Here is a 288,358-nt window from a genome sequence, read left to right as displayed (position 1 = left end):
ATATTTTTGAAATTCAAAGAGAGACCACATGTAGGAAAAAGGTATGAAGTAATTATGTGCCACAAGAATACAAATAACTATCTTCCAGAAACAGAAAAGTGAGAGCTGAAAGCTGAACTCAAAAAAAATACAAGGTACAAATGTAAGCAAAGTTGTATTATAAGAAAAAATCAGTTGTTAAACTGTTATATTACAAGGAGGCAAAATGACTGGTCAGTGCTTATTTTCTGGAGACAAACTTACAAGTACACACAGTAAAAGTAGAAGACACTATCCCTAGCTTTTGGAACTTATAAGCACCTTTTCAGGAAGAGAAGGATTAGTTGGGAAGATTAGGACGAGGAGTAAGTCACTCAGATACCAGATTAAGAGAGACTCGACTGTTATGAGGAAATGATGACACAAATATTTGTTCACAACAGAGTAACCTATCTGTCCTTCCAGCCTTCTCCAACCAAGTCCTCAAAGAATTCACACATTGCAAAAGCTAGGAATATCCATTGTCTTGTTAAAGCAGACCTGGTAAAGTGCAGCTTGTTGGCCATTTGCCTCTAGAGAGCAATTCCCCCTCCAACTCTACTTTTACTGTGTGGTCACAGCCACACCACAGCACATGATGGGCTCATTTGTCTGCAGTCAAGAGGGGCACCATCTTCCGTAGACTACTTCCTCAAAGCATACATTCTCACACCTTTACAGGCATTGATTTCTCTCAGCAATTTATTCATATTTACTTCTCCTAATATTTGTCTATTGCTCAGACTGTCATTTTGGTTGCTAATGTGTCTATTATTCTGGTTTCAATTCTGTTTATTATGATGGCTGTTATGGCTTTTGAAAATGTAGGGGAAAAACACTGAAAACCATTTTTCAATGAGTGAAAGACTAAGGTCTTTTGTACACAATTCTGATGAAAAATCCAAACATTTAATATGTAAAAAGTGGTTAAGTCAAAACAAAGGTAGGAATTTCATTTGACATTATTTTCTCCATGTAGATATACCCAGCCATTTCAGTAATGACAGACAATGCGCTTTAGTCATCATCATCATTTAAGACTGATTATGCCTTTCAGCACTCAGTCTGGAGCATAGCTCCCTTACAAAATTCCTCCATGATTTCCTATTCAGTGCTAACATTGGTGCCTCTTCTGATGTTAAACCTATTACTTCAAAATCATTCTTAACCGAATCCAGGTACCTTCTCCTTGGTCTGCCCCGACTCCTCCTACCCTCTACTGCTGAACCCATGAGTCTTTTGGGTAACCTTGCTTCTCCCATGCTTGTAACATGACCCCACCATCTAAGCCTGTTCGCCCTGACTGCTACATCTATAGAGTTCAGTCCCAGTTTTCCTTTGATTTCCTCATTGTGGACACCCTCCTGCCATTGTTCCCATCTACTAGTACCTGCAATCATCCTAGCTACTTTCATATCCATAACCTCAACCTTTTTGATAAGGTAACCTGAATCCACCCAGCTTTCGCTCCCATACAACAAAGTTGGTCGAAAGATTGAACGGTGCACAGATAACTTAGTCTTGGTACTGACTTCCTTCTTGCAGAAGAGAGTAGATCGTAGCTGAGGGCTCACTGCATTAGCTTTGCTACTCCTCGCTTCCAGTTCTTTCACTATGTTGCCATCCTGTGAGAATAAGCATCATAACTACTTGAAACTGTCCACCTGTTCTAACTTTGTTCTTCCTATTTGGCACTCAATCCGTTTACATCTCTTTCCCACTGACATTACTTTCGTTTTGGAGATGCTAATCTTCATACCATAGTCCTTACATTTCTGATCTGGCTCTGAAATATTACTTTGTAAACTTTCAATCAAATCTGCCATCACAACTAAGTCATCCGCATATGCAAGACTGCTTATTTTGTGTTCACATATCTTAATCTCACCCAGCCAGTCTATTGTTTTCAACATATGATCCATAAATAATATGAACAACAGTGGAGACAGGTTGCAGCCTTGTCTTACCCCTGAAACTACTCTGAACCATGAACTCAATTTACCGTCAACTCTAACTGCTGCCTGACTATCCGTGTAAAGATCTTTAATTGCTTGCAAAAGTTTGCCTCCTATTCCATAATCTCGTAGAACAGACAATAACTTCCTCCTAGGAACCCGGTCATATACCTTTTCTAGATCTATAAAACATAGATACAATTCCCTGATACACTCATAACACTTCTCCATTATTTGCCATAAGCTAAAGATCTGGTCCTGACAACCTCTAAGAGACCTAAACCCACACTGATTTTCATCCAATTGGTCCTCAAATAGTACTCGCACTTTCCTTTCAGCAATACCTGTGAGGATTTTACCAACAACACTGATTAAAGAGATACCTCTGTAGTTGTTACAATCTTTTCTGTTTCCATATTTAAAGATTGGTGTGATTACTGCTTTTGTCCAGTTTGATGGAACCTGTCCCGACTCCCGGGCCATTTCAATTATCCTGTGTAGCCATTTAAGACCTGACATTCCACATTCCACTGTATTTGATGAGTTCCGACATAATTTCATCCACCCCAGCTACTTTATTGCACTGCAATCTATTGACCATTTTCTCCAGTTCCTCAAATGTGATCCTATTTCCATTATCATTCCTACCCCATTCTACCTCAAAATCTGAAACATTACTGATCGTATTTTCACCTACATTGAGCAACTCTTCAAAATATTCCCTCCATCTGCCCAAGGCATCCACAGGATTCACCAGCAGTTTTCCTGACATGTCCAAAATACTTGTCATTTCCTTCTTACCTCCCATTCAAAGACTGCTAATTACACTCCAGAATGGTTTTCCAGCGGCTTGACCCATAGTCTCCAACCTGTTTACAAAGTCTTCCCAAGATTTCTTCTTGGATGCTGCAATTATCTGTTTGGCTTTGTTTCTTTCTTCAACATAACTTTCTCTGTCTACCTGAGTTCTAGTATGTAGCCATTTTTGATATGCCTTCTTTTTCCTTTTACAGGCTGCCTTGACTGTGTCATTCCACCATGCTGTTTGCTTCATCCTACCTTTACACACCACTGTTCCAAGACATTCTTTAGCCACTTCTAGTACTGTGTCCCTGTACCTTGTCCATTCCTTTTCCAATGACTGTAATTGACTACATTCAACTAACTGGTACCTTTCTGAGATCATTGTTCTGTACTTGTTCCTGATTTCCTTATCCTGAAGTTTCTCCACTCTTATCCTCCTACATATGGACCTGACCTCCTGCACTTTCGGCCTCACAATCCCAATTTCACTGCAGATTAAATAATGATCAGTGTCATCAAAGAATCCCCTGAATACACGTGTGTCCCTCACAGCCTTCCTGAATTCCTGATCTGTTATTATATAGTCAATGACAAATCTGGTTCCCCTGCCTTCCCAGGTATGCCGGTGAATGTTCTTATGTTTAAAAAAGGAGTTTGTGATTACTAAGCCCATACTGGCACAGAAATCCAAGAGTTGTTTCCCGTTCCTGTTGGCCTCCATATCCTCTCCAAATTTACCCATAACCTTTTCATACCTTTCTGTTCGATTTCCAATCCTGGTGTTAAAATCACCCATGAGCAGAACACTGTCCTTGTCCTTTACTCTAACAACTACACCACTGAGTGCCTCATAAAAACTATCCATCTTATCTTGATCTGTCCCTTCACAATGCGAATATACTGACACAATCCTAATTTTCTTATTAGACACTGTCAAATCTATCCACATCAGTCTTTCATTTACATACCTTATTGCAACGACGCTGGGTTCCATTTCTTTCCTGATGTAAAGCCCTACACCCCATTGTGCTATTCCAGCTTTGACTCCTGACAGGTAGACCTTGTATTCTCCCACTTCCTCTTCTTTCTCACCCCTTACCCGAATGTCAGTAACAGCTAAAACGTCCAGCCCCATCTTACTTGCAGCCTCTGCCAGCTCTACCTTCCTCCCAGAGTAGCCCCCATTGATATTAATAGCTCCCCATCTCATTACCATTTGTTTGCCAAGTCGTATCTTAGGAGTCCCTGGTTTGTCAGTTAGAGGTGGGACTCCGTCACCTCCAAAGGTCCGAGGCATTTTGCTCTGATTGTTGCCAGCATCATATTTAAAGTACCAGGGAAGCAGGTTGCTAGCCTTACTTGCCCCGAGTCCCATTGGGTTTTATCCCTAACGGTTGAGGGACTAACCGGTGGATTTGGTAGTCTTTGCCGTATGAGCGCAAAGGTGACCACGACTCAGAATATGTCCGAGATGCCCAGCCTTATTCCAAAGTAACTGGTATCCCGACTGTTGGGACCACTTACTTGGCCACTCATATGTTGCCCGTGGTTCATGAACTAGGACATGACTACGGGAACCCACACCATGAACCACGATGTGCTTTAGTGGAAAAGTTAAAAATAAAAGTAGAAAAGCTATGTGAACAGTCAAGTCTTAGAGAAAAGCATTTAACTGCTTATGGGACGGTTTGTTCAGTAATTGGGATATAGAAAACTTAATTCCCATATATGCTGTAGCTCGTATATGTTTACACTTGACACTGCATCCGTACATAATGAAGTATAACAAAGAACTGACTAAAGTAAAGTTAAGATGGAGGCTCGACAGAGCACTTAGAGTTCACATATATTAAGTTTTGTGGTTGATACGAACTATCGATGCCACACAGCCCCCTCTCTGCAGTACGGAGTACTACAGATGTCCAAGGGTGAGGGCATGTAGGCGTCGATGTTGGTGGAAATCGTGCATGTAAGCAGGCGCACTACTGGTACTTCCAACAAGGTGGGTTGTGCAGGTGGAGCGGAGAGAGGCAGGTCCACTTCGTAGTCAGTCAGCCACCATGGCCAGATGAGACAGCGACTGGCCCAGGAGTAAGCGGGCGGGGCGGTTAATGGTGTGATGGAGCCGTTTGTGGCCCTTAAGTGGATCGACCCGTCCGTAGAAATGAAAGTATGTAGAGATGCTCAGTCACACTCACGTGGGAGTGTGAGATTGTGTGCAATGTTGATGTGTAAGGGACTGTCCACTGGTGGGATCTTGGTATCTGTCAAAAGAATGAGCACTCAGTCGTCGAACATCACTATAGAAATGTTGTTCACTCAGTACAGCGGCACAACGCTGCAGGACAAACTGGTAGTAGGTGTATGTGTCTGCGATGTTTGAGATGAAGGAGCGAAACCTGCGCAGAGTGAAACAGGGGGCGAGGTTGGGAAACCAGCGAATGATGGGAAACAGTCTTTGGCAGAAGAGATGTGCAGTGAGGTTGATGGGAGTACGTCTTCATTCTCGATCGTGGAAGGATCGTCTGCAGAGTCTGACTGTGGCAGTGTGAGACCATCAGGGTCGACAAAAGCCAGTTTCAGGTGATGCAGAGAAACTGACTGTGTGCGGTCTTTAATCATGATATCAAAAGTCATGTCTCTCCGCCGCAGGACCTTGTAGGGGCGAAGATAAGGAGGTTGAAGAGGCTGCCTAACCGCCTCATCACGCAGCTTGACGTGGGACTAGTTGGAGAGTGCGGTGGGAACATGAGTCTCGGGCAGTGAGTGACTGATGGGTAGGTGCAAACGCATTTGTTGAAAATGTGTGCGCATCCAGCTAATGAAATCTGGTGAGGGGGGAAGATCCTTGTAACCTGGGGAAGAATAAGTTCCCCGGTAGGACTGGATTCTTGCTGGAAAAAAATTCGGATATTGCCCCTGTAGGTCAGGTTTATAGGTCGAGCATAGACCAAGCAGCACCCACGAGAGCGCTTCCGACTAGAGATAATCATGACATTGAAGGGTCGTCTTGAGGGTGCGGAGCCATCTCTCCACCAACCCATTGCTTTGTGGGTGACAGGCGGTATTGTGTATTGTTATACCACAGATATTGCAGAGGATGGTGAAAAGGGATGATTTGAACTGTCGACCCTGATCGGTGGTGATGTGGTCAGGCACCCGAAATGAGTGGTCCACAAGCCAATGAAATACTTGGCTACCATCTCGGCAGTAATGTTAGGGAGAGGGGCAGTCTCGACCCAATGAATCAAACCGTCGATAGTTAATAAGATATATCTATGGCCCTCTCAAGGAGGGAGAGGCCCGATCAGATCAATATGTACGTGATGGAATCATCCTATGGGAATGTCAAACTTGCCCAGAAGTGGGGAGGTGTGGCAGCTGATCTTGTTGCACTGGCAAGCGACACAGCTGCGTGCCCAGGTTTGACAGTCCCGTTTAATATTCTTCCAAACAAAATGTTCTGACAAGAGACGTTTGGTGGCTCGAACGCCTGGGTGGGCTAGGTTATGCAGGGTGTCGAAAACCTGTCGACGCAGCCTGGGTGGGAGCAAGAGACGGATTTGATACCAGAAGTTTGTTTGCCTGATAGCACATCCGTCCAGGGTGCCTGAGCAGTGGTGCTGGTTGAAGAATCACACCACACCTAGTCAGACACAGAAAATTTAGCCTTTGTGAAAACAAGTGATGTTTGTGGGTCTCGCAGGAGAGCCTGAGAATCTTCGTCAGAAGCTTGGAGGGAGGCCAGATCGGGAAGATCAACAATGTGGGAAACAGCACTGATCTGCGAGAAGAAATCTGCAACGATGTTATCTGCACCCTTGATGTAAAGGACATCCGTTGTGAAATGAGAAACCAGGTCAAAGTGGTGGTAACGTCGAGGGGGTGGCTCCTCAGGTGGGTTGCAGAACGCTTCTGCCAGTGGTTTGTGATCAGTGAGGACGAAAAACGAACGTCCCTTGACGTCGGGGCGGAAATGTTTGATTGCCTTGTAAACAGCAAGGAGCTCTGTATCGATAGCAGAATATTTTCTCTGAGCCTTAGATAGTTTCTTGGAGAAGAAATGAATGGGAGAAACCATGTCATCCTCGCATTGTTGCAACACTGCCCCCACCGCGATGTCACAGGCATCCATAGTGATGAATAACTTGGCCGAGGATTCGGAGTGGCGCATGCCACCGTGTAAGCTACAGAAGTCTTCAGATCCTTGAAGGCCTCTAGCATCGGAGTGGTCTAAGAGACGGATTTGATACCAGAAGTTTGTTTGCCTGATAGCACATCCGTCCAGGGTGCCTGAGCAGTGGTGGTGGAAGGCAGATGGCGACGATAGCAATTGATTGTGCCGAGGAAATGGCGTGGCTCTTTGTAAGTAGTTGGGGGAGGTTGGGAGCAGCAGGCAGTTAAGCGACTGGAAACGGGGACCTCCGCAAGTGAGGGGGCGAGTGGGGGGGTTGAGAACGCCACCTGTGTGGAAACTACCTGATGCATAACATGCCTTTAGTGCATGTGGCGGGCCACTGAGGCGAGGTGAGGGGTCCATGTTATGCGAAACACTGAATTGTGCATGTAAATTAGACACAACTGGAACACCGTGTGTGGGGAATGGATCTGGCACGGTTTGTAGTAATGGCAGCATTGCACACGGCCCAACAGTAACTGATGTAGCATGACGGTGGGTGGCTAAACACATGTTCAAATGGAGATCACTTTGTTCTTGAAACACTCGATTTGAAGAGACACAATTCGAAATACTGTTCAGTTCACAGTTCATTGTCAGATGGGTACAATCCGGTGACACGAAGCCTGAGTCCATTGTTCGCTCTAATAGCGTAGTTGTCGACTGTTGAAAACTAATGTGGTTAGCACACGGCGTTGGTTGAGAATGTGAATCACTGCCCATAAATGATGAATATACCATTGACAAAGAAACAACAAAACTCAGAGAGCGGAGTTGTGCTTCCACATCTTCAAACATGGCGTTGTTTGGCGTGGTCATTGCGTAGTGCATATAACCTGTTGCATAAGCACCGGCGTGGAAGACACAAAACACGAATGAACTGTGACGTCACCGGTATGGGAACGTGATCGGTAATCAGGATACAGAAAACTTAATTCTCATGTATGTCGTAGGTCATATATATTTACACTTGACACAGCGTCCATACAGAATGAAGTATAACAAAGAACTGACTAAAGTAAAGGTAAGATGGAGGCTCGACAGAGCACTTAGATTTCACAGATATTAAATTTCATGGTCGATAAGAACTATCGACGGCACATGCTCGTATACAGTATACTCAATATTCAGAAAAGATCAAAACTTATTCATTAATGACACACACATGAAAGAATGTGCAATAGATATGGCAAAAGCATTTGTTTAGGATGATGTTGCTAGTATTTAAGAATAGCTGCTCTGTAATTTAACACTGTAAAAAATCTATTTCCTGATATGGGTCATTGCACGAAATAAATATTTTAATTGCTAAATGTCGGCCGTGTGTACTGATCAAATGGATCTCAGTCAACATTATTCACATGATAATAGACTTCTTTTATGTACACAAAGAATTAGTTGCTTTATAATGCATTTAAATGAGTTGTGCTTTTTGATGTTTGGCTCACCGGAAGGGACATGATGCTATTGTCCAGGTAACACCAATGGTAAGCCAGCTTTCCCTACCAGGTCGCTAGCAGTTCAGTTGGTAAAGCACCTCTGTTTCCATCCATGAATAAACTGTATCATGTGGTCCGGCATTAGATGCACCTATGTTCATTAGTTCTTGTTGTAAAGTGGTATTTTCTGGCGTTGAAGTGTTCTGCATCAATCAGGTATTGTGAACAAATGATTTGTGTTGGTGGATATGTTGGTAACACTGCACATTTCTAGTGTCTGTACTGATTAAAGTATGAGCAAAATAAGTTACTTTGATCGTTTAACGAGCTTAAGTTAAACATTTTATGGTGTGTATATGTGGATTAGTAATTGTTCTCGGTGAGTAACTAGAAATACGGCGATCTGTTGAAAGAACGGGGACATATTGTGCTTTGAAACTAACTAGTGCACAATGGCCGCGACCAGTTCGGAAAATTTGAATTCTATTTACGAAATAAGTAAGGAAGCGTGGAATAAACCGTGTTCCTGTAACAAAACAACAAGAAAAGGCGTGTGTTGTGTAAAGTGTAACAGGAAATTCCATTACTCGTGTGTAAATTCAACGAATAGAGTGAAAAGCTGGAAGTGCAGTGATTGTTTTCGTACTGACGGTGATGATATGGACGAAATCAAAACAGACCCGTTAAAAAAGTGTGTGTGCGAAAAGTTACAGAATGAACTCAGAATAGTAAGAAAGGAACTTAAGTATTCGAAAACAATTATATGTTTGCTAACAAACGAACTACAGAAGCGAGAATCAGGCAACATAGAAATGTGCAAAAACTACAGATTTGATGCACCCAACATAAATCACGATTCACAACACAGTGTGCATACCACAACACAGAACGCAGTTCAAAAAGGAAATCAATCTATGGGTGGAGCAATGAAAATGCAAACCTTTGCTCCTGAGAGTCAGTCAGTGAATAGGAGACCCAAAATATTCGTTGCCTCAGATAGCCATGGCAGAGACTGTGCAAGAAACATTTTAAACTTAGCTTCAAATAAATATTATGTTGAAGGGAAGTAGATACCAGGTGCCCCCACTAGTGTAATACTAAAAAAATGCAATGACCTCCATAAGTTGACAATTGAACATTTTGCAGTTATCTGGGCAGGGGCTAACGATGTAGCAAAGAATGAAACCAAGTTGGCAATTCGTTCACCACATAAAGCCTTGTCAGCATTACAAAATACAAATACAAAAGTGATTGTAGTTGGTGTACCACATAGACATGACCTGCTTGAATGGTCTTGTGTAAACCAAGAAATTCAATCTGCAAACAGAAAACTAAAAAAAAAAAACAGTGAAAGGCTTCCATAACACTTGTTTTATTGATACTCCTAGTAACAAGGAGCTTTATACAGCACATGGACAACACCTTAATGCAACTGGTAAAGAACTAATTGCCACAAGGATTTATGAATCAGTGGAAACAAACAGGAAAGTGTACAAAACAGCAATAGAACTTAAATGGAAGGATACTGAAGTCTCAGGTAAAGAATCAGTGAGAATTGTTATTGACACAACTCCAGCACAAATAACAACAGAATCCTTAAAAGTGAACTCTGTTTGTGGGGAGAGGACAATTCCTCAAGCAATAAACTTACCCAAGAGAACAGTGCAAAAGTTTGAAGAAGCAGCAAATAAGGTGGCATGAAAGAAGGCACCATATATGAAGAGAGACCTACTTGCAAAAAGAAGATCAGCAAATCAAGCTCAAGGGATGAGAATACCATCACGTGGAGTACGGCAGTCAACCCGAAAAAAGAAACCACAACCGAGGGACCAGGATTTTTGGTGGGATCAACAGTGGTTTCACAGACGAAAGCTGTTAACAAAGTGAGTCATCAAGTGGATGAACAGGTATGTGACTATCATAACACACATGATCACAGTGCATCAAGATTAAAGACAGTAACGGAACCTACAACTTCAAATATAAAGTCAAATTGCTCTCAGAGGAATAAAGACAGAGACAAACTACTTACTTTTCTACAAGTTAACATACGTTGTATTAGAAATAAAATTTTAGAATTAGAACATTTATGTAACACTGAGCTTGTAGATGTTATATGTGTGTCTGAGCACTGGTTAACACAAGAACAAGTAAATATGTTCATTCCCCAAGGGTATGTTGTGGGAGACATGATATGTAGAAAACAGAGAAAGAATGGTGGGGCGGGAATTTTTGTCAAAGAAGGAATAATGTTTTCCAGAATTGATGTATCTACATATTCCTCAGAGCTAGATGGGGAGTTTAGTTGTGTAAAACTAATGAATGAAAATGTAGTGGTAGTTAGTCTATACAGGTCGCCAGATGGTGATGTAAATTTGTTTATTGAAAAATGTGAATTAATAATTAAAAAAATATTGAAGAGTAAAACGAGAATTGCTATATGTGGTGATTTCAACGTAGAAATGGTAAACACACAGAGACCAGTTGCTAGGACATTTTTGAATATGCTAAGATCATTAGACCTCTATTGTACAAATAACTGTGCCACACGTAAGAATGCCTGTATAGACAATATTATTGTGAATTTCCATAGGGAGGATTTTACAGTTAGACTTTCAGGAAGTGGACTTGCAGATCATGAGCCACTACTCCTTATCCTCTGTAAGAGGCAGCCAGTTAAAACTGAAAAATCTAAAGTAGTAGTGGTACGAAGACAGAAGGAAGAGTACATAAATATGTTTGTTGATAGATTAGGAAGTGCAGATTGGGACTTTATATATAATTGTCAATCTGGAAAAAGGGAAGCTGAAATTAGCTTTGGTAACTTCTTTAAAAAGTACACAGATTTATGGTATTCTTGCTCACCAGTAAAAAAAAATAATTAGATATCCAAATGAAATGAAAAAGAAAAGTCTGAACTGGTTCACACAAGAGCTAGTAGAAATTAGAGGAAACTTGCATATGCTGTACCAGATGCATAAACAAGCCTCTGACCAAGGGGCAGAACAGAGTGTGAACATTCATAGGTCATATCTGAAATGCAAAAAATAATATAAAGCTAAACTACTTCTGACAAAAAAGCAAGCAGTGGAGAACTATATAGAAAGAGCTCCCAATAAATGCAAGGCAGCCTGGCAAATAATAAAACAAGAGAATACACCGAAACACACAGAAACACCTCTGCTTGATCCTGAAGAATTAAACGAGTACTTTTTAAACTCAGTTAAAGAAATAAGTAACAGTATCAAAGCAACAAATTCATCTGCAATGAACCTTGTTGGAACACCACTGCCTGTTAACCTGCCATTTCAATGGAGGGCTGTCACACCTGCTGATGTTATAAAAGCTGTATCCAAATTTTCAGGTTCTAAAAGTATGGACTGTTATTGGTTATCAAATAACATAATTAAAAAGACAATACACTCAATCGCCAAACCATTAGCTTATATTTTTAATAAATGTGTAGAATTTGGAGTTTTTCCGGATGCACTCAAGGTATCAAAAGTTGTCCCAGTTTTTAAAAAGGAGACAAACATCTCCCCCAAAGCTACAGACCAGTCTCCATTGTTCCAATATTCTCAAAGGTATTTGAGGCGCTGATACACACACAAATAAGCAACTTCTTTGAAAAACACAATATCCTATGTAACAATCAGTTTGGCTTTCGAAAGGGGAAGAACACAACAGGGGCCATCTTGGAAATCATTGACCAAACCTTAACAGCTTTTGAAAATAATAACATGGTATCACTGGTATTATGTGACCTAAGCAAAGCTTTCGATTGCCTTCCTGTTGACATACTACTGGGGAAACTAGAGTTTTATGGGGTGAGAGGGAGCACTTTACCTGTGATAAATTCTTATTTAAGTAACCGAAAACAATTCGTTTCAGTCAGAAATTTAAATTCTTCCATCATGGAAATCAGCACAGGTGTACCACAAGGGTCTATCCTTGGACCCTTCTTCTTCATTGTCGCTATTAATGATTTACCTAAAAATATAGCTCACCCTTTTGTGTGTTATGCTGACGATACAACACTACTTACCACACATCAGAACATTTCAGATCTGAATAACCTAACAAAAGAAACACTAGATAAGGCCCTGGACTGGTTTGCAGTCAATAAGCTCCTATGCAACCCTGACAAAACACAACAACTTTTAATGGGAACATCAAATGAAGTAGGCAATAAGTCGGTAAAACTATTAGGTATTCACATTGACTCAAAACTATATTGGGAGGAACATGTCAATCATGTATGTGAAAAAATATCTTGGGTGGCATACCTTCTCTTGAAACTAAGGGAGGAAGTGAGCTTGGAGTACCTCAGGGTGACATACTTTGGGCTATTCCAGTCACATATTTCATATGGTCTTATTATATGGGGGCACTCCCCTCACATCAAAAACGTATTGAAATTACAAAAAAAAGTCATACCTATAATATGTAAAAGAGGTCATAGGGAGCACTGTCGTCCTCTTTTCTCCAGACTCAGAATACTTACAATTATAAATTTATACATCTATGTGTCTGTACTCTATATTAAAAATAATATTTCAGAATTTATTGCCAGAAAGGAAATACACGAACACAACACCAGGGCGAACGGTAATTTATACATACCGCGCCACAGATTAGCGAGAACAGGAAATTCCCACAAAGTTAACCCACTCAAAATCTTCAATAAACTGCCAATTCATGTTCAGTCTATGGATACAAATTCTTTTAAAATTAAGTGGTACAGCTGGCTGTCAGATCATCCATTCTATGACATTAAAGAATTCCTTGAGATGCCTGAGGAGAATATAAGCATTTAAAAGTTGTCTGTAGTTAAACATATTATTTTGTGCTCTGGTTAATCGTGTTTAATTACAAAGTTTATACTATAAACAATAAAATACCTTATTATATTAGATTATAAGATAGCTTGTTGCATTAGCTTTTAAAAGCTATCCTTTGTAATTTGATACACTGCCATGCTTCAAATGTATTTATAATGTATTGACAGAAGTTTATTTTGTTATTCTGTATGTACTAGTACATCTTGTATGACAAAGCCAATATCATTGTAAAATGATCTATGGTGAATAAAATTCTTGAAAATTAATAATTACAGTGCAACACATCTGAACATGAGATTCACAATAAAAGCGGTTGTCTAAGAACAAGATAATATTCTGCTGCAAAATGTAACCCCAAATTTACAACAGTAATGGACAATGTGTCTTACCACACCATTGTGATGGATGAAGCTCCAACAATGCAATGGAGGAAATCAGATATTTTGGTGGGTACAAGAAATGTTCTATTGCTTAAAATTGAACATAGCATGTGTAAAGCATAGTTAATGGAACTTGTAGTGCATTACAAGCCGGAAACTTCACACTACCAGATTGATGAACTGGCTAATGGTAAACGGCACATAGTTTGATCAGGCTGCCTCCATATCATGCTCATTTAAATCCGACTGAGAATATATGGGCCTAGGTAAAAAGAAGTATGGCAAAAAAACAGCAAGAAATTTACGCTCAACGAGGCTCAAAAGTTGATGAAAGAAGCCATTGCAATTGTTACACTACAGGACTAGTCTTGAGTTGACAGCCATACCACGAAGGTAGCTGAGAAGACATGCATTTATGAGGGTCTGTGACGAGTTTTTAAACACAGCAGAGTTTACAATTATTCATCTTGATAACATTCTAATGCAGTTCAAATTGTGACAGAACCATAAAAGTGTATTACTAAACAAGCATCTAAAGAAATGACAGGTCAATAGTTATGAGAAACCCCTTCTCAATATAAAAATAAATGTGTAACTTCTTCACTTATATCACTGCAAAACCCACTGCGATCCTCATATCATCAGCTACTGATGGTCATTAAAAATTACATTATTTCATTTAAAAATTATAGTTGCTTGAGTATTGTGGTAGATGTGGACGTTTCGCATATTAATCATATGGCAAAATACTGTCCTCTTTTTATGCTATAATTTGCCAAAATCCTGTTTTGATATTTCAGGCAATTTGCGAGATACAAGGAATCTATGAATATTTGATTCTGGCTTTTTCACTGGCACGTGTTCACGACAGAGCTCTTTACATACATTCGATTTTCTCCTGACATTGGAGAAGGTAGCGATATCCTTCCAAGTTTAAAGGATAATTCAGTATGGTATCTACAAAACAAAACAAAAAAACCAAGGTCGCATAAAATATTTCATTATTAAGACAATCGCTTTCAACAGATGTTGCTACCACCTTTAGGTCTTAAAAAACTTTTTGTTGTAAAACTTGTTTTATTTTATGCTGAACATCAGACACAAGATATCAACTTGGTGAGGTTCAGTGTAAAATGAACATGTTTTACAACAAACAGTTTTTTTTAAATGTGAAGATGACAACAAAGTCTGTTAACCAGTTGTATTAAATACAGAAATATTTTTCATAGCCTGGGCTGTTGAATGGTTTTTTACTGTTTAAACAGATTGCCCTTCAGTACTCTCAAAATGAGAAAATTCTACCTTAGTTTTGAACAATGGAAAATCCAGGATGGAATGTAACAATATTAGAGAAGGGCAGTTGCTACTCACCATGTAGTGGAGAATCTGAGTCACAGATAGGTACAACAAAAATTTTGTACACAGCAAGATACGACCTAACATGCACCAAATGCAAATTCACAGCAAACCCTATTTTTCTCTACTAACTTTAAGAATTGCTTGCAGTAGTTTACCTGAACAGTTTCTTTAAAATCATTTGACAAAGATTGCAGATCGGCCGCTGTGCACAATGGGCTTGACAGGTTCTGTGGCGAGTAGGCCTGGCATTATCATCCCCTGCTGACACATTCAGCACATGGTGGTCACTACTCTTCCCTCTGCTCACTGAACTGTCAGAAGCCACAAATTATTTAGAATGCACTAAAATTCCATAGTTTGAAACAACAGGTTAGGATATTTTTAATTCTGTTTAAAAGTGTGTTGACAAAATAGGGGTTTTCAAAAATGCTCTGCAGTTAGTACTGGTAGTGTACCAGCTATGATCAGTAGTATAAATAGCTTCGTTAGTCAATTATGAAAAATACAGAATAAATTATTTAACTTTTCACACTACATTATTCATCAGTAAACACTATGTAAGGAAAGTATGAGAATGCTGTCCACTATGAAAAACATTAACGAAAATTATGCATATAGTATATTGAGGGAATCCATCACTATTTCATGGAAAGCTTAAGCAGTTTTTGGTGGAAGAAGACATGGTATATGGAGTATTGTGGTTGGGAGCCGCTGATGAGGAATGATATCAAAAGCCTTTTTGAAAATCTATAAATACGGAATCAATTTGAGAGCCCTTGTACTCAGTACGTCATCCGAATAAATTGCCAGCTGTGTCTCACAAGAGTGATGCTTTCCAGATCCACGTGGATTTGATGTCAATAGCTAATATATTTCGGGATATTTCATAATGTAGGACCAAAGTATTTGTTCACACCTCCAGTTACATGTCGATGACAGTGAAATGGATCAGTAACTCGTGTTTACATTTATATTCTTTCGTTTGCAGTGCGGTGGTCTGTGCAACTTTCCACTCTTCCCAGCCACGATAAATACTGGAATACTTCTCATGACGTGATAGGAAAAGTAATTAAGCCGCTGCGTCATTGATGCACAAGATGCACTCCTAAATAGTTTGCCCACTTTAAAAAAGGCACTGCCTGTAGAAACCTAATCGTCCTGCTACGACTACGATAGGGTAATGCAACATGCTGGAACGTGCCTGGTGACGCTGTGATAGTTTTGTTACTTCCTGTAATGACCGAGATTTATCGTGGAAGATTAACTTGATGTATTTTGGGTGTACCAATTAAAGATTCTGAATGAATTCCAATTTGATGTGTCATCGACTTATAAAATATGTTTACAGCCAGGGGAGATTACTTTCACACAGCAACTGCAACTTATCTCGTCTACATTGCGAATTATCAGTGTAAGCCATCACAAGAATAATGAGAAGCCGATGAACACTGCTGTTGGTCTCTTGCTTTACGGAAATGTTGACACACTGTAAAAATAAGAGGCAGTAGCTCTCATTTCCAACATGGCACGGGAGTAACATTTTTGCACCTCTGTGATTGAGCCACATACAATTATTTCGAATTCAGAACGACATCTTTAGAAATTTTATTAGCATAAGACGTATCGCTACGTTCAGTAACTAGTGGATCTAGAGGCAAGAACCATAAAATACTGTAGAACTGCCACTGAAAATACACAAATCTGTTAATGAAATCATATAATCGAATATTCTGTTAACTGTGTTCCATCAAGCATTTACTCTCACAGCCACATCGTCTTATTTAGGTTGCAGTCTAGTAAAGCTACTTGAGTATGACAAAAGACTTCACGTTTCATTAAGACAGATATTACACTACTAGCCATTAAAATTGCTACACCACGAAGATGACGTGCTACAGACGCGAAATTTAACTGACAGGAAGAACATGCTGTGATATGCAAATGATTAGCTTTCCAAAGCATTCACACAAGGTTGACGCCGGTGGCGACACCTACAACGTGCTGACAGGAGGAAAGTTTCCAACCTATTTCTCATACACAAACAGCAGTTGACCGGCGCTGTCTGGTGAAACGTTGTTGTGATGCCTCGTGTGAGGAGGGGACATGCGTACCATCACGTTTCCGACTTTGATAGAGGGCGAATTGTAGCCTATAGCGATGGCGGTTTATCGTATCGCGACATTGCTGCTCGCGTTGGTCGAGATCCAATAACTATTAGCAGAATATGGAATCGGTGGGTTCAGGAGGGTAATACGGAATGCCGAGCTGGATCCCGAAGTGCTCGTATCACTAGCAGTCGAGATGACAGGCATCTTATCCGCATGGCTGTAACGGATCGTGCAGCCACGTCTCGATCCCTGATTAAACAGATGAGGACGTTTGCAAGACAACAACCATCTGCACGAACAGTTCGACGACGTTTGTAGCAGCAAGGTCTATCAGCTCGGAGACCGGAGTGGCCGTGCGGTTCTAGGCGCTACAGTCTGGAACCGAGCGACCGCTACGGTCGCAGGTTCGAATCCTGCCTCGGGCATGGATGTGTGTGATGTCCTTAGGTTAGTTAGGTTTAATTAGTTCTAAGTTCTAGGCGACAGATGACCTCAGAAGTTAAGTCGCATAGTGTTCAGAGCCATTTGAACCATTTGATGGTGTACTCAACGACGAACCTGGGTGCACGAATGGCAAAACGTCATTTTTTCGGATGAATCAGGTTCTGTTTACAGCATCATGATGGTCACATCCGTGTTTGGCGACATCGCGGTGAACGCACATTGGAAGCGTGTATTCGTCATCGCCATACTGGCGTATCACCCGGCGTCATGGTATGGGGTGCCATTGGTTACACGTCTCGGTCACCGCTTGTTCGCACTGACGGCACTCTGAACAGTGGACGTTACATTTCAGATGTGTTACGACCTGTGGCTCTACCCTTCATTCGATCCCTGCAAAACCCTACATTTCAGCAGGATAATGCACGACCGCATGTTCCAGTTCCTGTACGGGCCTTTCTGGATACAGAAAATGTTCGACTGCTCCCCTGGCCAGCACATTCTCCAGATCTCTCACCAATTAAAAACGTCTGGTCAATGGTGGCCGAGCAACTGGCTCGGCACAATACGCCAGTCACTACTCTTAATGAACTGTGGTATCGTGTTGAAGCTGCATGGGCAGTGTACCTGTACGCGACATCCAAGCTGTGTTTGACTCAATGCCCTGGCGTAACAAGGCCGTTATTACGGCCAGAGGTGGTTGTTATCGGTACTGATCTCTCAGGATCTATGCACCCAAATTGCGTGAAAATGTAATCACATGTCAGTTCTAGTATAGTATATTTGTCCAATGAATACCCGTTTATCATCTGCATTTGTTCTTGGTGTAGCAATTTTAATGGCCAGTAGTGTATTATGAAATACCTGTTGTCTTAGTGCAGTGCATATTAACAGCGTTTCCCGTTACCATACTGAAGAAAATAGACACATATATCAGAGAAATTGTCAACAATACATTCCAACTCGTTATCGAAAACCGTCTGATAATGCGGAGGTAGTTTTTTGATCCCACACATGTAGCGACTTGCTGATACTAAGTCACATTTAAAGAGCAATCGCCAAAACAGAACAAACAAAAGAAGACAAAAACTAGCTTTCTTGGTGGTAAACTATAAAGGGGGAGAAATTTAAACAAATGCAGATGACTGATTAGAAAATGGGTGGTAGGTGTGTTTCCCAACCAAGCTCCTTAGTGCTGTTTTCCAGGTCGTATCTGCGACTGCAAGGCATGTCATTTGTTGGCAACATATGCCAACTGGATGGACACATCCCTGTTAAGCAGTTCGAAACACAAAACACCTTCTCTGCGCCACCAAATGTATATCAATAACAATCATTTTTGTGGACGTACAAAGGCCATCTTTTGAGATAGTGTTATGCTTACCCATTACTTTTCCCTCATGAAGTTACCATACGGTACTTCAAATCACCATCAGGCCGCACCGAGTACGTTTATAGTGACATCATTAAGCTATTACAGTAATAAACTCGTTTTCGACTAGATTTTTCTCTTTCCTTTGTTTTAACCTCGATATGGCTATTGAAGGCAGTATTGCACGAAGGTCAACTGGTCATCACACTTGCCAATTATCGGATACATTGTCATCAACCATAGTAGTAAATCGCAGAAACGTCAACGTGTTTATCTTCCTGAATGTGGTGACTAATTTACACCAAAATGATCGTACTTGAGAAGATACAACATTGACTTTCTCGATATCACTCACTCGGTACAATGCACAGGTGTGTCAAATTGTCTCCACTGCTTTCACGATTTTATTAAACACAAACAGCACACAATGTCACAAATGTCAGACTTTACTCCGTTGTAGACTCCGTTTTCTGATGCATACACTATGCTCCTCATAACGTCAAAAATGAGAAATATTCAAGTTGTCATAGCACGATGTATTATACAAACTTGAACAAAATAAGAGCATACTTAAATATGCTTTTAGCAACATGCTATACAAAATCGGCACGGAGTATGCTGAAACATGGTATTACACCACACACAACGATGCATAATGTTATACTTGCTAATTCGAGCACAGAAAAGTCTGCTGGAAATCATAAGCTACATGCCCATTGCGTCGCAGTACGTGGCCGGATGCCAGGATATACGAAGCGGCCGCTGTCTGATGGCGCTGAAATTGGTCTTACCATGACAGACACCCACAAGCCCATTCACAGTCTTGTTTTCGCAAGATTTTTCTTTCCTGGCTTTTTAGGAAATCAACGAAACAGTCTCTTGACATTCTGTCAGTTGATGCTTTTAGCAGACAGACGAAACATAGCTTAGAAAAGAAAGAAAAAGGATGGGTTTGCGTTAAAACTACATGACGTTAACTACTAGGCCACAAATAGGTTACTCACAACCAGCATCTTAAGTGGAAGTCAACACTTCTCATACTGTGTGCTGGGTAACCCATTATGACAAAAACATGATGCTAACACACGTGAAATTCGGTTTTTGGTTGGACTGAGGCTAGTTTGTAATGTCTAAGGAGTTGGTTGGTTCCCACTGGGGGTACCTGTTTCTAAGAGTCACAAACATACGCTCTTTACCTCCAGTCATGCCAAGTAAAGAACTCAGGACTGTGCTGTGGTTCCAAATCAACATTAAACATGTCCATTCCCTACTGACTGGAACAGAGTTGGAATAGTTCTGGCTGACAGAGGCAGAAGTTGCTGCTTGCTGAAACTCTGTCTCTAGTAAGCTTTCTTACACTAATAATGTTATTTTAATTCACGCACCAGTTGTCATGGTCATAGGACCTACATTTCTTATTTTAAGTGACTTGAGATTTTGAAAAAAATAGCACTGGACTAGGATTCGAGCTCCAATTCCTTTTTCTCTGGATGTGAATTCTTCGAGATGGGACTGTTCTATCATTTCGTTGTTTCCTCACGAAGCCAAACTCTTCTAGGTCTCTACAAACGCCGCTATCCTAATTACAAGTGAAAGAAAATTCGAGAAATGACACCTCTGTGTGTTGGGTCAACAACCACAATATGCGGGGGTTTGGAATCTCAGGCAGCACAGACCTATTTGTTGCGTTATATCTAGCCGAACATGTGCACATATCGCTACTGGTGAAGAAACAATAAATATTTCAGTCTTATTCACAGCTATAAGACAACAGCAAAGGTGTCAGGTTGGAATCCCTGCCAGGCATAAATAATTTGCATCGTCGTTTCAGGTTGTTGTAACACGCTTTGGTGAACATATTTAATATCTGAAATCTGATTGTACTTAGTTTACAATTCATTACGTACTGGGTTCTACTCCCCACCCTTCACCACAACTCTGCTTTATGGCGTTTCACACTTGTGTGTTGCACTTTATTACATACCGTTCATTGTTACCTCTCAGGGGCAATATAAGCTTCGTGGGATTTACTTGTATTGTGCTAAAAGTATTGTCATTTATTTCCAGGTTCAGACATTCCGTCTTGTAAACTGATACTGGTGAACACTTCGGTATTTTACGTCTCTTTGTGCCTAGTGGAGACTCGACTAAACACAGAAGCTTTGTTTGGTTAACAGTGAGTACAAATTCAGATCACTTACAGCAACATGGAATACAAAATCCCCACAGGGCGTGCTGAAACATAGTATTATACCATACGCAACGGTACAAAATGTTGTACCGGTACTTGCTAATTCGAGTGCAGATAAGTCCGCTGGCGATCATAAGCTCCATGCTCGATGCGTCGCAATCACTGGGGCAGATGCCAGACTGTATGAAGCGGCCACTAGCTGATGGCGCTGAAATTGGTCTTATCATGACAGACACCCATAGGCCCATTCACAATCTTGTTTCCGCAAGATTTTTCTATTCGTGGCTGGTTAGAAAATCGACGAAACTATCTCTGACCTTACGTCAGACAGATGCTCGTAGCAGACAGTCGGAACATGGCTTAAAAAAGAAAGAAAAAGGATGGGTTTGATATCTTATCTTTGGGTTCAGACTGCGTGACGTTGACTACTGGACCACAGATAGGTTATTCACAACAACAGGTCAAGTGGAAGTATCACTTCTCGTTCCGCCTACTGGGTACCCCATTATGACGAAAGTATGATGCTAACACATGTGAAATTCGATAGTTGGTTGGACTGAGGTTAACTTGTATTGGCTAACGTGTGGGTTTGATTCCCACTGGGGGTACAGATTTTAAAAGCTACAAACATACCATCTTCATCTCCAGCAACGCCAAGTAAAGAACGCAGGACTGTGATGTGGTTCCAAATCAACATTAAACATGTCCATTCACGACTGACTGGAACTTTTGGCTATCAGATGCGGAAGTCGCCGCTTGCAGAAACTCTGTCTCTAATAAGCTCTCTTAAACTAGTAAATTTATTACAGCTCGCGAACCAATCGTCATGTAAGGTCATAGAACCAACATTTCGTATTTTAAGTGATCTTGTGATTTTGAAAATATTGGCAATGTACTATGATTCGAGCTCCGATGCCAACTTTTTCTGGATTTGAAACCTTCGAGATGATACTGGTACGTGGCTTCTTTGTTTCCTGACGAAGCCAAGTTGCTCCAGGTCTAGGAACGGTGCGATCCTTATTACTAGTGAAAGGGATTTCGATAACTGACAATGAATTTAGCCCCTTAGTCCCATCCCCTCTGGATTCGCTGCTGGCGAGATTATTATAATCACTGAGTATTAACGAAACAAGCATTGAAGAAATAAGCGTTTACAGGCTCAAAGACAAGAACAGTGGCATGTTTTTTTTTCCAAGAATTAGAGGGATACGTATTAAATAATCTTAGAGTATGTGCTGCAGCAAGCCTTCGACTGCTGCCGCTGTATCAAGCCCCAGCTACTGTCGATCCCAAGTGCTGGGGCGTGTGGGCGTACAGGATATTCAGTCACAGAACAGCCTCTGCATCTTGCCTATTGCGACTAGAGAGTTACATAGGCGCTTAGTATTCCGTGGACAGCTTCACAGCGCGCCATTTGTTCCCCAGCCAGCTACGAAGGTTTGCACATGGGCTTTTTTTTTTATTTCAGTGCAGTATATTTCTTTACCACTCTTATCCAATCGCAGGGATTTTTTTTTTTTTTTTTTTTTGTGCTGACAGCTAATATACAAGTCTTGTGCGTAATTTGCAGAATGTCGAGGTAGAATCGATAAAATTATCAGTAGTATTGGAGGGGTGAGATCTTTGTCAGTGTCTGCATACAGAAGGTACAGTTAGAAATGTTTTCGTGCTAAATAATTCATTGCACAAATTGGGGTATTTTGTTATAATAATGAGCGTCGGTAATTGTTTGTAGCGATATATTGTAATTATACATAGGTAGTTTTATAATTCTGGTAAAAAAAAAAACGAGAAAAAAGCTTTGTTTCGTAGACAACTCACCTTATTTCTCGACGTAGACTCCTTTGAGGGATATACACGTGGTCCAGCAATACACTAGATTTTTCATCCTATGGGAAAAATAGGTTCTGTCAAACTTTGCAAAATACTCGTTGACTCTAACTTCCTTATTTGATGAAAATTTCTTCCCAATATGCCAAAATTTCAAGTTATGGAACAGGAGGAAGGCACTTTGGGGTAAGTCTGGTTTAATAGGGTGGATGAGGAACCAATTCAAGGCTCATTAAATGCACTTTCGCCATCGTTATCGCTGATGTGTGGAATGGTGCATTATCCTTTTGAAATAGAACTTTTTTGCGTGCCAACCTTGGTTTTTTTTTCAGCCAAGGTAAGTTTCAAACCATCCAACTATAAAGTATAATAGGGTCGAGTTATTATTATTCTTTGGGAAGCCCAAACAACGGCCCCCATCGCCTTACTAGCTGATGTAATGGTCTTTGTCTCCTTCTGTGTACTTTCGCCAGCCTTTGTCCATTGTTTTGACTGCTGTTTTGACTCTGGCATGTAATGATGGATCCCGGTTTCATCATCAGTCACAAATAGGTGCGATAAGTATTGCGGATTGCGATTAACCATCACCAGACATTGTGTTGAAATGTTGTGTCAGATGCGCTTTTGGCCGACTGTGAACAATCGCAGCACCCACTTCACACACAACTGCTTCATAGCCGGTTCTCCGTGAAGGATATTACGCACTCGCTCAGTTCAGACGCCTACAGTCTCAGCAACCTCACGAATTTTTATTTGGTGGTCTTGATTAGCATATCATGAATTTTGTCAATGGTTTCCTTTGTGGTATCCTCAGCTGGACGGTCGGAGCGCACTTTGTCTTCCGAGCTTGTCCAACCATGTTTAAATTCAATACTCCAAAAATAAGTGGTCTTCAATGATGTGCAGAGTCCATGTGAACTACATGCAATTCTGTTTTGATCTGCACGGTAATCCAACCCTTCAAATGGAGACGTTTAATGAACTCGATTTTCTCCATTGTTCATTGCAGTCGACAGGCTTACCAATTCAGATGGCTATCAACAATGAACTGTATGCTGTACATTCTTTAAATTCTCTATACAACCCTGGGAATAATCAAGCTTACCAACCATGAAGGCGAAACAAAAAAAGGTTCCATTCCTTCCTAGAAGTTTACCAGATCTATCGATCCACTTTCACACAGACTGAGATTTTTTTGTATTATTTATGAGTCTTATAGTGACATCACACAGTAATAAATAAGATTGTAGCAAGAGTTTGTTTGTTTACATATTGTGCTGTGGCGGGTTAATTGTAATTACGTTTCTTCTTACTCTTTTCTGTTCTGCCTGTGAGCACTGTCTGCCAAAATGACATCACCCGCACACAAGCATGTATTAGCATAATATGTAAGTATAAAATAATTAAAGTATTAAAAATAATATCGAATAAAATCGAAATTTTTGGGGAAGGAGGGGAGCTTATTCCTAACCATGTTGGTCGTGTCAGAAATGATACACATACATTGTTTAAATAATGTAGATTTCCCTACTATTGCTGGGATGATAGGCTAGCGTAGTGTTAGCTGCTCGATTTGGTTCAGTCACTGTGGCCAGAATCCCCATACTTTAGGCAGTCTGGAGGGTGTACCCTACTCTACAAGTATCTCATGTCACTTGCAGCACCAGTATTGGTGGTTTCTTGTAGCACTGTGCTAATTCTTATACATAACATATCTACAAGAGGCTTTGGTGGACAATCTTGAAAATCGGGAAAACTGTAGTACTTAAAGAATTTTGCTGTGTTGTCATACACAAGTGTCTTACATCATACATTATATTAATATTTACTGAGATTTTGTGGAATATGTTGTGATATCATTATTTCTAGCAACAGGAAAAAGTGCTCTTTTTAACACACACACTATGACACTACACACTCCGGAAATGTATGGACGACTTAGGAAGTGTTTATTTGCTTATATGTCGCTCTGTGGTATTTCTTTAACACTTAATGTCTTGAAAGATGTGTATTTGTTGTTAAATAATGTGCTGCAGTAATTTATTTTTATATCACACTTTTGTGTATATTTAACATTACATACTTCGAAAGAGCATATTTGTTGTTACATAACGCATTGTGGTAATGTGTTTATGTATTCCACTGTGGTGTTTCTTTAACACTTAAAGAATCTGCAAGAGTATATTTGTTGTTAAATAATGTACTGTGGTAATTGGTTAATGTCGTATTTTGGTAGAGATGTCGGTATTTGAAAAAAATCTTACATGTCTTCTTACTCACCTGGGGCTGGGGCTGGTCTCTGCTGCCAACTAAAATGACAAGATTCGCATGGCTGGAATAACAATAAAATTAATTTATTACTTGCAACCGTGTAGTCCTAAAGCATCGACTGCACACCAACCAACGCAGTGCAGTGGAACAGCATCAAGAAGGCGCTGACCCTGGTGCCCATGGAAAGGGTAGGCAGCGCCACCTCCAGGAAGACAGAGTTCAACAGCTCTCTCAACGTTGATTTAACCAACTGGCCATCGCTGGGAGGCCCAGTTCGGTTGCAGACTTCTTCAGCATCAGTACTGAGTAATAGCAAGACATTAGTTAGCCTGCGTTCTGCCTATAGTAATAGAGAGTAAAGTACTTGTATGTAGGAGACACGGGAGGCACAAGAAGATACGATTGTTTTCTTTTTAGAAATAAAGTGTTCATTTAATCTTCAAGTGTTTTGTACAGATCTTTTTGGATTCCTGCCAGCAGGCTTCGCAAATTCTCTCCTTCCTTGTTTATGTCCATGCCAACTCGCACAGTAGACGACACAAAATCTGGTAACAAGGATTCCAGAACTAATGCTGCCTTTGCTCTACGCCATTCCGCCGCAGCGTGTCAATAATACTCCTCTCTATACTTTCGGAGGTGCAGTGTTACTAATTTATATAATTACATATTGCGGCGCTTCTCTCATTAAAATGACTCCTAACCCACCTCCTACACCACCTGTGCCTTTGTTTCCAGCTGCTGTTGGCTTTGATCTAATTCAATTTATTCAGTTTCAAAACAAACAAATGTCACTGTTGATGGCAGCATTCCAGTAGCCCGTTTTAATGCACATGGCACTGCTGCATCAACTCCGCCACTACAGCCAGCCAAATCCACAGCACTACTACCGTGCATTCCACAATTCTGAGCTTTCGATGAACAATAAAAAGGAATGAAACGAGTACTACACTCACTTCAGTGCTCGTTGTGCTACACATCAAGTGCAAGGTACTGTGAAACGTTCTTATTTCTTGTAATGGCCGACACAGGAGATTACAGACTCGCTCAGCAGTTATGCCCGACTAATCTACATCTACATTTATACTCCGCAAGCCACCCAACGGTGTGTGGCGGAGGGCACTTTACGTGCCACTGTCATTACCTCCCTTTCCTGTTCCAGTCGCGTATGGTTCGGGGGAAGAACGACTGTCTGAAAGCCTCCGTGCTGGAGTTGTTATTTTTAAGATTTACTTTCTACCCTCGCTATCACAATTTAACCAATAGTAATGAAAATACTCAACGGAAAAAATATTTTTGCGTTCGAGATTCTACCAAGCTTTTCATGGTCAGATTAACAAATTACAGACCAAGCAGATGTTATACACGATAGTGAACCACGAATACTGCCACATTAGTTTCAGCTGTACCAGAACGATGCACATTGTGTGTAGCAGTTTCTGACATATTACATGCTATAAGTATTGCGAGGATCGGGTACATGCTGCTGAGGGTCGTTACAAGTTCTTTCGACTGCGGAAAAATCCAGAACAGACATACCATCAGTTGTTGTTGTTGTTGTTGTGGTCTTCAGTCCTGAGACTGGTTTGATGCAGCTCTCCATGTTACTCTATCTTGTGCAAGCTTCTTCATCCCCCAGTACCTACTGCAGCCTACATCCTTCTGAATCTGCTTAGTGTATTCATCTCTTGGTCTCCCTCTTCGATTTTTACTCTCCACGCTGCCCTCCAATACTAAATTGGTGGTCCCTCGATGTCTCAGAACATGTCCTACCCCCCCCCCCCTTCTTCTAGTGAAGTTGTGGCGTAAGCTCCTCTTCTCCCCAATTCTATTCAGTACCTACTCATTAGTTACGTGATCTACCCATTTAATCTTCAGCATTCTTCTGTAGCACCACATTTCGAAAGCTTCTATTCTCTTCTTGTCTAAACAATTTATTTTCCACGTTTCACTTCCATACATGGCTACACTCCATACAAATACTTTCAGAAACGACTTCCTGATATTTAAATCTATACTCGATGTTAACAAATTTTTCTTCTTCAGAAACGCTTTCCTTGCCATTGCCAGTCCACATTTTATATCCTCTCTACTTCGCCCATCATCAGTTATTTTGCTCCCCAAATAGCAAAACTCCTTTACTACTTTAAGCGTCTCATTTCCTAATCTAATTCCCTCAGCATCACCCGACTTAATTCGACTACATTCCATTATCCTCGTTTTGCTTTTGTTAATGTCATCTTATGCCCTCCTTTCAAGACACTATCCATTCGTTCAACTGCTCTTCCAAGTCCTTTGCTGTCTCTGACAATATACAGATTGAATAACATCGGGGATAGGCTACAACCCTGTCTCATTCTCTTCCCAACCACTGCTACCTTTTCATACCCCTCGACTCTTATAACTGCCATCTACTTTCAGTACAAATTGTAAATAGCCTTTCGCTCCCTGTATTTTACCCCTGCCACCTTTAGAATTTGAAAGAGAGTATTCCAATTAACATTGTCAAAAGCTTTTCTAAGTCTACAAATGCTAGAAACGTAGGTTTGTCTGTCCTTAATCTTTCTTCTAAGATAAGTCGTAGGGTCAGTATTGCCTCACGTATTCCAACATTTCTACGGAATCCAAACTGTTCTTCCCCGAGGTCGACTTCTATCAGTTTTTCCATTCGTCTGTAAGGAATTCGCGTTAGTATTTTGCAGCTGTGACTTATTAAACTGATAGTTCGGTAATTTTCACATCTGTCAACACCTGCTTTCTTTGGAACTGGAATTATTATATTTTTCTTGAAGTCTGAGGGTATTTCACCTGTCTCATACATCTTGCTCAGGGTTTGGCGAGACAGTGTCGTTTTCAGTGTAGCTGTGGACAATACTATAATGACACAATGATTCATGATGCAATTACATACAATGTGCTAGAGAATATGATTCGTGAAGAAATTCTCACACATTCTGATCCTACTTTGACACAAGTGTCACACATTATTGAATATCAGGACTCGTGTGATGGTGCCGTGGGAAATTTGTGGGAGCTCCTGTTTGCAGTGTAACGCAAAGTGACAAACAGGTATGGCCTTGCAACTGACCACTGCACACATATGAGTCACCGCGCCATGGCCAGAGAAAACAAGTGTCAATGAATATGTCTGCTGTGAAATCATGTGCCCACTACATTTTCGTACGTGAAAGACAACATTGCCCTTATGGGAATGTGACTTGCTTCGCTTGTGCAAGACCAGGACATATACAACCTGTCTGCTTGTAACGGGGAAGAACTCCAACCACACTCACTCCCGTTAGTGTGGACCACCTTCTCACTCAGTGAGTGTAGCTTTTTCTATATCTGCTACTGGTACTAATAATGATCAAATTCATTATGTTCCTTCATCCCGCTGTGCAATAACAGTCAAACTGTTTGTGAATGCAGTCATTGCCAAACACTGAGTGCGACTTCAGTTGGAAACAAGTGCTTCCATTACATTGTTGAATCATGCCACTTATGAACAGTTGGGCTCACCACAGTTGACAAAAACTTGCACACCACAAACTGTGTATAATGATCAAGACATTCCAGTGCTTGGTACATGTAGTTTGCCTGCCACATTTCAGTCTCACACCAGAATAGTGACATTTACAATTTTACGTTCGCAAGACTGTGAAAATATTTTAGTGTCAGATTCATTTGACTTGTTTGGTCTTCATATTCAGAACAATGTACGTTCTGTTTCTGCGTTTAATCCGAAAGACGGAGTTACTCACTTGATTGCGGAGTTTCCTGATTTATTTTCTGAAGGACTCGGCAGAGCAAATAATTTTGTCGCGTAGATTACAATGAAGGACAATGCGCAAGCTAAGTTTTTTCGAGGGCGTGCCATCCCTCGAGTGCTCAGAGACAAAGTTGCAAGTGAACTTGAAGAATGCCAATACAGTGGTGTTATTGCTCCTATACAGGTTAGTCAACGGGCTTCACCTTCAGTTATCTTACCAAAGACTTGTGGAATACTTTGTCTTTGTGTTAACTTTAAATTCACTGTGAATACACAAACAATAATTGATACTTACCCGTTGCCTCGCCCTCAGGAATTAACTGACAGGCTTCGCTTGTCTTACGCAATGAGTATTTGCAAATTCCGTTAGATGAGGAGTCTCAGAAAGTGTTTGTGGTCATCACACATTTAGGGTTGTTCAAGTTTTTGCACTGACCCTTTAGCGGAGCTTCTATGCCTGCCATATTCCAACGCTACATAGAACAGCTTTCTATAACAGTTCTTTTCTGTTCAAATTACTTGGACGATATTGTGGTGTCAAGATATACACCACAGGCACATATCCGTAATCATTGTACGCTTTTTCAGGTACCTCCAGCAGCAGGTTTGAAGTGCCGCCTGGATAATTGTGCATTTTTTCAGACTGAAATTGAGTACTTAGGCCAAGTTCTTAATAGCCCCTTTAATCAGATCTGCTGGCCATCAGGGACCTCCCTGTCTCATGGAACATGACGGAATTTGTCAGTTCTCGGGAAGATGGTATATTATACCCAGTTTATACCCAACGCAGCCCAGATCTCAGCTCCATTACATCGTTTGCCCCAGAAGAATGTGCCTCTTGTTTGGACCAAAGAGAGTCAGAATGTATTCTAGAAACTAAAAAATGCCTTGTTGAGTGACAGCTGCCTTGTTCATTTCGTTCCCGCTAAACCTGTGGTTTTGGCAGTGGATGCTTCTTCATACGAAATCAAAGCTGTGCTCCCACGCAGATTTGGTTAACAGGACAGGCCGATTGCTTTTGCTTCCAAGTTATTGACCAAGACTCAGTTTAACTATTCCCAAATGGAGAAGGAAGCACTCGCTACTATCAATGGCGTGAGAAAGTTCCACAATTATCTGTTTGGTCGTACATTTTACGTAGTGATGGACCGCAAGCCTCTTCAGTCTCTGTTTCACCCATCCAAACTTGTTCTGCCACGCTCAGCTCAGAAGCTGCAACGTTGGACTTCGTTATTGTCACAGTATCAGTACGAAACATTGCACCAGCCCTTGTCGAAGCATTCAAACACTGACGGCCTTTCTCGCCTTCCTGTTAGTCCTGATACTGAATTCGATGCTACTGCTACATCTTGTTGACAGATCGATGAGCAGGACACTGAACTTCTGCAGACATTTCCCCCGTCACTATAGAAAAAATTCATGGGCCACAGAAGCAGACCTTCACTTGAACTTGTTGTTGCACTACATCTGTAATGCTTGGCCTCATTCAGTAACAAACATAAAGAATTCTTTTGTGCACTGATATTTCGCTCGTCAGCATGTTCTACCAACATAACAATGCACCATCTTGAATTTCCCACCATTTCTCTGTCTTTAGTTTCCTGCCAGTTTATGCTTAACAGAACAAACCCACTTCAGTAGTGCAATCATAGGAGTATAGGAGTAGGGGAAAATACACTAGTACAAATTGGCATGTTTTTGAATCTCCTGCCAAAATTTGAATTTCTCGCCATTTTATACTTAGAACAATTGGCCTATTAAGAAAAATCTGATAACAGTGCACGATGCCATAGGGTAGGGGAAAGGATGGGGAAATCTGATGATGTTACTGATGACATCGTGAGGGGAGGCGAAGTGGCGACATCCTCTGTTCCAGAATGCACTTTAATATACTACTATCGTCCAAATGCAAGATAACGAAATGCTGATGTCACTGTTAGATTATACTTGTTACCAGCAAACCACGAAATCCGGCATTTTATGAATGCTTAGTTAATATGTAAAATACCAAAAATCATTCGAAGCGTATGAAATGTCTTTTATTTAATACTTCGCCTGAAAATTTAATAAAATGCCGGTTACGTTTAAGGCAACGCATCAAAGAAAAGCAATTTAAATGTTTTGACAGTGCAAGATCGACAGATATCATCTTTGTAACAGTTTCAGTCCAGACGGTTGGAGTTCAAATATATCAGAGTCACTTTCGCGAATATGGAGGTTGCACGCGATGATCGTGAAAATGTTGTGGCTAATGATCGTGCAAATGCAGTGAAACATAGATTATACAGGAAGCTACAGATAATGAGGAGAAATTCTTCAAGTAACTCCGTTTTTGTTATAAGGAAATAATAAGGGACGTGAACGCAGCTAAGACTATGGAAATAAGGCGTCATTATTCGTCAGTGAAGAAGTACACTATAATGGACGTCCACGTAACGTAGGAGCTATAGAAGCGCCGAATGAAATACGTGGTGATTTTTATGTACAAACTGGTGAGCTGTTAACTTTCAATACATATGTAATTTTCTGTTTTGAATGTGTTATTTCACTGTCTATTGTATTTTATAAAGTACCTAGGCATTCTATACTCTTCCTAGAAAAAGTATTAAATTAAAATTAAGTTTAACATCTTGCTAAAAATTTTCAGACATTCTAGATACTGCCTGGGCATTCTTTACAATGCCATTATTTGACATACTCTTTCACTATTGTCTGAACTTTGTCGTCGGCTTCTGGTGAGACAATTTTGAGGATGGCGTACGGAGTTTTGAAGCGCCTCTCAAGATCGCACATTGCTCTCTTCAGTAAACGACCATATTTCGCCTTAGGTAGTCGGAAGGTTACAAGGCAATCAGTCAACATGCATCTGAACTTTAGCATTACCGCACGCCTGTCTCTGACTGCGGAGCTACGTTCTTCACTACTCCAGGGCACTGCTGTCTTCTTCATTAGCTGTATGACTAGCGTTTGGGTTAATCAGCAGCACTTTGGATCGTTCCTTTGGGGTTATCCAGCCACTCTGGGTCAACAGATACGATCATTTGACTGTAAGGCTCGTTGACAACCCTATTTGATGTTGTTTTTTTGGGAAGGTTCTGTCTGTAAGGCACATTCAGAACTGTGTGAGATCGCTGGAATGCAAAAAATGGTTGAAATGGCTCTGAGCACTATGTGATTTGACATCTGAGGTCATCAGTCCTCTAGAACTTAGAACTACTTAAAGTTAACTAACCTAAGGACATCACACACATCCATGCCCGAGGCACGATTCGAACCTGCGACCGTAGCAGCAGTACGGTTCCGGACTGAAGCGCCTAGAACTGCTCGGCCACACCGGCCGGAACTAGAATGCAGGCTGTGGCTTCTTTCTGTAGAAACGTGTATTCGATTACAAAAGATTTTAAGTGCTGGAGAACATCCCTAAACAGCAACTGATTTTTGGAGGCAAATATCCACAGACATTAAGAAGATCTCAGCAACTCCACCCGTGGTGTGATAAGTGTAGTCAGTTTCTCCACACTGTAAAGTCTTGTATGAGGAGAAATAGATACAGAAGCTACGAGGGGGACAAGGGCAGCATCATCGCATATTGTTAGTGTGGGTTGCATACATCAGGGGCAGGAATGCACTCAGGGAAAAACCTATTGTTGTACTTTGATTGAAAGGTACTTAACCTATTGTTCTCCTTTGACTGACTGGCCCTTAACCTATTGTTCTGCTAAAAGGATCCTTTCTTTTAATTGACAGGTCCTTAACCTGATGGTCCCCCACCCCTCCCCCACACCCACCAGGAAACCTCTAACCAACCCTGTTCCCCTCGCTCCTACAGGTACACGTTTAGCTCTGAGTTACTGGAATAGAACCTCTCACTCTTATCAGTTTGATTGACTACTTGATTAAATTGATCAATTAATTAGCTTCTCCCCCTCTGGTAAATCCTCTTCCCTCCCACTCTACCTCCAGAAAATAGGCAGGAAAAAGACTCAGTCGATCGGTCATTTGAAGGGAATTCGAGTGCAGGGTATGGAATATTCTATAAACAATGTAGAAAATGTGTAGAATATTATTTAATTATTTATGGCAGTGTATGGGATATATTTATTTAGATAAAGAATTTGCTCGGAAATCTATTGCAGTGTATGGAATGTTGTTTAAACAATTTAGACAATATGTGGAATATTGTTTATTCAAACAATTTATGGGATTCAAGGCAGTGTATGGAATATTTTATTTATTTACTTGAAGAATTTTTCAGGGTATCGATCCTCCCCCTTCCTGCCAGCCCATTACCATATCCCTCTGCCACTCATCTCAGCCCATCCCCTTCTCTACTTGACGGGTCTGTAGTGGATATCACGAAGGGAAATTCAAGGGTACTGTTTCTTTATAGAACAAAAATTAGTTTGCAGGCATTGGATTCCTCTCGCTCATAATTCTCTGCTGTTTGGAAAGATGCAGGTTTGTAAGAAGAAATTAAATCTATCAATTTTCTTTTTATTGCAATTGCGCAAGGATACCGTCACGAAACACACATCAGTTATAAATCTTTCGATCGCGAAGCGCGCATTGCCCGCCATCCCCTGTCCACTAGGCCGCATAGAACGCCACCACACACGCTCCCAGGAGTCAGGTTGCACAGGCGGCCTCCGCAAAGCGGTGACAAGGCCCTCAGATGTCGAGCCACGCGCAGGAGTCCGTTCGGGACCCGCGAGCTGAGGCAATGACGCATAGCCTTTGTACTTGCAGTCCAGCGAGACGTTCGCATAGCGGCTCACCCTCGGAGGCATAGTTAAAAGGCTGTCAGTGATATACAGATGTTACATTTCTATGTAAATAAAAGCAAAGGCTACCTCTCGGAAATCGTGGTTAATGGTGGCTTCTGTTGTTGTTGTTGTAGGAGCTTTCGTGATGTCTCAGCTTGTCTGCATGGAAATTCTTGGCATAACCGGACCTGTTTCCGAAAATAGTCCAGAATGACACCGAATGCATTCTTCCTGGTGGTCCTAACAACGCATCCCTGAAACTAGTGGAGTCCTTCTTTTAACAGTCTCAGAAACGGCCAACGTTCTCACCGCTAAAATCCTTAATCATGTCTATGCACGCTTGCAAAAACACTGCTCACCATAAAAGCATTCTTGTTGTTTCGAAAGAGAGCACTGTCTAGACACAGACGGGGAGAATCAGAAGAATTACACAAACAGAATTCGAAACACTGTCTTAAAGAAGAGAAAAATGGCTAGAATTTTCGGTGTCCTACAGCTACTGGTCTGGAGATGCCCTAATGCCACTATGGTGCATGAGGGCCAGCATCCCGCCAGAGATGGATGGGCTGCTTCACCTTGTCTTGGAACACTTGAACATCACGTTACTCTCAGAACTTTATGTAGATACCTTGCCTTCATCTAGTTAAAACCAGTCTGTAGAGGCTCCTATGCCCCAGCACAAAGGATGCCTTGTGAAAGACTGGAGCATTCTGATAGGCTCTTACTGAATTTACCCGCCACACTGCTGCTGCTGCCAGTGTGGGAGCACTGTCCGCCATTTTTTCTTGCAGACGAGACTTTCAGCAGAAAAACTATTTTGTACAGATTACCATATTGTACTGACAGTTAAACCTTGCAAAAATTGTCTATGGATTGTCAAATACGGGAAGACATTTCCTCAGTTACACTGCTCTGCCACTGAGTACAGAAGCTAGAATACTTTAACGTGCAATCCGATCACCGCGTACCATTTTGATGAAGTAAACACACACAATTCGTATCCTGCGTCATACAAAATCGCCACTTCTCCATCGTGCATATAGCTGTCGACCACCAGACACTCGTACATATACTGCAAAGACAGGCAGCATAAGCATCTGCACAGTATATACTCCTCGCAGCACTAGATATTTCCCGCGAGGTCGGGTGGCCATCCACCACAGCCGCGGCCACAAGTCACCCGGCCCCCCACACACACTGACCCAATGTGTAAGCTCAGCGTCCTCAGTGGACCGAGGTCATTCTCCAAACTGTTGTACAAAGGCTGGGCCGGTTCCTGATGCACAAAGCCGTTACTATTTCTAGCCCCTACATGCTTTCTTACTTGCTTTCCACAACCACCCCCACCCTCTGAGATCATAAGAACGTATGTATATTCGCATGGTTTGCCGGAATATCACACCATTTCCGAGATACTTCTCGTTGCCAAGCACTTAGCAGTATGCTACCAATAGCTTGCACACTATAATTACGAAGATAAAGACTGGAAATTATTTCTCTAGAAACCCGAAACTTTAGCGAGGTTGAGCGTGCTGTAAACCTCCAGTAACTAAAAACTTACCTCATCTGCGGAGACATTTGCGTAAAAACGCGAAAAAAAGTAGGGGAAACTGATATTTCTACTCGCAAATACCGGTGATATAACAGATTCCAAATCATCCTTATAATTTACAAAGTCAACTAGAGAACAGCAAACGTGTCTTCCACCGGTCTTTCTCTTGCTAGATGCACATAACACACACAATAATCGATATTCTCCCAATCAAATAAAGACGGGAAATGTGCAGAAGCAGTCAACCTGACAATTTACATGGGAGGGAATAATGGTCCAGCGCAACACACACGGCTGTATTGAATCTTCTCAAATTTCCATGGAGAACACACAGGCTATCCAAGACATACTGAGAATTAGTTCGATATTCAGCCGTCTAGAGGACGACACAGTTAAGTCAGGTACATACCTGTATCCCAACAGGCCTTTCCACTTGGACAGCTACTGCCATTAGCTGGAAACGGGAATCGTTCCCGCCACAGGCCACCGTTGCTGCACGCCACACACCCCCAGACAGAATCGTCCTAAGAAACCAGCCACATACGTATTTGATAATTATACTTACAATTAAATATTACGATCCCGGTAGCAATTGGACGACATTTGTCAATGACCAAAGTATTGGAAATGCCCCCTTCTGACGGCTGTGGCTCTGGAAATACAAATATCTGTACCATTCTTATGAGTTGACATACTTTTCCAAGTAAAAAAAATCTTTCATTTCCTTTGTTGCTGTCGCAATATTCCACATCAAATCCTTACGACCCTTACGACAGGACGTAATCATTTTCTTTACACACGTCAGAACACACACACTCTGTAAGCCTGATGCTCAAGGCGAACCTATTATGCATCCCCTGCTACTAAGTATAATACTTCGCCAATAACTGATTGCTGGCAACATGAAAAAATACTGAGCGAAAATCAGCGAAGGGTGGACATGTCTCATAAGATTTTCTGGAGAGAGGTAACTCTGTGTCTTAGAAAGAGAGGCATAATCGTCTTACAAACCGCCAGATGTTAAAAAAACGATCACGACGACCATGTTGCTGTCACAATCGGTCTTAGTACCACCGGCGCACACAAGTATCCATGTTAAAATCTATACTGGCTTTATAAATTGAGGTATGGCATTAGCTCCGAATAAAGTGGTTTTTCCTGACAAATATCGTGACACTGAATATAGACAGTGACCGCCAGAGTGTATATTATTAGACCAACAGTGCGGTTACACGCCATCGATGGGTTTAAGCCCGTGATAAAATCACCGAATTTAGAAAGTGATTCAGCTAAGGAACATAGTATGAAGTAGGTATTCGCAACTCCATCATGCCGTCGTCGAATATTTATCCAGTATTTGTAACGGACTCTGTGTCGATGCTGTGTTAGAGGTTCTGTGATATACCCTCTGGGTTATAGGCAATGTTTGATTGAGAAGGATCACACAAAGTAGATGCTGTGGTGATTAATGTCATAAGAAATGTGCTCAGGTTTTCAGATCTTTAGTATTATGCTCCCCAGTAGAAATGCTGTCTGTGATTTGAAATCATGTCTTTCCATTCAATCACATACCTGCATTAGATCCTTTGGAGAACTCTTTTAATGATTACAGCCACTAGAGAATCATATTTCTGACACTCTCATATCTCGAAACCAGTCACCTTTTTCGAACTTATCTGCTACAGTAAAATTTTAGATAGTCCCTATGCATCTTGCAACTACACTTCAGACTCTGCGCCGCCACCCTGCAGCTTTCGACATGTGATCATTCCAATATAAGTCGGAACTGAGCAGGAGTCAGAGGGAGCTATATCTACCACATTTTGCAGCCCATGTAGAAACAGGATAAGCTGGGTTAGTGTGACAGGACCATTCGACAGAGATGGGAACATGTTGTCATTGTCCCATCAACAGTGCACGATGTGTAAGGTCAGTGCTAAAGGAAACCGGCTCCTGCAACACGAGGTAGTATAAAGACAGTATGAACTGTTACGGTTATGTTCCTTATTGGGAAAATTAGAAAGACTCAACATCATACAATTACTGCAGTCCAAAGTAGTTCTACGTCCATTTATGTACGTCACCCTAACATTCTGTCATCGTTACTTCGTACCATCTAACAGAGAAAAATTACGAACTATAAAAGCTCTGCTAACCTCATCCGTTGGAGAATTCGACAAGATTCTTACTGCATCTCTCTTTCTACATGTCAAAAATAAATACCGTCTGCATGCCAGCATCGAGCGCATGTGATGATCCTATTAAATATTCAGGTACTGATCCATTGGAGCAGGTGACCAGTGAGCAAAGTCGCTTGAACAGATCAGTGTAGAGTGTCAACACCCCCACTGTAGGAGGATGACCGTATGCCACAGACTATACTGTCAGTCACAGGACAGGCTCCCTGTGTTGTTGTTTGAAACATAGCGTATTTTCTTCTATAACACTCTTTGTACACTGCCATACCTTTTGTTTTTACCGCCACAACTTCAAGGTCTATGTCAGGTTCTAAACTGACATTAACACGTTCTGATCCATTCCCTAGGTGTCACATGATGTAAATCGTAGTGTTGCTGCTGCTACTACAACACATACACACTCACACTGGATGATTTTAAATAAAAGACAGTCACAACATAAGGAAAGTGGAAGAGTTTTGCAGTGTTATGGAGCATTTTCAAACTACTTGCTGAAGGTGATTGACAACCTCTACATTTAAATTCATCTGTCACAGTGATGGGATAGCTGCTGAGTCTGTGTTCGTTTCGATTGATTCACCATATTTCAGTCGTGTACATGATCACTGTTTCGGTGCTAGCCAACCCCAGAATGTGTTGCCCCTCCGCCAAGACTCTTTCTCCATCTCAAACAAGCGATATCAGTCAATCATTATGTGGCAATCAACATCATACCAGTGAATGGATGGGATGGAAAGATCATCGATGTACTGAAATAATAAGTATCACAGCTGATAGTATGAACAATTTTAGCCATTTTACAGTAATTTCAACACCGAACAATGATGTGACAGCGTGCTTCCCAGTTTCACTGTCATCGCTAAACCGCCCATTTTCTACTTTGCGAGTACCATTGCGAGTGTAGATAGATGACTGCGCACTACGTCCATTCATTGTTAATTCTCGAACACATACATCATCAAAGTAAATGAGACAGCGATCTACATATTTCTAACACCTCGACATAGTGCGTCATTTACGATCTGTCTGTATGTGGATGGGAGTCACAGGACATTCTTTCATTCTTAGGATAAAGTTGGAGAATGAAAGAACCCATCACACTGTCTTTGACCAACCTGTCCTGCAGAAAAAAAAAAAAATGTTCAAATGTGTGTGAAATCTTATGGGACTTAACTGCTAAGGTCATCAGTCCCTAAGCTTACACACTACTTAACCTAAATTATCCTAAGGACAAACACACACACCCATGCCCGAGGGAGGACTCGAACCTCCGCCGGGACCAGCCGCACAGTCCATGACTGCAGCGCCTTCTGCCCTGCAGCACCATTACCGATTTAATCTGCAGCTGACCACGAGTAGACCGCTACACTCTGCGTCTTGTGAATGAATGAAGCTTGCCGAGTCCGCACCCATTCAAGTGCACAAAATTCCTCCAGATGCACCCAAGTTGAGGAGGTTAGCACCCCTTATCAGTGTACAGTAGTAAATTTGAATGTGTTGTGATATAATAGCAGACGGTTAAGAAGAACAAGAAACGGGTGGTTTTTATGCATGATGGAGCTCGAGATGGATGGAGTTCGAAGCATTTTACATACATCAACTACACTATCGGTTGTTAAGTATTGTTCTAGTGTCTGGGATCAGTACCAGGAGGGTACTGGTTAGAGAGAACATAAACACATGCACTCCTAAGGTTACATGGGTCTGCACTTAAAACAGGCTATAATGTTAGATCACATAAGTTTCCGACCTATTAGTCATGTGGAATGCAACACTGTTAAAATTCCAGTGTAAGAAATGTATTTCCAGCGTATGACACACATCCTTCTTGCAGGTTTCTCTACGATAAACTATGGTAACAAACTGTAAAATGAAAAAACTACTTCCTTAAAACATCGGTTCTGCATGATACTTGCACAATATAGCTTTCCAGAGATGTATAGCGCCCACTGTTCACATCCAATCACGGTTAAGAAATTATACTATTCCCACATCAGTTCTATATAAATCGATCATTAGTAACAGAGAATAACTCTTACAAGGAAACAGATAAACGCATATGAACGGCGTTTGATATATGAAATTACACGTCATGCCGCCACTAGCTTCGTAAATAGCACATCTGTCACGCAAATGTATACACGGGGATTGCAGTGCCTCAGAAACACCTATGGATAACTTACAATTATCTTAGTTATGAGACTGAAATCTCGATTTTATACTTAAGATGCGACAGCGGAATGGAGTACATTGCTTAAATCTTCATTCGTTTAGAGGAATGTGTCGAAACAGGATGGTTATGTTTCATCACACATGAGATGTAAGCCCTCTGTTGACCGAGAGGTTTGCTGTTAACGATCGCAAGTAGACAGTGCTCTAACACACACAGAACACGCGGTTGTATGAGAGTCGAATGCAGGCTATTGTACAAAGATGCATCCTGACAGAACATCTGAAAAAATGGTCAAATGACCTGCAGCAACATCTCTCTCTCTCTCTCTCTCTCTCTCTCTATCTATCTATCTATCTATCTATCTCTCTCTCTAGAATGCATCATCAGTCTACAATTGAATCGCACCTCATTACAACTCCATCTCAACCTATCACTCCATCCATTATCTGTCATCATTTAACGCAGATGTAAGTAAGTTTAGAGGCAGATGCTTCTCTGTTTTTCCAGGAAAGCATCAAAGACAGCAGTCAACTCATGTGTATCACTATTACCTCAACAGACACGGTAGAATGCTGCCTCGACGAAAAAAATGACCGTTTCCCTGGTTCCCGATGCTTCCATGTCAACATTTTCTCGTTTTCCTCTTGCTGTCGCATACTCGTTCCCAATTACAAAAATTCGTCTGCACCAACCAAAATACACGCGAGTACATCCTCAATTTCCCCCCATTTCGGTGTATTTTACCTCAATTTATACATATTTTCCGTCATTTTTCGTAACTTTACAGATTTTATGTCACTTCTATCCATGCATTCATGACATCACTTCTCGTTCCGTGTTCTGAAACTGCTTGTAAATGCAGTACACGATGATAGAATGTTGGGGTGATAGACATGAATGGACCCTTAGGGACGCGGATCTGCTTCAGACTGCAGAACCTGTATGATGTTGAGTCTTCCTCATTTTCCCGATACGAAACATCACAGTAACTGATCATACTGTCTTTATACTACATTGTGTTGCACAAGCGGGTATCCTTTAGCACTGGCCTTACACATCATAAACTATTGGTGGAGCTACAACTACAAGTTTCCATTTCCATCGCATGGTCAAAACACGGTCCTGTCCCACTAACTCAGCTTAGACTGATTCTACATAGGCTGCAGAAGCTGGTAGGTATAGCTCTCTCTGACTTCTGGTCAGTTCCGACTTAAATTGGAAAGCTGCAGGGTGGCAGCACAGAATATGAGGGGTAGTTGCATGATGCATATGGGCTATCTAAAATTTTACTGTAGCAGATAAGTTCGAAAAAGGTGACTGGTTTCGAGGTATGAGAATGCCAGAAATATGATTCTCTAGTGGCTATAATCATTAAAGGACTTCTCCATAGGACCCAACACAGGTATGTGGTTTAATGGAAAAACTTGATTCCAAATCGCAGACAGCATTTCTACCGAAGAGCATAATGTAAGAGATCTAAAAAGTCTGTGTACATTTCTTATGACCTCAATCAGCTACTATATGTGATCCTTCTCAATCAGACATTGCCTGTAACCCAGTGGATATATCGCAGAACCTCTTACTTGGCATCATGGTGGAATAAGTTACAAATTCTGGAGAAATATCTAGTGGCAGCAGGATGGAGTTGCAAATACCTACTTCATACCATGTTCCTTAGCCGAATCGCTTTCTAAATTCGGTATTTTATCACGAGCTTAAGCCCATCGGTGGCGTGTAACCACACTGTTGGTCTCCTAATATACACTCCGGCGATCACCGCCTATATTTAGTGTCACGATATTTGTCTGGAAAAACCACTTCATTTGGAGGTAATGCCATATCTCGATTTATAAAGCCAATATAGCTTTTAAAAAAATGGTTCAAATGGCTCTGAGCACTATGGGACTCAACTTCTGAGGTCATTAGTCCCCTAGAACTTAGAACTAGTTAAACCTAACTAACCTAAGGACATCACAAACATCCATGCCCGAGGCAGGATTCGAACCTGCGACCGTAGCGGTCTTGCGGTTCCAGCGCCTATAGCTTTTAACATTGATACTTTTGTGCACCAGTAGAACCAAGATATATTGTGACAGTAATATGGTCACTGCGACCGTTTTCTTAACATCTGGCGGCTTGTAAGACGATAACACCTCTCTTCCTAAGACACTATGGTAACATTCGCAAGAAAACTTATGAGACATGTCCACCCATACCTGAATTTCGCTCAGTATTATTTCGTATCGCTAGGCGATATTGGCGAAGTATTGTACTATGTAGTAGGAGATGCGTGAGTATGAGGCTTATAAATTGTGTGTGTGTGTGTGTGTGTGTGTGTGTGTGTGTGTGTCGTAAGGGAAGGTACGAATATGACGTGGAATATTGCTATAGCCGCAAAGGGAATGAAAGATTTTCTTTTTACTTGGAAAAGTATGCCAATTCATAAGAATGGTACAGATATTTCTACTTCCAGTGCCACAGCCGTCAGCAGAGGGTATTTCCGATACTTTGGTCATTGACGAGTGTTGTCCAATTGAGACCGCGATCGTAATATTTAACTGTAAGTATAGCGATCAAATATGTATGTGGCTGGTTTCCTAGGACGATTCTGTCTTGGGGGGTACGTGGCATGCAGAAGCGGTGGCCTGTGAAGGGAACGATTCTCGATTCCAGCTAATGGCAGTAGCTGTCCAAGTGGAAAGGCCTGTTGGGATACAGGTATGTACCTGACCTAACCGTGTTGTCCTCTAGGCGGCTGAATATTGAACTAGTAACAGTATGTGTTGGGTAGCCTTCGTGATCATGTGTGCTCTCAATGGAAATGTAAGAAGATTCAATATGGACATGTGTTTGCGCTGGACCATTATACCCTCCTATGTAAATTGTCCGGTTGAATCCTTCTGCACATTTCCCGTCTTTATTTGGTTGGGAGAATATCGATTGTGGTATGTGTCGTGTGCATCTAGCAAGTGAAAGACGGGTGGAAGACACGTTTGCTGGTTCTCTAGACCTGAGAAACATCTTAGTTGACTTTGTAAATTATAAGGATGATTTGGAATCTGTTATATCACCGACATCAGTATTCGCGAATGGAATAATCAGGTTCCTCTATTTTTTTCTAGTTTTCACGTAAAGGTCTTAGTTTCTACGTACTTACTCAGAGGTTCACAGCACGCTCCACCTCGCTTAAGTTTCGCGTTACTAGAGAAATAATTTCCAGTCTATATCTTCGTAATTGTAGTGCGCAAACGATTGGTAACATACTGCTACGTGCTTAACATCGAGAAGTATCGCGAAAATGGTATGATATTCCGAAAAACCATGCGAAAATACATATGTTCTTGTAATCTCAGCATGTGGGAGTGGGTGTAGAAGGCAAGCAAGCAAGCATGTAAGGGTCAGAAACAGTAACGCCTTTGTGCATCAGGAACCGACCCAGCCTTTGTACAACAATCTGGAGAGTGACTTCGGTCGCTGAATGTGCTCTGATCTCGCGTTGGGTCAGTGTGTGTGTTGCGGCGAATGACTTGTGACCGTCGGCTGCGGTGGATGACCGCCCGACGTCGCAGAAAGTACCTAGTGCTGTGAGAAGTATATACGGTACAGTTGCTTATGCTGCCTGTCTTTGATAGCTTTATGCACGATACAGGAGTGGTGATTTTGTATGGCGCAGGATACAAATTGTGTGTGTTTACTACATCGATGTGATACGTGGAGATTTGGTTCACGCTGAAATATTCAAGCTTCCATCGTCAGTGGCAGAGCAGTGTAACTTAGGAAGTGTCTTCCCATATTTGACTGTCCATAGACAATTTTTGCAAGGTTTAACTGTCAGTGCAATATGGCGATTTGTACAAAATAGTTTTTCTGCTGAAAGTCTCGTCTGCAGAAAAAATGGCGGACAGTGCTCCCACACTGGCGGCAGCAGCAGTTTGGCGGGTAAATTCGGTAAGAGCCAATCAGAATGCTCCAGTCGTTCACAAGGTATCCTTCGTGGTGGGACAGAGGAGCCCCTACAGACTGGTTTCAACTAGATGAGGGCAAGGTATCTACATAAATTTCTGAGAGTAACATGATGTTCACGTGTTCAAAGACATGTTGAAGCAGACCATCCATCTCTGGCGGGATGCTGCCCCTCATCCACTATTGTGGCATTAAGACATCTCCAGACCAGTAGATGTAGCACACCGAAAATTCCAGCCATTTTTCTCTTCTGTAGGACAGTGCTTCGAATTCTGTTTGTGTAATTGTTCTGATTCTCCCCGTCTGTGCTTAGACAGTGCTCTCTTTCCAAACAACAAGAATGCTTTTATGATTGACAGCGTATTCGCAAGCATGCACAGACATGATGAATGAAGGCTTTTAGCAGTGAGAATTTTTACCATTTCTGAGATGTATGATCAAAGCAGGATGTCACGATTTCCAGGAAGGGTAGCACAGAATGCCTGGTTAGGACCATCAGGACGAATGCATTCGGTGCCATTCTGGACTACTTTTGTAAACAGGTCCTGTTAGGGCAAGAATTTCCATGCAGATAAGCTGAAACAACACGAAAGTTCCTACAACAACAAGAACAACAAAAGCGACAGTTAACTATTTCTGCGACACTTTGCGATTTCTGACAGATAGACTTTGCTCTTATTTCCATAGACATGTGACGTCTGTATAGCACTGACAACCTTTAGCTGCGCCTGCGGGGATGAGGCGCTATGTGAACATCTCACTGAGGGTGATCTGCTGTGTGAACTTCTCGCTGGACCGCAGGTAAAATGGCTATGAATAATCGTGGCAACAACGGTGCCTAGGTAGACATGTGTTTCGACAGGTATTTCTCAGGTGTCAAGTGTGAAAGGGGTTTCGCCACCTCATGCTCGCGGGACCCGAACAGACACTTGCTCGTGGTTCGGCATCTGAGGGCCGCGTCGTCGCTTTGCGGGGGCCGCTGGTGCATCCCGGCTCCTGGGAGAGTGTGCAGTGGTGTTCTGAGCGATCCAGTGGACAGGGGATGGCGGGCGGTGCGTACTTCGCGATCGAAAGATTTTTAACTGTGTAATTTCGGGTGATATATGTTTCATGATGGTACTCCTTGCGCAATTCAAATAAAAAGAATAGCGATCGGTTTAATTACTTCTTACAAGACCTGCATCTCTCCAAACAGCAGATAATTGCGAGCAAGAAAAATTCAACCACCGCAAATTGAGTTTTTTTATATAAATAAAAAAATACCCTTGAATTTCCCTTCATCAGATCCTTCCTCTCCACTACAGAGTTGCCAATTTCCAGGTAGAGGAGGGGAGGGGCAAAGGGGTAGCAGGAATGAGGCGGTCAGTAGGAGGGTTTGTGGTGTCACCGCCAGACACCACACTTGCTAGGTGGTAGCCTTTAAATCGGCCGCGGTCCGTTAGTATACGTCGGACCCGCGTGTCGCCACTATCAGTGATTGCAGACCGAGCGCCGCCACACAGCAGGTCTAGAGAGACTTCCCAGCACTCGCCCCAGTTGTACAACCGACTTTGCTAGCGATGGTTCACTGACAAAATACGCTCTCATTTGCCGAGACGATAGTTTAGCATAGCCTTCAGCTACGTCATTTGCTACGACCTAGCAAGGCGCCATTATCAGTTACTATTGATATTGTGACTCATGTACCGTCAAGACCGACGTTCATCATTAATGGATTAAAGTTAAGTATTCCACCAGCTACGTCCGTTTTTCTAAATTCTAATTTCCTTGTCCTGTTCCAGACCTCACGCCAGCCTGCGTGAGCTAAAACGCGTGCATTTCGGCCTCCTCTAGTAACACGGTGTTGGCTCTCCTGCCAACCACAACAGGGTTCATCGATTTCCTCAATAATTCTTTAAATAAATAAATAAACTATATTCCATACACTGCCTTGAATCTCATAAGTTGTTTAAATAAACAATATTCCATATATTGTCTAAATTGTTAAAACAAAATTCCATACAGTGCACTCAATTTCCAGACAAATTCTTTAACTAAATCAAATAACTATATTCCATACACTGCCTTAAATAATTAAATAATATTCTATACGTTGTCTAAATTGTTTTAACAATATTTCATAAACTACAATAGAATACCCACCAAATGACCAGTCAACTGAGTCTTTATCTCGCCAATTTTTGGGAAGTAGGGTGGTGGTTTATCAGAGGGTGAGAGGTTAATTATTTGACCAATTTAATTAAGTAGTCAATCAAACTGATAAGAGTGAGATGAGGTATTCCAGTAACTCAGACCTAAAAGTGTACATGTAGGAGAGAGGGGGAGGAGGTGGTATAGAGGTTTCCTGGGAGGTAGGGGGAGGGGGCGGGTTAAGGACATTCAAAAGGAAGGATCCTTTTAGCATAACAATAGGCTAAGTACCTGTCAATCAAAGGAGAACAACAGGTTAAGTACCTGTCAATCAAAGGAGAATAACGGGTTTGCCCCTGAGTACATACCTGCCCCTGCTGTAGGGAACCCTCACTAACAAAATACTCTGATGTCGCCCCTGTCCCCCAACTACTGAAGCTATGCAAGGATAATGAGACCATCTCTGTACAAGGCTTTTCGAGAGGTAGGTAAAAGGAGTTTATAGACTTTATGAAACGTCCCCTTAGAAAAATTTACGAATTGCTGTGCTGATAAACCTCTTACATTGTTTGCTTTTCAAACAGCTGAGCAAAACTGGACGTACTCTAACATTCACTAAAGTGACACACAATATTTTTAGTGCAACGCAATCTGACTTTCAAAAATCCCTACAAAAAAAATAGCCCTGACTAACATTAACCTATACGTTTCACAAATCGCTTACCTCACAAAAATCTTGGTTACTCGAACTACTGCAATACAGCGAGCGCCACAACTGCCAGCTAAGTAAAAGATTCAAACTACGGAAGGCACTAACTACTGATAGGGATAGTTAGCAAATGAAAGATTTTAATAGAGAACAAACAATGTATTTACCTTAATATCATCAAAAGTCATAATATATATAGCAGTTCATGACATCCAGTCTTACAAATTTCAAAACTCCGCCATTTCTTTCCCCACATCCACCACTGCTGGCGGCTCATCTCCAACTGCGCAACGCTACGCGCTGTTAACATCCAGCTGCCCAACACTACAATGGCAGGCAACAATGCAAACTAGCCACAGACTGCACACAGCACAGCCAGTGATTTTCATACAGAGCGCTACGTGACGTTACCAATATAAGAACCTAAACAGCCTACTTACAACTTTCACGGCAATTGCTAGAAGAAAGATAATCAGGTGCAGAATGACGATAAAAGCAGTGGTGATCTATCCAACTTTAGGCACCTCTGCCTGAGTTTGCACTTTCTGTGACACTTTATTTCCTTCTAATAACACAGGGAACTGCCGGCCGGGGTGGCCGAGCGGTTCTAGGCGCTACAGTTTGGAACCGCGCGACCGCTACGGTCGCAGGTTCGAATCTTGCCTCGGACATGGATGTGTGTGATGTCCTTACGTTAGTTACGTTTAAGTAGTTCTAAGTTCTAGGGGACTGATGACCTCAGAAGTTAAGTCCCATAGTGTTCAGAGCCATTTGAACCATTTTGAACACAGGGAACTCATCGAGCCAACTGAGGTTATCAGGGTCTTCCTGGAGCTTCCAACAGCCTCAGGTATTTCCTCGTACTATAGGTTACCAGAACGAACAGGTAATCTCATGGAACTTCCATGTTTTACTTGCGCTGGCCATTTATAAGTCTTCCGCTTTTGCCTTTCCTCAGTGTGTGAATTAACTTACACAACCAGTTAGAAATGGCATACCGTTTACGTAGACTTAGACCTTCGGGTTTCACGCTAAATTGCCGGTCCCTCTATAAAAATAAGGGGCCGTCAAATGGAAACGAAACACACGGAAAGAAACCAAGTACTCTAGTCATTATTTCAAAAGTAAGTGTCAAACACATTCACCTCCCAAGAGACAGTATGGTCAGCGCCTACATGGAAAAACGTTTGCGGCTGCCTACAGAACCCGATTGCATCCAGTTGTGCGCCACTTCGTCCGAAACAAATCGCCGGTCACGAATGTCCTCTTCAGGGCTCCATAAATATGGAAATCGCAAAGGGAGAAATGGGGACTGTATGAAGGATGTGTAAGGGATTCCCAGATATACTTCTGCAGCGGAGTCGAAACAATTCTGGCAGCATGTGAGTGGGCATTATCCCGCCACAGAATGATGCCGTTTGTCAATATTCCTATGCATTTGGACTTAATGGTGAGCTTCAATTTTTGCAGAGTGCCCACGTACCGTTGTGCCTTAAGTATGGCACACCGTTCCAGAATGAACAGCGGCTCCATGACGGCAAAGAAAATGGTCACCATAACTGTCCTGGAGCTGACATGTTGTCTTGACTACGCTGCAAAAGTTTCGCTCGGAAGGCCTTACTCTTTCTCCGAACAGTCCCGATCTCGCCCCATATTTTTTGAGCCCAGAAAAAGACAAACGTGGCCATCAATTTGCTTCGAATGAAGAGATTCAAGACTGTGTACAATAATAGGTCCGTAGGCAACCGCAAACGTTTGTCCATGACGGTATTGACCATCTTGTCTCAAAGTTGGATAAATGTACTAACTGTTGTGGCGATTGTTTTTGAAATAATATACAGTTTGGTTACTTTTTCCCATCTGTCTTATTTTTATTTGATTGTCCCTTATAGACGGTCACGTTACATCACGGGGCGCGGAAGGCAGAGCTGTGTCGCATCTTCAGGGACGCAAAGCCATTTCTCACCTGGGTTTAATATTTTCACTGCTCTTGTTGTTGCTAGATGTAAGAAACCACCCATCACATATTGTTGACAACGCAACAGAGGCGCTTGTAGTATGTGTCTCGAGTCTGAAGTCTGGCTTTCCGAAACCAGTTGCTTCACTGAGAAATGCCCATGGGCTTGTATCATGAAAAATATAAAAAAGGACATAATAAACAAGTCACTTAATCTCCTTGACATTACTTAATATTTTTGCGAATAAGTGGAATAGCCAGATTAATAACTAATTGGTTCTCAGTAAATAATATCATTTAACTACGAAAAAAAAAATCGGTCAGTTGTGTACGAGGTAGGATGTACCATCATCAACAACAATAGAATACAGGGAAAAGTAAGTACAGGGTGATCATGAAGTCCAGTTATCCCCTGTCGTATGTCCACATATTTACAGATGATCGCACTCTATAAATGTGGGACTGTGGCAGAGAACAACTTTGAGATAGTGTAACTATTATTTATTCCAAAGTATCTGTGTGTATACAACGTCTTTATAAGAGAGTATGATTTTCCTCCGTGTACGATGTGAAGTTCTCCTCAACATCACTGCTGTGATAACAGTAAATGCAAGTCGAACAGCAGCCTTAAGTTCGTCAACTGTCGCGTAGCGTTGGGCAGCAACTTCTATTTTATCAATTCCCGTAATTCATTGTCGAAAAATACATGTATTTAAAAAAGCAGACAAAAATTCGCTCGACTGTTTTCTAAGAGACAGTTTCCACTCCTTCCAATCTGATTTTGGGAACGTAGACCAGATGTGGGCCGAATTCAGAGAAGTAGTATCGACGGGGGGGGGGGGGGGGGGAGGGGGGGGGGTACTGATCCCTCATGGTACACAAAATAAGTCGAAACACTATTGCAAAAACATCGAATCGAAAAAAGAATGCCAAAATTAAAAGGACGCAAAATACCCGAGACTGGCGAACTTTTAAAGAAGCTGGAAATTTAGCGCGAACTTCAATGCGAGATTCTGTTAATAGTTTCCACAACGAAATTCTGTCTCAGAATCTGGCAGAAACCCCAAAGTGATTCTGATCGTATGTAAAGTGCACCAGTGGCAAGACGTAATCAATACCTTCGCTGCCTGATAACAATGCTGATTTTATTGGTGACTGTGTCACTAAGGAAGAGTTATTAAACATGGTTTGCTAAAATTCCTCCACAAAAGAAGAGGAAGCAAATTTTCCGGAATTCGACAAAAGAACAACTGTCGACATGAGTATCTTAGAAGTAGATATCTTCATTGTAACGAAGCAGCTTAAAACGTTCAAGCAAGGCAAGTCTTCCAGAACAGAAAGGATACCATTCAGGTACCTTTCAGATTATGCTGAATCGATAGCTCTATACAATCGCTCGCTCGTCCAAAGAACTGTACCGAGCGACTGGAACACCGAAACCCAAGAAAGGAAATTACACACCCATACCACTAACGTCGATTTGCAGTAGAATTTTGGAAAATATATTGTGCTTGAACATTATGAATCATCTCGGAGAAAACGATTTATTGACAAACAGCCAGCGCGGATTTACTAAACATCGTTCTTGTTAAACGCACGAAGTAATTAGATCTATCAACAGGAGACGTCAAATCGAATCCATTTTTTAGATTTCCAAAAGGTTTTTGACATTGTTCCTCGCAAGCGACTTTTGATGAAGTTGCGTGCTTATGGTATTGTCTCATTTGTATGACTGGTTTCGTGATTTCCTGTCAGAAAGGTCACAGTTCGTAGTAATTACAGGAAATCCATCGAGTAAAACTGAAGTAATATCTGGTGTTCCCCATGGAACTGTTATAGCCCCTCTGCAGTTCCTGATCAACATAAACGATTTGGGAGACAATCCGAGTAGCCATCTTAGACTATTTGCAGATGATGCTGTCGTTTACAGTCTTGTAAAGTCATTAAATGGTCAAAACCAGTTACAAAATGATTTAGACAAGATCTATAGGGTGACAATTATTGAACTATACGAAAAAAGACATAAATTAATTGCAAACTACGGCATGCACACACTTTATTCAACATGTAAACGTCACTACAGGTATTCGGAATTAGGTTATGGAATGATCGATATGCCTGCCATCATTGACGGCTGTTTTCTAGTCAGCAATTGTTTTGGGGTTAAAGCTGTACACCTTATGTTTAATATGGCCGACAAAAAGGTGTCGCATGTGTTCAGGTCCGGAGAATATGGCGCCCAATCGAGGCACTTGCCAGTGACCTGGATGTAATAGAAGCAGCAACAGATTACACTCGTGTGGGGTTTGTGGATGTTTTGCAGCGCCATGACCAGCCCTGTTTTAATACGGCTGTCAACCATGTTAACAGAGAGTTTGGGGGAGGGGGGGGGGGGTACTGTTGGCAGAAACTAAATCTCATATCTGTGCTGTGCCTGTTGATGCAATTGAGAGGTGGTGTTACACTAGTCATGGCCTGCACCTGAATAGGAGGGGAAGGAATAGATTAGTTGATCTTCTTGCAGAAAATGTAAGGGGGGCCACATGCACCCAAGCCAAAATATCTATGATTACTGGAGTCAGAGGGACACATTTTTTAGGCTAGAGTCAGGATACAGACAGAGAGTATTAAAAGATATTAAAACAGAACAGTGCCATAATGTCTGCATCAGTATCCAAAGAAATAAAATTTGTGCATTTCATCAGAACATAAGATAATTGAAAAATAAGATAGATGAGCTTCTTATATGCCTAGAAAATGGGGTAAATTCTGAAGGTATATATGTTTTGTCTCTCTCTGAACACCATGTAACCACATTGATGGGGAAGTAAAATTTAAGGATTACAGATTAGCATCTTATTCATGTAGAGTCAACATGGAAAAAGGAAGAGTTGCTACTTACATAAAAACTGGACACAAAGTCAAAAATATTGAATCAAATAGTTTTTGTGTAGATCAGATCCTTGAAGCATGTGCTTGTGAGTTGCTACTGCAATGTACTTCTGTAATACTTATAACAATCTACAGATCCCCTCAAGGTAACTTTCAGCTTTTCATGAAAAATCTAGAGGCATTATTGAGCTAACTCTCAGACAAAAAGAAGCAGTTTGTGGTTTGTGGTAATTTTAATGTAGATTTCTTAAAAGATACGGATAGGAAAAATGAGCTAGAATCTTTGTTTGGTTGTTTCAATGTAGTATCTGTCGTAAATTTTCCAACTCGTGTGGAGCAGGATAGCAGGTCACTTATCGATAACATTTTCATAGACAGTACTCAGGCAGAAACAATTAATGTGTAGCAAATTGTTAATGGGCTATCTGATCATGATGTACAGTTAATGGAAATAACACATATATCACCTTACAGGCTTCAGGCAGGTTCATACAAGGCAGGGAGGCTTATTAATGCGAACAGGGTAGAGTTTTAAGAGCAGCCTAGAAGAGGTAGAATGGGATGAAGTACACACAGAAAATGATGCTGATGCCAAATTCAATTTATTCCACCGTAAATTTCTCTCAATATTTGAGAGTTGCTTTCCTGAAACGTTATCAAATACAGTCATTACAAAGTTAAGTAGGCCATGGCTTGCCAAGGGAATTAAGATATCGAGTAAGAGGAAGAGGGAAATATATGGACAGGCCAGAATAAGTCGGGATCTGACGTTACTTGCTTACTACAACAGATGCTGTAATATTTTAAGGAAAGTCATTAAGAAGTCGAGAAGCTTATATGTTCTGATAGAAATTAATAATGCTGATAATAAGATTAAAACTATATGGAATATTATCAAATGGGAGACGGGGCAGCTTGACAGTGCACAACATACCATAGCAATAAAGCTAAATGATGATGTTGTGAGTGATAATTCACAACTTGAAAGTATTTTTAACAATCATTTTCTCAATTTAGTAGCAAAAATAGGGTTAACGGGTTCAGTTGAAGAAGCAAAATAGTATGTTAAAAATGTTATTCCTCAGGACTTATAGCCTTTAGAAATAACACCAACATCCCCCACTGAAATTAAGGGAATTATATATATACTAAAAAACAAGAGCTCATGTTGTGTTGATGGAGTCTCTAACAGAATTTTGAAGTGTTATTCTAATTTAATAAGTGGAGTCCTTAGTGATATACGTAATGCTTCGCTGGCACAGGGAATTTTTCCAGACAGATTGAAATACACAATTGTCAAACTTCTTCATAAGAAAGGGGACAGGAGTGACTTAAATAGTTATAGACTAACTCCTTGCTGACTTCATTTTCTAAAATATCCGAAAAAGTTACATATTCAAGAGTAGTTTGACATTTAAGTGAAAATAATTTACTTAGCATGTCACAGTTCCGATTCTGGAAGGGTTACTTGACTGAGAATGCTATCCACACATTTGCCTATCACATTGTACAAGGCCTTGATAATACATTATTGACAGTTGGCATTTTTTGTGATCTTTCCAAGGCATTTAACTGTGTGGATCATGTCACATTCTTAGAAAAACTCAGGTTTTATGGAATTGAAGACTATACACACACTATACTTAACGAACAAAAAGCGAAAAGTTGTGCTGCATAACACAGATAATGTTGGGAGGGTGGTAAATTCTAGTAAACGGGGAGTTATCACAAAGGGAGTCCCACAGGGCTCAATTTTGGGTCCTCTGCTGTTCCTTATTCATGTGAGTGACCTCTCACTTAACGTTCAGCAAGCAGAACTAGTACTTTTTGCAGATGACATGAGTGTTATAATAAATCTCAATCCAGAAAAAGCAGCTGAAGTTATAGTTAAGGATATCTTTCAAAGAATTATTAAGTGGTTCTCAGAAAATGGACTCTCCCTTAATTTTGAAAAAAAAAATCACTGTATCCAGTTATGTACACCGAATAGCGTCATACTGAGAATTGATGTAGCATATGAACAGGGCTCAGTTAACAGGATAGATTTCTCCAAATTTGTGGGTGTTCACATTGATGACAACTTGAACTGGCAGAAGCATATTACTGAGCTTCTCAAACAATTAAGCTCAGCTTCTTTCACTCTTCGTATAATCGCTAGTCTTGGTAATAAACAGATGAGCCACCTAACGTACTTTGCATATTTCCACTCAATAATGTCTTATGGAATAGTTTTCTGGGGTAACTCACCACATAGACATAAAGTATTGACTGCACAAAAGAGAGCAGTGAGTATAATTAGTGGTGTTCACCCAAGGACGTTATGTAGGCACCTATTCAAGGAGTTGGGTACTTAAACTGTACCATTAGAGTATATGTATTCGCTAATGAAATTCGTTATAAATAATCCATCTCAATTCGCGAAGAACAGTGATGTTCATACTTACAACACTAGAGGGAAATATGACCTTTGCTGTCTGTTATTGAAGCTGTCAGTTGCTCAAAAAGGAGTACATTATTTGGCAACAAAAATCTTTGATCATTTGCCCAACAGCATAAAGTGTCTGGCAGGTAGCAGATCAAGTTTTCAATCTAGCTTAAAATCATTTCTTTTGGACAACTCCTTCTATTCCATGGACGAGTTTCTGTTTCAGAACTGGTTAAAAAATAAAAAATAAGTTACTTCTAAATGTAGTTGAATGTGTAGAACTAAAAATTTCAGTAATATTAATATTAGCACTATTTGTGTGTGTGTATATATCTTGTAATCTGACTTGTTCCACATCATATCGATAAAATAATCGTGAAAATTATCTACGGAATATGACATAACTAAACTAAACTACACTAAACTAATTGGCGTATGGGTTCCCCGGAGCCAGAATGCGGCCCCCAAGGTGCTCCTTCAGGACATCAAATACTCTCCTGTTTTAATGTGGTCGGGCTCCATCTTCCTTGAAGCACATCTTGTCGAAATCAGGGTCACTTTGGATAAAGGGGATGAAATAATCTTCCAAAACCTTCAAGTACCGTTCGGTAGTCATCGTGCCATCAAGGAATATCGCACCGATTATTCCGTGACTGGCCATTGCAGATCATACTGTCACCTGTTGAGGGCGAAATGCGGATTCTCAGTCCCCCAAATGCTCCAATCTTGGTTGTTGACGAACCCATCCAAATGAAAGTGGTCTTCGTCGCATGCACGCACATACTAATTCCCATCATGCCCCACGGCTAACCATGCAGTTTGAACGTGATAACGCAAACCGTTCAGAAGTTATGACAATTTTATTTCATATAGTTGAATAATTGTCACCCTGTATGTAAGGTGCGAAAAGTGGCAATTGGCTTTAAGTAATGGGAAGTGTGAAGTCATCTGCACGAGTATTAAAAGGAATCCGCTATATTTCGGTGACACGATTAATCACACGAATCTAATGGCTGTGAATTCAACGAAATACTTGAGGATTACAATTACGAATAATTCAACCTGGAATGATCACGTAGATAATGCTGTGGAGAAAGCAAACCAAGGACTGTGTTTTATTGGCAGAGCACTTGGAAAATGCAACAAGCCTACTAGAGATTCTGCTTACACTGTGCTTATTCGCCCTCCTCTGGGTGCGTGGTGTGGCATACACGTCAGACAGGAAGGTCATCGAAAATGTTCTAAGAAGAGTAGGTCGTTTTATATTTTTTGCAAAGTGCAGGAGAGAGTGCCACAGAAATGGTAAGCGAGCTGAGGTGGCAAAGAAAGACGTCTCTCGTTGCGGCAGGATTTTCTCATGAAATTTCAATCACCAGCTTTGTCCTCAGAGTGTGAAAATATTTTTTGGCGGCTACATAGGGAGAAATAATCATCATAATAAAATAAGAGAAATTGGAGCTCGCACCGAAAGATTCAAGCGTTTGTTTTTCCCACTCGGTGTTCGAGAGTGGAAAGGTAGAGAAATAACTTACGATGAATCCTCTGCCAGACACTTAATTGTGAATTACAGATAATCATGTAGATGTAGATAGATGTAAGTAAAACACATGGAACGGAAGGTTCTCTACAATTTGTACAAAAATCGGACTGCATTTATAAAGAGCCGGAGGACTGCCCGGTTCTGTTACGGTTTTTTTTCTGGCAAAGCTAGTTGTACATCCACAGTTACGCACAGAGTATGAATAGGTTGGCCGAAACACACGTCTCGTATGGGTTCACTGAAGGCGATGGAAAACCTGCACACCGGCCTTATGCTGGGCCATCCCATGACATCGACAACCATTACAGCATTACCTTTACATCTAAACACAGGCGTCCTAAGGCTGTTGGATTACTCTGTTTTCCGTTGTACGTTTTGGTGATTTACTATTGCAGTCTTTTCCACAGTTGTGAAGGCAGTGTCGCAGAACCAACTGTATATCCAGGCCTAACGTTGCAAAGCAATATGAAATGGAACAAGCATTTAAGGATTGTAGTAGTGGACTTCGATTTATTGGGAGAACTTTAAAAAGATTTGGTTCATCATGTAGGACACAAGTGCGACCCATCCTTAAGTACTCCCTGAGTGTTTGGGATTCGAGCCAGGACAGATTAAATGAAGACTACAAAGCAATTCAGAGGTGGTGCCCTATATTTGTTACTAGGAGGTTCGAACAACAAGCAAGTATTACGGAGAAGCTTCAGGAATAGAAATCCCTGGAGCGAAGATTCAAATGGTTCAAATGGCTCTGAGCACTATGGGACTTAACATCTATGGTCATCAGTCCCCTAGAACTTAGAACTACTTAAACCTAACTAACCTAAGGACAGCACGCAACACCCAGCCATCACGAGGCAGAGAAAATCCCTGACCCCGCCGGGAATCGAACCCGGGAACCCGGGCGTGGGAAGCGAGAACGCTACCGCACGACCACGAGATGCGGGCTGGAGCGAAGACAATGTTTGAATATTTTAGCATCCTGCAACATAAAATTGAATTAACCCATGCCAGATATTAGCCTTGTGAAACTTAAAATGTTAGTACTAGAGTACATAGTCATAAGACTGCGTCACTTGTACTAATGTTTTGTCGTTAGGTCACACCAACGGGCCAGACAAGTGGGCCGCGCCGCTGAGTCGTAAATAGGCGCCGCGGGCAGCCAACACAGCGATCTCGGCTGGTGGTCGCGCGCATGCGCGTACGGAGTAATACAAACTTAAAACCAGTAAATGTTAACTGAAATTATTGTAGAAAATAGCTGATTACAATAGTTCGGACTATTAATGGCATTAAAACCATAAGTCACTGAGGTTACCGTTCCATGAAAGGCAAAAGACATAAAAAGTGTACTGTGCAAAAGTATGAATAAACATTAGTTGGTAACATTATTTGTTACAACAGCTAGAAATGTTACTGGCACATAAACCATAATAAGTGACGTGAAGACAATGTTCTATTCGAGGAACACATTTGAGAAAATTTGGAGATCTGAAATTTGGAGCTGACTGGAGCACGATTCTAATGCCGCCAACGTATTTTTCGCTTAAAGACCATAAAGATACGAGAATTTAGTGCTTGTACAGAGGCACATAGGTAGTCGTTTTTACCTCGCGCTATTTGCGAGTGGATCAGGAAAGGGAATAGCTAGTATTGGTACAAGATGCTTTCCGCCACTCGCCTTATGGTGACTTGCGGAATATCTATGTAAATGTAGTAGAAGATAGGGCTAACATATCGAATGAATCGTAACTGTATTATTGTGCCAACTCTGTAACGAGGCTCAGGAAACCACACGTCGCTTATAGCAAAACATTCATATTCCTGAACAACAGAATTTTTTTCGATGCAGTTCGGGTTAATCCTATGCAGATGACCGTAGTTCTGTCGTCATACTGGTACTTGTAAGAGGATCTAAAGGTACAGCAGAACCATTAACAGAGTCAAAATATAAACTACTGTAGCACTGGCATTACTGACAGCAATCTGAACGTATGAATGAGAATTACAGCCAAAATCTGGCAATCAAGAGGAATAAACAGCCCAATTACGATGTTAATATAATTCTTGCATACATGACACACAAAGAATCTAGCAAGGCTGTTTTCTTCCATAATGAGGCATATGGCTTACGAATTTAAATTTCTCACCATTTTAAACTTAGGAGAACTAACTAAAAACTTAGTGTGAAGTAAATTATTTAAACTGTCTTGTTAGAATGGTACGGTAGATTTTTAGCTGTAGCATTAGAGGGATAGGGAGATTGTGTATCTTTTCCCAGCAGTTGTTTAATAGCAGCATAGGAAACTGTGCCATCAGAGGGGGGAAGAACCCAGTGGCCATCTTTAATTCTTTGACTGAAATATGTAGCCATACACGTCTGAGTGAATAATAGCTTGGGGTAAAAATGTTCAGTGGTTTTCCATGTCAGCTGTAAATAGCAGGTAAGTTGAGACTGGTTACTTCCGCTTTGTCCCAGTATGCAGAGGTAGCCACCATGCATTACGATGTTATGTAACTGTGCCAGTATCTCTGGTCAGCCATCTTGGATTCTATACACAGCACAAGAGGCATAGAGTAAATATATTTACTCTATGACAAGAGGAAACGTTAGCGACAGCCCTAGACATGGAAAAAGTCCCGCTCATTCAACTACCTCCATAATTTTCCCTAATGCTAGCCAGAACAATGGAGGGTAAAGGCTTTGGTGCACGCCGTGTAGCGCATATTGTGTGGTCTCTGGTCCCACTGCGTGAGGAGCCTGTTTTTATTAAGCTACTTTTGTTGCGAAAGCATTTATTTGTTGCTCGCTTTTTGTAGTGATTTGTAGAGTGAGCGTTTGCGTGTTTGCCGTATTTTACAGCATGAGCGTTTGTTCGTCGCCTTTTTTAGTGTGTTACAGTGAAAGAATTTGCTTTTTCCTCGCCTTTTTGTAGTTCACGTTTTTTATTGCCTGTACTAGCAGTGTTGTGTAGTTAAAATTATTTAAAATGAGTACATTTTAGTGTTAAATTTGTGGAAATGAATATAATTACCTGAATACTCTGAGGCGGAATACTTCCATAGTGAATCCACAGCTGTGTGATGTGTACATTTGAAGCTGAGTCTAAAAAGTGTTGGACTGATCATTACTAATCCGCTCATAAACTAGTGTGAACTCTGGACTTCTGTAGTGAAGGTGAATTTTTAAAGTGGAAGGAGGAAATGGAGCGCATTACACAATCCAGATTCCTCAAACATAGTGGCATTAAGTTTGTTGATGACTACTCAACCTGTATGTGTGTTTGCCATCGTTCAGTTCAGTTATTCTCCAAAGGTGAAGGGGTAGGACACCTATAAATGGCAGGTAGTAACAAAGTTAATGGAAAGTGCCCCGCAGGGATGAAAGTCCATAAGGAAGGAAGGTGCCTCATTAAGCTTGTGTTGAGTCATGTTGAACACGATCTAGACTTAAGTCATTGGAATCTGACATCACAAGAACGTGAGAGTATAGCTACAGACATTGTTTTGTTTAAAAAAAAAACATCCTACTGTGTGGTACAAGTTTTTTCTTGTGACTCCTTTCTGGGCTAGTGAAAAAAAAAATGCTGCTACGAGTTCTAGCAGCATCTGCTTTTGCCATCAATGATGCTACCATTTCTCGGCTAGGTTAAATTCCAGCAATACTGAAATAATCTTTTTCTTTTCATATGATAGTGTTTCTTGGGTACTGGAGTTAGCATTTACAGTTACTTGGTCTATAATTGCATCCCTCTCATTTATCACAGACAGGTCTCCAGCTTCAGTAACAAGTGCCTCTGACAGTTCATCATTTTGCAAAGGATTGTCACCTCTGCTCTTTTTTCCATTTGGCAAACAATATGAATGTGGCTACATATATTTAATATTGTAATCAAAGCACGTGCAAGAATACAATTGAATACGAACTTCATGCTACTCCACACTAATCTACAGTTACAGTTGACGTTATTGTATTTCACAAGATAAACTTAAGATGATCCTGAAGCAGGTACTTCAAAACGACTGTCTACCTTGGTAAGGAAGTCGTCCATTAAAATAGAGTCCGCAGCTCGTGGTCGTGCGGTAGCGTTCTCGCTTCCCACGCCCGGGTTCCTGGGTTCGATTCCCGGCGGGGTCAGGGATTTTCTCTGCCTCGTGATGACTGGGTGTTGTGTGCTGTCCTTAGGTTAGTTAGATTTAAGTAGTTCTAAGTTCTAGGGGACTGATGACCATAGATGTTAAGTCCCATAGTGCTCAAAGCCATTTGAACCATTAAAATAGACTTGTGCCTAAAGCGAACGTCTTTTACTTTGCCAGTTATCGTTCCTACCACAATCGCAATAGCATATCAAACAGCTTCACTGTAACAAACATCAATGCAGATATACCTTCGACCAGTAATTTCACTTGCTTTGGATTACCATATACGAATTTCAAAGCCTTGTGCATACTCTTCAGGTGCATGTTTGTGTTTAGTGTAGCTTGGATTCTGTGACAATATATTCAACATTTCGCGATTTAATTTCATAGTACGTCTTGGAATAATGACAAAATTCGGATGTATTTGGATAACTATAGAGCTTTTATTGTGCTTTTTGCAGCGATTCTTCAAACATAATAACTTCTCTCACCTGCGTTAATATCTTAACAAGCTTGTACATGTCATTTCTGCATTCCTTGTGCAGAGTTTTACTCTTGGTGTTGTTCCTCCATGCTCTATCCACATGCCAGGTGCAGAAAAATCTCATTTTAGTAGCCCCTATTATTCTGTTCCAAGCAATGCTGTAGGACTCGAGAGATCTGACACGAATACCTTGGGGCAAAACTGTCCAATCTGTGACTTTATATAGTCGAAAATACAGTCAACACATCACTGACATTACTATAAGAAATGAGGAAAGTGCATGGAAATCCTTGCCTCATATCAACCAGTACTAGTTTCACGATAAACTCAAAATCATAGACTGAGAGTCTCATCAACACAAATATATCATTTCCGAATTTTGCTAATAATTCACAATGTCCATTTTTAATTATTACCAACATGAAATCTTCACTTGTTAATTCCAGATGCAGGTAACACGAAACTTTTGCTTCGTAATTCAAAGTAAATGTTAGTATGGCTTATAAAAGCAATACATATGGATCATTGCTTTGATTAACTTTGTGTGCCTAACCTTCGATGGTGATTGCATCATTCAATTGTGACTGACTATGAACCAAATTATAAGAAGCTGCAAAGTAACAGCCCTGCGTCGTTGAGAGATATAATCTCTCCAAATTTGAATCCTGCATTGTAGGTCAAATTTTGTCGAGAACAATGGGAAACAGGAGTCCTACAGCAACGTGTGCAGCAACGCTCTCCAGTTCTTACGGTGTGAGATTTAGATACTTAAGTCTAGATCGTGTCCAACATGAGTCGACTAAAAATTAACAAGGCACTTTCCTTCCTTATAGAGGACATTTATCTCTGCAGGACACTTTCCATTGATTTTGTTGCCTCCTACCATTTTTAGTTGTCTTATCCCTTCACCTTTGGAGATAGATTAACATCAACAAAGGCAAACATAGTTACGAGATGAGTAATTGTCATCAAATTTAGTGGCACAGTGTTTGACGAATTTGGGTTATGTAGTGCAATCCATTTTCTCTTTCAACTTATGATCAATCCAAACATTTTTAGAATCAGCTTGAAGTGTACACATCATCCAGTTCAATGTTTTCTGTCGCATTATGCCATGAGTGTTTTGTTGGTGGCGCTTTAATTTCTTTTACAAGTAAAATTCTTGCCAAATTCATAGCACTGGTAGCAACATGAAAATTCATTATTTGTAACATGAGTTATGATTTTGTTCAGCTGCTGTGGGTGCACTTTGGAACTATGCTACCCCCGAGTCTTGCAATAATTGTGCTAGTTTCCATAAATTTCACGCTTAAAAGCACTCATTTCGAATACTTTTAACTACACAAGACTGCTAAGAAGTACAGGGTGATGATTCTTCTGGAAAACCTGGAATTCTCACGGGATTACATTTTACCTGGAAAATCTCAGGGAATTTCAGGAATTTTATAAAATCCCAGAAATTCTGCGTTTTAGTTTAGCATTAAAATTGAATTTTATAAACGCAAATTTTAAAATACTTAATATTTCAAAGTGTGTTAATTAAATGAATATTATTCCATATATATTCTCTGTGTTAAAAAACTGGTTAAACTACTGATTATGGTTGGTATCTAATGCAACTGAGATAGAAGAAAAGCCATTATTGTGGTATTCTGCCTCCCCTTCCCCCCTTACCATTACTTTTTCGACAGCGTACTGACAGAATCATCAGTCTTACATGTGGAATTCTCAGGGATTTTCTTTTTCAAGTTTGAGTAGCCACACTGGAAGTAGCTTCACGCTATTAAATTATTAACATTGCTGTTGTGCATTATTTTCTGTGTATTGTAGCGCTGATACTGTCAAAGTGAAGTACATTTGCAGAACTTGCACTATTCCTCAATGTAATTTGAAATACAACCTGTTGCAATAATGTTCTTCAGATTTATTGAGGCTGTTGTCACAATCCAAAAGAAATCATCCCTGTATTATATATTTGTTCTCTGCAGTAGTCTACATCTATGAGGATCTCATCACTGTATATGTGATGAAAACTCGTTCATTAATCGGTCATTTTTGTACACAACACAAAAAGAACACATTTTCTACTTAAATATCTCTGATTTGTTACGTTCAATGATCCTGGTAAGAGATGAAAAGTACCTACAAATTTGTAGAGGTACATGACAACTCGGTGAGAAGTTACAGTTTACAAATTCAGAAACAGTGAAATTTAAACATATCTCTCAAGATAAAGTACTAAATTGTGGTTCTAGTCCAGGTACAGCAATATAAATTCTTTCATTAGAAAATAAATTAACTAGAGCTTTACATTATTAGGTAGCATGACTTCACTTCGCACAGTTACTCCCTTTCCGTCCCTACTTCAGGCTGTTGCCGGACAGCAGGTGAGGTGGCCTCTGATACCATAAAACATTTGTTAACAGCAGTGTGTTGTCCCCTAGTGACTTCCATAGAATGATATGAAAATGTGTATATCTGCTGCTTCCAGTTTCAGTTGCACAGTAAATATGTCCATATGAAATTTTTTTTTTAAAGTGTAGAAAATCATCCATATGGTTGTACTGTTTGTTTATTCCTCCAGGAATCATCTTATAGTGATATAGGATTTGTAATTGTAATACAATGAACCTAAGTAGCTCAAATATAGAGTATACATCACATGAGGGCAGGGTAGGAAATTTGCACTTGTATTATAGACGCAATACGTATAAAGGTCATGCAGGAGTACAGAAGAATTTAAGGACTTACAGGTGTGAGCATTAAATAAGTATCCTTTGCTTTCCAACCAAGTTGGGGGACAAATATTACAAAACCCAACACTTGCTGACTTGGTCTCAGCTGTGACAGCCACTTCTACAGAAATTGTAGGTGACAGCACCTCAACTTATACCAGATTCTTTAAACACAAGCACTCGGTATTCAGGTGAATAGCTTAGGAAGAAATAGACTTCAGTGTGAGGAAAAGCCAAAGCTGAAAATTGCAACCACATTGTTGGGGCATCTTTATGTGGCACAACCAGAAAAATAATAACAGGAAGAACTTAGAGAAAATGGAGCAACACACTAGCTGAGAGGTAAGTTTCAGAATTCAGACGGTATATGTGACAAAGTACAAATTTTGGCTGTAGTTCTGCAGGGGAGCAAAATCACTGTATTGTTGCCAGTGCGACCCAAACTTTCTTTGTACATGATTCACACAATTTTAAGTTTTGCTGCAAAGCTTTAAGAACGGAAAAAGAATGTATCAGAGCATCAAGAAACAAAACACAGATTTCAGGAGGCAAGTATCCCCAGACACTATGAAGATCCGGCGAACTGTCTAGCCGACGGGAGGCCCTAGTCACACGACATTTACATGAAGATCTCAACAACTCTATCCCTGGTGTGATGAGCGTAGTCAGTTTCTCCACTCTGTGTACAGTAAAGTCCCATACGAGGAGAAATAGATACAGAAGTTTTGCAAGGATTAAGGAGACCATCTCTGTGCAAGGTTTTTCGAGAGGTAGGTAAAAGGAGTTCATAGAGTTTTACGGCGACTGCTTGAAGAACGATAGTCAGGGAGAGAGGTGTAGAATGACGATAATGGCGAAGGTGGTCTCTCCAACATTAGCACTCTGTTTGAGTTTGCAGTTTCTGTGCGACTCACCAAGTCAACTGACGTTTTCAGGGTTCTTATGACATGTTGAGCATGAGCAGCCTCATGTGTTTCTTCACTACACGTTTACGGAACGAACAGAGCATCTTAGCTAATCTGATAGAACTTGAATGTTTCACTTGCCTTGGCCGTTTCTAAGTCATATGCTTTTGCCTTTCCTCAGTGTGTGAATCAACTTACACAACCAGTTATAAGGAGCCGTACGGTTTACATAGACTTAGGCCTCAGGCCCCTACGAGTATAAGGGGCGGTCAAATGAAAACGAGGCGGATGGAAAGAAAGTAAGTAAACTGGTCATTATTTCAAAAGTAAGTGTTATAACTGTTAATACAGTTACCTTCCAAGAGACAGCATCGTTACTGCCTGCATGGAAAAATGCTTGCGGTTGCCTACAGAACTTGGTAGTACTGAGATGTGCACCACTTCGTCCGAAGGAAATCGCTGGTCACGAATGTCTCTCTTCAGGGCTCCATAATTACGGAAATCGCAAAGGGAGAAATTGGGACTGTATGAAGGATGTGTAAGGGCTTCCCAGCGAAACTTCTGAAGCGGAGTCGAAACAATTCTGGCCAACATGTGGGTGGGCATTATCCCGCCACAGAATGATGTCGTTCGTCAACATTCCAGGGCATTTGGACTTTACAGCGAGCTTCAATTTTTTCACAGTGTCACTACCGCTGTGCGTTTATTGTGGCACCGTGTTTCAGAATTACAGTGGCTCCTTGATGTCAAAGAAGGAGCTCACCATAACTGTCCTGGAGCTGACGTATGTTGCCTCGACTACGCTGCAAATGGTTCGCTCGGAAGCCTTTACACATCCTCCGAACAGTCCCGATCCCTACTATGTTTATGGAGCCCAGAAAAAGACATCCGTGGCCATCAATTTGCTTCGAACGAAGAGATTCAAGACTGCGTTCAACGATGGTTCCGTAGGCAACTGCAAACGTTTGTTCATGAAGGCATTGAACATCTTGTCTCAAAGTGGGATAACTGTACTAACAGTTACGGCGATTGTTTTTGAAATAATATACAGTTTGGTTACTTTTCTCCCATCTGTCTTACTTTCATTTGATTGTCCCTTTTAGACGGTCACGTTACATCATGCTGCGCAGAAGGCAGAGCTGTGACGGACTCAAAAGCATCTCTCAGCAGTGTTTAATATTCCCATTGCTCCCGTTTCTGCTACGTGTAAGAAACCATCCATCTTATATTGTTGACAACGCAACAGAGGCTCTCGTAGCATGTTTCTCAAGTCTGAAGTCTGGCTTGTCGAAACCAGTTACTTCATTGCGAAATGCCCATGTGCTTGTATCATGAAAAATACAAAAAGGACATAATCAATCAGTCACTTAATCTCCTCGAAATTACGTAATTTTTTTCGAAGAATTGGAATAGCCAGGTAAGTAATTAATTGGCTCTCGGTAAATGGGGCATCATTTAACTTTGAAGAAACTTACTTCGGTCATTTGTGTACAAGGTAGGATGTACCATCATCAACAACAATAGAATGTAGGGAAAAGCAAGTACAGGTGTCCATGAAGTCCAATTACCCCTGTCCATGTCCACATATTTACAGGTGGTCGCACTCTATAAATGTGGGACTGTGGCAGAGAACGACTTTGAGGTAGTGTAACTATTCTTTATTATTTATTCCAGAGTATCTGTGTGTACACAACGTTTTTATAAGAGAGTATGATTTTCCTCCATGTACGAAGTGAAATTCTCCTTAACATCACTGCTGTGATGGCATTAAAAGCAATTTGAACAGCAGCCTTAAGTTAGCCAACAGTCGCGTAGCGTGGGATAACAACTTGTTTTATGAATCCCCATAATTCATTGTCGCAAAATACACCTATCTAAGGAAGCAGACAAAAACTCGCTCGACTTCCGACTAAGAGACAGTCTCCACTCCTTCCGATCTGACTTTGGGAACGTAGACCAGACGTGGGTCGAATTCAGAGAAATAGTATCGACGCCATTACAGAGATATATACTAACTAAATGAATAAGTCGTGGTACTGATCTCCCATAGTAAACAAAACAAGTCAAAATACTATTGCACAAGCAAAGAAAATAGCGTGCTAACATTGAAAGGACGCAAAATCCCCAAGATTGGTGAAGTTTTACAGAAGCTCAAAACTTAGCATGATCTTCGATGCGGGATACTGTTAATAGTTTTCACAACGCAATTCTGCCTCGAAATCTGGCAGAAACTTAAGAGACATATTCGTCATATGAAAAGTACAGCGGCAAGACGCAATCAGTACCTTCGCTGCGCGATAGCACTGGTGATTTTATAGATGACAGTGCCACTAGTTATTAAACAAGGTTTTCAAAAATTCCTTCAGAAAAGAAGACGAAGGAAACTTTCCGGAATTCGCGAGAGCAACAACTGCCAACATGAGTATCTTAGAAGTAGATATCTTCGATGTAACGAAGCATCGTAACACACTGACTGCCGCGTAAGTCAATGTTGGCTCACAGTTACACGGGCTGTGACTGCCGCCACGTGAGCCATATTTGGTTCACGTGTACATTGTACCGTGGGCCGCGTGAGCCATAGCTGGCTCACTTGCAGAGTTGTGTTTAGAGGCCTCGTGAGCCTCATAGAGCTCACAAATAATGCTTTTCAACCATGGGTTTAAAAGCGGTGGCTCCACGGGAAGACTCTCATGTTCTTAGCACGCAATATTTTTGCAGTCGGTAGCCATGGTGTATTTTTGCAGTCGGTAGCCATGGTGATTCCTAACTGCAGCCGTCAGAGATATACTTAACGACTCAGCTATAGGAGTCTTTTGTTAGTTTTGCTGATTAGTCGTGTATGCTAATTGAGGTTACGTTTGTTTATTTGAGTAGTTTCGTAGTTTATTATTATGTCCAAAAGAAGACAAACTTTCGATGAACTTGAACAGCTAATCAATGAGGCTATGCAAGATAGCTTATCAAGTTTTGAAGGTGACATTCCTGATAACACAGACAGCGACCCTGATTACGAGCCTGATAATGAACTTTATGTTAAAGACGCTACACATCATCAGAAGTTTACTGAAAGTGATGACGAAGAGAGTGACTTCCAGGAATTAAATATCTGTGATACACATAATCCAGATAATACTTTTCTTGTCAGGTCTAGCTCTTCACAAGGTACATTAGGCTCACAAGACCCTTCCTGCTCTACAGACCATAATTATTTAAAACATCCATTGTCGCAAAATGATACGGATGTGAGTGTTATACATGACGGCTATAACTCCGAAAATGACGCCAATAAAACACCGGATGGGAATATTATCGATATCACAGATCTAATATGGGCAGATGCTACTGAGGAGTCAAAGATATTTCCTATGTGCTTTCCCCTGCTTTATCAACTGATGTTTTGGATATGTTTGGCAAATGTTCACCAGAGGAAGCGTATTTTCTTTTCATTGATAATGACGTTTTTGAGTTTCTTGTGGCTGAAACAAATCGATATTCAAAACAAAAAATTGATTCTCAACAACTCAGTCGCAATTCCAGACTAACGAAAAGGAAAGAAACAATTACACCATAGATGAAACGTTTCTGTGGCATTGTCATGTGGATGGGCTTGGTAAAAATGCCAAATTTAGCTTGCTATTGGAGCAAGTGGACGCTTTACTCTAACAAGGTTAGCTCCAGTATGTCACGTGATCAGTTTAAAATACTCTTCAGATTATTTAATGCTTCTCATAATGAAACTAAAGGGGATAGATTCCACAAAGACCAATTTCTCTTAGACCTGATAGTACCAAAATTCAAGGACACGATTTGTCTTCAAGAGGGAACTTGCACTGACGAGACTATTATCCCTTTAGAGGACTCTGTCATTTCGGCAATATGTACCCAACAAAAGGCATTGGTATGGGGTTGTAGTCTTCAAACTTTGCCTTCCATCTGGCTATACATGGAACGTCAAAGTCTATGCTGGTAAGGAAGCAACTACAGCTGTTTGTGTTCCACAAAAAGTAGTTATGGATTTACTTGACCCTTTGTTGCACAATGAGAGGACACTGTATTGTTAGAATCGGTACAGTGGTGTATCATTAGCTACAGAAGCAATGAATACCTTTACCCACCTTGTTGGCGCTCTTAAGAGTAACAGAAAAGGTAACCCACAAACTGTAATATCTGCAAAACTGACAAAAGGGCAAACAGTATGTTCACAGAGCAACAAAAATATCTCCGTGATCCAATGGAATGATAAATGGGATGCTTTGATGATTTCTACCAAACATAACGACGATATGGTGCCTGTAAAACGTAAAAATGGCGTGGACGTTTTGAAACCCAACACAGTCGTGGATTACAATGTCACCAAGTTATTTATTGATGTATCTGATCAGATGAGCTGATACTCAACGAAACTTCAGCGTACTATTAAATGGTACAGAAATATCGGTCTTGAATTCCTTTTTGGAACATCCGTTGTAAATGCTCAAGTGCCGTACAACTTGGCAAACAAAGGAACCAAGCCTCGCATACAAATAATTTCTTTCAGGGAGCGCTTGACTCTATTGCTATTGAATGCCAAAGATCCACAACCACGAGCAACACTACAACCGTTCCACAAATATAACAGCCATCGCCTTGTGGCAGCAGAGGGACGAAAGCAGAGCAAACGAAGAAGATGTTTGGGCTGATATAACTGCCTGTGAAGAACAGAAGAAAGAAAGGATGCTGCTAAGAAAATGAAAAGGGTGTGCACTAAATGCAATAAATGTGACAGTTTTATGTGCAACGATTGTTTTAGTGACATTCACAATGCTGTGCTGAATAAGTAGAATGTTCTAAGAACTTTATTCATGAATATTATTGTCAGAACAAGTTAAAAATGTTACATGTAACTAATATAATCAAATAACTAAGTGTATGATTGTTGTTGTTGTGCTCTTCAGTCCTGAGACTGATTTGATGCAGCTCTCCATGCTACTCTATTCTGTGCAGGCTTCTTCATCTCCCAGTACTTAACTGCAACTTACATCCTTCTGAACCTGCTTAGTGTATTCATCTGTTGGTCTCCCTCTACGATTTTTACCCTCCACGCTGCCCTCCAATGCTAAATTTGTGATCCCTTGATGCCTCAGCACATGTCCTAGCAACCGGTCCCTTCTTCTTGTCAAGTTGTGCCACAAATTTCTCTTCTCCCCAATTCTATTCAATACCTCCTCATTAGTTATGTGATCTACCCATCTAATCTTCAGCATTCTTCTGTAGCACCACATTTGGAATGCTTCTATTCTCTTCTTGTCCAAACTATTTAGCGTCCATGTTTCGCTTCCATACATGGCTACACTCCATACAAATACTTTCAGAAACGACTTCCTGACACTTAAATCTATACTCGATGTTAACAAATAACTCTTCTTCAGAAACGCTTTCCTTGCCATTGCCAGCCTACATTTTATATCCTCTCTACTTCGAACATCATCAGTGACTTTGCTCCCCAAATAGCAAAACTCCTTTACTACTTTAAGTGTCTCATTCCCTAATCTAATTGCCTCAGCATCACCCGACTTAATTCGACTACATTCCATTATCCTAGTTTTGCTTTTGTTGATGTTCATCTTATATTCTCCTTTCAAGACACTGTCCATTCCGTTCAACTGCTCTTCCAAGTCCTTTGCTGTCTCTGATAGAATTACGATGTCATCGGCGAACCTCAAAGTTTTTATTTCTTCTCCATGGATTTTAATACCTACTCCGAATTTTTCTTTTGTTTCCTTTATTTCTTGCTCAATATACAGATTGAATAACATCGGGGAGAGGCTGCAACCCTGTCTCACTCAATTCCCAACAACTGCTTCCCTTTCATGCCCCTCGACTCTTATAACTGTCATCTGGTTTCTGTACAAATTGTAAGTAGCCTTTCGCTCCCTGTATTTTACCCCTGCCACCTTTAGAATTTGAAAGAGAGTATTCCAGTCAAAATTGTCAAAAGCTTTCTCTAAATCTACAAATGCTAGAAACGTAGGTTTGCCTTTCCTTAATCTTTCTTCTAAGATAAGTCGTAAGGTCAGTATTGCCTCACGTGTTCCAATATTTCTACGGAATCCAAACTGATCTTCCCCGAGGTCGGCTTCTACCAGTTTTTCTATTCGTCTGTTAAGAATTCGCGTTAGCATTTTGCAGCTGTGACTTATTAAACTGATAGTTCGGTAATTTTCACATCTGTCAATACCTGCTTTCTTTGGGATTGGAGTCCGAGGGTATTTCCCTGTCTCATACATCTTAATCACCAGATGGTAGAGTTTTGTCAGGACTGGCTCTCCCAAGGCCGGCAGTAGTTCTAATGGAATGTTGTCTACTCCCGGGGCCTTGTTTCGACTCAGGACTTTCAGTGCTCTGTCAAACTCTTCACGCAGTATCGTATCTCTCATTTCATCTTCATCTACCTCCTCTTCCATTTCCATACTAGAACTGGGTTTCCATCTGAGCTCTTAATATTCATATAAGTGGTTCTCTTTTCTCCAAAGGTCTCTTTAATTTTCCCGTAGGCAGAATCTATTTTACCCCTAGTGATATGCGCCTCTACATCCTTACATTTGTCCTCTAGCCATCCCTGCTTAGCCATTTTGCACTTCCTGTCGATCTCATTTTTGTGACGTTTGTATTAATTTTTGTCTGCTTCGTTCACTGGATTTTTACAGTTTCTCCTTTCATCAATTAAATTCAATATTTCTTCTGTTACCCAATGATTTCTACTAGCCCTCGTCTTTTTACCTACTTGATCCTCTGCTGCCTGCACTATTACATCCCTCAGAGCTACCCATTCTTCTTCTACTGTATTTCTTTCCCCATTCCTGTCAATTGTTCCCTTATGCTCTCCCTGAAACTCTCTACAACCTCTGATTTAGTCACTTTATCCAGGTCCCATCTCCTTAAATTCCCACCTTTTTGCAGTTTCTTCAGTTTTAATCTACAGTTCATAACCAATAGATTGTGGTCAGAGTCCACATCTGCCCCTGGAAATGTCTTACAATTTAAAACCTGGTTCTTAAATCTCTGTCTTACCATTACATAATCTCTCTGATACCTTCTAGTATCTCCAGGATTCTTCCATGTATACAATCTTCTTTTATGATTCTTGAACCAAGTGTTAACTATGATTAAGTTATGCTCTGTGCAAAATTCTACCAGACGGCTTCCTCTTTCATTTCTTAGCCCCAATCCATATTCACCTACTATGTTTCCTTCTCTCCCTTTTCCTACTCTCGAATTCCACTCACGCATGACTATTAAATTTTCGTCTCCCTTCACTACCTGAATAATTTATTTTATCTCATCACATAGTTCATCAATTTCTTCATCATCTGCGAAGCTAGTTGGCATATAAACTTGTACTACTGTAGTAGGCGTAGGCTTCGTGTCTATCTTGGCCACAATAATGCGTTCACTATGCTGTTTGTATCAGCTTACCCGCACTCCTATTTTTTATTCATTATTAAACCTACTCCTGCATTACCTCTATTTGATTTTGTATTTATAACCCTGTATTCACCTGACCAAAAGTCTTGTTCCTCCCGCCACCGAACTTCACTAATATCCACGATATCTAACTTCAACCTATTAATTTCCCTTTTTAAATTTTCTAACCTACCTGCCCGATTAAGTGATCTGACATTCCACGCTCCGATCCGTAGAACGCCACTTTTCATTCTCCTGATAACCGCGTCCTCTTGAGTAGTCCCCGCCCGGAGATCCGAATGGGGGACTATTTTACCTCCGGAATATTTTACTCAAGAGGACGCCATCATCATTTAACCATACAGTAAAGCTGCATGCCCGCGGGATAAATTGCGGCTGTAGTTTCCCCTTGCTTTCAGCCGTTCGCAGTACCAGCACAGCAAGGCCGTTTTGGTTAGTGTTACAAGGCCGGATCAATCAATCATCCAGACTGTTGCCCCTGCAACTACTGAAAATGCTGCTGCCCCTCTTCAGGAAGCACACGTTTGCCTGGCCTCTCAACAGATACCCCTCCGTTGTGGTTGCACCTACGGTACGGCCACCTGTATCGTTGAGGCACGCAAGCCTCCCCACCAACGGAAAGGTCCATGGTCCATGGGGGGAGAGTGTACGATTACTTTTTTGAAAAACGATAATTTTATATCTATTGTGGTTTTAAACCATGTGAGCCACATTTTATCAAGTAACTTAATTCTACATGTTCAAAAGAAGACATATGATGCAAAAATCAATGTGGCGTAGCATTGCATGGTCCAAATTTCATCATGGTAGTCAGTGTGTGAAAATGCAAAAGAAAGGCAAGTGTTCCAGCACAGAGAGTATACCACTCACATTCCTTTCAGATTATGCTGATCGATAGCTCTATACGTAGCAATCATGTATTATCGCTCGCTCGTCGAAAGAACGATATCGAGAGATTGGAAAGTTGCACAAGTCACACCGATACCCAAGAAAGGAAATTACAGACCCATATTTGCAGTAGACTTTTGGAACATATAGGGTGCTCGAACATTATCAATCGTCCCCAAGAAAACGATTTATTGACAAATAGCAAACACAAATTCAGAAAACATTGTTCTTGTGAAACGCAGCTAGCTCTTTATTCTCGCAATTGAGTGCTTTCGACAGGGGACGTCAAATTAATTCCATATATTTAGATTTCCAGAAGGTTTTTGACACTGTTCCTCACAAGCGACTTTTGATTACATTGGTGTACCCTGCGGTGTATGCCTGTGGTGTATCGTTCATTTGTGTGACTGGATTCGTGATTTCCTGTCAGAAAGGTCACAGGTCTTAGTAACTGAAGGAAAGTCATCGAGTAAAACAGAAGTAATATGTGGCGTTCCGCAAGGAAGTGTTATAGGCACTCTGCTGATCCTGATCTACATAAACGATTTGGGAGACAGTCCAAGCAGCCCTCTTAGACTATTTGCAGATGATGCTGTGGTTTACAGTCTTGAAAAGTAATCAAATGATCAAAACGATTTGCAAAATGATTTAGACAGATGTATGGAAGGTGCGAAAAGTGGCAGTTGATTTTAAAAAATGAATCGTGTGAAGGCATCCACACGAATCTAAAGGCTGTTAATTCAACTAAATACGGTACTTAAGACCTACAGTTACGATTAATTTAACTTAGAACGATCACATTGATAATGCTGTGGGGAAAGAAAACCATGCGCTGTGATCTACTGGCAGAACAGAAAATGCAACAGGCTTATAGAGACTGTTTACACCACGCTTGTCCGCCCTCCTCTGGATGTGGGGTGTGGGATACCCATGAGATAGGATTGACGAAAGTCATCGAAAATATTCTAAGAAGAGCAGATAGTTTTGTATTTTTGCAAAATGAGGGAGAGAGTGCCACGGATATGATAAGCGAGGTGAGGTGGCAATCGTCAAAAAAAGGCGTTTGTTATTGAGGCAGAATTTTCTCATGAAACTTCTATCACAAACTTTGTCCTCAGAGTGTGGAAATATTTTGTTGGCGTCTACATAGGGAAAAATGATCATCATAATAAAATAAGAGAAATCAGAGCACCCACCGAAAGATTCAGGTGTTTGTGTTTTCCCCGCGCTGTTCGAGAGTGGAACGATAGAGAAATGGCCTGAAGGTGGTACAATGAACCCTCTGCCAGACACCTAATTGTGAATTGCAGAGTAATCATGTAGATGTAGATAGATGTAAGTGAAATACAGGAGACGGAAGGTTCTCCACAATTTGTACAAAAACCAAACTACATTTATAAAGAGTCGGAGGACTGCTCAGTTCTGTTAATGGTGTGTTTTAACGGCAATGTTAATTGTATATTGACAATTACAAACAGAATATGGATAGGTTGGCCGACACGCACCTCTTGTATGGGTTCACTGAATGCAATGGAAAACCTGCACTACGGCCCCTATGCTGGGCCATCCCGCGGGATCGGCAACCAAGTCAACATTACCTTTGCATCTACACTCAGGCGTCCTGGGGATGTTAAATTACTCTGTTTCCTGTTGTACGTTTCGATGATTTAATATTGCAGTCTTTTTCACAGCTGTGAAGACAATTTCACAGAACCAACTGTCTACCCAGGCCTAACGTTGCAAAGCGACATGAAATGGAACGAGCATATAAGGATAGTAGTAGGGAAGGTGTATAGTTGACTTCGGTTTATTGGAAGAATTTTAGGGAGGTCTGGTTCATCATATAGGACACAAGTGCCACCCATCTTTAAGTACTCCTCCAGTGTTTCAGATCCGCACCAGGTTGAATTCAATGAAGACATCGAAGCAATTCAGGGGCGGTTTCCTAGATTTGTTACCAGTAAGCTCGAAAACACGCTAGTATTACGGAGATGCTTCAGGAATAGAAATCCCTGGAGAGAAGACAGTGTTCTTTTCGAGGAACACATATGAGAAAATACAGAGAACCGGCATTTGGAGCTGACTGCAGACCGATTCTACTGCCGCCAACGTATTTTTCGGGAAAGGACCACGAAGATACGAAAATTAGTGGTCGTACGGAGGCATATAGGTAGTCGTTCTTACCTCACTCTATTTGCGAGTGGAGCAGGAAGTGGAACGGCTAGTAGTTTACAAGGTGCTCTCCGCCACTCACCGTACGGCAGCTTGCGGAGTATGTATGTAGATGTAGAAGTAGATAGGGCTAAAAAATCAAATGAATCGTTAACTATATTATGCCAACTCTGTAAGGAAGCTCAGGAAACCACACGTCGCTTACAGCAAAACATTCATATTCCCGAACATCCGAATTTTTTTCGATGCAGTTCGGTTTCACCCTATGCAGATGACCATAGTTCTGTCGTCGTACTGGTACTTTTAAGAGGATCTAACAGTAGAACAGAACCGTAAACAGAATGATAGCACAAACTACTGTAGTACTGGCATTACTGACTGCAATCTGAACGTATGAATGAGAATGACAGCCAAAATCTGACAATCAAGAGGAATAAACAGCCTTCAAGCTCAATTTCGATGTTAATAATTCTTGCATACAATACACACACAAGTGGATCTAGCCAGTATGCTTCCACAACGAGGCATCTGGCTTACGTCAGGTACTACGCACTCTCGGTATTGTTATACTTGACCTTCCGTGGCTGTTATCGGAAACACATTGCGACGTTACAGTAAAAGTACAGTGGTGACTAAGCAAATCGCATCGCACTGTCAACACTTTCATGCCACTTGCGGGCGTACTGCCGAGTATAGGCACGATACGCCGACCGAAGCGCCATCACTCCCAGGTGCATTGTGGTCGACTAATAGAATGACCAAAGGATGGGCTTCAGTTCATAAGCAGGATTGTTAACGTGGTACAAACACGTTCAGTTTAAACCTCTGACAATAATCGATCGTGCAAACGCCTCTGTGGGCGTTCACATCGTACATATGTTCTGCTAGTCGTAACTGTAACGTGAACTGCATACACAATAGTTAATGTACAGTAACTATAATTGTAGAATAAATAAAACAAAATCATTTCAGATGACATGAACAAGTGCATTATTAGATGTAATAGGCAGACTTGAAGATGTGAACAAAGCTCCTACAAAACAGAAACAACGCTAGCTATCGCCGGAATGATTTGCGCTGCTGAAGTTCGAAGAGACGAGAGTAGTTTGATAGACGTGTCCGATGAAATTTCCCAACAAGGAATCACTGAATCTGTTTGTTTTAGTGGTACTGTGCTTATCTTTACCTACTGTTTTCACTAAATTATTTGTTGGTAGTCTTCTGTATTTCTAATCCGCCTTCGTTACTTGTACGTTTACATTTCTTTTCTGTGAAAGAAAATATTAGCGATTATGAAAACTCCATTTTCGATGCGAACTGAGCGCCGCAACACGTTTGCCTCGCCGATTCCGAGGCAAAACAGGAACAGTGTTTCCATCAACACTACGTGCACATTTCGCTTGGCTGAGGTATAGACTGGCTCTGCTGAGCAAACTCAGAAATTTTAACTTATTGTTATTTTATTCGTGAATATTGTCATTAAGGTGCATTAAAACGAGCCATTTTACGTCAATATTTGGCCTCTATAGCGTTGCCGTTAAAATTGCTGCAATGTGGCTGCGACACATGGCAATTTTTGCAGTACGGCTGAGCAATATTACTGATGTTGAGGTAGTTGCCGACTTATTGCTGAGGAGTTGCCGCTGTTGCCAACCAGTGGTGGAGAATACTTCGTATTGCGTGACGGTATCTCTCTCTGTCCCTGTCTGTAAACTCTTCCGTTTCGCTCTCACCTTTGTTTGCTATTTCTTTCACAGACACTGCTGCAAGTCACGTCTCTGAGAGAAAACAAGAGCGTCTCGATTTTTTTCGAAAGTTTGTCAGCGTGCATATAGCCATATGGTTTTTATGTTGTCGTCAGGTCGTTGTGTACAGTATACCGTTATGGATTTTATAAATGCGATTCATGTACGACTACAACTGTGAGATATGGAAATCGATGTTTACGAAGATCTCAATCTGAAAAAAAAGTTCGCAAGTTGTTGTCTGTAAGCTCTGAATCACACTTGATGAACCATTAAAAAAATTCTGAAGTCCTCGATCCCATGCCAAACGCGAGGCAAAAATGTAGTATAGGAAGAGTAGAAGCTCTGGTGCCTTTTTATCCACATAAGTTGCACATGATGCCATGAATTTCATCCTACCTCGAGACGTCTGATGCAGGAGTTGATTGTGTAAATAGTTATGTGCGCAGCTGAACAAAAATAAAATAAAAACTGTATTCTTATTTCACACTTCGCTATATGAAATCTTTCAGTCCTGCTACTAAAGCATTGCATACTACCGGTACCGTGGGGATTACTCATGAACAGTGAACTTCTGTACCAGTCGCGAGCACCTAAAAACTATGGGAGATCGCCAATCGGGTTACAGCTGGTATACACTCTCTCATATTTGTATCGATTTCAACAGTTCTCGTACAAATTGCTTGTACGAGATATTCGAAATCGTTATTCGCCATTCTGTTACAATTTGTAACAGGCAGGCCCAATGAGTCCAGCATTAGTTTAGTAGCTAAAATTTCTGAAATATTCCGGTTACTTAGAAGAGAATGTATCCATAAACCCTATTTCTCTTTATGTTCTTTGATTCGCAGTGCGACGTAGAAGAAGTAGAGCCGCACTCACTTCCACTAGCCCGCATTTATTCACTTTGTGGAAATATTGTGGCCCCATGTAAACACTTCCGTCCCGGAAACGGTCAGAGGATAGTGCCACTCGAGTGGCAATGGCGTCACATGGATATTTTCGCTCTGTGTACGTCCTCATCCGGGTAGAAAGTTTCATTATGTTTAATAATTTGGAAATAATGATGGAGAAACTAAACTATTTTGTGTATTCAAAAACACTCGATATTACATAGGCTGTACAGAATATATGATGTGATTACGAAAAAAAATCTTTTAGAAAACGTTAATTATAAAATTATGAAAGTGTGATGTTTCGCTTTGTTTCTCGCTGTCAGTTTTAACAGGAAACCTGTAGATGGTAACGGCAAGAATTTATTGGGTTTTTGCTATTTTTTTTAACACCTGAAAATTAGTTCACATTTAGAAGAAGACCAGTCGAAGGGGTGACCTCCAGGCTGGAAATCAAGTTTTGAGAATCTACACCTGTCAGATTTTTTATGTTGAGCACAGAGTCATCATGAGAACATTCGCGAAATTGGTCTTTTAATTAGAGGTCACAGTTTTTTTTTTTTTTTTTTTTTTTTTTTTTTTTTTTAAGCGAGTGCCTTCTGGATTTGTCGCGTTACGTTGACGAGTATGCCCTGGAACGGCTCTTATCTATTCCACTGGTTGTGAACAAAATACTTTACTCATTGTCAGTATTGCTGTAAGACTGAGCAATGGCGCATTTGTAGGTGCGATAGCGGCCTCCGCTTCGATCCAAAATAATGGGCGCTATGAAGTTTAAAGGGATTTTGTAGCAATTTCTCGGTCAAATAATTAATCTTCGGCCCAAGATAGGGTAACGCATCGCTCATCATCCTTTAGAACCGACCGACATCCTGACAAAAACTTCTGTGTCTGCTAACGAGTGTTGCCGTCTTCAAACCCAACAAGTTTGCACGTGGAAAGCAGCACAGATACAAGTGCACGCACGAGATAAGAGAGGGCATATCAAAACTTGTTTGGTGGTAAGATAGGTTCAAAGAATAACAAAGCTAATATTTATGCACAAAATAAATTTTTCTGCGTTTCATGAATTGTGGAATAATCAACGCTACTTTAGCGTTACCCTACATCTACGTCTATACACCGCCAAGTCACCTTACGATGTGTGGAGGGGGCTACCTTTTCCTGTTTCAGTCACGTGTGGGTTGCGAGAAGAACGATCGCTGGTAAGCCCCCTTGTGGGCTGGAAACTCTCTAATTTTACCTTCATCGTCTTTTCGCGAGATATATGCAGGAGGCAACAGTATACTGGTTGTCTCTTCAAAGAACAACATACGCCCTAGGAACTTTTTAACAGTAGAAAATTTGGAAATTTGTCGTAAGGTCTTATGGGACCAAACTGCTGAGGTCATAGGTCCCTAAGCTTACGCACTACTTAAAGTAACTAGGACAACACACGCACTCATGCCCGAGGGAGGACTCGAACGTCCGACGGGGGGGGGGGGGGGGGGGGGGGGTGAACCGAGCGGACCGTGCAAGGCTCCCAAGACCGCGCGGCTACCCCGCGCAGCTTTAACAGTACACCATACCATGATGCAGAACGACGGGGACGTGAGGACAGAGCCAATCCCTAAATGTGCTGTTAGGCAATTGTATACATTTCTACATATTTTACGTACTGTTAAGTTTTTCAGCTTTGGCCTATTCTCTAAAAAAGTCACGGGATGTGATTTGCACATTTGTTGTGAAAGCTCCATCTGTACATACATACCCAATAACGTTACGTCTGTAAGTGTTTAGATAATTCACAATTCACTTTAGATTTTGCAATAAGACCAAATCGTATGTTAGGTTTTCCTTCATTTGAAAACGATGTAAAAATCAGTACCGTCAAAGTGGGTTTTTAATTTATTTTTTTTTTTCAAAATCACATACAGCCTATGTAATACAGCGTGTTTATGAATGCACAAAACAGTTTAGTTCCTCCGTGAATTCTTTCAATGGGTAACTTTCAGAGAAATGATTTGCAGTTATTTATTTTTAATGTTAGCATCGTGGTATGCGTAAATGTCCACCCCTCGTGGTCTCGCGGTAGCGTTCTCGCTTCCCGAGCACGGGGTCCCGGGATCGATTCCCGGCGGGGTCAGGGATTTTTCCTGCCTCGAGTTGACTGGGTGTCGTCTTCATCATCATCATTCATCCCCATTACGGTCGGAGGAAGGCAACGGCAAACCACCTCCATTACGACCTTGCCTAGTAAGGCGGTGCGGGTCTCCCGCATCGCTCTATAAAGAAGCATGGGACTTCATTTCATTTCCATGCATAATATAACAGTTGTTGGTTTTGGTTTTGAATAATCATACGATATAGTAAGAAATTTGTGGTACAACTTGACTAGAAGAAGGGATCGGTTGGTGGGACATGTTCTGAGGCATCAAGGGATCACCAATTTAGTATTGGAGGGCAGTGTGGAGGGTAAAAATCGTAGAGGGAGACCAAGAGATGAATACACTAAGCAGATTCAGAAGGATGTAGGTTGCAGTAGGTACTGGGAGATGAAGGAGCTTGCACAGGATAGAGTAGCATGGAGAGCTGCATCAAACCAGTCTCAGGACTGAAGACCACAACAACAACATATATGAAACTGATATAAATGAATGAAGTTACTATCCTCTAGACATTGTTTATACTGTTGACGATTTTAGGCCTGAAAATTCACATTTGAAAACTTCTACAAACCAACGTATGAAATCCTATCTTGTTGCTGACGACGTCGCATTAATAATTTTTTGTTATCTTACCAGGCTTCTTTGAATTTCTTTTTTTACGATTCTATGTCCAAAGTGGGGTAATTTTGACTGCTATAAATATTTTATATTCACTCAAAACCAGCTGAAGCCAGCAATTATGAAGACGATCACTGTAGCGTTGATGACTACAATACAGTAATAACCTAGAACTGAGTTTAAAGATCACCGAGGAAAAAAGTCAGAAAATATATCTTTTTCAGAATTTCACAATGTAATTGTGAGTGATTTTATTGTAGTAGTGTCCCTAAAGTGTGATGAAGGCTCAAAGAATGAAGCTTCAGAGTGGTTTATTGCAAGAAAAAAAAACTCTTTGATGGCGTGGGGCTTTCTTTAATCTTCATATAAAGTGTCACCGCATGTGATAGAATTACTAAAGCGTGCAATCGCAATACAAGGTTAAATAGGGCACTGATTCTACGATATGTACGCATAATCACACACGCTCGCAGGCGTACAAGGGGTTATCATATAACAATACTTTTGAAATCGCGGAGCCCAAGAATTTTGGTCGAACGGCTTGTACTTCTGTCCCTTCACATCAGTTTCGGATTTTTTTTTTAGCGCCGAGGGACTTTATATAGTCCACAGATCATGCTAGTGATCATATGCTCAACCTGTGTATTTTGTTTTTATGATGCAAGATGGCAGTATACATACATTCTTGTCTCAGCAGTGGCTGATCCACGTCCTACTCTGGTTCTGTGACCTGTAGTGCGTCTAATTTCTCCATATTATTTGCCTTGTGCTTATCAGTCGCAAAGAACGACACGAAAAGACTTCCATCGAGTATCACTAGAATCTTGCAGTGATTGAAAATCTCTTGCTTCATGTCAGAGTCAGCAAGCAGCGGGCGTGAAATCAATAAATTCATGATCAGTACAGTACCCTATAACTTCTTAAACGATCCGCCGTCCTGGTTTTGAACGTGAGATGTCGGAGAATGTCTCTAAATTCGCGCCATTGTCCTTTATAGGTTTTCAGTTAAAACTGGCAGCAACAAACAAAGTAAATCTTCACATTTTCATAATTTTATAATTATCTTTAAAAAAAATGTTCTCAAAATCACATCATGTAAAACCGTGTGTTTTTGGACACGCAAAACAGTTTAGTTCCTCTATGATTATTTCCGAATTACTGAATACAATGAACTCGCCTCCGTGGCCGAGGCCGCACACAGTGGGAATATCCATAGTTACGAGCCTACTGCTACTCGAGTGGCAACAGCCACTGCCGCTCGGGAATGTGTTGCCGCAAACATTGCCAGGCTATAGTTGCCAGTGATGTTGTAGTACATGTGGCTGCAGTTCGTGAGGCCGTTTGTTGCCAGACAACACTGTCGGCTTATAATTTCAGCAATATGCATATTTATGGTCCATGTTCCATCTTCTTTAGGACCGACGCTATTCGTTTCCCCTTCGTCATTCTCTTCTTTATATTCTGTATGTATTTACACTACGTAGCTGTATCAGGAAGTGCGATCCAAAACTTGTCGTTTTACTGCCTCCTCGATTATGCGAGCAGATGAATGTTTATGCATTTCTGCTTTGCTGTTGTTGTTGTGGTCTTCAGTCCTGAGACTGGTTTGATGCACCTCTCCATGCTACTCTATCCTGTGCAAGCTTTTTCATCTCCCAGTACCTACTGCAACTTACATCCTTCTGAATCTACTTAGTGTATTCATCTCTTGGTCTCCCTCTACGATTTTTACCCTCCACGCTGCCCTCCAATACTAAATTGGTGATCCCTTGATGCCTCAGAACATGTCCTACCAACCGATCCCTTCTTCTGGTCAAGTCGTGCCACAAACTTCTCTTCTCCCCAATCCTATTCAATACTTCCTCATTAGTTATGTGATCTACCCATCTAATCTTCAGCATTCTTCTGTAGCACCACATTTCGAAAGCTTCTATTCTCTTCTTTTACAAACTATTTATCGTCCATGTTTCGCTCCCATACATGGCTACACTCCATACGAATACTTTCAGAAATGACTTCCTGACACTTAAATCAATACTGGATGTTAACAAATTTCTCTTCTTCAGAAACGCTTTCCTTGCCATTGCCAGCCTACATTTTATATCCTCTCTACTTCAACCATCATCAGTTATTTTGCTCCCCAAACAGCAAAACTCCTTTACTACTTTAAGTGCCTCATTTTCTATTCTAATTCCCTCAGCATCACCCGACTTAATTAGACTACATTCCATTATCCTTGTTTTGCTTTTGTTGATGTTCATCTTATATCCTCCTTTCAAGACACTGTCCATTCCATTCAACTGCTCTTCCAAGTCCTTTGCTGTCTCTGACAGAATTACAATGTCATCGGCGAACCTCAAAGTTTTTATTTCTTCTCCATGAATTTTAATACCTACCCCGAATTTTTCTTTTGTTTCCTTTACTGCTTGCTCAATATACAGATTGAACAACATTGGGGAGAGGCTACAACCCTGTCTTACTCCCTTCCCAACCACTGCTTCCCTTTCATGTCCCTCGACTCTTATAACTGCCATCTGGTTTCTGTACAAATTGTAAATAGCCTTTCGCTCCCTGTATTTTACCCCTGCCACCTTCAGAATTTGAAGGAGAGTATTCCAGTCAACATTGTCAAAAGCTTTCTCTAAGTCTACAAATGCTAGAAATGTAGGTTTGCCTTTCCTTAATCTTTCTTCTAAGATAAGTCGTAAGGTCAGTATTGCCTCACGTGTTCCAGTGTTTCTATGGAATCCAAACTGATCTTCCCCGAGGTTGGCTTCTACTAGTTTTTCCATTCGTCTGTAAAGAATTCGTGTTAGTATTTTGCAGCTGTTATTTATTAAACTGATAGTTCGGTAATTTTCACATCTGTCAACACCTGCTTTCTTTGGGATTGGAATTATTATATTCTTCTTGAAGTCTGAGGGTATTTCGCCTGTTTCATACGTCTTGCTCACCAGATGGTAGAGTTTTGTCAGGACTGGCTCTCCCACGGCCGTCAGTGGTTCCAATGGAATATTGTCTACTCCGGGGGCCTTGTTTCGACTCAGGTCTTTCAGTGCTCTGTCAAACTCTTCACGCAGTATCATATCTCCCATTTCATCTTCATCTACATCCTCTTCCATTTCCATAATACTGTCCTCAAGTACATCGCCCTTGTATAGACCCTCTATATACTCCTTCCACCTTTCTGCTTTCCCTTCTTTGCTTAGAACTGGGTTTCCATCTGAGCTCTTGATATTCATACAAGTCGTTCTCTTATCTCCAAAGGTCTCTTTAATTTTCCTGTAGGCGGTATCTATCTTACCCCTAGTGAGATAGGCCTCTACATCCTTACATTTGTCCTCTAGCCATCCCTGCTTAGCCATTTTGCACTTCCTGTCGATCTCATTTTTGAGACGTTTGTATTCCTTTTTGCCTGCTTCACTTACTGCATTTTTATATTTTCTCCTTTCATCAATTAAATTCAATATTTCTTCTGTTACCCAAGGATTTCTACTAGCCCTCGTCTTTTTACCTACTTGATCCTCTGCTGCCTTCACTACTTCATCCCTCAAAGCTACCCATTCTTCTTCTACTGTATTTATTTCCCCCATTCCTGTCAATTGCTCCCTTATGCTCTACCTGAATCTCTGTACAACCTCTGGTTCTTTCAGTTTATCCAGGTCCCATCTCCTTAAATTCCCACCTTTTTGCAGTTTCTTCAGTTTTAATCTACAGGTCATAACCAATAGATTGTGGTCAGAGTCCACATCTGCCCCTGGAAATGTCTTACTATTTAAAACCTGGTTCCTAAATCTCTGTCTTACCATTATATAATCTTTCTGATACCTTTTAGTATCTCCAGGGTTCTTCCATGTATACAACTTCTGCTTTGCTAGTGAGTCGTTTGCATGTCGTAACCTTGGAAGGCCCAGTTTCCTTGTGATGACATGGCGTCAACCTCTAGGAAGGCAAAGATAGGTTATCTACGCCGTTTGTAGGTAGTTTCTGTTGGTGAGGGACGCGCAGGAGAGAGCTATTTGTGACCGTACTGCTTCTGCCGGGCTTCTATGTTCAAGTTCCACTTATCAAAAATACTTCTTCAAACACCGAGAATTCCAGTTGAATTAGTACATTGCAGACTGAATCTAATGTGTTCCTGTCATAATTACAGTAAAATGAATCTAACGCGCTTCTGAAATAATTTCACCTTTGTAATCAAATGCAAAAGGAACGTGAACCACTATCTATGTTCTGACGCAGACACGGGGATAACTCATTTCAGAGCTAAACCTCTACTTGGACCTGCACTCGTAATAAAGATATACCTGCATTATCACTAAAGAACGAAGACATACTTTTCTGTCATGTGACCTACAATGTCATAATCACTTATTGAAATATCTGTTCTGTTTTTAACGTACGCCCATAGCGTGTATTTGTGTGAGGTGGTGAGCTCGTAAAACATAGACAGCAATATTCCATTTACACTAATACTCGTTTCCAATTTAAAGTTGTTTCAAAATATTCCCTGCGTCGGTATTACAGAGTGATGTACAATCGCTATAAAAAGTAGGAGACCTCTCATGTGTCCGCAGCTCGTGGTCGTGCGGTAGCGTTCTCGCTTCCCACGCCCGGGTTCCCGGTGATAACCATAGCTGTTAAGTCTCATAGTGCTCAGAGCCATTTGAACTATTTTTTTGAACCTCTCATGTATCATATAGAGAATACAAGTTGCATTTTTCTATCTGCCAGATAAGTACAAGAGACGTTTTGCTACAGTACACCTTTTACATTTGTCATGGATCCATTGTAGTGGGCGCATAGAAAGTGATGATTTGTTGTGGAATATGTTGTAGTTGTTGTGGTCTTCAGTCCTGAGACTGGTTTGATGCAGCTCTCCATGCTACCCTATCCTAATATAGGATTCTCAAATTGTTGCGTCCTTCTTCGTTCAGGACACATTAAGAGAAGTCCATTATTTGCAACTGTTAGACGAAGAATGCGAAAAGATTCTGTTGACGCCAACCTACATAGGGAGAAACGATCACCATAATAAAACAGGGGAAATCAGAGTTTGCAGGGCAAGATATAGGTTTCCATTTTGTCCGCGCGCTGTACGAGAATTATTGTGAAGATGGTTCGATGAACCCTCTGCCAGGCACTTAAATGTGCTTTGCAGAGTATCCATGTAGATGTAGATGTGCTGCCATCACTGCTGTTCGAATATGGGACTTTTCTGCTTGTTGTCAGCACGATAGCGTCCCTACTCCATTATGGGCCAGCCATCAAGGCCTATTTGTATATCTAGTTTCCCCAGAGATAGTTAAGTCATAGACAGCTGGTGGAGTGTCTGGCAAGTTCCCCAGATTTGAGGCGCTAAGAACCATAGGGGCCTAAGGCACCCTGTCGTCAGTTTTGAGACTGTAGCATGTATTCATGCTCCTGACGCCAGTTGATCTTATGGTGAACAAGCTTTATGAGTACTGTACTCCCCCACTCTACATGTGATCACTGCGACTTCTCTGATATTCACTTCCATAATGGCCCAAAGCAAAATTTTCATTGCTGTAGGTACACTCACTGGCTACACTGACGCCAGTTCCTCATAACAGCTGGAAGCTCTTGAAGGAATGCCGCATCATAACATCACATTCCATGGTTTCACCATTCCAGTCTGTAAAACGGACATTCAGGGTTTCAGAACCTTTAAGAGTGTTACCAACGTCACTAGCAACTCAAAAGTTGATGTTCACGGTAACATCGTACATTTCAGGTATTGTACAAAGATGAAGGTTTCAACTGGTTGTCATGAACAGTTGTTTCAAGTAATATATTCTTCGCTTCAGTCGCGGGACACCACCATTTTCTTCAAGTAACATCGAGGAAGACCACACGCCGGCCGGTGTGACCGTGCGGTTATAGGCGCTTCAGTCTGGAACCGCGTGACCGCTACGGTCGCAGGTTCGAATCCTGCCTCGGGCATGGATGTGTGTGATGTCCATAGGTTAGTTAGGTTTAAGTAGTTCTACGTTCTAGGGGACTGATGACCACAGATGTTAAGTCCCATAGTGCTCAGAGCCATTTGAACCATTTGAGGAAGACCGCAATTGTTGAAGTCTTGCAAATTCTAGCGCTGAAATGCTTAGATGGAAGGCAAATATCAACCTAGAAACACAAAGACTTAACAAAACGAGTACATTAAATTTGAACCAATTAGACTTAACAGCCGGCCGGAGTGGCCGTGCGGTTCTAGGCGCTACAGTCTGGAGCCGCGTGACCGCTACGGTCGCAGGTTCGAATCCTGCCTCGGGCATGGATGTGTGTGATGCCCTTAGGTTAGTTAGGTTTAAGTAGTTCTAAGTTCTAGGGGACTGATGACCACAGCAGTTAAGTCCCATAGTGCTCAGAGCCATTTTTTAGACTTAACGAAACTAGTAGATTCCATACGTAAAGTGACCAGACACATTTATCTAAATCTTAATCCATAAAATATGCTTCATGAAATTGCCTGATAACGAGGGCAATAAAGTGTTAGGATAGGTCGTAACTGTGTGAGCAGTGTTCTGATTGTAATTTCACATTAATTACAAGCTACACAGCAGTCAAGGACACACTATTGCCACTAACCTGCGTATGAAAATTTTGTGGATTATAATCCTAAATATTACCTAAAATTTCGTAATATGAAATGGCTACACGATTTTATAGAAAATATAGGATATTGAGGCTTGGTTAAAAAACAAGCCAATCCTACGGGACAAGTAGTGGGCCTACAAATTTGATTTTCACAAACGTCTACTTAATCAAAACTTTGATGCTGTGGTTTAGGCCTTTACGGTTTTCAGTGCCTCATTTCTATATGTAGGGGTATGTGAAATCAGTTGTGTACGTGGAGATCAGAAACCTCGCGCACCTCTCAGATTTCTGGTACTTATGCTCGCTTTCCGATACAGTTGCCGTCAAAATCGGTGAAGCAGATAAGAACAACTTTACAACATGTTAGGCAGTTCTCTGAGCACATGCTGTACCCATTGTATGTTATTTCTTACTTATCACTAGCATTTGCTTTGTCCTGTACAAAACGCGACATATCTCTAGAAAAAATAAAGCTATACTCATGTGAAAGACATCATTGTTATCCTGGTGTAACTCTCTCTGTGTCAGACACACTACGTGACCCCGTTTCCATTTTAAATCTGCAAGTTGAATCCAAGATGATGACTTCCAAAATAGCGCCATGTTTGTAACATAACCTCACGTTTTCCTCGTCTTCCATCTCATACCACTTCGCTTTAAATTCCTGCTTATCCGCCAATTTTTGTTTTAGAACTGTGGTTCTATACTTGTGGAATGTCTTTCAGAAAATGTTTCAGCGGTGTGGGTACCTGGCACCAGGCATTCCTTCAGTCTTGTAGTGGACAGGTAGCAGCCGAGAGTCGTAAGATTCTTTGGAATAAGTTCATGTATTTTTTACATATTCAACAAGCAGTTATAAAGTTCTAACTGACTTCTTGAGAATGGCAGAAGCTGACAAAGCCTATCTCATGCCAAAAAAGATAACAACACGATGGTCACACCGAGATGATGCTACAAAAGTCTTCTTGCGAGCCGATAAAAAAATTTAAGACTGCACTTGCTGAAATTTCAGAAGACGCAGGAGAATCAGGAAGATTACATGTTGTTCTCTGAGTATGCACAACTAGATATCAAGTATGGAATCGGGGCACTAAACAAATTTACGTTTGTTACTACTTGCTTGTATCGAAGTACCAGATGTCGAGTTAAGTACATCACAAATGTTGCGATGCAGGAGTTTCCTGTTTCCTGTCATAGAGTACTTTAAATCTATGTTGCGCCAAAGGCCTGAGACATACAAACCAGCTGATTGCTGTGCCGGGTTTCTCAACACGATGGATTCTATTACCAATGAAAACATAACAGAAGCAGCTCAAAATTTATTTGAGACTTATGACAATGACTTAGACGATCAACTAACAAATGAACTGATTCAGTTCAAGGATTTGTACCATTTGCTTCAAAAAGATAATGATGAAAATTAAAAGTAAATAGTCAGGAGAGGTGCATATAATAAGCCCTAGAAAAAAGGAAACCATCGATTGTTTTCCTGATAGTGAGATCGGTTTAAGAATGTAGCACTCACTTCTGATCAGAAACAGCAGAGGAGGTAGGTCATTTCCAACACTGGAGTAGATCAAAAACAGGCTTAGAATCTCCATGATAAAAGCCAGGCTCGATGTCTGGGAGTCGCTCAGTACCGAAAGTGACATATTTAGACAACTATGCTACTAAGATATTAAGTTATTGAGATGAAGGCATGGCGCAAACTAATTAGTCAATAAGATTTTGTGAAACTTTTATTTTGAGAATGATGCTTCGGAAATTTTTGATGTCTTTCTTTTCCGTAACAAACGTGTTTGCTTATACACAGTCGGAAAAAAGTCGCAGCACCAAAAAATAATGAATGAAGTATACTGAAATTTTGGGAATACATCCGCTTAGGTTAATGTAAGTGCGAGATAAGCCACGGCAAATATGAAATGCCGGTACATTAATAACCGATGTAACGGCCGAATGTTGAAAGCAAACACTGAAACGTATATGTATTGTGTTGTACGGATGCCGGACGTCAGTTTGTGGGATGGAGTTCCGTGCCTGTTGCACTTGGTCGGTTAATACAGGGGCAGTTAATGCTGGGTATTGGTGATGCTGGAGTTGTTGACGAAGATGTTCCACAAATACTCGATTGGAGACAGATCTGGTGATCGATCAGCCCAAGCCACCGTGTGGACAAAAAAAAAAATGGTTCAAATGGCTCTGAGCACTATGGGACTCAACTTCTGAGGTCAGCAGTCCCCTAGAACTTAGAACTACTTAAACCTAACTAACCTAGGGACATCACACACATCCATGCCCGAGGCAGGATTCGAACCTGCGACCGTAGCGGTCTCGCGGCTCCAGACTGTAGCGCCTAGAATCGCGCGGCCACTCCGGCCGGCCCGTGTGGACACAATGTAGAGCATAGTGGGTTACAACTGCGGTATGTGGACGAGCGTTGTTCTGTTGAAAAACGCCCGTGGATTGCTGTTCGTGAATGACAGTACAACATGTCGAATCACCAGACTGATGTACAAATGCAGTCAGAGCGCTCCTGCTGTCATACGAAATTGCACTAGTGACGATAACTCCTTGTGTAGGTCCAGTGTGTCTAGCACACAGTTTGCAGGCCCTCAACAGACCTCCTCCTAACTGACACATAGTCATTACTGGCACCGAAACAGAACCAGCTTTGATCTGAAAATGTAACAGACCTCCACTCTGTCCCCCCCCCCTCCCCCTCCCCAATGATCACTCACTTGACACCACCGAAGTAGCAAATGGTGGTGGTTTGGGGTCAGCGGAATGCACGCTACAGGGCTTTTGACTCAGAGCTGTCCTTGAAGTAACCGAACTGTAACAGTTCGTTTTGTCATTGCGGTGCGAAGGGTTACTCGAATTGCTCCTGCAGCTGCAGTACGATGCGCGAGAGTCACACGTCGAACACGATGGTCTTCTCTCTCGGTAATGTCCCGTGGCCGTCCAGAACCCGGTCGTCTTGCGACCGTACAGTCTTGTGACAGCCGCTGCCAGCAATCATCTACAGTAGTTATATTCCTGCCACGTATTTCTACAATATCGCAGAAGGAACGTTCAGTTTCTCGTAGCCCTGTTACACAACCTCGCTCACACTCAGTGAGATGTTGATACTGATGTCTTTGTCATCTTAAAGGCATTCTTGAGTAACATCAACTCAGCACGTCCAGTCTCAAAGGTAACTAACGCACACGACCTTCACAGCCATGTATTTAAAACGGACATAATTTGCATCCTCATAGGCGCGAAATTTGAATAAACATCGTCTTTCAGATGTAGAAACACTCCTACCAATCCGTTCATTTATGTCGCACAACTCCTTCTTAGTGTTGCGATTTTTCTTGCGTCAGCATAGTTAAAATGTATTTTTAAATGGAAATACTGTCTTTTGCGTCAACATAAATCTCACTTTATGTTCTTTTTTTTAATTATGGTTGTTCACAGCGATTTTAATTAATGGTGTTGAATACCTTACTGATTTCATTTAATTTCACTTCTTAATCTCTTCAGTTCCTTCAACATACAAACGTCATACATTTACAAAATAAAACTTAAAAACTGTGTTTTATAGTTGTAATTCTAAAATTGCTTCAAGACGCCACTATGACAGGTTAGTTGCACAAAATTTCCCCTGGGATGATCTGCAATGCGGAGGGCTTTTCGCGGTGCTCAGCGCTGCGCGGCGCGGTAGGTACGATGTGGACGCGGCTTTAGTCCTGCAGCATCTTTAATTTCCGTGGGCAGTTTCGGACAAATTTTCATACTGAAAGAGTCTCTGAAATGCAAAATTAAGTACTGATTCATATATGTGGATGATGTGCTGTGTTTATGGACCGGTAACCCTTGCAGGCTCCAAGCATCCACACAACCAGAGACATAGAGCTTTTATTCAAAGGTGCATCGCATGATATCTGTTCCATTTTCTGAATCTGCTTTTGCAAACAGATCTACAGGCTATCAAACACATTGCTTCCAGTAATGTCTATAGCTTTGCCCTGATTGATAATATACTACGAAAACAGAAAATGGGTAAAATTACACCACTTCTGTACACTGGCCAACAGGTATCAGACAGTAGTTACAGACTGGTGCATCACCCCATACATTGGCTAAACTTCATAAAACCTTACAAAAAACGTCTCGCAAGAACAGATGTGCATTTTATAGTGCCAATGGCGTATCAAATTTTTATTCATTGTAAAGACAAACTCCAACCACCGACACAGAGTGGTATGTATAAAATCACATCCAAGTGATGTGAAAAAGTATATACTGGTCAGTCAGATAGAACTGTAGCAAGTAGATTATCTGAACATGAGAGGAGCTGGAGAGAGACCTATTCAACCTTTGCTTCTCATCTTTTAACAGAAAATCGCCCATTTTAATGTAGAATGTAAAGCTTTACATTCTGTTAAGGAAAGCAAATACTAGATGAAAACTGTAAACTCAACTTTATTTTTTATCATTCGTGAATGTATGTCCATGTAAAAAATTTGGTTTCCTTTTTCTATTTAATGCAACTGCTTTTCTGTGACAAAAAATGTTATATTTTCCTATGGAAGCACTCTGCAAGTCATTTTTATATCTTCTGTATACATAATATCTGTGTAAGTCGCACGTCATTTTATCTACGTTTGTAACATTTAGATGTCTGCTGTCGATGGCGTAAGAAACCGAAAGGCGGTTAATGACCAAATGAATATAATTTTGCAGAAAATTGGGAACTGTTTCCTATTTAATGTTACTTATCAGTGAGTTACAACAGCAGTTAGTCGGTATTATTGAAACTCCCACGGACCTAACGATCATGCAAGAATAGATGTATGGTACTGGATGACAACCTACTGTTCCTAAATATAAGTGAAGTTCTTACCTGGTATTGCTTAGTGTGGGGACTCATGTGGGATTGTGAAGAAACACTGTACGTACAATAATAAAACGTCTTGAACGTTAGTGGTACATCATACATTGTAATACGTTGGTAGTGGGGTATCTGATGTGTCAGAACAAAAACTGTGGAACCTACGAGGTTATGTTTAATTTCCTTTCTGTAACGGTGAAAATAAGTTCAGCTGCATGAGATGGTTCTAAGTAGTCTTCCTGTATTCATAGAAGGTGCATAGCAATAATGACTATTTGTATCAGTCTCCTTGTTAACGTTATTTTCCCGAGCAAACTTTACCAATGTTAGTTTTCGCAATTAAGTCTGATACGTACTGTATACAAATCTTACACTTGGGCACCCCTCCAAGTTTGGCACCTTTAGTGGCAGCTTGTATTGACAAGATAAAACATAGTGTCTCGGCTGTTAATTGAAGACAGCAAGGATGACTTAACATTGTAAGAGATAAGCTATGTTGTACAGATAGTATTGGCCTTCACATTTGACACATTTCCTTGCTATTTTTGGAATTCTTTACTGAAAACAGGAACATTGTGCACCTCTTCCCAAACGTAATCGGATGAGGAAGTGCATTATCCTATTAGGGGAAAAAAGTAAATTTTTGAAGACAACTAAAAACCTGCTAGAATTGACCATGCAGCTAAATATTCGCCTCATTGTGGTGCTGTCACTTGTCTAAAATCTTGTTTCGATAACTTGAGCCTTTTATGACATATTATGAACATATACGTTCAGTAGGCCACCCTGTGTGTATCTAGAACCGACTAAGACGACCGTAGTCGTCATACTTTGTCTAACAAATATTGCTCGAATAACTTTACGGGGTAAGACGACACGTTAAATAAGCCACGTTATCCCTAGGCTATCATTTTGGTTCAACACCAAGTCAGATGGAGGTTGCCATGATTCATTCCCATGTCACAGCATCGGCGGTAAACTGAATGCCTTTTGTGGAGTACAGTCATATCTTACAGGTCGCTCCAACACCTCAATGGTAACTTTCACCGGCTTCATCTGTCGATCCTCAGTTGGCAGTAACATCTGAAGCTCTGGAGTACTGATATAAGACCTACGCGAATTTTGCACCTTCTGGCTACCAGCGGAGTTAATCTTGGGCAACGTGTAATATTTCAGACCTAGTAAGATTACAATAACATTAACTATACTTCTTTCTTTTGTTAAGGCATTTGTTGAATTCTCTACGTTAAGGTTAGCTATATTTATTTCTCGCTAACACAGTTCACTATTGGTAACTGGTACTGACTCGACGTCCATTTATCGAACCTTGACGCGCTGTCTCCTAGCTCTTACGCAAGAGAGAATTTCATGCGGCAGTTGTTGTTGTTGTTGTGGTCCTCAGTCCTGAGACTGGTTTGATGCAGCTCTCCATGCTACTCTATCCTGCGCAAGCTTTTTCATCTCCCAGTACCTACTGCAACCTACATCCTTCTGAATCTGCTTAGTGTATTCATCTCTTGGTCTCCCTCTACGATTTTTTACCCTCCACGCTGCCCTCCAATACTAAATTGGTGATCCCTTGATGCCTCAGAACATGTCCTACCAACCGATCCCTTCTTCTGGTCAAGTTGTGCCACAAACTTCTCTTCTCCCGAATCCTATTCAATACTTCCTCATTAGTTATGTGATCTACCCATCTAATCTTCAGCATTCTTCTGTAGCACCACATTTCGAAAGCTTCTATTCTCTTCTTGTCCAAACTATTTATCGTCCATGTTTCACTTCCATACATGGCTACACTCCATACGAACACTTTCAGAAATGACTTCCTGACACTTAAATCAATACTGGATGTTAAGAAATTTCTCTTCTTCAGAAACGCTTTCCTTGCCATTGCCAGCCTACATTTTATATCCTCTCTACTTCGACCATCATCAGTTATTTTGCTCCCCAAATAGCAAAACTCCTTTACTACTTTAAGTGCCTCATTTCCTAATCTAACTCCCTCAGCATCACCCGACTTAATTAGACTACATTCCATTATCCTTGTTTTGCTTTTGTTGATGTTCATCTTATATCCTCCTTTCAAGACACTGTCCATTCCATTCAACTGCTCTTCCAAGTCCTTTGCTGTCTCTGACAGAATTACAATGTCATCGGCGAACCTCAAAGTTTTTATTTCTTCTCCATGAATTTTAATACCTACTCCGAATTTTTCTTTTGTTTCCCTTACTGCTTGCTCAATATACAGATTGAACAACATCGGGGAGAGGCTACAACCCTGTCTTACTCCCTTCCCAACAACTGCTTCAATTTCATGTCCCTCGACTCTTATAACTGCCATCTGGTTTCTGTACAAATTGTAAACAGCCTTTCGCTCCCTGTATTTTACCCCTGCCACCTTTAGAATTTGAAAGAGAGTATTCCAGTCCACATTGTCAAAAGCTTTCTCTAAGTCTACAAATGCTAGAAACGTAGGTTTGCCTTTCCTTAATCTTTCTTCTAAGATAAGTCGTAAGGTCAGTATTGCCTCACGTGTTCCAGTGTTTCTACGGAATCCAAACTGATCTTCCCCGAGGTTGGCTTCTACTAGTTTTTCCATTCGTCTGTAAAGAATTCGTGTTAGTATTTTGCAGCTGTGACTTATTAAGCTGATAGTTCGGTAATTTTCACATCTGTCAGCACCTGCTTTCTTTGGGATTGGAATTATTATATTCTTCTTGAAGTCTGAGGGTATTTCGCCTGTTTCATACATCTTGCTCACCAGATGGTGGAGTTTTGTCAGGACTGGCTCTCCCACGGCCGTCAGTAGTTCCAATGGAATATTGTCTACTCCGGGGGCCTTGTTTAGACTCAGGTCTTTCAGTGCTCTGTCAAACTCTTCACGCAGTATCGTATCTCCCATTTCATCTTCATCTACATCCTCTTCCATTTCCATAATATTGTCCTCAAGTACATCGCCCTTGTATAGACCCTCTATATACTCCTTCCACCTTTCTGCTTTCCCTTCTTTGCTTAGAACTGGGTTTCCATCTGAGCTCTTGATATTCATACAAGTGTTTCTCCTTTCTCCAAAGGACTCTTTAATTTTCCTGTAGGCGGTATCTATCTTACCCCTCGTGAGATAGGCCTCTACATCCTTACATTTGTCCTCTAGCCATCCCTGCTTAGCCTTTTTGCACTTCCTGTCGATCTCATTTTTGAGACGTTTGTATTCCTTTTTGCCTGTTTCACTTACTGCATTTTTATATTTTCTCCTTTCATCAATCAAATTCAATATTTCTTCTGTTACCCAAGGATTTCTACTAGCCCTCGTCTTTTTGCCTACTTGATCCTCTGCTGCCTTCACTACTTCATCCCTCAAAGCTACCCATTCTTCTTCTACTGTATTTATTTCCCCCATTCCTGTCAATTGCTCCCTTATGCTCTCCCTGAATCTCTGTACAACCTCTGGTTCTTTTAGTTTGTCCAGGTCCCATCTCCTTAAATTCCCACCTTTTTGCAGTTTCTTCAGTTTTAATCTACAGGTCATAACCAATAGATTGTGGTCAGAGTCCACATCTGCCCCTGGAAATGTCTTACAATTTAAAACCTGGTTCCTAAATCTCTGTCTTACCATTATATAATCTATCTGATACCTTTTAGTATCTCCAGGGTTCTTCCATGTATACAACCTTCTTTCATGATTCTTAAACCAAGTGTTAGCTATGATTATGTTGTGCTCTGTGCAAAATTCTACCAGGCGGCTTCCTCTTTCATTTCTGTCCCCCAATCCATATTCACCTACTATGTTTCCTTCTCTCCCTTTTCCTACACTCGAATTCCAGTCACCCATGACTATTAAATTTTCGTCTCCCTTCACAATCTGAATAATTTCTTTTATTTCATCATACATTTCTTCAATTTCTTCGTCATCTGCAGAGCTAGTTGGCATATAAACTTGTACTACTGTAGTAGGTGTGGGCTTCGTATCTATCTTGGCCACAATAATGCGTTCACTATGCTGTTTGTAGTAGCTTACCCGCATTCCTATTTTCCTATTCATTATTAAACCTACTCCTGCATTACCCCTATTTGATTTTGTGTTTATAACCCTGTAGTCACCTGACCAGAAGTCTTGTTCCTCCTGCCACCGAACTTCACTAATTCCCACTATATCTAACTTCAACCTATCCATTTCCCTTTTTAAATTTTCTAACCTACCTACCCGATTAAGGGATCTGACATTCCACGCTCCGATCCGTAGAACGCCAGTTTTCTTTCTCCTGATAACGACATCCTCTTGAGTAGTCCCCGCCCGGAGATCCGAATGGGGGACTATTTTACCTCCGGAATATTTTACCCAAGAGGACGCCATCATCATGTAATCATACAGTAAAGCTGCATGCCCTCGGGAAAAATTACGGCTGTAGTTTCCCCTTGCTTTCAGCCGTTCGCAGTACCAGCACAGCAAGGCCGTTTTGGTTATTGTTACAAGGCCAGATCAGTCAATCATCCAGACTGTTGCCCTTGCAACTACTGAAAAGGCTGCTGCCCCTCTTCAGGAACCACACGTTTGTCTGGCCTCTCAACAGATACCCCTCCGTTGTGGTTGCACCTACGGTACGGCCATCTGTATCGCTGAGGCACGCAAGCCTCCCCACCAACGGCAAGGTCCATGGTTCATGGGGGGGGCATGCGGCAGTGAGCTTTGTGAATTACGCCGTAGTTCTTGTGTGGCTGCTCTAGTGTTCAAACGTGAAACTTCGCGCGCTACTCGCAAGACGTGATGCAGCGCTTCGCCTTTCTCTTAATTGCAGTACTGTGTGGCACTTGCAATGCCGCGTCGTATGTCGGCGACGATTTAGTTTTACACGAAAACAATGTATATTTGGTTGGAAACCGAGGAAAAGTTTATGGTGATAGCTGTAACGTTGTCGGCAATTCTTGTAATATCTACGGAAATGATGGAAATATAACGGGTGACAATGGCGTTATTGTTGGTGCGAGAGGAATTATCGTGGGCAACAATGGAAATATAACCGGCAACAACGGTAAAATAACAGGAAATAACGCAAGAATTCAAGGCGACAACGCAGTTGTTATTGGCGAAGATGCTGTTGTGGTAGGAGATAATGCTAAGGTAACTGGTGGAAACGCAAAAATTATAGGAAACAATGGTACAATTATTGGAGCAGATGGTACTATTCACGGTAATAATGGTGTTATTCGCGGGTATGGTGGTACGATAGTGGGAAAAAATGGAGTAATTTACGTTTAAGGTGGCACTATTTCTGGTGGAGGAGGACATATATATGAGAAGGGCAGCGGAGTTGTGAATTCCATTGGCATCGTTATAACATATGGTAGCTGGTAGTTATATTTTGCCAGCATTGCAATTTTTAGAAAATGTTTTGTAATATTTTGATCAGAAGATGCCATTGGCTTAGTGAAAGTAGACGTTACACTGACCAAAAAAGATGTCATTGACATTATGTTATTCTCTTGTGACTGACTTGTTTGTACAATTATTTTTGGTGTTGGTACAATTATTTTTGGTGTTGGTACAATTATTTTTGGAACTGTGAAGATGGTTGTTAACATCCTTTATTTAGTGCATTTAATTGGCACATGTAGGCTACATCAAATAACAATATCAATTATATATATATGACAGTCTGTGTTGCTATTTTCTTATCACATTGTCATGAATGTAAAATATTAGAGGACAATAATTAATCATACGTAAAAAATAATCATGCCCTCTATAAACTTTTATTTTTCCTCTTTTTTTGCGTGTTGAGTGACATATAACTTTTCCTTTTATGATTTTATCCACATAATGACCAATAAATGATTTGTGTTGATCAACAGTTCATTGTTTAATTGGAGACTCCTGGTGTCACAATTTATTGCTTTTATTAATAGGGTAAGACTAATATTATTAGAAGTCAAGTGTTGTTCCATATCTAAACTCCATTTTTTTACTGAATATTACACAGATACGGCTGACAAAACAATTTAAACGAATCATTTTGGAAGCACTGTACCCTGTGTAGTCTATGTTATGTATTACGAACTGAGTGACATTACTATGTAACAGTGAAAACTGCGGTAATTTTATGTAACGAGAATTACTAGTATTTTAATTCTGTTTTAAACCATTTCATGATGAAAGTATGACAAGATGTCAAGTAGAGAAAATCTGTTACAACTGAATTATAATAATGACTTTTTTTACACTCTTCTGTTGCACTTATTTGTACAATTATCGCCGGTTTCGTTCAGTGTAGATCATCTTTAGACAATTTTTTTCAAAGAAAATTCCGCACTGGCTGTATCAGTGATTTTTATTAAATTTGCGACCGGATTCGCACCACTTATCGGTGCATCCTCAGGCAATATACGCTATTTATAACATGGTAACGTTGAACATTGCTCTGTAGCAAGACCACCTACAATACATTTATTGTAGGTGGTCTTGTCTGTAGCCACTCTCCACCATTCACGTCCAATATACCGTCATCTGGTGTAAGCGGTAGTTAAAATTTAAAAATATTTTCTAAAATTTTTTTTAAATGACGGGAGCGGCAATGACCGTGCAAGCTGAGAGGAACCGCGAGGCTGGACTTAACCTCCTTGTTAGAAATAAGCACATCTTTTTGGTTTTCAATTTTTTAAATATCAAAGAATTAGCTCTATAATTGCCAAGCATCGACATTTACGACTCTTACGTTACCTACAACTGCCAGCGTCGAAACCTTAGCAAAACCTACTTTATAATATTGAGTAACTAAAGTTACTAAAATACACAGGGAAGTTCGTATATTCAGTTTGTTAAGTTTTCTGTCGATGTTAGAGGTATTTTAGGCTACAAAGTTTAAAATGAACTCGTGGGAATTTTTTAAACATTAGTAATTGAAAACGGCATTTCGGGGAAAAATTATGCGAATAAACCGGCCGAGATTTATGATTTACTTGAAAAAAAAAAAAAAGTGATTTTATTGAACAGAACATGGTAAAATATTAATTAACAATTCTAAAAGTGGAAGTGATAGCGATAGTTCGGAAAATAAATTTATAAATCATAATTCATCGCAGGAAATGAGTCGGAATTCGGAAAGTGAAACACCTCTAGTCATTCGTTTGGAGAAAATAAAAAATACTACGGATAACGGGCGATTGAAAATTACGCCTCCATATAAGTATTTTGTAAGTTTAGGTTTCATTTAGAGAAATGTAAGGTTTCAACTTGCCTAAAAATAGTAGGCCTAGCGAATATTTTAAATTATTTTTTACGCCAGACTTATAGTAAATGATGTTTTGTCTGGAATTTTGCACGGAAATTAATGCATGGAATGATGACATCACTAGACATGTATTGTGCGAGTTTTCTGCTACTGATGAACGACTTTGCTTATAGCACTCTTTTCACTGTGCCTGTCTGCGAACTCAGTGACTGTTTGATGTGGTGAGAAGCAAGTAACGTTCCCATATAGCTCGTACTCCATCCACAACTTCCATTGTTTAGGTGACTAGCATTGTTTGGCCGCAGTGGTTGGCAGACACTAGAAGTGTTCTCCCTATTTTATTTTTAGATTTGTTGTTTCTATATTCACCATTTTTTCCCTCTGTGTTACAATACACTTTCTGAAAAGGTCATTAGACTGTCCAGTTGTACCCACACCTTTTTTCTTTCAAAGGTGTATTCCTCTACACTATGCATATATTTTCCAATGATTGTTTTTATTTGAGCACTCAAATTGTTTGTTAAACTTTTACAGTGAACCTTTTCTTAATGAGAGCAGCATATAAAAGACATTTATGTTTGACATGAATGGAAGTGACTGCACATCGTAAGAATGCTACAGTAAGCTCCTAGTAATCTTTTAAGCATGTTTATTCTAAGAAGATTTACAATTGCTAACACAAGTCTTACTACTGGCTGTAAATTGTCACATGCCTCTGCCAGAACCTCAGACAAAAATACACCCTAGAAAATGACACAGGGTGGAATTACAACTTGGTTATAACCTCTACGTAAATAAATATTAAATATTATATTACCTTTTGCCCTCTCAGGCTTACTCATTTATAAACAATGAAGAGTGACCTTTGAAAGCAAATATACACACATCTGCTGCCACCTTTTACAAAGTAAGCATTGCAGAGCTGTTATTGTTCATAAGTTTGCCAATATTACTTCAAATTCTAGTTATAATCATTGAATGAAACTCATAGGACATAATAGTCATTTCATCACTTAAATTCACATCTATGTATCATGATATCTTTTTATAGTAATTTGTATATATACTTTTCTGTTATGAGCTATTAATTGTACTAAGTATCTGCTCATGTAATGGGTCTGAGTCATTCCCTTCTATTTTTCACCAATGCTCTGGTCCTTATATCACTGGTTTCCCCAGCATGATTGATTAATGGTGTACTTACCAGATCTTCACCAAGTGTGTATTTACATAATGGAACTATAAACTCATTGAATATCGTTAATTTGCACCTGTTATGTCAGGCAAGAGTTTATCAAAGTGTCATTATCACATCACCTTTGTCACCCACTGTCTGACGTATGATTATATACTGGTTGCACACTTCGTCCTTCTAGGGACCCGACATCAACTCCACATAATCTGAAGACTCCTTTGCAAAAAGCAAAGATTGTTATTCAGAGTGTACTTCTACTGTAAGCTAGAGGACCTGGGAGAAGGAGGCATGGCTTCAACCAATATCCAGTGTGCTAAGAACCGAATGCAGACCTCTGCTCCCAACATTGTACACTCAGGGGTCAAGCAAAAGTGTGCAATCAGTTGCCATGCATGTGTGTGTATAAGTAAACCATATTGCTTCAAATGAATAAACTGAACTTTGTAAATAAACATAAAGCTCTTATGTTAATCAGTACCAAGAGAATGAACTTTTAAAGTTGACGAGGCGTTAGTGACCACTTGTTGACATATTACGTGTTGGCTAATGTCCTGGGATCTGCAACCAGTGTTTATTTAATGATTTTTGTGAAGTTCCACCAGCACAAGTGGCTGGCATTTTCAAAGATTCATCTTCCATTGCCGGGAGTTGTTTGAAGATCGCAAGACAAAAACCAACAGGCAGTTTGTTAGAATGCACTATTCCCACCGTCATTTAATAAAATCTTCCTCATTATTAGTCGACCTGCAAATCAAATCATTACAAAAGTACAAAACTCCATTGTGCCAACTTATTAAAACAAATGCCATAAGTGGTATTTTTACAACTAAAATAAATAATATTGCAAACTCTTGCACGCAATGGTAAGCATCTTTCACCAACTAAGTTGGTTCTAAAGTAATAAGGCAGCTGACTAAGCATGCCACAATGTATAGTATTGCTCATCACTTAATTCAACATTTCTAGCAATTGGATGTAAGAATCTCAGTAGAGGTGTTTTGACTCCAATAGATAGTACAATAAACTCCACAATTCACCTGCTCTTTATCATGAATTCTTACTCAGAAATCCCTTTTCTCACATGATGGGGCTAGATATCCTTAATTGTGGCCTTCCAGCTTCTATACTTTTGAACCACATTACAATCGCTGTTCCTCAGTGCTTACTGTTTACCTGCCACAAATAGGCTGAAGGCGCTTTCCTATGCTCCTGCTCATATAGGGGTCTGAGAGTTACCATGCTTTTACAGCATCTTTCCATGACTCTCAGAGTTTCCATCACCCCAGCATTCCTTTCCATTCCACTTATAAAGGCACCACATCCCAAATGCACACCTATGATATGTAACACCCCTACCCCATAGACATCACCTTCCACTAACCAGTGTCACCAATTTCAAATAAATCTACGCTTACTGTTCTATTTCCAAACCATATAGGCAGTTTCCCATTGCTCTGCATAGGGCACTAATCAACCCTTGTAATATAAACTCTCTATTTTTTAAAATATAAACTTTCTTTTTTCCCAAAATATCATGTCTTTGGTAACCCATTACAGTACATGTATCCACTTAACCATGAAGTTGAGGATCAAATTTTTAAAAAGCCTTATTATGTGTGCTGTATTTTATTCGTTTTTCCCTGGCCTTGTAAGTTCAATTTCAGATCTACATAATTTTTCTCCTCTTGTTTGTTGCGATTCGGTCAAAATTATCAAAGGTTCACCTACAATGTTATTTTGCAACATCTCTAATGGAGCCACCTCTGCTGTGGAATTTGGAACTCATTAATGCTTTTTTAATTCTGTGACCATTTCTACCAATTTAAAGTATCTCCTAGTCAAACTTTCTTCAGAAATGTAAAGCTGACATCCTCTAGCACCTTTTAAATAAAGATACAAGATGCAACACCACTCTGATGCTAAATAGATGCCCTAGCTCATGAATGGTTTTCTCTTTTTTGTTTGTCCATGGAATATATTTAGATACTAAATCATGTTTTACATCCTCATACACAAAAAATTCTCAGGCTGTTAACAGCACCATAGCCCGATATTCTCCGGAGAATCCTCTTTACTAGTATGAAACATTCTCCTGAAATAATAAAATTTCCTGGGTCGACAGTAGCGTCCGATCCCACGCGTCGGCTTTGACCCGTGACGTAAGGGTGTTGTCGTGTGTGACGTCATGACGGCGCAGAGTGTGGTTTGTGAGTGTGGCATGTTTGTAGATGTCGTCATGTTGTGGTTTGTTGTGCTCTCTGGTGGTATGTTGAGGGTTTTCGTTTGTGTGGTGTGTGTGTGGGCTCAGTTTGCTTTTGCTCAATATCCAGAATTGTTCGAGTGTCGGCTGTGTGTGTAGTGTAATTCATTTCAATGATTTAACGATTTTGTGTGAAGGTTAATTTAGTGTTGTTCGCTGTACATCATGTGGTAATTTTAGTAAAATTATTCGGTTGTTGTTTTTGTTCAGGAATGGATATGACGGATAAAATTAACAGTGCGCAGGTCAAGGGAAGTGTTCGATCCCAATGTGTGGCTGTGTATGTTGATATTGGTATTGGGAGATGTTTTTGAGCTATATAGGCCAAGGGAAGTGTTTGATCCTAACTTACGGGATCGGGAGCTGCTGTTGAGCTGTATAGGTCAAGGGAAGTGTCCGATTCCAGATGATATTGGGTTTGGTGGTATTTGGGGAGTTCTGTGATGTCGGTTTTTTTTCGTTTTGTGTGGTTTTGAATGGGGTGGGTGTCTAAATTTGTTTATATTTAGTTTGCCTCCACCCAAAAACACACTATTTTCCGAGCTTGTCCCGTTAGTGTCATTAGGCTTTTTGTGGAAAGTGTGTGTGCTTGTTTTTCGATGTATTTTCGTCCTCATACTGTGTATGTACCGACTTTATATGCGCCATATTTGAATCGTGGTTTATGGTTGTTTCCACCATATTTGTGACGTCATGGGTCAAAGATGACGGGCGGGATCAGACGGTTCCGTATTTCCAATTTCCTTATATGGAGTACATTTCTTCTGCAAAAAAGAGTCATAATCTGTATGTATGTCAGTCCATCAAAACTTTCCTCAGAAATATAGAGCAGCAATCCTTTTGTCCCACCCACTCCAATACTGTTAGTGCATTTTGTATCCCATGAAAGTAAGGGCCCCCTGTGCAAGCAGCCATGTACTGTATCAACTTAACTGCAAACACTGTGTGGCATTCTATTTGGGTATGACCACTAATAAGCAATCTGTCCACTTGAATGGCCTTAGTGGAACTGAGTAAGAGGCAGCTGGACCACTCAGATACTGAGCATGCCACACAACACAATGTGCTTGGCTTTATTTGCAGCTTCACAGCCCATGCCATCTGGATTTTTCCTACCACCACCAAATTTTTTTGAATTGTGCCTGTGGGAGTGTGCGTGAGTTGTGCATGTATGTATATATGTGTGTGCACTTCCATTCTTTACTACTCTAAAATGTGCCCCTCTGTCGCCCAGTACTTCCCTTATGTGCTGAGTAGCAATCTCTCTATTTCATATTGCTGTTGTTATTCCATTCTGGATTTTCCATTGTTTAAATAAAATTCCACCATACATTACCAACTCTCATTCGTTAAATTTGTTTTTTTTTGGTCCAGTCTCACTTCTAATTTGCAGATATTTGCTGTTAACTTTTCATTTCTTTGGAGGGTTGGTAAATTTTTATACACACCCTTAACTTCACATTTATTTTCTTACAGGGTGTATTTGCTCTGGGACAAGCGGTAAATCAGAGAAAAACCCAGGAATTTTTTCATCCAGGAAAAGTCTGTGAAAAACTTGGCAATTTTTTAGAATTCCTACAATTTTTCATTGTTTCAGTTTTCAGTTAAAGTTTTGTTATTTTGACTGGTAAGAACTGATACTCTAACAAAGAATTTTACTTTAGCCTGCTATTGTAGAATAATACTACAGCCATAAGCCATAAATGACAGAGTAGCACCAAAATAAAACTTTAGTTGCGCTGTTTATAACAATAGAACAGAGTGCACACACAAATTTCTGCAGACAGCAAAATGTGTCAGAGGCTGTAGGACAAGGACTGTGCAACACTTTGGGACAACCAACTGCTTTCAATGAGCCTGACATCACAACTGTTTACATTTCTAACAGGTCACAGGAAAATATTGTGTATAGTGGTTTGAGAAGCATTATTTTCAAAGTAAATTTTCTTTTATGCAATATAAATTAGTTACATGTGAGCATGTGTGATGAATTTCTTAAATCATGGAGTGTTTGACTCTCATTCACAACATAGCAATACGAGGACCACCCACCCAGAAAAATTTTGAGACCAGAAGACCAGGTATTTATGCCATTATTATGCTTGATATGTCTTAAAGGGCAACACACTAAAAATGACAAACTTTCAAGATTAGTATTTCATATTTATTTTAGTTGTTTTGTAGATTACAAATTATGCTGAAATGATGGCAAAAAATGTAAATATTTTTTTGAAAAAAGTACAAGGTGAGTTCTTGATCAATTTTACACACAATTGGCTGCCTATGGAAAAGTCAAAGTGCATGACGGAACATTTACACAGCCAGGTAACTCCAAAGCAGTGAAATTCATAAATGTGCTTGCCAGAAATATTCAGCAGCTGTAATTTAAGCTGTGCTCTTAGGATCCTGCCTAACCACACCCTCAGAAGAAACAGCAAAAAAATTTTGACGAGCAATATTTTACATGCTAACTTGCTTTTCTTGTAGCTGTACTGCATGTATATTAATTTAAACTATTAACTTTTCTTATTTGTGTATTAGCACTGCTTAACAGTGGCTGACTACATCACATGTCCTCTGCTCTGAATATATGCTGCCATTGGCTGGTGATATAATGTGACATGAACTACGATCGGCTGACAAAACCACATCACAAAGCGATTTCAATGCTTCAGTAGCTAGTATGCTGTATGTGGTGGAATTTGTATTTATAGTTTGGTAATACAGAAATATGCAGTGTACATGTTACTGCGCATCGAAGTACTTCCCAAAACATGTTGTTTTTTACAGCCTTTGTTTCATAAAGTACCGGGACGTTTTATGCTAGTGTATAACATCTTTACCACTCAAAGGATTGATGAGTTTTACAGCTCCAAGCGAAAGTATATTGTACTTAACACGGAAACAATGTACTTACTTGTGTACCCAGTCAATTATAACTGGGACATTTCCCGACTGGCTAAAATATGCAGATATTAAGCCTCTATTCAAGAAAGGGGATAAAGACAGACCGATTTCACTTTTGCCAGCATTCTCAAAAATTTTAGAAAAAATAATGTACAGGCAGCTGTTCAACCATCTGACCACAAATAACATATTATCAAGAACACAGTTTGGATTTCTGAAGGGTTCTGATATCGAGAAGGCTATTGTGTTACACCTACAGTGAAAATGTACTTAATTTATTAAATAACAAATTACAAGCAGCAGGTATTTTCTGTGATTTGTCAAAGGCATTTGATTGTGTGAACCACAACATCCTTTCAAGTAAATTAGAATTCTATGGTGTCACGGGCAGTGCTGCAAAATGGTTCAAGTCATACCTCACCAACAGGAAACAAAGGGTGTCAGTGCAAGGGACTAGTGAATTAAGTTATTAGTCATCATCAGAATGGGAAGAAATTACGTGTGGTGTCCCACAAGGGTCCATCTCAGGGCCATTGCTTTTTCTTGTGTACATTAACGATCTCTCATCAGTTACACTGCCAGAAGCAGAGTTCGTTTTGTTTGCAGATGACACAAGTATTGCAATAAATAGTATGTCAAGTGTAGTTCTAGAAAGATCTGCTAATGATATTTTCATGGATATTAATAAATGGTTTAAAGCCAGCTCACTGACATTAAACTTCGATAAGACTCACTATATGCAATTCAGAACCTGTAAGAGGTTTCCACCCAGCATATGCATAAAATACGAAGAAGAGCAGCTAGAAGAGGTTGACAGTCTTAAATTCCTGGGATTACAACTTGATAATAAATTCAGTTGCGAAGAACACACCACAGAACTGCAGAAACGCCTTAACAAATCTGTATTTGCAATTCGAGTGTTAGCAGACATAGGCAACATAAAAATGAAAAAGCTTGCATACTTTGCCTACTTTCATTCCATAATGTCATATGGTATAATATTTTGGGGTAACTCTTCAAGTCAAACAAAAGTTTTCAGAGTCCAAAAGCGTGTAATACGTATTATTTGTGGAGTAAATTCACGGACGTCCTGTAGAAACCTCTTCAAAGAACTGGGTATACTAACTACTGCCTCTCACTATATTTACTCATTAATGAAATTTGTCCTAAATAATATATCTCTTTTTTCCAACAAACAGCTCAGTTCATACATACAATACAAGGAACAAAAATGATCTGCACAAGGACTTAAAAGCACTTACTTTAGTTCAAAAAGGGGTCCACTATTCAGGAACACACATCTTCAATAATTTGCCAGTAAACATAAAAAATCTAGTTGCAAATAAAGATCAGTTTAAAAGGAGCCTGAAAGACTTACTAGTGGCCAACTCCTTCTACTCCATTGACAAATTTTTTTATAGAAACAAATAATGTATTGTATATATTCATACTATTAGTATTGTTATTTCAGCTTTTTTAAAAAAAAATAATAATAAAAAAAAAATTGACATGTTCCATATCCACGAGGATCTCCTCAGCACGGATCTATGGAACGAAAAACTAATCTAATCTAACCTGGGGTATAGTATACTTTCAGCCGGGGAAAAGTGTATTTTCACCTGGGAAAAAGTGTTTTCACCTGGGGAAAAGTCTATATTTAACTGGGAAACTGGAAGTTTTTTTTCTTGTCCACATATACTGACTATCCTAGTTCCAGGGGTAATTTAGACAACACACTGAGTACAAGGTTCTCTGTGCATTAAATATATTTCACTTGAAAAACAAATTTCTGTAGAAGCCAAGCCCAAAGTTCCACTTGGTAGTATAATAGTTTAATCTTCATTAAAAAGTTATTGCTTATTGATAGTATAAACAACTGTTAAAAGGTAACAAAACTTCTTTCTCTTTTGCCTATCATTTGTGTTCATCATTTGTCAAAATTCCTCTAGAAAAAAGCTATTAACTGGTGAAGTTCACAGTAATGTACTCATATTTTTTGAAAGTCTTGGCTTCCAATGCATCAGTGATTGGTCCAAAGTGACAGCTGAACTCTAGATGGTATAAGGGAAGAATACAGCTTCCTTGATCTTGTCAAATTTGATTGTACTGTCAGTGCTTCATTGCCACTTTGTGAATTGTTTCGTCAGTTTTAATGCAGAGCATGTGTCCAGAGTTTTACAAGAGTAAAATGTATTAGATAATTACAGTACGAACAAAGTATGTCAATGGGGCAAATGTAATGTGAGCCAGCAGTTTATTGGTGGTGAACTGGTAGCTTCAAGAAACAGGAAAGATTGCTTATAAGCTATGAGATAGAAGGTTAAAAAGTAAGGGCACGTCATTCAGACCTCACTATGTCCTCAGATCTGAGTGATCTGGTCTTCCCCCCTGTATCCCTCTCGCCTCCTGGAGGAAGGGACTATTAGTTCCATAAGCTGTAGTTGAGTCGGTGTTCGATCCATGACAGCTGCAGTGGGTTACATAGCACAGCTTCATGCGTCTACCTCAACCTATAACGTAATGTGATTTTGTAAATGTCTCTAAAGCAATGCCTCTATGTTGTCACAACTCTGTAAATGGCTACTGTTTTCACCTGCAGCTGGTAGTACTTCGCAGTTGAAAGCTGACACCAGTGTTGCGAGCTGTCAGGGATCTTATTATGCCATGTCTAATATAGGAAATAAGTGTCCTTCAGCAGTACAACACATTAGCCTTCTGAAATAAATAATGGCCAGCAATTCTGTCTCATAATTTATTAGTTTTGTCAACTGAATATTCCTTTGACACAGAAAAGATTATTTCTACCACACAGTATTCCTGATTTCAAGCTCTTAACAATTTAATGATTGAACTGAATTTGGCAAGTCATACTAGGAAATAAGTTTCTATGGAGATTATCTTTTAAAACTATTACCTTCAGTGTATGTTTGAGGAAGGGGAGAGGAGGGAGAGATATGTCAAAATTTCTTCAAACTGCTGCTGTCCTGCATTCACACTTAGCAGGATCTTTGGTGTGATTGTTCAAAACACTCCTGGAAAGATCGAATGGCATGGGTTGTGAAGCAGCCATTGAACTCCAATATATTGTGTTTTTTGCCACTGCTTGATCAACGCTGCTCGTGGCCGCAGTTTGGTAGTGGCCATTTATTCTGGTAGACAGCTGGTTGTTGGTCGTATCCACATAATGTGGTGCACAGAAATTGCAGCAGAGCTGATAAATGACATGGTTTCTGCCACAGGTAGCCTTGCTCTGATGGTATAGGATACGCATGTATCAGGACTGAAGTAAGATGTGATGGATGTGTGAATCAGTCAAGTCTTGCATGTGGGTCTTCCACAGGGATATGACTCTGTGGATATGACCCTGTAGCAAGGAGTTGGAAATAGGTGTGGCTCAGGGATGGACCAGCATGTGATGCAGGTTGGATGAGCTGTGGTATACCTCATTAGGAGGGCGGGAAGGATTTGCCCACCCATTTTCATTTGAGCTTCCTCATAACCAGACTTTCATAAAAGTTGATTCAAGATGTGTTTTCATTGTCGTATGTATGATACATTAGCTTAATCATAACCATAAGTTCATAAAAGCAAAGCTTTATGTAAATAAAAGCTAACAGCATTCCAAATTCTGCAGTTTCTGTCTAGCTTTAATATAAAACTGTCCTGTCTTGAGAATAATCTCCATCATAAATGTGCAATTGTGGTACAAATTATGCAATTGTGGTGCAAATTATTCACTACGTGACCTATTATCATATAACAAGGTCTCACAATCTCTAAAGTACTCAAAGTATTACATATGAGAGTTCACAACATTCTAATTGCAACCAAAATATTGAATTCCTTCATTCTATGCTGAGAAATGTCAAGAGCACAGTGTTGTAGGTAGGTTGCACCACACACTTGCAGGATAGACATTTCTGCTGCCCTGAAGTAATATTTTCATTCTTATCATGATGACAATTGTGCATATTTTGAGGTAAAAATTAAAGACAGCTCCCTTTTTTTAAAAAAAACAATGTGGTATATTCACAACACTCATTAACTTTACAAAAATCACACAAATTTACACATTCATTCATTATTAAATATTAACAATTGTATATTATATATATTTATGTATATGTATATAAATGCATACTAAGTCATCATGCATATCACACTTGCACTTTTTCACTTGTAAACAGTCAGTACTGTAGAACATTGATTTTAATAGACTGCACAATTCATTCACTCACATATTGTCCAGTCTATACAAACATTGACTGATCGCAAAGACAGAGTTTAAAGCTATTTATAGTTTGAGCACATACACCTTCATTAGGGCAAGAACACACTTATAACCCACTTATGTGGATACGCAAAGTTGCAAACACACACACACACACACACACACACACACACACACACACCACTCAGAAACACTACCCACTTGACTTCAACAGAGAAGTTCAATTCACTTGTGTAAACTCAATGTTAGCGATCAGCCTTCATCTGTTTAAATACAGACACTTGAAGCAAGGCATGTCTCTCTGCCTTTCACAATCATTGAGCATTTTTGTGACCAGAAGAGGGGAGACAATTCTGTTTTTGTTTTCATTCACTGTCACTGGCCTTCACTATCACTGTCACTTTTATCTGAAAGATAAAGTAAAGAATATTATATTTTGTTTTATTATCCTTCTGAGACATGTCACTATAGCAATATTTTTAAGATTCAAAGAGAGATCATGTGTAGGAAAAAGGTCTAAAGTAATTATGTGCCATAAGAATACAAATAATTATCTTCCAGAAACAGAAAAGTCAGAGCTGAAAGCTAAACTCAAAAGAAAATACAAGGTACACATAGAAGCAAAATACATAGGATAAAAAGGGGGCTAATGTGGATGCTCCTCTTTTGACACATGTATTAATTGTATTATAAGAAAAATTCAGTTGTTAAACTTTAAATTACAAGGAGGCAAAATGGCTGTCCAGTGCTTATCCTCTGGAGACAAACTTCCAAATACACATTTAAAAGTAGAAGAAACTATCCCTAGCTTTTGGAACTTGTATGTACCTTCTCAGGAAGGGAAAGATGGAGGAAAGAAGGATTAGTTGGGAAGGTTAGGACAAGGAGCAAGTCACTCAGATGCCAGATTAAAAGAGGCTCAGCTGTTATGAGGACTCAGCTGTTATGAGGACACAAATATTTGTTCACAACAGAGTAGCCTATCTGTCCATCCAGCCTTCCCCAAACAAGTCCTCCTCCAAAAGCTAGGAATATCGATTTTCTAGTTAAAGCAGGCCTGGCAAAGTATGGGTAGTGGGCCATTCCCCTCCAGAGAGCAATTTCCCCTCCAAGTCTACTCATACTGCATGGTCATGGCCACACCACAGCACATGAAGTACTTATTTGTCTGCGGTCAAGAGGGGCAGCATCTTCCTTCGACTACTTTCTCAAAGCATACATTGTCGCGCCTTGACAGGCATTGGATCCTCTCAACGATTTATTCATATTTACTCTTCTTAATATTTGTCTACTGCACAGACTGTCATTTTAGTTGCTAATGTGTCTATTATTCCTGTTTCAGTTCTGGTTATTATGATGGCTGTTACTGCTTTTGAGAATGTCGGGGAAAAAACACTGAAAACCATTTGTCAATGATGAGTGGGAGACTGAGATCTTTTGTACACAAGTCTGATGAAAAATCTGAATGTTTAATATGCAAAAAGTGCTTAGGTCAAAACAAAGGTAATATCTTATTCAAGATGTCTGTTTACTCCATGAAGAAACACCCAGCCTTTACCCTAATGATGAACAATGTACTTTAGTGGGTAAGTTAAAAATAAAAATTGGAAGTTACCTGAACCATGAAGTCTTATAGAAAAGTGTTTACCTGCTCGTATGCAATTTGATCAATATTCAGAAAAGATCAAAACTTCATCGTTAACGGCGTACTCAAGAAAGATCGTGCAATAGATATGGCAAAAGCATTTTGATTTCAGTCAACAATTAATTTTCATTTACATAACAATCGAATACTTTTCTGTGCATGAAGAATTAGTTGCTTTATAATGCATTTAAAAGTTGCAATTTTTGATGTGTGGTTCACCAGAGGGGACATGACGCCATTGCCCAGGTAACACCAATGAAAGCCGGCTTCCTCTACCACACCACCAGCAGTTCGGTCGGTAAAGCACCTCTTTTGCCAGGCCTTGGGTAAACAGCAACATGCAGTCACGCATTTGATGCACCTACGTTCTGTAGCTCCTGTTGTAAAGTGATATTTTCTGGTGTTGAACTGTTCTGCAATAATCATCTATTGTGAACAAGTGTTTTGTGTTGGTGTTGCATTAATAATTACAGTGCAGCACATTGGAATCGAGATTCACAATAACAGTGGTCATCCAAGAACAAGATAATGTTCTGCTGCAAAACATACCCCCAATTTCAACAACTGTAATGGACAATGTGCCATACCACTCTGTTGCGACTGGATGAAGCTCCAACAATGCAGTGGAGGAAATCAGATATTTTGCTCTGGGTTCAAAGATGTTCTATTGATTAAAATTGAACATAGCTTGTGTAAGGCATAGTTAATGGTACAAGCCAAAAACTCCACACTACCAGGTCGACGAACTGGCTAACGGTAAAGCGCACATAGTTTGATCAGGCTTCCTCTGTATCATGCTCATTATTTCTGGCTGAGAATATACGGGCCTAGATGAAAAGTAATATGGCAAAAAAACAACAAGAAATTGACACTCGAAGAAGCCATTGCAACTGTTACACCACGGGACTAGTCTTGAGTTGTCAGCCATACCCTCAAGGTAGTTGGAGAGACTTGGATTCATGAAAGACTGTGAAAAGTTTTTAAACACAGTAGAGTTTGCAAAAACTCATATCGCTAACATTCTAATGCAGTTGAAATTGTGACAGAATCATAAAACTGTATTATTGAACTAGCAGCAGCAGGTGAGACAGGTCAATAGTTATGAGAAAGCCCCTTCCCAATATAAAAATAACTGTGCAAATTCTTCACTTATATCATTGCAAAACCCACTGCAATTCTTGTTTCATCAGTTATTGATGGTCCTTAAAAGTTACATTATTTCACTTAAAGTTTATAGTTGCTTGAGTACTGTGGTAGATGTGGAAGTTTCATGTGTACCTCATATGGCAAAATACTATCCTCTTTGTGTGCCATAATTTGCCAAAATCTTGTTTTGATATCTCAGGCCATTTATGAGACAAGAGGGATTTATGAATATTTCATTCTGGCTTTTTCACTAGTGCATGTATTCGTGACAGAGCCTTTTGCACACATTCCATTTTCTCGTCACTGGAGAAGATAGCGATATCTTTCCAAGTTTAAAGAATAATTCAGTATGGTATTTTAAAAAAAAAAGCAAAAAACAGCTAAGACTGCATAAAATATTTCTTTACTTAAGACAACAGCTTTCAACAGACCCTGCTGTCATCTTCAGATCTTAAAATACTTTTTGTTGAAAAACATGCTTATTTTATGCTCAACCTCATGCACAAGGCATCAAGTGGGTGAGGTTCAGTGCAAAATGAACACGTTTTACAACAAAAAGTTTTTTAAGCCCTGAAATGACAGCAAAGTCTGTTGACCGATTGTATTAAATACAAAAATATTTTTCACAATCTAGGCTGTTGAATGGTTTTTCACAATTAAAACAGATCGCCCTTCGCCACTCTAAAAATGAAAAAAATTCTGTCTAAATTTTGTACACAGCAACATATGACCTAACATGCATCAAATGCAGATTCACAGTGAACCCTATTTTTCACTGTGAACTTTAAGAATTTCTTGCAGTAGTTTACCTAATAATGAAATATCACAATAACTATAACCATTAACGAAATGATAGGGAGCTGTCATGAGGCTGACGGATGAAGCTATAGATGTGTGAGAATCAGAGTTTATTACCTAATAGTTTCTTTAAAATCATTTGTCAAATATTGCAGACTGGCCACCTTGCACAGCTTGCTGTTCAATGCAATCAAGTGAGCGTGATGGCTTCCATGGCGAGTAGGCCTGGCATTATCATCACCTGCTGACACATTCAGCACAAGCTGGCAACTCCACTTCCCCCCGCTCACTGAACTGTCAGTAGTCACAACTTATTTTAAATGCACTATAATTCTGTCGATTGTGACAACAGGTCTGGATATTTTTAATGCAGCTAAAAAGTGTGTTGACAAAATCGGTGATTTCCAAAAATGCTCTGCAGTTTGTACTGGCAGTGTACCAGCTGTGATCAGTAGCATAAATAGCTTCGTTGGTTAATTATGAAAAACAGAATAAATTATTTAACTTTTCACACTAAATTATTCATCAGCAAACGCTACGTGAGAGAAGTGTGAGAATGCTGTCTGCGATGAAAAATATTAACAAAAATTATGAATGTAGTATATTGAGGAAATCCATCACTATTTCGATAACAGCTTAAGCAGTTTTTCATAAAAGATGACATGATATATGGTGATATAACTCTTCACTCTGAAAATTGTTGGGTGAGTGCAAGAACCAGTTTAGTTCCTTTTTTCACTAGAAGTTTTCAAGTTTTTGAATAAAAAGGTAAAATTGGATACTTCAAAATTTGAAAAGAGACTTAAGGGTTCATTTTTCTTTATCATAATTAGCATTTCTAACGAATGTTACAGTTCACTTACATCATTAGAATCTATGTTTGCTTATAGATAGTATGTAGCGCTTGCAATCCAGTATGATGTGACTGTCATCGATGTAACTGGTCAGTGTGGCTGTGGCTGCAGTGAGTGCACGGATAGAGTTGGAGGGGAGAAGCACTGGAGAAGAAAACACTCACTGGAGGGGAATGATCTGCAAGTCACACTTTGCCAAGTTCAAGTTAAAGTGTTTGCATTGGCAGTACTTGGAATTCCACCTCCTGAAGATAAAACCTGAATACTGACTTTCTCTTTCTAATATGTCTTGTTCATATTAAGTCTGAAACAAATAAATTCTAGAAAAAGAGTGTGAAATGTGGTTAACTGTACAATCAGGAAAATTGCATCTTGAAAGCATACAACATGCATGGCTGTAACTTTGGTTTTGAGAGACCCCTTCCAAATAAATAAATAAATACATAAAAAGACATCCCACCTTTTCCAATCAATTACTCTCTCCTCCTTGAGTAACGAAGCTGTGGTTGTTATGTTTTTATATAGTCTGTACCAGGATACGTGTCAACTAAAAGTAAATATTGACCAGTCCACCTGTCTCTAAATAATCAAACAATAAACTACAGAGGAGTTATGCTTGTCTTATTCCACTGTAGTAAATAGAACTATTTCAGCATACTGTTCTCTGCTTCTCTGACTAATCTCTGTTGTTGTTTGGCTCAGATCTGACAAATTTATTGAGGTGATTCCTTCCCTGGCATAAATACATCTATGTTTTGTTCTTTAGCTCCTGATGTCAATTAGTAGATAATAAGTTATTTTACATGTTAATTATTGTTAAAAACACCTTCAGAATGATGGAAAATGAGGAACAAAAGTTTCTCAATGGCAGACACATGACTCTGAGATACAAAAAGTAATGTATCACAATAAAAGTGCACAATAACAAGGGCACTGATATAGCACCTAGAATTTTAGGGCAGGGAGATAATTGGCTCCTTATAGAAGAGACCCTGCAACAAGATCAATTAAACAAAAATTCAGAAAGAGTACTAATCAAGTGCCCTATGTCTGATTAAGTTGCTTATTGCTAAAAGGCTTTTGGAGACACAAATTTCTTCAAACTTCCAGTGAGACAATTCTCAATTTTGTGCAGGAGTGAGATGACTGAAATAGGTTCCGTCAGTCTCATCTTGCGTATTTATTTATTTGTACTGTGTCTTTCATGGTGTTCTTGATGAAGGGAAAAGTTCAGACTCTGAGAGCAAATGTAAGAAAAATGTTTGAAATCGGCAAATGCTGGTCACAAAAGGCCATCAATGAAATAAAACAATGAATGACTAGCTTTTCAGAAAGCACAAATATTCCACGAGTTCTGAGATTATCCCAGCACAACCGATACCTATATTTTCAGGTGCCCATCTGAGATGACAATTCTGTTTTAGTGCATAACATTTTGATAACTGACTCAGTAATCTTCATCTGGTTCTCTCTGTAGGTAACACAATTTAAAAAATTAGAATCTTCTTGTTCCAGTCTGTAAGTAACATTACAGCCACAGCAATGTCTTTATAGGCAGGTGGGATGCAATTTTCTGTGTGCTATCATAGATATTCATGGAAATGGAACAGGAGCCAAAAACAAAAATGCATGATCAAGGGTTATGCAAGCCAAAACTGATTATAAACAGGGGTGTACACCAATAATATCTCACAGTCTGATTGGTGTCCAGGCAGTGAGGCACACAGAAACACCCATGGCAACTGATGACGACTACTAGGTCAGTAGTCTACTAGGTCAGTTGTCAAAGTACTGTGAGTAAAAGGGAATCATCAGTTTGGGTGGACACACAAAAACATACTGCCTCTAAAGAATAGTACTTTTAAAAATTAGAGGATCTATTGTTTTAAATAAATTAATTTGTTTAAGAAGTCCTAGTAGCTTGTCTTAATAATACATAATGGGAAAAAAGTATGAAAATCCTGCTGAAGTTTCCTGTCAGGCCACCAAGTTCCTATTGCTGCCAGCAGATGACACACTCAGTGTTTCAGTCACATGAGTTCCTAAATTTGCCAATTTTACATAAAAGAGAAAGTTATATCCCAGCAAGGCATAGGACATTATTTGCACCAGAGTAAACTTGTGTGACAACATTATGATGTGTAAACAATGAATCTCTCCCTTCTTTGAATGTGAGAAACTGCCAACTTCACAAAAATCACCTAACAGCATGGTTTTTGAGCAGTAAATTCACACCAGTTTGCATATAACATTGTGCCTTGCCTGGTTAAATGCTTTTATGCTGGAGATACAGGTTCTGTGTTTGGACCTACAAGCAGTCTTACCTTTTTTGTTCAAAAACTGCCAGCAAGTTGCACCATGGTGCTGAGTCCATGTTAACTTAAATGAGGACGAACTATAGATACCAGTCACGAAGCAATTATGTGTATAAGCGCAGTTTATGTCTAACATCCAAAACCTGTTTGGTGTCATGGTATATCTGCTTTCCACCAAAAACAGAATATTCGGTACTATGATCTTATAAACTCTACATAACATGTGTTTCATAAAAAGTGTACTTACTGCCCAACACAGCAAAATTATTGTAATGTCCAGGCTCTTTTTACTGAAAATTTGTAAAGTTTGTCCTGATGTAAGTATTGTGTTGTTTTTAAGATAGTAATCAGTATTTACTTTTAAATTACATTCAAAAGGAGGTCAAAATTTCTGTCACATTAAGCAGCACCATCCACTGTGCACTTCTGCTATGTTTTGTTATTATCACAATCCTAAAAATGTAGGCAATGTCTAATGACATGTTATGCAAGCAAAGTGTTTACTGTGGGGTAAAATAGGATGAAGATATGAAACTATTTGGAAAAATAGTCTCTACTAAAGCATGCTATGCCCTTCCTAATAGGTGTCTTATGCTTCGTGTGCTAGGACAAACTGTTTTGCATTCTGTTCCACATAAGGAAGCCACAGGGGAACCACAGTGTCACATAATTTAGCACTAACAATGTTGTTAATTCAAAGTCATAGATATTTAGTTTATGTATTGCATCCATAAAAACAGAGTCATGTCCATATTTCTTCAAGAGTTCACTCTGTACTTCATTCAACATAATTAACGCAAAATCAGAACTTTTTAGACTTGGATGAGTTTCGCTAATTATCCCTTGGGAGTTACAAAATAGCACCCAATGATTTCATGCAACCAGGCCTCTACACTAACTGCAATGCTCTGATGTCTTACTGACGAACATAGGTTGTATCAATTCAATATTTATAAGATTCTGCCTCATCAGGAGATGAATACTTTCCAGTTCAATATCTGAAAGTGAATTTCTGCTTTTGTCCAACATAGCCTCAAAAGGAGTTTTGTTCGCTATATCTGCAGCTATAGTGGGTCTTTTTCTATCAGTTAATTCAATGTAACGTAAGTCTTTGTCATGACCAACATGTACTGAAACAAATATTACCTGGCCTCCAAAACAAATATCACCTGACTGATAAGGACCATCTGCGGTCTTTTCTTTTTTCTTCCCTGCAACATAAAATATCTGATACTGTTACTATTTTAAAATAAAGTGATCTGAGCAATGGCAAATGCTGCAAGAATGTCTCACAGTACAATCAGTAGCCACTCCGGCATTTTCTTTCCACTGTCCAAAACTAGAAAAGGACAAGAGCTGCAAATTTTCTATATTAATCTGAACATCATACATCATGTTCAGATGGTCCAAATAGCACTTTCCTGACAATGGTTCAAAATTACACAGACAGTACTTTATTCTTTTCTTCCAAATTGAGTTACTTGACTTGAATTTTGTACTTCATAGAATGTGGGTTAATGATGTATTTAACTAGTCATGTAAACATAAACAAGTGCAGAGATGTGCACTGTTACGCAATTCAACACCTAACAAGTATCAGTGGAATGCTATGTGTGTGGACATCCCTAGTTAGTTTTTTAGCTGTATTGCTTTTATTGTTACACGTCTATTTTTATTTTTATTTCTAACAAAACCTGTGTAGAATGTGCTACATAATATCCACTAAAATGTCAGCATGGTATGTGTGATAAATTCACATGGAACAGGACTATAATAACAAGTTCCTAAAGATTAAAAGATGATGGTCTTAATTGTTGAAGTTAGTAATCCGGAAAAAGTAGTACTGAATGTGATCTCGGCTACTACATTTTCTCCAAAGGTTTTATGGATCGCTCCTTTGTATGTCTAATTATGAGAAATTTCAATGAGTTACTTGAGGTCTCACTATGATAATCCCACTGGTGGTGCTTTAAGTTGAATTCATAACTGAAATTTTTATCACAAGTTTTACACTGATAACCATACATTTTTTATGGTGAATCTTCAAAGCATGTTCTCTCAGATGTTTGTCAAATTTATACTGCTTCCTGCACACTGAACTTCTTACACTCATTCACGGCAACAGAGAACCAAAAGTCTGATTCATTGACACGAAACATACAAAGAATAGTTTTCCCACCTCCAAGCAAGGTGGGCTCAAAGCTGAGACTGACTCACTGAGTGTGACATCTACTGCCAACACTAGGTGCTTGGTCTAATGAACTGTGTTCTTGAAGAAGGTGTGTTCCCTGACAAGTTGAAACTATCTGTAGTGAAACCAATACACAAAAAGGGGGAAACAAAGCATGTACAGAACTACAGACCCGTTGCCCTAATCTCAGCTTTCAGCAAACTGATAGAGATAATAATACGAGGGTTGGAACTTTAATAGTGGCCACTATTTATTTACAGCTCGTACAAAATAGATATGTGTTTGAAAGTTTTACTGACCTTCAGAGCAGTCACCAGCATTGTGTATAACCTGCTGCCAGCGATGTGGAAGTCGTAGGATACTCTTAGCAGTGCCAGTTGTGTTGACAGTTCAAGCAGTGTGGTCTACTGTCCGACGAATTTGTAGCAGTTCTGAAGCGAATGCTGTGAAGTGTTTCCTTCAGTTTAGAAATCGAGATCAGTAACAACTTGCACTGTACATGCTTGAGCGTTGTCCTGCAAAATGATGGTCAGGTCCTGCAGAAAGTGTCACCACTTCTATGCTGTTCATTTTTGGAACACAACCGATGACCAGCTTAGAAACAGAAGTGATGACACTTTCTGCAGGACCTGACCATCATTTCGCAGGACAATGCTAAAGCACGTACAGTGCAAGCTGTTACTGATTTGTTTGAGTGATGGGGCAGCTGAGTGCTATACCACCTACTGCCCTCCCCTGACTTATGCCCTCGTAAGTTCATTCGATTTCTAAACTGAAGGAAACAGTTCACGGCATTTGCTTCAGAACTGCTACAAATTCGTCGGGCAATAGTCTGCACCGCTCGAACTGTCAACACAACTGGCACTGCTAAGAGTATCCTACGACTTCAATATCACTAGCAATGGATTACACACAATGCTGGTGACTACTCTGAAGGTTAGTAAAACTTTGAAACACTTATCTATTTTGTACGAGCTGTAAATAAATAGTTGCCACTATTAAAGTGCCAACCCTCATATTTAAAAAAAATCTTGGAGCATTACAACAATGCTGGCATATTAAGTGATTTCCAGATGGTTTCAGAAGAGGTCGAAGTATCACGTCAGCAGCAGTACAATTTGTCCATAATGTATTTGAAAAAATAAATGAAAAATCCCAAGCAGCAGGAGTATCCATGGACCTATCAAGGGCTTTGAATAGAGTACATCATGACGTGCTCTTATCAAAAATAGTGAAGAGTGGTGTCACTGGAATACTCATGCAATCGCTAGGAACATATTTAAAGGGCAGACGACAGTGCACGGAGTTTATGTACTCTAATGGAGAAATACTGGAGAGGAGAAGAAATATACATTTTGGTGTTTCTCAGGGCTCTATTTTAGGCCCAGTCCTATTCATATGATATGTAAATGATTTCCCAAGTTCTCTTGACAATAAGCAATTGATCACTATGTAAGCAGATGATACATCTGGTGTCTGCTATGCAGACAATGAGCCCAGCCTAGTTGAAGAGATACATAACTTCATTGAAAAGGCAAGAGCTCATTTTGAAAGAAAGAACCTAAAAGTAAAGATAGAAAAAACTAATATTATTCATTTTAAATCAAGTGATCCAAAAAGACAAAATACTGTAATTGATGAAATTCTACCAAAAACCTTTACAGATTGTAAATTCTTGGGTTTATGCATAGATGATTGACTTTCATGGAAGCAGCAAGCTGATTATGTCTGTAAAAAAATAGTAACTAGTCTCCATATATTAAGAAGATTATCACCATATCTTAATTCTGAAACCCTAAGGTGTGTATATTATGGATTAGTGTATCCTCTTTTGTCTTATGGAATAGTACTGTGGGGTGGGACATGCCAAACTAATATGAAAAGAGTTTTCATACTGCAGAAGTGAGCCTTGAGGATCATAGCAAAAGTAAAATCAGGAACTTCTTGCAAACCCCTATTCATTAGACACAATTTTCTCGCAGTTTATGCCATGTACTAGAAACTATAATGCTAGTGAAAGAAGACACTAAGATCACAAAAAGAAACATGGATATTCACAAATATGAAACAAGATATAGAAAATATTTTCATCTGGTTAACAGAAGATTAACTTTAACAGTGAAAAGCCCCTATGTCAAAGGAGCTGTTTTTAATAACTTGTTAGCAAATGAAGTTAAGATATTGACAGGGGAGTGGCTTATCCAAAAATGCTCTTCTAACTTGAATTGATCATGAATTAAACTGCAGTAGGAAACAATGTAGACTAAAAAACTGTAATTGTAAAGACTTTATACTTAGTTGAAAACACACATGCATGTAAAATTACGTTTTACTAGCAATAAATTGAATTGAATTGAGTTGGTGGTCTTATGTCACAACCACTAAATACCCACGGCGTGAGTGTTGTGAGAGAGAGGGAAGGAGGGGTGGTGCTGATGTGGGTGAAGCTAAGCTAAGACAAGTATATCAAGCATGCTTGCAATGAATGATTAAGGTTACATTACCTTTCTTTCCTGGATAAGCATGGCGTTTTAATCGATCATACAGATCATCTTTATTGCCATATATGCTGGCATTTGATCGTGCCAGACTGTTCATCTTTCCTCCATTATGAAGACTTTCTGTAGGGAAAAAATGGCATTTTTCAAATATCTGTCAAAACCTTAGAGTAATCTATTTACATTACTGTTATTTCTTACAAGTAACAATTGAGGACAATAATATTTTTCCTAATGCAATAACTTAATACGTTTTAACTCATTCATTCTTCTAATTAATTAAGACAATATTCTCATGATGTTTCAGATCAAAAGAGAATGGGAGCATAAAGACACACAGTAGTATGTAGTGATCTGCTATCTGAAGACTGATCTGATGCAGCTCTCCATGCCGCGTGGGAGTAGCCGAGCAGTCTAAGGTGCTGCAGTCATGGACTGTGCGGCTGATCCCGGCGGAGGTTTGAGTCCTCCCTCGGGTATGTGTGTGTGTGTGTTTGTTCTTAGGATAATTTAGGTTAAGTAGTGTGTAAGCTTAGGGACTGATGACCTTAGCAGTTAAGTCCCATAAGATTTCACACACATTTGAACATTTGCAGCTCTCCACACCAGTTTACCTTGTGTAAGTCTCTTCAGTTCTACATAGTTACTGGAACCAACATTTACTTTCACCAGCTTAAAGAACTCAAGCCTTGGTCATTGTCTACAATTTTTACCCTTCCATGCTTTCTTTCATAACCAAATTAACCATTCCTTAATTCCTCAGGATATGTCCTATCAACACACCTCTTCTTTTAGTTGTGCCGTAAAGATCTTTTCTCCCCAACTCAACTCGGCAACTCTTCATTAGTTGTCCATTAAACTGCACTAAATACATTGGGAAATTATTGTGAACCACTAGTTTGATACAGTTAATGTGGCAATATCTTACACATCCTGAAAAGTACAGCACTAACAACTACAGTGCAATTATTGGAGTTTTTGAAAAGAGGTAACCATAAGAGCTTTGTCATCACACACAACATCACTGGAGTGGATACAAGTGTTTGTAACAGAGACAGTTTCTGTTCATAAATGTTGTCAAAAGCACAAGTAATCAAAAGTCAGTATTGATGAAGAAAACATACATCATTTGTGTATATTCAAAAGTAGTATCTGACAGCGGTGAGACTGTTTGCCTATGCAGCAGCCAAAATTAATCAAGGATGCTCCTGCTCCATTGTGCTTTACTACCAATATTAAAAATCTATAGAGGTGGCATGAAGATCTAAATTGAAAGTAATAATATTAAGTAGAATCGGAAATGAAATGAGGAGAACTTTGCAAGAAGGCTCTGATGCATTCGAGGACAAATTCCATTTAGTACATTTTAAAGTGAATCAAGACAGTAAAAGCATATATTTCACTGCTTCATGACCAGACACGTGGTAATAAAATTGAAGTAAATATTCTGAATTCTGTTTTTCAGGATTATCTGAGGATACATAAATGGAAAGATTCAATTAAATGCTGAAATTTTAAACTAGTTTCCTGTCACCTAATCAGTGTTTTTCATATTTTGATTATTATTATTATTATTTACAGAAAATTCTGTGGTACAATGCAGCTCTGGAATTCACATAGTACTCTTTTAAAATGAGCTGACCCTTGCTACATTGCTCAGAAAGACACTGTAAATTAACAGTCTAAATTCTCTGTTTTCTGTTTGGCTTTTGAGAATTTATCAATTCATGGTGAGTGATAGACTGCTCTCTTAACAATAGCTTATTACCCACTGTGGACTTTTCAACATCATTACCACACTGCTGAAACATAATTAACACAGTTTAGCTTTCCATGACACAGTTGTTTTAGAACTGCAATACTGAACAGCTAATTTGTAACTATAGTCCTCTAAATGAAGATTCATATTTTGATATTAGAATAATAATTAATGCAAAATTGTAACCTCAAGGGTATCTGAGTAATAAGTGATTAGAATCATGTATCCTGTTGCTGATGAGAGCTCATGGACATACCATTTACTAGTTTTACACCATTACCATACTTTCAGTATTAGTGTTTTATTAACTACATACACTGCTGGCATTTGAAATCACTTAATGTTTTCAACAAAAGCAAAATGCAGCTTAACTTTTCTGCAAATTGTTTAAATATTTCTAATTAGTAACACAATTAAAGAAGTAGTTATTCTAAAACACTATACCTTTCATGTATGTTTCATTGTAAAAATTTGGCATTTCCCAACCATCTTCTTCATCATCATAATAATGAGCATATGTTGAATGATGAGAAGGTGCAATGGATTCTGCATATGGTGTTGGTGCACCATAGTAGAAATTGACCTGTGATCCATTTTGGTCTGCTGCAGCTGGCAATATTTTCTTTGGTTCTTTCTTATGTGCTGACCTGAAATTACATAACAAAATTATGGCAGTCACTTTTTATGGTATATACTACAAAAAGATGTATTTATTAAAGGTGCTGTAATAATATGTAGACAACCAAAACTGGTGTTCACAAACTGCTGACAGTCAACAGTTTATGTGACAGTCCAATAAATACAATATAAAACACTGCATTATGCACCAATCTTTTAGTTCATAATGACTAGAACACATGCTTCCTGAGTAGTAAGAAATATAACACTTCTGTTGTTTTCTCCAAAATGTCCCACAAATTACCAGTGACCATGCTGCATTCCAAGAAGTGGATGACATAAGCTTTCCAATAATGAACAACTCAAAACTGATGTTAGTTTTATCACCAATCAGGTGTAGTATGACATATAACAGTAAACTTACCTTACACATATCATCCATACCAGAAGCACAATTAGAATAACAAATATTACAGCACCAGCAATGCCTCCAGCTATGTAGGCAAATTCTGATTTTTCTCTGCAGTGTTTACCAGTAAAACTTCCACTACAATGGCATGAAGGTTGGCCTCTATTATCCTTCACACAGACACCATCATTGTCACAGTACCCCACACAAACATCTGTGGATAGAAGAGAAGTTGTAAACAGAATTTGCTTACAATAAATGATTCACTATAATTTGAGAAACAAATAACAAAGTCAGATGTTGTCATTTTACTGTTGTTTTGTTGAGAATGAAGAAAAATGCTTAAATTTTTGTGTGACAGACACATAATGATCTGCCATTTAATCCCACCTAGGTCACAAATTTAGACTGCTAGATAATAAAACCCCCACCTTGCAGGCAAAATTGGAAGGCAAATGATGTATACCAGTAATATGCACCATTCATGAAGAGGAAAAACAACCTTCATTACCTGTGCAAATTTTTCCAGTGCCATTGTAACCCTGTTTACATTCACATTCAAAATTTCCCGTTTCAGAGTCCAGCATGCATCTGGCATTTGGATCACAGTGCATTTCTGGTGCTCCCATGTCACATGGGTTGGTACATTCAGCTTTGCTTGTCTGTTTTGAAAAGAAATTGAAAATCATTTTAGTATAACTTGTAACAATAATGTGTACAGACATTTCTTGAAAGAAAAATTTACTCTAAATAGATATAAATTTAAATAAGAAGCAAACATATACATGTCAGAGTGATACAACTGCTACGTACAAGATGTTTTAATTCTCTGGCTAAAAATAATTTCAAATATAAAATCAAAATTTTTTCTGCAAAACAGTTATGTGGTATGAAACCTCAAGTTTTTTTTAAAAAAAGAAATTATATACTATTGAAAAATGCAAACCAAATACGTAATTGAATTGCCAGTCTTCAAAATTAGAAAATGTGAATTACTATACTTCAAATACTGTCAAGTTTTTTGGAATGCAGTCTGTTTTTGTATGGTTCCATAGTTGACTGACAGAACTGATGACTGGAAATATTTCCTACATGAAGCCTTGCTGTGAATGAAACAAATTACTGTCACATGCTGCACTGTCTATCATATGAACTATCAGATTCAGTAGCATGTCCTTATTCCTTATCGAACACCATTTCTGAAAGTAATAGTAGCATTACTTTCAGTTGAAATGTGAAGTGCGCTAACAACTTACTGCAGCTGTTCCTTTGGTACTCGTATCTGGAGGGCACTGTATGCAGAAAGTCTTCTGTGCTTCTGGCTGATATGTGCCCTTACTGCAAGGCACGCAACTGTTGAGAGTGGTGTTAAGGTGAGTTCCAGGTGGACACACAGGCAGTGAGCATTCTTCTACTGTTGCTGCTCCTGGTTGTGGAGTGGTGCGCCCTAGTGGACATGCTGCACACGCTGCCTGCACACCTTGCGTGCGGTACGTGCCTCTTGGGCAAGCCTCGCATTTGCCCTCGACACCTAGCTGCATGCCAGAGCCACATTCATCTCGACATTCCTGCAAAAATTAGAATTGTTTATAACATTTCATGAAGATTTTCACGTTTAATCAATCTAATTAAAAGTGTAAGAATTACATTGAGCATCTTTATCCAGTAATTTAAACAAACATGTTGAAAGAAGCAAAATTTTGATTTCTGAAATTGACATAATTCATTATAAGTGAAAGTGAAGCAACAGTACATATACAATTAAGGTACCATAGTGCATGATTTCATGAAGTGGAAGATTTGGACCTCTCATAAATCAACATTTTAGGATATGCAACAAATATAGTTGTACAAAACTTTAAGACTCAGTTTTTGTAGGAGTGTACTGTTTTACTGACTAAAAACTATAATTATTATGTGGATCACTTTCCAGTGATTTCATGTGTGGAAAAAGTAACAGGATGTATAGTTTTTGATTTTCACAGAATACTAGTTTCATGCAATGGCATTACAGATTTGCCTAACCTCTTTATATAACTGTGGTAATTAGAGAATATAGATTATCATCTTCCATAATTTTATTATTTGTTCCATTTATGTTTTGTAGTACCCAGCTATACATAAGAATACCCGCATTTTATGTAAAGTATATCTGATGGAAAATGAAATGAAATGATCATATGCCATTACTGGCCATGAGATACAATGTTGATTGGCTGCCTGGTACAATCCTTTCTATTTGATGTCACTTAAGCAGCTTCCACATTGATGAAGATGAGATGAAGTGATTTGGACAACACGAACATCCAGTCCCTGAGTAAAGAAAATCTCCGACTGAACCATGATCTAGATACAGCAGTGCTAACCACTAGATCCTGTGCTGCAGACAGTATATCTGATGAGTTTTATATTCACACTTCATATCTTAGTTAATAATCCTGAATCTAGATCTCTGGACTGCATGACCCAGAATTATTTAAGACACTCACTTTCAGCTTTCCAAAGTCTTCAAAGTTCATAATTACCCCAGTAATTTCATATTTATAGACGTTTTCATGTCACCTCAACTGCTCATTACAAAAAGAGGAAAAAACAAAGAATGACAAGGGTTCTACCCATGTGAACAACATCTCTGAGATAAACTTGGGACTATTGACTTTGTGCTCTCCATGATATCAGCATATTCCCCAATACTCAATATTTCATAGTAGTTTGATTGCCCATTGTCCATAATCAGTTTTGAAAAGTGAAAGTGTAAGTCACTTGTAACTGGTTTGCAATATTTAACAGCACTACGTTCTGCGCAAAACCAGATGAAGACATGCAGTACACAATTTGCTGAGACAGGCAATGTATTCCATCATTAATTAAAATGAAAGGTGTATGCTACTGAAGACTATCAACAAAATACAAGTTTACTGCAGTGGAGCCAGTCATACATTCTTCACATGTACCACAACTGAATCGCTCAAAATGAGATCAAGTGACTCCATATTAACTCTCGCACTACAGTGGACTCTATGATGATACTACACTGCCTGATATGTGCACTAACTAAAATGTCATCAGCACTGCAAATTCTGTGTTCATGACAATGTCAGAGTTAATTTGTCTCATATTCATGTTCAGTGTTCACTGAAGCCAACATTTTTTGCTTCCATTATGAAGATTGTTCCTAATGCTTATATAATTCATCAATTAATTGTGTGTCATATTTCTCTCTATTGTATGGTACAGCATTAAAGAAGTGAAACAAAAGCAGAAAAGACTGATTTCTGAGAAAATTGCACCATTCCACAGATAGCACTATTACTGCAATTTTTTCTGCAAGACATCATGTCTATTTGAAATACTAAGCTTGCTGAGAATACCGTCTGGCTTCATCAGTAACATTTGAGTATTTACAGAATGTACTGATTTTCAGTTGGTTCTGCAGCTTCTATATTCAACAACTTTGAAGATTGAAACAATGGACACATATGTACCCGACAGAGAGCTAGCAAACGTAACAAATTACATTATATGAGGCTCCAGTTGTACAATAAAACCATGTCTTTCAAGCATTTTGCATAAATTTATTCAGCCTGCTCCCCAACTGAATATTTACATTGTATTATCATTCACTATTAACTATTTTGGAGGCTCTGGCTGCTTAGGTCACAAAGAACAGCATGCAAGAACCTCTTATTTTAATATTAACCCTTCAAGTCAGTAGTTTCAGTGCTTGTACATAGCTTACTGACAGTTGTTTTCATGGCTGCCAGGAACAGGAATGCATCATTTTATTTAAATTATTCTAGTCCAAGAATTATTTGTTGATAGTTAACATTTTTTTGTAATTGTCAGTATTCCAAGTTGATGCTGTTTTAGTTAGGTGCATAAAGGGAAGGAGCATGTAATTTATTGATTAAGTTGTGAAATGTGTCAAACAATTATCTGAAAACCTGTTTTTGTACTCGTCTCCCATAGGAAAGTTATGTCATTTGACATTTTAATGTAATTATTTCAAAAGAGTGTTTTGTATCCATTTTATAGTCATAGCCTTTTGTTATATTTTCATACCTCATGAGAAACAGCTTCAGCAGTACGAGTAGTTTTTCCTAAGCCACAGAGGAGACAACTGAAGCTTCCTTCATTCGGTTGGTAGAAACCATGGCCACAGCTGCGACATAGTCCTGCTTCATCATCAAAGTACTTTCCTGCAGGACATCGCTCTGCAAAGGACAACAAACATTTTAAATTCCACACCATAAAAATCTCACTCTATGTCCAGAAATTCTGAGTGTAATAATTTTTGCCTGAAACAAATACATAATTGTTGCTCATTTTGGTAAATTCTTTGTTACAATTTTCTAATATTTTTTCTTGATTAGCTACTGTTTTATAACACTACTGAGAAGGGAAAAAATCATAACTCAGTGTTTAGTTTGCACATTTTCAGCTTCAGTTGATCAGGGATCCCCCAATAGTAATGATATCCTGTACCACCATTAAAATTAAATTGTAAATTGATTGCCTTTAAATTTAAGAACATCCTTACTCACACAATTTACAGACAAGGTTCTGTGCTGGTCGCAGTTCTGATCTAACATTTCTTATTAAGTAACAATAATGGCTTACGTATGTGTAATAATTTGCTCCCTACTAAACAGATATAGGCGTGTGACTGGACATCATTTCAACATTTGGATTTCACATATGGTGCCATTTAATTATGGTTACTGCTGGAAATCTATTCATCTCTGGTTTTATTCTTGTAGTTTTCAGACAGTGTGAAATAATCAATGATTATGTTGGCTGTTTCAACACATCCTCTCATCAACCTCAATGTGCATGGGCTCAATTCTATTTGGTCCCTTTTTGTTGTTATGTCTCCTGATATTCTTGTATTTTCTACTAGCTTTAACTTGGCCATGAATTCCTTCATAGCTATCCTCTCTGTCTCGCCTTGTTCCCTCTATCATTACTTCAGTCATATTAGTGAACTGGCATGAATCAACATAAGGGTGGCTAGCCATGTTGTTTGTCCTATCTGTGACTGCTTTGAGTACGCACAATGACTCTCCCACTCTTCTAAGAACTTTTTCCTTTGAAAGCATCTATCCAACACTAGGATTTCAAAGCGATGTCCTGTAAGGCATGTTGGCGGCGTTCAGTGCAGTTGCCTGTGCAGCAGCAAGACACAGACTGAGCGTAGCGCGAGAGTTCGCTCGGTTATATAGCGTGTGAAAACGTTGACCTTAGATAACGGACTTAGAGTTTTCGCAGACATAGAGTCATAAGCAGATTTACCAAAGTCTTTATTAGCAATTTCAAACATATTAAGTATGATAAGCAATTACATCTCTATCATTAAAACTTTCAAGTCCAGGAATACTCGAAACAACGCTACCGCCTCTTACTATGGCAACGGTGAACCATCCATTTCCATGTGAGAATTAAGATTACATCCAAGAAATACACAAGGTCCATCGATGAGTGCGTGGGCTGCAACACTCTTCACTGGAATGCGATTCTTCTTGTCTCCTGATGTTGTTGTTAGTTTGACGTTTTCTATATTTTTGTAAACTGTTGTGCGACAACGCTAACCGGACAAGGGTACATCTAGAACCCGAGGCTCAAGGATGCAACAGTTTGATTATGTAATCACTCTGATGCATGGTCTTGGCAGCGCGCCAGCGGAGACGCGCACACTCTAGAACACCCAGTGTGCGCGTCCGGGATTGCATTCCGCTGGCCACTGCGAAAACTCTAAGTCCGTTATCTAAGGTCAAAGTTTTCGCATGCTATATAAGCGAGCGCGCTCTCGCGCTACGCTCAGTCTGTGTTTTGCTGCTGCACAGGCAACTGCATTGAACGCCACCAACATGCCTTACAGGAGATATCTCCCCACAGGAGATATCAACTTCATCGTCGCGCAACAGTTTACAAAAATATAGAAAACGTCGAACTAACAACAACATCAGGAGACAAGAAAAATCGCATTCCAGTGAAGAGTGTTGCAGCCCACGCCCTCGTCGATGGACCTTGTGTATTTCTTGGATGTAATCTTAATTTTAGTTTGGACATAGATGACACTTTCTAACATGGAAATGAATGGTTCACTGTTGCCATAGTAAGAGGCAGTAGCAGTGTTTCGAGTGTTCCTGGACTAGAAGGTTTTAATGATAAAGATGTAATTGCTTATCGTGCTTATCATATGTTTGATATTGCTAGTAAAGACTTTGGTAAATCTGCTAGACAAGTATACAGGATTACTGAGAAGGTTGTACACAAATCGAAGGAGCTTACACAGGAATCAGAATACAAAACATTGGAATAGGAACTTACGGTATTATAAGTAATCCTAAGCCAGTCAGGAACAACAAAGATAACATACTGTTTCTGTGTATGTATGGTGGTCTAGGGTCTTTGACTAGTAATAAAAACATTCTGAGTCCTGGATTTGAACCTAGCCACTGATTAAATTTTGTAAAAAATCATCAGCAATGGCACCTGAGAATTTTTGGCATTAGAAGTCACCCTCATTCTGACAATGGTCTTGTCAAAGAGGGCTGAGGAGTGGATGAGATTAAGAGCACTCTCTTGCCCTTGCATGGGAAACTGCCTCTAGAAGGATAAACAGCAGAAGGAGGAAGAAGGGAATGGAAACCACTGCATTAAATGTGTATCCACAGGGCGTGTGGCTTGTAACTGGAAAGAGCCATTATTCATTCCACCGGAAAAACATTCCAGACTGGTCCCCCATTCGGATCTTCGGGATGGGACTGCCTAGGGGGAGATGGCCATGAGAAAAAGATAGGATAACCAATGAAAGGGTAACAGTCTGTGAGTCAGAAGTCAGGATGTGGCAGGGAAGCTAGACAATCTGGAAATGGAAATGCAAAGGCTAAGTATAGATTTAGTGGGTGTCAGTGACATCAAATGGAAAGAAGAAAAGGAATTCTGTTCAGAAGAATATAGGGTAATACGAACAACAACTTAAAATGGAATAACAGGAGTAGGATTCATTATGAATATGAAGGAAGAGCAGAAACTGAGTAACTGTGAACAGTCCAGGGATTGGGAAATTCTCATGAGTTTGACAGCAAACACTCAGAACAGTAGTTCTGTCCTGCTGAGTATATTTTTTATCTATCCAAATACTGTGTGTTGTGCTGCCACCACTTGGTGAGCATATCTTTTATCTACCCAGTTACACTGTATTGTCAGAATGGTAGTTCAGGTATACATGTTGATGTTACAAGCAGAAGACAAAGGGATAGAGAAAGTATATGAGGATATTTAATGGGTAAGTCAGTATGTAAAGGGAGATGATAATCTAATAGTCATGGGGGATTGGGATGCAGTTGTAGGAGAAGAAACAGTTATGAGAGAAAATAGGCCTGGTAGTAGGCATGAGAGGAGAAAGACTAATTGAGTTCTGCAACAAATTTCAGTTAGTAACAATGAATACTTTGCTTAAGAATCACAAGTGGAGGAGGTATGCTTGGAAAAGACCCAGAGACAACGCAAGATTCCAGCACAGTTACATAATCGTCCACAGAGATTCCAAAATAAGATATTGGTTTGTAATATAATGTTATTGCATGGATAAAAGTATCTATTCACCAAGTGATGGCAGAACACACATATAGGAAAAGAGGTTTTACTTATGCAAGTTATCGGAGCCAGTGGCTCTGTCTTCTGGCAGAAGAATTGGAGGGGAAGGAGAAGGACTAGAGAGGTTTAGGTAAAGGGGTACAATTCAGAAAAGTCAGCCAGTACCACAGGAGACTTACTGGACGGGATGAGAAAGAGAGTCTTTTCTTCTCATTCTGGCTGGTAAGTCTCCCCTGACCTGGGGTTCTGGGTAATTTTTCTGAACTGTACCCTTTTTCCTAAACCTCTCCAGTCCTTTTCCTTCACCCCTCTTCCTTCCCCTTCAACTCTTCTGCTGGAAGAAGGAGCCACTGGCTTCGAAAGCTTGCATAAATACAATCTCTTTCTTTATGTGTGTGTTCCTGCTGCTGCTTGGTGAGTAGATTTTTTTATCCATCCAGTTCCATTATATTGTCAAAAATTGATTATTTTCATTGTTATATTGGTTTGTAAGGCATACCAGGGAGATATAGATTTGGATCACAATTAAGTAATGATAAAGAGTAAATTGAAGTTTAGAAGAATTGCATGGAAGAATGAGTGTGGAAGGAAGTGGGATACTGATGTACTGAGGAATGCTGAAACACGTTTGACGTTCACTAAGGAAGTGGATACTCCAGTAAGAAATATCACAGTAGGCAGTTCAGTTGAAAAGTAGTGGACATCTCTAAGATGGCTAATAAACATTGGTACAAGGAAGATAACTGTGAAGAACACTTTGGTAACGGGAGAAACTGATGAAAGAAGGAAGTGTGAAAATGTTCAGGGAAAGACAGGACTACAGAAATATAAATCCCATAGGGCTGAAATAAATAAAAGTGCAGGGAAGCCAAGGTGAAATATCCACAGGAAAAATATGAATAAATCGAAAAAGAAATTATTGTCAGAAGGACTGATTCAGCATACAGAACAGTCACTTTCAGTGAATTTGAAAAGCAAGTGTGGCAACATTAAGAGTGAAATGGGAATCCCACTGTTAAAGGCAAAGGAGAGACCACATAGGTGGAAAGAGTCTGAAATTGTCTGATCAAACGACAGAAGAAGAAATTGGAGTTGGTATGAAAGAGATAGGGGATCCAGTACTAGAGCCAGAATTTAAAAGAGATGTGACAACTTCAGATCAAAATAAGATATAAGGGATAGATAACATTGCATCAGAATTTCTAAAATCACTGCGGGAACTGGCAACTAAATGACTATTCAACTTGGTGCGTAGAATCTATGAGAAAGGAAATGTACTATCAGACTTTCATCCACACAATTATGAAGATAGCTGAGGTGATAAGTGTGAGAACTATCACACAATCGCCTTAGCAGCTCATGGTGACAAGACTAATATACATAAGAATGGAAAAAAATTGGGGATCTTTTAGATGATGAGTTTAGCTTTAGAAAAGGTACAGGCACCAGAGGGCAGTCCTGAAATTGCACTTGATAATGGAAGAAAGACTGAAGACAAATCAAGATGTGTCCATAGGATGTCAGATGGTGCGAGGTGGTAGAAATTCTGAATAAAATAGGAGTAAGCTACAGGGAACTATTGTTAATATACAATACACACAATAACCAAGAGGGGACAATAAGATTGGAAGACCAAGAACAAAGTTCCCTTATTAAAAAGGGTGTAAGACAGTCTTTTCCCCCTACTGTTACTGCTTATACATAGAAGAAGCAAAGGCGGGAATGATGGAAAGGTTCAAGAGTGGAATTAAAATTCAGTGTGGCAGGATATCAATGATAAGATTTGTTGATGACCCTGATATCCTCAGTGAAGATGAAGAACAATTACATAATCTGTTGAATGGAATGAAGAGTCATGAGCACAGGATATGGATTGAGAATAAACTGAAGAAAGATGAAAATAATGAGAAGTAGCAGAAATGAGAATAGGGAGAAGTTTAACATCAAAAGTGGTGATCACGAAGTTAATGAATTCTGCTAGCTCAGAAGTAAAATAACCCATGACGGATGAAGCGAGGAGGACATAAAAAGCAGACAAGCACAAGCAAACAGGTCATCCCTGGCCAAAAGAAGTCTATCAGCTTCAAAAATAGGTCTTAATTTAAGGAAGGAATTTCTGAGAATGTACGTTTGGAGCACAGCATTGTATGGAACTGAATCATGGACTGTGGGAGTACTGGAACAGAAGAAATTAGAAGCATTTGAGATGTGATGCTGTAGAAGAATGTTGAAAATTAAATGGACTCATAAAATAAGGAATGAGATTCTCTGCTGGAGGGGCGAAGAAAAGAACATATTATGAAAACACAGACAAGAAGAAGGGACAAGATTATAGGAAATATGTTAAGATATCAGGGAATAACTTCCATGTACCAGAGGGAGCTATAGAGTGTAAAAACTGTGAGGAAGAAAGTGAATGGAATACATCCAACAAATAATGGAGGACACTGGCTGCAAGAGCTACACTGAAATGTAGAGATTCAACGCCTCTTGATTTTGTTATTTACTTATTTATTTATTTTTTGGTGGGGGTATATCAAAAGCCTTATGTATGTGATCTCAGTTCTCAATCAAGAAACACTTGTTGTCAGGGTACTTGTGCACCTGATGAGGTTCAGGTGACGACTGGTGACTTGGTAGAGAACTCCAGAATTTTCTACAAGGGTGTTATGCCTGAACTGAATTTGGTGGCCACCATTTCGAACACTGTCTGTAATGTAAAACATTGTTGAGTGAACAGTACATTAACTTTGTTAAATTAAGGTGGATGTTGTAAAAGGCCACCCTCCCCTAGCATTACTTTTCTTCAACAGAAGTTATTGATACCAAAATTACTTTCTACCTTTTAAACAGCTTAATATTGTCTCAGCTGTTTAACTAAATGAATTTAATATGATTTTGTACATGATGTATTATATTTCAGACTAAAATGTATAAGATGAAATTACTTTATTTTCTTTGTTACAATGTACAGTTAAAATTACTCTTATTTTAGAAACATTTGAAACTACAAAATATCTGGCACACTTAAAATACCTATTATTAATTGCACAATCAAATGATATTTATTATGGTTACTTCTTGATTCAGTTATAAAATAATGGTATATATTAATAGAAAGTAATTTTTTTAAAAAGTTTGTAAACTCTTTGGAGTATTGTTAGTACTGCAGAATGAGTTAGTAGTGGGCATGCCTCTGATGTGATTGGTCATGTTTTTAATTTTGGCAATAACAATGTAATTTTTGATTTTGAAGTGGAATTTGTAAAGACAGTGAGATATAAAAAAAGGGATATAATAAAAATTGCAGAAACACAAATTATGAAGCAGGCTTACTTTAGCATTATCATGCCATTTGGAACCTACAATGTCAAAAATTTCAGTATTAAGAATCAACCACTAGACATGAAGAACTGGAGCCAACGATGAGAAAAGAAGATAAGTAAAAAGTTTATTGTAAATCTTACTCCTCTCAAAGCTTATTAAAAGATTTTAATACGAAGTCAGTGAAAATCAACTAGTTATGTGAAGGAGAAGAAGATTACAATGTGCACTGATTGTCTTTGTTGTTCCTGTCATCCCAAAGCTCTCACTGGCTCAGGATTATTCCCAAATCATAAGTTCCTATTCTAAAGTTGCTGTGTTTTGGCTCTTCTATCAGCTCTTTAAATTTGTGCATAAACTTTTGAATCACCCTGTATATCCATGTAGCAACAGCAGACGAAGATTACTAACAATACTGATATTAGAGACAAAGTGATGTATCAGGTGGAGAGCACAAACAAAGCAGTAGAATGGAATAGAACAGATCTTGTAACTGTTGGCAACCTTATTTTATCAGTTACTTTGACTGACTTATCCTTCCCAACACATCATTGTGAACTGTGCACACTCACCTGTAGCTATTTTAACCTTACATCCCTATGAAAAACTTAAGTATTTGATGTCTAAAATTTGTCCCTAGGCATTTCAGACTCATATTCTATTTCAAACTGACAAGGAAAGGCTCTTGCAATTTCTGAAATATGGTTTATAGCTTTTGTTTTATGTTCCACATTTTAAATAAAGTACTGTGTATGGCCTATGTTATGGTCAATTGTTTTACTGTGCTCCAGTAAGCTTGCACAACTGACGTGTCCAGCATGCATTATAGAAAATATTGTATTACTCGCTATACTTGAAAGAGGAGACAGATAGAAAGAGGGAGAGTAGAAAAAGATAAAAACAAGAAGTAAATCTATTTCCACCATGGACTGTGCTCAAGAACGTGGATCGATGATAAAGAGTGTCAGTAGCCCAATTGCAAACAGAGTTCCATTTTTAGAGAAATATGGATATATAATCTGTCAGTAGTCTCAGGAAAATACTTCACAATTTTGAGAGATGAGGAATAGGAAGTGGGTTATTTTGAATTGATGATGTAGAATTAATTATACCACTGATAATTACAGTGCAAGTCATCATCTGAACAATAGGAGGCTGCAACTGTGTGTCATTATTTCTGTACTATATTTTGGATTTGCTTTGCAATATAATTTGCTTCATAATTGTTTTAGGCACAAGCCTTTGACCTACATGTTGCTGCAAATATCTTTAGTTTATATATTCCACATTATCTTTATTAATTTAATTTGAACCTAACGTACTCACAATATTTTTTGTGAAACAAATACTAACAAAGAGATAGAGGGGCTGGCCAGTACTTACCTCAGCTCAGTACAGCCGATAGATACACATAAAACAGAACTGAAAACAGTTCTGTTTGAATGTAAATTTTCAGTTCTGTTTTATGTGTATCTATCGGCTGTACTGAGCTGAGGTAAGTACTGGCCAGCCCCTCTATCTCTTTGTTAGTATTTGTTTCACATCTTATATGAGATTTTCCATTAATCATTTAGATCACAATATTTTTTGTAATTAAATTATATCACCGGAGTCACTTTAACTTCTTAGATATTACGACACTGTAAATGGAAGTGTAGTTTCAATACAAGTCATAAAAAAAAATTATAAAATGACATAAATATTATACTACAGATTTTTAGAATGCTATTTACCTTTGCAATCAGAAGCACTGCGAGCACCTGGACCTACTGTGACACCTTGGCGACCAGCAATTGTTGGGCAAGGTGTGCATTGTAACTGTCCTGCTTCACTCTGATATGAGCCGACAGGACAGGGCAAGCATGTACGAGTTTCCTTCACAAAGTATGTTCCAACAGCACAGGGTACTGGAACAGATTGCCACATTATTTTAATAGATATCAAGGAAAACATCACAAAAAGAAATTGTTGCAAGCAAATAAATTTTTATTACATACTATAACAACGAAAATAATCAATTTTTGATCATATAATGTAAGTGGGTACACAAAAAAATCTACTTACCAAGCGGCGGCAGGAGAACACATACATAAAAAAAAAAAGGTTTAACATCTACAAGATTTTGGAACTGGTGGCTCCTTCTTCTTGCAGAAGGGTTGAAGGGGTAGGAAGAGGGGTGAAGGAAAAGGACTGGAGAGGTTTCAGAAAAGGGATACAGTTCGAAAAAGTCACCCAGAACCCCAGGTCAGGAAAGACTTACCAGATGGGATGAGAAAGAAAGACTCAGAAGACTCTTTCCTTCTCATCCCATCTGGTAAGTCCCTCCTGACCTGGGGTTCTGGGTGACTTTTCTGAACTGTACCCCTTTTTCTAAACCTCTAAAGTCCTTTTCCTGCACACACCTCTCCCTTTCCCTTCAACCCTTCTGTCCAAAGAAGTAACCACTGGACCGAAAAGCTTGCATAAGTAAAATCTCTTCTTTTTTTATGTGCCGCCATTTGGTGAGTAGATTTTTTTTTATCCATCCAATTACATTACTACAAACAATGATATTCTAGAAGAACAGTTATAGTATACAAAAGAATGTTAGTGCTAGAGACAATTTCTTTGCACATTCTCTCCAGATTCAGTACTCACAGCAAAATTTCTTATGAAAAAGAAATACATTATCGCTGTTAATAACCATTTGTTGATTGACTGGTAGTAATTTATTGACAATGACTTCTCTGGAATTTGTGGCTAATTTTCACAGCAACACACCACAGCACTATTGCTGGTTACTATCAATGATTATTTTATCTTATGCTCATTTATCACTCTCCAAGCAAAGTGCCCCCATAATGAATGGTAATAATTAAATGCTTACTTAGCACATTGCATTTCTGAAATAATTTCAGATTTTCACTTGATTAGGTCACATAATGTTCTGGATGAGCATTTGGAAATATTTTATCAGAAACATCTAACAACAATAACATGGTGGAGTGTGAAAGTATTGAGTATGTCTGTAACTCCACTCTGTGGACTTTCTGAAGTTTTCACAGAGCTCCACGTCACTTTTGATTTTGCCTGCATGTATCTCGGGGATAAAACTACCTCTTTCCTTCCTACTGCGTCTCTTTTTGGGCATCAGTTTTCTTACACCTCCAATGTAGTCAGCTGTTGCTTTTATTTCCTTGGCAGTCTACACAACTTTCTAGTTATCCATCCAAATATACTTGATTTCTCATGTGTAATGTGAGGTAGAGAAAAAGTTGTGAGAATGTCTGGATATAATTTTATTATTAGTGGATTACCCACAAATGCCTCTTTACTTGTGCCCACACACCCTGATCCCCACCCCCTCCCCACATTTCCTGTGTCTTTGAACCAGTCCAACCTTCTTTTATGAATGCCATGAATGCTGGTGTGAAAAGTAGGATGTATGAATTCTCAGTTCGTAAATGCAAGATTTCTTGTGTGTTTAAGTTTTACTCATTCTGTTCAACTAAATTTGAACTTAATATCATCAGGAATGTTACCAGTCAGACTAGTGAGCTAAGGACTATACATTTGGCACTAATGTCAGTTGTCCATGATTATACTTACCTTTTAGTGGTTGTGCAAGTATCTTACCCTGCAGTATCTTTTTATCAGATAGTAAGTTGTATGTGTATCAAATCTAATTAAAAGTCCTTCAGATATTCCATAACAACACTTATTTTTACATATTATCCCCTTCCCAGTACCACTTCTCACGTAGGGGCACTACTGTATGTAGATGTGCACTAAGTTTGGTTGAAATTACCTACATAACATCTACAGGGTGTTCTCAATATTTCCTGCCACCACCCCTAAGGCTGCATCTACAAACTTCACAACACACCATAATTAAATGAAATCCAGCCCGCCCAGAAGAAATTGGACCACTGTCAGAAAGTGCATTGTCTCTATCAGCATCTGAAATATACAGCAGTTTCAGACAGTAAACAATTCACCATGAGTAGATTTTAATTTCATCAGCTGTTAACAGTGATTTATTGCCATGTGCAGTCTTATATTATAACTAACACTGAAGCTTATGCTCATTAGACAAAAGTAGCAACTGCAGCAACAAAAGTATATGCTGACACATGAAAACTAAATAGACACTCACCACAATCTGGGGCCATTACCACCTGTCCTGGTGGACAAGCATAGTCTGATTGCAGCTGCAGTGATGCTGGATCTGGAACTGTGTTTGGTAAAATGTCACGGACATCAAACTGGTCTTCCTCCAGTATGAGTTTCTCCAATAATCGCTGGACAGATGACCTCTCATTTGTGTTAGAGTTAATGACAGGGTCGCTGGAGATGAAACATATAAGGACATAAGTATTAACTTTAAAGTATTATTCCCTTCATATTACAAGTTTCACTTCTTTAAGGTTTTTTTATTAAAGAAAAATAAAACACCGTTTGTTCCTCTGTTAAGTCTCACTTTGACAGAAGTAATGGAAATGTGTATTTACTCACACAATTTTGAAAAATGAGGTACCTTTATATCAACTCGATTTACAACATTTACTACAAATGAAGCAACAGTAATTAAGGTGATCATAATAGTGTCGGAGATCTCAACATTATTATTTATTGCTCCCTTTCATTAAATTATATACCCTGAATTCAGTAAGCTCTGACTGGTATTTTTTTTTTTTTTTTTGGTAACACTATCCTTAAAAAAAGGTCTGCATTTGATTTGAGGATGATGTTAAAGCTATTTGAAACTGAATACACTAAAGTTCAGGACTATACAGGGCAAAATGATTTTTGTGTTACTGTGAATTTAGAACATTAATCTTTATTATAAAAAGGCAGCATTGTATGGCTCTTATTGCCATATTGAATCTCATCTAATGCTACTTGTTGCTAATAACACTTTACCTTTCCTACAGTATAATTGGATATTTCTCTTAATTGTATGTCCATAATGCCAACATCTGGCAAGCTTAATTTTTGTCTGTCCTTTGTCTATCAAAGACGACCTTGCATTAATAAATTAATTTGAATGCTGAGTGTTTCTATTATTACTGTCATAGTTCTCATTTTGAGAGAACAAGATACTTTATTATACCCTGACACTCAAAATTCTGTGCATGTGAAAGCAGCAGAGTGGCCATGTGTGCATGTGCTCATAAAAAAACAAAACTCCGCCCCAACAGGCCATGAAGCCCCCAAGGGTACTGACCAGCCACCGTGTCATAAGCCCACAGGCGTCACTGGATGTGGATATGGAGGGGCATGTGATCAGCATACCGCTTTCCCGGCTGTATGTCAGTTTTTCGAGACTGGAGCCGCTACTTCTTGATCAAGTAGCTCCTCAGTTTGCCTCACAAGGGCTGAGTGCACCCTGCTTGCCAACAGTGCTGGCAGGCTGGATGATCACCTATCCTAGTGCTAGCCCAACCTGATAGCACTTTGGTGGTATGATGGGAACCGGTGTTACCACTGCGGCAAAGCTGTTGACGCATGTGTTCATAAGATGACATTTTAGAGTATGCTTTCATGGCAAAGTGATTTGAAATGAGCATTAAATTTCTATACATGAAGTTTCAGTATTAATCATTTACATCTTTAGATCACTTTTGTCTCACAGAATGCAACAATTACACTCTCTCCACAAAACATTACAACAAATAAACAGTACAACCAGAAAGGAATTTATTAATGTTATAGTTGTAGGTCCTGAAAATACTTTCACTGCTATCACTTGTCATCCAAATACTAAAACTACCAAACACTTGATGAATGAGCCTCACTTCCACACACCCAGTGATCAACAGTTTCAATTTATTGACAAATTTTTGGAGCTTCTATATTATTTTCTGTCCTAATTTTTTCTGTCATTCTTATGATCCATCAAGCGGAAAAGTAGTAGAAATGTGGAATAGAAGAAGTAGATTTTCTCTTCATCTAGTATAACGTAAATAATTTAGGAGTAAAGGAGACTACTCACCAAATAGCAGAAGCATTGCGTCATTGACAGTCACACAAAATCTGTGGGTTCAGCCAGCACACTGTAGCTGCAAAGGTGTGCTCCCACCCCCAACTCATTAAAAGATTTTTCGAAAACTAGTGAGTTTCCTTATGTTTTGTGTGCCTATCGATAAATTAGTGCTTCTACTATTTGGTGAGTGCTCTCCTTTACTCCTAAATTATCTATTTTCTCTTCATCTTACAGGCATAATTCTTATCATAAAGCTGTTGTGACTGACAGAATCTCTATAAACTTGCTATTAATATATTGGCGTGCATAAAAGTTCATATTCTTGTTCGTGTAAGGTACATAGAAGGTCAATATTTTGTATAGAAGAAATAAAATAAATTTACTTGAACTACAAGCATGCAATACTTGTGCTTACTTGATAGCTGGGAAGGATATCTCGATGTTGTAAGTGTCGCTGGCCTGGCGAGACTGCCTGCCCAGTCTGAGGGAAACAACATGCACTATAGATGTGTGATTCAATCATGGAGATAACAAAACACTTTAACTAAGTCAGCTACTGTGACTAAAGTACAGCATTCATAAACAAACATACCATGCTTTTCTACTTTAAATGAAAGAGGATGGTGTTCTAAAACTACTAAAGAAACATTTCCTTTGGCAGCTATTATGTGCAAGTGAAATAATACTGTTCATAGGAAAAACAGACACAATCCAGTAAAACAACAACTGAATTACAAGCTACAGAAAGAGTCAACTTTATGAAGAATATAAAAAACAGCAACAAAAGATTGTGATTTCATTTACAGATGCGCCATGAAGTACTCCAGACTAAGAAATTACTGCAAGGAAAACAGGACAATAACTATACTCACGGCTCAACTGGAACCTCAGCACCCAGGACATATGAGCCACTGCCATCATTAACATCCCTTGCTGGTCGGGAACGGTGGTCGCATTTCACATCAATATTTAGGTCTTTGCACTCCCTTGTTCCTGAAAAAAATTATGTTGCTTTGAATATACCTGTCTTATCAATTCTTACACAAATTATAGAAAATAAAACAATACGTGAGTGACATAACTGCAAGGGACTTACCTTCCACAGAATACGAGCAGAAGTTCCAGTCTCTGTTGAGAGAATTCACCGCACTGCGAACCTTCTGTCTCAGGACTCCTTGTCCAGCAGAATTACACAGTACAGAACTAGGGAACTGCATTTTTATTTTGAAGACACGTTGCGCTGGTTTTGAAGCTATTAACAAGTTTTAAAAAAAGCTTACAGAGTGGTCAGAACCAACAAGTACTTACAGAAGCATGCAAAGAATCCACTCACACAACACCTCCACCTCCCTGCCTCCCCATTTACACAACATTTACACACAAATGTTACTTGAAACTTCCTGGCAGGCTTTAACTTTGTGCCAGTTCAAGACTCTTATCTCTTACAGGCAATGCTCTACTGACTTAACTATCCAGGTATGACTCATAACCTACTTTCCTATCTTCAGTTCTGTTGGTACCTTTTCTTTTTTTTTTTCAAACTTTACATGAGCTTACTTTGTATCTCTTGCTGGTTTGTGAATCACACCTGGACATGTCAATCAGTAGATCATTACCTGCAAAAGGTTTCCTAACAAAATAACTGGTTTCGGCAGGCATCAGTTTCTGCAGTGGTGGACTGAACTATGGCCCGTATTTTATGATCTGAGGATGCCCAAAATTGGTAATTTTGTTAGAAATAATTGTGATTGTGCCAGATAATTAAATTATTCTCAAAGCGATCTCTGTCATCTACAGCTTCACAGAACTGTAGTTCTTTCAAAAAAGAAGTTCTTCATACTTTCAACTCTAAGCAGACAATGACACACTAAAAATATTCGAAAATTTTATGCTGAGTGCTTCCTTCATTAGATACACATATACGCAGAAGTAAAAAGTACAATATGCTCTTCGCAAAGGTAAAATGCAAACATAGAGGTAAAAAATGAAGCCTACAAAGAACATGAAAGACATACAAATGACTTGACATACAATAACTTGAGTAAATTCCTTGGATGTTTGCTAAGAATGTGTGTAATGCTGTGAAGCTTTTACAAAAGTATCTGAAAAATCATAATGAGGGAGAATTACACAATAATAGAAAGCAATACAGCACAAAATATGTTTGTAAAAGATAGGTGTACCAATGAAGGAGAAGATTAAACAGTTCTTGATGAATACAGCTCATATCATTCAGTAACATCTGTGTTTAAGGGGGAAAAATCCTTGTATAAATAAATGACTGCCAAAGAGAAACTACCAATTAAGCACAGATAAAATAAGAGTATTGCTTATCAAGAAACATACAAGCACAAGTAGAAACAAAAGGTCATGCAGATGTTATTACTCAAAATCAAATGTTCCTTCAAAACTCAGAACAGAGGAGAAAACAAGATCAATCACAAACTAAGTAGGGAAAACACACAAGTTTTTCACCAAATAGAGAGATAGTGAGAGAGAGCATGATGCAGTCAATGCTGCATGGATAAAATTTATTACTACAATGATGGCATATGGATTTATCCAGTAATTACTGTCAACATAGTGAAAACTTGGACTGGTCCTATTCGTTGTATCATCTTTGAGGTTCTGACATTTCACTATATGTATGACAGTTGGCTGTCGAGAACCATGGTTGAGTATAAGGAACCGAAATGTTGGTGAACTTCATTTTTAAATTATCATACTGATGAAGTAATTTTTTTTCCACGAACTGTGTCATGAATTGCAACTCAGGTTCGCCATTACCACAAGGAATCCAACACGTATCTAAAGTGTGGTGACATACATTCCACTTAGCAACAAATTTAAACATCACTTTCATCTGAAACACTTATCTGGACAGTGTTATGAGCTAGAAATGAAATTCTTTATAAATATTGGAAAAGACAATGTGCATTCTAAGGTATTGCACCATGCCAGGAATGAAATTTTAGACTTGTAACAACCAATTCTTATTTCCGACTTCTGTCTAATGGTGCCTTACTCCTTATAATAATGTGAACCACACTATTGAATTAATGGCTGCAACTCAAAAACTAAAGTTTTAGACCTTAAATTATCAACATTTTAGCCCCCATATTACTGATTGTGATACATACTTGAGCAAGCTGGGTAGACCATTGGCAGTGCTGGATTAGTGGTTGGTCTCCAAAAACCTTCAGCTCCACATGTGTAGAACTTTGGTATTTCCTGTGAAAACTGTAGACCATTGTTGCACGAAATCTCACAAACTTTGAACTGTCCTCCAGTTCCCCAGTCTTTGCACAATTGTGTGCCACCAACAGGGTCAGGAAGTTCAGGGCAGAAGTCAGCTGCAAAGAAGAAAGAACAATGTGCTGAGAATTAACACAATGAGATTTTTTCATATGTGCAAAGTTTAATAGATAGAAATGAAATATAATTATACAGTCTGAAACTATCTTCATAGTTAATACAAAATTGTGAAAGAAATAGGCATTTCACTTCCCCCCTTATTCACCACAATCTACAGTTCACAAATGAGACTGAAAGATCAGAACTAAAAATAGACTTTCCCACTCAGGATGAAACTGGTTTTACAACAGTGTGGATTTGTCATATTTGGAATCCATCAATATGTATGCAGTTTCTGAGCCAGAAGATTTTGTGCCAATTGAGTTGTTTTATGTAGCTCAAATGCTTTGTGATATTTTAAAAACAAAGGCTTTTGTAAATGGAGTTAACAAAGTACTGTAAAAAGAAAATCATATTGTTTACAAGAAGTGCCTAATGATATGTTTATCAATAAATACCTCCAAAGAGCTCATGCTGCTTTAAAATGAAGTATTGCACAAACCATTTTATCTCACACACTGAAATTGCAATAATAAATTTAGCATATACTAAAATCAGAATCCATCCATGAACCATGAATCTCGCTGAAGTGGGGGGCTTATGTGCCATAACCATATAGAGATCGTACCATATGTACAACCTTAATGGAGGGGTTTCTGTTCTGGGTTCTGACTAATCCGGTGTTCCTGAAGAGGGACAGCATCCTTTTCAGTAGTTGCAGTGGCAAACATCTGGATTACTAACTGTTCTGTCCTTGCGACACTAGCCAACATGGTCATGCTGTGCTAGTACTGTGAACAATTGAAAGCATGATGAAATCACTGCCATTACTGTGGGTCAGGAATGAAAGAGGAAGCCACCTGGTAGAATTTTGCACAGAGCATAATTTAAGCACTGCCAACATGATTTAAGAACCATGTAAGAAAGCTGTGTACATGGAAGAGACCTGGGGACACTGGAAGGTTTAAGACTGGTTATATAACAGTAAGACAGAGATTTTGAAACCAGATTTTAAACTGTGAGACATTTCCAAGAGCAGATGTGGATTCAGACCATAATTTGTCAGTTATGAACTGCAGACCAAAACAGAAAATACTGCAGAATGACAGAAAATTAAGGAAATGGGAGTTGGATAAACCGAAGGAAATAGATATCGCTGAGAGTTTCAGAGGGAGCACTAGGCAACAGCTGACAGAAATGGGGGAAGAAATACAACAGAAGATGAATGGATAGCTTTCAGAGATGAAATTGGGCAGGCAGAAGAGGATCACATGGGTAAAAAAGACAAGGCCAAATAGAAAACCCTGGGTTATGCAGAAGATACTGAATTTAACCGACAAGTGGAGAAAACATAAAAATGAAACTGGTGAGAGAGAATATAAGATTGACAGAAAATGCAAAATTGCTAGAGGACCAATGTAAGGCAATAGAAGCATGCACAACTAGTGGAAAGCTAGCTGCCACTTACAGGAAAATTAAAGCTATCTTTGCAGAAAAAAGAAGCAGCTGTATGAATATCAAGAGTTCAGATGGCAAGCCAGTACTAAGCAAAGAAGAGAAAGCTGAAGGATGGAAGGAATATATAGAGGAACTACATAAGGGAAACAAACTTGACAGTAATATTATAGAAAGAGAAGGGGCAATAGGTGGTGATGAGATCAAAGATACTATGCCGCAAGAAGAATTTGACAGAGCACCGTTTAAAGACCTGTGTGGAAACAAGTGCCCTGGAGTAGATTGGAGAGCCAGCAATGACAAAATTGTGCAAGATATACAATACAGGTGAAATACCATTAGGCTTCAAGAAGAATGTATTAATTCTAATTCTAAAGACAGCAGGTGTGAATACAACTGAACTGTCGGTTAAATAAGTCATTGTTGTAAAATATTGACACAAATTTTTTACAGTAGAGTGGAAATACTTGTATAACCAGACCTCAGGAGAGACCAGTTCGGGTTCCGGAGAAGTGTATGAACACTTGAGGCAACATTGACTCTATGACTTATGCCAGAAGGTAGGCTGAAGGAAGATGAACCTATATTTATAGCATTTGTAAATTTAGAGAAAGCGTATGACAATGTTGACTGGACAACACTTTGAAATTCTCAAACTACCAGGGATAAAAAATACAGTGAGTTAAAGCTTATTTGCATCTTGAACAGAAACTAGACTGCAGTTGTAAGAACTGAAAGACATGAAAAGGAAGCCATAGTTGGGGGAGGAACTAGACAGAATAGTAGCCTAACCAATTATCATCAAACTGCTCAGTTTATTTGAGCATAACTTGAGCTGACAAGTTATTGAAACTGAGATGATGAATGAAAGAGTAAGAGGGCTGTGACTGCCATGAAAAAAGTGTGTCTCTAACTGGGCCTGGGCTAAAATGAACTACGTGGCACTTGAGTCTCACTGCTAGGAAATGTGTTATCAGTTTTCAGCTCCACTTGGTCACCAGCCTCTGTCGGCAAGAAATGGACTTTGGGATGTTCAGCAATGCTTTTATGTCATTCTCATGAAACAAAATTTTCTCAAGCACAAGAATAAAATGCAGATTCATTATTACTTGATAAAGTGACTCAGATAAAGGGCTAAATGATTACGGCAACAATTTTCAATTACAATAAAAAATGATCGCAATGGCTCCCTGCAAAATATGTTGCTAACAATTGGTAGCTAGGGAGAAAGCATGGGTATCCACAGAAATTTATACAAGAGGAGGCAAGATTCCAAAAGTGCCACTTTTGATTTACTGAGTTTAAGAATGTGCCATGCCCCAATTAATAAATTTGACTGGAAGAACACAAAGCTTACAGTATCTTAAATGCTTGATAGTTCTCGATCCAATATTTTTTTGAAGATTATTATTATATCTTGAAGGTACGCAAATTTCATTCATACATCCCTTTTTTTATTATTAATATGAACATATATGTGGAAACCTTTTTAAACAATTATCATATTGGTTGGTATAACCAACTTGTTAAAGCCAAAATACACCACATATCCCTAGTTTGGCACATTATTTTGTAGCCATGTCAGTTGTACTACAGTACTTACAACTCTCTGGGTTAATGTCAGATTGGGTTGCATTGTTTAAAAAGAATATAGTTTAAGAAGGTCCAAACATCTGTTATATCTTGATTTTTAACCTTTTCTTCCTCTCTTCCATGCAGAAATTGGTATATCTTTTGTAACTGGATCCAAAGATGAAGTACGGGTGAAGACACCGATAATATGGCCTTATTCTCCATACTCTACTACAATCGCTCCACCATGTTAAACTGAATGAAGTCTCAGCTCACCTTGCCAGATCAAATGCAAACTGACTGTTGAGATTAAGATGTGCATGAGGTGAAGGGCAGGTGCCAGGCAGGTATCCCGTAGAAATGTTTATAATGTGCTGCGTGTTGGAACCGTCCCTATCTGTAGCTTGTTATGGGCTGTACAAGCGAACAACAGAGAAAATATCAGGTGCTCTATTTTGGCAATGGCCTGTAAGTGTTCATATCCCCAAAAACTGCAAAACAACACCAAAACCAGTGTGATGACAAGAAACTGCTATAATTTCCCTTGAAGAACATCACAACCAAACAATGTAGTGTTTACCAAAACCACAGTGTTTTCCTTTGCATTCAGCAATGCTAGATCTGTGATTCCACTGAATCATTTTTAGAAATATGTGCGAATCCTGTAAGTGCCTCCTCTTGCTCTCCCCCGTCCTCCCTACAGGATGACTATGGGACAATGTAATGTGGTCTGGAATTTCATGAAGATATTGTCACACAAAAGAATGTGGTTTGTTTCAGGCACTGGAATGTCCAAGTAGCGTTTTACTTCTGGGCTTCTATGGTCAAAGTATGTAGAATAGAATCATTTGGCAGTGCAACATATAGCAGTCACATTGTCACTGTTCACTGCCTGTGATGTCACATTGTGGGCAGCGGTATCAGCAAAGTTTAACTGTATTGTTTTGCACGCACACTTTTTTTATAATTTTTGTGTGGAAGTCATAGTCTACTTGGCAGAACAGTAATTTTGACTTCTGAGAGTCTTTCCTCTTCCTTGGAGTCTCTGTCTGTCTTTGCTCTGGCATTTCCTCATTTCTTTTACAGGGTCAGCTTGTTATTTGTTATACAGCTTGGGCATTGTTGATACACTTGTTAGCCAGTTGCCTTTCCTCGTGCCACTATCCTCCCCTCCCCTCTACTAAGAAAGAAAGTTGTGCACTCTTTCTCTCTGTGATCAGCGTAATTTCTCGTTAATTTGGGACAGAATTTTAGTTTTTGTGTATTATGTAACTGAGTTCAAAGTGCGGAACAAGCCCATTGTTTACCTAGGTGGATATGGGAAACTGCCTACAAGCCACATTCAAGATGACCTGCTCCCCAGTCCTGTTCATCACACCACGAGTTGGGCTCAAACCTAGGCTGCATTGCCTTCCTGGTAGAGAAAGCAAGCACTGTGTGCACTCGAACATCCTGCTGGGATGCTCAGTTGCTCTGGATTTTATTTACAAATAATGGCATGTTTTCGCTCTGAATTTTATTCATCATCAGATTTAAATGTCAACAAGTTTGACAGGATTCAGTATATTTTTTAAAGTGGAAGATCATTAAATAATCACAGTGAAAATGAAATCATGACTCTACTCTGTCTTTTTACCTTTTGACAAAGTTTTTATTGTTACAGTTCATAACCACAAGGTATACTGAGTGCCCCACGTAACTTTGCGATTGCATGATCTATCAGAAAAAGCATGCTAAACTAGAAAACATTGTGGAACAAACTGCTGAAGCCAATATGAGAAACCATGTGCCATTTAACTGTTAAGAAGTTATTTCCAATAATGTTAAAAGTTAATGTTAAATGCCAAATCAAAAAAATGTTTCTCAAATTACAATTTTTGTTACTAAAAATGATGTGCTTTTTTTGAGTTTTCCAGCCGTAAATTTGGTTATTGGTAATAAAAAGCACCATTATAGTTTAATTAAGTAGTAATACGCAGCAGCTCCAGATCATTGACAAATTCTCTCACCCCTGGGGTCTATCTTGGAGCCAGTCCCGTGTTGAACGATATGTGAAGGAAACCAAAGTGAAATTTGGAAAGGGATTTATGAGTTCAGGGAAAAGAATGAAAAACTTTTAAGGTTTTCTGAGGACATTGTAATTCTGTGAAATATTGTAAACAAAGGTAATAAATTGTAGCCAAATTAAGTCGGACAATACTGAGGGAATGAGATTAGGAAATGAGATATTAAAAGTAGTAGATGAGTTTTGCTATTTGGGCAACAAAATAACTGATGATGGATGAAATACAGAGGATATAAAAAGCTGACTGGCAATATTATGAACAATATTTCTGAAAAAGAGGAATAGGTGAACATCTAATATCAATTTAAGTATTAGGAAATCTTTTCTGAAGGTAGTTGTCTGTAGTGTAGGTAGCCTTGTGTGGAAATGAACCATGGACAATAAGCAGGTCAGTCAATAAGAGACTTACAGATTTTGGAATGCGGCACTATAGAACAATGGTCAAGATTAGATGCGTAGATCACCTAATTAATGAGGCAGTACTGAACTGATTTGGGAAAAAGAGAAATTTACAGCACATCTTGACTAAATGAAGGGACTGGGTGATAGGGCACATCGTGAGACATCCAGGAACTGTCAATTTGGTAATGGAAGTGCAGGTGATAAAAATTATAGACGGAGACCAAGGTTTGCATACAGTAAGCAGAGTGAGAAGGATGTAGGTTGCAGTAGTTATGAAAAAAGAAAGAGGCTTGCACAAGAGAGACCAGCATTGAGAGCTGTATTAAACCAGTCATCCAACTGAAGATATCAACAACAACAAAATGAAAAGGGGCACAAACATTTTTGGTGAAAATACACATAAATTTAAGAAAGCAGAGGGTCATAAGAGAGTGTATATGGGTGTCATAAATGACTTTCAGTTCGAACTATGCTGTCTGATATAAGAGGAAGTGCAATTTGTCGATGATCTGTCTAATGGTGCCTTACTCCTGTAACAAAACCAATTACCAACTTTTAAGTGATGAATCTAGGCACATACTACAACCTGCTCCATATCTCTCCCATAGGAATCAAGATGACAAGACTAGACAAAGTACAGTGGACATGGAGGCTAAGCAATCATTCTTCCCGCACTCCATACATGAATGGAACAGCAAGAAGCCCTAATAACTGTTATAACGGAAAGTACCCTCTGCCATACACTTCATAGAAGTGCATGTAGTCTTATAAACAGCCAAATTTGTTGGCAGATGCTGCCTCTATGAAAAAAAAAACTGTATAATAGAGCTACAGCAGACAATTACTTCAGTATATTCACTGCATGTATGGAAACTTAAGAAGTTTCTTCTTAAGAAAAACGTTTTTGGTGTCTCATTCTTCCTTCTGTTTAGGTGAATAGTATACAGTAAAACTGAATCAGAAATGATGTCATTTAGTGGCATAAGGAATTACTGCACAGTGCCATAAACCAGCAAACTTTTATAATGTACTGTTCAACAATAAGAAATTAATCTATAAACATAGTGTGAGTGTGTTCAATCAGAACATTTTACACAACTCTCTATCAATGATTACGCAGCTGGAATTATTTTATTCTATGGCTGATGTTCCCCAACTGATACTTCTTGAACTCAGTAGATGATATTGTTTCTAGTTTGAATTTTCTTTAGGTGTTATTGACAAATTATAGCCGTATATTATTTCAGTGGAAGAAACTATATCAATGTTGTAGGACAATCACACATGTACAGCTGCCTACAAGTCTGTATTCTGCCATAACAATTGCTTTGTCAACATATATATAACCTGCACCTAATTTCATTTACTATATTAGGTGATGGCAATGAGAATTGTTTTTTGGATTTAAAATGGCAAGTGCGAGACTTGTATGTGAACTTTTGGAAGTTGAACTAAGTTTCTTTGGATAAAATACATATTACTCAGGATTTAAATCCATAAATGTATATTAAATTAATTGCTCGATCAGTCATTACTCAGAAACTTCAGTTTTTTTTCCTTCAGTGTAACTTACCCAACAAATACACTTTAAAGGAACAAGTTGCAGTATTTCCAGCTTGGTCGTAAGCAACATAGGCAATAGTGTAGGTGCCCCACAGGAGAGTTTGGCCTGGACGATGCCCATTCTTTTCTTCAACACGAACCACACCCACATTATCACTGAAGTGCGGTTCGTCCCATGTCACAATGGCAGATCCATTTTTGGCAAGCACCCACAAATCTCCAGGGCAATGTTCCACTCGAGGTGGCACCTTTATTAAGAGAAAATCTACATAATTAATCAGAAAAATTATAAACAAAAGTACAGAAAAACTAGAGAATCATCTGAATACTAAGTATCTGTGTTATTAGAAACACTTATACAAAAGACATGAGAAAGCTGCCACTATGTTCCACATAGTTTACCTGCAATAGGCAAACACAGTTTATGCACATGTCTGCCTTTTGTATTGAATGCAAAATAATGAAGCAAAAAATAAGATTGTTACTGATAGTACTATTAAAATCACTATGGTAAAACTACAAAAAACTGCTCCATACCTTGTCCACCTGCAGCTGCTCGCAATGAGCTCCTGAATACCCTGGAGCACAGAGTCTTTGTCCGCAGTGTGAAGGCACAACACGTTCTACACCTCCCACAGTAATGTCATATCCAGCCCATGTCAATGCTAGCCCACGGTACAAGACAGGTTCAGTTCGACAGTCGCGCACCTGTGGGATGTACAAGACAGGGGAAAGAAAAATTTAACTCAGATATAATGTCACAGCAACTTCTACATAGTTTTCATGTCTACTAGTGCATGAAATTGTTCCTTAATGAATATCTAAGCAACAGTGCACAGAAGTTAATCCAGATCAAATATTTACTCGATTATTTCTACACTGCATTTGGCCACATCTACATCTACAAAAAATGACTACAAGCGGTACACTTAAAAAAGTAACTTACTTGTTTCTGAATTTCATTTGTGACATCAAGAGCCCTGTTCCACACCTGCACCTTTGTCAAATGACCCTGGAAGCCTGATTCAATGTATCCCCTTGGGTTGCTGGCACTCGGTTTTCCCAATGTCACCCAGGCACTAAAACACATTTTTCCTTGTAAAAATCTGATGCATCAGACTGCACTTAAGAATGCACTGAATTGCCAATCAAATTGTGAACTTACTGTTGAGGTAATTTCCGACCACCGCCATAGCCTTCTACTTTGCTTGCAATAAGTCCTTCTGTAATGAGTGTCAGCTCTCCACCTTTCTCTCCATCCCAGACAATCGCTACATGATGCCATTGACCATCATTAATTGTGGCATATTCTCGGAATCCGAGGTATGCATCCTGAAGGTCCTCAAATAATGACACTTGAACCCCATTGCTGTGGGCTTGCAGCATAACTCGTTTGCCAGTAACAACATGAGGAGAGCTGTAAATTATCATTAAATAAGTTACTGAGTTACATAAATCACAGAACAAATTTATTGTTAATTCTGTTATATTTTCATGGGCAGATTTATCCTGATTCACTCACTGAAACTTTGATTCTTTTTAGCACGGGAACTTGTACACCTGTTACTGTAACAATCTGTCTTTCAGACACAGAATACCAGGTTTATCCCAATGAATACATTCTAATGGACTACAATTACATTACATAAGTGGAAAAAGAAAACAACTCCAAGTTTGTTTCTGTTCACCAACTTTCTATATTTTTTGACCACTTGTGGAGTAACATTTTTCAAATAGTTAGTGTTACTTCTCACAATTTATATAGTAAAGATCACTCATTATACACATTGCTTTGAAATTATGATAATGATTATGCACATTTTATCCTGTGTAATAAATAAGACATGTTTAGTGAAATACAATAGTAATCATCAATTCGTTCATTCAGCACATTATTACTTCAATAAATTAGTGTGAGGTATGACTTATTTTCAGAAATGATATGTATAAATGCTTTTTTCATTTGCAGATTGTTCTCTATATAAACATGCAACTTCGTCAAAGCTAGCAAAATGTTTTTGGGATTACTTATCAAAGAGTAAAAGAACGGAATTTTGTGGTTCCCTTAATTTAAAAATCAAATATATCATACAGATGCAATCTGTTATTCTGGGCATGCAGCGTAAGACACAAAAATGATGAACTTTTGGGTAAGTACCACAGTAAGGAACTGTTGAAAAGTCATGTAAAAAATATCTTATAAATACCAATATGAATGAGACCTCAAAAATATTTTGAAGTCCAGTGTGCTTTTAAAGCAGCTGTTGTGTTGATTAGCCCTCTTTTTGGGACTGGTTTCACTGTCATTTGATATTATGCGTAATTGTTGTTCTTTTCATGGCACATGCACACAGGTCTCTGCCATTTGCATAGAACTTCCCAGTGCCACAAGCAGCCATCAAAAGCACTTATTTCGTTTTTAATCATCCTCATACTGAGAATCTGTTTGAGTTTGATGCTTTTGAATTTACTGTTATTGTAACATACTCTTTGTCTTTCTTCCCTACGCGGTGGCACACTAATATGGCAACACTGTCTCGACTGCCGATAGGGCCCAATCCTTTTTGCTCAGGATGAATCATTGCCATGGAAGCTTGACAGGCTACTGATGCTTAACCCATTGCAAACTCCAGAATTACATACCCAGTAGCTGCAGACCCAGTGCTAAACACATTGATCAGGAGGTGGAACGCTTGATCACGCCCTGCCACAAGTGTTCAACTCGACAAACAACACCGTGCACTGTTCTTCCCCTCTGGCCAGCACATTTGCTACCTTGAGACAGAATCCATATAAATTTTGCTGGGCTTTTTTAGGCATTTGCAATTGCTGGCTGTTTTACACATTTCCTTATGTTGTTCACTGCCTTTCTACTGCAGAAGGTGTCACGACCACGGAATTATTAAAACATTTTTCCCGTCAATGACCTATCTTGTACAGTGGTGTCAGACAAAAGTCCTCTTTATTCGGATCCCTACTTTAAAGATTTTTGCTCACTCAATGGCATCCATCAGCAGTTCGCTGTGGGCAGCACACTACTACTCAAGCTGTGCCTGCCAACCCTCCTGCTGGTGGACAGCCCCGACGTGGATGGCGCAGTTCAGTCCCTCGACGTCTCTGTGGTGCCTTTCTCTCATAGGAGTGGACACCAGGTATCCCCAGTGCACCCATAGGGGCCTCATGCAGTGATGCCTCGCACAGTGTTCTGGGTGCCTCTTACCTTGATGCAGTTGCCTCCTGCCTTGATGCAGGTGCCTCCTGCCTTGATGCAGGTGCCTCCTGCACCAACACAGGCACCTCCACCATGATGCAGGTGCCAGTGCCTGCCGTCCTCCTGCTGGTGCTGCCTGTCTTCCCTCTGGAACTGGGTTCCTCCTCTCATTGCACTAGGACTCAAGACCAATATTGACTTAACCTCTGCCTAAGGTGTGCTGGGGTTGTCCTCTTGCTTTCCTGGGAGGGGAGGAAGGAGCAGATTCATGGTCCCTCCACTTCCACCTCTACTCACTTGACCGCATGGGTCTGGAACTATTCATGCCAATGACAACTGCTTCAGTCATTATGGGTGTGTCACCTGTCAGCATGTTGTGCAGGAACAGGCATCTGGTCGCTCTTTCCCCCAAGGAAAAGAGGAAAATGTACTAACATTTCCACTACTATGCCTTTGCCATCACTACTGCGGTGTGTGTCACACAGTCTGAGTAGTGCATCATTCAGCTATTCCAGGCCCCCACCAGAGGCTGCCAGTGAAGGTCCGGTGCCCCAATTGCCTGCAGCCGATTGCTATTGGCCTGTGGTGGGCAAATGCCATTTATACTGCCGTGCACCAGCTCTGGCTCCGGCCAGCAGTCTGTACCTGTGTCTTGTACATGTCACTAAACTGTATTGATGTGTATGCTGTCACATCATGAACTAATAAACAGTAGATTTCTTATAACCATGTCTTTTATTGTGTTTGGAGTTAGAACATGTTATGTAAATTGATTGACAGATGGTTCACTTAATTAAGGGCAATATTGTTTGTCCTACCCAGAATATCACGAAAATTCATCAGATATAGGATAGGGTCTGACACCAAAATTTATCATCCATTTTCAAGAAGGACGCATCAAAAGCACCTGCTGTAATTTTACAGTAATTTTACATGACCTTGCATTTTCTATTCTGCATTCTACCAGGGAGGATTATTTTATTAATTTTTAACCAGTAATGAAAAATAACTGCACAGAGAAAGCAACTTTTACACTTACCTAACACTATACATAGTGAAAAATGTTCCAGCCTCATCCTTTTGTGTGAACTGTACCCACATTGCTACGGTCATGCTCGTTTTAGCACCCAGGTAGAATGGTACAACCAAGGAAGCACTGCTGCGAGATGGATCACTGAAGTATAAATCATAATCCACTTGGATAGCTGAAAAAAATTAAAATAAGTTACACATTGGTTTTAAATTCTATTATTTAATGGAGGATTTAATATTTTCTTAACTGATAAGATGCATTATATTAAAGCAGATAAACAAAATCAGTTATGTTTGAAGAACAGGCATCTTCGTTCCACTTAAATTTACATCTAAAGAAATACAATTGAAAATATTCCCACTTAAACTTAATATTTTTGCAGCAGTGAAATCCTGAAGAGATTAATACAGACATTAAAAAATATTACTTACTTTTTCTACAGTCCTCTCCCGTTAAATTGAATGGACATTGGCAGTAAAACTTTCCTGTCAAATCTATACATGTTGCAGAAGGAGGACAGGAATTTTCTTTACAGTCAACAATATCTTCTTCACAATTCTTTCCTGCAAAAAGATAAGGGAATTTATCATACTAGGATTAAGTGTAGATGACAAAAAGATAGTGTAAGAAATGACTGTTCTTTCCAAATTATAATCTGTTGCGTTAATGGAAAAGGAATGGACAAGGTACAGGGACACAGTACTAGAAGTGGCCAAACAATGTCTTGGAACAGTAGTGTGTAAAGGTAGGATGATGCAATCAGCTTTGTGAAATGACACAATCAAGGCAGCCTGTAAAAGGAAAAAGAAGGCATATCAAAAATGGCTACATACTAGAACTCAGGTAGACAGAGAAAGTTATGTTGAAGAAAGAAACAAAGCCAAACAGATAATTACAGCATCCAAGAAGAAATTTTGGGAAGACTTTGGAAACAGGTTGGAGACTTTGGGTCAAGCTGCTGGAAAACCATTCTGGAGTATAATTAGCAGTCTTCGAAAGGGAGGTAAGAAGGAAATGACAAGTATTTTGGACATGTCAGGAAAACTGCTGGTGAATCCTGTTGATGCCTTGGGCAGATGGAGGGAATATTTTGAAGAGTTGCTCAATGTAGGTGAAAATACGATCAGTAATGTTTCAGATTTCGATGTACAATGGGACAGGAATGGTGATGGAAATAGGATCACATTTGAGGGAGTGGAGAAAATGGTCAATAGATTGCAGTGCAATAAAGCGGCTGGGGTGGATGAAATTAAGTCCGAACTCATCAAATACAGTGGAATGTCAGGTCTTAAATGGCTACACAGGATAACTGAAATGGCGTGGGGGTCGGGACAGGTTCCATCAGACTGGACGAAAGCAGTAATCACACCAATCTTTAAACATGGAAACAGAAAAGATTGTAACAACTACAGAGGTATCTCTTTGATCAGCATTGTGGGTAAAATCTTCTCAGGTATTGTTGAAAGGAAAGTATTAGTTGAGGACAAATTGGATGAAAATCAGTGTGGGTTTAGGCCTCTTAGAAGTTGTCAGGACCAGATCTTTAGCTTACGGCAAATAATGGAGAAGTGTTACGAGTGGAACAGGGAATTGTATCTATGTTTTATAGATCTAGAAAAGGCATATGACCGGGTTCCTAGGAGGAAGTTATTGTCTGTTCTACGTGATTATGGAATAGGAGGCAAACTTTTGCCAGCAATTAAAGGTCTTTACATAGATAGTCAGGCAGCAGTTAGAGTTGACGGTAAATTGAGTTCATGGTTCAGAGTAGTTTCAGGGGTAAGACAAGGCTGCAACCTGTCTCCACTGTTGTTCATATTATTTATGGATCATATGTTGAAAACAATGGACTGGCTGGGTGAGATTAAGATAGGTGAACACAAAATAAGCAGTCTTGCATATGCGGATGACTTAGTTGTGATGGCAGATTCTATTGAAAGTTTTCAAAGTAATATTTCAGAGCTAGATCAGAAATGTAAGGACTATGGTATGAAGATTAGCATCTCCAAAACAAAAGTAATGTCAGTGGGAAAGAGATATAAACGGATTGAGTGCCAAATAGGAGGAACAAAGTTAGAACAGGTGGATGGTTTCAAGTACTTAGGATGCGTATTCTCACAGGATGGCAACATAGTGAAAGAACTGGAAGCGAGGTGTAGCAAAGCTAATGCAGTGAGTGCTCAGCTACGATCTACTCTCTTCTGCAAGAAGGAAGTCAGTATGAAGACTAAGTTATCTGTGCACCTTTCAATCTTTCGACCAACATTGTTGTATGGGAGCGAAAGCTGGTTGGATTCAGGTTACCTTATCAATAAGGTTGAGGTTACGGATCTGAAAGTAGCTAGGATGATTGCAGGTACTAGTAGATGGGAACAATGGCAGGAGGGTGTGCACAATGAGGAAATCAAAGAAAAACTGGGAATGAACTCGATAGATGTAGCAGTCAGGGCAAACAGGCTTAGATGGTGGGGTCATGTTACACGCATGGGAGAAGCAAGGTTACCCAAGAGACTCATGGGTTCAGAAGTAGAGGGTAGGAGGAGTCGGGGTAGACCAAGTAGAAGGTACCTGGATTCAGTTAAGAATGATTTTGAAGTAATAGGCTTAACATCAGAAGAGGCACCAATGTTAGCACTGAATAGGGGATCATGGAGGAATTTTATAAGGGGAACTATGCTCCAGACTGAACGCTGAAAGGCATAATCAGTCTTAAATGATGATGATGATAATGATGATTAATGTTATCTTATTTGCAATGTTAATTTATAAAACAGTGGCTGATACTGTTTTTGCATTAATGTTTATCAGCCTGGGTGTGGGGGATTCAGTATAAGGAAAATAATGACAATATTATTACCTCCAAATTCACCTCATTGCTAGCTTTGTAGTGGCTTTCCTTTTTCCTTTGGATATGTGCACTTTTCCTTGTTTCCTACCTTCACCCTGAAGAATGGGTTATAAAATTCCAGCTAGATATTCAACCGTATTTTTAAATTTGTGTATCTCTGAACCATGCTGCTGCTTTTTAATCCCCAATGCAAACAAATGGGTGTTATAAGTTTAACATGTGTACTCGTGCATCTGTCTGTGGCATCGTAGCTCACAAACAAAAGGTCTGAGTTTAAAACAACTTCTTTTGTTTGAAAGCTGTTTCAGTCGGGAAGGTTCTTTGCTATGTTCCATGAAAGCCTGTTCAGCCATCTAAATATCAGCTGCTAAATTAAGTGTAAAAGTGTTTTCCACCAGCACACTCTCTTGATATATGCCACGTAATGCATAAGAGCTACATCAAGTTACACAGTACTAGAATACAGAGGTCAAAAATATCAAAATAAAAGCCTGAGGGAACATATGTTTGTCGTATATAATTGACCAACAATGATGATTTTTGGATTTAGAAATCACACGTTGCAGCACCTGCAAAGCAAAGAAAGGGTGACTGTGACTCAACTGTAAAAAAATAAACATATGCTCTCTCAGACTTTTTTGTAGTTCCTTTTGAGGCCTACAATTCAGTGTTGTTGTTGTTGTTGTTGTTGTTGTTGTTGTGGTCTTCGGTCCTGAGACTGGTTTGATGCAGCTCTCCATGCTACTCTATCCTGTGCAAGCTTCTTCATCACCCAGTACTTACTGCAACCTACATCCTTCTGAATCTGCTTAGTGTATTCATCTCTTTGTCTCCCTCTACGATTTTTACCCTCTACACTGCCCTCCAATGCTAAATTTGTAATCCCCTTATGCCTCAGCACATGTCCTACCAACCGGTCCCTTCTTCTTGTCAAGTTGAGCCACAAACTCCTCTTTTCCCCAATTCTATTCAATACCTCCTCATTAGTTATGTGATCTACACATCTAATCTTCAGCATTCTTCTGTAGCACCACATTTTGAAAGCTTCTATTCTCTTCTTGTCCAAACTATTTATCGTCCATGTTTCACTTCCATACAAATACTTTCAGAAACGAGTTCCTGACACTTAAATCTATACTCGATGTTAACAAATTTCTCTTCTTCAGAAATGCTTTCCTTGCCATTGCCAGTCTACATTTTATATCCTCTCTACTTCGACCATCATCAGTTATTTTGCTCCCCAAATGGCAAAACTCCTTTACTACTTCAAGCGTCTCATTTCCTAATCTAATTCCCTCAGCATCACCAGACTTAATTAGACTACAGTCCATTATCCTCATTTTGCTTTTGTTGATGTTCATCTTATATCCTCCTTTCAAGACACTATCCATTCTGTTCAACTGCTCTTCCAAATCCTTTGCTGTCTCTGACAGAATTACAATGTCATCGGCGAACCTCAAAGTTTTTATTTCTTCTCCATGGATTTTAATACCTACACCAAATTTTTCTTTTGTTTCATTTACTGCTTGCTCAATATACAGATTGAATAACATTAGGGATAATCTACAACCCTGTCTCACTCCCTTCCCAACCACTGCTTCCCTTTCGGGCCCCTTGACTCTTATAACTGCCGTCTGGTTTCTGTACAAATTGTAAATAGCCATTCACTCCCTGTATTTTACCACTGCCACCTTTAGAATTTCAAAGAGAGTATTCCAGCCAACATTGTCAAAAGCTTCCTCTAAGTCTACAAATGCTAGAAGCATAGGTTTGCCTTTCCTTAATCTTTCTTCTAAGATAAGGCGTAAGGTCAGTATTGCCTCACGTGTTCCAATATTTCTATGGAATCCAAACTGATCTTCCCTAAGGTCGGCTTCTACTAGCTTTTCCATTTGTCTGTAAAGAATTCGCGTCAGTATTTTGCCGCTGTGGCTTATTAAACTGATTGTTCGGTAATTTTCACATCTTTCAACACCTGCTTTCTTTGGGATTGGAATTATTATATTCTTCTTGAAGTCTGAGGGTATTTCACCTGTGTCATACATCTTGCTCACCAGATGGTAGAGTTTTGTCAGGACTGGCTCTCCCAAGGCCGTCAGTAGTTCTAATGGAATGTTGTCTAATCCCGCGGCCTTGTTTTGACTCAGGTCTTTCAGCGCCCTGTCAAACTCTTCACGCAGTATCATATCTCCCATTTCATCTTCATCTACATCCACTTCCATTTCTATAATATTGTCCTCAAGTACATCGCCCTTGTATAGACCCTCTATATACTCCTTCCACCTTTCTGCTTTCCCTTCTTTGCTTAGAACTGGGTTTCCATCTGAGCTCTTGATATTCATACAAGTGGCTCTTTTTTCTCCAAAGGTCTCTTTAATTTTCCTGTAGGCAATATCTATCTTTCCCCTAGTGAGATAAGCCTCTACATCCCTACATTTGTCCTCTAGCCATCTCTGCTTTGGCATTTTGCACTTCCTGTCGATCTCATTTTTGAGACGTTTGTATTCCTTTTTGCCTGTTTCATTTACTGCATTTTTATATTTTCTCCTTTCATCAATTATCAATATTTCTTCTGTTACCCAAGGATTTCTACTAGCCCTTGTCTTTTTACCTACTTGATCCTCTGCTGCCTTCACTACGTCATCCCTCAGAGCTACCCATTCTTCTTGTACTGTATTTCTTTCCCCCTTTCCTGTCAATCGTTCCCTTATGCTCTCCCTGAAACTCTGTACAACCTCTGGTTTAGTCAGTTTATCCAGGTCCCATCTCCTTAAATTCCTACCTTTTTGCAGTTTCTTCAGTTTTGATCTACAGTTCATAACCAATAGATTGTGGTCAGAGTCCACATCTGCCCCTGGAAATGTCTTACAATTTAAAACCTGGTTCCTAAAGCTCTGTCTTACCATTATATAATCTTTCTGATACCTACTAGTATCTCCAGGATTCTTCCATTTATACAACCTTCTTTTATGATTCTTGAACCAAGTGTTAGCTATGATTAAATTATGCTCTGTGCAAAATTCTACCAGGCAGCTTCCTCTTTCATTCCTTAACCCCAATCCATATTCACCTACTATGTTTCCTTCTCTCCCTTTTCCTACTCTCGAATTCCAGTCACCCATGACTATTAAATTTTCATCTCCCTTCACTACCTGAATAATTTCTTTTATCTCATCATACATTTCATCAATTTCTTCATCCTCTGCAGAGCTAGTTGACATATAAACTTGTACTACAGTAGTAGGCACAGGCATCGTGTCTATCTTAGCCACAATAATGTGTTCACTATACTGTTTGTAGTAGCTTACCCCCATTCCTATTTTTTTATTCATTATTAAACCTACGCCTGCATTACCTCTATTTGATTTTGTATTTATAACCCTGTATTCACCTGACCGAAAGTCTTGTTCCTCCTGGCACCGAATTTCACTAATTCCCACTATATCTAACTTTAACCTATCCATTTCCCTTTTTAAATTTTCTAACCTACCTGCCCGATTAAGGGATCTGACATTCCACGCTCCGATCCGTAGAACGACATTCAGTACTAAATCAAATTTTGTCTTAATAGTTTAGGCAGCCTATTGCAAGTGAGCGCAGTGGCAGCCCACTTTCTTCCGACCTGATTTTGAATTATCACCACTGCTTATTGTTTATGTTACCTGAATTAGCTAAATATATACTAAAACATAGTCAATGAATATATGTGTGAATTAAAAAAAAGACATAAATCATGTAAGTGAAAAATATCTCATGTCACAATTTTGTATTTTGTCCTGGGAAGCATTTGCGGGAGTGCGGTGTCCCAGAAAGCATTTGTGTGAGTGCGGAGATAGAGTGTCGATCATACTGTGTCCACTAGCAAAATATGAAGTTTAAAAAGCATGAAATAAAACTTAAATTTTAAAAAAACCTGACACAAAAGACCTCTAAAAAATAAAAAAAATAATATGCATTGTCCCTTTAAGTTTAATGTAAGTAGTAATATTTTGATCCAAGCATTGTTACGCCAGGGACCACTAAGTAAATAACGTAAAAACAGAATACATCTAAAAATGACAAAAGTGTGAAATTTAAATGTAAGTCACCTACCAAGGCAACATAGGTAAATATCAAATCTTTGAGTCTGAGTTTTAATTAATTTACTCCAAAAAATTCGCAAAGACACAATCGTCAACAATGCCTGCCCTCACGTGACTGCCCATTTGGGTTGCTGCACTTGGTCACACCCTGTATTCTGCATACTATACACTGCGTGACTCGTACTTTAATGAAGTTGGAGTTAGTACACTATCATAAAGCCAATGCAGTACACAGGCTTCGTAAGATAGGTTAATGCATGAAACAAAATCGTACATTATTACGAATAAATACAATATAAAATAAATAGGTAACTCTATTCATTAACATTGTTCAGCTAATTAAAGACAGATTAGTTTTCATATTTTATATAATAAGTAATCATAACTTCACTAGCTATTTTGAGGAGTGGATGTGGGGCTTGCAGGCCTGGATGAGATGACACCAAACAGAATAGGCATATAACCAGCAATAATGAAAGTATGCTGCTCTGGGAAGGATAGCTACAGTTCTGTTTTTTTATTTACTTAGTGGTCACCCAACATGATGACTCTTGGATCAAAATATTACTACTTATATTAAACTTAAAGGGGCAATATGATTATTATTTTTTACTTCTTAGAGGTTTTTTCTGTCTTTATTTAATTTTTAATTTAAGTTTTTCCTGTTATAGAATCAGCTAACTGCAGGATACTCTTATATCAGAAATATTATAAAAACTGGAATCAGCAGCATATGGTTCTGGTTGCATAAATAATAACAGTATCAACTATTCAATATGACGTATCATGTTGAGACAGAAAACATGTGTTTTTTAGAATATGTCAATGAATTGTTCTACATCTCTGAAGCTTATTTTCTTAAGGAACATATGTCATAATTATACACAAAACCTTCTACAGTGAGAAAGTGAAACAGGTGGATGTAAAACACATGCAATGCATAATTTTTCACAACACAGATGTTCATTGGGAATAACATTTGAAAAACACACAGGAACATACTACAGCACAGCAGTAACAATGTATCATTTGCATAATAAATGCTGATGTGTACCATTGTTCTTCAATTGACTGTATAGTTGTAACTGCAGTACTATCAACTTTGATCTGAAACTTGGAAAACAATTTATGTATGCATGTTGTATCTTTCTATTCATTTTAGCATACAGCAGTGTGGTTTCAGTTGCCTGAGACCGCAGTCGCGTGTGTGAGTTGCGCTTGTGTGTGTGTGTGTGTGTGTGTGTGTGTGTGTGTGTGTGTGTCTGTTGTTGACGAAGGCCAATTGCTGAAAGCTTTAATTGTGAGAGTCTTTAGTTGTGCCTATCTGTGACTCAGCATCTCTGTTATATGGTGAGTGGCAACTTTCCTTCTCATAATATTGTTACATTCCATCCAGAATTTTCCATTGTTTGTTTTCTTACGTATGCTACATAATAGCTACAACGTGAATCTTGAGTCAGATAGCTTACATGTGATTTTTGATGAAACTTCTCTAGATGCATCTGGTTGCATCGTCTTGCGCTTCTTTCCTTTTATCATTCTCACAACTAAGTTATTTAGTCTTTTCCTCTAAGCAGCTCACTGCATAACATAATCAATGATGGTTCACAGTTACCACTATCTTTTTACAGTCACATTCCTCTGTGCTGAGTGCTATATAATGTGATGACTTGATTTTTCAGAATCTCTGTTATTTACATATTCTATTCTTTTCGTACCACATGTGTTTTCCACCTCAGTATGAGTACATAAATTTTCTACATCTGTATATTCCTTCTTCTAGATTTCCATTAACACAGTAACACAATCTGTTTATCTCAATTATTTGGTATAACCTTGTCATATTTCAGTTGTCTCCCTCCCATGTTACTGCCTCATCTGTTTCTCTTCATCCATCTATGACTTACTATTCTTGAAAATATCCATTCAACTTCTTCTATGCCATGTTATGTTGTGAGTGAGGACTAATGATAAAACACCCTAAAATACTGCACTGCTGAAATGTTGTCTAGAAAACACAAGCACTATCACTCTCTCTAAGTAGATAAATTGTCTTCTTTAGCCTAGCCTGTTGGCTACAGATATTTATCTAAATACAAAAACAGCTCATTACATATGTGCAACACAGGACTAGCTGCCTTACACTTACCAGTGTATCCTGCAGGACAAATGCATGTGTATCCAGGACCATGATCAATACAAGTTGCTCCATTTTGGCAAGCTCCAGCTGCACATGCATCATATTCATACTGACAGCCGATCCCTGTGTAATCAGCAGGACAGGTACAGTTGAGACCTGACCCAAAGTCTTGGCAGCGACCACCGTGCATGCAAGGATTACCTATACACCTCTCTGGTGCAGTTTCACAGTGTTTTCCATCAGTACCAGAAGGACATCTGAAGAAAAAAATAGTTAGTCACATGATTTCATGTTCCAAAACAGTATGCAATGAAAGCAAAAATAATCAAATATTTATCTAGTTCTGTATTATAATTTCTGCAGAAGCAAGATCCTAGCACCATTTAAGAAATTAGTTTCATTTTAGTTCACCAATGCTCTTCCTTCATGTACAACATGAGCATTGAATGCTATGCTTTCTCTCTCTCTCTCTCCCTCTCTCTCTCTCTAAATGTTACACTCCGATGATTATAGGCACCTCAGTAGGGAGAAAATGGTAGAAGGTAAGAGAGAAACAATGAAAAATTGTAGAAGAGGTGTGAGAATAGAGGACTTGCTATTGACAGTCACTGGGTAGGAATGACTCCTATTGCTGAAAACAGCAGACAAGTATTATTGTTACTGATATTACTTTACTAGACTTTTCACCATGGCTTTGCTTGTGTATGCGTTCAACACATGTACTGCACGCATCTCCTCCACACCCTCTTTCTGTCTGTCTCCATCTCTCTATCCAACTCATCCTTCAATCTCTGTCATCTGTCCACCTCCTACTTCCCACTCACTCTGTCTCTCAATCTCCTCTCTCACCCTCTCTGTGTCCATCTCCTCCACCCCCTGTCTCTCTCCATCTCCTTCCCCCCACTCGCTGTACCTCTCCTCCTACCCCTCTCTCTGTCTGACTCCTCCCCTACCTCCTCTGTCTGTCTATCTCATACTACTCTACATGCTCTCTTCCCATACAATCCTTCCCCTCTCTCACTGTCCGTTCCCTCCTCCCCCTCTCTCAGTCGATCAGCTCCTCCTCCCTCTGTGTCTACCTTCTGCCTCCCCTCTCTCACTATTCATCTCTTCCCCTCCCCCCTCTCTACTCAACTGCACCCATCTGCGCATGTAGTTCATGCAAGGTTTGCTAATACTACCTGCACAACATGTCTGTTGTACACAGGAGCCTAAGTGTCAGGGTGGTGACAAACAATTTTTTGTCCGTATATCTGCTACTACGGGAGCTAGGAGGTCCTAATTTCCATAGTACCGACTCTCGTACACAAACAGTATGTGTACTAAATTTGATTGAAATCAATACAGTAGTTTAGGAAGAGATGCTAGACATACACACATACATACATACACCCATCCTGCTTTTGTATATACAAGGATGTTTATTATTATTACTACTATTAGTATCATCCATTACCCTTTTGACTGGTTTAAAGCTATTTGACATTTCTTTCTATCTTGAGGCAATCTTTGAAGCTCACCATATCTGTTACATTAAGATCCTAATAACTTATGCAAGATGTATGTATTGAAATCTTTTCCTATATTCATCAATGGGGAGATGACATGATTGCAATGTGCAGTGAGGATAATATGTAGTAAAAAGTAAACAAATAAGTAATTTACTTCAAAAGCATCAACTTACACGCAGAAAAAGTCTTGGAATAAGTTGATGCAATGAGCATCATTTTGGCAAGGCTGAGCTTGACAGGTTCCAATGTCTGACTCACAACGGGCCCCTGTCCACCCTGGAAGACATGAGCAATGGAATCCACCAACTTCGTCCTTACAAGTTGCTCCATTCAGGCAAGGAGAGGAGGCACAATCATCAATATTCACCTGAAATTTTATTTAATTTGATATTAACTCCATAGTATCATGTTTAATATGGTTATTGTTCTGTATAAAGTTAATATTTCTGGATTTTACCTGTGATACACAAGAGAACTTTCTTTCCTATGTCACTACACACAGATATTTCTTTTATGTAACATAAGAAATAAGAGTATTCATTTTCCTAAATTATATCATCACAAGTATATCACCTTAATACCCAAATACTGCTATATTCTTATTGCTATAATACTACTTTATCACATATTTTAGTTACTGTAGATAACTTTTAAAAATATTTCCTGCCTACCTCACAGAAGTGACCAGTAAATCCTTCACGACACTGACATAAAAATTTATTGTCAAGGTCAACACACTTTTCAGTACCTTCGGGGCTGCATGGTTCACTGAGACATTCATTAATTTCTGTCTCACATTGTAGGCCTGCAGAGGAAGAAATAATAAATATCATGTATGGAATTATAGAAAACTATCAGTATCATTAAATCCACAAATTTACAACCATAAATGACACTCACATTGACCATCATAATGAGGAGACATACAAGTAGTACTTACCAACAAATCCTGGTCTGCATCTGCACAAAAAGCCTTCTAGTGTGTCCTGACAGGTAGCTCCATTCTGACATGGCTCTGAAGCACAATCATCCACTGTATGCTGACATCTTTTACCAGTGTAACCCGGTTCACAGTTACAACTGAAGCCATTTACTTCATCCAGGCACTGTCCATCATTCTCACAAGGAGCACTTGCACAGTCATTTATATTGATGTCACATGCAGAACCTATATAAAAATGAACAAAATACTAACCTGTCCATATAATTCAAAAACAATTTTTTCATTTTCATAATTTTATTCTCCTGATCAAACATGTCATTTTCCTCAGAAAATGTCGACTTTGACAGAAATAGTCACTTGGGTAGCAAAGTATGTATGCAAAACGTGTGTAATTTTTTGTCCAATATGGGTGATATTAGTGAGCATATTAAATTAATAACAGTTAACTGGCAAAGCATTTGCAGTGAAGTTAAAGATGACACCTTTTTTCAAGATTGCACCCCCTCCCCCACATAACACCAGCAAGTGAGAGTTGGTTGAATCTTGAGTGGAAAGCAGGTAATTTTCAACAACACACAGGATATCATCTGCTGGAGAGATACTGTCTACCTGACTCCTCATGAGGTGGAGTGCTTAAAACAACAGGTGGAAACATTAGGTCTGACCAGGTTCAACTTATCACCAGTGTGATCTGCATCCTTTTTAAGGAAGAAGATGTGACACTATTTATACTCTTGGCACAGTGTTGTAAGATATTACAATACTTCCTTAAGCTCACATTGGACAGCTTGAATATGTTGCGAGGTTTTGACAGGAAAATTTATTCATCATTGAGCCCATGATAAATCTTTACTGGGCATCACTCCTTGCATGGTGACATTAGTTGGTAATTTGATGTCCTATACTTTTTTATTTTTATGTATATTAGAGTCATTACTGGCATCCTATAACTACTAAATAATTTAAGAGAATGATGTAACAAGAAGTTGGCATCATTCTGCCCCTTATGATTCAAAGAATGGAAGAATGCTTCAGTGAATGGGTTCAATAACAGTTCCCAATAGAAAGATTTCATTACCACGAGTGATAAAATACATTGCTTTATATCTCCTGTTTATAAATCAATAATTTCTTGATTCTTTGGCTAATTTAATTTTTATTACCACTCAAAATACGAAAGTTATTTTTAAACCATTTAATTAGATATAAAAAACAAATTTCAGAACAATCAATGGAATCACTTTTTATTTTACATCGTGTAGTGGCATCATAATTTTTGGAATGTGAGTGAACTCTTTATCTGTAATGGGTTACACCTCTCATTACATTTATTGAGATTTTAACATGTAATATTGAATTCTGCACTACTTAATTACGCAAAAAATCAAATCACGAAGAAAATCCCTGCACATTTGCCATAGATCTTTATAAACATATCTGGATGGTAATTCTTCTTTACTGTTATGAATATGTGGCAAACATGATGAAAAATCATGTAAGAAAAAAATTAGAAATTATGTATATTTAAATGTGAGCCAGATGACTGCAATTTTGTATGATTTTTATCTTGAGGTATCAATAGACTATTACTTCCCTTTTTATATAAAGGTCTATATTAAACAACAACATATATTTGGTTAGAAACTAATGTGACCTTACCTGTCCATCCAGGATGGCAAATGCATTGGTGTGAAAACAGCCTGTCAACACACAGTCCATGCTGACAAGGATTTGAACTACACAGATCAATTTTAACATGGCAACGTTTTCCTGTGAATCCAGGAGGGCAGGAGCAGCTGAAATCTGCTATGAGATCAGTGCAGTTAGCACCCAAAAGGCAAGGCCGCTCAGCACAGTCATCTGAAATAAACAGTGTTAACTGCATTTTTCTTCTTTGAAAAATATGTGCCTCATTTACAACATCACCATATCTCCTGTTACTTATTGGGAAAAATATTGCACAAAACAACTTGTTCTATAATCCTTAAATATTAAGTTCATTCTTAGAGTAAAAGTATTTGTCCGTTATTAACATGTTGCACATCATACTCATTTTCTTTGCTAAGTTTAGATCTTTGCTCAATACGAAATGAATGATATCTTTGCTTAGTGGATGGTCTTTGCAGTGTAAACAAAAATATTGAATCTAAAGTGCATGTGTGAAGCTCAGACTGATATAACGAATATTATGAAGTGTACATTGTGTGTGCTATTTGCATGGCAACAGCTTACACAGTGTCCTGGAAAAAGCATAACACCATGGCAGTACAATCAGAACTTATGTAAATGTATACAACTATTATACATATGCAAGCTTTCAGAGCCATTAGCTCCTTCTTCTGGCAGAAGGGCTTGAGGAGAAGGAAAAGGGGTGAAGGAAAAGGACTGGAGAGGTTTAGGAAAAGGGGTAGGTTTCGGAAAAGTCCCCCAGAACCACAGGCAGGGGAGACTTACCGGATGGGATGAGAATGGCAGACTGATTATTGAGGTCTGCACCGGATGAGATTTGAAAACCTGAGAGTTTAAACGTGGAAGATAGGGGTAATATGGAAGACAGAGATTACTGCAAAAACATTCTGTATGAGTTAATAAGAGTGAAAAGATAAGTGCACTGTAAGTAACAGAGGTGAGAGTGGGGACGGTGAAAAATAATTAGGTCAGAAAATGAAAGATGTAGGAAACTAAAACAGAGTGAAGAAAGGAGTAGTTACTGTGAAGAATTGTTGAGATGGAAGAAATTAATATCAATTAAGGCCAGGTGGGTGGCGAGAACCAAGGACATGTAGTAGCACAAGTTTCCACCTGTGGAGTTCTAAGAAACGGGGTTTTCTGGGGGAAGAATCCAGATGGCATGTGTAGTGAAACAGGCACCAAGGTCACGACTGTCATGTTGTAGAGCATGCTCTACAACAGGATATTGTGTGTTGCCGGTATACACCCTCTACCTATACCTGTTCATCCTAACCAATAACTTGGTGGTAGTCATGCCGATGTAAGAGGTCGAACCGTGTTTACATAACAGCTGGTATGTGATGTGTCGTTTCACAGGTTGCTGTCCCTTTGATAGTATATGTTTCGCCAGTTACAGGGCTGGTGTAGGTGGTGGTAGGAGGCTGCATAGGGCAAGTCTTGCAGCAGGGACAGTCACAGGGGTAGGAACCATAGGGTAGGGAGATAGGTGCAGAAGGAACATAGGTTCTGACATGGATATAGCAGAGACTGGGAGGGCAACAGAAAGCTATTCTAGGTGTGGTGGGCAAAATCTCAGACAGACTGGATCTCATTACAGGGCATCATTTTAGGAAGTCATGGCCTTATCAAAGTAGCTGATCAATAGATACAAGACCAGGATAATACTGAGTGACAAAGTGGTGTGCTTCAAAGTTGTTTTTAGGAGGAATGAGGAGTACCAGGAATGGATGTGATGTCCAGGAAATCTGCTTTTGAACTAGGCTGGTGGGGTAATTATGTCCAGTGGACGCTGAGGTGAGGATGGTGGGGTAGTGCTGTAAGGGTCTGCATCTGAACAAATACATTTGCCTCGAATGCCAAGGCTGTATGGGAGGGAACATTTGATGTGGAAAGGATGGCAACTGTTGAAATGTAAATACTATTGTTTGTTATTAGGTTTAATGTGGATAGAAGTGTGTAGCTGGCCTTTGGTAAGGACGAGATGAACATCAGAGAAAGTGGCATGGGATTCGAATAGAACCATGTGAAATTTAATTGGAAGAAGGTATTTAAAGATTTCAGGAATTTTAATACATCAGTCTCATCATGAGACCATATGACAAAGATGTCATCAATGTACCTAAACCAAACCAGGGAATGAAGGCTTATGGATCTCAGGAAAGACCCCTCCAAGCAACCCATGAAAAGGAAGGCATAGGAAGGAGCCATCCTGGTTCCCAGGCCATACCCCTGATCTGTTCATACGCTTGTCCTTCTCCTGCCACTGCTTGGCGAGTAGATTTTTTTTTTATCTATACAGTCACATTATATTTTTAAAATTGATTATTTTCATTGTTATGTATAAGACTATTTCAACTTATACATAAATAAATGCAGGCACAGTAGCATGCTTTTACTAGCGAAACAACAAGTGCTACTAAATATTCAATATTACTGTGCAGTGATATGCCAGTGATAAATCATCTATGTAATGAGAAACTTTAGTCATTTCAAGATGAGCATGAATGCCCAAAACTGGTTATGGCACTGAAATAAAGCATCTTAAAAGTATATGTGTCTGGCTGCGTTACTCCTCAACAATCACTGACAGCCACAGAGACCACAAAATAACATTTCTATGAGTTTACTTGATATATTGAAACATGATTTGTATAATTTCATGTTCATTTCATTGCAAAAGAACAATGATCAATGGCTACGTTCACTACCTTATGAACATATTTAGTGTCACCAGTGACGTGACATTACTAAGAACACGTCTACATTCGACACATTGATAACATGTTTATTTCATGGAATACAGTGAAAAGTTTCAGCAAATTATCAGGCAAAAAGACATTATTATGTTATTTTGAAACCTTTGGACTGATGTTAGTTGACAGAGGCTAAATTATGTCAGAAAAATTTATAAAGAAAGAGACTGCAGAATTTTACATGTGTGTTACACATTAATTATGACCATTAAATTAAGAATTTATTAAAAATACTGCAGCAATTTATATTAAGAGTTGTAGCTGTAAGCTCTCTTTCTGCTATAATACTCATCAAAATTAAATTATTCTTGTATATTATAATGCAACATCTGGTTCCATCAGTCAAACAAGCATTATTACCTGTGTTAATTTCACATTGCTGCCCTTCCCAACCTGGCAAGCACTCACAGCGATATCGCCCTTGTTGCAAAGCAACACAGGAACCGCCATTTGCACAAGGGTTTCCGCTAGCTGTGCAGGGATTTATCTAGAGCAGATAATGGATATTTCACTTACATTAACGAAGATACTGTATTAAAAAAACTGCTATAAAATGAAGTAAATTTATTTGCTTGAAATTATCCACCAAATGAATTAACTAGTTACTAGTAGTATCCATACAAAACAGTAAAGAAAACAAAATAGTTACTGTTATATCACAATCCAAGCCAGTGTAGCCAGAGCGACACAAACAAGTGTAATTATTGATTCCAGGTTCATCTTTGCACATTGCCCTCTCAGGACAGGTATCATTCCTACAGTCAGATTTTTCTTCTTGACAGTTTATACCACTGTAGCCTAGAAAGGGTGAACAACAATTGCAATTAAAACATCTCTCACACTGAACACTTTAATAGCCTATGTAAATTTAGTGTATTAAAATGTGTATATGCACATATAAATATGCATGTGAATTTAAAAGTTCCTGATTGCAAAAAAGAAAGATAAAATATACATCTAAATAGCATAAATCAAATCATGAATGTCTAAACTGTTCTTATTTCTATGAAAGTAAGATGGACACATTACATGGCTTATATCCTTTTTAACCCGTGTAGATCAGAAAACTAAAATTTTGCATGCATAGCATTATCAATTAAGTAATGTGCTCGTTTTGTAATAATAAGTGCAGAGCAATGACAGATTTATCTCTGTGCTTCTCACTTTTTTTTTAACTCCAAGCCCCTGATACAGGTTGTAGTTATGATAAAGAAAAGATAAACATTTTAAGGTGCTGTATTCAAATTAGAGAATTTAGTTTCTAGGAAAAATAATCACAATGACAGTTCAGTATAAATACAAACAACAAAAAGTATGTCACGCATTAACAACAAGTCATCTTCCTTACCTGGTGCACACTGACAGCGATAGCCTTGAGGTAAATCAATGCAGCTACCGCCATTATAGCAGGGCTGTGATGAACATTCATCAATGTCAATTTCACAACGGCGTCCAGAGAAACCAGCTGGGCAGAAACACTGAATTCCATGGCCTGTTAAAAAGATTTCAACTTTAGATTCCATCTGCTCTTCAGAGATCAGTCAACTGGATTAAAATGAAATGGTAGTACAGTCTGCACCAAATTCAAAAACGCTCTGAATCTGGGAGATGTGCCATTGTATCAGAGAATCCAAGAGATTGGATGGTGAAATTCAAGTTTATAGAAAAACATTTGCTTATTTGCTACATTGTAGGACTGTAATTCTACTAAAATATTGGCAAATAAAGAGTAATAAGGGTTGGCTTAGCCTTTTTAACTTTGTGCAGAAGTTCAATTCTGACACTATAAGAGGTGTATTGGCCCATCTAGAGCTGTTTACTATAATTTACTTTTAATAAATCACAAATATTGTGAGAATAGCTCATTGAGTGTCAGTCCTATCCCAGATGTTTTTGTTACAATAAAATTATTGAGGTCCCATTTTAACACAAATTATATTCGTCACGCTGGAACCTGAAGCCCAACAAACACTTACCCATAGGTATACAGAGGCCTCCATGTTGGCAGGCATTCTCAGTGCACTGCACAGGTTCACATTCTTCTCTTCCAACTGCCCCTGGTCCACTAGTTCGCATGTTCCCAGGGCATTCAATACATGTCGTTTGGCCAGCCTGTGATTGGTAGAAATCTCGAGGACATGGTGCACATGGAGCTAGCCCAGTGTCTGAGTAGGTGCCAGGAGAGCACTTAGCTGCAGATAACACAATACAGGTATCAGCAAAGCAAAAACTGCTTAACAAGGGAGATATAACAAACAGTTATTGTGCACAAGAACACAAAATAATCCACCCTTAAAAACTGCAAAACTATAAGAACAAGATGGCTGTAAACTAATATTAAGCAACCCAAAAACTGTGGTAGCTTCAACTGAAAATATTATCAACTGTGCAGAAGATTCTTTGATGAGAGCACCCACCTCTGCAGAAAGACTTCCCTGGAGCTGCAGGTTGGTATGTAAAAGTGCTTGCAGGACATGCCTGACAATCTTTGAAACCTCCCGTTGGTGGCTCTCCGGTGTAACTGTTTCGTGGACATTCAAGGCAAGGTACCAAGCCAGTTGGAGAGTATGTACCATAACCACAAACTGGGACACAGTCTGTAATACTCTTAGAACCTGTTGAACATTTGTTTATTGTCACTAAAACTTTTAAAAATTATTCCAATTCTTTGTTATCTCATGAAATACGTGTTCCTTAAGTGGTATATCACTGGTAATACAACATACTAATCTCTTTCCATAATATTAAACAACAGTCAGTGTAGTAAAAAAAGGAAGAAAATTAATTCTTAACAAGAAGAGAAAGCGATGGTACTGATACAGCAATAACAATACATGACAAGGCTTTGATCATCAAAACATTAAACAGAATTAACGAGAACCCTATTCTCACAATTCTCTCACAGCAGAAACTAATATATAAAGGAAAAAGGGGAGGGGTAAGATATAAGCTACTGCGACACCACAATCAGAAAAAACATTTAAGTGCTCTCATTTAAAACTTTTTTTGTAAATTATCTATTGATAGGCTATTGAATTGATTAGGCAACTGACTTGTCCCCTTCTCAGTTCCCTATGCTGAATGTTACATTGCAGCAGAGTTCTGCTCAGTGAACTGGGGATACTAACTACTGCTTTCCAATATATTTGTTTCTTAATGACATTTGTCATAAATAAACTATATCTTTTTCAAATCAACAGCTCAGCCCATACAATCAATACTTTAAAAAAGATTAATCTTCATAAAGAAAGAAAATCATTACTTTATTCTATAAATGTGTTAATTATTCAGAAATACGTACATTCAATAACTTGCTAGCAGCCATAAAAAGTTTAGCTACTACTAAAATATCAGTTCAAGAGGAATCTAAAGGACTTAGTGGTGGCCACTTTCTCTTACTCCATTGACAGATTACTTAGCAGAACCAACTGATGCCTGTACTATTAATAGAGAGCTGAAAATTTGTATTTGCGAATACGGACTACAATACTGCCTCAAAATGCAGAAATGCAAAATTATTTAATATTTTTTTCCCATAGCTTATTGTATCTGGTTGAACTATTTTATCAAAGATAGTTTGAAATAGTCTTATTTTCTGCAGACAAATATCAAAAATGTAACTGATTTCCGGCTTCTAATATTGCACATCATCTTGGAGAGCCCAATTTCTAAAGACAATGTGCATAAGAATGAGTTTGCAAAATAGAAAGTTCATGAATGCAATGATACATCAGTGCACTCAATGCCGAGGTGCCCTGTCAATTGTGGGCAATAGAATGGTCTCTACCATGGGATTTAGCATCTCTGACTAAAGAAACTTGTATATTTGTTTGCCAACTGAAGTTCAAAAATACAATGTGGACATTTTAACATGGTAGTTTTAAGTGGCTGGTGTTTTAGGCATTGGTTCCATCAAACAATGCTAGAGATCGGGTCTACCTCATTTACGACATTGCCAACCCCAGCACACAATTGCATCATAGCCATTACTGAATGAATGGTTTATGTTGTGCATTGCTCATGGTTTTCCTACATTATTTTGAAATGGTCTATCACAGAGTATAATTATGACCCTCACAATTTAAGAAGGGGTTGGCAATCCCTATGACAATGTGCCAGTTCTGCTTTCACAGAAACATAGAATGCAGGTGCAGGCTAGTTGATCAGCAAGAAGGAGGTGAAGCTTGTCTCCCCACACTGCTCCTCTCATCTCTGGCAATTTTCATTCAAGTTTGTTTACACTTATGCCTGACTGCTAGTTTACAGTGTCTGTATTGTGCACTATAGTGACCAGAACATAAAACCTGTCAATGTACTTCAGCCATGCTGAAAGTTATCCCCTAACATGCAATCGGTATTGTAATTGTCAACTGTCGAAGCTGCGTTGGTAAAGTACCGGAACTTCAAGCGCTGATAGAAAGCACCGAAGCTGAAATCGTTATAGGTACAGAAAGCTGGCTTAAGCCAGAGATAAATTCTGCCGAAATTTTTACAAAGGTACAGACGGTGTTTAGAAAGGATAGATTGCATGCAACCGGTGGTGGAGTGTTCATCGCTGTTAGTAGTAGTTTATCCTGTAGTGAAGTAGAAGTGGATAATTCCTGTGAATTATTATGGGTGGAGGTTACACTAAACAACCGAACTCGGTTAATAATTGGCTCCTTTTACCGACCTCCCGACTCAGCAGCATTAGTGGCAGAACAACTGAGAGAAAATTTGGAATACATTTCACATAAATTTTCTCAGCATGTTATAGTCTTAGGTGGAGATTTCAATTTACCAGATATAGACTGGGACACTCAGATGTTTAGGACGGGTGGTAGGGACAGAGCATCGAGTGACATTATACTGAGTGCACTATCCGAAAATTACCTCGAGCAATTAAACAGAGAACCGACTCGTGGAGATAACATATTGGACCTACTGATAACAAACAGACCCGAACTTTTCGAATCTGTGTGTACAGAACAGGGAATCAGTGATCATAAGGCCGTTGCAGCATCCCTGAATATGGAAGTTAATAGGAATATAAAAAAAGGGAGGAAGGTTTATCTGTTTAGCAAGAGTAATAGAAGGCGGACTACCTAACAGATCAAAACGAAAATTTCTGTTCCGACACTGACAATGTTGAGTGTTTATGGAAAAAGTTCAAGGCAATCGTAAAATGCGTTTTAGACAGGTACGTGCCGAGTAAAACTGTGAGGGACGGGAAAAACCCACCGTGGTACAACAACAAAGTTAGGAAACTACTGCGAAAGCAAAGAGAGCTCCACTCCAAGTTTAAACGCAGCCAAAACCTCTCAGACAAACAGAAGCTAAACGATGTCAAAGTTAGCGTAAGGAGGGCTATGCGTGAAGCGTTCATTGAATTCGAAAGTAAAATTCTATGTACTGACTTGACAGAAAATCCTAGGAAGTTCTGGTCTTACGTTAAATCAGTAAGTGGCTCGAAACAGCACATCCAGACACTACGGGATGATGATGGCATTGAAACAGAGGATGACACGCGTAAAGCTGAAATACTAAACACCTTTTTCCAAAGCTGTTTCACAGAGGAAGACCGCACTGCAGTTCCTTCTCTAAATCCTCGCACAAACGAAAAAATGGCTGACATCGAAATAAGTGTCCAAGGAATAGAAAAGCAACTGGAATCACTCAATAGAGGAAAGTCCACTGGACCTGACGGGATACCAATTCGATTCTACACAGAGTACGCGAAAGAACTTGCCCCCCTTCTAACAGCCGTGTACCGCAAGTCTCTAGAGGAACGGAGGGTTCCAAATGATTGGAAAAGAGCACAGATAGTCCCAGTCTTCAAGAAGGGTCGTCGAGCAGATGCGCAAAACTATAGACCTATATCTCTTACGTCGATCTCTTGTAGAATTTTAGAACATGTTTTTTGCTCGCGTATCATGTCATTTCTGGAAACCCAGAATCTACTATGTAGGAATCAACATGGATTCCGGAAACAGCGATCGTGTGAGACCCAACTCGCCTTATTTGTTCATGAGACCCAGAAAATATTAGATACAGGCTCCCAGGTAGATGCTATTTTTCTTGACTTCCGGAAGGCGTTCGATACAGTTCCGCACTGTCGCCTGATAAACAAAGTAAGAGCCTACGGAATATCAGACCAGCTGTGTGGCTGGATTGAAGAGTTTTTAGCAAACAGAACACAGCACGTTGTTATCAATGGAGAGACGTCTACAGACGTTAAAGTAACCTCTGGCGTGCCACAGGGGAGTGTTATGGGACCATTGCTTTTCACAATATATATAAATGACTTAGTAGATAGTGTCGGAAGTTCCATGCGGCTTTTCGCGGATGATGCTGTAGTATACAGAGAAGTTGCTGCATTAAAAAATTGTAGCGAAATACAGGAAGATCTGCAGCGGATAGGCACTTGGTGCAGGGAGTGGCAACTGACCCTTAACATAGACAAATGTAATGTATTGCGAATACATAGAAAGAAGGATCCTTTATTGTATGATTATATGATAGCGGAACAAACACTGGTAGCAGTTACTTCTGTAAAATATCTGGGAGTATGCGTGCGGAACGATTTGAAGTGGAATGATCATATAAAATTAATTGTCGGTAAGGCAGCTGCCAGGTTGAGATTCATTGGGAGAGTCCTTAGAAAATGTAGTCCATCAACAAAGGTGGTGGCTTACAAAACACTCGTTCGACCTATACTTGAGTATTGCTCATCAGTGTGGGATCCGTACCAGGTCGGGTTGACGGAGGAGATAGAGAAGATCCAAAGAAGAGCGGCGCGTTTCGTCACTGGGTTATTTGGTAACCGTGATAGCGTTACGGAGATGTTTAGCAAACTCAAGTGGCAGACTCTGCAAGAGAGGCGCTCTGCATCGCGGTGTAGCTTGCTCGCCAGGTTTCGAGAGGGTGCGTTTCTGGATGAGGTATCGAATATATTGCTTCCCCCTACTTATACTTCCCGAGGAGATCACGAATGTAAAATTAGAGAGATTAGAGCGCGCACGGAGGCTTTCCGGCAGTCGTTCTTCCCGCGAACCATACGCGACTGGAACAGGAAAGGGAGGTAATGACAGTGGCACGTAAAGTGCCCTCCGCCACACACCGTTGGGTGGCTTGCGGAGTATCAATGTAGATGTAGATGTAGATAAAGTTGTTTTCGATTCTACTTTATACTAAGCATTTTGTCGACCCTATCTGTAGTACTTTCAAGTATAGTTCAGAAGGCTGTAAAGGCCCATGAGGTTGAAATCAATATTCGGCTCAACTGAGCTTGGAAAGAAAAATAATGTGAGTAATATCTCAAATCAGAGTGGGGAAATACTCCTGCTTCTCAACAGAAACAGTTATTTGGTGGATGCTTAAATAAAGCCAAAAGAAAAAAAAGAAAAAAAGGAAATAGCATAATAAATAAATAAATGCTGACTTCAAAATCATATTTCTAACTAATAAAGAAGGCTGCAGAATGATATCGTCAGCATTAGACAGGAAGACAAGATTAGTGATCAATGCATTAATCTAAATCAGATACTTCTATTAGCTGTTATACAGAAAGAGTTTCTAATATGCAACTCTTTCTTTTCCTCAATGTAGTGTACTTGCCTTCTTCCCTCGTGTATGTTCCAAGTGGACAGCGAATGCAGGAACCTTGTCGATCTCTGTTCTGGAAAAATCCTTTTGGGCAAGGTGTGCATGTTTTCTGTTTCTCACCAGCAAATGTACCCGCAGGACAATGCACTGTAATTTAAGTTCTACTGTAAGTAAGAAATTATAAGCACAAACATTTCATAAATAGCAATACAGTACTTACAGCAACGTGGTACATCATTAGTGTCCATGTTGAGCACTTCTCCCACATTACAATCAAAACCTCTTGAAATATTTGACTTCAAAGCACGCAGAGGTGGACATTGGTTCCCAATGGCAGATACATTGAGCAGTGGTTCTATCACAGCACTTGCGTATGGTACTGATAAATCAAATATAAGGTTCAGTGTTGATCCACAAAGGTCATATAACTGTGGCTGGCGTACAGCAGGTACTATCACAAGTATGTAATCCATCTGTTGAAAGCATAAAGAAAATGTTTCTGTGTTCAGTATACATCACTAAGGAAATTTATGAGATTCGCCTCAAACTTATTTTAAGTTCAGTATAACACTTTGAAGAAGAAGATCAAACTGAAATTTAAAAACACTCTTCCAATCTTTGGGATTGGAAAAAACTTAAAATAAGCAAGATAAAAAGAGGTATTACAGAATCAAATAAGCCTGATGGAGATTGAAGATGAATGAATGAAGTTCTATTAGATGAATGGAAACTGTTCAAGTATTAACTTGCAGAATTAACAAGTTTTCTGTTCAAGACTAGTATCTCTGTGTGGTCCAAGGATGAAAAATACTCTCTAAATTAAATGAAAGTCTAAAGAAAAATATGTACCCGAACAACATTTTCCTCCAGCAGTTTCGGTTTCACATCAATAAATGAAACATTCATATTCACATTAACAGCTGAGCATCGTTGAGTGAGTACATTGTTTAAACTTGGATAGTACTGTGACACAAGGTCTTCGTATTGCGACAGGCATAGTGATGCTACAGCTCCATTAGCTCTGTATGTAATTGTAGATACAACATGGTAGTCAGCCTGCTGAGTATCTGCACACACGAACAAGATTACTCAATATTTGTATTGAAACAAAAATAAAATAAAAAAGGAGTAACTGAATTTTATAAAACATTGCAGTGAATGACAATTTAGTAAACATACCTTCTGACACACAATCTGGGACAACGGAAGTTGGTGTCCAGGGCCTCTTGAGTTCACAACTAAATGTTTTTACAGGTTCTCCATCTGTGAACCTACAAGAAATGAAATAATTTAGTTGTAGATGTAATTAATAAAGCCTGAAATAATCAGTGTTTCATTTATTTTCTATTGTCTTAATAACAGTACTGTTTTGCACTCTGTGAATGTTAAACTCCCACAACTGAAAACACTAAATTATCCTACTGGAATCTAAGCAGGTGACATGAATAAAATCTCGAATTTATGTGTTGTTAGGAATCCTTAGAATTTTAATTTTTACCTTCGCTAACCTAATTCCTAGGTCATTATTCAAATGATTACTGGGCATACAAATTACACAAGGCAAAACACGACATAATTCCTTGCAGCCTGTTTTCTGTTTATTTACTTGTTTTTTCTTCTCTAAAAATGTAAAAAGTTAACCATTCCATTTTAATTAAAATATTTATTGGTTCAAGAATATAGTCTGTGTTTCTTTTCCACTTCCCTTCAGCAAGTGATTTTTTTTTCTACCACAGAGAAGGAACCCAATTCTGGAATGTTAAATGACAAGAAAGTCATCATAATTGTATCAAAAGAAAATTATGCATGCCCATATTAACTATGTTAACTTTATTGTTATGTATATACAAATTGCAATGCATGCCTATGATAAATAAATAAATAAAATTATACAAAGAGAGAAAGCTAACAAATTATTGGACAAAACTGCTGTCCGGTACTTACTTTCAAGAGGTGAATGTATAGTACTGCCATTAGACAGACATAAATACATGTAAAGTGAAATGTATTGACTCACAGACAGATGCAACAAAAATACTACTAAACACATAAGCTTTTCGCCAGAAGGCCTCTTTATTAAATAGACAAAATATACACACACTTCACGTATACACGTCTCACACTCACACGACTGATCTCTGCTTACTGAGGCCTAACTCCAAGCAACTACATGTGATGGGAGAAGCAATCTAGGTGGTGGGGGCAAGGAGTTGGCTAGGGTGAGAAGGAGGAGGGAGAGCAAGGTACAGGTAGGGAATGGTAAAGTATTATTTGTAGGAGCATACAGGGATAAGGTGGAGAGGGGATAGGGCAGCTAGGTGAAGTCAGGAGGTTAGATGGAGATTTGGGTGGGGACAGAAAAGGAGAGAAGTAAAAAGACTATGGGTGCACTTGTGGAACAGAAGGCTGTGGAGTGGGAACAGGAAAAGGATAGATAGGTGAAGGATAACAACTAACGGAGGTTGAGGCCAGGAGGGTTACGGGAATGTAGGATAAACTGCGGGGAGAGTTCCCATCTGTGCAACTCAGAAAAACTGGTGTTGGTAGGAAGTATCCAGATGGTGCAGTCTGTGAAGTAGTCATTAAAAATGAAGAACTTTGTGATGGGCAGTGTGCTCAGCTACTGGGTGATCCAGTTGTTTCTGGCCACAGTTTGTCAGTGGCCATTCATGCAGAGAGACAGCTTCTTGGTTGTCATGCCCATGCCTTTAATGGGATAGATGGGTAGCCCTGTCTTTGATGGGATAGTTACTGGATTGTGATCAGACTGGAGTAGGTGGTGGCGGAAAGATGTATGGCACAGGCCTTGCATCTAGGTCTATGACAGGGATAGGAGTCATGAGGCAAGGAGTTGGGAGCAGGGATTGTATAGGGGTGGACGAAGATATTGTGAAAGTTTGGTGGGTGGCAGAATACCACTATGGGAGGGGTGAGGAGGACAGTGGGCAGGACCTAAGACCAAAGTTGAACCTATACCAATTAGACTCAACCTAAGGCCAATGTTGAACCCTAGGAATGGAATGGCAGCCAGAGACTGTGGTAATGTGTGTGTTAGCTGCATTTCTGAAAATGTTTGTGTATGTCTGTGTAATCTTTTTGTTGTGCCTGTCTGCAACTCAACATCTCTGTTATATGGTGAGTAACAATATATCTTTTTTATAACATTGTCCGTATTCTTACTGTAATATTTTATTCCACAATGTATTATACAACACAAGCAACTTTCTTGAGAAATTACTTACCGGAATCCTGGATTGCAAGTTGCAATGCACTGGAGCCCCTTCTCTCCAGGAAGACAATTTAGTGCACCGTTTGCTGGTGGATGAAGTTCCCAATCCACACAAGGAGTTGCTTGCACCGCGACCTAAAACAGTGGAGCAAAACATAAGCATGTCAGCAAGGCAAACTAACAGCAAGTATTATTATGCTAATGGATATTTAATCAAGAAGTTGTTGTCTCTATGATTAACAAGGAGATATATTACTGGACTGTTACACAAGCATTCACTGCACACCAGGTAATAGATAATATATCATTTTCTGACACACCTAAAAAGGACATTTTAGAGTTTACTGATACTTTTATTATGAAATAATTAAAATTTTGTCAAATACTGCTGAAAACATGTAATTAGCATTCTGAACTGAATGAGCAGAGAGAAAGCCGAGACAACTTGTGATCACCAACAAGGAGCAGCAGCCGTAAAATCTTTCAGTAAAAATCTTCTGCTGTTTTTCTTAAATACATAAATAAAATGACAGACAATGAAGTAATATGAAAATAAATGGCCATTCTACAGTATCCACGTTAAGACTACTTCACAGAAAGGTCTTTCTTGCATTTAGTAATGATCAAACTTGGCATAGTACTATAAAGAAATAGTAACAATATTTAGGATCTCACCTAATCTCCATTTATTTTGAAAAACAGTAAAATCTCATTAAGACACTCTTGTGTATAGCATTTTAGCATGTAAAATGCTCTTTCATTCCTGTCACACAAGAAGCTCCTAAAAGATTGTTAATATGTAGCAGACAACTTAACAGGTAGCACAATGGAAAATGCAGTCTATTGTTGTTATAATTTGAAACCTTACTGACTATTAATCGACCGTGACAGTTTCAAAAATATAAAAAGGTTTTCAAATGCCACTACCAGTCACAAAATTTGTTGACAACTAAATTATTTATTTAGTGACATGTTTTAAAGTGATACCTTATCATCAGGCTATACTGGCAATATAAAAACACATGAGGCCTGTTCAGAAAATTCCAGAACTTTGTCCACAAAATTTTTTGACACGTACAATTTACTTACTGTACACAGTCTCCTTCAATATTCTCCTCCACAATTGATACATCACTCGGAATGCTGTTTCCTCTTTTGGAAGCAGTCTTCGTACGTCTGTTGCTGGATCACGTGAAGCCCCATATGCAAATTTTCTTTTATCTCATCTATCATTGCAAATCTTCAACTTTTCCGTGGGATTTTCAACTTTGGAAATAAAAAGAAGTCCACAGAGACCAGGTCTGGAGAGTACGGAGGATGAGGCAGGACAGTGATTTCGTTTTTTGTGCAATAGTCATGCACCAATAGGGATGAATGTGCATGTGCATTATCATGACGCAAGAGCCATGAATTGTCTCACCACATTTCAGGCTATTTCCTTCTCACATTTTCTCGCAGGCATCACAAAACGTCCCGATAGTACTATCGATTAACAGTTTGCCCCTGTGGCACGAATTCATGATGAACTAATCCTTCAAAGTCAGAGAAAACTATCAGCACAGCTTTGATATTTGACCCGACTTGACGAGCGTTTTTTAGTGTTGGAGAACCTTTCCTGAGCGACTGTGAAGACTGAACTTCGTTTTCAACATCACATCAGTAGACCCACGTCTCATCACCAGTTATGAGTCTCTTAAGGAACATGTTGTTCCCATTTGTGCAATCCAAAAGCTCTTTGCAGATTGCAAGGCGAAGGTCTTTCTGGTCTTGACTCATGCGTATTGGGATGAACTTGGCGGCAACACGATGCATTCAGTATTTCGTGACATGATCCAACTGAAGTGTTACATTGTTTTGCAATCTCTCGGACAGTCAGTCTTCGATTGGCATGCACAATTTTGTTCACGGCCCTCACATGAGCATCATCAGTACACATCAAAGGGCATCCTGAATGAGGGTCATCTTTAACTTCCATCAGGACATTTTCAAACCATGTGAACCATTCGTAACACCGAGTATGCCTTAAGCACTCATCACGATAGGCTTCCTGCAGGGATGGCAATCATATTTCACTACAACACACCATTGGTGCGAAAATATGACTACTCCAGAACTTTTTAGACAGACCTCATATTAAAGCTTCTTTGCATGACTGCTGTGGGAATCCTATGGAAAGAGAGAAAGATAACCTTTTAGGAGATTATAATTCTCTCTCTCCACAGGATAATCACGGCAGTCATTTAAAGAAGCTTTAATATCTGTATAAACATGTTTTTGCAATACCAATATAGCCTGATGACAAGGTATCACCTCGAAACATGTTGCTAATAAATAATTTAGTTGTCAACAAATTTTGTGACTGGTAGCGTATTTGAAAACCTTATGATACTACTATTAACAATTATAGCTGGAGCCTCCCTCCTAAACACATTTCTAACTTCTAACTGGTGACCACATTCCTACTATACGTAATGTGAAAGTTAGCAAAGAGAATGACAATATTTGCTTGTGGCAATGCTGATGGGGTGGAAAACTAAAGTATCTCATAATTGGTGAAGCTGCAAATTGCTCATGCATTAAAAACATTCACAAACAAATCAGCATTAAGACTGTGCTTCTTGTAGATAATTTTGCACTTCACACAAAAGGCAGTTTGCTGTAAAATATTGAACTGTCTTTCCTTCCTCTTAGTAGGGCCAGTAAACTTCAACCCATAGATAAGGACTTGTAAAACTGATAAAACAATATTATGGAAAATGACATATTACTTTCAACACACTATTTGTTGGAATCTAATACAGATAAAAATTCACTTGACATCTTTCTATGAGGCAGTCTCCATGCCTTCCGAATTAACTACGTAACTGTAGACCAGATGTGGCTTAAATTCAAAGAAATGGCATCAGCAGCAATTGAGAGATTTATATCAAATAAATTAATAAGAGACGGCACTGATCCCATATGATACACAAAGCAGGTCAGAACACTGTTGCGGAATGAATGAAAAAAGCATGCCATATTTAAAAGAACACTAAAACCCCAAGGTTGGTGAAGTTCTACAGAAGCTCAAAATTTAGCACAATATCAATGTGAGATGCTTGTAACAGTTTACAAAATGAAACTCTGCCTGAAAATCTGACAGTAAGTCCAGAGAGATTCTGTAAGGTACACCAGCAGTAAGACGCAATCAGTATCTTCACTTTGCGATAACGGTTGTAATGTTACCAATGACAGTGCACCAAAACGGAGTAACTAAATACAGTTTTCCAAAGAGGATAAATATTCCAGAATTCAAATCAAGAACTGCTGCCAACATCTGAAACTTAGAGGCAGATATCCTCATTGTAGAAAAGCAACTCAAATCACTTAATAAAGGGAAGTCTTTCAGTCATGATTCTATACCAATTACATTCCTTTCAGAGTACATGATGACACAATATCTCCATATGTAGCAATCATATGCATCCGTTCTATTGGCAAAAGATCAATACTCAAGAAAGGAAATACGAGTAATCCACTGAAATACAAGTCCTTGTCACTAACATCTAGCTGCAGTAGGATTTTGGAACATATACTGTGGCTGAATATGGGGGACTGATGACCTTAGCTGTTTAGTCCCCCTTAAACATCCCAACAACCACCACCACCTGTGGCTGAATATTACAAATTATCTCAAGGTAAACAATCTATTGACACATGGTCAGCATGGTTTCAGAAAATATCATCCTCCTGCAACACAACTAGGTCCTTATTCTCTTAAAGTAATGAGTGCTATCGACAGGGATCTCAAATTTATTCCGTATTTCTGGATTTCCAGAAGGCTTTTGATACCGACTGAACTGTGGAGGACTTGCAATCAATTTCACGTGCCTTTATTTCGGGCATTATTTACTGGCGCTTCTACTGGCAGCACAAATCAATTGTAGATTGTTGCTGATTATCTCTGGCAGAAGGAGTCCTAAAGTAGGCCTTGAGCAGCACTGATGTGGTCAGTAAGAGCGAGGCAGCGAGTGACAGCAGACAAGAGGGCTTCCACGGGTCAGTTCCAGTTATAGTTGGTCAGTTGGCCATTAGCTCTGTTTATGACAAGACTTGGTGTAACTGGTGAAGTCAGAGTTACGACACTGAGCTGAGTACAGCGTCTTTCTGTCCAATCCCGCTGATACGTCCAGCTTTGATATTCCATGCTGTGCAGGAGCCGCACTGAATATTTCCAGGATTATGAAATATCTGCAACATTGTGCATTTGTCCGTATTTCTCACACTAAGACACACCCACCTCTATTATCTCTGCTTGGTGGCTTACTGAAATATTTGTTTGAGCATAACTATCTGAGCAAAGGCTCTGTTGCTTCAGATTATTTATATTTCTGATCAGTTGAATATTTGGTTGTGTATGTAACTGTGCCTGTATTGGAGATTTCTACATACAACTGAGAGATTCATTGCAGTACATTTTGTGTTAGATATATGCAGTGTCAAAGGCCAATTTCAGTGGTAAACCTTAATGTTAGATTTTTCTATTGATGTGGTCATCACCTTTCTTGTGCCATATTATTCTGGGAAGTGGTTTGGCATAAGCCACAGCAACAATTTTTCATGTTAAATTGTGATCTGAAGTGTTTTTAAAGATTTTGTATTTAATCTTTTATTTTATATTTTGTTTGCTTTATAACAGAAATTTCCTGTATTCAATATATGTGTTAAAATTGTGTTATGGATTCCAGTTCTAAATACCACGAAAGAAAGCACTGCTTGTAAGATCTAATTATTAAGTACCGCCTCATATAGGCATTTATTAAGAGGCATTTATTAAGTTTTCCTGTTTTATATTTTATTCAGCTAAATGGTTTAAGAGACACCTTTATCACTACTATGCATTCTTGATATTTTGTAAATTTGGTTAAAGATCAATTTTTGGAATTTGGTTGCATATTAAGAGGCCATATGCTGACCATTTCTTGAGAAGGCAGCCATTAACATTGGTTTAACTTGTTTGTTTGGCCTATGTTTCACCTAAGTGATGTCTGTTAACAGCCCTATTTAGTCTTCTGAGCTTTGCTACTGGTTGTTTAGCAGCTGGCGGCTGTGGGGGCTTGTTGCTGTTATGCACTGCCTTGGCATTTATTGGCTGCCTTTGAGACATGTATTGCCTTAACATGCTGGTTCGTGCTGCCTGTTAATAAATTTTAAATTATGTTGTGGCTATATTACTTATTGTTCTGATCTATGGAACCTTTGGAATATGCTTGTATTGCCCATGTTATGAATTTTGGGTGGCTAAGTTTTTTCTTAACTTGCTTAAGCACGTTTTTTCTTAACTTGCTTAAGCACTATTCTTGGATATTGTGTTAGGTGAATATTTCAAAATCATTAAACCATAATTACTGGTTTGAGCCTAAATTGGGATTGTACTTGCCTCACGTGTGGTCAACCTTAATCTATTTTGCCATTTTGGTGCCTGATAAAATTTTCCATACATTTTATGATTTTATGCTGAATTCAACAGTGTGTTTGTTCTCTTGTGTTTTGATGGCATGCATGATTAAAAAAATTAATTACTTTTCCAAAAATTCCTTGAAGGCCTTAAGTGATGTTTTCTTAATTTATCTCATTTTATAAGGAAAGAAGTTCCTGTTCTATATTTATTCTGGCACTGTGTTTTGTGGCTTGTTGAGGCAAAATCATTCCTTAAAGCTGTAAGTAACTAATTAGCCTTACCCTGTCACTCATAATTATTTTTGATTATTGTATTTATTTATTCATGCTCTTATGTGGTGGTTAAATAAATGTAACCATTCAAATGACAAACGACACTGCTATTCTGGGTTTGCCCTCTCATGCTTTCCTTGTCCAGCCAATCCTACTCACAAACAGCTTTTAATCAAATTACATGCCTATGGAGTATCGTCTCAGTTGTGGGACTGGATTCCTGAAATTCTGTCACCAAGGTCACAGTTTGTAGCAACTGACAGAAATTCATCAAGTAAAACCAAAGTGATATTTGGCATTACCCAAGGAAGTGATATAGAGCCTCTGCTGTTCCTAATCTACATAAATGACTTAGGAGACAGTCTGAGCAGCCCTCTTAAATTGTTTGGAGGTGATTCTGTCATTTACTGTATAGTAAAGTCACCAAAAGGTCAAAACCAATTGCAAAATGATTTAGACATGATACCCACATAGTGCAAAAAGTGGCAATTGACTCTAAACAATGAAAAGTATGGAAAAGAGGAATCCATAAAATTTCAGTTAATAAATCACAAAAATCTAAAGGCTGTCAATTCAACTAAATAGCTAGGGATCACAATAATGGACAACATATATTGGACAACTCACATAGATTAATGTTGTGGGGAAGGAGAACCAAAGACTGTTTTATTGGCAGAACACTTAGAAGATGCAATAAATCCACTAAACAGATTGCCTATGTGACAACTGTCCATTCTCCGCTAGAGTATTGCTGTACAGTATAAAATCCTTACCAGGCAGGTTTGACGGGGCACATCAAACAAGTTCAAATAAGGGCAGCTAGTTTTGTACTTTCGTTAAACAGGGGAGATAGTGTTATGGATTTAATACACAAGTTTGGGTGGGAATCATTAAAACAAAAGCATTTTTCGATGCAGTGGGAACTTTTCATGAGATTTCAATTTCTAGCTTTCTCCTCAAAATGCGAAAATATTTTGTTGATGCCCATCTACAGAGGGAGGAATGATCACCATAATAAAATAGAGAAATTAGAACATCTACACACACTTTTCAAGAGTGGAAAAGTAGAGAAATAGTGTGAAAGACATTTGATTAACTCTCTGCCAGGCACTTAAGTGTGATTTGCAGAGTAGTCATGAAGATGTAGATGTACATGCAATGAGTTTTATTTCAATAGCCTAGGATGCCACAAACCCTCATCATCAAAAATTATTTTCAGAAAGCTGATTTTTTTTAGGTGAGTCTCTTGGATTTGATGGGTAATTTCTTTTTATGTTCAAGATTTGTGGGATTTTTTTTCTCCCCCTTATAGGAAACTGGAAGCACAAAAATGTTGAAAGTAATGGTTCTGATGATGGCAGTCAGTCTGTGAAAAGTGCAGAAATGTTTAACATTTTGTTCCAGATGATGAAAATGTTACAACGTCTCGTATACTGAGATAGATTAAATAATAGATGATGTTGGAGTAGAAAATGATATTGAAGGTGAGACATAGTTAGGATGTGAATCAGAATCTATTCCCCTGAAATGTCCAACCCTGAACAAGATTAGTCTCATTTGCAGATATATCTATGTCAGCAGGAAACTTAGAGAAGTCTGTTAACCATATTCTTAACTATATAAAGATTAAGTGATTATATACTATTTTAGATGGAAGTAACAGGCACTTCACAAATTTTTAGTTGGGATGTCTTATATACAGGGGAAATTACAGCCCATTATTTATCACTCACAAAGGGACTGTGAAGAAAAAAGATCAGGTTCATTACAGCACACTCAGAGGCATTTAAACAGTTGTTCTTCTCTCACTCTGTACATAAATGTGAAAAAATCCTAAGAACTGGTACAATGCGACGTACTCTCTGCCATGCACTACACAGAGGTTTGCAGAGTAGGTAATTCAACATTTACATTATTTAGTACTAAGGACTGAAAACTGAAACATCTATTTTTGGCAAAGTCTCACCTATTTTTATCAAAATTTGCATCTATTTTTGGCCAAATTTGCAACTTTTTTGTTTTTAACTGATTATATACATCAATTTAAAATGTTGTTACCCTATTTGCATGAAGATGAAGCCTGAGCATTTTGAAATTAACTGTTAACTGAAAGTGGCGATAGAGAAACTTTTTGAGTTGCTTTTGCTGAAAATTCAACAGGTTGTTTTCTGAAATGGCCTATGTTTTCTTATAGTAGCTAGTAAAAAAATATATGCATTGCTACACATATTTCTAGTATGTTATTTCTGTGGCATTCATTGTGGAAAACAGATATGTTAAAGGCAAAACGAAAATAATTAGTTCATTCACTGAAGATAAAGTAAAATGAAAATGTCAATGTTTATACACACATACCTGAAAATGGCACTTAGCTTCATTTCCAAACTTATCAGTTGCCACAACAGTAACATTTTCGAAGCCTCCAATAGGAATAGTTGCCCTTTCAGGTATAAATCTCACAGTAACTTCCCCAGATGCATCAGACACATTTACACGACGTCGTGTATCATTGAAATTGACGGCATAACTATCTTGTCGGTCAACAAGCTCAATGACGTAACTCTGAGGACAGCTAAGTAGTGGTGGTGTGTCATCTAGGAGGGAGAAAGGTCAGTTATTACACATCTAAAATATGAATCCTAAACACATGTCAAAAATAAATACAATTATTTTGGTTAAAATGTAATTAATACAACTGCTGGCATTCGTGAGGTCAAAAATTTCACAAAATTCATCATTCTAAATGATGTACCCCAGCCTACAATACAGCATGTATTTATGAAGGCATGTAGTCTCACGTATTTTAGAACATAAAATAAAGTTGATGAAAGACATTTCTGCCAATAGTATTCCAGTGATCTTCAAGCAGTAGGATTGAAATATCTGACTGTTGTGACAGGAAAAAAGATCGAAATAAAAACTTTGGTTGGATACAAGGATAAAATGACCAGGCCACACAATTTGGTTGAAGAACTCAAGTTGTCAGTGATTTTGCCCAACATCACTGCCAGAAGCAAAAGACAGACTCAAATGAATTTGCTGAATACTAGAATTTTTCCTCACAACTTTTGTCATTTAGTTACTGAGACTGCTTTATCCAATATACATCAAAAATATCATGGAACAACCACCTATGAGAGGAGCATAATTAACATTGTTGTAATATTACACAATAAGATAGCAGAGGAAATAAAAAATGCTACTCATCAAATATTTAAAGCTAAACTAAAGGCATTCCTAATAAAGCACTGTTTCTATTCTGTCAGAGAATTTTTGAATATGTAACAAAATTAATTGTAATAGGTACCTATTTTTAATTTGCCTACTATTTTGCTAATATTATGTATTATTGTAACTTATCTTTGACCTGTCCAATACCAGTAGTACAATTTGTGCTGTATGATTAAACTGGTCAATAAAAAATCAAATCAAATAAGTTTGCTCTGTTTCTATCCTTTGAACTGCATATGACAACAAAAATCAAGAACACTTCACACTTTTGTGAAAAGCCTGTTGCATTCTCTCTGTGAATGACTGTTCCTTCTTGTTCATGAAGTGCATGCAATATGAAAAAGAATTATGAATATGGATTACGTGCAATGCTTAATTTTTGTATCCCTCCAGTTTCACCTTTACATTAAAAAATACTTTCTTCAGGAAAGTGAATGTTCTACAGTATGTAGACAATACAAGAATCAATCTGAGGGTATGTCTGCACAGGGACAAAAAGGTACAACTGACTACCACAATGTTTTGACTCAAGTAATGGCTTACAAGAAATGGGTTGGAAATATCCACAGCAAAATTATCTCCAATAATGTTTTCTAGTACAGAATGATGTCGCCTGAGGTAAATGTGTTTGGCCACACAACTTTCCTGTGATGGGAACTCCTTATCTATGAAGAATTAACCTGGCAGTCTTAAACAAAGCACATATCTCATAAATGTGGGATGGCTACTGACAGAAACAGAGCTATGAAGGGGTAGTTCAATGTTCCCATAATTCTCACTCTTGACCAGACAATGCACAACAGATGCCCACATTTAATGCCATCACAATAGAGCCCATGAGTGCAAAAAATGTATAGTAACATATTATTGTGTGGTTCAGTAGTTCAGATATATTACCTGTACAAATAAGGTGGCTGTTCGTCACAAGTTAGGGGCCAGTCACAAGCTAAGAGCCATTGAATAACAAACATTTTATTCTAAAAATGATTTTCTCATATCTGTCACTTCTATGACTACATACACTGAAGCACCAAAGAAACTGGTATAGGCATGCGTATTCAAATACAGAGATCTGCAAACAGTCAGAATATGATGCTGCGGCCAGCAATGCCTATTTAAGGTAACAAGTGTCTGGCGCAGTTGTTAGACTGGTTACTGCTGCTACAATGGCAGTTTATGAAAATTTGAGTGAGTTTGAACATGGTGTTACAATCAGCGCATGAGTGATGGGACACAGCATCTCTGAGGTAGTGATAAAATGGGGATTTTCGTATACAACCATTTCACGAGTGTACAATGAATATCAAGAATCCGGTAAAACATCAAATCTCTGATATTTCTGCAGCTGGAAGAAGATCCTGCAAGAATGGGACCAACAATGAATGAAGAGAATTGTTCCTCGTGAAAGAAGTGTAACCCTTCTTCAGATTGCTGCAGATTTCTATGCTCGGTCATAACAAGTGTCACAGTGCAAACCATTCAATGAAACATTATCAATATGGCCTTTCAGAGCTGAAGGCCCACTCGCGTACCCTTGATGACTACATGACACAAAGCTTTACACCTCGTCTGGGCCCGTCAACACCGACCTTGGACTGTTGATGACTGGAAACAAGTTGCCTCGTTGGACAAGTCTCATTACAAATTGTATTGAGCAGTTGGATGTGTACGGTTATGGAGACAACCTCATGAATCCATGGAACCTGCATGTCAGAAGAGGATTGTTACATGTCAGCAGGGTATTGTTAAAGTTGGCAGAGGCTCCGTAATGGTGTGGGGCATGTGCAGTTGCAATGATATGGGACCCGTGAACATCTACATACCACTCTGACAGGTGACACATACGTAAGCATCCTGTCTGATCACCTGCATCCATTGGGAAATTCCAGCAGGGCAATGCGACACCCCAAATGTCCAGAATTGTTACAGAGTGGCTCCAGGAACACTCTTCTGAGTTTAAACACTTCTGCTGGCTACCAAACGGCCCAGACATGAACATTATTGAGCATGTATGGGATGCCTTGCACAGTGCTGTTCAGAAAAGATCTCCATCCCTCGTACTCTTACACATTTATGGTCAGCCCTGCAGGATTCATGATGTCAATTCTCTCCAGCACTACTTCAGAGATAAGTCAAGTCCAATTCACGTCGTGTTGCAGCACTTCCGTGGATTGGTGGTGGTAGTGGTGGTGGTGGTGGTGGGGGGGGGGGCTACATGATATGAGGCTGGTGTACCAGTTTCTTTCACTCTTCAGTGTATATTGGTGTGTTACAAAAATATATTCAATTGCACGTATGTTATTTATAGAGGTAAGGTTACAGTTAACATCTTAAATGATAACAACTGCATTTTGTTAGCATTTAAATTTATATCTTGTTCATGAAAATATGTAATTATATTTATTACTCCACCTGTTGCAGAAGACAAGTATTTTTGCCAAAAAACAACAGAGATGTGTAATTTCCATAACTCACTATTTTGGAGTTTGTTGGCTAGGTGGCATCATTCACACAGACTAAGAAAGAAGGGAGCTAAGAATTGACCCATAGGGGACTCCTCATTTCACTAGAAGACTGGGAGATTACAGCTTTGATAGGTTACCTTTGGGCACTGCTTCGAGTTTGACAGGTAGTTGGTTAGCAGAAGTACTGCTGAATCTTTCAAAGTATATGTCTCAAGTTTCTTTATTAAAAGGTCATGTTTAACTTAGTCAAATGTCTCAGCAAGATCATGGAATATGCCTGTTGCCACATTTCCTTCGTTTAGTACACTATACAGGGTGTCCCATTCATCTTGACCACCCCAAATAACTGTTTGTCCAGATGCAAATTACAAAATGTTTCAATCAAATGTTCTTTAGCCATCAGGGGGACATCAGTCAGCATGATTGCCTTCGTTGTAGCTTTGTTTTTTACAAAGATATTAACAGCGGTATGACTTTTTTTAAATGGCATCCTGGATTTTTTATTCGGCAATTCATTTCCTCTCCTAAAGACCTATTCAAAAATGTATCATAGAGTACCATTCACTGAAACACAACATTAATAAAGACATAACACAACAATGACTCCGAGCCCAGGATCACAAACTCGTCCACTTGCTGGACTTGTCAGAAAACAAATGAAAACCAAGTAAAAACATAACACAAAATTGAATTTGACTCTCCTGACCCATTGCCCAGGAGTAGAACATTCAAAGGTGCTCAAAGTGGTGACCCTGGACACCAATACACTGGTGTACTCGTTGAATGAAAGAATTATTTACTGTTTCCATTGTTGCCTGCTGGAGAGAATTACAAGCAAGCACGATACGTTCCTGCATGTCCTCTGGAGTTGTTGGAATATCGCGATAGACAACGTCTTTAATGTGTCCCCAAAGAAAAAAGTCCAGAGGATTTAAATCAGGAGACCTAGCAGGTCAACTAACTGTTCCTCCTCAACCAATCCATCTGGCAGGATACCTTCAGTTCAGAACACGACGTGCACGCAAGGCATTATGTGCTGGACATCCATTGTGTTGATACCACATAAGGATTCTGGTACCTAGTGGCACTTCATCCAGAAGAGGAGGAAGATTTCATCTGAGGAAGTTGCCATACACTGTGCTGTTTAGGCTACCATTGATGAAATATGGGCCAATAATTGTAGTACCAAGCATCCCACACTAGACGTTAACTCTCCATTGATGCAACTGTTGCACCTGTCTAAGCCATCGTGAGTTGTTGCTGGACCAATAATGCATGTTCCTTGTATTTACCTGTCCTTTGTTTGAGAACAAACATTCATGGGTAAATAGAACATTGGAGAAGAAGTTCAGGATGGTGAGGATATGGTGCTGTGCCCACTGACAGAACTGTACACAATTCGAAAAATCATTCCCATGCAATTCTTGATGTAGGTGTACATGGTAAGGATGGAACTGGTGATGTGTAAGAAAAAGATGTATACTGGTTTTAGGAATGCCAATCTCATGTTCCAGCTGTCGTGTGCTCACATGTGGATTCATAGCAACAGAAACAAGAACAGTAACTTTGGCAGCTTCGTCTGTGTGAGTGCTACGATGATTGTGTTGTCGTGGGTTGAAACTTCCTGTTTCCTGAAGCGTTGCAATGAGACTAGAAAACATCCGTCAGGAAGGTGGATTTTTGTCAGGATATCGCTCTCTGTACAGCTCCGCTGCCTGCATAGCATTTTGCTTACCCTCAACAACAACAACAACAACAACAACAATCAAAGAAATGTTATGTTGAAGCAGTTTGTAGGAAGGACAGCCTTTACTGTATACCTACTCTACACAGCAGTATTTAAAAGGACTAAACTACTGGACTAAATGTACCCATACATAAGAAAAGAATATTGCAATTACTGTTCTGCTAACTTACATTCCCCATAGATGAGTAGTATTTGTAACTTCTCTTAGTTGGTGTACATTCTACTCACACAACTCTTCAACTGATGATGGTTGACAGAATGACGGGTGTGCATTCTACTTATGTTTACATTTGTCCTCTGTCAACATCAGCATGTGGATGTGTTCCATTACCCCGAGTACAGGCACTAAGTTCTGGGAGCGTCAACGTCTATGTTGTGTTATATAATCAATAATGTTGGGTTTCAGTGAATGGTATGCTGTGATACATTTTTGAATAGGTCTTTAGGAGAGGAAATGAATACCAAATAAAAAATACAGGGTGCTATTTAAAAAACTCATACCACTGTTCATATCTTTGTAAAAAACAAAGCTACAGTGAAGGCAATCATGTTGATTGATGTCCCCCTGACGGCTAGAGAACATTTGCTTGAAATATTTTGTGATTTGCATCTGGCCAAACATTTATTTAGGGTGGTCAAGATAAATGGGACACCCTGTATATATATGTAAAAAGTCAGAAATTGCTTTGATGATGCCATGGTCTTTCCTGAAACCATGTTGTGTTTCAGTGAGTAGATTACTTTTCATGATATAGTCATGAAGTTATGAAAGTAAAACATATTCAAAGACTTTGCTAAATGTGGGGTTAATGAAACTGGCCTAAAGTTTTCAATGCAGTTTTTGGATCCTTTCTTATATACAGATTTAACTAAGCACATTTTTAATGAATCCAGGTAGGTGTTTCCCCTTATACAGCTGATAATGAGATAGGTGATATATGTTTAACTAATTCTTTGTGACACTTCTTAACTGGGGCACTAGATATTTTATCCCAGTCAGCTTGATCTTTAATGTGTTGATTATTTGACTTAATTCATGTTCACTTACAGTTCTGAATTCAATGTTTGTACCTTGGGGTGAGCAAATGTTTGTCTAACTATTTTGGCCAACAGGTTGATCTGGGATACCACATGAAGTGATGAAATATTTATTAAATCTGTTACAAATTGTTCTTCTATCTTCTACTAATTTTGCCTCATGCAATATGCTCATTTCTTCCATATTCACGTTTGATGGTGCTTTAAGGTATTGATTAATGAGCTTCCAAGATGCTTTACTCCAACTATCAGATTTAATGACTGAATCTCTGTGAACCTTTCTCCTGTAATTCAAAAGCTCTGCCTTACACAATTGCATAGCTTTGCAATACTGAGAAAGATACCCTTTTTAGATTTATGAAGTAAGAAGAGGTTATGAACATTCTGCATGAGTTTAATCAGACTACTGGGTAGTTTCAACTTTGGATTCTTTCTGTGTATTGTTGTTGTTATGGTCTTCCGCAGTCCAGACACTGGTTTGATGCAGCTCTCCATGCTACTCTATCCTGTGCAAGCTTCTTCACCTACTGCAACCTACATCCTTCTGAATCTGCTTAGTGTATTCATCTCTTGGTCTGCCTCTATGATTTTTACCCTCCACACTGCCCTACAATACTAAATTGGTGATCCCTTGATGCCTCAGAACATGTCCTACCAACCAATCTCTTCCTCTAGTCAAGTTGTGCCACAAAGTTCTCTCCTCCCCAATTCTATTCAATATCTCCTCATTAGTTGTGTGTTCTACCCATCTAATCTTTGGCATTCTTCTGTAGCACCACATTTTGAAAGCTTCTATTCTCTTCTTGTCTAAAATATTTATCGTCCATGTTTCACTTCCATACATGGCTACACTCCTCATAAATACTTTCAGAAACGACTTCCTGACATTTAAATATATACTCGATGTTAACAAATTTCTCTTCTTAAGAAATGCTTTCCTTTCCATCACCAGTCTGCATTTTATATCCTCTCTACTTCAACCATCATCAGTTATTTTGCTCCCCAAATAGCAAAACTCCTTTACTACTTTAAGTGTCTCATTTCCTAATTTAATTCCCTCAGCATCATCTGATTTAATTACATTCCATTATCCTCATTTTGCTTTTGTTGATGTTCTTCTTGTTTCCTCCTTTCAAGACTCTGTCCATTCCATTCAACTGCTCATCCAGGTCCTATCTCTGACAGAATTTCAATGTCATCGGTGAACCTCAAAGTTTTTATTTCTTCTCCATGGATTTCAATTCCCACTCCAAATTTTTCTTATGTTTCCTATACTGCTTACTCAATATACAGCCTGAATAACATTAGGGATAAGCTACAACCCTGTGTCACTCCTTTCCTAACTAGTGCTTCCCTTTCATACCCCTTGACTCTTATAACTGCCATCTGGTTTCTGTACAAATTGTAAATAGCCTTTTGCTCCCTGTATTTTACCTCTGCCATCTTCTGTGTATTATGGCCCTTTTAAGATCTTTAACTGGACAACAAAGATTATAATGTATCAAAACTGTTTCATAGAATTAATACCATTTATTGTTTGATCCTTCTATCTTATACAAACTGTTCCATTCCACCTGGGTTCGTTTACATTTGAGGTGGTACCTAATGTTTCACATTAGATACTATTATTCAAAATCCACATCTTAATAGATTGAAGCAAGACTTGTCATTTCAGATAGTTCACCACACCCTCTCAAACGATGAAAATGGAAAGTACACACTGTGTTACTACACATCCTTTTTTAAAAAAATAAAGTGAAACACCTCTTATTAGAATGGATTAAATAATGGTCTGCACAATTCTTAGAACAAATTGCTGAAAATTTTATTTTCAAGAAAAAATAAACTAAATCTGCAACAAATACTGTATACAATTTAATAACAAACTTTTAAAATTTAATCTACTGGAAAGTACTGCAATAAAAGTCTAAAATGAAAATAAATTGTTACTAGGAATGAATTTTTGTTACCTGGAACTGTAATGTTTATTTCACAAATGGCAACATTGCCATCATAATCAAATGCCACATATTTCACCACCATATCCTGAAATACTTGTATGGGTGTTCGGAAACTCTGTGGTTTTACTTCCAGACGAGCTATGCTGCCACTATTGTCAACAGCCAGAGGTTCAGTAAAATTGACAGGCTCAAGACCATTTGGTCCCTTCTGAACAATTATAGGCTGTTGTGGGCAGTTCTGGAATACTGGAGGTTCATTATCTGAAAACAAGAAAAAATCACATTAAAAACAAATGTTCTTACACATAACAGTCAGTACTGGGTATATGTGAAATGTGAAAGATAATAATTAGTCATCATATGCTCACTTTGCTACCACAGAGGTATAATGGAATATACAGCTATTACTTCATCATACAAAAACACACACACACACACACACACACACACAGTCATTAACAAGATGTTTTAGCCATGAATAAGGACAGCAATTGACGGACATGAGGGAAAGAAGCAATGAAACCAAGTTCAAAATTTTTAACAACAGAAACTGGGCAAACAGATAGGATGAAAATTTTTGGTACATTTATGCAGAATGGAAGACAACAGGCTAACAAAATATATGTTTAAATAACCACAAAGTCTTTAATCATGGATTTATTGTATTAAATGTTCACAGTGTACACGTCACACTGATTCGCTATAAAAATCTGAGCTTTTAGCAAAGCCCACTTTTGTCTTCTTCAGGAAAGCAAAGTACTGTCAAAGAAGTAACAGAATTATAAATATGTAAAAGATGTAGTTGTGCCCACTGGAACCAGAGATTACATTGATTCAAAGATAAAATTTCATCCATGGTGTCTTTGAGTTGACATTCTCCAATGGAGTGTCTCAGCATTAAGTGCCGATTTCCATCCACTACCCATATCTCCATTACAGGCTACACACTCGGCAGTGCACAGAATGGGCCCGTATCTCCATTAAAGCTATTGACATACATTCTAATTCCCTCAGTGATGAGAGAGTCCTCGTAGTTTGATTATCTTCAAGTTCCTCTGGGAAAGGGAACCTACATGCTGCTTCTGAGAAGTTACTACATAAAAGAAGAACAGCAGCATCAGAAATATATGTTATTGTGGCGAAAGTGTGAAATCTACAAGGATTTCACAAAGTACAAACAGTAAGAGAATAGTTGTCTAAAGAAATAAAACAATACATTGTGAAGAGAAGAGAAGCAGTGGACGAAAAAAAAAAAAAAAAAAGCAACAAATGACACAGTATTAAAAGGGGTGCATGGCTCTTTGATAGATGTTGTAATGAAAAGAAGGAAAAGGTCAAAAAGTGATGAACGAATAACAATGTGCTCATTGTAATCAAAACTGGAGGTAACTTGACAATGTAGGAGGATATAAAAAACACAAACTGAAAGAGACAGAAAGAGTGGAAAAAGAAGGAATACGGTTGAAGTTCTCAGTAAGACTGTATATTGCATGAATCCTGTCTGTTGCATCTGCTCTGACTTAAGAGATGGCAATAATGTTCCAAATAACACCGAGTTTCTGTTTGTCCACTGAGAGAGAAACAATGTGGCTGTTTTCAAATCTAACTTTTTCATTCATGAACCATTCTTTGCTTCTAGTAAACTGACAAATAAAGTGCATGTGGATGCAGAAGGAATTATACAATCTAATAATACATATGGGGAACAAGCAGACAAATCATGCAGAGAGGATCTATGGGAAGTGGGGATACTCTGATATATATGTTTGTCAATGAACTTTGATTGAGAACTACAGTGCTGTCAGACACAAGATGCTCTTGTCATACATGTTGGGCCTAATTTAAGTTAGGAGGAGTCAGTAAGAGATTTCAGGAAAACTTTCATTATTATATGCCAAGTCCATGTTAATTTATCTTTCTACATATCTGATGTTCCAAAGTTATCGATAATTTCAGTATGTACATGATGTCTTACTAGGCCATACTTCTACATTCTGATGCTTCCCCTTTCCTATGGACAACTCTGCACAAATCTTGTTTTTCTTCAGTATTGAACTGTCTACATATCTTCCTGGCAGATTAAAACTGTGTGCCCGACCGAGACTCGAACTCGAGTCTCGGTCGGGCACACAGTTTTAATCTGCCAGGAAGTGAAAATCTCATTCTGTCTACATATCTATAACTACAAGTCTGCTCATTTATTTTTGTAAAAAATTAAATACTATTTCATTTCTAAGTACTTGTCGACATATACTACTATTCTCTGAAAATTTGCTAGATCATTATCTTCAACAATTATATCTCTACAAATGTGAAAATGTGACTGTCATCTCACTGACATTACTTAAAAGGGTGTAGGAAAGATAGAAGCACTTACTGATCATACCACTAGTCCATGAAATTTTGCTAGTTTATCTTTTTGTACAGTTATGTCTACTCATGCAAAAATGTGATTTTCATCTCACTGACTGTACTTAGAAGAAGAGTAGAGGAAGGAAGGGGAACAGAGGGGATGGAGAGGAAGAGAGGGGAGGGGGGAGGGAAAGAGAAGGAGGGAGAAGAAGGGGGAGAGGAAGAGGTAGAGATGGAGAGAGAGAGTTAGCAATATTCTGTGATATCTTCTACAACAGACACTTACCAACACATGGGGAGTAGCCATAATTGTATCCCAACAAAGGTTCCACAACGGGCTCCTCGCAACCCATCAACTCAAACTTCAAACAGGCATTGTCCATATAACTTACAATTCCTGCAAATATAACATACATTTAAAACTTTTTTAAACACTGTATATACTACTTGTGTTTACATTATAATTATTTGACAATATGAAAATTTAACATTTCATAGCAAACTGGCTAGATGATTAGTGCTCCACACGCAATAAATGCTTTCATATTTCTTTGTAGCCCTATATGCTGCTACAACTTTGAAAACCAAGGTTCTTGGTTTTTCAGAGTAAGTATAATTTATTTGTTGTTTCATTTTGGTACTCAAAACAAATAAAAAGGAAAACTATACATACATTCATAGACAAAATTAAGACAATCTCATTTATTTACTAAAAGAACTGACATAATTGGAATACTTTTTCATGATAAGTGTTTAAAAGATCTTTTCACAGAATTTCAACAAATACATACTACATGCTTACCTAAAATAACAAACCGGGCTTGAACATATTTTGGAAGTGTAATCATAGCCAGTTCTCCATAGTTCCCTGGATCTCTCATTGTCAGGTTGAAGTTAGGGAAGTAAACAACATAATTTTCATTTTCAGCTTGTTTGTAGAAGAAACGTATTTCAGTTGGGCGACCAACAATGTCATTTGTCACAACACCTTTTACAAGGATAGCCTTCACACGATACACCTGGCCAAGATCTACACTCACATATGTGAAAGCTTCCTGTTTTCCACACCATCCAGTGACAGAATTCAGACGTACATTTCTTGCTTCGTAGTTTGGTCTGAAAACACGATGCAAGCTCACTTTATTTAATTTTGCTAAATATAATAAGTAATCACATTCTCAATAATGAACAGCACCCTACTTATTCTAATTTCAAAATTATTCAAATAAGTTACCAAAGAAAATAAAATCTCTCAGTACACTATTTGAAAGAACAATACTTGTTAAGATCTTCATAGAGCATTATGTTTATTTTTGCCTTACCGTTCTGATGTTGCATTGATAGCTGAGTCTGGTATCTTCCCAGAAGCCAAACCCAGTGGCCTCACAACTCGACACTCTGGTTCACGTAAGCAAGTGATAGGTCTGGGGTTTATCAGAATATAACCAGGACGACTGCAGCCAAATGTTACTTCAGATCCTTGCTCATAACTGCGAGCTACTTGGAAACCATCTGGAGGTCTACCAGGATCTTCACATACTGGGCCTTCACACCTTAGGTCACCAAAGTCCCAAACACCAGTTTCCTGGCACCTAAAAATAATGAAAACTTACTTTACACTGTTCTATTTGCACTCAGAGCAGCTTTATTATGGCACAACAACATAGTTGTCTTTATTATTCTCTCCACTTAAGTAATAATTTATGCTTGGGGAGGGGGGGGGGGAGGGGGGGGGGAGGAGAAGGGGGAAGGGAGAAAATAATGATTCCAGTTGGGACAAGAGTGTATAAGAAATGTGTAAAATAGTCATAATGCTAGACATAATACCTTATCCACTGTGAAAAAAATGGGCCCCTGTCTGTTGTAAGGTACTATAATTAATAACAGTATCAGGAAAAAAATCAAACTGAAAAGACTGAATTATGAAAGTCATAAAGAAGATGGCCTGATACCAACACCCATAAACTCCTAACCACACCCCATCCTCTTCTTAGTGAATGCACTATTATACACAACCATTAAGTACACAAAACTTTAGGTTAAGATTAATACGTGAACACTACATGCTATAAACCAGACAATGAGTGTAACCCGCCCAAAATGGAACAAAGTTCATTATGACCTAACATCAAAACCCACGTAAAACACAATGTTAATCTGACTTAATGTTGTCATTAGCAATATAGTATTAATAAAGACTTATTAAACTGATACAGTTCGATGACAGTGCTGGCATTCAATGAACAACGCCAAACATCACATGGTTCTCTTACCGTACGACATTGTCATGATGATTTGTCTGTCCTGCCAATTTAAATGTATCTTGGCAACCAAAGAAAAATGATGATTGATATTTTGTATCAAGGTAGTTTCCATATTCAGCCCCAGGGGTTGGCTCAGGTTCACCACAATCTACTCTTGGACATGCAGGTGGCAAGCCAGAAAGCCAGTAGTCTGGGAGACCCTAAACATACAACCATTCTTCAAAAAATGTAATTAACCAGATACAAGTTCTTGTAGTACAACTAGCATTTTTCTGCATCTTAAAACATGATAATCAATAAGAATGAATGTGAAAGCTGTAGCCATGAGAAAGAGTTGAATGCTATTATATAACCTAAAATCTCACCTCCTCACCTGTATTTGTGTTTTCGTATCTTCATTTCTTCCTCATGTCATTTTTATGCTAAAATTTCATTATGCCACTTATTTTTTATTGAAAACATTGATTTCACTTAAAAAGGAGGAAATTTAGAAACTTTCATTCAGTGTAATGCAATAATCCCCACACAACAAAACCATAAAACAGTGTACAAAATTCATGTCTGGAATAGTGATCTCAATATTGTACTTTAATTAGTGGTATCTGGAAACTGAGTGTACAAGCAGAAAAACATTTGTGTTGTCACATTCTTTGGTGCTTTTGTTTATGACTGAATACAGTCATAGGTATCAAAACAGAATGTGTGCCTTGCTGCCAAGTACCAGTATTAAACAGTGGCAGACTAATGAAATTTTCGTGGGGGGGGGGGGGGGGGGGGGTTGTTGCCTGGAATAAAGAGGGGATCAGGGCAAACTTTTTGGACAGGCAACTGAATTCTGAGCAAAATGTAGGTCCCACCACACATATTAATGGCGACATGAACAACATGTTGTTTTCTTTTGGTCATTATAGATAATAAAGGAATTATAATGTGAATGAATCTTTATTAATGAGCTTATTATTTAGTGGGCTTGTTACAGAGACTTCAACACAAAGGAAAAACACTACTGAAAGGTGACATAGAACTACTACTTCACTTGTCTGCAGTCAGAACACTAACACAGAGACTGAGGATACAGCCTTGTACTGGATGATTCAAAAAGAAAGAACAAATATCAATTGTTTATTACAGGCAAACTACAAAAGGTAAAAAAACACAATGTACACGTCACTGGATGGAGGAAGGTTCAAAGTTTTGACAACAGCTGTACTGTTTTTTATTTGTAGCAACATGGTGACTAAACCATATGGGAAGTCATTTTGTGTGTCAGAATTTGCACGAAGTCAACCCACTGTTCAAGTGAAATGTGCATTCATCACACTTTGCAGTTTTTTTTTCTGTAGGGGTACATAAGCGAGAGTCTTGGAGCCACCTATGGCAGTGTCTGTGGAAACAAAAAATTTGAACCTTCCCCTATCCAGTAATGTGTGCAATGTGTTTCTGTCTTTCATATTTTGTCTGTAATAAGCACTTGAAATCTGTTCTTTCTTTTTGAATCAACCTGTATATGTGTCAGCTTAATAATATGCAGTGTTTTACAGAGGATCACTTATCTGTGGGGATAGTATAATATTCACACTAGCTAAGGGGAAGTCACTTCCTTTATTTACAGTTCTTAAGCAAGAAATTATATACAATTACACCATTTAGTAACAACTTCAGACTTACAGGTTGAGGATCATAGACACACTGCCGAAAGCCAGATGTGGCCGTTCTCCTCAGAGTGCGGCCTGGACTACCACATGTAAGTGTGACATTCTCTCTGAATGGAACTAACACACTAGACTGGTCTTGTCTCACTACTGTGAGTCCTTCTGACTTGTCATCTGGCAGGGACACACACTGGGCATCTGTATTAACAATTAATTTACATTATACTTTCACTCTGATTAAGCTACATTATCACAATCTTATTAACAGTTTAAAAATATACTAGAGACAAAGGAATCAACAGAAAATGAGAAAATCAGTGACTTTTTTTTTCTTTCTGGGTTAAAGAGATGAAAGGAAAACATGTTTAAAATATCTAATTGAAGTATTCGACATGGGAACAATATCTCACCACACATTTCGTATAAACACTTTCTGTGGTAGAAGACTCTAGTACAAACTATAGAATGCACACTAATATGGCAAAGATGAAATAAAAACAGAAAAATAGAGGACAAGTATGATTATAATACTGTAATAAGTGTTTAAAATATTAATAAAGTGACCAATGTATTTAGTAATAATCTAGGTTAGATCGGAAATAAAATACATATTGAGCTGCACCATTTATCTGACTTCACATGCATTCTTAAACTTGCATTAATTCACCATGTACTACTTTCATCTGAAGTAGTGACAAATAGACTCTTACATTGGCATTCTGGTACAGAGCCATTCCATAGACCCGCTGATGTGCACAGCAATGATGAAGAACCAGACATAACGTAGCCAAAGTTGCACTGGAAGCTGACGAGATCTCCGAAATGATACATATCCTATGAAAACATTGCTGATAAGTATAAGATCTCAGAGTATCAATGAAATGTTTCACTATCTCACATATGAAACTCAGAAATTAAAATACTTTACCTTTGTTGATAAAATCAAGCCATTCTCTGGTGCCTGTAATGCAGGACACATCACGGGTACACAACTCTTGTTACGTTGGAAAATGTCCCCATCCCTCTCCCCCGTTTCAGAAACCGCAACAGTAAATCCAGCAGTTCCATTCTCAGTAAAAAGCTCATACCCAATGTTGCACACACAGCTAAAGTTTCCTGGGCTGTCAAAGAAACATTGAAGAACAATATAAATGTCATGAGTGTGTTTCCAAAATCTATGTTCAGCATTACTTTTGTGAACTGTGTTGCAAATTACCTGTTAATACACTTTTGATCACAGCCACCATTATTGTCCAAACATTCGTTTATGTCAGCACACTCCAGCCTAGTGCATCCCATGACTTCAAGTCTCAAGCAAGGGGCACCGACATAATCCTTAGAAAATAACAATAATAATTTCAGTGATTCTTATGACATTTAACACATTACTTCAGATTATGGTCTATACTGTATAATAAAATGACTTTCATTCACTATCTTCCTTAATACATGTATCTTATGGTACCTCAATATATTATTAAGGAAACTAGAAGCAAAGAAACAATAATAAAGAGTGCATCAAAATGGACTTCAAAACTTTGAAAATTCATACAACTTACAGGCTTAGTCTTGATGTCCTCTTAAAAGAAAATAGATCAAGTTTTGACTCATATGGTATGCTAGTACAGAATCACACCGGCTGAACTGCTAGTGGCAGTTGCAGCAAAAATGAGTGCCTTTACTGGTACCGAGTGTGCTTGCTGTGTGTTTTGGTTTGAAGAGTCGAAGTCTGTGACAGCTGTACAACTTGACTTTTGCACAGAGTATGGTAAAGATACTCCCAGCAGGCCTACTATTTATGAATGGCGTAAGTGTTTTCCTCAGGTCGTTCCTGTGCATCTAACGACCTCACAGAACACATGAAATGATACTTTGTGAATTGTCCTACAAAATCAATCTCATGTGCTTCTTGAGCACTCAGCATCCCATGTATGACTGTTTGGTGTGTGTTAAGAAAATGGTTATATCTCAAACCATACAAATTTAAAATGGTGCAAGAACTGAAACGCACTGATAGGATTGCTCGTATGGGCTTTTGTGTTCAAATGTTTCATTGGTTGGATGAAGACTTCATTGGAAATATTACCTTCAGTGACGAGTTGAATTTTCACGTAAGTGGTAAAATAAATAAATGCAACTGTAGGATTTGTGTTAGTGAAAATCCCAGAAAATTTCTGGAACATGGATGTGAGAGCCCAAAATTGACTGTAGATGGGATTTGTGCTACATAACCAACAGAAGACACAATCAACCTGCTTAGGTGTAAGGTACAAAACTTGTATTTTGCTATAAAATGACACCAAAACCATGTCCATAAGTTAAATGAATAAATCAATATGATTTTCAAAGTTGTAAAGTCCTTTTTTATACACCTGTTGTTGTGTCATACAATAGAAGTCAAAATCAACATACATTTAAGGATTAAAAATATCAACTGTGAATGTTACACAATTGATGAATAATTAAAATTAATTTTCATAGATGTATGTGAATGGTTCTATCTTGAAGCAAATAAAAAAATCCTCAATATGAGCAGTTTTTCATATTTTCAGAATAAGATAATGAACAATACTAACATTAAGTAGGAACAAACACTATAAGCTGCTATGAGCAATGTTACAAAATGGACCATTAAATTGAATTTTCACTTCTGAAACACTATTTTAAAGAAGTAAAAAACTATGCAGTTTCTAACCTGGATTCTGAAGCGTACGTACTGAGCCTCAATAGGCACCGGCAAGTTAAGTACTGACAGTGTGGGTTCCAAAACTCGGAACTCCACTGGTGTACCATCTGGATTTGTGTAGTCACGGAAAATGTCTGTTAAATTGTCAGTGTACTGAAACAAAAGATGAATATAATTGTAATAAAAGTTATTAAATTCTCTCATTCAATACATAAATTGAGAATATATGGGAACATCAGTACAAATTATATTGAAGTACAAATTATATTGAATACTAAAATAAGACTCAGCCATGTGCAATAGTTAAAAATGTGCATGAACAGGGTTGCTTTCTCAGATTACTTCCTTTTACTTTTTGCCAATTGTGTTTACAGCTCTTTTGAAAGAAATGATTTTCCCACTTTGAATCATTTTGAATGTTTACTCAGGTGTAGTCGGTGTACCTCCCCACTACTACAATATATTCTGTGAGTATTGTTGGGAGTTATTTGTGGCAAACTGTGAGAGTTGCACACACGCAATGAAGAAAAGGAAAGAAAAAAGACTGCTGTTATATAATAATTCATTTAGTGACAATAATTTTACATTAATTTTTTCATCTTTTTTATAGTCACCATTGTTACTGGCAGAACTTGTAGCTTGCTGCTCCATGTTCTTCTGCTACTATTTTTTGCATTCACTGTGTCAGTGTTATATAAGCAGTATTATATGTGAAGGCTTTCCTTCCAAGCATTGTTTACAGTCAGTTCCAAGCTTTAGGTAGAAAGATCTGATTTGAAAGAAGGTGGCAAAGAGTGTTGCCATTGAGGAGCTGACGACAAAATGTTTTGCACATACTGCTTAAACTGCTTATAATCTGTAGCTAGAAGGCACAGTGCTATTACCAGAGTTGTACATCTTGATTTGCTTTGCAAAAGAGTTGTAAAAGTAATCATCCATCTTTCATCCCCATACCAATGAGTTCAAGTCATTCATCATCCGTTTCCTCAGCAATATACATTCGAGTATTCACTATGATTAGTAAGGTGACTGAGTGACTTTAAGTGTAATAAGGAAAATGTAATTCAACCAAGATGTTTCAAAATTTTAATATGCCTCATTCTATTTTTTTTTTCTTCAGCAGCTGTTTACTATTTCACATACATTTCAGAACATATCTAATTCCTACTCCGTAGTCTTATCACACTCAAATGTAATGTTATAACAAACTACTAAAAAGTTCAACTTCAATATACAATATCAACAACACTTTTTTGTGATTTTGAAATAACTCTGTCAATTACTTTTATTAAATTCTTCACATATTCATTCCTTTTTTCAAGCCATCATATTTTTCTGCCAATTGGGTGACATGTTTCTCATATGCAAGCAACACCACTGTTTTGACAGAAAAAAGGAATTTACTTTCTAGGAAGAGTATGTAAAGAGTATAATTTAAAGTTACTACTAGGAAAAACTAAAGACATGTCTTTCAAGGATAAAGACCTCATAAGCACAAAACATTTAGGTGATAATGAAATATCAGTGAAAAATTTTAATTATTTAGGCTGTGATATTATGGATGAATATGACAAAGGATGTGGTAAACACACTAATAAAATTCAAAACCAGAGCCTGAAAAATTAAATATAGGAAGAGCATTACTGTTCTTGTTTTACAGAATGGAAATAATAAGGGAATGGAATTAATTTCACATTAATGTGATTTCTTAATACTTGGGAAATGATGTAGTAGACTTAACAGAAATTGAAACAACAACATTAGGAATGCTTTAAACACATGTCCAAGTTGTATACATTGATATTATGAATAGTCTGTTATTAACAATCACAATCAGAATAAATCTGAAGGGAGAAGAAGTCAAGGAAGACTACGGAGCAGATGGATATGGCAACTTAAAAATGCTTAATGTTTGATATGTAAAAGAAGAAGAAGATGATGAAATGTAGTTGATTACAATATTAAACAAGTTGTAGAACCAAAAATGATACTTTTAGTTAATCTGAAGCTTTATTATCTTTCGTAACATGTATCCATCACACTTGTTACAGAAGTAACTTCCTGCTTTCTGAGTAACCTTTGAGATGCATTAGTCAACACATTCCACACCACTAAAATGTAAACTGGGACTTCAGAAAGTAAGTTACACAGGTCATCTCATGCTAAGACAATTGCGCAGCACGAGTGGTACAAGGATAGAAGAGAGTATGTGTTCTGGGTTTCCTGCAGACACAGTTCTACTGTGGTGTACATAACAGGTGCATTACATTGTGGGAGTGAAATGGCATGGTAACTGGAAATGTACCCCAAACATTAAGTACACAGAGCACTATGATCCTTGTGCACAAAACATCGAAATGCACAAGTATTAACCATGAACAACTGACAGTATATGGACCTAATGCAATGTTGCATCCTTTCATAGTGAAATAGTGTCAACAATTTGATGAAGGCCTCACACAGGTGGTAATGTTGAATGATAAGGACAGCCATTCACATCACAGATAACAATGTCCAGGCAATCAAGGAACTCATGCACAGCAATCACAGATTTTCCGACTATGACATTTGCATAGTGGTACTTGAATGGCTTAGTGACCAAGAAATTAAACAACTGGTAGAACATACTGGTCATTGTTTACTGATACTTGGTGACTGTGTTGAAAAATAGTGTCATGTATCTGTGTGACTATGAAGTGTAGTGCAGCATTCAAAAAAATTATCTGGGGTGCCATAATAATGCGTAATTCACTTTTTGAAGTCCTCTCATAAATACATTGAGTCACGAAATAACAGCTGAATGCACTGATGGTGGAATACCAACCTGTATTCTCAAACCTGAAGTAAAAGCAAGATTGCCGTCAGCACGAGGCACAGTCTGAGTGCGGAAGCCTCTGATAATAGTAGGAGCTCGAAGATCAAGAAGAACCCAGTTGTTGTCTGGTTCTACACTGTTCCCACACCATCCATCAGGATTATTCAAGCGGATCATCTGAAATGACAGGATAACATTAAATCATTATATTTTCCCATAACTTTTTGCTTTCATCACAAAAAGGACATCCACCCAGTGAAACAATATTTTCTGTAATTTAATTGCAACTGGAAGTATTTGATAAGTTTATTTGCTGACATAATTTTTTATACATTACAGGTAAATAATGCTGCTAAATTCACAGAGCCAGTTAGATGTCTTGTATCTAGAAACATTTATTTCTGAAATGTAAGGTTAGTCCTACAACCCAAAATTACTATGTTAGTTTCATGTCGATACAAATTCTTAACAACTTACAGCCAATATATGAGATGTGGAAATGGAATCTGCTTAGGTGTAGTCAAACAGAACAACGATAAAACAAATAGAAAAATATGTCAGGCATTTAACTTTTTGAAGTAATGGTTCCTTTATCAGGAATAATATGTAAGATGGGAAACAAAGCCAATAAAAAAATCAAAGAAAAGGAGTGCAGGTAGTTTAGGATCTGGTTTATGAGTCAAGTGAGAAACAGATGGAGCTGACAAGAAACCAGATTTACTTCCATCTTCTAACAAGTAAGTGACTAGGTTATCATTGCATGAATAGTTGTATAAAAAGACATTAAGCACAGACTCCTGTTACATAAATCATGGGCAATAACAGTACAAGAACAAAAGGTAATATAAATATGTGTTCATTACTTCCACAATGCAAGAACTTCTGGTCTTATGATTATTTGATACTGAACGATCAATTTAATTTCTTACATTCTTATTATATCCTGGTTCGCTGCCTGATACAGTAATAGCTTCATCAGGGATTCCTCCAGTGGTAAGTCCCAAATCAGTGACAGGCCGGCATTCCAAGTTTGGTGAAAATCCTTTGCGACAGCGGCAATGGAATGATCCCGGAGTGTTGATACATTCACTTGATGCTAAATCACACTGACTGTTGGAGCATTCATTAACATCTGTAAAAAAAAAAAAAAAAAAAAAAAAAAAAAAAAAAAAAAAAAAAAAAAAAAAATTATATATATATAAATAAATAAAAAAAAATTAAGAAATATTCATTAACTACCCCAACTATTTTCATAATTCTCTCCATGTATTAACTGTTCGTTCCAAATAATCAATATTTTTTTAATATTTCCCATGTCATGTTTCCCCATGCAAAGATACAAGGGAAATCCCAAAAGTAAGCTCTCCTATTTTTTGGGACGAAGAGAAACTGTTAATATGGTTTACATGTGCATGTAGGCTTTCCTGGTGTGTACTGCTAAAGATACCTTCTCAGGCTTCCATGTAGATGGCTGTCTTCAAATTCTGCCGTTTTTTGATGAGTGTCATCTTCTTCACTAGAAGACGATGAGAATGATACTCACTGAAGCACCAGAATAAGAATGTCTCTTATTGAAGCAACGCAGAATTTGAACGCAACCATCTGGAAGGAAGCCCAAGAAGATTTCATCTGTTAATATGGTAGTTGGGCACACTGTTGTGAGTGGCACAGCCTCCACTCCCAAATAAGCATCATCCTGCTTTGTTCAGATGTTCAGTATTGTCTTGGCAGCTATTCAAAATGAAGTTCCTATTGAACGCTACTGCCAAGTGTGAAGTTAACATAGATATTTGATTTTTGGATGCAAAAGTGTTTAAATTGGTTGAAATCCATTAGCAATTGATGGAAGTGTGTGGACAGTCATGCACGGATGTGGCATAGAAAGTTTACAGCTGGTTGTATTGAAACTCATGATGAAGCACGAAGTGGTAGGCTATCAATTTCCAATGAGACAGTCGTGAAGGTTGAGGAAACTGTGTAAAAATTGGAGGATCACTCCGGATGCTCTATGCATTTTGGTTCCTGAAGTTTTCCGAAGCACCAGCCACAGGATTTTAACTGAAAAACTGCAATATTGGAAGGTGTGTGCAAGCTGGGTACCACATATGCAGGCAGAAGACCACAAAAGGCAACAAGTTGATTCTTCCTGCAAATTTATTTGCCCCCATGCAGATGAAAACAACGACTTCTCAGAGTCGACCGTCAAGGGTGACAAAACCAGGGCTGTGGGTGGTGGCAAAGATGCGAAAATTCAAACAAGCACAGTTTGCCAGTAAAGTCATGGACTGTGTTTTGGGGCCGGAAAAGGGTACTGTTGATTGAATTTCTGCCTGCTGAGACAACAGTGAGCACTGACAGGTACTGTGAAACACTGAAAAAACCCAGAAGGGCTAATCAAAATCACAGTAGAGGAAAGTTGAGCAAGGGCATAAGCATTCTCCACAGTAACAATGACCCACACATTGCCTGTGAAACTAATGATCTCTTGTAAAAATTTGGTTGGAACATCATCACCCACCCACCATACAGTCCGAACTTGGTACCGAGAAACTGCCACCTGTTTTTTGCGTTGAAGGAACATTTGTCTCCACAGTGGCTCTGCTCCAAAGACGAGGTGAAAACTGGGGTTCAACACTTCCTGAAGGACATGGCAGCGAGCCATTGTAAAATTGCCACAGTGTTTACAAAACTGCATTGACCAAACTGGTGATTGTGTAGAAAAATAAATTATTTGTCATCCTTTACAATGATGTAACTGTTAGAGAAACATTTGTCTCCACAGTGGCTCTGCTCCAATGACGAGGTGAAAACTGAGGGTCAACACTACCTGAATGACACGGCAGCGAGCTGGTATCACCAGGCCATTGTAAAATTGCCACAGTGTTTACAAAAATGCATTGACCGAACTGGTGATTGTGTAGAAAAATAAATCATTTGTCATCCTTTAAAATGATGTAACTATTAGAGAAAATAAATGGTTGTTTGCGTATCTAAAAATACAGGAGACCTTATTTTTGGGATTGAACTCATCAATAAGGTCACATACAGTATAGAACTCTTACCTTCACAGGTTGGGGGATTCAAAAACTCCTGATTACTGCTGCATTGCATTATATTTGAACCTATCAACTTGTAGCCCTTGTGACACTGTACTCGAGCCTCATCTCCATAGTAATACTCCCTGGAGATGTCAGTTATAAATCCATTCTTTATAGAAGGAAAGTTATAACAGCGAACACCTGCAACAAGTAGCATGTAGAATTGGAAGTGTTTTGCCTACAGTAAGAAGTCAGAAATATATTTAAAAAAGAAATGTAATTCAGATGTGTAAAATAAGAATCAATTTGACTGAGATGCATGATATTTAAACTGTATCTTACGTGAACATGTTGGTACATTTCCAGACCATGTTCCATTGCTCATACACAAAATAACAGGATGACCACTACGTGTGTAGCCAGGTTCACATTCATATCTAACAATAGTACCATAACTTCTACCGCCTCCATTTAGTATTGTTGTATTAGCGTGAGGAGACTCTGGCAAAGGTGCACACTGAGATGCTGTGAAGGGAAAAAAAAATACAATTTTCAAAAGCTTCAGAATAGAGCGATTAACTTCATTTTAACCAGTTAATAATAATTTTGTGACTAGTTTGAAGGTAAATTTAGCATTTAAGCACATAATCCAATCATAGATATGAATATTACCTAAGCAAGTTGGCAATCGTTCCCATCGACCATCTGCCAAACAAGATATACGTTCTAGTGGCTGTCCTGAAGGAAATGCAAAGCCCGCATAACACTGATATGTTGCCTCTCCACGATAGGTAACATTTGTGGCACCAATAGAAAATCCATTATCTATCTGTGGCACAGGACCACAATAAACCTCTGAAAATCAAGATAAAAATATACTGAGAATCATGACAAGATTCTAAAACACTATACGTTTCTTATATACACTTTATCAGTTCACAAAATGTAAAATGAAATCATCCTATAGAAACGTCCAATTCCTTTGAGCAAAACAAAAATACATTGGTACAAAGTGAATACAATATTCTTGTGTTTGCTTTCCTATTACCTGCAAAAAAATCCTGCTGAGGCATTAATTACTCAATTACAGAACTTAATTTTAAGTTAATTTATAATAATGTTTTCCATCTCTAATATAACTTATTTCATTTTTACCCTAATTTCCAGGCTCCATTAGATAATCCCTTTGTTACTTAGATCCATGTGATCCCTTGCAAAACTTGAACTTAAATTTTTTTGCAATATTTGATTTTTTTTAAATTTTCATTTTCAAAATTACCTTGACATGGTGGGATGTAGTCAACAGACCAGTTTCCACCAAGCATACACTGTGTTGTGATACGTGAACGTCCAGTGGCAAATTCCTGACCCACAGGACAGGTGAATGTCACCTGTGTGCCAAATGCTGTATCTCTGCTCGAAGCTAAGGCACCTAAACCTGGCTGAAGAATTGGGCAATCTGCAAAAGAATACATACATTAGAAATTTTTATTCTCCTATCACTGCAATTTCAATAATTCTGAATTCTAATTCTAATAAATTATTGTTCACTACACATTGACAGCAATGCGTGATTAAAAACACAAAGAAAAACTGCAATGACTTACTGGTAATCAGGAGCCAAGAGATATGAAATTAGTGTTATATCCTAACTTTCATCAATTTGATTCTTGCATCAGAGCAGACATTTAACAAAAATACCACAGAATAATTTCTGTGCTTTCTTTACCTGCAGAAAATGTAGCTTTCCAACCCAAACTGTTATGCAAAGCATCAGTCACAAATCTAACCAACATTTCTCCGCTGGATGCAGTTAGTGTAATGCGAGGTACAGCATTTGCTGTGAAACCATTGCCAGGATGCAATCGCAGGCCACTAATGCTTGAACCATCAAACACCTGGTTGAAGCAAATGTAACACATTAGTATCTCACAAATATACTACCTCTGACACAATTTCACAAATAAGTTAATCGAGAAAGTAAAACAGTACAAACACTATATTAACAAGTTTTTATTTTCCATGTAAGTGACACAGCCTCAAATTAGCTCACATATGTAACTGAAATCTGTTTTCTGAAGAGAATCAGAGGGCATATGATGTGTGCTGCTACCATCTGTACTTCGTGTGTAAATAAAACATACCTCTGCAAGAACTCTTTTTTATATTTGGCAATAAACTTCCATTATTATTAAAAGGTATGGACAGGTTTATGTCAAAAGAACTTTTATCAAACTTTGCATACCAGTAGCAGCGAAGAATTTACTTATTCACCAATCCCTTCTAATATTTTTCATTTGATTCCTGGTATAATGTGCTTAACCAAAAAGTTACCAGTTTTACAGCTGAATGATACATCCTTGTCAAAGACAAAAATTCTTATCAAAAGAAAAACAATTAAAGATGTGCCATGAATGTTATTTTAACATTGGCTGTGGAATTCAATAACAGTGCATCATTCATATTTAAGAACATTTGCAAGGAGAGCATAACAGTCAAGTTTCAATGGTTTTTGAGTACTGACCTTTTAAAGCAGATCAAGGTCAGTATAGAACAGGTATCTGTATTTAAAATATTCAACCTATTTGTGCCAACTAGATGAAGAATGTGAAATATTCTATGCCTAGAACAATTTATGTGTCTCACAAAGAAGAATTCACAGCTTTTCTCTATGCCGTCTCTTCAAAACTCTTTCCAGTCTGTATTCATGCTGGTTTTTTATTAAAGTAAAACAAAGGGAAATGATCAAAGTTCTGCACTAAATGATTTTAGTTTTCTACGTTGAAATATTCATTGGCTACATTGGAAAGAAAGCTACTCATGTAGCAAAACAGAACTTAAAGCATTTACTTCTTTTCCTCGAGAACTTATTTCATTTCAGTTGTGCAGGTCATTACAATTTGATGTTCATGAAAAAGCATGTTTTTTGTTCTATTTTTTGTTCTTAGATTTGTTTTGTAGATTTTGTATTAGTGTATGTCTGATCAAATCATCTTTTCTGTTGATAGTTGAATTATTTTTCTCACTTTCAAATACATTTTTGTAATTTTTCTGACATCCGCAAAATCCCTGTACTGAAGGAAACATTCTGAAGCACTAAAGCAACAGTTATTAGAGGTTCACTGGAAAATATTTTATGCAATGTAATTACAGAACAATAATTTATCTGAGAAAAACAGTCCCTTTTTATTTTCAGGGAAAAGTGAGATGAAATTTAAGCTTCAATAAAATAAAATATAATAAATAACAGCGTAACTAACCTGCACAAAATCAGACTGATGCACAGTAAAATTCTCAAATTTTAGAGAAAGTGGGCCACCACCCGGTTTTTTCAATTTGAACAAGCATTCTTGATTGCTAGGATAATTTGTAATTCCAAATGCAGGCGAAGATATTGTGCCATTTTCAGCTATAAGTGTTGCTTTGCATCCTAAAAATGATTAATAAAATTAGTGATTCCAAGAAAAAACTAAGACTTCTGACACATAAAATGTTACACCATACTATTCACAGAAACACTAATCCAGCCAGTTACTGGAGAAAGTACAGTTCAACATGTACTTGAAACCACCAACAGCTTTACATTTTTAGTGCACATGAGAGTTTGGTGTAGACGTGAGAGCTCTATTAAATGGACCATGGGATGTAGTGGGTGAAGGAGAGGGTAACCTTATATGTGCAAGCTAATGCATACCCAAAATTACATCACGTGATACTGCCTTATGAATAATGCTTTTTATAGAGCTCAGAAATAGTTATGTCTAGAACAAAGAAGAAGAAAGAAAATTACCTTGTGAGTAATTAATTTTAAACCCTCTCCTGGAGTCTCCAAGACTTGTTTTAAAGTACAGATATAACTTGTTTTCTGTTGATACTATGACTGGTGGATTGTCTTCTTTGGAACCAGTTAGCCTCTCTATAAGCTGACTTTTAGGACTGTCACCATTTCTAATTAGAATATAATCACGTTCAACTTCCAAGTCCAAATCTTCTATCTGAAAAGGTATAACAAATGTTGTATGTTAAGTACTAACAAATGATTATCCAAGTTCACTTTGGAATTTGAAGAAAACAAGTACATAAAAATATTTCTGAAATGGTTACGTAACGACAATTGAAAATTCATGTTTACTGGAACTTGAACCTGAATTTCTTGATTATCACGGGCAGTCAGGTCAGTTAATAGGCCACCTGAGCCCACTTCCAGCCCTCACTCTAAACTTTCATTGCCTGTGATGCTTCCTCCTATGTTTTTCAATCATTACTGCCACAGGCTCTCACATGGAATGTCTCGGAAGAGCACCTCAGTGCATTTAATTGATTTCAAAGATATTTTGATCTACTTTGCACTTTGTAATGATGCATTTTGTTTGTCTATTAAAACAGTATACTCATGATTAGCTAAAATATTATGACATTTGCACATGTTTACATGCAAATATTTTAACCTCAATGTAACAAGTGTTTTTTTTATTTGTCCTATTCTTCAAATATCTTTCTTTTTCAGTGTTTGATTGTTAAAAGTTCCTTTATGTACATAGACTGAAGCGACAAGTGAAAATTTGTAGCAAGGCCAGGAATCACTGCCGGGTCTCCAGCTCACTAGGCAGATGCGTTAAGTCACTAAGCCACTTTGGCACAGCGGTTCACACAACTGCACGTATTAGCTTGGTGATATTCCCTCTTCAGTCCAAATTCTCACTGTTGCCCCAGTCCACTTTAAATTCCCCCTTACGCACAAACAGAAATGCCAGGGCTCTCCATGTTCTGAAACAGCACCTCAGCATCGAATGTAAATGGGAGAGCCAGCCTGAAACTTTGGTGTAGCTACTTACACAAATGAAATGACACAATTTCAGAGACTTTGCTGGTCTCGTACAGATATGAATTTGGATTGAGGTGGGAGACATGCCAGGGTAATCCACGCAGTTGTGTGAACCACTGTGCTGAGGTGGTTAATGCACCTGCCAAGTAAGCAGGAGAACTGGGTTCAATTCCCGACCTTGGTACAAATTTTCACTTGCCGCTTCAGTCCATATACATAAAATCATATCTGTGTGAGACCAGTAAAGTCTCTGAAATTGTCATTTCATTTGTAAAAGTTACTTTTTCATAAATAAGATTTATTAATCATACCTTCATTTCAGCTTTATTTATGAGAGCGTACTCAAAACTAACATAAAAAAAACTTCCATCATCAATTTTATAAGCATTAAGAATAAGCGTAAGCCTAGCAGTATTTCCAAATATGTTATTCCCATATAGTTACAATGAAGTAATGGTATAGCAAAGATAGTCCATCTATCCACGGGAATAGGTATAATAATATGTTTTGACAAAGTTATGTATTTATTGTGAATATATGGGAATCATATACACAAAATGATGTTTTGCTATTTCCTATGCTAATGCTTATCTAATTTATGATGTTGTCTTTTGCAGGAATAAGCAGTAATGAATTAATTTAAAACTAAGACGCATTTAATAAAGCTCAGGAAAACTATAGAAATAGACCAGATTTTAAGAATTTACATGTTACTATTAGTGTTAGTTTAAAGTTTGCATACAAACTAATGAATTCGAAGTTTTAGCATGATAATAAATACTGTTAACTTAATTGCATTTTGTGTTCTAAACAGGTATTCAAGCCTCAGTATTAAAAATACAACCAACGTCTGCTGAAGCATGGATTTTTTAATTTTTTTTATTGATATTACATTTTGCTTGCCTTCAAAATACAGTATGTGGCTGTCTTTTTAAATACTGTATTGAACAGCATTAATTTCCAAAATACATATTGACAAACATTGTTTGTATCTTATTAGGTCATGTTTCACAATTAAAAATTTTGCTTCATCAAAAATGAAATAAGTTACCTCAAGTGTTATAACACGTCCCATCTGTGTTGTAATAATGTATAGGCATTCAAGGCCACCAGGATAATCTTGAGGATAACCAGGAGATGTCAGAGCTTGCGGTTGATTTGTTGCACGTACTGTTCCCCCACATGTTTGCGGTTCAGTCTTCCATGATGCCCTGCAAACAGTTGCCACAGTTTTTTAAATGGCAGTTCAAATTAATGGTTCAGAGATGATTATGCTGTAGTATTTGTAAATACTACCTGAATCCTTTTTTCTCCACTGAAGCATCAGTGCTGAACTTAATTATCATGAAATTTGATGCAGACACAAACAATTTGCTGCTGAGCTCCATTTTTCCAGACAATGTTGCAAGATTGACAGCATTATCTTCTGTGCGTCCACCAACAAGTATTTGTACTGTATCAAATGATTTCTCTGTCTCAAAATCTTGAAACTACAGAAACATAAAAAGGAAACAATTTTAACTTCCACAATAATTTCCAAAGCAACAAACAATACAATAATTTATGTTTGTGCTGAAATATATTCCACTCCCTTTAATAATTTCAATTAATACTCAAATGTTATACTTATTTAAATAATGGTTGTTACTCTCACAGCAGAAACTAAAACAATGACACAGGCTGAAAATGTGCTGCTTATAGAAAAATAACACATACACGAATTTGTCCACAGTAGAATATTTATTGATTGTCAAACCAATCACCTGCAGTAGGATATTGTGTCCTTGTGGACCTTCCAGAGTCCACTTGCAGTCAGAAAGGGGCTCATATTTCTGTGGGTAATTGGGACTCTCAACAACATCCCCACTGCTTGCCATATAGAAATGACAGTTTGATGGACAATCAAGCTCATCTGACCAGTCCCCACAGTCATTTTGCTTGTCACAACGGAAAGCAGAATTAATGCATCGTCCATTTGAGCAATGATATGAACCTGTGATCAGAAATTTGTGCTTAGCTCATTACGCATTTCGGCATAATCTATTAGGCACTACAAGATTAAGTCTTCATATTACTGTTAATATAATGTTTTTAATGGGTTACAATACACCATCTCTATAAATACATTTCTTATTTTATAATTCCTAATAAATTGAAGTACTTGTGTTTGAAGTGTTGAAAACAATGATAACTATTTTAGTTTTTGACCAATGCTTTCAGAAGGAAGCACACTAATAGCATCAGCAGTTTATCTCATAAAACAAATATCCAAATAAATTACTTACAAAGAAAAAATAATATACAGTTGAAAGTGGTATCTTACTGTACTTTATAGTTAGATTATTACGACCATCAACTGAACTCTTAAACTGAAAATCTCATACCTGCAGGGCAAGCTGTTGCTCTGCACAGGAAAGGGAGGAGTGATCCACATGTTGTCAATTCCCATGACTGATATTCATCATTTATCTTCACAGCTACACATTCACCATCCTCAGGAGATGGTTGATTTAATGCCCAAAATCCTACAATTAATAATTGCCATTTAGTTGTAATAGCTCAACAGGGTAAAACAAACCAGAAATTATATTGAAAGATATAAATTCACTTTTAATGTTATCCACACATAATTCCACATATTTGATACTGTGATTGATAGTGTCTGTTGCCAAACAACACCACTAATCTACTTGCAGTGCATCACCTTCCTAACCAGAGAAACTGTCATACGTCTCTCATCAAGCAGAATTATCTGAACAACAAATCAACTGCACTTATGAAAAACTGACCTGCATATTGTGAGACCAGCAACCCTGCAGCAGACTCAAGTGTATTTGTACGGAGATCATCAAGGGCAGCAAGTCCCAGCCAGTATTGATGACTACTGTGATCTCCTGGCTGAAGGCTCCGCAATGCTACACTTGCTGTATAGTTATTTTCAGCGTAAGATTCCACCAGCACGAGGTCACTGCCGTACCTGTTCCACAAGAAAAAGGAAAATTTAATATCTTGAACACTTCTAAGTAAAAATTTGTAGACTTACATGAAACAAGGAAATGCAGAATTAGGACCATGTAGCTTCTTTGTCTGTTGATCTTAAATTATTTAATTATTACATAAAAACACTATAACAAAATAGATGTCGCACAAAATATGTGGTACATAATTATTATTACCATGACTACTGTGATATACAGTGAGTGGAAAAAATACGGACACACTGAGAAAACACTACATTACCATGTCTAATAAAGTGTAGGAAACCTGTTGGCATTCAAAACAGCTTCCAGTCACCTTGAAACATTTAAATGCAGATCCTATATGGTATAGCACTTTATGTCCTAAGTGGTTTATACCATCATTCCTGCAAAACAGTGGCATACTCAGGTAACTATAATGTTGGTGAATAGCAATCACACACACTTTTCTCTTTAAGGTAGACGACAAACATTCAATAATATTGAGATCTGGTGACTCTGGTGGCCAGGAGATATTCGACAATTCAACCTTGTGCTCACAAAACCACTCTTGCATGACACAAGCTTTATATAAAGTGGCCCTGCCATCTTGAAGTAGAGCATCACTACTGGGAAACAAACACTGTATTGTAGGACAGACCTGATCAGCCAAAATGGTCACATAATCCTAATTCTTGGCAGTAATGTGACCTTGCAGAGTAACCATGGGGCCCATGGAAACCATGATATGGCTGCCCATATCATCACTGAACCCACTCTTTGAACATAAACTCTGTCAGAAGTTGGAAACAGTATGCAACAAAACTCGTCCGACCAAATGACTTTCTTCCGTTGCTCTAAGTCCAGGTTTAATGGCTTTGGCACCACATTTCACAGGCATCCGCATCACTAATGAGTGGTTTTGGAATTCCAGCTTGCCTTGCAATGCGTGCTGCTTATGGAGCTCCCTTCATGTTGTCTTGGTGCTGACTAGGTTTGCGAGTGAAACACTCAGTTCTGAAGTGACTTTTGCAGCTGTTGTTCTCTTATTTTTCATCACAATCCTCTTCAATGACCATCTGTCATGACCACTAAACAAACACTTTCATCCATAGTTTGACTTAGAGCAGCTGATGTTTTTCCTCTTTCCCTGTATGTGGTATCAATCTTTAATACTGTGCCTCTTGAAACACCAAACACTTTGTTAACCTTGGTTATGGAACCACCTGCCATATGAGCACCAGCAATTTGCCCATGTTCAGATTCACTTAGCTCCGACATAAGGTGCTCACCCATAGTTACACAGACACTGTTCTGATCATGACTGACACTTGCAATGTATTGAATACACTACACAAGCGGCGTTCATTCCTGGTGAAATACGGCAGCCCATCCTGCAGACTTCACCTACATCTACATGGATACTCTGCAAATCACATTTAAGTGCCTGGCAGAGGGTTAATCAAACTTGGCTAGCATCATGTTCAAGCATGTATGTGTCACAATGTTTCCATATTTTTGTCCTGTCCCCTGTATCATTGCCGCAAAATAAAAGTACAAGTGGTATGAAAACTGTAACCGATATATTTAAAATGGATCACAATGACTCAGTTGTGTATTGCTTCACATTGTAATTCTCCAATGAAAATTAATCTTCATTGAACCACTTCTAAAAATAATTTAACATGTCTTAAAAATTGTTATAAATAACATAATGTTGCAAATATTTTTAATATGACCTCCTGTTGATATGAAAATTTGTGAGTCATGTGACCAAGAGTTAAACCAGTGCTTTTTCAAAGCAGACAGGTTGTTGCAACAACAGATACCATTTGTCGATACCACATACAGAAATGCATATTTCAATAAAGGTTTTGTAAACGATAAATAAAGATAATATGTATGATAACTGGTGATGTACAAAAATCGCATGAAAAAACTATCTGTGATAAGTGCATTTGTAATTACAAACTTCCTCTATTATCAACAAATGAGAATCTACTTTTAATAGATATGTTGATATTATTATAATTTTGGTTGTTATATTTAATATTCGTCCTACTATTATCATTAAACAAATTCTTATTTGGATGTGTTCATAGCAAAGCAACTCAGGTAATCATACGCAACTTTAGCATTTGGTGTTTATAAAGCTGATCAAAGCATCTAACAGTTAGTTTATTCATAACATCATTTAACTATTTTGATAAACATGTGCATCCCAAAAATTCATTCAGCATAATTACATTTCATTCCATCAGTGTGTGCATAATATAGATAAAGTCCTAATGATGTAGTTGAAAATTACATTGGAATGTATTGTGCCATATGTATAAATTGAAATATCATATCGATAGTCCTTTCCGTGGGTGTGGCAATGGTATTTGATAATTAGAAAAACATCTTTCACAAGACATTTTGCATTTACAGTTTTGCTAGTCCTGAAATTTACACATTAGGCAAATCAAAACATGATAATAATCTTATTTACCTCCTGCAGAGCTCAACAGCTTTCTCCCAAGAATGTGGAATACTAAAGAATTTGTAACAATGCAGACCTCGCAGTTCCCATCCTGAAATATAAAATCAAGAAACATTTGTAGAGATGTAAATTACCATAAAAGAAACAATGAAATAATGCTTGCTCTCTGAATAGCTCTTCCTGATAATGATAACAATGATTCATATATAATATTCTGGGTTAATTAAATGTGGATACAATTTTTTTGAAAAAAAAAAAACAGTCTTAGATTTGTGATGTACTGCCAAAAACTTCATGCAAATGACTATAATGCTGACTGAACATGGAAAATTCCCATCAATTACATACTGATAGGTCAAAAGACAATTTTTAAAAAATCACACATTACATCTTGTGAAAACTGGGACCATGGGAAGGTCACAAAAACATTATTGCATAATATATATACATATATATAAAAGTAAATCCTTCTGTGAAATAAAATATTTTCTCATAACTTCCACTGTCAACAAGAAACAGGGTATAAATCTTCTGACTTTATGGCTAAGCTTATCAACAAACCACAACTGACTTGTAATGTGACCTGCTGACTATGGATGAATGGATAAAACTTGGGATTAAAGTATATTGTGCAAAGAAGAGAGCTCCTAATTCAGGACAAAATGTAGTCAATGAGTTGAAACTCCATTACCACCAGTACTGTAAAATACCTCAGCATGTTGTTATAAAAGTGAAACACATACACTATGTTCCAGAATAAAACACTCTAAGAGTAAAGCAACAACAATGTGGAACATCGTTAAACAGGAAAAAATAAAAATAAGAATCCAAATGAAATTTAGCTCCCAGAAAGCAGCCCTCGCAGAAATTGTGACACATTCAAACTATTCACCCCCAACTTCAATATCACTTCCTTTTATTAACAGCAACACTGCACACAATAATAAACAACAAAATAAAAACACACTAGATTTAGTTGTGTAGACACTGCAGACACTGACAGACATTAGTTTAAAAAATATGCAACCCCTCAGAACATCATAACATACATCAGCTCATTGAAAACTAGTAATTCTGTAAGCTGTGATAGCGTTTTGAGCTGAATAATAAAATTTTATGTCAACTTTAAAGAAACTACCCTTAATCTATCTTTTTAATTATAAAAAAAAACCTGAAGACTTAATTACACTGTAGCAACATCTACATATAAAACTGGTGACAAAAAACTGTTTTCTAGACACATTTCACTCCATTTATTTTTTTGAGAAAGCTATCTATGATACAATACCTACTCATTTTTCTGGACATAACTTATTAACTGCCCTTTAGTTTGGACTTCATACAGGAATCTCTACATAGAAAGGAATACAAGACCTTTCAAATGAAGACCTGGCGGAGATAGAGAAGAAAACTTATTGTGTTTGTATATACCACAGATGTAGCCTTTGACTGTGTATACAACATAAACTTGGCAAATGTAAGTGTAATTGCATTAATGACACCCTTTTTGCTTCAGTTAGTCATGTCCTTTGACCGGGTAGCTCTCAAAATTCTACCTGGCAGACTTACTTGTAATGGCATTGATGGCACTCCTGTTGCATGAATGAGTCTTACCTTCGTAAAAGAAAGCACGCAGTCTCACTGACAGAGGGTGTCAGCCTCATGAAACTACCCTCAGAATAGGAAGGCATTACATGAGGGATACTGGCCCACTCTTACTCTTAATCTACATACCATAAATCATTCTCCAGTGACTTGTATGAGTACAAAGCCTCATAGGCAATTTTCTAAACAAATGAGTACACGTACATTCAGTTTACAGTCCAGGGCATCTGATTATTATTGGTGATGTGGGTATTTTTATGAGTTTATAACTTGTGCAAAGTATGGTGTGGTGATGTGCCTCCAGTGTTGTCCACCTAGCAAGACAGGACAACAAATGCCAAAACATGGGTCCTAGCCACTACGAGCCAAGCTGGTAGAAGCCTTGCTATACACACTTCAGCATAATGACAATACAACATAAATAGTTTAGTGGACTTACTGGAAAAATGAAAATGTGGCTTTCATGTTAATACTGGTGGGAGCTCTTGGTAAATTAAAAATCCAGTGGAATATTAAAAATTTGCAGAGGCTGGGAAGAAGAAGACTAAAGTTTCACATCTGAGTCAGAATAAGGAATCAGATTCATTAAAAAACTGCAGATGCACAGTGTTGTTAATTCTATCTTAAAAATGGAGGATTACCTTCAGAGTATGGTACAATAAACCTTAATCCTCACAATACTTAAAGAATGGTTCAAATAAAGAAATTTTTGCTGAAGACACAAGCATATTAATCAAGGGTACAAATCAGCCTTACATGACAAAGCTCAGATGATAGATGAGTAGTCCTACAGATAGTTCACAGCAAGTGTCTAAGTCTCAGCATCACTACGATTTTTATTATACAACTTCAAACAAGCAAGTCTGTTAGGATCAGAATTAGATATAAGTAATCGGTCCCTAAATGAAACACTGTGTATAAAATTTCTGGTGAATCAACAAACAGATAAATCAGTCAAGAAGGTAAGAATAATTTCAGTGTATTTTGCCCTCAGATGTATATTTCGCAATATTGACCTAAAGATAAGAATATTGACTATTTTCACTATCTTTTTTCTTACGGAATTATGTGATAGGGCAGTGTACATAAAGTAAACAGAGTGTTTATGCAGCAGTAATGAACAGTTAAGAATATTGTCCAAAGTAGTTAACCATAAACCCTTCAGGATCTTGGCATTCTTACAATCACTTTCCCTTACATTTACTCCTTAATGGTTTTCGCTAAAATGTTATCTACACAATCACAATGAAAGACACAAAATTAATTTTCAATTTCTGTCAGTAAACCTTGAAAAAATATAATATATGCTGTTCAGAACTTGTAAAAGGTTTCTTGCTAGTAGATGCCTAAAACAAGATGAGAAGCTGAAAGAAGATGTTGACAGTGTTAAATTCTTGGTATTACAGCTTGATAGTAAATTTAACTGGCAGGAGAATACCACAGAACTATTGAAGCTCCTACATAAATCTCTGTCTGCTACGCAAATGTTGTCAGACATAGGTGACATAAAAATGAAAGAGCTAGTGTACTATGCTTACTTTCATTCCACAATATCATGTACGATTATTTTCTGGGGTAACTCATTGAGCCAAACTAAAGTTTCCCGAGCTCAAAAATGTGCAATATGAATTATTTGTGGTGTGAACTCAAGAACGAGCTGCTGAAGGCTGTTTAAGGGACTTAGCGTATTAACTACTGCTTTCCAATACATTTTCTCATTAATGAAAATTATCATCAAAAATATATATCTTTTTTTTCAAACCAACAGCTCAGTTAGTGGAATTAATACTAGCAATAAGAACAAAATCCACAAAGATCTAAAGCCACTTACTCTGTTTCAGAAATACAATTTTCAATACCATGCCAGCTTGAGAAGAGTCTAAAGAACTTATTGGTGGCCAACTCCTCCTACTCCACTGATGAATTTCTTAGCAGATCTGACTTATGTATTTTATTAATAGTATCATTATAACGTGAATATTGCATACAATTTGACTTCTGTATGAAGTTTTTGGAGTAATGCTATCATTGTAAATAAGCACTATATATACACCTAAGTGTATTGACAATTTAATATTTGGTGACAAGTTCTATGCCCTTTTAAATGTAAATATGCTCAAGTTGTTGTTGTTGCTTTCTTTTCTTTTCGTCCCCACTCCCCCCCCCCCCCCCCCCCCCCCCACACACACACACACACACACCTGCAATTCAATTTCACATCCACAAGGCCAATTTCATTTGCGATCTGTGAAAGGTACATTATGATAACTGTTGATATTTTGTACATATTTGTTGTGTATTCTTTTTTTCTGACATATTCCGCATCTCAGAGGATCTCTTCACTATGGGACAATTGGAATGAGAAGAACACCTAATTTAATCTAATCTAGTCTAATCTTCAGGTAGACATTGCCTACATGTCTAGGGTTCTGAGTGGTGTCAGTACACTGGCGCACATCTCCCAAGATATTCAACAAAATTCCGTATAACATAGAACAAAAATTTGAAAGCCCAACCATATCACAAGCAAATTAAAAGCATTCTTCATTATTAAATGTATGAACAACTATTTTCTTTGAAAAATACCTACGTAATCACACACAGAGCAACCAACAGGAGAGAAACAACAGCTATTTAATAGAACTCACGAAACATTAGCTTTTTTTTTTTAAAAAATAGCTGCTTTCTTTCTGACTTAAAATCTCATATAACTTTATAATCTTATAATGCTAAAACTTAAGCTCAAGAAAAAAGGAAGTCTTTCATAACTAATTACGAAAGTGAAACTAATCACACAATCGTTTAAGGTACTGATGATAGGAAGTTGAAGAATCATCTCTATTTGATCTTCATCAACAACAGTGGCTTCTTCAATTGGACGCTATTTATTTAGTTTGCAGTTCTTTTTCGTCTTTTCTCGCCTATATAACAACTTTTCCAACAAACTGCTTAACACTTTATTCCCCTCTAATTTTACAAACAACCAATTATTGATACTTAGCTTCCTGTCCACAAGTACATCATCCCTGTCACTCTGATTATTAAGCGCCATAGATGTGCTCATGCTTTTTTTTAAATAATTGTCAGATAATATGTTAGATGAAGTGTTAAATTACGCACGTAACATTTTCTGACACGTCGAACTTCGTGCGTTGTGACAGCTTTTGTTTACGAGTATGGGGAGGCGCTGAACACATTGTTGTCTGCTAATTATGGTTGGCTATAGTATGGTTGGCTGCGCCGAAAAAGCTGTCAGCACCGATCTATACGTTCGAAGGAGTTACTTCCGTCAGCTACCGCGCCCTAACTCTGAAAAAGTAATTAGAGATTTGAATAGCAAAGTTTCACACAGATGTGAAATGTTTGCAACCAGTGAAGATGAAACATAACATTTTCATGATAAAATGAAAGGCAGCATGAACGCCGATAGGGCAACAGTCCTACAGAACAACTGCAATACGCTACAGTACTTGTGCATTAATTCATTTTGTATATGGCATCTTTGGGCCACGTTATTTCAACTGTCTTGCTTTACGCATTCTGTTGTTTGCCCAGTGCTCCGGCATTCGTTCTTGCTGTTGCTCCCTCCTCTCCTGGGTCCAAGGCTTTCCTGTTTTTAGTTTTGGTTATCAAGGGTGACCCCCATTTCTTTACGATCTTTGTCCACCTGTGTGATCCAGGCCCATTTTGTTTTCTTCTCCTGAAAGTAGGTGATCATACGATTGCTAAGTCTTCCAGGGCTCATTCGGGTCATATGTCCATAAAACACAATCCTTCTTTTCCGGATGGTATAGGTTATCTTCTCTATGTGGGAATACAGTTCATGATTGTGACGTCTTCTACATTCCCCATTCTCTTTGACGGGACCCATGATCTTTCTCAAAACTTTCCTTTTTCGATTAGGCCTTTTTTTTCATTACTAGGCATTCAGAAGTGTACAAGACCTCCGGACGGATAACACTGCAGTAATGCCTTAACTTTGCCTTGAACGATACTGATCTTTTGTTGCAGATGTTTTTGGTTAAATGATGTACTTGTGCATAATATAATTGTCGGTATGAGTGTAACAAAAAAAGAAAACCTTCTCTAGTTTTCATTGCCACTGATAATCTGTTCGCTCCAGTTCGAACAAAGTAACAACAACAGTCCAGTCGACTTTGCTTCTTTTGATCACAACCTGTCGAGTGCCGATTCCAATAATTAAGACTGTCGCGCAAACACAGTGTTAGATATTCATTCTTCACAAATACCTCTCCTCCATAAACACCGTTCAGCAGTTGCATAATGGATAGCTCATTGTCGTGCTTCTCTTAACTTGCGTTAAAGGAAGGTTATTTTCGCCTCCTGAACACTCCAGTAAATAAATTACGGTCAAAACGAGCTTTTTTAGCCAGTAGGTAACAGATTTTTCAGCAAATTCAAAACAGACGTGTATTCATTCATTCCGTTTAATTTACTTCAAAAGTTAATACTTTGGGAACTCATGGTTTACATTATGCTGCAATTCTTCTGCGTATAGCAGTCATTAATGCATCCTTCGAGTGCAAAAATGTTACACGTTTTTAACGTTTCCTAAAGGAGCCAATGGAAAGAGGAAAAATCCCCGAAACAATAAGAAATGGATGTTTGGATTCGATCAAATGAAGGAATCGTTGGGAACACTCGTTTCTCAAGCGGTCATAATCTGGTCATTGGGAACTAAGAGTCAACTAAATCCGTCCATGACACGGACATTAATGAGTTGTTTTCAGTCAGTTCTTTGACACTAAACTTAAAAAAAAGAAAACACACTCTCCGCAGCTCAGAACTTTTAAGAGATTTCCCACCAGTGTAAGCCTAAAAAAAAAAAAAAAAAAAAAAAAAAAGGAAAAGCGCATCCCTAAGGAATTATCCACATCGGGCAGAAGTCGGTAGGTGTAATGTACATGTAGAGACAAACAAATAATTATAATTTCAGAAAAATTAGATGATTTATTCAGGAGGACATGAGAACGAGCTTCACAAATTAAGCAAGTCAATAACGCGTTGGTCCACCTCTGCACCTTGTGATAGCAGTTATTCGGCTTGGCACTGACTCAGTTGTTGGCTGTAGTCCAGAGAGATATCACACCAAATTCCGTCCAATTGGCGCGTCAGAATCCCTAGATGATTGGAGAGCCCTGCCCATAATGCACCAAACGTTCTCAGTTGGGGAGAGATCCGGCGACCCTGCTGGCCAAGGTAGGGTTTGATGACGATGATGAAGTCCCATACTCCTTGACAGAGCCTAGGGGACGATGCGGGAGACCCGCATCGCTGTACTAGGCAAGGTTCTAGCGGAGGTGGTTTGCCATTGCCTTCCTCCGACCGTAATGGTGATGAATGATGATGATGAAGACGACACAACAACAGCCAGTCATCTCGAGGCAGGCGAAAATCCCTGACCCTGCCGGGAATCGAAACCGCAAGAACGAAGACAAGCAGTAGAAGCTCTCGCCGTGTGTAGGCGTGCATTATCCTGCTGAAATTGAAGTCCGGGCTGGCTTGCCTTGAAGAGCAACAAAACGGCGCGTAGAATATCATCGGTATACCGCTGTGCTGTAAATATGCCGCAGATGACGACCAAAGAGGTACTGCTATGAAAAGAAATGTCACCCCAGACCATGACAACTGGTTGTCGGGCCGTATGGAGGGCGACGGTCAGGTTGATATCCCACCACCGGCCGTGTCGTCTCCAGATACGTCTTCGGCCTGGAATGTCATTCACTGGAGTAGAATTTTCTTGAGTGAGTAGTTGACAGATGTGAAAATTACCAAACCATCAGTTTAATAAGTCACAGCTGCAAAATACCAACGCGAATTCTTTACAGATGAATTGAAAAACAGGTAGAAGCTGACCTCAGGAAAGATCAGTTTGGATTCCGTAGAAATGTTGGAACACGTGAGGCAATACTGACCTTACGACTTATCTTAGAAGAAAGATTAAGGAAAGGCAAACCTACGTTTCTAGCATTTGTAGACTTGGAGAAAGCTTTTGACAATGTTGACTGGAATACTCTCTTTCAAATTCTGAAGGTGGCAGGGGTGAAATATAGGGAGCGAAAGGCTATTTACAATTTGTATAGAAACCAGATGGCAGTTATAAGAGTCGAGGGGCATGAAAGGGAAGCAGTGATTGGGAAGGGAGTGAGACAGGGTTGTAGCCTCTCCCCGATGTTATTCAATCTGTATATTGAGTAAGCAGTAAAGGAAACAATTCGGAGTAGGTATTAAAATCCATGGAGAAGAAATAAAAACTTTGAGGTTCGCCAATGACATTGTAATTCTGTCAGAGACAGCAAAGGACTTGGAACAGCAGTTGAACGGAATGGACAGTGTCTTGAAAGGAGGATATAAGATTAACATCAACAAAAGCAAAACGAGGATAATGGAATGTAGTCGAATTAAGTCGGGGCATACTGAGGGAATTAGATTAGGAAATGAGACACTTAAAGCAGTAAAGGAGTTTTGCTATTTAGGGAGCAAAGTAACTGACGATGGTCGAAGCAGAGAGGATATAAAATGTAGACTGGCAATGGCAAAGAAAGCGTTTCTGAAGAGGAGAAATTTGTTAATATCGAGTATAGATTTAAGTGTCAGGAAGTCGTTTCTGAAAGTATTTGTATGGAGTGTAGCCATGTATGGAAGTGAAACATGGACGATAAATAGTTTGGACAATAAGAGAATATAAGCTTTCGAAATGTGGTGCTACAGAAGAATGCTGAAGATTAGATGGGTAGGTCACATAACTAATGAGGAGGTACTGAATAGAATTGGGGAGAAGAGGAGTTTGTGGCACAACTTGACAAGAAGAAGAGACCGGTTGGTAGGACATGTTCTAAGGCATCAAGGGATCACAAATTTAGCATTGGAGGGCAGCGTGGAGGGTAAAAATCGTAGAGTGAGACCAAGAGATGAATACACTAAGCAGATTCAGAAGGATGTAGGCTGCAGTAAGTACTGAGAGATCAAGAAGCTTGCACAGGATAGAGTAGCATGGAGACCTGCAACAAATCAGTCTCAGGACTGAAGACCACAACAACAACAACGAGTAGTGCTGATTCGAGCCGAGCCCCGATGATCTGTGAAGACTCAGTGCATTGAATATTTACATGTTTTGCGACAAGTCTGCTATTACCTTTTAAAATGAAAATACGATTGTTTGAGTTATTCCACAGTCATGAATACCATTTCACTTGAGGCCTGTGGAAGGTACATTAGCATATCTGTTTTTCTTTGTAAAAATGTACTGTATAGTCTTGTTTCCTGAAATGTTCTATTTCATGGATGATCTCACTATGGATCTATTGGAACGAAAAGTATATCTAATTTAATCACCTGAGAACATGCCCCGCGCGAGTCAGTGTAATGGACCGAACGAACAGATCACTTGCATTCGCATACCCATCGAGTGCAGAACTTCATCAACCCCTACCCTTCTCCCATTACACAAAAAAGTCTACAAAATCAGAATTCTGATCCTGCCCCGCCACACAGAAAAGGGAATCAGTTCAGCATCAGTTTGAAGAAAGGACGCACATGTAGCGGATACAGTCTAGTTTAGAGTGTAACCAAAACCATTGGCCGCGAAATTTTAAAAGTTTTCCATCGTTCATCCTGAAACTAATACGAGACGCCTCCCGCCAACACCGACTCAAAGGAAGGCCTCAGCGCTTGTTGGTGACGTCACGTCAGCTAGGCACGGCGAACGCCAGGTCGATTGCAGGCAGAAACGCCTGAGCGTGCTTATCACTATAAATCACTTATTTTTGGACAAAATTTTGGTATTGTTTTGGATTCTGCAGTTTTATTTAGATGAAAGATTTTCTTACTATCGTAAAGCTACAAATGAAGATCATAGTTCTGTATTACTGAATCCTGTCGAAACAAATGTAGATCATTATGAGAAGATGCTTTGCCCCATTGCAAGCTTCGGAAATTTTACATTCAAATAACTGTATTTACTTGATCCATTTTGTTATCGAAACTTACCCCAACCCCCTTACAATGAACTCGTTTCTTTTATTTATTTATTTATTTTCGTTTGACATCGTCACTGGAAATGTGAACTAATTTACATGTGTAAATGTCCAACTGTTGCCAGTCATTAGATTACAGTTCTTTTCAACGAAAGGAATTCTAAACAGGAAACAAAATAGCTTCATATATCTAAAATACTGCCGAGCTTAAACTTTTTTAAACATGCACATTAGAAAAGATAAATATTCCCCTTTTGCAACTAAAAGGAGAAACTTTATAAGATAAAAAAATTATTTGCTAAAACAAGTAACTCTCTTTTGCTTCTTCTTCTGTCGCCCATCCCCTCCCCCAACGTGTACAATCGCAAGATATTTCATTAACATTCAGTGCTTCTCACCGCATAGTCAACCAAGATACCCAAAGAAGAGCACCAATACGTTCACAGTTTCTTGTAAAAGCAACCCAGTACAAACGTAACTTCCTCAGATTTACAAATAAGGTAAAGAAGCACGAATTCTGTTGCTGCTGGACCATGAAGTTGTTTTTGTGTGTCAATCCTTAAAACAGGTGGAAATATAAGTTCAGGAGTACACTATTTGTTAAGAAGTGTAATGAACTGCACAATTAGTTGATGGCAGAAATCTCTGAGAACAATGTGTGTTGGTCAACTACCGCCAATAGTTAAACATTTTCGTGTGTCAGAGAAGGAGACACCACCATTATGAGTATGCCTGCAACAGACCTGGCGTTGGCCGTGCCTAGCTGACGTGACGTCACCAACAAGCGCCGAGGCCTTCCTTTGAGTCGGTGTTGCTCCCGCCCGCCATTTCTCCACCGCCCCTCTCCCTCACCTCTCGATGCTCAGATCCCGGCCAGGCGTATGATCTTCATCAATGATGGTGAGTATTGTCTTGAGGGAGACCCAGGCGCAAATTCTAGAAGTGTAATATATGACGAAAGGAACTATAGAAGAACTTATATTTATCCAGATGCTCGGTTTCGAAAGATTACCTCCTACACAGTACGTCAGCATTAAAGGCGTTAATAAGTAGTTCTACACCAAATAAAATGATTGTGAACGTGTTTTTACGGTATGTGCATAAGCGTATATTAATTCTATTTATTTCGTGTTCCGTAGATCCAAACAGCGAGTGATTCGCAGGCATACGAAACGTGTCCGACTGCTCGAATATAGCTTACGTGGCAATAAAAGATACAATGTAAAAATAGTATCAACTAATTTCAGTAGTGCACCTCTGCGTGATGCACAACGCCTCTCTTGTAACGTCTGACAACGGAGTTCGTTGAGCGCCTCTGTAACGCCCTCGTATCTACTGAACGATTCCGTGTCGAAACGCGTCGCCGTTCGTTTGATCTTTTCTATCTCTTCTATCAGTCCTGCCTGGTAAGGATGATGAACAACACTCAAGAATAGGTGGAAACAGCGCCTTATAAGCCACTTCCTTCGTGGATGAGTTACGCTTCCTTCAGATTCTCCCTATGAATCTCAGTCTGGCTTTTCCTACTATTTGTTGCATGTGGTCATTCCACTGAAGGTCTTCCAACAGTTTCTCATCAATAATGTAGTTGTGCCAGGGTCGACTGCTAGAGCTTACACCATTCATCAATCCTCGGCAGATCATTCTGCAAATCGATACCGTCTTCTGGCGTTGCTACTTCGTTACAGACAGCCGCATCATCTGTGAACAGCCTTGAGCATCCGACGCATTCTACTAGATCATTTATGTACATTGCAAACAATAAAGGTCCTGTCACACTCCCTGGGATACAACGGAAACTACATTTACATCTGTCGATTTTATTCCATTAGGAGCGACGTTCTGAGTTCTACCTGCAACCCAGTAGCAAATCTGGTCCGTACCTGCAATCCAGTAGCAAATCTGGTCTGTTACTCCGTAAGCTCGTTTTTTTTTTTCACTAAACGGCAGCGCGGGACGGTGTCGAATGGCTTCCTGAAATCAAGGAGCTTGCCATCAACCTAAACGCCGTTGTCTACAGTGCTATGGATCTCACGAAGGAACGCAGCGAGTTGAGTTTCGCAGTATCTCTGTTTGCCGAATCAGTGTTGATTTTTTATATATTTTCCTTCACCAAAAACGTCATAACGCTTGAGCATAAAACATGTTCCATAATTCTACAACAGATTGACGTGAATGATATACGTCTGTAATCGTGTGTCCTGCGTCTCTTCTTGAAAACAGTAAAGACCTGCGCTCTTTTCCAGTTGCTATGTACCATTCGTTGCTCCAGTGATCTACGATAAGCTGCTAGAAAGGGAACGAGTTCTTTCGCGTAATCTTTGTAGAATCTGATAGGTATCTCATCTGGTCCTGATGGCTTTCCACTACTAAGCGATTGAAATTGCGTTTCTGTTCCGCGATCGGTTGTCTCGATATCTGCCATATAGAACATTCTTACGATGACAGAAAGGAGGGACTTTGTTATGATCTTCCGGGATGAAACAATTCAGTATTTCGACCTTTTATCTGTTATATTCCGTTTCGGTGCCAGTATGGTCTCTGAATGAATGAATAGATGATTTCGAACCTCTTACTGATTTTACATAATATCAAAACCTCTAGCCTTTTGTCAGTTGACAAAATTTTATTTTCAAAATCTCTCATTGCTCTCTTTACGCCTATTTTCATATGCATTGATAGACGTTCCCTCTAGTGTCAACATACTTTGCGACACCAACAATATCTGCTTGACAGACTTTGTTTGTACGTTTGTACGCTTGTTTGACAAACCCGTAAATAGAAAAGACTTCCTTCTTATTTTTCCTTAGCGTTCGTTCCGCCTGGTGGCTGGGTCCGCTGAGTGGACTCGCTATCTCCATTTCGGTCGGTCGTGGGCCGTGTATTGAACGAAGATTTACAGCCTCTGGGTCGCTCTGCAGTGTCGGCTCATCGCTGTCTGTCGTCCCCTGGGTCTCTTTCCCATGTCTTCCACTGTGTAGGCTGTCTTTGCAGCAGTATCGCCCTCTGCGCGTAGCCCATGTGCAAACCATCACAGGCGGCTTTGTCGCATTTTCTTCTGAAACCCCAAAACGTATCCTGACTGTCGTTCGAAACGTGATCCAGACGAGTGATGACACAAGCCCATCTAAGCCTCTTAGTCTCCATAACCCTTAGTCGTCGTTCTAACTCTTTTGTAGCTGGCCAACATTCGGTGTTGTGGAGAACAAGGGAACATATGACAGTCCGGCAGGTCTTTTAACTTCAGATTATCCTTAATCCGACGATCCTAGGTGACTCCTGTTGTCATTCGCTTCTTCTTCCAGGCTGCCTGCGTCCTTGGGTTGACCTCGTCTGTATGTTGGCCATCGCTAGAAATTGAAGAGCAGAGATCCTTAAAATTTGTTACTCGTGGTAGATCTTCCCGTTAAAGTTGTTGTCCCCAACTTCTCGTGGTTCTGATGACATGTACTCAGTTTTCTTGTTGTTGAGGCGCAGCCCATACCGCGCAAGTTGGTCGTTCCACTCTTGTGTCTGGCACTGGAGATTAAACTCGTCCTCCGCAGCCAACGTGAAAAGAGAGAATTTGACAAATTAGTTTGTTAGTTTACGGGGGTCTTTACACTCTAGGTCTGTATATAATTCCCACCATAAAAAAATACGATAATTGTTGGTAGCGGTCGTAAGTTGTTGTTGACTACACCCGAATACTGTGACCATAGTCTTTAAAAACGGATGACGAGCTTCGAGAGCTCGAGTGCTATAATAGGGACTAAATGGAAAAATATGTAATGAAGATTAGGTTTTTATTGTTAGGGTTTTAACTTTCCATAGATGGCACTGACCACATCCTTTACGAAGTGATCATCTCCTTGGTGAAGACTGGTTTACTTTCGCTCTCTATGCTGGTCTATACTGTGCAAGCCTCTTTCATCCCTGCATGACTGCCGGCCCAGTGGCCGAGAGGTCCTAGGCGCTACAGTCTGGAACCGCGCGACCGCTACGGTCGCAGGTTCGAATCCTGCCTCGGGCATGGATGTGTATGATGTCCTTAGGTTACTTAGGTTTAAGTAGTTGTTCTAGGGGACTGATGACCTCAGAAGTTAAGTCCCATAGTGCTGAGAGCCATTTGAACCCTGCATGACTATACTTGAACTTCCTTACTGTCCTTAATCTAACCTTAGTCTCTCTCTGCAATTTTTACAATCTGTTCCTTTCATCGTTATCAAATTGATGATTCCTTGATTCCTAAGGACGTATCCTATCAACCGATTCCATTTATGACTTTTCTCCCCAATTCCATTCAGTATCTCCTCGTTAGTTAACTCAGTCTACCTACCTAATCTTCAGCATTCTTTAGCAAAGTTTTTCAAAAGCTTCTACTCTCTTCTCGTCAGACATGTCTATCGTTCACATTTCTCTTCCTGACTTTAATTCTCTTTCCAAATTTCTCCTTAGTTGCGTTTACCACTTGCTCATGTACAGATTGAATAGGACAGACGATATACTGCGACCGGGTCTCTCTTCATTCTCAACCACTGTTTATCTTTCACGTCGTTCGTTTCTTATAACTGCAGTCTGAATTCTGGACAGATTGAAGACAACCAGTCATTCCATTTATTTTATCCCTGCTACCTACAGATTTCAAAGACATTCAACGTTGCCCAAATCTTTTGTTAAATATAAAAGTTTTATAAACGTAGGTTTGTCTTTTTCAGTCTATCTTTAAAATACGTCGTAGGAAATATGTTGTCCCACATCTTCCTACATTTCTTCGGAACCCAAACTGATCTTCCCGAAGGTAACAGCTTTGAATTCTTCCATATATTATTGGCGTCTGAATTTTGCAACCATATGTTATTAAACTCGTGGTTTAGTGGTATGCAGACCTCTCAGCACTTTCCTTCTTTAGAACTGGAATTACTATGACCTTCGTGGAGTCTGCGGATATTTCGCCTGTCTCATACATCTTGCAAACCAGGTGAGATAGTTTTCTTATAGGATTTTCTCCAAAGGATCTCAACAATTTGAGGTAATTCTCTCATCTACTACAGGTCCCTTGTTTCGACTCAGTGTTCCATCAAATTCGTCTCGCATTACTACCTTTCCCATCTCATCTTCCTCGTTGCTTCTAACAATATTATCTCAAAGTTCGTTTCATTTATTTAGCCCTTCTATACTCCTTTCCACATTTAGGATTTCACTTTTCTGATTTCCATTTAAGTTCGTAATATTCAATGCAGCACTCAACACAACCAAAGCAGTGCTGCTCAGTGGCCATGTATGCAGAGAGCTGTTGTCTTTTATATAATTTTCTGGCGACCTGCCTGTCGTGCGTACTGACTGCACAGAGCTAAGACTCCCCGTAGCTTGAGCAATCGCCGGACGCCTCACTGCCTCCTTATCCCGAGCGGCTGGACCTTCCGCCCCGGCTCTCTCCAACATCTCTGCAAGTAGGTCGGCTAAGAGCGCCACAGGTATGCCAGACGTAGTAGAAAGCGACCCTCCGACGAGTACACCTGGCGCAGCCTCCGGGTAGTCTCACCCAGCACACCTGCGTCTGCGTCCATTCTTCAAAAGTCTACGCATGATGGAGTGGGGTGTCTGTGAGGTCGGCAATGGGGAGGCGTCCCTAGGTAGCGTGTGGTCGATCAGGTCGATCACACTTGCGAACTCTTTGTGTGTCTCGAGACCTTGTTCGCAGTACGTAGACCCTGTATCTCACGCATAAAGGTACATCCCCAGGTTAAATGAACTATCTTGATGAAACTTTCAAGTGTATCTGAAGGAGTCAAAACAAAGCAATATGTATTTTTTCGTTTTTGCCCAATTTCGCTTTTAAGGGGTGAACACACCATTTGGCATACTAGGTTTAGAGTAGGGAAGGGAAAAATCGACCGGTTAAAACCGATACCGGTGTTTTACTTCTGAATAACCGTTTTTTCAGTATTTCTTTGGTCTTGGTTATAAAAGGTGTTTTACCACCCCAAAAAGCTGACAATTATGCATTTTTTCTCCCGCATAGGGAAAGAAAACTTCTGTCTTCTGACGTGGTCAGACGCTAGTTCATCAGATTCTCATTCGTCACAAGAACATTTGGAACTTCATAAAGAGAGTCTTGAGTTCTTGTTCCAAACTCCCTATTAGTCTCTTTTAAAACTATGAAAGAGAGGCGGGTGTGGTCTGTGAGGAAAAACCGTTTCTTCTGTCGTACCTGAGGACAAGGAACATGTTAATTTGGTGATCCCAAAGGACTCGACGGGACGGGTACAGCCTTTGGACGTATACAGCGTTCGATGTTGGAAGAATTTTGTGCGAAAATTTTCAGATCTATTTATGCTGGATTATTATGACGTCAACTCTGCTTGCGAAACAATATAATCAATCTGCAGTCGCTAATACATAATCAATTCTCTTCGGCAAGGTTTTCCAGAGTACTGGAATATGCCTGGTACTTATCAGGATATTCAGAGAATCGCCCGCCACGATTTGGAAATCCTGCTGGATTTGGTTTTTATTGTGTTGTGCATCGTATGTATTATGTGAAGAAACTTCGTTCTTTTTAATTACGTAGTGTAGGACTGTTTGAACCATTTCTTCACAGATAATCATTACTATAATGATTTTGTATTATAATAATGCGCTTTTTTATTTTAAATTAACAAAATACAAGTGTGAAACGTTAAGTTAAAAATCATGAATTTTCAAAATAACAATTTAGAACATAAACAAAAATAAGAAAAGCAAATAATTAGAATAAGAATGAACGTTTAGATATTTTAATCAGGTATGTTGAAAATACTCTGACAGCACATTGTGTACAACTTATTTTCCAAAGCACATTGTGTACAACCTATATTCCAGAAATAGTATTTCAGAAACCAACTTTATGACATTTGAATGGATGTGGCGTGAAAGCTTCTTTAATTTATGTTGCAACAAAATATTTCGTTGGATTATTTTGGCCCCGCTACACACCAGCAGAGTTTCATCAAGATTGTTTATTTCCCCCTAGGAATGTTCCTTGTCAGATATTCTCAGAGGGACACTGAATGATTTAGCAGACATTGCACAGTGTTACGGTCTGCAGAATAGAGGTGGGAAAACTGACAACCCGCAAAGCCCTTCAACATGTCGGCAAACAGCCTGATGCTTAATTTCTGTAAGTTTTATGGCTGCATAGTGTCTCTAAACCTTCGTGTTTACATCTAACAACATGGACGAAGTATTTTACGCCGCACCATCGTATGACAAGCCATTCTCGGTTATCTTTCCGTCTCAAATTTCAATTAAATCTCAGACTTTGAGCGTTTGGTCCAAGCACAACTCTTTGCAGCAAGCATATAGTGCTGGAAACAGTAAATAATAACAATTACAGTGAAATGCGTTTTGACGCGAAAAGTCGTATATGCTTTTCACTGTGCACCTAATTATACAATGATATTTAAGAGACGCCTCCCACTTAATGATGGCGGTTTAACCGTCAGTTCGTCACTTATTGCTGTATCCATCGAATTTTGACGTTGTGGGAAAAACTCGAACGCCAATCAAAATGGGAAAAAGGTGTAATTCGGCTTCAGCAACAAAGTTTTTATTTCATCGACCACGCGTTCGACGGCGAGGGTGAGCGTAAGATAATCAGTTAGTAAGTACGGCGACAGGGGATGATAAGAGCTACAAGGTGTCATCTGTACGGCATTACTGGCTGCTCTTTGGAATATCATATTCAGTAATAGCGTGAGAGATCAACAGCGCTGTCAGCAAGGTATTGCTCTATTACGGGAAACTGCACTCTTCGATTATTTTTTTATTCTGTCCTTACTGTACTAGTGCAAATATTTTTTCTGATGACAGTAGCCCTCTTTTACCGGGTAGAGTCGTGTTCTATCAGCGTGCTGAAGAACGTGACAACGGACGACACGGTACTGGACCTTCTCCAGTTTCATTTAAGTGTATGACGTATGTCGAAAAGGCTAACCAAAGTACCATTTGAGTTGTGAGTAACCACCAGAAGGCGAACGATGTTGACATTGTTTCGCAGAGAGTACATTAGTGTAATTTGTCATTTTCGAACGTCTTCATGGATAAATTAAGAAGTAAATGCAAACGATACACCGTGTGATTTCTGAAAAAGAGTAGTTTATCGACAAACAACGCTACATCTTTCTCATATAACCTATTTTTCATTCACTGTTCTTGAGCATTGCTCTTCTTATATCGAAATAGTCAGCAACCAGTTGCATAAAAATAATTTAATCTCTTAACCGGTTTCAGGCGCTTCGAGCCCTTCTTCAGAAGGTCAAAGCAATCGCATTATTTACTAGTGCCAACGATTAAGTGCTTGCAGCTTATTGTTGTGGTCAAGTGGTTCATAGTGCCTGTACAACAATGATATTAAGAAGCGAAACAACTTGTTGCAGTCAAACAACTTGCTGCATCTTAATGATAACACTCGCAAATAATGAGATAATTATAACCTTCTGAAGAAGGGCACTAAGAGAGTTTCAGCAGAAAATTTAAGGTGGATACGGAAAACGTAACAGCAAAGTGCAACTACCAAAATTTTGAAAATAAGCACATAGTGAACTTGAACAGATTCTTGTCGATGGCTATAAACGGTTTATAAACCTAAAAAGTTCTCAATTCCCGTCCCATTCTCCTCAGTTTGTAACTATGAAAACTCGTTAGATGTTTGTGTACTTACCGTTTGGACAGGAGAACAGACTACTACTGGGACTCTGAAATGGAAGAAGGACCAAAATTAGTGTCATCAAAACACGAAACACACTTGTACACAGAAATATTAATTTAATGTATCCGTGCAAAAGAAAAAGACCTAAAAATTACCCATGACGATATTCTAATTTTAGTTGTGGACCGTTCTCCACTTTCAACACCTGATTTCTAAAACAAAATAAAAAATATTGTTACAAGAGAAGAAATTTATCCAACCGTCAGTATTCCTGGGCGTTTGGACAACGTCGCAAAAGTTTCGCTGAGAAGCCCTTGCACATCCTCCATGCAGTCCCGATGGCTCCCCCTGTGATTTCCGTATATCTGGAGCTCTGAAGGAAGACGTTCGTGACCGTTGATTTGCTTCGGTCGAAGAGGTGCACGCCTGTGTTCGATCATGGTTCAGTAGTCAACCGCAAACATCTACATCTACATCTGCGTCTACACACATACTCCGCAATCCACCATACGGTGCGTGGCGGAGGGTGCCTCGTACCACAACTAGCATCTTCTCTCCCTGTTCCACTCCCAAACAGAACGAGGGGAAAATGACTGCCTATATGCCTCTGTACGAGCCCTAATCTCTCTTATTTTATCTTTGTGGTCTTTCCGCGAAATGTAAGTTGGCGGCAGTAAAATTGTACTGCAGTCAGCCTCAAATGCTGGTTCTCTAAATTTCCTCAGTAGCGATTCACGAAAAGAACGCCTCCTTTCCTCTAAAGACTCCAACCCGAGTTCCTGAACCATTTCCGTAACACTCACGTGATGATCAAACCTACCAGTAACAAATCTAGCAGCCCGCCTCTGAATTGCTTCTATGTCCTCCCTCAATACGACCTGATAGGGATCCCAAACGCTCGAGCAGTATTCAAGAATAGGTCGCATTATTGTTTTACAAGCGGTCTCCTTTACAGATGAACCACATCTTCCCAAAATTCTGCCAATGAACCGAAGACGACTATCCACCGTCCCCCACAACTGCCATTACATGCTTGTCCCACTTCATATCGCTCTGCAATGTTACGCCCAAATATTTAATCGACGTGACTGTGTCAAGCGCTACACTACTAATGGAGTATTAAAACATTACGGGATTCTTTTTCCTATTCATCTGCATTAATTTACATTTATCTATATTTAGAGTTAGCTGCCAATCTTAACACCAATCACAAATCCTGTCCAAGTCATCTTGTATCCTCCTACAGTCACTCAACGGCAACACCTTCCCGTACACCACAGCATCATCAGCAAACAGCTGCACATTGCTATCCACCCTATCCAAAAGATCATTTATGCAGATACAAAACAACAGCGGACCTACCACACTTCCCTGGGGCACTCCAGATGATACCCTCACCTCCCATGAACACTCAACTTCGAGGACACTTGTCCATGAAGGCATTGATCGTCTTGTCTCTCAGTGAAATAAATTTTCTTAACAGCTGTGGCGATTACTTTCGACATAGCTAACGTCATACTTACTTTTTTTCGCATCTGTCTCCTTTTTATTCGACTGTCGCTTGTCTATAGCTGCTGCGACAAATGATCACCGCAAAGTTGCTCAGGTGTCCGAGAACCCGTAAAGTAAGATCTCAGCTCACAGCGAACATAACGTATTATGCCCGATGAGTTTAGTACTGGGAGTTAATAAAATGAAATGCGCATTTGACACACTTGGCCAGGAGTTTCCTTTTGGTCAATTCGGCCGCTTACTGCAAGTCTTTTTATTTGACGCCATTTCGGCGATCTGTGTGTCTATAATGATGAAATGATGATGAGGACCCCACACACACACACACACACACACACACACACACACACACACACACTCCCGAGCGGAGGAAACACCTTCCTGGTCGGGCGTTGAACCTGTAGTCCCGTGATCAAGGGTCAGCAACGCTAACCAACAGACCACGAGCGGGCGCCTGGGGGTATGGAGTATTTTTAATATTTTGGAAGACGAATCGTGACTTGCAAGTAGCCACAAAAACGTTCCAGTTCCGACCCTGTTTAAAAGCTGCGTGATACCGATTTTTAAATCGTTTTCTTGAAAGAAAACACACCTGACTGTACTATGTTTTCTCATTTCCCCGATAACTAGGTAGAGAGGGCGAGGAAGAGTCCGCGGCCACCCCTTGCACCCTTGTATGGGCGCTCTTGAAGCTGATGAAACTCGGAGATGCGTCTCTGTGACCAACCACACAATGATATTCTTAGGTGAACACTTCATTGCACGTAAAATGTCTGTCGCGATTGTAGTCACCTAGAGCTATAATTTTTTGCTTGGAGCGGTTGTGGAGAACGGATGACTGTATTATTAACTTTGACCGTCTGTTATAACTCCCTCCGTCATGAGACGATATGCCTTACTTATCGTGTGGCACTACTGTAAGGCCGTAGCGTCGTTGAGGGGAGAAATTCGAAAATGAGCTATGGGCCTTTTTTCAAGAAGTGCTCAACAGTGTGCCCCAAGTAACTTGTAGATCAATTCATTTCTTCAGTAATGGTAACATCGACAAACTCGCACTTAGCTATGCCAAAGAAACCACTCGCACTTGCAAATGACAATGATGGCATGCTCTTCACCTGATGCGGAAACTATTTAGTTGGTTATTGTAAGGAACGATCAAAAAGTTCCGGTTCGAAGGCCGTACAATCCAGAATCGGTACATCAATCAGGCAAAATCGCAGTGAGCATTGGGACAATCATCCCACCAAGGCACTAGGTTGAAGATATCCGTTTTTTAAAACACTGCTTGCTGTTGTGTGGGAAAGTCCGTAGTTGCCTGTTGCACATCCTCGCTCGACAGCTTGTACTTTTTTCACATGATATATTACGAGCTATGGATGAAGGGCAAGTGTGATAGGACCACTATTGTCCTCTACGAGGGGCGTTTGAAAAGTCCGTGCAAAGTCCGAGAGATAGCACCACCGGCGCGTATCGAGGTCATGTCTAGTTAGTAGCATCTTTGGAAAGAACGCACACCAAGTTTCAGCCATATTGGTCTATTTCTTTGTGTTTGGCATTCGTGTGAATCAAAGAAGTCGAGTGATTGTCAAAAAATGGACGAAAAAGAATTTCGTGTGGTGATTAAATATTACTTTATGAAAGGCAAAACGACTCAGGAACCTAAAGAGAAGCTTGATAAACATTACGGTGACTCTGCACCTTCGATTAGAACAGTTTATAAGTGGTTTCAAAATTTTCAGAGTGGCTTTATGGGCACAAGTGATGCTGAACGTTCTGGACGCCCCGTGGAGGTTACGACTCCAGAAATCATTGATAAAATCCATTATATGGTCATGGATGACAGAAGAGTGAAGGTGCGTGAGACTGCTAGTGCTGTGGGCATCTCGAATGAATGGGTACATAATATTTTGCATAAACATTTGAACATGAGAAAGCTATCTGCAAGATGGGTTCCGCGATTGCTTACGCTTGACCAAAAACGGAATGGTGTGAAGTGTTGCAAGGATGGTTTGCAGCCGTTCAGGAAGAATGCGCAGGGCTTTAAGTGTCGTTTCGTCACTGTGGATGAACCATGGATACATTGCTATACTCCTGAGACCAAAGAACGACCCAAACAGTGGAATACCAAGGGAGAATCTGCACCAAAAAAGCCGAAGACCATTCCTTCGGCCGGAAAGGTTATGGCGACTGTCTTTTGGTATTTGCAAGTGATAATCCTCTTCGACTATCTGGAAAAGGGTAAAACTATTACAGTTGCATATTATTCAATGTTATTGGGTCATTTGAAAACCGAGCTGCAAGACAAACTCCGGTGATTGCGCCGCAAAAAAGTCCTTTTCCATCACGACAATGCACCATCACACACCTCAGCAGTTGTGGTCGCAAAATTAATGGAAATAGGATTCCAACTCGTTTCACATCCCCCCTATTCTTCAGACTTGGCTCCCTCGGACTACTCTTTGTTCCCCAATTTGAAGAAATGGATGGCGGGACAAAGATTTTATTCAAATGAGGAGGTGATTGCAACAACTAATAGCTACTTTGCAGACTTGGACAATTCCTATTATTCGGAAGGGACCAACAAATTAGAACAGCGTTGGACGAAGTGTGTAAGTCTAAAAGGAGACATGTCGCAAAATAAAAAAAGGTTTACCCCAAACACGTAAGTAGTTTTTATTTTTTCATGGACTGTTCAAACGCCCCTCATATATACAAAAATGATATGGCAGATAGGGCGGGCAGCAATCCGTGATTATTTGCTGCTGATGCTGTGGTGAACGATGAGGTGTCGAAGTTGAGTGACTGTAGCTGGATACAAGATGACTTAAACAAAATTTCTAGCTGGTGCGATGAATGGCAGGTGGATGAGTAGGAAGAATAAACCTCTAATGTTCAGATATGTTATTACTAGTGTCCTGCTGGATGCAGTCAAGCTGTTTAAACATCTAAGCGTAACGTTGCAAAGCGGTATGAAATGGAACGAGCATGTGAGAACTGTCGTAGGGAAGGCGAATGATCAACTACGGTTTATTGGGAGAATTTTAGGAAAGAGTGGTTCACCTGTAGAGGAAACGGCATACAGAATGCTGATACAACCTGTCCTTGAGTACTGCTTGAATGTTTGGGATTCGTACCAGGACAGATCGAAGGAAGACATTGAAGCAATACAGAGGCGGACTGCTAGATTTGTTACCGGTAGGTTCGAACAACACGTAAGTGTTACGGTGATGCTTCAGGAAGTGAATGGGAATCCCTGGAGGGGAGGCGATGTTCTTTCCGAGATACGAGGTGCATTCAAGTTGTAAGGCCTCCGATTTTTTTTTTTCCGGACTGGAAAGAGATAGAAGCATGCGCATTGTTTTAAAATGAGGCCGCGTTCATTGTCAATACATCCCAGAGATGGCAGCACTGTACAGCAGATGGAATTTTACCGCCAGCGGCGAGAATGAGAACTGTTTTAAATACTTAAAATGGCGACGTTTTCCTTACTTGAACAGCGTGCAATCATTCGTTTTCTGAATTTGCGTGGTGTGAAACCAATTGAAATTCATCAACAGTGAAGGAGACATGTGGTGATGGAGTTATGGATGTGTCAAAAGTGCGTTCGTGGGTGCGACAGTTTAATGGAGGCAGAACATCGCATGACAACAAACCGAAACAACCTCGGGCTCGCACAAGCCGGTCTGACGACATGATCGAGAAAGTGGAGAGAATTGTTTTGGGGGATCGCCGAATGACTGTTGAACAGATCACCTCCAGAGTTGGCATTTCTGTGGGTTCTGTGCACACAATCCTGCATGACGACCTGAATATGCGAAAAGTGTCATCCAGGTGGGTGCCACAAATGCTGACGGACGACCACATGGCTGCCCGTGTGGCATGTTGTCAAGCAATGTTGACGTGCAACGACAGCATGAATGGGACTTTCTTTTCGTCAGTTGTGACAATGTATGAGATGTGGATGCCATTTTTCAATCCAGAAACAAAGCGCCAGTCAGCTCAATGGAAGCACACAGATTCACCGCCACCAAAAAAATTTCGGGTAACCGCCAGTGCTGAAAAAATCATGGTGTCCATGTTCTGGGACAGCGAGGGCATAATCCTTACCCATTGCATTCCAAAGGGCACTACGGTAACAGGTGCATCCTACGAAAATGTTTTGAAGAACAAATTCCTTCCTGCAATGCAACAAAAACGTCCGGGAAGGGCTGCGCGTGTGCTGTTTCACCAAGACAACGCACCTGCACATCGAGCTAATGTTACGCAATAATTTCTTCGTGATAACAACTTTGAAGTGATTCCTCATGCTCCCTACTCACCTGACCTGGCTCCTAGTGACTTTCGGCTTTTTCCAACAATGAAAGACACTCTCCGTGGCTGCACATTCACCAGCAGTGCTGCTATTGCCTCAGCGATTTTCCAGTGGTCAAAACAGACTCCTAAAGAAGCCTTCGCCGCTGCCATGGAATCATGGCGTCAGCGTTGTGAAAAATGTGTACGTCTGCAGGGCGATTACGTCGAGAAGTAACGCCAGTTTCATCGATTTCGGGTGAGCAGTTAATTAGAAAAAAAATCGGAGGCCTTAGAACTTGAATGCACCTCGTACACTACTGAGGAAATTTAGGGAACCGGCATCTGAAGCTGACTGCCAAACGATTCTACTACCGCCAACATACATTGCGCTTAAGGACTACAAAGATAAGATACTTGAAGTTAGGGCTGATACGGAGGCATATAGACAGTCGTTTTTCCCATGCTCTATTTTGGAGTGGAACAGGGAAGGAAAGACCTGTAGTGGTACAGGGTGCCTTTGGCCACCCAACAGTACGGTGACTTGCAGAGTATCTATGTCGATGTAAATGTAGACAGGAATTGTCGACCGTTCAATGGCTTTTTTTAAGGAACCGAAGGCGTGATAATCGCATGGTGTGAGATAAAGAGTGTAGTGGAGGTGCACATTTGTCTCCCACTTGTGTTGGCGTAACTTCTATGTTACGACATTTGCGATATGAAGACGTGCGAGCAGTACGGAACTTGGCGCACCATTCCACAACGGTGGTTTTCGAGAGACATGCTGTCCCATATAAATTCTCCATTTCCTGATGAATGTCTTCCGATGTTTGTCCATCGGCAGCCAAGAAATAACAATAGCACTTTGGTCCTGTTTAGAATCATGTGGTAATAGCGTCGTCATAGTTCACGTATCCGCATTTACCGCACGCACGACGGGAAGACTGAATGCCACACTAATGCCCTCCCTACATGTCGGTGCTTATACACCCCCATCGGAATCGCACTATGTTGCGTATACATTGCCGCAATGTCCGCCCTCAAACGGAAACTTTTTGATCGCCCCATACGTAACAGACACGTCTGGTTGTTCGTTCACTGATTGCATATACACTCTTCAGGCCACCTAAAAACTCCAATCAAAAATTTTGAATGCTCGTAAGTGACGTAATATTGCTTCACCCAGTGACTTAGATTAGAGCAAGTGCAGATTAGGAAATCTTCGGCTGTTATTTTCAAGACTTTCAATTCAGGATTGAACGATTTGCAGTAGAAGTACGGAATTGTGCAAAAGATTTACCTATAAGAACAAAATATCTCGAGCAACCTTTTTGTCAGCAGTTCTCAAGACGAGACTTTTCGAAATGAAATAATGTATTCACGTGGAATCCTTGCAATTACTGCGTGAATAGATTTATTGTTTTTCCAGTACCGGTATGCACTCTTTATTTCGAAGATTCGTCTGATGCACTCTTGTTGAGCCAGTCTTTCATCTCCGCCAAGCTGCTGCAACATCCAGTCATTTGAATACCTCCGCTATAGTCAAGCCTTGGCTTCTCTGCCAAAATGACTATACACTGATGTCTCGAGATGTGTCCTATCACTCTCTTCCTTCACTAGGTCAACATGTCCCGTAGAGCTCTTTTCTTCCCGATTCGATTCAATATTTCTTCGCTACTTATCCGACGTACCCATCTAATCCTCGGAATTCTTCTGGAGAACTACGTTTCAAAAGATTCTGATTTCTTCCAGTCCGTACTGTTTATCATCCACGTTTCATTTCCATACAAGGCTACCCCCCAGACAAATACTTTCAGAAAAAGACTTGTGAAACTTAAAATTATATTCGGCGTTAGAAAATTTCTTTTTCCTAGAAAAGATTTCTTGACAATGCCAGTGTGCATGTGATATGTTTTTTATGTGTCCCATTGCCAATAGTTTCCCTGCTGAACCGTAAAACGTTTCAACGAACCTAGTTCCCTGAAACATCGCCTGAGTTAATTCCACCACACAACATTACAGTTGTCTTACTTCTACTTATGTTCAGCTTATAACATCTTTTTAAGTCACCATCTATTCATTTCAAACATCTTCCAAGTCCTTCGCTGCCCTTGACTGAATAACTATTCATCGACAAGCGCTAAAATTACTGTTTTTTCTCTTTGAACTTTAATTCTCTTGCCTAACCTCTCCTTAGTTTCCATTACTGTTTATTCATGTATCGATTGAACTGGAGAGGGGATAAATTACAACCCTGCCTCACTTCCTTCTACCGACACCCCTTCATGTTCTTCGACTCTTATGCCTTCATTTTATTCCTGATAAATTCTGAATTTAAAATTTACAAAAAATAAATATTTATCGGAAGATAAAGATAAAAGCGATGAACATGGGATAACTAATGCTTGGGATACAACACATCGCATATACGGGAGCTTGTACGATAACTTGTTCAAGGCACACTGTGGGTTCGCAACGATTATTGAAAGTGTAGATAGTAATAATGTTGCGCAGACCCAAGCTTTTTCTTGAAGGAACAGTAATTGCAAATGTCTTTTATTGCATGCACCGAGCAACACGGATAGTTAGCTGTGGTGATCCGTACAGGTCGCCCTCAGGTGATTCACGAGTTCAGATACTGCACGCTGACATCACGCGGCAAAACACTCCTCTTAGTTCTCTCAGTGCCTGAAGGCAGGCTCGTAACCGTGTCTTTCCGTTCTGGATGGGATTCGCAATCTGCTCCCCAGTAATAGCTTCTACTGTGAGAAGCTCGATTACCAGGTTTAAGAGCCCATAATTTCATCTCATTGCTTGTCTGCTTCATCAGCGCAGGACTTTTGCGGGGCAGCTCCGCATTACGGCGTTCTCAAAAGTTAACGATTCGCCGTGCGATGTCGAAAGGCCCGAACGTTGTTGTGTCACTGTATTCCGTCTGCAGCGTGACTAGTTGGAGTATTGTGTAAGAAAGTTTTCGACACGCAGTTAGAGTAATCTACACGCTGACTTGAAAAATTGTTAACTATTCCGGGTCTACGACTTCATCAACGTTCAACGACATACTTTGTAATGACGTGATATAGTATACTTGTTGTTATACAATGACTATACAGTCGTACTGGATGTATCCTATACCCTTCCTACACGAACGTCTGGAGCTATAAGAAAGGTGTCCTTTGCGCACCTGTGCATGCCCCTTACTAAGATCTCTGAAACTGCAACAGCCAGATATCGGGAGATGGCGAAACGAAATTAACATGAATAACACTGATAGAACGTCTCCAGATCTAAAATTCAGTCACGTGCAATAAAAACAGTCTACTTGCGGCATAGCTTTATCTGAAGAGAGCCTGAGTGTCAAATTCGCGGAGGAACGTCTGGGTTTGCTTCAACCTTCGCGCCATCCGACAGTCGCTGACTTGCATAGATGCACTATCACCTGCTGTGCGTAGCTTTTCTGTATATCTTGCAGTTTTCGAGTAGTCGTCATCTGAAAACCCAAACGTAGGCTACGAATAATCCTGTACGTAAACGGGTGTGCAAATCTTAGTGATGTAAGTAGCTTTCGTATGTTGCGTCACTGACAAGTAACACAGCTGGATCAAACTTGGACGGCATATAGAAAGAACTCCTAACAGAACGTTACAGAAGGTAACTGAAAGAAATATGCAACGAGATGGGCAGAAATGACACTTCTATTGAAAGACAATAACTACATTGACGTGTCCGCCTCCTTAGTTGTGTGGTGAGAGCGGCTGCGTGCCATGCAGGGGCTCCGTGTTTGATTCCCAGCCGGGTCGGAGATATTATCCGTTAGAGGGCTGGATATTGTGTTATCTCCTTCATCATTTCATCATCATCGATACGCAAGCCGCCAAATTGGTGTCGAATACACTCTAGAGCCGAAGAAACTGGTACATCTAACTAAAATCGTGTAGGGGCCCTGCAAGCTCGCAAAAGTGCGGCAAAACGACGTGGCGTTGACTCGATTAATGTCTGAAGTAGTGCTGAGGGAATTGACACCATGAATCCTACAGGCCTGTCCATAAATCCGTATGAGTACGAGAGGGGTGGAGATCTCTTCCGAACAGCGCGTTGCAAGGCATCCCAGATATGCTTAATAATGTTCATGTCTGGGGTGTTTGGTGGCCAGCGGAAGTGTTTAAGCTCAGAAGTGTGTTCCTGGGGCAGCTCTGTAGCAATTCTGGACGTGTGGCGTGTCACTCTGTCCTGCTGGAATTGCCCAAGTCCGTCTGAATGCACAATGGACATGAATGGATGCAGGTGATCAGACAGGATGCTTACGTACGTATCACCTGTCAGAGTCGTAACTAGATGTATCAGGGACCCCATATCACTCCAACTGCCCACTCCCCACACTATTACAGAGCCTCCAGCAGCTTGAACAGTCCCCTGCTGACATGCAGGGTCCATGGATTCATGAGGTTGTCTCCAGACCCGTACACGTCCATCCGCTCGATACAATTTGAAACGAGACTCTTCCGACGAGACAACACGTTTCCAGTCATCAACAGTCCAATGTCGGTGTTGACGAGCCCAGGCGATGCGTAAAGCTTTGTGTCGTGCAGTCATCAAGAGTACACGAGTGGGCCTCCGGCTTCGAAAGCCCATATCGATGACGTTTCGTTGAATAGTTCGCACGCTGACACTTAGTGATGGCCCAGCATTGAAATCTGCAGCTATTTTGCGGAAGGCTTGCACTTACGTGACGTTGAAGGATTCTCTTCAGTCGTCATTGGTCTCGTTCTTGCAGAATCTTTTTCTAGCCGCAGCGATGTCAGAGATTTGAGGTTTTATCGGATTCCTGATATTCACGGTACACTTGTGAAATGGTCGTACGGGAAAATCCCCACTTCATAGCTATCTCCGAGATGCTGTGTCCCATCGGTCGTGCGCCGACTGTAACACTGTGTCCGGACTCACTCAGATCTTCATAACCTGCCATTATAGCAGCAGTAACCGATCTAACAACTACGCCAGACATTTCTTGATGTATACAGGCGTTGTCGACCGCAGTGCCATATTCTGTTTGTTTACATATCTCTGTATTTTAATACGGTTGTCTGTATCATTTTCTTTGGCGCTTCAGTGTAAAAAGACTTACAGTAGGTGGCCGAACAACCCCAAATGGGATCTCCCGGCCAATAATTCCACACGATCATTTCACATTTTACACTGAAGTCACCGTGAATTGACGGTCCGCTGGACATTACAGGTGTCGGGACATTGTTCGTAAAAGTGTATGTGACCAAGTAAGAATTTCATGTGGTAGCACATTCCATACCTCCCCCAGTGCGTTTAACAACTTCTGGATGGGTGTTGGTGCAGGTCAGCCCATTCGCCGAATATCGTCTCGTACCGAGAGCTCCTTCACTCGGGCTGTTCAATTCAGTCTCACGTTGTAATCCATAAAAATGAAGTCAGGACCGAATGCAACCCTGAAAAGACGCACATAGGATAGGAGTACAGTGTCAGAATAACGATGACCCGTGTGTGTCAGTACGCCCGTGCAACATTATGCCTCCGCACACAATAACACCGGAACCACGAAAATGATCATTTCTACAATGCTAGAGGTAGGAACACGTAATGCACCCAGGATCGTTGTTCAACATGCCCATTTTGGTGCAGCTTCATTACAACGCTGTCGTAGCACAACTGCGCTGTGTTCGGCCGACTAAAAAATCGTTGATGCGCGGCCAGCCTGAATGCGCCTCTGTGGGCGCTCGCCACAGTTCACTGTCGTTGGCCGCCAGCTCGGGTCCAGCGCTCCGCGAGAGCTGCCACAGCCCACGCCTTTATAATGAAGGGCGTGTCCCGCGCAAGTATTGTCTGTCGCGCCTGCGGCCTTACGTAAGGACGGCCCGTGCTTTCCGTATCGCTTTACGTCAGGGGTTCGGGTGGCGTGGCTCTCCATCATGTCGACGGGTGAAACGCTTCCTACTGCACTAGCCTGGACTCGTACCGAGAGCTGAACAGGTCTGCCAACCGCTGACTCCCCAAAGCACTGCTGAAAGATCTGTAGCAGAGTGTGATTTGTTAGGATGTTGCACAAGTTCATAACGTTTTTGTTTTGCATGTTGGTATTCACGCTGCTTTGGGTTTATTTATCGATCGTCATTATTTATTTCTAGATCACTCTTCCTGTTTGAGTTTACATATGACCATTTTGTCGTTTGCAGATAGCGAGAGGACATGTGGACGCTGGACAATGGAGTGCCAAGAGGAGAAAACGGACCATTGCCGACTTATTCTTCTGTTCAAGTTGAGTAATGGGGTGACAGCACCGGAGGCAGTGAGAATCATTTGTGCCGTGTATGGGGATAATGACACTGGACAGACTCTCTACGTTCACAAAGACCTACTGTGTTTGATGAAGATCGTTTAATCGCATTAATCCACAACGATCCACGTCAGTGTACAACAGAACTGTGATAATCCCACCATCCTGCGACATTTACACGCAACGGGGAAGGTTAAAATATCGAGCGTACAGGTACCTCATGCTTTAAGCCACAATCACAGAAATCAGCGGGTGGTTCTACGTGCATCTCTGATTGTTCGTAATCAACTGGCTCATAGACAACAGCGACCATTCCTATTCTACATTGTTACTGGTAGCGAGAAATGGTGTTTTTGTGCTGACTTAAGGAAAAGAAAGGAATGGTTGATCCCAGACAAATCAGAAACTCCCCGTAAAAACACCTGCGCGCATCCACAAAAGATAATGTTATGCATGTGATCGAACAGGTGTAGTGTACGACGAATTGCTCCCCCGGCGTGTAAGCATCATTGCTGACAGTTATTGTTAACAACTGAGACGTCCTGCTGATGCAGTCCAAGAACAACGACCAGGAACGTGTGAAGTGACACTACTTCACGATAACGCCCGCACGCATTCTGGCAGAGTAACGAAAAACAGCGTATAGGAGTCGAGTTGGGAGCTCATTCCGCACTCACCTTATTCACCTGATCTAGCGCCCTCAGATTTTCACCTTTTCCTCTTTCTATCGAACAACTTTCAAGGGATTCCTTTCCGGATGAAAATGCGCTGTGAACATGGGCTCGACGAGTTCTTCGCCTCAATATTATGTGATTTCTACAATCACGGAATCGAAAAGGTGCCAAAGCGTTGGCAGATAAATAGTGAAGGAAAATACGGTACACTATTGACGACTTAAGTCGAAACTGGGATGGAAAGACAAGGTAGCAGGGGACCTACGGGAGGAAGGATGGTTCACAGAAGAAGCACTGGATAGGCATTTATGTAAGAGAAGGATCCAGCAAAGCAACGGCGACCGCACATGTCGTGGGAAAAGGCTGAGATGATGATGATGATGATGACTGACGACTTAAGTCTCTGTTATGTGTATCTGTTGTGTTTATTAAACTTATGGAAAAACAAACTTATGCTTCAACCCAATAATCCTAGTGAATAATCCGCGGTTTTTGTCAGTCTACAATCGATTGTAAGCTCTCGAACTAGATCTTGTCGATTGCTTCAGATGAAAACTCCTTAGTGAAGCCTAACTTAAAATTTCATGTAATAAAAGTCGGTTCGGATGTAAAATAAGACACTTTTGGCCACTACATAAAATTGCTTCTAATTATCCATCCCTTTCCAAACCAATAACTTGAATCGTATTTATTTTATCATCTTTCTTAGTATGAATCAAGTTTTCGTACTGGCTTCGTCTTTTAGAAATCATCGTCAGCCTTACTAGGACGTATTGGGAGACTAATAACCCATTATTCGCTGTTTCGCTGTGACAGAATAAGTTCTGTTAGGCACAGCTCCCATGAACTAATTGCGCCATGTCTGATACGTGAAAGTTGCTTACGCTATCTAACAAAAGTATCCGAACACCCCCATGTAATGCGGAACTGGCCACTAGATGTCACGAGAGGCGACTTGCTTGTATAAAAGAAGGTGGGAAGTATTGCGTTGTAGGTAGAGAAGATGTAAGAGCATAATGGTTCGGACAGGAGAGCTCAATGACTTCGAACGTGGACTACTCAGTGGGTGTTACCAAAGCAACGAATCCACGAGGGACATTTCAGCCCACGTGAAAGTGACCAGTTTGACTGTTGGTGACCTGAGAGTGAAGTGAAACCCGAACGAAGACCAGGCAGATTGTAATGGCGTGCATGGACCGGGAGGATGGCTGAAAAAAAAAAAGCACATGAAATCAGCGGAGGGAATCACTCGTGATTTCCATAGTTCTACCACCAGTCCAGGTAACGCAATGTTCATGGGGAGTTAAAAATAATGGCGCACCAAAGTCGAGCAGCTGCTCATAACTAATACATTTCTGTCGTTAACGTTATGCAAATCTTGAGGTACTGCAAAGAGCCAACGCCACTGGGCAATGAGAAAGCAGTGGGAAGGTGTGAATCTGGCGAATGCCTGGAGAACCTCAGCTGTCTTCATGTGTAGTGCAGACAGAGAAGTACGGAGTTGGTGGTTAGGGTGCAGTCCCCATACTGCTCTTACGAAAACGCCAAATGCCGAAGCATATTAACACATTTTGCAACATGGTGTACTACGTTCATAGAAGAACAGTTCGGAGACGACGATTGTATCAGCATGACAGCACAACTGTCATAAAGCAGCATCTGCGAGAAAATAGTTTGTGGACAATAATATTCCTGAAGTGGACGGGTGTGCCCAGAGTTCCGGCGTGAAACCAGTGGAACACCTTTGGGATGAGTCAGAACGTCGACTTCTTCTCCAAACTCCAGCGCCTGACGCTACCTTTCTGGTTCCAGCCCTTGAGGAACAATGGCTGTAATTCCTCCACAGACATACAGGCACCTCATTGAAAGTGTCGTTAGCAGAGTTCAAGTCGTCATAAAGGCGAAGGAAGTGTGGCCACGCCCCATATTAATGTCCACGAACATATGACCGAGCTCTTTGATCACACAGATACACGCTTGATACACACCGCTGAGGAAAAAAGAGGAACTCTGTGTCAGTATTTCGGTGTATCTCAAATTCACCCATGAGAATGGGATACTGCAATAGTGCTGTGACTAATCACAACAGAAAACGGACAAAAATCTGAGCTCTTGTGATAAAAACGATGCTTTCGAGCGATTCAAGAAAATTGTCTCTGACGCAAATGATATTGTTTCGAAATAAATACAACTATTTTTGATTTCCCTGCCTCTCTTAAGAATACCAGTAGGATTTCCTGCACCATTCAAAATACTTCCAGGATATTTGGACCGATCAGGTTAAATGGATGCGGGGGAGTACCTGCAGAGGATATTAAGCTAAGGACTAATAAGAAAGACGTTTGCGTAGGATATGGTGACGATAACGCTTTGTTGTGCTCACGGCAGAGATATCTTTAGTGCGCGTAAAATGTTATGAAACGTGGCCGGTTGAATCTGATAAAGTTAGACGGTTTCCGACACACACACACACACACACACACACACACACAGAGAGAGAGAGAGAGAGAGAGAGAGAGAGAGAGAGGCCGGGGGCGGGAGAGCAGTGGTGAAACATCTCATTTTCGATTTGCTGTCAAGAAGAGGGGGAGTTGAATTTCCATCCTGCAAACGAGTTTTAGGGTCTATATAGACTATATAGAGCTCATTCAAGTGGATTGTTGAAGATGCAATTGCAACGTCGCTGAATAACTGCAATGTATAACAGATCCCTTCGAATATGAACTAATACAAGACAAGGCACACGTAGGAGAGGAAAAAACCCACTAGATTTTGAATGGCGTATTAACAGAATGGTGGTGGGAACAGCCATTTAAATTAAACATGTAGGGACCACTAAATTAAATAATCTTGCGGAGGGAGCAAATGGGTGACTCTGATGTTATGGGAGAGAGCTAAAATTACTTAGAGCAGCTGCAAAAGGTGACTGTGCAAGACAACATGGGACCTATTCTCGGATACACTACACTACACTACACAAAGGAAGCGGCTACTCGGGTAGCAGAGTACTTGTGGCGTGCACATGGGGGCTTTTTAGGCTAGGCAGTAGTGCGAGGTGTCCTGATGAACACTCACCAGTCGACGTGCAGGCAGGGAAATCAGGACGCGCTCAGTGTAAAGACACTTCAGCTATCAAGATCTTAGCAGTAAATTTTCAGAGTGTTCGGAATAAAGTTCCTGAATTTACTGCCCTCCAGGAAGCGTGTGGCGCGCAAATTATTCTCGGGACTGAGACCTGGCTAAATCCTGAGATAGGAAGTTCTAAAATATTTAGTGAGGGTTTGAACGTGTATCGGAAAGACAGATTAGACACCGTAGGAGGTGGTGTCTTCATTGCAGTTGACAAAAATATTGTGTCTACTGAGGTCGAAGTAGAGTGTGATTGTGAAGTTATCTGGACACGTTTAACAGGGCTAGGGGAAATAAAGTTAATTGTGGGATGTTATTACCGGCCACCAGGTTCCACCGTGACAGTTCTAGAATCATTCAAAGGGAGTCTACATTCTGTATCGCAGAAGTATCCGGATCATGCTATATTAGTCGGAGGCGACTTCAGCCTACCTAGTATAGACTGGGATGTCTATGGATTCATTACAGATGGTACAGACAAGCCGTCGTGTGAATTACTTTTGAACGCATTATCGGAAAACTGTCTTGAGCAGCTAAATCGACAGCCAACGCGTAATGGAAATATTTTAGATCTGGTAGCCACGAACAGACCAGACCTCATCGACGGTGTCAGTGTTGAGACAGGGATTAGTGATCATGATGTTGTCATTACACCTACGGTTACGAAAGTTAAGAAGTCGGTCAAGAAGGCTAGGAGAGTATTCTTACTAGAAAGAGCAGATAAGCAGTTGTTAGCATCCCACTTAGTAAATGAATCGACTTCATTTACTTCCGGTACGATGGACGTGGAAGAATTATGAGCAAATTTTAAACACATTGTAAATCACACATTTGGCAAGTATGTGCCGAAAAAGTGGGTTACGGACGGAATTCGGAGAATGCTCAGGAAACAAAGGCAGGTGTACTCGCGATACAAGAAAGATCAGGAGAATGAGGAGAGGCAAAAGTTAGTAGAGATTCGTGCTGCTGTAAAAAGAGCGATGCGCGAAGCATTCAACCACTACCACCCTCATACCTTAGCAAAAGATCTTGCTGAAAACCCAAGGAAATTCTGGTCTTACGTAAAATCGGTAAGCGGGTCGAAGGCTTCCATCCAGTCACTCACTGATCAATCTGGCCTGGCAACGGAAGACAGCAAAACGAAAGCTGAAATTTTAAATTTAGCATTTGAGAAATCTTTCACGCAGGAGGATCGTACAAACATATCGCCGTTTGAGTCTCGTACAGATTCCCGTATGGAGGACATAGTGATAGACATCTCAGGGGTTGTGAAGCAGCTGAATGGGTTGAAAATAAATAAATCGCCAGGTCCTGATGGGATTCCAATTCGGTTTTACAGAGAGTACTCAACTGCATTGGCTCCTTACTTAGCTTGCATTTATCGCGAATCTCTTGCCCAACGTAAAGTCCCGAGTGACTGGAAAAAAAAGCGCAGGTGACGCCTGTGTATAAGAAGGGTAGAAGGATGGATCCTCAAAATTACAGACCAATATCCATAACATCGGTTTGTTGCACGATTCTCGAACATATTCCCAGTTCGAATATAATGAATTTCCTTGAGACAGAGAAGTTGCTGTCCATGCATCAGCACGGCTTTAGAAAGCATCGCTCCTGCGAAACGCAACTCGCCCTTTTTTCACATGATATCTTGCGAACCATGGATGAAGGGTATCAGACGGATGCCATATTTCTTGACTACCGGAATGCGTTTGACTCTGTGCCCCACTGCAGACTCCTAACTAAGGTAGGAGCATATGGGATTGGTTCCCAAGTATGTGAGTAGCTCGAATACTTTTTAAGTAATAGAACCCAGTACGTTGTCCTCGATGGTGAGTGTTCATCGGAGGTGAGGGTATCATCTGGAGTGCCCCAGGGAAGTGTGGTAGGTCCGCTGTTGTTTTCTATCTACATAAATGATCTTTTGGATAGGGTGGATAGCAATGTAAGGCTGTTTGCTGATGATGCTGTGGTGTACAGGAAAGCGTCATCGTTGAGTGACTGTAGGAGGATACCAGATAACTTGGACAGGACATGTGATTGTTGTAAAGAATGGCAGCTAACTTTAAATATAGATAAATGTAAATTAATGCAGATGAATAGGAAAAAGAATCCTGTAATGTTTGAATATTCTATTAGTAGTGTAGCGCTTGACACAGTCACGTCGATTAAATATTTGGGCGTAACATTGCAGAGCGATATGAAGTGGGACAAGCATGTAATGGCAGTTGTGGGGAAGGCGGATAGTCGTCTTCGGTTCATTGGCAGAATTTTGGGAAGATGTGGTTCATCTGTAAAGGGGACCGCTTATAAAACAATAATACGACCTATTCTTGAGTACTGCTCGAGCGTTTGGGATCCCTATCAGGTCGTATTGAGGGAGGACATAGAAGTAATTCAGAGGCGGGCTGCTAGATTTGTTACTGGTAGATTTGATCATCACGCGAGTGTTACGGAAATGGTTCGGGAACTCGGGTGGGAGTCTCTAGAGGAAAGGAGGTGTTATTTTCGTGAATCGCTACTGAGGAAATTTAGAGAACCAGCATTTGAGACTGACTGCAGTACAATTTTACTGCCACCAACTTACATTTCGTGAAAAGACTGCAAAGATAAGATAAGAGAGATTAGGGCTGGTACAGGGGCATATAGGCGGACATCTTTCCCTCGTTCTGTTTGGGAGTGGAACAGGGAGAGAAGATGCTAGTTGTGGCGCGAGGTACCCTCCGCCAAGCACCGTACGGTGGATTGCGGAGTATGTGTGTAGATGTAGATGTAGATACAGCTCTAGTGTTCAGGGCAGGTTAAATTAAAACCTAACTGGGTATGCTGAGAGAATCTTCGGAAGAAGGACGAGGTGTTTCAAGCGAAACGTTGTTTTGCAAGTATGAATACCGAATATCTGAGACAAAAAGTAGAATGATTCTGTTTGCCCCATTGTATATCTCGCGGAAGGCCCATTAGAAAAATGCGAACTCTGTTAGCGCGAGCACAGAGAAGCAAAGAGTCGTTTTCTCATGCTCCATCCATGATTGGACTGTCACAAGGACAAAGATGGGTGCCACGTATCCTCCATCGTGCACCCTAAATTATCTTCCAGCGTATCTGTAGATGTAGGGTGTAGTGTTACAGACGCGGACTGACGATTAGATGGGCATATCGCGTAACTAATGAAGAGATAGAAAAAAGGTACATCTGTCATCAACCCGAAGGTTAATTTTGACCACCACAGTACTTTACTAGGCATGGCCCTACTGGTGGTGGTTTGTCGTTGCCTTCCTCTGTCCCATGAACTGACTTACTCAGCTAGTGACCGGGAGACCTACAACTTAAAGTGGGCGCTGATACGCAGTGCTACAGTCCATTTTTCACGCTGACAAATATTTTCAGAAGTGAAAAGTGACAAAAATCCTGCGACTGACTGGGGATTCAAACCCGAGATCTTCGGATCCACAGTCTGGTCCTTTACGCCTGAGCCACATAGAAATCGAATTTGGAAGAATAGTGTTTCATGGCACAACTTGAGTAAAATACTGATACAGAACATCTTGATTAATCAAGGAGTAGTTAATTTGGCAATTGAAGGAAATGTGCAAGCCAAACATCGAGAGGTAGACCAGGACTTGACTACTGTAAGCACATTCAAATGGATGTAAAGTTTAGTAGTTTTACAGAGATGAAGAGAGTTTTACAGCACAGACTAGCGTCGAGTGTTTCATCAGACTTCAGGCTGAAGACTGTAGCAGCAACGCTATGGTATATTTCCGTGTATATAAATCTCAAGATATTTGTATTTTCTTTTTTTTCAAAATAAAAGTAATGATTTGCTTTGGCGGAAGAAATCAGCTGTACTAAATCTCTGTATCAGTGTTTAGTTATTCTATAAAACGCTATGAGTTTCGAATCTGACTGCTACAGTTTCTTTGCTGCAGTTTGTATTTATTTGGATGTACGAATGAATCCAGAATTTTCCTCGTTTTCATATTCGTGTGTGATGATAACAGAGAACCACATTTTCCTCTGAGCGTGAACCTGTACTCGACATGATAAGTGCAACCAAAAGCCGCTCGGGTGCGACAAACAAAACTCCCTCTTCCCCACGCTCACTCTCGCCCATTTCAATGTTCCTCGTGTGCGGAACTGCGTTACCAGCTAGCTGGCAACCAGTTGTCGAGGTAGATCGCTTGCCCGTTGCGTTCCTTTTCAGTCGCTCAGTGTGTGGCCGGCTTTAGAATCGTGCTTCGACTAGAACCTTCGTTATTGTGTCGGAAGCTCACCTGCGCTGCAGCGGACGGTGGGCGCAGTCCCAGAGCGGCGGACAGCAAGACGGCCGCCAACCGGAGCAGCATGGCGGCGTCTCTCGTCAGCTGTCAACAAAACAAAGCACAACGCTGTTTACTCTGACAGATAGAAGCAAAAGTTAAAAATGGTTCAAATGTCTCTGAGCACTATGGGACTTAACATCTGAGGTCATCAGTCCCCTAAAACTTAGAACTACTTAAACCTAGCTAACCGAACGACATCACACACATCCATGCCCGAGGCAGGATTCGAACCTGCGACCGTAGCGGTCGCGCGGTTCCAGACTGAAGCAAAAGTTATCTTGTCAAAATAACGACATTGTTGGATAATCACAGCTGTTACATCGTACTGAATGTTTATAGCGTACAGCAGAAAAAAATTACAACTGTGGTTACGTTATGAACGTTATAGAAGAATCCTTGGTGATTTATGTTATACGGACATTGGGTTGTGACTTAAGATATGTTTCTGCCTCTAACGTTTCGGCTCCTATAGCTGGAGACATCATCACAAGCTATAAATAAGCAGGAACTATTTTATAACTCAAACAAGCTCAGGAAGTAGAGCTTTTTGTATGGAGCCGCTGGAAATCACTGAGTCTCACTGACGTCTCTTATGGAACAGTCTGTTGACGTCACGAACAGACCGCTGCAAGGTCTTACATAAACAATTCGTCTTTTATACAGGGAGCGAACGGCTATTTACAATTTGTACAGAAACCAGATGGCAGTTATAAGAGTCAAGGGGAATGAAAGAGAAGCAGTGGTTGGGAAGGGAGTGAGACGGGGTTGTAGCCTCTCCCCAATATTATTCAATCTGTATATTGAGCAAGCAGTAAAGGAAACAAAAGAAAAATTCGGAGTAGGTATTAAAATCCAGGGAGAAGAAATAAAAACTTTGAGGTTCGCCGATGACATTGTAATTCTGTCAGCGACAGCAAAGGACTTGGAAGAGCAGTGGACGGAATGGACCGTGTCTTGAAAGGGGGATATAAGATGAACATCAACAAAAGCAAAACGAGGATAATGGAATGTAGTCGAATTAAGTCGGGGGATACTGAGGGATTTAGATTAGGAAATGAGACACTTAAAGAAGTAAAGGAGTTTTGCTATTTGGAGAGCAAAATAACTGATGATGGTCGAAGTAGGGGGGATATAAAATGTAGACTGGCAATGGCAAGGAAAACGTTCCTGAAGAATAGAAATTTGTTAACATCGAGTATAGATTTATGTGTCAGGAAGTCGTTTCTGAAAGTATTTGTATGGAGTGTAGCCATGTATGGAAGCGAAACATGGACGATAACCAGTTAGGACAAGAAGAGAATAGAAGCTTTCGAAATGTGGTGCTACAGAAGAATGCTGAAGATTAGATGGGTAGATCACATAACTAATGAGGAGGTATTGAATAGAATTGGGGAGAAGAGGAGTTTGTGGCACAACTTGACTAGAAGAAGGGATCGGTTGGTAGGACATGTTCTGAGGCATCAAGCGATCACCAATTTAGTATTGGAGGGCAGCGTGGAGGGTAAAAATCGTAGAGGGAGACCAAGAGATGAACACACTAAGCAAATTCAGAAGGATGTAGGCTGCAGTACGTACTGGGAGATGAAGAAGCTTGCACAGGATAGAGTAGCATGGAGAGCTGCATCAAACCAGTCTCAGGACTGAAGACCACAACAAAAACAACAAGTGCGTTTGGGTCTTAATCTACGTACCACGTCATTATAGCCTCTGATGACGCCTCTAGCATTAACAAACGAACCGTTATGTACAATAACATGCCTTAAACCAGAGTCCAATACGCACGACAAGAATCATCAAAGGTGTGAATAGCAGTCCGATAAAGCTGCACTGTATGATTCTAAAAACAATTCTAACGTGTCAATTGTGTGGCAATTGAGGACAATAGAGAATGAAACTCGGAATTTGCGACGGCAAAAATCAATATTTAAGGTGGACGTCGGCAATCAGAACAGCCGCCATTAAAAGTAAATCTACATGGTTTCCTATCGCACGTTGTTAGTGTCAGATCACGAATTACGTTGGTATTGTGGAAAGTTAATTTGGTAAATTCTTGTATTGACCAACAAGCCTGGTCTCGAGTAGATTACTTCCATATGGTCCAGTCAAATTTAGTTAATCAGTGTTAAAGAGCACACGAGGACCCCCGCTTGCTTCCATGGCACGGTCCTATCGAAAGTGATTTGCATTTCTTTGCTCCGAGCTGTGAATCAAGATCCTCGATGGGTATTTATAGGGCATGAGTGATGCGTCTGTTTTCTTCTGGGCGAATAGCACACCCCCTAATGGGCACACGCTATATCTTCTGATCAAACTACGTAATTCCTTCAGTCCAATGAATACATAATTCTCTGCAATCATCATCGAAGTATTATTCGTATTTGCCACGTTGACCAACAACCATAATGAATGAAGAGTTAAACTCGTACCTTCCTATAGTAAATAGTAACTGAAAAAGAAGACAGAAAATACGATAAAGTTTGCTTTTAACACGCTAAACTGACGACGTCTAATAGCGCGTAAGGGATATTCATAAAAAAAGAAGAAAATCAATATGTGTAGCAGTCTTGATGCCCCATTAGTGAAGGCGTCGGTAAATTACAACTGTTGATGCACACGGATTTCGAGTGTTGTATTTATTTGAAACTGAAGACATCTTTTCATGAGGCAACTATCTTACTGTCATAGGTGCGCGAAACAGCCAATAGGTATGACACTTCCTGACAGATTAAAACTGTTTGCTTGACCGGGTGTCAACCTGGGCCTTTGCGTTTGCTCTCACAGCTTTAATTGGACCTGCACCTCAACTCCTACCTTCCAAACTTCATAGTTCTCCCTTGTATCTTGCCGGACTAGCACTTCTGAAAGAACATATAATGCGAAGACGTGACTGAGCCACAAGAGGAGTCATTACTGACTTTTACTGTTTAACACTTTCTTATAGATAACTGAACCAACTATTGGATTACAACTAACACTATCATAACCACTGAGCCACCTCGCTCTATCCAATTGAGCTCTTCTGGCGGACATACGACCGACGACCGAAAGCAAGGAAGGAAGATTAGGTTTAATGTCCCGTCAACTTCGAGGTCGTTAGAGACAGAGCAGAAGCTCGGAGGTGTGTCAACGATAGGGAAGAAAATCGGCTGTGTCCTTTCAAAGCAACCATCCTGGCATTTCCCTGGAGCGATTTAGGGAAATCACGGAAAACCTAAATCTGGATGGCTGGACGCGGGTTGTTCCCGTCGTCCTTCCGAATGCGAGTCCAGTGTGCTAACCACTACTCCACCCCGCTCGGTGAAGTACGACCGATCAATGTCAGCCAGTTTCCGCTGTAATCCAATCTGGCACGGTTTATTTCTCTGGGCTGTGTGACCTGGATGCAGGGGGTCAGTGAACAAGAACTGGCTGCTGGCGGCGCAGACGTACTGCGGCAGTACGGGGACAGGTGCGTGGCGTGTGTGTGTCCGTGTGTGTGTGTGTGTGTGTGTGTGTGTGTGTCGGACGAGACATCCGGGTCCCGCAGCGTAAGGGGAATAGAATAGCAAGCAGGGGAAACGCCACGGCCCAGCAGAGTCGCACGACTGCGCCAAAGCGTGTCTCTACGCTTGGCTACAGCAGACAGTCGTGCTAACCTCTTCCCAAGTCTACGGCAAACCGGAAATCCTTTCTTGCGTTGATTAACCTAGACCACTGGAAATTTAAGACTGACTCGCTTAGTCTTACAAGCTAGTGCAACTCTGCAACAATTTGAATGGCACAGATACTCAAAGACGCGACGAGACAAATAAGTTTTTACTAAGTACGTCTGTATCCGTTAATTGATAGCCATCTACAAGCCTTGCCAAGTGTTCCATTGTGTGACTAAAGGCCGTTCTATACTGGCCCACACGACACGAGGAATGCCGCTGTTGGAATAGCAGGCTGTCATTCCGTCCTACGACGAAAAATTTATGTTTTAAAAGTATAAATTTTTTCTGTATCAGTTGAGTGTGACGTAGTAATATGAACCCTGAGAGGTTAGTGCCCCTTCTCTGCTAGGAATAAATGAAATGTGCCACAGGTCGGCCAGTAGAGGGATGGTCACCTACGTTCCTACTAATTCTTCTGTTTAGCTGCAAGGTCATTGTGATGAGTTACCGCAAAGGTGGAAAGGGGATATTCATCTATATTTAAAGGTGAAATACACGTAGTTCACATAAGTCTCCTTCTTTGTATAGCTGAGGCTCGAGTAGATGAATTTTAGCTGGGCCCGGTTCAGTTTATATGAAAATAAGTAGTCAGGCGTAAGAGATGCTAGAGACTGTAGAAAGTGGAAGTGCAGCGTACTATGCGAGGTGGCACAGTGTTTAAAAGAACGGCTCGTGTTCTAGAAATGGGATTTTAAAGCCCGATTCTGATATCCCGTTTTACGCGGTTTTCCAGGTTCTCTTCGGGCCAATGCTGTGACAGTTTCTTCTACAAAGTTCTGTTCAATCTGTGCCCAATATTAGCTTGTATTTCTTCTGTGTGGCCCCGAGGATGACGGAGGATTAAAATCAGACGCGGCGCGAGTTTTACATACTGGGGAAGGCTGCGATTTATCGATGGGACCATATTCTCAAGTAACGAAGTCCTGTCGATCTTTCTGGTCTATTTAATTAGGTCTCAAAATACGGGTTTTTCGCAGTTCTATCTAACGCAGTTATTGCGGAAACCTTCAAAATGTACCCTAAGCAGTGGGAGTATTTTTTTTTTTTTAATAACACACTTTATCAAGCAGATGCTGTTATCGTGGAAAGCAGTTGCTAGAAACTGAAAGTAATGACACATTTTTGCATCCTTGTTTCATCGAATCGTTCGTGAAACTCTTGCTATGTGGTATTACTGTATTGTAATGCACCCTAGCGTGACATTTACAGTTTTAGCATGCCTTAGCTACAGTGGATAAAATTGCCAAAGCCAGAAACAAAATAAGTATCGTCAACATTATCAAACGTCGATAAATGACGCATCAGAATACAGTAGATACAGGAGCACTGATTTAGCAGTGAAGGTTCAGCCATTCTTTTGATCCGTCTTCATAAAAAGCAGCGGAAAAGAAAAATCAATTTGAGGCTGGTACGACTCTCTTTGGCTCACCTAGGTGAGACTTCTAAGTATCCATAAGAGCTGTACTCTGCAGAAGCCATGTCCTCAAAGCTCTGCGACATGGAGCTAATCGGCATTTCAAGGCGCAGCCGTAAGTCCACTACTGCCTGTTTGAAAAACATCAATCGATATTATACGCCTCAGAATTTTGAACTACTTGCCGACCCTGATTAAACCATCATCTCATTTTCTTCTTTCTGTCACTCTTGACAGCCACTTGGAAAAAAGAGACTCCACAGACGCAAATGAGCTAGCATGGGTTTTGATTTCGTCTCACAGAGGATATACTGCTACAGTCTCCGCCATTTAGCAGTAGACAGCGAAGGGTGATGTAAATTAAGCGGACTTCGTACGTCATCAGCGTAAAAGGCGGGCAAGGCTAAGGTAAACCAGTGGAAAATGCTTCTATTGGAGCACAAATAGGCTAATATGCTCTTGTCGTAAACGACTCTGCAAAGTGATGTACCGGCTGCCTCATTATATCTTCCTCAACACCTTTAAAAATTTTCTAGAAATTTTGGCATGCGAAAATATTCGAGCTTTTTTTTTTTTTAACATGCAGCTCACCTCTCCCTCCCACAAGCTCCCCTAGACGTACCTCGCTCACACAGCCAATTGTCACTCACTAATTCAAGCCAACTCATTGCTCATTGTCACTATCTCTTTGTGTCTCCCTATCTGACACTGTCTCCTGTCTCTCAACCACAGTCTCCTTCGTTCCGTTCGCCTCCCTCTTGTTCTCTCTTACCGCTGCTATCACATTCATTCCTTCCCAGTGCTGCTGTCTTTCTTCACCGTCACACTGTCTCTCTTTTTCATTATCATAGACTCTGTCTCTCATTATCGCTGACACTCACCCACTTCCACTTTCTCCTTCTCTTTTTTCCTCTCCCACTGGCACTGTCTCCTTCACTCTTCTGTCGCTGTTAACTATGTTCTACTGCCACTGTGTCCCTCTATCTCTCTCATGTTGCCATTGTCTCCTTCGCTGTATTTATACCACAACCACTGTCTACTATGTTCCAGTATTTATCACTTTTCCCTCTCATTCCCACTGCCACTGTCTCCTTTCCTCTTAGCATAAAAAAGCGTCGATATATTCGCACGCCAAAATTTTTGGGAGAATTTTTAAAGGTGCTGAGGAAGGTAAAATGAGACGGCTGGTACCCCACTTTTCAGTCAGAGTCTTCTAGAAACAGGAGCATATTAGGCTTTCTTGTGCTCCGATAGGAGCATTTCTCCTCTGGTTCCCTTCTTTTCCCTGCTACAGTAGGGCATGTCACTTACGAATAGAACTTTATGGGTCAGTAATATTTCGACAATTTTAGAATAACGAAAAACTAATTTATAACTCAAATCGCATTTTACGTGTCCAAAACTTTTGCATATGCTTCAGTACTACGACATGGGTGTCCCAGGACCCTTCTAATGATAACCGCGACACTTTACAGCATATTTCTCCGTGGTACGTGATTTTATAAACTATGTTTTCGCTTCATACCAGATGTTACGAGCGTATTTTACATGTACAAGTAGGGTAACTTCGAAACTTTGTACCACTGAAATGAGTGAAGGTAAGAAGAAAATTTTCAGGGATGTTCGAGGTCGGGGTTTTGGGAATATGCGTAAAAATTTGGTGTGTATAGCCGTGTTGGGAACTGCGGCTTGGTTTTGGTAGCCAAAATCCATATTTTTCGGGCTTTCTCAGGAATCGCCCTTGAACTACTTGGTACCTCCACAAGGCCCTTAAGGGTCACCATAGGCACATTAATGCTAAAGGAACCAACCGATTTGCTCCATTTGCCTAAGCTGGAGGAAGAGTGTAATATTTGGAGTTTGTACTGTAGGATAGCTGCAGTTCGACGATCCTTCTGGTGGGTATACTAAAGTTCCTTAGCCCGAGGGCTATCCATAACACTTAACACTACATTTCTACCACCATCAGAAACCAAGGTATGAGCCGCGGAAAAGTCCCGTTTATATGCGCGGCGTTTTGGAACATATGTAGCGCATGCTGTCGCGTGCGTACCGATTATCAGGGCCAGTTTCAAGGTGTTTGTCCTCTCGTGCATTAGAAGAGCCGTTTGCTTTCTCTCTGGCAGAGCGCTCTTTACGGCCGTGCCGACGATTTACCCACAGTGATCGATGCGCGATTCGTAAGCGTAATGAGTGTCGACCGGCCGGACACCGGAGCTGGGCTGCTGCCGTCGGAAAAAGAGGAGCGCCGGCCGAGGCACGTACCGACGCGACCGGTCCGCGGTGTCCCAGTTGCGCGCAAGCTCACAATACCTACCGAGAGCCACTTATCTACTTCTCCGTGAGCGGCATCCAGTCGCCGAGCTGCTGCAAAAACTAGACCGCCCCACGACGCGTGCGCGGCTCGCCAGACCCACGCCGTCTTCTCCGGATCGCCCCTTACGCCGTCCTCACACGGGACGAGGCAGCTAACATTATCGTGGACGCGGACGCGACATCCGACCTCACTAGAGACGGCATCGTCAGCACGCGGTACGAGCTGGTTAACGTGATTTGTGCTCTCAACGCTCTCCGGCGGCCGTTGTCAGCTTTATTTGGCTCGCAAACCACAGAAGTTCATTTTAAGAAAATGGACGTGCGTAAAACAGCCGCGTAAACTCTGTTAACGATTGTTGAAGAAGAGCGGAGAAAATCACGAAGAAAATTCTAGATTCTTCCATGGCTTGATCAGCGACGTGGTGCTAGAGGAACACTGTATAATGCTGTAAACGATTTGAGATAACATACTAGTAGAAGTTATTCGTTAACTCAATGCAATTTCCATCCCATTTTCGGTTTTAAATTAAATATACTTACGGTATAGTGTCTAACGTCAGTCTGCGTGTGCATAGTATCCATATTCTCGATATTCTGTTTACTACCAACATTCTGAATAACTTACTTCATAACCTAGATTCCAAGCTCCAGAATCATTATGAGAAAGACCCAGAATCTATTAGAAAACAAAAGGTAGTGCAAGGCGGATACGTAATGCTAACTTTTTGCTCACATCGCAAGATCTCACAACGCTGTCGGCTACGGTATAGCTTCAGCGCTACGTGTGGCGAACACTATCTAAGGACTGTATCTACAAATGTCATTATTTGACAGTTAACATGCAGATTGTACCAGAAAGATGCACTTTTGATAATCACCATTGTGCCATAGCACTGACGTAGCACACAGTTTAAAACACTAAATACAACTACAGGAAGCCTTTACATACCAACATGTGCAGTAGTTTCCTGTCGTTTTATTATAACAAACAGTAACTACAACGACGCGTTTTCGTGAGGTCGTCAGTTTGCTGATACTTTGTAACAGCTATTGTTGATATTACATACTGCCAAAAAAAAAGCCACGCCTAATGTGAAATTTAACGCCATACAATATGGCAGCTCCTATGGTCTGCTTGTGATGTAAAACAATGGCGCGTCTCATTGGTCAAGTTCCTCTCCACGAGGAAAATATCTGACATGCCAGCTTCATCGTTTGTGGTTCCTCAATAGGCTATAGTGGAATGTGGAATCCCACTCTGTGACGTCACCGGCTCCTCGTCCACGTGCGTTTTTACGTGAGAGGACAGCTTTAGGTCTCTTGGCGCAGGTAACTAAGGCCTCGAATAGATATTGGGGATATTTACGGCAGAAACTGGGCTTCATGCTGTATGTCTCATAAACTAATCGTCTAGGACACGGGCTGAAACCCATCAGAATACTTTGGCCCCTAAAGCGATAGTGTCAGCAACCACATTTTTACCTGGATCCGTCGGCCTATTCATCGTGCCAACAAAGGTGTTCCCGGCCAGCGCAGGTTTTTGTGCGGCGCCTGTACCACCTGCCTCTAGGGGGGCAGCGCCGGCCCCACTGCCTGCGTGAGGGTCACGTGACCTCTGACCCTGAGGCCGCGGGAAACAGAGGCCCAGGCTGAAGCAGCGTTCCTGCACTATACCAGCGGCAGCCGGATCGGTTTGCACGTGTAAAACGTCGTGTGTCTTACGACTGAGCGGCATATCGTCTTTCGCCCTCAACGCGTCACATCCGTCAGTGCATTTACGGCAAGATGGCTTTGATTGATGGGTGTTTTTACGCAGTCGTCATAGCCAAAAGTAGTCTTCTAATAAGAGTTCCTTTGTCTTTGCATAATGTGTGAGACTTCTGAGACGCTGGAGGTGTCACTGCTATCTTTATTGAAATGAGTTTTACTGAGCTGTATTTGGTTCGAGGCCCACGAGAAAGACAGGCCGCGCCGCATACGTCACAGCACGTGACACTGCAGCTCTTACGAGTGCCAGCTGCCGTCTCCGGCGGGGAGCGAGAACTGTTTCAGAAGAGTTTAATAATTCTTGACGTCATGTTTAAATGTATTCAAGCTCTCGACAGCTCACGACGAAGCTGAGACCGTTAGTGCATTGACATATTGATTTCCCATGGGCCCCGCACGGAGCAGAGCGTTCGCGAAGTATGGCGGACAAGGCAACCCATGTTATGTCACATGTTCGTTGCGGGGCCCGTATTTCTCGCGGGCCCCGTTTCGGGCAGGTTGAATGTATTCCGTTTCGGGCTTGCAACCAAGTGGCATCGATATCGTGGCGGAATGTTTCGGCTGTCCATCAGGCAGTTTACGAAATATCGTGGCAAGATATAGATGTCATCCGGCTGCAGTCCTGAAACTTCACAGAATACTTACTACGCCGCTAAAACTTCCAAGATTCACATGGACAGAACGTGATAGAAATGCACGCTGCACCAGTACGATCAAAATATCAGGTACGTGCGAGTATATATCGAGTATCCTTTACAGCGTATCGGGAGCAATTCCTCCGTTTTCTGTAAAAATGCTTTCTATTTTGTTTTTGAGACGTGTCGATGAATTCGAACAAGGACTGCTAATGGCTGACGACCAGTGACAGCGACATATATATTCGATGTTTTCAGAAGCCATGCTAGTTAGCAGGGAAGAGGTCGTTCTGTGCGAGATACTTTATTACATTTGATCTCAGAATGTGTTCTCAGGCTCTACAACAAATGAATGTCAAGGATATTGAACGGTAGCTTTATGGGTCATTTTTCCTGTGCTTCTTGAGTCGAGTGTGACCTATGCTTTCTTCCAGCCAATGGGCATAGTTCTTTGCTCGAAAGATCTGAGGTATATTGTGGTTAAAAGGGGGGTAACTCAGCTCGGTATAGAATCTGATACAGATTCCTTCGGGCCTTTGAGGTTTGCTCAATTTTAACGACTTTGGGCCTTTGAGGTTTGCTCAATTTTAACGACTTCCGCTGTCTCTACGCGCCACTGAAATTAATATACATTTCAATCTTCTTCGCAGTTGTACGAGAATTACGCCGGCGCAATACTCTCGATTTTTCTTTTGTAAAGGAAAATTTTGAAAACGGAGTCCAACATTTCTGCTTTTGGTTTACTATCTCAGTTTCTGTTCCTGTCTCGTCCTTGAGTGTCTGGAGAAAAGAGACCTTCCTATAATATTCTACTCCGGTAGTCGTTGAAAGCTTCATGCACTGCCATCTTAACACCCAAATGAGTTTCGTTCAGCATCTCTCTATATATAGTCCTATGCTTTGTTTTACACCTGCCATACTGCTTACTATTCGTTCTTGAAAACGTCCGAAATAATAAATGCATAAATATCGTTCGTTTGCTTGTTGCGAGAACTACAGTGAATTTCTTCCGCATCCATGATACTCAAAAAGTGTCTGGCCGGATGACCACTGTTATACGTTTTAAAAGCATTTTGGACCATTGTTTTGCTGTCCGTCAATCGTCTCTTCGAGAAACCTTCTAACATCGGTAATTTCAGTTTCATAGTCATATTTTTAAAATATCCGTTCGCTGGAAAGTGCAGTGGTGCGGATGTAACGCCCACGTAGTAGTTTTGTCGGAGAACAGATTTCATTGAGTTCAGTCAAAGGCCAACTGCTTGGCACTTTTGTACAACGGGTTTTGATTCGCTGCCTGTGGCTTTGGTCGCAGAGAGCAGGCTGGTTAAGGAAGATCGTTTGCATCAAGACCGTGACGTGCTGTGCAAGAAGATACGTGCTGTTGCAGTAATTACCGGCTACGCTCTAGATCCTTGTGACGAAGCGAAAACTCAAGTCATTCTCACCTTCTCAACAAGCAATGAAACTCTGCACAGACAATATAGTGCGGAGCATAAACTTAGTTGGACAGAATGAAGGAAGGAGCCTCGTGTAGCTTTATCAAAGCTACATTCTGTCATTCACGTTTAAGTGATATAAGGAAAGCTTTGTCAGCCTAAATCAAGTTAGTGTGACGGGGATGATAATCCTTTCAAAGAGTGAATATATCCAAGTGTCTGGTCCTTTGCGTTTTTATTAACCAAGCTGCACTAAACTTTTACGCTAGGGTCATGTATTGGCCGAAAATCACTATGACATTCTGAATTTTTATCGAAGACAGTCAAAGAACAGTTGATAATACTTGTCAGTCGCTTCTAAATGCAACATTCATTACCCATTACAGGACGCCCGTGTTAATCTCACAGTTTTTTAAACGACTGGCTAATGGCACATAATTCTTAAGCAAATTTATCGAGACTGTCTTCAGTCACTTCCACGGCCCTGTTACACTGAAAAAGAACTTTGCCAAATATCTTTTAGAAAGATGTTTTATAAAATCTTGTGATATGTACTAGGTTGCTTTTATCACATATGTTAGAGCTTTTGTGAAAGATTTCTAAAAGAACGGTGACTGTAACACGGACCTGCTTACCGCACTAAAAGCTGGAGAATTGCGCAGCACTTTCACTTTGGTTCACCAAACGATTTTTGCAAAGAAAGCTGCCATCATGTTTTATCGATAGTACGTCTTGTGCCAAATTACTCTATTGTGAAACTTTCCCTAAATCGTAAATTTGATAAGAGTCAAATTTTCAGAATACCGTAAGCTATCTGTCTTAACAAAGAACAAGACACCTAGTGAAGTGGCACAATTTTTAGCACACTGGACTCGCATTCGGGAGGGCGATGGTTCATACCCTCGTCCTGTCATCCAGATCTACGATTTCCGTGATTTTTCTAAATCGCTTAGGGAAAATGCCGGGAAGGCTCCTTTGAAAGGGCGCGGCCCATTTGCTTCACTATCCTTCCACCGTCTGAGATTGTGGTCCGTCTCTGATAATCTCGTTGCTGCGGGATGTAAAACTCTTAATCTTCCTTCGACAAAGACAGAAAATTTTCACTTTAAGAATTATTAATTAATTACGCCATCCGTATCTGTCAGTCGCAATAATATAATTAATAATTATTGAAGTGATAGGCCTACAACACAGCAGTGGTGTTAACATTTAGCTACCTAGGCCAACCATCATAGAAAAATACATATGTACAGCACAGTATTCTGTGAGTCTACTGAACTCAGTGTGTTAATATCTGCTTTGTTTTGGTTAACTTGCTTCTGCCACCGTTCAGTAACAATAATAAAAGGTCAGCATGTGACTGTAGTTAAATAAGAATTGATTTTACTATTGTCATGCAAATTACCCATGGTCTCAGACAATGATATATAAAGTACAACAGGTATTTGTGAAGATATTTTTATATGTCGTACCAGAAAGGATATAAAGTGTACAAGAAGTATGCGTGAAGATACTTTTTTATGTTGTACTTTAATATATACACACATCAGTGTGATGTCCTTAGGTTAGTTAGGTTTAAGTAGTTCTAAGTTCTGGGGGACTGATGACCATAGCTGTTAAGTCCCATAGTGCTCAGAGCCATTTGAACACATCGGTGTGTTGGCTGTTTTTTCTCTGCCTCGAACAGTCTACCCACAAACACGTCACAAACTTGACTTTCTGGATGATCGTGAAATGGAAATGAAGTCCCCTACTTCTTTACCGAGCGTAGGGGAACGATGCGGGAGACCCACACCGCTTTACTAGGCAAGGTCCTAGTGGAGGTGGTTTGCCATTGCCTTCCCCCGACCATGATGGGGATGAATGATGATGATGAAGACGACACAACAGCACCTAGTCATCTCGAGGCAGGAAAAATCTCTGACCCCGCCAGGAATCGAACCCGGAACCCCGCGCTCGGGAAGCGAGAATACAACCGCGAGACCACGAGCAGTGACCACTAAGTGGACTGCGGCTCGCTTCAACAGCTGACCTGCAGCCCAGGGGAAAATTTGCATTAATAGCTTGATATTGCCACACATAGTTAGGGGTACTAACCAACCTAAGAATATACCATTTGTAATGGCTAAATTTATTAGTCTGCCAATGTCGTAAGTACTGATGTAATGTCGTTCAGCAGCCATCGCGTCCGCCCCCGGTAGCTGAATGGTCAGCGCGACAGAATGTCAATCCCAAGGGCCTGAGTTCGATTCCCATCTGGGTCGAAGCTTTTCTCCGCTCAAGGACTGGGTGCTGTGTTGTATCCTAATCATCATCATTTCATCCCCATTGGCCCGCAAGTCGTCAGTCACCAACAGAAATATCTGCACTTTGTACCTGTTACACTCTGTATGTTACTTTGTGCCACAGAGCACTTATATAAGTTGATTCCATCGACAACAGACTTGCCGTGATGGACACCGCAAGTAAAGGAGAAAACATTTAGACTTCTTAGAACTACTTGCAGTAATTTTAGAAACATGTTGAACGACATTCATTCAACAGTCAAATGTACTTTAACAACTTTACAGAGTTAAAAGGGAGAAAAAGTGCTCGAGCCCCATAACTGTAGCCAACTACAGCAATCGAATAACGACAACCTACCACAGGTTTTAAAATAAGTAATGACGTGCGATTACTAGCCGAACTGGAACTCGTCTACATCTACATGATTACTCTGCAATTCACATTTCAGTGCTTGGCAGAGGGTTCATCGAACCACAATCATACTATCTCTCTACCATTCCACTACCGAACAGCGCGCGGGAAAAACGAACACCTAAACCTTTCTGTTCGGGCTCTGATTTCTCTTATTTTATTCTGATGATCATTCCTACCTATGTAGGTTGGGCTCAACAAAATATTTTCGCATTCGGAAGAGAAAGTTGGTGACTATTTTGTAAATAGATCTCGCCACGACGAAAAACGTCTTTGCTTTAATGACTTCCATCCCAACTCGCGTATCATATCTGCCACACTCTCTCCCCTATTACGTGATAATACAAAACGAGCTGCCCTTTTTTGCACCCTTTCGATGTCCTCTGTCAATCCCACCTGGTAAGGATCCCACACCGCGCAGCAATATTCTAACAGAGGACGAACGAGTGTAGTGTAAGCTGTCTCTTTAGTGGACCTGTTGCATCTTCTAAGTGTCCTGCCAATGAAACGCAACCTTTGGCTCGCCTTCCCCACAATATTATCTATGTGGTCTTTCCAACTGAAGTTGTTCGTAATTTTCACATCCAGGTACTTAGTTGAATTGGCAGCCTTGAGAATTGTACTATTTATCGAGTAATCGAATTCCAACGGGTTTCTTTTGGAACTCATGTGGATCACCTCACAATTTTCGTTATTTTGCGTCAACTGTCACCTGCCACACCATACAGCAATCTTTTCTAAATCGCTTTGCAACTGATATTGGTCTTCGGATGACCTTACTAGACGGTAAATTACAGCATCATCTGCGAACAACCTAAGAGAATTGCTCAGATTGTCACCCAGGTCATTTATATAGATCAGGAACAGCAGAGGTCCCAGGACGCTTCCCTGGGGACACCTGATATCACCTCAGTTTTACTCGATGATTTGCCGTCTATTACTACGAACTGCGACCTTCCTGACAGGAAATCACGTATCCAGGTGCACAACTGAGACGATACCCCATAGGCCCGCAGCTTAATTAGAAGTCGCTTGTGAGGAACGGTGTCAAAAGCTTTCCGGAAATCTAGAAATACAGAATCAACTTGAGATCCCCTGTCGATAGCGGCCATTACTTCGTGCGAATAAAGAGCTAGCTGCGATGCACAAGAACGATGTTTTCTGAAACCATGCTGATTCCGTATCAACAGATCGTTCCCTTCGAGGTGATTCATAATGTTTGAATACAGTATATTCTCCAAATCCCTACTACAAACCGACGTCAATGATATAGGTCTGTAGTTCGATGGATTACTCCTACTACCCTTCTTAAACACTGGTACGACCTGCGCAATTTTCAAATCTGTAGGTACAGATCTATCGGTGAACGAGCGGTTGTATATGATTGCTAAGTAGGGAGCTATTGTATCAGCGTAATCTGAAAGGAACCTAATCGGTATACAATCTGGACCTGAAGACTTGTCCGTATCAAGCGATTTGAGTTGCTTCGCAACCCCTAAGGTATCTACTTCTAAGAAACTCATGCTAGCAGCTGTTCGTGTTTCAAATTCTGGAATATTCCATTCGTCTTCCCTGGTGACGGAATTTCGGAAAACTGCGTTCATAACTCCGCTTTAGCGGCACAGTCGTCGGTAACAGTACCATCGGCACTGCGCAGCGAAGGTATTGACTGCGTCTTCCCGCTTGTATACTTAACATACGACCAGAATTTCTTCGGATTTTCTACCAAATTTCGAGACAATGTTTCGTTGTGGAACCTATTAAAGGTGTGTGTGTGTGTGTGCGTGTGTGTGTGTGTGTGTGTGTGTGTGTGTGTGAGTGAGTGTGCTGGTGAGCACAGCAGCCCGCTTTGAGTGTCCAGACCCGATCAGCCAAGTCGAAGGCTTCCGGCCGGCGACCTGCCGGAAGGAAGCGCACAGTTAGTGTGCGGTGTCGGCTCGCTTATCGACGCCGTTAGGCAGCCGGAAGGCGGCGGCGGAACCTTATCTGTCGGCACGGTGACCCCCGCCCGCCTGGCTGCTGTACGGAAGCGCGCACCGCTACTGCCCTCGTCTTTTTCAGGCGGTCGGGCGTTTCTGTGACGCCAGCTACCGGCTAGGTCACCCCCTGCTCCACATTTTCTTAGAGCACATTTTTACGGTGCAACATCAACACTCCGCATGCTACCTTACGGTGTGTAGTGGAGCATAGCCCCACTCGCTCCCCCTTCCCCCTCTCCCCCCCCCCCCCCCACCATTCCTCTTTTTTCGCGGTATGTCCGCGGGAAGAACGACAGATGACGAGAATCCGCATGAACACCAGTTTCTCTGATACTCCCTTTACCGTCATTTCGCGCGATGCAGTCTAGAGTTGTTTGCTGATGATGCTGTGATGTACGGGAAGGTATCGTCGTTGAGTGTCTGAAGGAGGATACAAGATGACTTAAATAAAATTTCTAGTCGGTTTGATCAATGGCGTCTAACTTTAAATTAGAAAAAAATAAGTTAATGCACATGAGTAGGAAAAACAAATTCGTAATGCTGGAATACAGAATTGGTTGTATCCTGGTTGACACAGTCATATCGTTGAAATATCTGGGAGAAACGTTGCAAAGCGATGTGAAATGGAAAGAGAGTGTGAGGATTGTGGTATGGGAGACGAATAGTCTACTTCCGATCATTGGGAGAATTTTAGGAAAGTGTGGTTCATCTGTAATGGAGACCGCATATAGGACGCTCGTGTGTTTGGAATCCGCACCAGGTCGGATTAAAGCAATTTAGAGGCAGCCGGTTACCGGTAGGATCGAGCAACGCTCAGTAATTACAGAGATACTTCGGGAACGCAGGGGGACTTCCTGGAGAGGAGCAGTGTTCTTTTCGAGTCACACTAAGGAGAAAATTTAGAGAACCGGCGTTTGAAGCTGACTCCAGAAAGATTCTGCTGCCGCCAACATACATGTCACGCAAGAACTACGAAGACAAGATACGAGAAATTAGGCCTGATACGGAGCCATATAATTGTAACAGCAAACCTCTCCATCTGCCACTGTAGACTGAAGAAAAAAAAGAAAATGTGCGTATGGCATATCTGACCTGCAATCCTCATCTCGGAAGTAGGGCGGCGTGGTGCAAGTATATTTACTTAACGCCACTCCGACGACTTGCGCGTCGATGATAATGATGATGAGGACATAACATACACAAACACACAGACGCACACACACACACACACACACACACACACACACATACATACATACAGACACACACAGAGTGACATAGAGAGTCGCGGGCGGAAAAAAAACCCACTACCCGGCCGGGAATCAAACCCGCGGTTCAACAATCGAGAGTCTCAGCAATGCCAATAACAAGACCACGAGCTGCTAATTGCAGACTGATTCGCCCTAGCGATTACTGAAAGAATACGGGACGAAACGTGCGGCTGTTCTTTGAAACTTTTCCATGTCCCCTTTTACCCTGTCTGACTCCAGGCTGGCGAGCAATACTCAGTAATAGGCCGAATGTGGGCTCCGAAAGCTCCTTGTTTCATGTGTGAATTACTCAAACACTACCTCAGGATTTTCCCCCTGAATTTCACTCTGGCATCTCCCTTTCTTATCTACATCTACCTCTACATACAAATTGAATTTAAATTGAATCTGACTGGCATCCTCTCGCTGTAACTGTAACCAGAATAAGAAGAGTAAATACTTTTTGTTTTGTTTTCACTGTTCCGTTGGTAACAATGAAAACGACTCTGCCGCAGAAATAAAAGGTGGCCCAGACTCAATGAGGCAATACAGCCCGGTCGACAACAACCTTGAAAAGCGGTGACTGTGTCATGAGAGAGATGTCGTGTGGCTAGGGCCTCCCGTCGGGTAGACCGTTCGCCTCGTGCAGGTCTTTCAATTTGACGCCACTTCGGCGACCTGCGCGTCGATGGGGATGAAATGATGATGATTAGGACAACACAACACCCAGTCCCTGAGCGGAGAAAATCTCCGACCCAGCCGAGAATCGAACCCGGGCCCTTAGGATTGACAGTCTGTCACGCTGACCACTCAGCTACCGGGGCGAACCCTGTGTCATAACAATTACTAGCATGTATAAGTTATCTCATTTTTGTAAACCTTACCAGCTTTTAAAAATTAAAATAACATATAATCAGAAACTGCCTAATTGAGTGTGCTCACCCTGTATGTTTGGTCAAATGAGCGCCGTGCGGATATCAGAAGACACAGGATCGCAAAGAATAAAGAAGCAAACGCTACATATAATTTCGGAAATAAGCGGACTGCTTTGGCTCTGAGCACTATGCGACTTAACTTCTGAGGTCATCAGTCGCCTAGAACTTAGAACTAATTAAACCTAACTAACCTAAGGACATCACACACATCCATGCCCGAGGCAGGATTCGAACCTGCGACCGCAGCGGTCACGCGGTTCCAGAATGAAGCGCCTTTAACCGCACGGCCACACCGGCCGGCGCGGACTGTTTTATGCTGCTCTTTGTTGAGGTACGAGACGTCACTAGTGGCAAAATTGTTTGACGCGTTAGGGTCAGTGACGTGTTGGAATTGTATTGTAGGCTGTCATGTGTTAGGTGGTATAGAGAGGACGTGCGTGCAGCAGTCCCAGGATGGAGCTGGCTAGCTGCGACACACATGCTGCGCCGCTCCCGGAAACCGCGTGTGACAGAAGGCGGTGTGTGTGGCGACATATGGCGCTCGCCACGCCCTCCATACCCGCTGCCCACCATCCACCGCCAGCGTGCGAGCCACAAGCAGAGAAAAGCAGCAGCACTGGTCTACCAGGCAGTTCCTGTGCAGGAGCATTATTTCAACTACTTGGAGCACGCCAGGTATAAGCTAAGCTGTCAGCATTCTGAGAGCCGTTTCGATGTGAAACTACCACAATATATATATATACTACCACAATATATATATAAGCTAAGCTGTCAGCATTCTGAGAGCCGTTTCGATGTGAAACTACCACAATCTACTTATATATATATATATATCTTCAACTATTTTGTACATTAAAGTCATCGTCTGGCAGGCCTGGGCATAATACTAATAAACTATACGCAGTATTATTAAGAAAGAAGCATAATGTAACCAGAATGAAAAATGCTCCCAGACATAGCACAAAAAAGGCAAATACGTCCTGCAAAGGACGGCTTTCTGGCTGCCACAAAGGCATTTAAATAAAAATATTTTGACACATCCGCGAAAAACCGTTTTCGCGTTCTTTCAGCAACAAATCCACCCCCAGAAATTTTATCCCCGCCCCCCCCCCCCCCCCCCGAGAAATCTTTTTTAGCTATTACATATACATACATACACTTAAAGTAGTAAAGGAGTTTTGCTATTTGGGGGGCAAAATAACTGATGATGGTCGAAGTAGGGAGGATATAAAATGTAGACTGGCAATGGCAAGGAAAGCGTTTCTGAAGAAGAAAAATTTGTTAACATCGAGTATAGATTTAAGTGTCAGGAAGTCGTTTCTGAAAGTATTTGTATGGAGTGTAGCCATGTATGGAAGTGAAACGTGGAAGATAAATAGCTAAGACAAGAAGAGAATAGAAGCTTTCGAAATGTGGTGCTACAGAATAATGCTGAAGATTAGATGGGTAGACCACATAACTAATGAGGAGGTATTGAATAGAATTGGGGAGAAGAGGAGTTTGTGGCACAACTTGACAAGAAGAAGGAATCAGTTGGTAGGACATTTTCTGAGACATCGAGGGATCACCAATTTAGTATTGGAGGGCAGCGTGGAGGGTAAAAATCGTAGAGGGAGACCAAGAGATGATTACACTAAGTAGATTCAGAAGGATGTAGGCTGCAGTAAGTTCTGGGAGATGAAGAAGTTTGCACAGGATAGAGTAGCATGGAGAGCTGCAGCAAACCAGTCTCAGAACTGAAGACAACAACAACAACAACAACATATATGCTCTTCAGCCGTATGATATTACACATTGTTTACTATGCCTGGCGAATCATCTTGATTTTGGGCACAGCATCAGAGAGCTGACTGCGCTGGGGAAGTAGGGTTAACTAGTAAAAAAGTGCGAATGTGTCGACACGTTTTCATTTAAATAAATGTATTTGAAGCTGGCAGATAATTCGAAAAGCTATTTCCCTTCTTTTACGTCCCTAACTCTGCCCAGGACATATTCGTTTTTTTGTGCTGTGATAGGAGCATTTTTCATTCTGGTTCCCAACTTTTTACTCTGTCATAATTTCAACATTAGACCGCCATCGTTTGGCAATCGATGCAGATTTTTGTTGATACCGGCGACGACTGATCAGGTTGCTTATATCATGGGCAACGGCTAAGACTTTCACAAAATAACAAGACGGCCATTAATTACACGTATTTGTCTACCTTTTTACAAAATTTGAGCCCATGCACACAGGTTGAAACATAGAAGTGGACGTAAAATCCGAATGAAGCTAGATTTTTGAAAGCGAGTTTTCAATTTATCGAAAGAATGCATTTTTAATTTATTTGATTCACATTAAACCGTTCCTGTGCATTGAGTTCACATTAGAACGAATTTTACACGCCGCATTTAGCTCTTACAGAATTGGTGCGTTTCAAAGCCTCCCAGAAAAACGTGTTTTTTTTTCATGCACAATTTAAACGAAGTAAGATTTTAAATTTTTTCTATGGTCAAGGGTCGGCAAACCGGTGGACCAAATTTGAACCATCAGCAGCTCTCAAGTTCGGATTTATTTAAGAGTGACTGTTTTGCACGTAAAATACGAAAGAGTGTGACTGATTTTGCGCGTTCAATTCGAACAGTGCACATGAGAATTGTGCCATTACCTGAGCATTAATTTCAGTCTAATAAAAATCTTTTGGAAAAGGAATTATTCGATTCTCGCTGTTTGCCTGGGCGCCAGGTCCGGTTCGTCGTTCAAACCTTGCTTCTCCTCTTAACACCTGAATACTTTTGTAGATGAAAGGCGCTTTGGAGGTTTCCGAAATACTCAGGAGAATGCAGCACTTGTCAGAAGCGCTCGTAACTTCATACAGAATCAGCACCTAATGGCAATGGCGCTCGGAAACAAGTAACATTCCAATTATTAGCACAGTACAGTATCCCCCCCCCCCTTCCAAACCGCGATTCCGCGGGGCATTTTCATACAAATTTGTTACAGCGCGGGGGCGGTTTTTAGCCGGTTTTCAACGTCCGAAATGGTGAATAACAGGTTGGTATCCGCGCCCCGTGTCAGTTACACGAACCGCAAACGTTTAACAATCGTTCGCGCACTTTCACATGTGATAACACTAGACGCAGACAGCTGGAGAACGCAAGTTCCGTCCCGAGGAGAAAACGGACGGCGACAGCACGGGTCTTCAGCCCCCTCTACGACTAACGACGCAAAATCCAAAAAACAACATGCCGAATTCTTAAAGGTACGGGTTAAAGTCCATGAAAAAGAATCAGTTACATCACTTCCCACTTACTTTAAAATAACTGTGGGGTATAACGCACAGCCGGCCGCGGTGGTCTAGCGGTTCTAGGCGCGCAGTCCGGAACCGCGCGACTGCTACGGTTGCAGGTTCGAATCCTGCCTCGGGCATGGATGTGTGTTATGTCCTTAGGTTAGTTAGGTTTAAGTAGTTCTAAGTTCTAGGGGACTGATGACCACAGATGTTAAGTCCCATAGTGCTCAGAGCCATTTGAACCATAGCCATATAACGCACATCTACAGTTTTCAAATATATTAGATAACGTTTTAGCACTGTGAACGTAGGTGGCCCTGTAAGCGCTACACTTCATGGTTAAGTTGTATGTCATACTTGTGCTTACAGGGCCACGTATGTACACAGTGCTAAATACTTATTTAATGTACACTACTGGCCATTAAAATTGCTACACCACAAAGATGACGTGCTACAGAACCGAAATTTAACCGACAGGAAGAATATGCTGTCATATGCAAATGATTAGCTTTTCAGAGCATTCACACAAGGTTGCCGCCGGTGGCGACACCTACAACTGCTGACATGAGGAAAGTTTCCAGCCGATTTCTCATACACAAACAGCAGTTCACCGGCTTTGCCTGGTGAAACGTTGTGATGTCTCGTGTAAGGAGGAGAAATGCGTACCATCACGTTTCCGACTTTGATAAAGGTCGGATTGTAGCCTATTGCGATTGCGGTTTATCGTGTCGCGACATTGCTGCTCGCGTTGGTCGAGATCCAATGACTGTTAGCAGAATATGGAATCGGTGGGTTCAGGAGGGTAATACGGAACGCCGTGCTGCATCCCAACGGCATCGTATCACTAGCAGTCGAGATGACAGGCATCTTATCCGCATGGCTGTAACGGATCGTGCAGCCACGTCTCGATCCCTGAGTCAACAGATGGGGACGTTTGCAAGACAACAACCATCTGCACGAACAGTTGGACGACGTTTGCAGCAGCACGGACTATCAGCTCGGAGACCAAGGCTGCGGTTACCCTTGACGCTGCATCACAGACAGGAGCCCCTGAGATGGTGTATTCAACGATTAACCTGAGTGCACGAATGGCAAAACGTCATTTTTTCGGATGAATCCAGGTTCTGTTTACAGCATCATGACGGTCGCATCCGTGTTTGTCGACATCGCGGTGAACGCACATTGGAAGCGTGTATACGTCATCGCGATACTGGCGCATCACCCAGCGTGATGGTATGGGGTGCCATTGGTTACACGTCTCGGTCACCTCTTGTTCGCATTGGCGGCACTTTAAACAGTGGACGTTACATTTCAGAAGTGTTTAGTAGTGATACAACGTACCTCCGCCACGCACCATACCGTGGCTTGTACAGTATATATGGAGAGGCAGATGTAGCAGACAGGTCAGATGCAGGTCTTCGCACTAGACACTCCTTTTGTAGTACGATGAATGCTTTCACGATCGCATGTCTTAGCTGCTGTTGATCCTTCCGCCTTGTACGGCTGTGGACGAAACGCTGGGAACGGAAAAGATTCGTGGACCACGATCATATAACACCAAAGAATCAACAGCAGATATATTCTCTTGTAACTCTTTTCATATTGCACAACTACTACACCCCACATCCATTTCCCTGAAACGCGTAAGGTAAATAATGAGATGGTTGCTTTGAAAGGACGCAGCCCATTTATTTGCCCATGACCTCGCTGTCGATGTTGTGTTGGAAACTAGTCTTTCTCAAATGTAAAGACGTACAGCAGTCAGTCGCAGAATCCGTAACTTGTTGAAGGTTTTCATTTCGACTATAACATAGTAATCATCGGTGCATTACCAGAAGACTTATACAGGCATACACATGCCAACCACAGACATGTGGCAACTGACGCGAGCATCTGCATGACAGAAACAAAAGTCAAACGCGCTCTAACATGTATGCCTATATGCCAATTCTGCTAAGCGCTGATGATGACTATGTTACAGTCGAAACTTAGGTCTGCAATAAATTACGAATTCTGCGAGTGACAGCTTCCTTGCCGGCCGCGGTGGTCTAGCGGTTCTGGCGCTGCAGTACGGAACCGCGGGACTGCTACGGTCGCAGGTTCGAATCCTGCCTCGGGCATGGGTGTGTGTGATGTCCTTAGGTTAGTTAGGTTTAAGTAGTTCTAAGTTCTAGGGGACTTATGACCTAAGATGTTGAGTCCCATAGTGCTCAGAGCCATTTGAACCATTTGACAGCTTCCTTCTTTACATTTGAATATTCACCGGTCGCTATGCCCCACTGATATCCACTGGCTTCCAATTTATTGCTACTCTTTCTTCTGTTTAGGGGCCACATTCCATATTTGCCATATACATTTTAATTTTCTGTCACTTTTCCGAAAGCACTTCACAAGATTGTGAAAATGATTATTTCAACAAGACAATGGATTATAGTCTATGTCAGCGTTGATTGACAGAACTGAAATCTGATCTTCCTGGCTTCAGCATACTGCGGCAACAGTTCAGACGAAAGGTATAATGAAAGTTACTAATCAAACGTATCCAGGATCAGCTGAAAATATTTGTCAGCACATTTAACGGTTTAATTGTAGAGAACGGGACGAAACAGTGCAAACTGGCATCTTATAGATTCAATTCACACCCCGTAATGGTACAACAGAATGTCGATTCAGTGCCAGCCGGTGTGGCCGAGCGGTTCTAGGCGCTTCAGTCTGGAACCTCGCGACCGCTACGGTCGCAGATTCGAATCCTGCCTCGGGCATGGATGTTGTGATGTCCTTAGATTAGTTAGGTTTAAATAGTTGTAAGTTCTTGGGGGCTGATGACCTCAGATGTTAAGTTCCATAGTGCTCAGAGCCATTTGAACCATTTTTTGTCGATTCTGTTGACGCGTTACTCGTGTCGTAATAGCAACGTTGAAATCGGCCCTGATTTTCAGGCTAATGCTCGCTTAACTATGCGACAGAAGTCTTTTTATAAGCCGAGAAAAAATCCAGAACTGTACGGTCGTAGCGGATGTGGCTAACACGTCTTGGAAGGCACGAGCCGATGGAGGCCAGCTGCAGGTAAAGTCATTTCCGTCCTTGGCGGCCCCGGCTTTGCGGACGGTGAAAGCGTTTGCGTGTCGCGAACAGCGGCCCGTGTCTTAGTCCGTTGAGTTGCGCACGAACTTGTTCGTCGGAATGTCTGATCGTGCAGTGCAGGAATGCATGACGCAATAAGATTTGTCTTGCGAAAAGCCCTTCGGTCTACTCCGCCTCTGTATTATTTTGCGAAACGGAATAATTAGAGACCATGATCAGATATGAAAAATTCGATTATTTGACTCACAAATGTGAAAGTCCGTTACAGTTATTCTTCCTACACATTACGTGTACATTTAACTTGTAGCAGCCTGTCAGAATCTCCGTTAAAACTACGTGTGCGGTGCACAATTACCGGATTTCATACGCCCCGCGCAGTACGCAGCTCCGGCGTTCTACCACACGCAGGCAACAGATCACGCCTAACTTACCGGGCCCATCATCGTGCACGTAAAAAAGAGTCGCAGTTGAAACTGCAAGAATTCCTACGACATACACCAGTACCACAAGTGACTACATCTACATGTACATTTATACTCCGCAAGCCACCCAGCGGTGTGTGGCGGAGGGCACTTTACGTGCCACTGTCATTACCTCCCTTTCCTGTTCCAGTCGCGTATGGTTCGCGGGAAGAACGACTGCCGGAAAGCCTCCGTGCGCGCTCGAATCTCTCTGATTATACATTCGTGATCTCCTCGGGAGGTATAAGTAGGAGGAAGCAATATATTCGATACCTCATCCAGAAACGCACCCTCTAGAAACCTGGAAGCAAGCTACACCGCGATGCAGAGCGCCTCTCTTGCAGAGTCTGTCACTTGAGTTTGCTAAACATCTCGGTGACGCTATCACGCTTACCACATAACCCTGTGACGAAACGCGCCGCTCTTCTTTGGATCTTCTCTATCTCCTCTGTCAACCCGACCTGGTACGGATCCCACACTGATGAGCAACACTCAAGTATAGGTCGAACGAGTGTTTTGTAAGACATTTCCTTTGTTGATGGACTACATTTTCTAAGGACTCTCCCAATGAATCTCAACCTGGCACTCGCCTTACCAACAATTAATTTTATATGATCATTCCACTTCAAATAGTTCCGTAGTGACAAGAGAATAAAGATTTTCTCTTAGCGTTTCATTTTCACGTGCTTTACGCTTCTATATTCACGAAATTTGTCGTGTTTAGCACAGCAAATGAGTTACTAGAGAGTGACTGGTTGCAGAAATCTTTAACAGTCTCAATGAGAAATACCGCTGTATTCATACAGTCACAGGAATTCTGGCAACCATTACATAGAGAATAAAAAACGAAATTAGAAATCCAAATTATTTACCGTTTCATCAGGAACTAGTTAGCAATAGTCATTCTTAGACAGTATAAACATCTACCGACATATCGCTAACCGGTTTACCCGGGGTGCGGACAACCACTCCTAGTTGCAGGCTGCCTATCTAACTGTTTCCGGGAGCAACAAAAATTGGTTTTCAGTATTTCATATAACTGTTGACCGAATTAAAAAATTTATACTACTTTTATAACCTTATGGTAGAGGTTTAACTTAGTAAGACAAGTATTAAACTTAGAAAATGTGTGTATTTCTTGAGGCAACACAACTAGTGACGTGCAAATTATCCAAACTTTATTCATCCAGTATTCGAGAATGAAAGCACTTGGCGACTTTTAACCAACTTCATGTAAAATTTCGAACCATCACGAAAATTTTTCTCGTTGTCGTCGCCCACAGAACTTATCGTTCCCCTTTTATCAAGGGGAAAACGTTATCGCTTACTACGTTTTCGCTATCCATGCAGTGAAAGTTCAGCATCGGGTATGCTGTTTAATGATTCACTATTATCTCTGTCTCTCCATCCGCATACATTTTGCAGATAGTATCCACACAGTTTACTGATTGCACCTGCAAAATTATATCATTTTGCGGCACACGGTTCAGGAGATAACATCTTCGTCATGAATACTGAGATGCGTGAAAAACTACCTTTTGTTTAAAACGGAGCGCAAAAATACTCAGTGTACTCATCCAGTTTTTGATAATGAGAGCTCTTAGCGACTTCCAGCAGATTTTTTTTAAACCTGATCTTTTCCCTCTTATGTGATTTATAGGCCAACGGCGTTACCGCAGTGGTAACACCGGTTCCCGTCAGATCACCGAAGTTAAGCGCTCTCAGGCTTGGCTAGCACTTGGATGGGTCACCGTCCATGTCTGCCGAGTGCTGTTGTCAAGCGGGGTGCACTCAGCCCTTGTGAGGCCTATTGAGGAGCTACTTGGTTGAGAAGTTGCCGCTCCCGTCGCGAAAACTGACAACGGCTGGGAAAGCGGTGTGCTGACCACACGCCCCTTTGTACCCGCATTCGGTGTCGGTTAAAGGCTGAAGATGACATGGTGGTCGGTCGGTACCACTGGGTCTTTAAGGTGTGTTCGGACGGTGTTTGCTTGTATGTGAGCGACAGAACACACTGAAAACATTGCCTCGTTTGTAATGTACAAACGTTTGAACCTGTTTTATACAAGCGGGTTCAATTCTTTACAAATCGGTTTTTGCTGGTTGTCTCTGAAACAACACACGGAACAGAAAAGGATAAGATGAGGCTTTTGTGTATTTCATTGACTGATTTTGTTCGAATTTGCTTGCGCTAAACTTAAAAAACAATTCAATGTATTGCTATAAAAGTACATCACTCACTGAAATACACTACTGGGAAAATAAGAAACAGCATAGGAGTTTCTAAGTCTAGTTTGGGAGCTACAGATTGACGAGAACTCACTCCGAAAACATCACAACAGATCTTCTAAAACGTCACAATTAGTTAATTTTGT

The 288,358-nt window shown here is 39.8% G+C and overlaps 2 protein-coding genes and 1 pseudogene across 2 annotated transcripts; 2 read left to right on the top strand and 1 right to left on the bottom strand.

Moving 5' to 3' along the window:
• The first annotated feature begins 95,704 nt into the window (after positions 1 to 95,704).
• On the top strand, positions 95,705 to 96,196 carry LOC124594183. The gene has a single exon (XM_047132540.1). It carries the CDS (start codon positions 95,705 to 95,707, stop codon positions 96,194 to 96,196), a length of 492 nt encoding a protein of 163 aa, XP_046988496.1.
• A 12,429-nt stretch (positions 96,197 to 108,625) lies between these two features.
• Positions 108,626 to 261,084, bottom strand: LOC124595775 (sushi, von Willebrand factor type A, EGF and pentraxin domain-containing protein 1). The gene is made up of 62 exons (XM_047134661.1): positions 260,998 to 261,084; positions 240,830 to 240,863; positions 222,554 to 222,635; positions 219,895 to 220,082; positions 219,490 to 219,630; positions 218,869 to 219,098; positions 218,402 to 218,595; positions 218,157 to 218,316; positions 216,071 to 216,275; positions 215,541 to 215,710; positions 214,010 to 214,178; positions 213,560 to 213,739; positions 212,953 to 213,135; positions 212,623 to 212,805; positions 212,305 to 212,481; positions 210,172 to 210,374; positions 209,252 to 209,419; positions 206,437 to 206,580; positions 204,958 to 205,076; positions 204,670 to 204,862; positions 204,452 to 204,575; positions 203,758 to 203,939; positions 202,099 to 202,289; positions 201,148 to 201,417; positions 200,628 to 200,941; positions 200,112 to 200,222; positions 197,483 to 197,734; positions 189,387 to 189,625; positions 181,333 to 181,454; positions 179,270 to 179,361; positions 178,940 to 179,157; positions 178,311 to 178,563; positions 178,103 to 178,237; positions 172,924 to 173,121; positions 172,483 to 172,698; positions 171,855 to 171,998; positions 171,156 to 171,304; positions 170,867 to 170,993; positions 167,721 to 167,921; positions 166,059 to 166,286; positions 165,790 to 165,923; positions 165,292 to 165,485; positions 163,617 to 163,864; positions 154,969 to 155,100; positions 154,544 to 154,709; positions 151,459 to 151,710; positions 151,240 to 151,372; positions 150,831 to 151,001; positions 150,304 to 150,541; positions 143,023 to 143,235; positions 140,979 to 141,134; positions 140,755 to 140,875; positions 140,298 to 140,363; positions 138,053 to 138,243; positions 135,651 to 135,824; positions 127,054 to 127,205; positions 124,248 to 124,559; positions 123,503 to 123,653; positions 123,007 to 123,205; positions 122,409 to 122,611; positions 120,212 to 120,328; positions 108,626 to 109,165 (listed from the first exon to the last, which is right to left on the bottom strand). Exons 1-62 carry the CDS (start codon positions 261,067 to 261,069, stop codon positions 109,134 to 109,136), a joined length of 10,716 nt encoding a protein of 3,571 aa, XP_046990617.1. The 5' UTR covers positions 261,070 to 261,084; the 3' UTR covers positions 108,626 to 109,133.
• Positions 261,085 to 287,643: 26,559 nt separating this feature from the next.
• LOC124597042 lies at positions 287,644 to 287,762 on the top strand (annotated as a pseudogene).
• The last annotated feature ends 596 nt before the right edge of the window (positions 287,763 to 288,358 follow it).

The sequence above is a fragment of the Schistocerca americana genome, chromosome 2 (genome assembly GCF_021461395.2).
Source record: "Schistocerca americana isolate TAMUIC-IGC-003095 chromosome 2, iqSchAmer2.1, whole genome shotgun sequence".
NCBI classification, from domain to species: Eukaryota; Metazoa; Arthropoda; class Insecta; order Orthoptera; family Acrididae; genus Schistocerca; species Schistocerca americana.
Note: the sequence above shows the minus strand (reverse complement) of the source record. Positions and strands in the feature narration are given on the sequence as shown.

Coding starts and splice junctions, on each gene's coding strand:
- LOC124595775 (XM_047134661.1), bottom strand. CDS start 261,069: ATGCTGCTCCGGTTGGCGGCCGTCTTGCTGTCCGCCGCTCTGGGACTG. Junction 214,179..215,540: donor ATCAGTCTGATTTTGTGCAG/GTTAGTTACGCT, acceptor TGCTTCAACCAG/GTGTTTGATGGTTCAAGCAT. Junction 203,940..204,451: donor CTCTGTACCAGAATGCCAAT/GTAAGAGTCTAT, acceptor TTGTTAATACAG/ATGCCCAGTGTGTGTCCCTG.
- LOC124594183 (XM_047132540.1), top strand. CDS start 95,705: ATGCAGCGCTTCGCCTTTCTCTTAATTGCAGTACTGTGTGGCACTTGC.